This window comes from Stegostoma tigrinum, unplaced genomic scaffold (assembly GCF_030684315.1).
Source record: "Stegostoma tigrinum isolate sSteTig4 unplaced genomic scaffold, sSteTig4.hap1 scaffold_192, whole genome shotgun sequence".
Taxonomy (NCBI): domain Eukaryota; kingdom Metazoa; phylum Chordata; class Chondrichthyes; order Orectolobiformes; family Stegostomatidae; genus Stegostoma; species Stegostoma tigrinum.
In genome coordinates, this window is record NW_026728131.1 from 254,373 (window position 1) to 518,861 (window position 264,489).

The 264,489-nt window shown below is 47.0% G+C and overlaps 1 protein-coding gene across 9 annotated transcripts; it reads right to left on the minus strand.

Moving 5' to 3' along the window:
* Nucleotides 1-93,843: 93,843 nt before the first annotated feature.
* Nucleotides 93,844-242,043, minus strand: LOC132207874 (uncharacterized). Of its 9 annotated transcripts, none has more exons than XR_009443943.1 (8): nt 165,520-165,707; nt 163,845-163,981; nt 138,132-138,333; nt 124,581-124,738; nt 106,839-106,945; nt 106,248-106,417; nt 96,071-96,339; nt 93,844-94,252 (listed from the first exon to the last, which is right to left on the minus strand). XR_009443943.1 is itself a non-coding variant. In XM_059643714.1 (8 exons), the coding sequence occupies exon 8, from the start codon at nt 96,303-96,305 to the stop codon at nt 95,385-95,387; it is 921 nt and encodes a 306-aa protein (XP_059499697.1). In that variant the 5' UTR covers nt 96,306-96,339; nt 106,248-106,417; nt 106,839-106,945; nt 124,581-124,738; nt 128,966-129,051; nt 138,132-138,333; nt 163,845-163,981; nt 165,520-165,714; the 3' UTR covers nt 95,161-95,384. The 9 variants fall into 9 exon arrangements, 6 of the variants coding, with proteins under 6 accessions (XP_059499697.1, XP_059499700.1, XP_059499698.1 ...); XM_059643714.1 differs by lacking the exon at nt 93,844-94,252 and adding an exon at nt 128,966-129,051 and having other exon boundaries at nt 95,161-96,339; nt 165,520-165,714; XM_059643717.1 differs by lacking the exons at nt 93,844-94,252; nt 163,845-163,981; nt 165,520-165,707 and adding exons at nt 128,966-129,051; nt 241,937-242,043 and having other exon boundaries at nt 95,161-96,339.
* Between the last annotated feature and the right edge of the window lie 22,446 nt (nt 242,044-264,489).

Below are 264,489 nucleotides of genomic sequence, written 5' to 3' on the forward strand. Positions count from 1 at the left end.
ACAACGCAAGGGATCACACTACGAAGGGTGTTAATCCTGGAGATGACTGAAAAAAACAGCTGCCTGGGCTGGGGGTTGTCATGGAATCATATAGTACAGAAGGGGTCCTATGGCCCACTAAGGCTGTACCTCTAAAAATACACTGCAACATATCCTAGTCCCATTTTTACACACTGGACCATTCTCTTAAATATTACGACATGTCAACTGCTCATCCAAGTACTTTTCAAAGGTTGTGAGGTTTCCTGTTTCAACTTCCCGCCCAGGCAATGCGCTCCAGACCTTCACCACACTCTGGATGAAAACGATTTTCCTCAAACCTCTAAAATATTCCCGTCTTTCTCTTGAAAATTATGCCCTATTGTTATTGATGCTTTAACTAAGGGGAACAATGCTTTCTATTCAACCCATCTATACCTCTCATAATCTTATATGCCTCTGTCAGGACCTCCATTCACCCACCAAACCTTCTCTGCTTCACAGAAAATAATGTGATTTTTTCCAGTCTTTCTTCACAGCTAAAATGCTCCAACACATGCAACATCCTTTTCATTCCCTCCAGTGCAATTACATCCTTCCTAATGGGTGGTGACCAAAATGCCACACACGACTCCAGCTGTGGCCTAACCAAACTTTTAAACAACTCCAAAGTGACCTTCCCACTCTTACAATTTATGCCACAACTGATAAAGGGAGGTGTCCCATAGGTCTTTGTAACAACCCTTACTAGCCTGACCTGACCCCTTCAGGAATTCATGAACAAGCACTCCAGGATCCCTTTTCTCCTCTAAGCTTCCCAGTGTCCTGCTATGCATTAGATTGAGATTTTATTATCACATGCATTCAATACAGGGTACAAGAGTACAAAGAAAAGAGTACAAAGTTGCCTTAGACGGTGCCATCTCAGGTACAAAGTACTTTGGTACGCAATTTTAGTTGCAGAAGTACAAAATTTATCCATCCTTCTTTACTCAGAGTCGTAGGGGAGTGGAATGCAATGCCGGAGAGGGTAGTGGAGTCAGCCTCAATAGGGGCATTTCATCGGCTATTAGACAAGCACATGGATGATAGTATAAGGGAGGGGCGGAGGTTAGATTGACCACAGGATTAGGGTAAAAGTTCGGCACAACATCGTGGGCTGAAGGGCCTGTACTGTGCTGTACCGTTCCATGCTCCATGTGATAAAAATAAATGAATAAGTTAAAATGTTCAGCACTACTGTCTTCTTATTAGAACAGTAGAAGAATAAAAACAAAAGTTTAAAAAGTCAAACATTCCAGTCCTCAGGTATGACTCCAGTGGAGAGTAGAGAGGCAAATGTAATTCCTCTCTTCAAGAAAGGAAATAGGGAAATCCCCGGCAATTACAGACCAGTAAGTCTCACGTCTGTCGTCTGCAAGGTGTTAGAAAGGATTCTGAAGGATAGGATTTACGACCATCTGGAAGAGCATGGCTTGATCAAATACAGTCAACACGGCTTTGTGAGGGGTAGGTCATGCCTCACAAACCTTATCGAGTTTTTTGAGGATGTGACTAGAAAAGTTGATGAGGGTCGAGCTGTCGATGTGATGTATATGGACTTCAGCAAGGCATTTGATAAGGTTCCCCATGGTAGGCTCATTCAGAAGGTCAGGAGGAATGGGATACAGGGGAACTTAGCTGCTTGGATACAGAATTGGCTGGCCAACAGAAGACAGCGAGTGGTAGTAGAAGGAAAATATTCTGCCTGGAAGTCAGTGGTGAGTGGGGTTCCACAGGGCTCTGTCCTTGGGCCTCTACTGTTTGTAATTTTTATTAATGGCTTGGATGAGGGGATTGAAGGATGGGTCAGCAAGTTTGCAGACGACACAAAGGTCGGAGGTGTCGTTGACAGTGTAGAGGGCTGTTGTAGGCTGCAGCGGGACATTGACAGGATGCAGAGATGGGCTGAGAGGTGGCAGATGGAGTTCAACCTAGATAAATGCAAGGTGATGCATTTTGGAAGATCGAATTTGAAAGATGAGTACAGGATTAAGGATAGGATTCTTGGCAGTGTGGAGGAACAGAGGGATCTTGATATGCAGATACAGAGATCCCTTAAAATGGCCACCCAAGTGGACAGGGTTGTTAAGAAAGCATATGGTGTTTTGGCTTTCATTAACAGGGAGATTGAGTTTAAGAGTCATGAGATCTTGTTGCAGCTCTATAAAACTTTGGTTAGACCGCACTTGGAATACTGCGTCCAGTTATGGTCGCCCTATTATTGGAAAGATGTGGATGCTTTGGAGAGGGTTCAGAAGAGGTTTACCAGGATGCTGCCTGGACTGGAGGGCTTATCTTATGAAGAGAGGTTGACTGAGCTCGGTCTCTTTTCATTGGAGAAAAGGAGGAGGAGAGGGGACCTAATTGAGGTATACAAGATAATGAGAGGCACAGATAGAGTTGATAGCCAGAGACTATTTCCCAGGGCAGAAATGGCTAGCATGAGGGGTCATAGTTTTAAGCTGGTTGGTGGAAAGTATAGAGGGGATGTCAGAGGCGGGTTCTTGACACAGAGAGTTGTGAGAGCATGGAATGCGTTGCCAGCAGCAGTTGTGGAAGCAAGGTCATTGGGGTCATTTAAGAGACTGCTGGACATGCATATGGTCACAGAAATTTGAGGGTGCATACATGAGGATCAATGGTCGGCACAACATTGTGGGCTGAAGGGCCTGTTCTGTGCTGTCCTGTTCTGTTCTATGTTCTATGTTCTATTACAGTCCTTTCCTAAGCCACGAGTTTGCAGACACTCTGAACGAGGCTTCCCCCGTGATGGTTTGTATTCCCTGCGCTGGGCTAAAACCCGCCCATCCTTGCCAGTGGACTTCACTGCTGACTGCCGTTGCTGACCTCCATCGGGCACGACAGGCTTTGCCACATTAAGTACTCTCTTATCTTATTCCTTCTTCAGGCTATATCAATCTGCCACTGACCTGCCCATCTGACCGACGAGAAGATTGGAGCAGACAAGGGGACCTGGTAAAAGGTGTTTAAGATTTTGAAGGGCATAGAAAGGATAACTGGAAGCTGCTTTTTCCATTAGTTGACATGAACTCACTGACGGAAAGTGTGGCTGATTCAGAAAGTGTCTGAATATTTAAGCAGTATTTAGATATTCACTTCTGTTGCTGTAGGCTCCAGGGCTATGGGTCAAACAATCAAAAAGGAAATCAATGTACTGTGAGTTCAATGTAGACAGATCTTTGTTGAGCAGTGCAGTAACGACAGAGCGCACGGCCTCCTCCTGTGCAACAAACATCCATGACTCTATAATTACACAGCTTTTCTTTGAGGCATTTCTCCACTTGACTGATTCTTTGTAAATGCAAGGCCGACAAAATAAATCCTTTTATTAAAAGCTTCCATCTCACTGAGAAAGCTTCAGGCCAATTTGATAATCTGCTCTGAAAATTCTGCTCATATTTTGATAGTTATGAAAAATTCTACTATCAGGGCTGTCACAATCCACAACATTCGAAATCAATGAACAATATTCTAGAAAGATGATCATTTGCCTATCCAACGAATTTTAACTGATGTTTTTAAAAAATAGAGAAATAAATCTAGATCTGTCAAAAACTAATCAGTTCTTCCTTGGACCATACCTGTACAGACCAGGTTTCAATGAAATATGCCCATTAGTTGTGAGATACATTGTTGACAACACAACATCAAATGGGGAAAAACATGACCTCACATTTAGTGTTATCACTGCTGCAAGTGAGCAGTCGAGTCATACAGCACTTCTGAATATTTTCCAAGTATTCTAATGATGAAAACATTATTGGTAACAAAAACAGCTGCTAAGTTGGTGTCGTTGAGAAGCAATGGCATCATACAGATGTAGTGCATCATTTATCCAGCAGGAATGCACTGTGCAGATTCTGCAAAGACCACGCTCTAACTTAACATTAATAGTGGCAGTGACTAAATAGAGAAATATACTAAGACAGCAAACCTTTTGTTAAACAGTACCCGTGGTACCAGGAATGGGCTGAATAATCAAAAATTCCAGTTGATCAATAGGCCCACACACACAAAAAACACACACTCAATAACAGGAACATAACGCATGGGATATACACATTACTGTTCTCCTTCATTTACAGCATAAATAACTTCAGCAATGATGCAACTTTGCCTTAACTCAAACTTACTGGCAGGGAGCCTTCTCACTTGCACCCTCACCAGACATCACAGAGATGATGAGAATACAGTAAACATCTGGTGTATAATTTTTGTCAGTTTATTGAGTGGGCTCGTTTGTTAAACAAAGTTTACGTACAGTTAAATCTACAGTTTACATGTGTATCGGCAATGATAGATTTCGTACTTACACTTGTATTTTTTCCTCCAGATGACCCTTGGACAGACACATCAAGCCAATTTTCAAAGAAACACTCTGATTCTTCCACTCCTACCCCTGGAAAAGGAAGTTACAGAATGCCACTGACTGACTACTTATTTGAATACAGCATAAGATACATAGAACATCGAACAGTACAGGCCCTTCAGCCCATGATGTCGTGCTGAACTTTTACCCTAAACCTCAGGTCTATCTAACCTCCACCCCTATCTTGTATTAACACCCATATGCCTGTCAAATAGTCACTTAAATGCCCCTAATGAGGTCGACTCCACAACCCACTGCAGCTGAAACAAAGATCTCTTTGAATTGTCATTTGTCAGACATGTATTGAATCAAAAAACAAATTTCTCACTTCCACGGATTTCTACAGCATGTTAATATGATTTGTGAAAGTTAATACTTCACCCTTTTATTTTACAAATACAACTTTAAACAAAATGCTACTGTACAGAACTTCTATGCTGGCATTTGTGCATATGCCATTTCAGTTTTGTGATCTGTTTCTATGCAACGAGTGATAAATACTTTGATTAAAACGGTTGAGAGCAGTATATGTGAGATTTAATACCATGCTTTATCTGCAGATAGTCCATCTGCAGGTAGTTATTCATGAGAATCAACTAACATCATGTCTCAGAGGAGCTTGTGTCCTCTGGGTTAGGTACTGTTTGACCGTTGCCTACTGGTCACTAGTTGAGACGAAAGAGAACTACTAGCTGCTATCCATTTTCAACAAGTGATCACGATAATCTACCTGCATTTCAACGTCCCATCAACATTCAAGAATAATAAAATGTGAGGCTGGATGAACACAGCAGGCCCAGCAGCATCTCAGGAGCACAAAAGCTGATGTTTCGGGCCTAGACCCTTCATCAGAAAGGGGGATGGGGTGAGGGTTCTGGAATAAATAGGGAGAGAGGGGGAGGCAGACCGAAGATGGAGAGAAAAGAAGATAGTTTGTGGAGAGGAGAGTATAGGTGGGGAGGTAGGGAGGGGATAGGTCAGTCCAGGGAAGACGGACAGGTCAAGGAGGTGGCATGAGGTTAGTAGGTAGGAGATGGAGGTGCGGCTTGGGGTGGGAGGAAGGGATGGGTGAGAGGAAGAACAGGTTAGGGAGGCAGAGACAGGTTGGACTAGTTTTGGAATGCAGTGGGTGGAGGGGAAGAGCTGGGCTGGTTGTGTGGTGCAGTGGGGGGAGGGGACGAACTGGGCTGGTTTTAGGATGCGGTGGGGGAAGGGGAGATTTTGAAGCTGGTGAAGTCCACATTGATACCATTGGGCTGCAGGGTTCCCAAGCTGAATATGAGTTGCTGTTCCTGCAACCTTCGGGTGGCATCATTGTGGCATTCAAGAATTGTTGCTCGAAGAGGCTTCTGTGTAACAAGTAGGAGTAGAATCAAGATCAACCATGTTGTTTTCCCAATGTGAACCAGCTGCCAACACCATATATATGGGACCATCTTAATCATTCTTCTACAATTAACTTTTACAACAGACAACAGGTGCAGGAGTAGGCCATTCGGCCCTTCAAGCCAGCACCACCATTCATTATAATCATGACTGATCATCCACAATCCGTATCCTGTCCCTGCCTTATCCCCATCACCCTTGATTCCACTATCTTGAAGAGATTGATCCATCTCTTTCTTGAAACTATCCAGAGACTTGGCCTCCACAGCCTTCTGGGGCAGAGCATTCCATATATCCACCACTCTCTGAGTGAAGGAGGTTTTCCTCAACTCTGTTCTAAATGGCTTACCCCTTATTTTTAAACAGAACCTCTGGTTCTGGACTCACCCATCAGCAGAAACATGCTTCCTGCCTCCAGAGTGTCCAATCCTTTAATAATCTTCTGCATCTCAATCAGACCCCTCTCATCCTTCTAAGCTAGGTCCCTGTACAGCTGCAGAAGGACGTCTTTGCTCCTATACTCAATTCCTCTTGTTATGAAGGCCAGCATGCCAATGGCTTTCTTCACTGTCTGCTGTACCTGCATGCTTGCTTTCATTGACTAATGTACAAGAACACCAAGATCACATTGTACTTCCCCTTTACCAACTTGACTCCATTGAGATAGTAATCTGCCTTCCTGTTCTTGCTACCAAAAAAGTGGATAACCACACATTTATTAACATTAAACTGCATCTATCAGCCATCCGTCCACTCACCGAGCCAATCCAAGTCATCCTGTATTCTCATAACATCCTCCTCACATTTCACACTGCCACCCAGCTTTGTGTCATTGGAAAATTTGCTAAGATTACTTTTAATGCCTTCATCTCTATCATTAATGGATATTGTCAACAGCTGTGGTCCCAGCACCGAACCTTGTGGTACCCCACTGGCCACTGCCTGCCATTCCGAAAGTGACCCGTTCATCACGACTCTTTGTTTCCGGTCAGCCAGTCAATTTATAATCCAAGTCAGTATTTTGCCCCCAATAACATGTGCCCTGGCTTTGCTCACTAGTCTCCGATGTGGGACTTTATCAAAGGCTTTCTTAAAGTCCAGGTTCACGACATCCACTGGTTCTCCCTTGTCTATCTTCATAGTTACATACTCAAAAAATTCCAGAAGATTCGTCAAGCACAATTTCCCCTTTGTAAATCCATGCTGACTCTGACTTGTCCTGTTCCGGCTATCCAAATGAGTTGTAATTTCATCTTTTATAATTCACTCCAGCATCGTTCCCACCACTGACATCAGGCTAACCGGTCTACAATTTCCTGTTTTCTCTCTCCCTCTTGGACTCACCCATCAGCAGAAAAATGCTTCCTGCCTCCACAGTGTCCAATCCATTAATAATCCTATCCGCCTAAATCAGATCCCCTCTCATCCTTCTAAACTCGAGAGGACACAAGCCCAGTCGCTCCAATCTTTCAACATATGATAGTCCCGCCATTCCGGGAATTGACCTTGTGAACCTACGCTGCACTCCCTCAACAGCAAGAATGTCATTCCTCAAATTGGGAGACCAAAACTGCACACAGTATTCCAGGTGTGGTCTCACCAGGGCCCTGTACAGCTGCAGAAGGACCACTTTGCTCTTATACTCAATTCCTCTGATCTGATTGAGGCATAGAAAATTATGACAGGCACAGGCAGAATACATTGTGAGAATTCTTTCCCCACGGCACATGTGTCTAAGACCAGATGGCACAAGTTTAAGGTGAGGATGAAACCAGATGGCACAAGTTTAAGGTGAGGAAGTCTGAGGAAAAGCTTTTTCATGTCAAAACTGGTAGACGTATGGAGCACGCTGCCTGAGAGGGCAAGTAGAGGCAGGTATTCTCAACATTTAAAAAGCATCTGGGATGAGCATTTAAAATGCTAGGTCAAAGTAGGCTCTGGACCAAGTGTAGATAAATGAGATTAGTGCAGTTTGGTATTTGTTGGTAGGCATAGATATGGTGTTTCTATGCTGTATGACTCTACGAGATTGACGGTCACAAAATTTTATTCAACATCTGGCCGTTTATTCCTTGACATTAACTGGATGATGTGCATATTGTGCGCATTATACACGTCATTCTCCAGCACTAACATTTGTAACCGTGAAGAGCATTGCAATCAGAGTGTCGCGATGTCTACATGATCCTGTACAGATCTGACCAAAAGGAATCAAAAGTATATCAGTTTCAATTTTATGATTTAAAACAAAAGTCGCTAAAACTTTCAACTACTTTATTTCTTTCACTGAAATGAAATTAGAACACACTGAAACTTTCTGTCAACAATGCCAGGGTTGATTTTAATCAGTCGACAATCTTCACATTTACTTAACTGATCATGCATATATCAAAATCCAATATGCAGGAAGCAGTTTAATGCACCTTAGGACAATCTAAACATACTACATTCAAGTGTAAATCATACATACGTATCAAAGACGTTCAGCAGCCAGTTCAGATACATGTCGACACAGAGTGGCACATTGACCTAGTTTTTGTGATTTTGTTCCAAACCATCATAAATGGTCGTTGAACAGTTGATTACTTCAGTCACATTTAGAAGTTGCTCGTTTTGTGTCAATTTGTGTTGATCGAAGACACATTGTGCTGTGTGCAACTCCAACAGATCCACTACAAAGGAGGAAGAAAACTAACTTCGATTACAGTTTTAACTTATTGGATCTATTAAACAAAATTAATTCCTTTATTTGGCCTAGAAATAAATACAATGATTCACAAAAGTACTCTGGAATGATGGAAACAGGCCATTTCCTTCTCAAATGTAAAATGTCAAATCTAACTAGGGAACCGTCAGTGATGCTGGTCATATTCTGTTGTTTGCTTCAGTAATTTCTGTGGAACAATGGTGGAGGAACAGTAGCTTTATATGTTATGAAGCCCTCCTTGATATTTATGAAGCAGCACTCAGAACAATTTAACCTAAAACATCCATCTCTTTCAACCGGCGTGCATTCTCATTACATCCAAATCCAAAGTACAATCTAATTGGCTCTTCACTTGTTTCAAACAGTGGATCTTACAACCCCTATTTCACTTCGGGTTATCAGCATTCTTTTAAATCACACTATGTCGCAGCTATTAAGTGTGTTAATGACACGTTCTTGTTAAGTTTAAAAAGGTGCTCTGTTACCTAGGTTTTGAACTAGATTTCTCTTGTAATTTTGCTATTTTGCCATACATATGGTATGTTCTACAGTGTCTACCAAAAACAATTAGTAGTTAAGCAAGTATCAATTCAATGTTAGTTCACAAGATGCCAACAAAATCTGGCAAACATTGTCAAAACATCGAATGCCAGGCAGAAACATTCACTGCTTTAAAAAAAAATTCCTCTTTACATCCCCCTACATCTTTTCCCCAAAACATGAATGCATTCCCTTCTCCTTGTATCATCATCCATTAGCCATGGGAACACAGCTTTTCCACGTTTATCTTATCCCAACCTATCGTAATCCCTAATGTCTCGATTAACTACTTATTAATCCCCTGTACTCCAATGAAAACAGCATTAGCTAAATTTGATGATAAAATGTCACATTCTTAAAACAAGTTGGGTAAATTTCATTATTATTATTCAAGACTACCAAAATTATTAGTCTTGAAGTTTAGTCACCAGATTTGGCTGCATCATTCCAGTCCTATTTCAAGGCTCAGGATAACTTCTTATGAGCTCGATTATACAGCCCCATCCCACAGATACGAAGGTGGGAAGAACACACAAAATCTGGAGGGCACTGTGCGTACATGTGTGAAAGTTCTGGGGAACTGTCAAGCAGCCTGTCTATCCTTTGACCTCCTGAGACTAATTGATGGCAATTTAAGGGATCCCCTCTATTGTGTCAGGAGATAGATGTCAATCAGAAAGACAGTCAGCTTTACATGCACAATCCAGTCGAGAAAAAGTGAGTTGGTAGGGGAACATCGTTCACAGGCCCCTTGGCCTGATCCTAGGCACTTCATGCCCTTAAACTCTCATCCAACCTTTTAAAAACCCCTAACAACCCTCAGGGACCCGCCATCCAGCCATCAGCAACTTCAGACTCTTCTGGGCTCTAAGTGGCCAGGAGTTCTACAAGGTAGAACTTCCATCCAAGAGGGTGCCCGCTGTCCTGCCTCCAGCCATTTAATGCTGCAGGGCAGCTGTGAAGAGCATGGGCAGGCTCACATTTGGCATTTCAACTGGGAGAGACCTGAGCAGGAGCGGAGGCAACAGCACCATGTCGAGTACTATTTATCAGACCAAAAATTTCATATCCTAAGCATTCTCTCCAATGTTCTGCCAATTCAACAGTCAGTGCCCAAGGTTAGTAGAAAACCAGAAATAAGGAAAGATTTCAAAGCCTAGAAATAGAAAAGAAACAGACAATAAGAGCTTATTTAAACAAATGAAGGAAGAGGTCAAAGTGAAAGCAGATCCCTTAAAGAATGGAGGCGGCAAAAATAATAATGGGGAATCAGGAAATAGCAAATGAGACAAATAAATACTTTATACCAGTCTGCACAGCAAAAGACACAAATAGCATCTCAAAATTACTTAATTAACAAGGGGCAAAAAGAAGACAGGAAATATCACCAGAGAAGAGGTGCTAGGGAAACTAATGGGGCTAAAGGTCAATAGGTATCATGCACGCGATGTACTCTGTGCTAGTAAATTAAAAGATGTACCTAGTGCAGCCTTACTTGGAATACTGCGTGCATTTCTGGTCACCCAATTACAGGAAGGATGTAGAAGCATTGGAAAAGGTTCAGAGGAGATTTACCAGGATGTTGCCTGCTCTGCAGCGAAGGTCTGAGGAAGAAAGGCTGAGGGTCTTGGGTCTGTTCTCATTGGAGAGAAGAAGGTTCAGAGGGGATTTAATAGAGACATACAAGATGATCAGTGGACTAGATAGTGTGGACAGTGAGAGTCTTTTTCTGAGGATGATGGCATCAGCTTGTCTGAGGGGGCAGAGCGACGCATTGAGCGATAATAGATTTGAGATAGATGTCAAAGGCAGGTTCTTTAGTCGGAGAGCGATAAGGATCGCCCTGCCTGCTGATGTAGTTCACTCAGCCACATTGGGGGCATTTAAACAGTCCTTGGATAAGCATATGGATGATGATGGGATAGTGTTGGGGGATGGGTTAAGATTAGTTCACAGGTCGGCGCAACATCGAGGGCCAAAGGAACACTGGCTTTGTGTCCCAGAAATAGATCCAGCATTGCACTGTCCCTTACAAGCTCATCTCCATGTTCATGTAAAATAATCTATCAAATGTATTTAAAGAATTATTTCCCAAGTCAAACTTTTGTCTAATCTCAATTAATGTTGTGCAGTTGAAATCCCAGAATATAATTATTATTTTATTAGCTTCTCACCCCTCAGTGAATTCCCTGCTCTTCAACTGCCCACTGCTTGCAAGGCCGATAGCTTAAATTCCTCACAACATTAGCAAACCCTTGTGCAAGGATTTTGGTTCCTTTCTGCTTCAGCTGCAGACCAGCCCACTTGTAGAGGACATACCATCCTCACAAATTCTCCTTCAGATCCAGGAGTCTAAATCCCTCCCCAAACACCAACACTTGAGCCAAGCATTCATCTGTTTTCTTCTCCTTTTTCTTGCCTTCTCAGCATGTGGCACCAGGAATAATCCAGAGATTACAACTTTACAGGTCCTGCTATTTAATCCACTGCCTAGCTCTCAGAACGCTTGGTGCAAGCGTTACCCCAAACCAAATCACTCATCTTACCAATGTGTACATCGAGCTGTGTCTTAGGGTCCTCCTCCTTCAGGATCCCCTTAATGACATTGTTGACCTGGTTAATATGCCACAATGGAGTCACAGGTACGACTGTGCAAAATCTGGTCCACCCAGATCGTCGCAATGGGCAAAAAAGCACACCATTTGTCTCTACTTGCCAGGGGGCTAAGGCAGTTTGGTGTGTCCACAAAGACAACTTTCATTGATGTACCAGAGAAAGCATCCTATCTGGATGCATATCACAGCATGGTTCCTCTAGCTGAACAATCCCTATTTATTATGGCTCTTGCCTTTCTTCTTCCAGGCAGAATTGGAGAGAGCGAGCGCGCGACAGACAGAGCGAGAGAGGTGGGCGATGAGGGAGAGAGAGACAGACAGACAGACAGAATGGGCGACAGAATGTGAGTGTGAGCGCGCCTGCATCAGACAGTGAGAGAGATGTTGCTGAGGTGGAGATAGTTGAGAGTGTTGATCACCAACGATCTCTCCTGGTCCACCCAGATCGTCACAATGGGCAAAAAAGCACACCAATGTCTCCATTTCCCCAAGAGGCTAAGGCAATTCAGTGTGTCCACAAGGACAACAATTATTGATGTACCATAGAAAGCAACCTATCACAGCATGGTTTGGCAACAGCTCTTCCTCAGGTCATAAGAAACTACAGAGTCGTGAACACAGCATAGTCCATTATGCAAACCAGCCTTCCATTCATTGATTCCACCTGTACTTCCCACTGCCTCGGGAAACCCACTGACAAAATCAAAGGCCCTTCTCACCCAACAATTACACTCTCTTCTACCTTTGACTGAAGGGAAGATGTAAAAAAGTTTGTATACATGTGTGAAAAGATTCAAGAACTGCATCTTCACCGCTGTTATTGGGGATCTGAATAGAACACTTAAAATTTTAAATCTAGAACATAGAACAGTACAGCACAGAACAGGCCCTTTGGATCTAACTTGGATCTCGCTCTCAGTGACAGCTACAGAGAAGATGTACAATGTTCCATTTCACGAATGCACTTTGTATGGTATGATCTGTCTGTACTGCATGCATAAGAAAACTTCTCAGTGTACCAAGGCACAAGTGACAATGATGACTCAAATCAAATTGACTGTGTGCGAGAGAGAGGTGAGCATATGATTGTGTTCAAGAGTGCAAAGATGGTGCATGAAAGTGTGAGTGTGCGCACGACAGAATGTGTGCGCCAGTGTCTGTGCTTGAGAGTGTGTGAAAAGAATTAGCACAAGGAGGGAGTGTTACAAGCATGCATGAGGCTGTGAGAGTGTCTGTGAGAGCGAGTGACTTTGAGAGCAAGCAAATTTGCAACCTTAAGTGTGTGAGGGAGAGATTTGTCGGGGGTGGGGGGGGGTGTCTGTGTGTACTTGAGAGTATGAGCAGTGGCAAAAGATCCTGCGACAGTGCATGCAAGTATGCCACAGCATGTGTGCAAGACCGTGCTTGACTGTGTGACAGTACGGAGTATGAATGAGTGAGAATGTGACAGAATGTGTGAGTGAGAGACTGTGTTCCTGGTTCTGTGTGTGTATGGATAGTATGTTTGAGCATGAGGGATAGGATATGCATGTGCAACACAGTGTGACTGTGAACTTCTGTTTGTGCCTGTGAGTCAAGTGATGGGGGATAACAGGGAGAGGAGAGATAATGACAGAGAGAGAGAGAGAGAGAGAGAGAGAGAGAGTGCGTGAGAGAGAGATGAGATGAGGAATAAGAAATGATGAGTGGTCAATACCTGGAGGAAAAAAAGAACCGTGTGTGAGCATTAAGAGAAGCCGCTGGCTGTAATATGGAGGCTATTGTTTTACTGATTGTACGAAACGAAAAGCAAGTGTCACCTCTTGGTGTTAGGGGACAGGAGATGCGCGTTAGAGAAGGAGATATAGTCAGCCTTGTTAGAGACAGCAGACACGTTGCAAATGCATAGAAACTAAAATTAAAGCTTTCTTGTCAATGTGTAAAGAGGTGAGACAAATATGACCGGCTAATATTGTACCTTTGCGCTCAGTAAAATGATAGAATCATGATTCAGGGAATCCTTACAATGTGGAAACAGGTCCGTCAGCCCAACACGTCCACACTGCCCCTCAAAGCATCCCACCCAGACCCATCCACCTATAACTCACCTAACCTACACATCACTGAACACCTTGGGAAATTTAGCATGGCCAATCCACCTAACTTGCACCTAACTTGCACATCTTTTCACCGTGGGAGGAAACTCGAGCACCCGGAGAAAACCCATGCAGACACATGGACAATGTGCAAACTCCACACAGACAGTGACCCAAGGGCGGAATTGAACCCAAGTTGTTGGTGCCATGAGGCAGCAGTGTTAACCAGAGCCCCTGTGCTCTTTATTATGCTCATTAAGCTGCAAGCATTTTTTTTTTAAGAAAGTAAACTTACCATCGTCACAGGATGCGAGTGCTTTCAATTTCTGTCAGCTTGGAGAACTTTATCCGCATCTGCAAGGGCAAGGTGATGGCAATGGTGTGAGACTGGTTAATATTCTGCAGCTCGCCGTGCAAAAAATTAACAGCATTTCCAATGCTTTTTACCTCGGGGCATAACAGAAAGACAAGAACATGAAAAAATCCTGAAATCTTCCTCCAATTTCCATCTCAGATGGACCATTGCTTCATCAAAAGCCACAACCAAACTGAACAGTAACTTGGTTCACTCCAAATCAACTATAACGCTAATTTCCAAAACTCAATGTCCTGTTTTTCGAAGATATCTGCATGTTCCATGTAAAATCATGTATTTTCCACTGCCTACCAGGCCAATCATTTGTTCACTATGATCTCTGTCTCTCTCTCTGTCTCTCTCTCTCTCTCTCTCTCTGTATCTTGCCCTCTTTGATTTCTGTAATTCACGCCCTCCCTACCCTCAGCTACCTGTGCTCATATGCTCGAGGCTTCTCCAATTTTCTGATGTTCGTGCTAATGCTTTAAGATCCCCGCACTGAATGTCAGCAATTTTTTTCAAAAGCCTCAATGACTACTGCCCAGTGGCTCTGACATCCATATTTATCACTACGAAGTGCTTTGAGAGGTTGATCATGGGTCACATCAACTCCAGCCTCCCACATTACCTTGATCCACTGCAATTCACCTACTGATGCAGCAGATCCATGGCAGATGCCCTCTCCTTGGCTTTACACACATCTCTGGAACGTCCAGATAACAAGGGCATCTACGTCAAGCTCCTACTTATTGACCACATCTCCACCTTCAACACCATAATTCCATCTGCCCATCCTGGGCCTCCTGCAGTGCCACAACAATGCCACTCAAAGGTTGCAGGAACAGTACCACTTATTTTGCTTGGGAACCCTGCAGCCTAATTGTACCAGTGTGGACTTCACAAGCTTCAAAATTTCCCCTCCCCACCTACATCCCAAAACCAGCGCAGCTCATCCCCACCTCCCTAACCTGTCATTCCTCCCACCTATCCACTCTCCCACCTCAAGCCCTACCCCCATCTCCTACCTACCAGCCTCAGCTCCACCCCCTTGGCCTGGTCGTCCTCCCTGGACTGACCGATCCCCTCCCTAACTGCCCACATACACTCATCTTTACTGGCTCTATCCGCCGCCTCTTTAACCTGTCTGTCTCCTCTTCACCTACCTTCTCCTTTATTCAGAGACAAAGGGAACTGCAGATGCTGGAGAATCCAAGATAACAAAGTGTGAAGCTGGATGAACACAGCAGGCCAAGCAGCATCCCAGGAGCACAAAAGCTGACGTTTCGGGCCGAGACCCTTCATCAGAGAGGGAGATGGGGACAGGGTTCCGAAATAAATAGGGAGAGAGAGGGGGAGGCGGACCGAAGATGGAGAGAAAAGAAGATAGGTGGAGAGGAGAGTATAGGTGGGAAGGTCGGGAGAGGATAGGTCAGTCCAGGGAGGACAGACGGGTCAAGGAGATGGGATGAGGTCAGTTGGTACGAAATGGAGGTGCAGCGTGAGGTGGGAGGAGAGGATAGGTGAGAGGAAGAACAGGTTAGGGAGGCGGGACAAGCTGGGCTTGTTTTGGGATGCAGTGGCGGGAGGGGAGATTTTGAAGCTTGTGAAGTTCACATCGATACCATTGGGCTGCAGCGTTCCCAAGTGGAATATGAGTTGCTGTTCCTCTGCACCCTTCGGGTGGCATCATTGTGGCACTGCAGGAGGCCCATGATGGGCATGTCGTCTAAGGAATGGGAGGGGGAGCTAAAACCGTTCGCGACTGTGAGGTGCTGCTGTTCACTGCGAACCGAGCGGAGGTGTTCTGCAAAGCACACATGAGGCTTTTTTCTTCTAGCTTGCACTCACTGGAGCACTGCAGCAAGCCTGAGACAGAGATTTTGGACAGGGATCATGATGGGGCGCTCAAGTGACAGGCAATTGGAAACCTGGGGCCATTCTTACGGCCAGAATATAGGTGTTCTGCCAAGCGGTTGGTCAGTCTGTGTTTCGTCTCCCCGATGCAGAAGGAGACCATATTGTGAGCAGTGAATACAGTAGACTAGATTGAGTGAAGTGTAGGTAAATCGCTGCTTCCCCTGGAAGCCTTGGATAGTGAAGCCGGAGGAAGTAAATGGGCAGATGTTATGCCTTCTGTGGTGGCATGGAAAGTGCTGTTGGGTTATGGGGAGCTGTTGAGAATGGATAAGGAGTGGATCGAGGTGTCCCGACGGAATGGACCCTGCGGAAGGCTGACAAGAGAGGGGAGGGGAATATATGCCTGGTGGTGGGATCTTGTTAGAAATCGTGGCTGATGTTCTTCTCGATGTGGATATTGATGGGTTGGTCATTGAGGACCAGGGTACCTCATCAGGGGTGAGGCCAAAGTGTAGGACATGGGTTGGACATGGCTGAGATCTCTGTCAACCACGAACGCAAGGATGCTCAGTTGAGGAAGAATGTAGACATTTCGGAATCCCTCCAGCAAAAGATGATATCATGAGAACAAGTGGATCTGTCTGGACAGTCCTGTCTGAAGATTTTGTGATGTAAGACTCTGTTGTTTGTCATAAAGGATATGGTTGAGTGATCATATTCAAATAGAAGAGACCAAGAATGTGAGGCTGGAGAATGGGTTGAGAACCATGCCTCTAGGATTCCTCTGCATGTCTATGCTTGGCTTGGGCTACTATGGTTACCTTGTCCCAGTTTTGTATGAGAGGCGTGATTCTCCACCCATAATGCAACCAACAAGCAGATACAATTGGGCCCCCACATACAAACCCATACAGATCAAAACCCGAAATGACAGTACTCATGGTAACAGACCGGACAGTATAAATTCCAGACAGAGTAGAGTAACATTGTTTTGTTGGAGGCTCTAGTGATGATGTCATTGATCATGGTGACGAAACGTCTCAATGAAAACAAGCCAACTCGGCGAGCAAGTCAACAACCGCAATTTGAACTACCTTGTTCAAGTGTTTCATTTTTGATCTTGAATGTTAAATCTCGCTCCAACGCAGGGATGGAAGATGACAGTCAACAGCTGCATTCTAACTAATTCATATCGAATCATTGTTTTGACCAGTCCAGAAACATGTATGTTAGGTGGATTGGGAATGCTGAATTACCCACATTGCCCACGGATGTGTAGGTTAGGTATATTCGCCATTGGAAATGCAGGCTGACAGGGATAGAGTAGGGAATGGGGATGGGTCTGGGTGGGATGCTCTTTGTCGGGTTGCTGTGGACTTGTGGAACTGAATGGCCTGTTTCCACACTGGGGATCCTATAAAACTAGGTTTTACTCAATTCAAGAGAGAGTGAGTTTATCAATTGCTAAACGCAAGAAGTCATAAGGCACCACAAATATGCACAAGTTAGACACAAGAAATTAGCTCAAAAAACATAAAAGTTAAGAGGGATACGGATAGTTCAGAATTTGGATTGTTTGTGAAGAATAGAAAGTGGGATGTTGTGGCCACTAAGTTGGGCGATCCCTGTAATGCTGATATGAATTCAGCAGTTAATTTTGAGATTCTTTTTGAAACTCTTTTGACCTTGTTTCTTTTTGACATCGCCCTGGTTTGCAGAGCTCAGAGCAAGAGATTGTCTTTTCTTCTTAGCTGCAGCAGAGGCCTATGAAATGGCTGTCCTAGAACTGCGACCTCCACAACTCCATAGACCACACGAGCATATTCGCCCAGGAATACACACACACTGACATTAAAGAACTATTGGGATAACAATACTCAGCATGGGACTGGAAAAGACTGCATGTAGAAACAGAAAACAGCTGTAAATAGTGTCAAGAGGTCAAATAAAGTTATAAAGCTAAATTAATGACTATTTGCTTGCGTGCTCATTGTATTCAGAACAAAATCAACAAATTAAGAGCACACATACAGGTTGACGGGCATGATTTGAGAGCTATTACAAAGACATGGCTGTAAGGAGATCAACACTGGAGGTAAATGTGCAGGGCTACGTGACATTCCAAAAAGACAGGCAGGAGGGAAACTGACTGTAAGCGATGAAATTACTGAGAGAACAAGAAACAATCTTCAATCAGAAGATGTAGAATCAAATTTTATTTATTTGTTAATGGGAGGAGGACATCACTAGCTACGCAGTGTTTCTTGTCCATCCCTCGTTGCCCAGGGGACAGTTCAGAGTCAATCATATGGCTGTGGGTCTGCAGTCACAAGTAGGCCAGACCACGTAAGGATGGCAGTTTGCTTTTCTAAAGGACATCAGTGAAGCAGTTGGGTTTTTCTGACATTTGGCAATGGATTCATGGTCATCATTAGATACTTCATTCATGATTTTCTTTGATGTTCAATTCAAATTCCACCATCTGCTGTGCTGTGATTTGAACACAGGTCCCCAGAATGTTATCTAACTCTCTGAATTAACAGTCCAGCAATACCACCACTGGGCCATTTCCTCCCCAATCTTGGAACAAGAAAACCTGCAGCTGACTCCCACATGGGGAAAAACACTGAACCAGGAGCTTCTTCAAACGGGGTGATCGCCTCTCCTTACATTTTAAGATAGCTATGAACAATCAGGAACTTGTGGGAAGCTACTAAATTGGGGGAAGGGGTATTAGGTAGGAGCTGAGCAGTATTCATTGGGAGGAGCTTTTATTGAACAAGTCGACATTTGATACGCGGGAGTTATTTAAAGACCTACTGATCAGCGTTCAGAACTGGCCTATTCCAGGGAAGGAGGAATGACAAGGATGGCAATCTAAGGACATACGGACATAAGAAAGAAAGCAGGAGTAGGTCATCTGTCTCTTTCAGCTCACTCCGCCATTCAATAAGGTCATGGCTGATCTTTGTGCGGACACAGTTCCACTTACCCAGCCATTCACCATAACCCTCAATTCCTTTCCTGTTCAAAGATCTATCTGTCTTGGCCTTTAAAACATTCAATCAGGGAACCTCAACTGTTTCACTGAGCAGAGAATTCCACAGATTCACAACCCTTTGGATGAAGCAGCTCATCCTCAATTCAGTCTTAAATCTGTTCACCCTTATTTTGAGGCTGTGCCCCCCAGTTGTAATTTCACCCATCAGTGGAAACAACTTCCGTGTTTCTTTCCTATCTATTTCTTTCATCATTTTAAAAGTTGCTATTAGAACACCCCTCATTCTTCAAAGTTTCAGTGAGTGCAATCCTAGTCTCCTCAATCTCTCCCCATACAGCAACATTTTCAATTCTGGAGTCATTCTTGTGAAGCTCCTTTGCACCCCCTCCAGTGCCAGCACATCCTTTCTAAAGTGAGGAGACTAAAACTGTACAAACTACTCTACATCAAGCTTTACCAGCACCCTATACAACTGGAGCATCCCCTCCGAGCTATAAGGGACACTATTCCATTTGTTGTCTCAATTACCAGCTGCATCTGCAAACGTTCTGTGATTCATACACAAGGTTGCCCAGCTCCCTCTGCATAGCAGCATGCTACAATTTTTCACCATTTAAGTCATACTCCATTTTGCCCTAATTGCTACCAAAATGGATAGCCTCACATTTACCATCATTGCACTCCATCTGCAAGACCCTTGTCCATTCACCTAAACTTTGTGTCCATCTGCAGATTTTCATTATCCTCTTTACTCTACCACTCATTTTAGTGTTAAATGTGATCTGTGAACTGTAATAGTACATGGAACAACACAGCGCAGAACAGGCCCTTTGGCCCTCCATGTTGCGCTGACCTGTGAACTAATCTAAGCCCATTCCCCTACACTATCCCATCAGCATCCATATGCTTATCCAAGGGCTGTTTAAATGCCCTTCATGTGGCTGAGTTAACTACATTGGCAGGCAGAGCATTCCACCCCCGTACCACTCTCTGAGGAAAGAACTTGCCTCTGACATCTGTCTTAAATCCATCACCCCTCAATGTGTAGCTGTGCCCCCTTGACCCAGCTGAAGTCATCATCCTCGGAAAAAGACTCTCACTGTCCACCCTATCTAATCCACTGATCATCTTGTATGTCTCTACGAAATCCCCTCTCAGCCTCCTTCTCTCCAATGAGAACACACCCAAGTTCCTCAGCCTTTCTTCATAAGACTTGCGCTCCAGACCAGGCAACATCCTGGTAAATCTCCTCTGCACCTGTTGCAACGATTCCACATCCTTCCTGTAATGGAGCGACCATGCAATATTCAAAGCGAGGCCGCACTAGCGTTTTGTAGAGTTGCAGAATGACATCACGTCTCCGCAACTCAATCCCTCTACCAATGCAACCTAAAACACCATCAGACTTCTGAACAGCACTACCAACCTGGGGGGCAGTTTTCAGGAACCTATGTACATGGACACCAAGATCCCTCTGTTCATCTCCACTACCAAGAATCTTTCTGTTGACCCGGTGTCCTGCCTTCCTATTATTCCTCCCAAAGTGAATCACCTCACATTTATCCGTATCAATCTCCATTTGCCAACTTTCGGCCCAATTTTGCAGTTTATCCAAGTCTCCCTGCAACCTGCAACATTCTTCCACAATGTCCACCACTCCATTGTCTTTAGTGTCATCTGCAAACTTACTAACCCATCCACCAATGCCTGCATCCAAGTCATTTATAAAAATGACAACAGCAGTGGTCTCAAAACAGATCCTTGAGACACACCACTAGTAATCAGACTCCAGGCTGAATATTTTCCATCAACCACCACTCATTGCCTTCTTACTGAAAGCTAGTTTCTAATCCAAATGGCGAAATCTCCCTCAATCCCGTGCCTCTGTATTTTCTCCAATAGCCTACCATGGGGAAACTTATCAAAGGCTTTACTCAAGTCCATGTACACCACGCCAACTGCCCGACCCTCATCCACATGATTGGTCACCTTCTCAAAACACTCAATGAAGTTTGTGAGACACGACCTGCCCTTGACAAATCCATGTTGACTATCTCCAATCTCATTGTTGCTTTCTAGATGATTATAAATCCTATCTCTTATAATCCTTTCCAAAATTTTTCCTACAACAGACGTAAGGCTCACAGGTCTTTAATTGCCTGGGTCATTCTTACTGCCCCTCTTGAACAAGGGCACAACATTTGCACTTCTCCAGTCCTCTGGTACGAAACCTGTAGACAATGAGGACTCCAAGATCAAGGCCAAAGGCTCCACCACCTCCTCCCTAGCTTCCCAGACAATCCTTGGAAAAATCCCATCAGGCCCAGGGGTTTTATCTACCTTCACACGTTGTCGAATTGATAACACTTCATCCTTACTAACCGTAACCTTTTCAATTCTAGTAGCCCGTAACTCAGTCACCTCCTCTGCAATATTCTCCTGTCGCTCAGTGAAAACAGATGAGAAATATTCATTTAGCACCTCTCCAATCTCCACAGCGTCCACACACAACTTCCCACTTCTGTCTTTGACTGGCCCTTTGCCTAGCCCAGTCATCCTCTTATTCCTCACATACCTATAGAAAGCTTAGGGCTCTTCTTTATTTACCTGCCAATGTCTGCTCATGTACCCTCCTTGCTCTTCTTAACTCTCTCTTTAAATCCTCCCTAGTTAATCTGTAGCTCTCCATCACCTCATCTGAACCATCTGGTCTCATCGTCACATCAGCCTCCCTCTTCTGCTGAACAAGAGATACAATTTTTTTAGTAAACCACGGTTCCCTTAGCTTATTGCTTCCTCCTTGCCTGACAGGGACGTACCTCTCAAGGACACGCAATATCTGTTCCTTAAACCAGCTCCACAATTCAATTGTCCCCATCCCCTGCATTTTGCTAACCCATTCTATGCCTCCTAAGTCTTGCCTAATCGCACTACAAGGGAGGAATGGAGAAGCAGATAGTGAAGGGGACTATCAGAGATTACAACAGAACAGAGATAGACTGGAGAGTTGGGCAGATAAATGGCAGATGGAGTTCAATCCAGGCAAATGCGAGGTGATGCATTTTGGAAGATCAAATTCAAGGGCAAACGAAACAGTAAATGGAAAAGTTTTGGGGGAAATTGATGAACAGAGAGATCTGGGTGTTCAGGTCCATTGTTCCCTGAAAGTGACAATGCAGGTCAATAGGGTGGTCAAGGCGGCATATGGCATGCTTTCCTTCATTGGACAGGGTATTGAGTACAAGAGTTGGCAGGTCATGTTGCAGTTGTATCGGACTGTGGTTCGGCCACATTTAGAGTACTGTGTCCATTACCAAAAGGACGTGGACGAGAGGAGGAAAATTTAGGGGAGATATGCATGGCAAGTTCTTTACACAGAGGTTGGTGGGCACCTGGAACGCATTGCCAGCAGAGGTGGGCAACGCAGACACATTAGCATCTTTTGAGATATATTTGGACAGGTACACGGACGGGCAGGGAGCAAATGGACACAGACCGTGAGAAAATAGGTGACTGGTCAGACAGAGGATCTTGGTCGGCGCAGGCTTGGAGGGCTGAAGGGCCTGTTCCTGTGCTGTAATTTTCTTTGTTGTTTTGACTGACTGGAGTGAGGGAGGGAGGGTGCGACGGCTGGAGCGAAGGAGGAATGGATGGCTGGAGGGAGCGAGCGAGGGAGGAATGGATGGCTGGAGGGAGGGAGCGATGACTGACAGGAGGAAGGAATGGATGAATGGAGGGAGGGAGCAGGAGGAGGGGGCGGGGGGTAGGACGAGGGGGTTGGGGGAAGGAGGAGGGGCGGGTGGGGAAGGGAGGAGGGGGCGGGGAGAGAGGAGGGGAGGAGAGGGAGAGAGATAACAAAATGTGAGGCTGGATGAACACAGCAGGCCAAGCAGCATCTCAGGAGCACAAAAGCTGACGTTTCGGGCCTAGACCCTTCATCAGAGAGGGGGATGGGGGGAGGGAACTGGAATAAATAGGGAGAGAGGGGGAGGCGGACCGAAGATGGAGAGTAAAGAAGATCGGTGGAGAGGGTGTAGGTGGGGAGATAGGGAGGGGATAGGTCAGTCCAGGGAAGACGGACAGGTCAAGGAGGTGGGATGAGGTTAGTAGGTAGCTGGGGGTGCGGCTTGGGGTGGGAGGAAGGGATGGGTGAGAGGAAGAACCGGTTCGGGAGGCAGAGACAGGTTGGACTGGTTTTGGGATGCAGTGGGTGGGGGGGAAGAGCTGGGCTGGTTGTGTGGTGCAGTGGGGGGAGGGGATGAACTGGGCTGGTTTAGGGATGCAGTGGGGGAAGGGGAGATTTTGAAACTGGTGAAGTCCACATTGATACCATATGGCTGCAGGGTTCCCAGGCGGAATATGAGTTGCTGTTCCTGCAACCTTCGGGTGGCATCATTGTGGCAGTGCAGGAGGCCCATGATGGACATGTCGTCAAGAGAATGGGAGGGGGAGTGGAAATGGTTTGCGACTGGGAGGTGCAGTTGTTTGTTGCGAACTGAGCGGAGGTGTTCTGCAAAGCGGTCCCCAAGCCTCCGCTTGGTTTTCCCAATGTAGAGGAAGCCACACCGGGTACAGTGGATGCAGTATACCACATTGGCAGATGTGCAGGTGAACCTCTGCTTAATGTGGAATGTCATCTTGGGGCCTGGGATGGGGGTGAGGGAGGAGGTGTGGGGACAAGTGTAGCATTTCCTGCGGTTGCAGGGGAAGGTGCCGGGTGTGGTGGGGTTGGAGGGCAGTGTGGAGCGAACAAGGGAGTCACGGAGAGAGTGGTCTCTCCGGAAAGCAGACAGGGGAGGGGATGGAAAAATGTCTTGGGTGGTGGGGTCGGATTGTAAATGGCGGAAGTGTCGGAGGATAATGCGTTGTATCCGGAGGTTGGTAGGGTGGTGTGTGAGAACGAGGGGGATCCTCTTGGGGCGGTTGTGGCGGGGGCGGGGTGTGAGGGATGTGTCGCGGGAGATGCGGGAGACGCGGTCAAGGGCGTTCTCAATCACCGTGGGGGGAAAGTTGCGGTCCTTAAAGAACTTGGACATCTGGGATGTGCGGGAGTGGAATGTCTTATCGTGGGAGCAGATGCGGCGGAGGCGGAGGAATTGGGAATAGGGGATGGAATTTTTGCAGGAGGGTGGGTGGGAGGAGGTGTATTCTAGGTAGCTGTGGGAGTCGGTGGGCTTGAAATGGACATCAGTTACAAGCTGGTTGCCTGAGATGGAGACTGAGAGGTCCAGGAAGGTGAGGGATGTGCTGGAGATGGCCCAGGTGAACTGAAGGTTGGGGTGGAAGGTGTTGGTGAAGTGGATGAACTGTTCGAGCTCCTCTGGGGAGCAAGAGGCGGCGCCGATACAGTCATCAATGTACCGGAGGAAGAGGTGGGGTTTGGGGCCTGTGTAGGTGCGGAAGATGGACTGTTCCACGTAACCTACAAAGAGGCAGGCATAGCTGGGGCCCATGCGGGTGCCCATGGCCACCCCCTTGGTCTGTAGGAAGTGGGAGGAATCAAAAGAGAAGTTGTTAAGTGTGAGGACGAGTTCCGCTCGGCGGATGAGAGTGTCGGTGGAGGGGGCCTGGTCGGGCCTGCGGGACAGGAAGAAGCGGAGGGCCTTGAGGCCATCTCCATGCGGAATGCAGGTGTACAGGGACTGGACGTCCATGGTGAATATGAGGTGTTGGGGGCCAGGGAATTGGAAGTCCTGGAGGAGGTGGAGGGCGTGGGTGGTGTCACGGACATAGGTGGGGAGTTCCTGGACCAAAGGGGAGAAAATGGAGTCCAGATAGGTGGAGATGAGTTCGGTGGGGCAGGAGCAGGCTGAGACGATGGGTCGACCGGGGCAGGCGGGTTTGTGGATTTTGGGAAGGAGATAGAAACGGGCCGTGCGGGGTTGGGGAACAATGAGGTTGGAGGCTGTGGGTGGGAGGTCCCCTGAGGTGATGAGGTCATGAATGGTGTTGGAGATGATGGTTTGGTGCTCGGGTGTGGGGTCATGATCGAGGAGGCGGTAAGAGGTGGTGTCGGAGAGTTGGCGTCTGGCCTCGGCGATGTAGAGGTCAGTACGCCATACTACCACTGCGCCACCCTTGTCTGCGGGTTTGATGGTGAGGTTGGGGTTGGAGCGGAGGGAGCGGAGGGCTGCCCGTTCTGCGGGGGAGAGGTTGGAGTGGGTGAGAGGGGTGGAGAGGTTGAGGCGGTTGATGTCTCGACGGCAGTTGGAGATGAAGAGGTCGAGGGAGGGTAGGAGGCCTGGGGGTGGTGTCCAGGAGGAGGACTTGTGTTGGAAGCGGGTGAAGGGGTCAGTGGAAGGAGGGTTGGGTTCCCGGTTGAAGAAGTAGGCATGCAGGCGAAGACGGTGGAAAAACTGCTCTATGTCCGACCGTGACTGGTATTCGTTGATGTGTGGTTGTAGGGGGACAAAGGTGAGCCCCTTGCTCAGGACTGACCGTTCGTCCTCAGTCAGTGGGAGGTCTGGGGGGATGGTGAAGATTCGGCAGGGCTCAGTGTGGCTGTCTTCTCTGGGGTTGCAGGCTGTGGAGGTTGTGGGCGGAGCGATGATGTCGTCAGCCGTGGGCGGGGTTCCGTCGGGAGGAGAGGGGGTGGGTTCGGTGCCAGGCAGCTGTTCAGGCAGGTACCAGAGATAGTGGGAACTGCAGATGCTGGAGAATCCAAGATCTTGGCCTGCTGTGTTCATCCAGTCTCACATTTTATTGTTCAGGCAGGTAGCTGTGCCCAGGAGCCGGGCGAAGAGGCCTTCTCCCACCTCGGATCCCCGCTCCCGGCCAAGGCGGCGCAGGGCCGAGCCACTGAGCAGCGAGCGCTCCAGCAGCCTGGATGCCTGCTCCTCGCCCAGTGGTCATGCTGGAGGCTGTAGGGGTCCGGGATCGTGGTACGCTGATCCCGATGCAGAACAGCTGGGTCCTCAGTCCCCTCCCGCGAAAAGGGTTCCAGACAGTGGACTCGTCACCGAGGCAGAGTGGGGGGAAAAGGCATGAGGAGGAACAGGAGAGGAAGGGGATTGACTGAGAGGGAGAAAGAGACAGACTGTGTGTGTGAGAGAGAGAATTAGAAATGCAGTCTGATTGCGGATGGGTTGGGTTGAAACAGATTTTTAAACTTTTAAAAAAAACTCAATGCTCCCTGCTGAGCGGGTGGAGATGCACGGATAGATAAACACACGGCGAAAGGAAGAGAGACACAGAGCGCCGGGGGCGGGGGCAGGGGAGAGGGAGAAGTTCACAGGGAGAGACGGAGAGACAGGGGAGAGACAACGGCAGAGACACACACAGAGGGAGGCAGAGACAAGACGAGAGACAGAGAGGAGCGCGCGCACACACACACACATGCACACACAAGAGACAGAGTGAAAGAGAAAGAAAGAGACAGAAGTGCACAGCGAGGTGGCAGAGACAAGACAACAGAGAGAGAGAGAGACATAGACACAGAGTGAGGCACACACAGAAAGATGGAGAGACAGAGATTGTGTGTGTGGCGAGGGGTGGGTTTGGAGAAAATGGGAGGGGGGAGCGAGGGCGAGAGAGAGAGACACAAAGAGACAAAGACAGAGTCGTAGAGTTGTGCAGCAGGGAAACAGACCCTTCAGTCCAACTCCTCCATGCCGACCAGATATCGTAAATGACTAGTTCCATTTGCCAGCATGTTGCCCATATCCCTACAGACCCTTCCTATTCATGTGTCCATGCAGGTGACTTTTAAATACTGTGATTATAATAGCCTCTGGCACTCCTCTGGCAGTTCATTCCATACACAAACTACACTAGGGAGAACACATTGGCTCCAAATCCATCTACCATCCTCAGAGAAAAAGAACAGGAAATAACATGACCAACCCAAGGAAACCTAAACACTTGAATAGAAAGCGGGACCGAACACCAGCGCTTCACTGGAGGCTCACTGATGATTTTGCCTGGAATGGTGACGAATCATCTGAAAACTAACCTTCCAGCTCAGTGAGCAATCTTACATCCAAAACCTCAATCCTGAGCTAAAAATCTTCTCAAAACTCGATAATACTTTGCCACTTGATTGACAGATGCATCCTATTTTTTTTAAAAAATAAACTTTTTTTGTTCGATGTATGACTGACTGACCAGTGTTTATTGTCCTTCCTTAACTGAGACTTGGGAACTCTGCAGCCCAATGGTATCAATGTGGACTTGACAAGCTTCAAAATCTCCCCTCCCACCACTGCATCCCAAAACCAGCCCAGCTCGTCCCCACGTTCCTAATCTGCTCTTCCTCTCCCCGATCCCCTCCTCCCAGCTCAAGCCAAACCCCCATTCCTGACCTACTAACCGCTTCCCGCCCCCTTGACCTGTCTGTCCTCCCCAGACTGACCTCTCCCCACCTACACTCACCTCTATTGGCTTCATGTCCGACCCTTTAACTTAAGACCATAAGATATGAGTCTAAGTAGGGCCATTCGACCCATCAAGTCCACTCCGCCATTTAAATCATGGCTCATGGGCATTTCAACTCCACTTCCCTGCACGCTCCCCGTCGCCCTTGATACCTGTGAGATCAAGAATTTGTTGATCTCTGCCTTGAAGGCATCCAACGTCCCGGCCCCCACTGCACTCAGTGGCTCACAAGCCCGCCACTCTCTGTCTTAAGAAAAGTCGTCTCATTTCCGTTTTAAATTTACCCCCTCTAATTTTAAGGCTGTGCCCACGGGTCCTAGTCTCCTGGCCTAAAAGAAACAACTACCTAGCGTCCACCCCTTCTAAGCCACACGTTATCTCGTAAGTTTCTATTAGATCTCCCCTCAACCTTCTCAGCTCTAATGAGTACAATCCCAGGATCCTTAGCCGTTCGTCGTATGTCAAGCCTACCATTCCAGGGATCATCCGTGTGAATCTCCGCTGGACACGCTCCAGGGCTAGTATGTCCTTTCTGAGGTGTGGGGCCCAACATTGGACACGGTATTCTCAATGGGGCCTAACTAGACCTTTATAAAGCCTCAGAAGCACATCACTGCTTCTATATTCCAACCCTCTTGAGATAAACAACAACATTACATTCGCTTTCTTAATCATGGACTCTACCTGCAAGTTAACTTTTAGAGAATCCTGGACCAAGAATTCCAGATCCCTTTGTACTTCTGCTTTACGAATTTTCTCACCATTTAGAAAATATTCCATGTCTCTAGTCTTTTTACCAAAGTGAAAAACCTCACATTTACTCACATTCAATTTCATCAGCCATTTCCTGGACCACTCTCCTAAACTGTCTAAATCTTACTGCCGCCTCTCCACCTCCTCAGTACTACCTGCCTGTCTACCTATCTTCGTATCATCGGAAAACTTCGCCAGAATGCCCCCAGTCCCTTCATCCAGATCATTAACATATAAGGTGAACAGCAGCGGCCCCACCACTGAACCCTGCGGGACACCAATCGTCACTGGTTGCCATTCTGAAAAAGGGCCCTTAATCCCAACTCTCTGCCTTCTGTCAGACAGCCAATCCTCAATCCAGGCCAGTATCTCACCTCGAACACCATGGGCCCTCACGTTGCTCAGCAGCCTCCTGTGAGACACCTTATCAAAGGCCTGTTGGAAGTCTTGATAGATAACATCCGCTGGGTTTCCCTGGTCTAACATACCTGTCACCTCTTCAAAGAATTCTAACAGGTTTTTCAGGCACGACCTCCCCTGACTAAATCCATGCTGACTTGTTCTAATTTGACCCTGCACTTCCAGGAATTTCGAAATCTCATCCTTGACAATGATTCAAGAATTTTAATCAACTACCGAGGTCAGGCTAATCGGCCTGTAATTTTCCATCTTTTGCCTTGATCCTTTCTTAAACAACGGAGTTACAACAGCAATTTTCCAATCATCTGGGACTTTCCCTGACTACAGTGACTTTTGAAAGATCATAGCCAAAGCCTCTGCTATTTCCTCAGCCACCTTCCTCAGAACTCTAGGATATAGCCCATCGGGGCCAGGAGATTTATCAATTTTTAGACCTTTTAGCTCTTCTAGCACTTGCTCTTTTGTAATTCCTACCATCCTCAGCTCTGCCCCCTGGCTCTCCCTAATTGTTGGCATATTACTCATGTCTTCCACTGTGAAGACTGACGCAAAGTACTTATTAAGTTCTTCAGCTACTTCCTTATCTCCCACCACTTGCCTTCCAGCATCAATTTGGAGTGGCCCAGTGTCTACTTTTGCCTCATGTTTGTTTCTTATGTATTGAAAGAAGCTGTTACTATGATTTCTGATATGACTAGCTAGCCTACCTTCATATTTGATCCTCTCCTTCCTTATTGCTTGTCTGTCTCCTCTGCACCTATCTTCCCCTCTATCCATCTTCAATCTGCCTTCCCCTCTCCCTATTTCTTTCAGAGCCCTCTCCTCCTCCCTCTTTTCTGATGAAGGGTCTAGGCCCGAAACGCCAGCTTTTGTGCTCCTGAGATGCTGCTTGGCCTGCTGTGTTCATCCAGCTCCACACTTTGTAATCTTGGATTCTCCAGCATCTGCACTTCCCATTATCTCTGATGCCAATTGTTTTTATTTTGTGGACAGCTGCTATCAATAGCAAACCAAACAAAAGCTTCATTTGTCATTGTCAAAATTGGTAATAGCCCACGAGCTGCAGAGTGAACAAAAAAAAGTTACCCATTTGCTTGTGACTCTCAGATGGATTTCTTTCCGATTTATTTATTCTTTAATGAGACATAGCTGTTGCTAATTGTCCAGCACAGATTGACTTCTTGAACAGCTTCATGTTGCTGTACACAGACCCACAATGCTGTTCCAAAAGAGATTACTAATATTGACTCAGGAACAATCATTCATTTCCAAATAAGTTTGAGAGTAGCTTGGAGGTGATTTTTACTGGGATTAGTGCTACCATGTCTGATGTCCTTGACCTTGAAGATGAGTTTTCGAAGTCTGGAAAGGCGGGTGTAAGAATAGTTGGAAAAAAATGTGGCAGTGCATCTTGTATATGGACACATTATTGTGTCTTGGAGTTGGTTGTGGAGAGAATGGATACGGTGCCAATCAAGGGGCTGCTTTGGTCTAGACTCAAGATCGTTTCCAGTGTTGTTGGATCTGCACCATCATTGACACACTTCTGACTTGAGAATTGGAGGGCGGCTGCAGGCTTCGGAGTCAGGAGTTTCTACATCAAATCGCAGAGTCGTTTTGCTTTGTTCCTTTGTCTGTTAGTCTGTGGTCCCAAGTGATATCTAAAACCAGGTCATCTTTCTTGTGAGCTTGTTATTCTAAACTTAAAATTTATGTTGAATATCAGATGGAATTTGTTTTATTGACTCCACTCTGCAATCATGTCGATCTGAAAATGTTAACTGCATTAATTAATACTAAGCAGAAACAGACTTTGTAGTAAATGGTTTGACGATTTTCTGTGTCTGGAACATCCCTCTTCCTTCTCGAACGAAGATCGTACCAACCTATGGTACCAAACTGCGAGTCAAACGGACGGGGCTCGTAATCTTTAAATTCCTCATCAAAATTAGTGTAATCGTATGGTTCTGTGCAATAAAAGAGAAAGAATAAACAGGTTCCCACAATTTTGCTGATGTTTATGAACAGAATGCACAAATTCAAAAGTTTGCGCTGGCATGTCTGCTTCCTCCAGCCTGTTTAAACTGCTCCATTCAATGTGAAATTTGTGATAAGTTTTAGCACACAGGTCTGTTTCATCTGTGCCACCGCCTTCAGAGTGTATTCAATTCTAATAGACATACATGCTTTCCCCCTTTTCCAGTAATACATTCCTTGAAGAGTTCAATGATATTTGGATTTTAAATCTTATCCTCATATTCTTTAGATTCTCAATCATCACTGAATCTGATGTCACCGCCATTCCATACAGTGTCAAACAGGAGTCAACTGGCATATCCAAATTTTAATTTGAGTTTAGTGCTACACAAATATATTACTTTTTTAAAAATTATATTCAAGTCAACATTAACATTTCATTCCCTGACACCGGATGAACTTACTTTTAAACTCCAATTTTCCATTCGTATTAACAGAGAGGTGAGCCTTTTTGCAAGCGCCGAAAGTCTCCACCAGTTTATGCTAAAGCTTGAGGAACTGTAAGTTTCACAAATATGTTCCTATTAAACACTAATTCCTATCGAAGCAGTATTCAGCTACACTTGCTCAACTAGACAGCAGAAATGGTCAAGATTTTAAAAGCGACTAAGTACTTTGAAGAGGAGTCACTCTTTGAATTAAATTCCATGTTGGTGTGTTTGAGTCCATAGGTTCCTCACTCTCAATGAACCATTCAAACTGACATACAACTACTGAAACACACAGACAAAAAAAACATGAATGTTAACAGTCACTAGGATTTTGAGAGTGATTTGGAACTTGTATTCAATACCTTCTGGGGTAAATCTGCTCCAATCTGGATAGTACTCATTTATCACCATCCCACCTACCTTCCCCAGCACCTCCTCCCTCTCCACACTATTTGTTTCTGAGCTCCCGTCCACCCTCCATTTTGGAGGAAAGGTCCTGACCCAAAACATCAACTTTCTTGAGCCTCTGATGCTGCCTGCATTCCCCCAGCTCCACAATGTGTTATCTCAGACACCAACTTTGGCAGTTCTTACTATCTGGATAACTCATTCTCACCTTGTAACAAGTGATTTATCGTCATTTTCTTTTCAGATTACACATGTACATGTATATACATAAATATACAAGTGACACCTTTATGCCTGAACCACGAACCGAGAGGATTTTTAAAATAGTCTCTTCATATCTGCATGCAAGAGAAATCAAGGTCATAATTTTCATTTTAGGAATCACTTAAACACTCAAAGTACTCACAGTCAGTGTCCCATTTCCTTGACCAGTCAATTTGATGAGAATATTTCGTCCAAGAGGAAACCGTAACAGTAATTATATTTTATCATCAAACTCTTCATTGCATCACCAATATTTCCTTGTCTGTTTGAAATGTAAGACAATGAAATAATCATGGACAGATTGGCCAACAATGTAATTTAATGTGTGTTATGGCAACTGAAAATCACAACCATTGAAGAGTGTTCTTTAAAATGCTGTTATCATACAACAGAGTGCTTTTTGAGATGCAGTGATGAATATAATTCCTGAGATGCAAATAATATATGCTTAATTAATTCCAAAGAATAACTTTACAATTAAAAAGAAGCTAAGAATCTCTTTACATCGTGATGCTTGTCAGATTGCCACTAGTCAATGGAAATCGTTCAAAACGATTATTTATTGCCAGATGAAAAGGAAGCGTACACATTTCATTTTTACATCTCATCCAAGAGACAAAAAAAAACACCTTTACGAATTCATTGTCAAACAACAAGACCCACTCAAAAAGTCATTTGGCCCATTGAATTTCCTCCACCATTCGGTGAGATCATGGTTGATCTCATTACATTTATTATTATACAACATTTCCACCAAGCCCTCCTGAAAGCTAATACATTCCAATCCAAGTAACATCCTGGTAAATCTCTGTTTCTGTGCCATGCCTTGTCTCTCCAAATATTTTTGAGTCATCTACAAATTTAGCCACAGCACATTCACCTCTTCCTCCAAGTCATTAATAAACAAGCTCAAGACCTGTGGTTCCTTCAGCGCTGCCCCATTTCTTACTCACAAGCCAACCCTGGCATCTCTGTCCATTTGTCTGTTCTTTCTATAGGACATGAATCATTGGCTATTTAGTTCCCAACACTTATCCCCTTACAGCCACATGTCTGTGATACCCAGAACAATACATCTGTCAATTTCAATCTGCACCACAAACTCATTCACTTTGTTTTATACACTCCCTACAATTAAATAAAAGACCTTCAGTCTGGCATTTACGGCCACCCTTCTTATCTGCTGCACCTGAAATGAGACTCCTGACTATTTCCATACTTTTTGTCCTATTACTTGCTCTGGAAACTTTGCTGAGCACTTACTAGCTTCTAACTTTTTCCATAATTTTCCATGCAACTGGACTCACGCACTCCACACTTTTCACTTTGATGCCCTACCCCCAGACCTAGCTATGTCTTTTGCCAGGATACTTGTCCCAATATGATTCTCATCAAGCCTATGCCACCGGAACAACTCCCTCCTTCCCCATACCAATGCCAATGTCCCATGAATTCAAACACACTTCTGCCATGCCATCATTTGAACAATGCATTGACATCTTCAGTTTTGTTCACACCGTGCCAAATTGCTCAGATAAGAATCCCGAGATTATTACCTTTTGGTTCTGCCTTCTCACTCAGCACCTCAATGCTCATAATCCCTCAGCAGAACCTCTTTCCGCTTTCTTCCATATCAATGGTACCTGTGTCCACCACGATAGCTGGATTTCTACACCTCCCACTTCAAATTCCTTGGTAGCCAAGACGGAATATCCTAAACCTGGGCGCCAGGCAGGCAACACTACTTTCGAGACTCTCGATCCTAGTCACAACCAACAATGTTCATTCCGCTAACTATACTACCTCTGATTATAACTACATTTCACTTTTTATCCCCTCTTGAATGTCCCCCTGTACCACCGTGCTATAGTCAGTTTACTCATCTTCCATATACCCTGACCTCTCATCCACACAGGAAGAAAGAATCTCAAACCTGTTCGATAAGATCAAAGGCCAAGGTTCCTTCTGCACGACATCCTGGATCCTTCCACCTGCCCTGTCCTTAGTCACAGTCTCACGTCCCTGGCCACTGACCGAGCTTCAGGTAGTTAATCTAAGGTGTGTGACCGCCTCCGGAAACAGAGCATTCCCTGGTCACTCTCCCCCGCATGATTTGTTGATTGGTCGAAACTGAGATTCCAGTTCATCAACCCTGAGCTGGAGTATGGTGTCTGACCACTCCCCCGTCATGGAGGTTTAAATCATCATTGGCCCGGCATCTCCATTTCAATTACTTAAATCTTAATTTGATTTAAAAACATTAGTTTGTAGCCTGTACATATTTCTCCGATTTACTTTCAATCTGAAAGTTACCGATAATAGATTCTTAAACCAGTAGCTATCACCAACCAATGAACCGGGTTCACCTTCTGGGTCCCCGCTTCTGGCTTCAATTTGCCCTGTCTCAAAAGAAAAGCTTACCAACTATCAGGCAAAAAAAGCAAGCAAATAGCACCTCTTACCCTCTGCACTGACTTACCACATTGCCACCAAATTCCCCAAAATATCTATTCACTTGGTGCATTTCACTGTAGATGTGATCTCTCCTTCCTGGCCATGCAAAGCATACTGATCCATAGCAATATACTACCTTCAAAACCTCAGCTCTTAGCTTATTACTTTTGAGTACATTCTGAAATGCTTGCTCAAAGTCCAAATACAACACATTTACTGGTTTTCCTCTACTAATTCTGGTTGGGACTTCCTCGAAAAACCCAAACAAATTAGCCAGACATAATTTCTCTTTCGTCAGGCTATGGTGATTCTGTTTGATTAGATTCTGATTTTCCAAATGTCCTGCTATTATTTTCTTCACAGTTGATTGCCACATATTTCCAACAATTTGCCTCTCTCCTTTTTAAATAGGGATGTCACATCGGCAGTTTTCCAGCCCTCAGATGCTTCTCGAGAATCGAAACCTTTTTCAGAAATTACAATCAATGCATACACCAACTCTGAAGCTCCTTTGTTTGGAATCATAGAAAGTAAACCATCAGGGCAAAGAGTCTGATCTGCTTTTACTCCATTAGATTGTCTACTACTACTTCTGTAATGGTAGTGATGGTGTGGTAGTGATGTATTTAATTCATTACTAAAGAATACAGGGATAAGGGGATCCTTGAAGTATCTTCCACTGTGAAGACTACCCTTTCCTCATTATTGTTGTTTCTTGATTTGAAAATTAAACGGGCCATCTCAGCCTAGCATATAATTGATGGCATTACCTCGAAAACCTTCTCTGCTAAAGTGTTGAATAGATTGCTACCACCTGAAAGAAGTAATTCTTCCCCTGAATTAACAGGCAACTAATATGAAAATGTGGCCTCTGGTCATAAAATATTTCACAAATGGGAGCATTCTCTACGGATATACACTATCAAGCCTCTTAAGAATCTTAAATGCTGAAAAAATAAGATTTCTTTCAATCTTATAAATCCCATCCGCCCAACATTCCTAAGCATGGCAATCCCCTCCTCCATTTCCGAAATCAACCCAGGGAACATTAGGTGTACGGCCTCCGCAGCAGGGACCCTGTGGCCGGACACCAGTTATAAGTTACCATCCTGCTGCCCCTTCTCTACTTCTGTTTGCGATGCAGTCCTCTGTCCATCCTAATATACTACCCTTGAACCCATGGGCTGCTTTCTTTTGAGTCACCTTATGAGTTGTAATTTATCAAACGCTTTTTTGAAATCTAAACGTACTACATCAACTGGTGGACCTTCATCAGTCATGTTTGTTTCCATCTCAAAGCACTGTAGCAGGACCGCGGGGGCACATCGCCGCGAGCGGCTCAGGACCAGTGAATTCAAATATGAAATTACACGAAAGACAGCATTGAATTTAAAGCATCAAGAGAAAAGGGATTTGGAATCGAGCATTAGTTTGTGGGGATGGAGCAGCGCTTGGAATATTGAGTTCAATTCTGGTTGCTTCATTATAGGAAGGATGTGGAAGCTTTAGAGAGGGTGTAGAGGAGATTTAGCAGGATGCTGCATGGAATGGACGGCACGTCTTATGATGAAACATTGAGGGGGCGAGGACTTTTTCCATTGGAGCAAAGAAGAATGAGAGGTGACTTGATAGAGGTATGCAAGATGATGAGAGGCATAGCTGGAGTGGATAGTCAGATTTTTTTTCCCAGGGCAGAAATGACTATTACGAGGGGGAGAAATTTTAAGGTGACTGGAGGAAGGAATAGGGGAGATGTCAGAGGTAGGTTCTTTACACAGAGAGTGGCGGGTGTGTGGAATGCGCTGCTGGCAGTGGTAATGGAGTCAGATGCATTTCAAGACTTTTAAACGACTCTTGGATCGGCACATGAAGGACAGTAAAATGAAGGGTATGCAGGGTAGTTTGATCTTAATGGGATAATAGGACGGCACAACATCGTGGGCCGAAGGGCCTGTACTGTTCTTTGTTCTCTGTTCAGCCAAAGGTTCTTTCCTTTTGAGGAGAGGGTAATTGATTGTAGTTTTTAAAGACAGAACTGGAGGACAGAGAAAGATATCAAGGAAGGTTGCACGTTAGTGACAGTATCAACAAGTCCACAGCAGATGCACTCTGAGTAACTACACTCTTTTGAAGGCGAGAGGGCCGATGATATCAGTTAAGCCCCTCTTGTTCTTGTATTGTGTACTTCTGATATCGGCGCAAATGGACAACCTCACTCTCCTGCTAAGCTGCAGAACGAATAATGCTGCAATATTTGTCAACCCCCAAAATGGGCATTGATACATTAGTAAATCTCACATCAGTAAACTTACATCTCAAGGTTCTCACCTTCTAGGACTGTTTGTAGTGGTAAATAACCCAAGCGAGGATGTTTGGCAAAGTATTTCTTTGATCTGAAGTTATTTTTCAGCACCTTGGTGAAATCACGCACATCTTCACCTGATGTTGTCTAAAAATGTAAAATAAATCAAATTTAGTTAAGAATTAATAATGAACTAATCTGCTCAACTCACTCTATAATCCATGCTATTCCTGCTAAATGTCTTTGAGGATGTAAAATTGAAGAGTCTGCAACTCTGAGGGATAAAGTCGGCTATCTTTCTGTAAGATTATGATCAAGGTTAGATATGTCTGAATGTGAGTTTCGGACAATTAAGCTTGAGTTTCATAGAGTCATACAGCATGAAAACAGATCCTTTGGTCCAACCAGCCTATGCTGATCACAATCCCAAACTGAACTAGTTCCACCTGCCTGTGCTTGGCCCATATCTCTCCAAACATTTCTATCATCTTTCTATCTTCTGGGTACATCACCTCAGCAGATTTCTCCATCTTGTGGCCAAATACTGAAACTATCCAATTAAAGTCAACACGGCTTTGTGAGGGGTAGGTCATGCCTTACAAACCTTATCGAGTTTTTTGAGGATGTGACTAGTAAGGTTGATGAGGGTCAAGCTGTGGATGTGGTGTATATGGACTTCAGTAAGGCATTTGATAAGGTTCCCCATGGAAGGCTCATTCAGAAGGTCAGGAGGAATGGGATACAGGGGAACTTAGCTGCTTGGATACAGAATTGGCTGGCCAACAGAAGACAGCGAGTGGTAGTAGAAGGAAAATATTCTGCCTGGAAGTCAGTGGTGAGTGGGGTTCCACAGGGCTCTGTCCTTGGGCCTCTACTGTTTGTAATTTTTATTAATGACTTGGACGAGGGAATTGAAGGATGGGTCAGCAAGTTTGCAGACGACACAAAGGTCGGAGGTGTCGTTGACAGTGTAGAGGGCTGTTGTAGGCTGCAGCGGGACATTGACAGGATGCAGAGATGGGCTGAGAGGTGGCAGATGGAGTTCAACCTGGATAAATGCGAGGTGATGCATTTTGGAAGGTCGAATTTGAAAGCTGAGTACAGGATTAAGGATAGGATTCTTGGCAGCGTGGAGGAACAGAGGGATCTTGGTGTGCAGATACATAGATCCCTTAAAATGGCCACCCAAGTGGACAGGGTTGTTAAGAAAGCATATGGTGTTTTGGCTTTCATTAACAGGGGGATTGAGTTTAAGAGTCGTGAGATCTTGTTGCAGCTCTATAAAACTTTGGTTAGACCGCACTTGGAATACTGCGTCCAGTTCTGGGCGCCCTATTATAGGAAAGATGTGGATGCTTTGGAGAGGGTTCAGAGGAGGTTTACCAGGATGCTGCCTGGACTGGAGGGCTTATCTTATGAAGAGAGGTTGACTGAGCTCGGTCTCTTTTCATTGGAGAAAAGGAGGAGGAGAGGGGACCTAATTGAGGTATACAAGATAATGAGAGGCATAGATAGAGTTGATAGCCAGAGACTATTTCCCAGGGCAGAAATGGCTAGCACGAGGGGTCATAGTTTTAAGCTGGTTGGTGGAAAGTATAGAGGGGATGTCAGAGGCAGGTTCTTTACGCAGAGAGTTGTGAGAGCATGGAATGCGTTGCCAGCAGCAGTTGTGGAAGCAAGGTCATTGGGGTCATTTAAGAGACTGCTGGACATGCATATGGTCACAGAAATTTGAGGGTGCATCCATGAGGATCAATGGTCGGCACAACATTGTGGGCTGAAGGGCCTGTTCTGTGCTGTACTGTTCTATGTTCTATGTTCTATGTTCTAAATAATTTCAAATGATACACAGATCCAGGATTCACATCAGTGGCCTTTCTGGTTGAATTCCTAATTATTTTAACAATAGTGCATTTCGTTGTCCAATTATGCTATGTAATCCAGTGATCCAAAATTCATCTCATTGGGTTTAATTTGTTTGTTTTTTTGTCTTGTGTCAAAGATGACATCAATACATTGGTGAGAAATTATCTTGGTTTGGAGATTCAAAGTCACTATAGTCCCAGATGGGACCACAGGTCTGCTCTCACAGTCGAGAGAGATATCTGGAGGTGGTTTAAATTGAAGGTTACCACACCTCAGATGAGGAGAGAGGTTGAGAAGAAGATTCCTTGATTGTAACTTCAGACAGTGTCGGATCCCAGGCTGTTGGTATCACTCTGAATTACAAACCAGCCAACTGGCTCCCAGGCAAAATGGACAATCAGTTTGGGTAGAGATAAGGAACAGCAAAGGAAAGAAGTCACAGCTGTGACAGTTTCAGATTCATAGATCCCCTGACAGAAGATACAGTCCAGGATAGCATACAGTCGATAGACCAAGAAGTAATGGGATCTTGTAAGAAAGATGTTACCATAAACTGTGAATCCAATTGGCACAGATAGCCTGGAAGATTCTTTTTTATTCACGGGATGTGGATGTTGCTGGCTAAGCCCAATTACCCTGGAGAAGGTGGTGGTGAGCTGCCTTCTTGAATAACTGCAGTCCTTAGAGTAGTGCTGTTCAGAAAGAAGCTCCAGAATCTTCACTCAATGACTATTAATGAACAGCGATATAGTTCCGAGTCAGGATGGTGTGTGGCTTGGAGGGAAACTTGCATGGGGCACTAATTATACATTACTGATGATAGAACAGATGTTGAAGGTGGTGGGTGGGGTACCAATCCAACAGGCTGCTTTGTCCATATGATTCAAGCTTCCTGAGTGTTGATGGAGCTGCACCAGTCCTGACCAGTGGAGATTACATTCCTGACTTGGGCTTTATAGATGGTGGACAGGCTTTGTGTAGGTAGGGGGCTCATTATTCACTGCAGAATTCTTAACCTCTGACCTGCTCTTGTCGTCACAATAATTACAAGTTTGGTCCAATTCAGTTTCTGGAAACCTGATAAGCCTCAGCATATTGGCAGTAAAGGAGTGTAAGTCATGGGGCAATGGTTAGATTCTCCTTAATGGTGACGTTCATTGCCCGTAAGTTGCACAGCACAACTAACACTTGCTTCTCATCACTTATGTTCCGTGGACATGGACTACTTCAGCATCTGAGGAGCTATGAGTGGTGCTGAACATGACACAATCAACTGAGAACATCCCCACGTACGGCATTCTGACGGAGGGATGGCATTTGGCATTTGATGAAACAGTTGAAGATGGTTGAGCTCAGGGCACAAATTTACGTAACCCCCGCAGTGATGCTTTGGAGTTGGGGCAACTGACTTCCAACAACCACAACCACTTCCTTTATGGTAAGGTTCCAGCCAGCAGAGGGTTTTTCACCTGATTCTTACTGACTGCAGCTTTGCGACGGCTCCTTGATGTCATATTTGGTTGAACGGCACCTTGATGTTAAGAGCAGTTATCTACCCCTCAGGATATATTCATAGAGTGCATTTGGAGTCTTAAAACTGTACCACTGGAACCAAGCAGGGATTAAGATATTTTAGACCTGGTAGTATGTTTTGAGATACAACTCATCAACCATAACATAGTACAGGATTCTCTGGATAAGAATGATCAGGATGTGGTAGAATTTTACATCAAGGACGAGGATGAGAATTTGGTCTGAAACTGTTTAATATCTTTAACTTTCATTGAAGATAACTCAGGAGTATAAAGGCAGAGTTGAACTGGGAAAATAGTTTAAAAGGTAAGACCATAGAGAAGCAATGGCAGATGTTTCAGGGGATATTTCATAACTCTGAACAAAAATATTGTCAATTTAGAATGAAAGGATGTACAGCTAGAATGCACCATGGTGCCATCTGTTGCTATCTAAGAAAGTTAAAGATAGTATAAATTGAAAGAAAGATTGGAAAATTGTGGAACTGAAACTATTTCAGATGTGAACAAAAGATGACCAAAATAATAATGAGGGAGACATTAATATAAATACAGTAAAAGCTTCCACAAATCTATAAAAAGGAAAAGAGTAAATACAGTGAATAATGGCTCATGAGAGGGTGAGACTGGGGAATTGATGATGGGAAATGAAGGTAATGGCACAAGCTTTGAACCAATATTTTCTGTCTGATTTCACAGTAGAAAACATACAAAAAAAAAATCAATGGGCGAAAAGTAGGGAGCGAAAGGGAGAAGGAAATCCTCAAGAAAACATTGAGGAAAACTGAGAAGACTAAGTTAATAGGTTCCCTGGACCTGAAGAATTGGATTCCAGGTACGCAAAGAGTCCAACCCAACATCGTACCATCAGAGCTTTATTTCTTTTAAAAATACTCCATAAACGTCAACCCCTAATTACTAGCTCCCATATTTATACAGCCAACTCACAATCAATTCATCCTCAATTAATACAGACATAAAACCTGTTCCCTCACTTCATTAGTTGTCAGGCATCCCTTCAGACTATATTAGATGATAACATGGAGGATTATAAGAGTTGACTGCAGACATTAGATTAGATTCGGTTCCCTACAGTGTGGAAACAGGTCCGTCAGACCAACAAGTCCACATCGCCCCTTGCAGCATCCCATCCCACCCCTATAACCCACACACACCCCTGAACACTACCGGCGATTTAGCATGGCCGATCCACCTAGCCTGCACATCTTTGGACTGTGGGAGGAAATTGGAGCACATGGAGGAAACCCATGCAGACACAGGGAGTATGTGCAAACTCTGCACAGACAGTTACCCGAGGCTGGAGTCGAACCCGGGCCCCTGGCGCTGTGAGGCTGCAGAACTAACCACTGAGTCACCGTGCTGCCCAAATGGATGTATTGGCTGTAATCTTTTCTAGATTCTTAAAAGATCCCAGCAGAACGCAGCAAGAGGCATGTACATGAAGCACAAAAATTTAGCTTCTATGCACAGCATGTATTTTAGAAGGCACGTGAGGTGCAAATCTTTATTTCAAGGAGGGGAGGAGTGAAAATCTTTCCACACAAGACTGGTGACGCCACTCAAGGTGCACAGCGTACAGTTTTGGTCTATTAAGCTAGGATATGCTTACAACAGCGTTCTCAGAAATCCCCTCCCTAATTGTATTGTATCTACCGAAAGCAAATGTACTTGTAGCAGTTCAAGAAGGCAGCTCACCACTACCTTCCTAAGGGCAATTAGGGACAGATAATAAATGCTGGCCGAGCCAGTGATGCCCACATCCACAACAGAGTTTTCAAAAAAAACGTCCATATAAGTGACAGATAATGACCATCTCCGACAAGTGAGCATCTAACCGTCCCCCCTCAACATTACCTTTGCTGAAATCCCAGCCTCAATATTTTAGCAGTTACAACTGACTCTCTGCTCCACCATCCAATCTCCCGCTTTCTCCCCCTAACTCTTGATCCCCTTACTAACCAAGAGCCTATCCAACTCATATCTTCAACAGACTCAATGACTTGGCCTTCACAGCCTTCCGCAACAATGAATTCCACAGATTCACCATCCACCGGCTGAAGAAATTCCTCATCTCAGTTCTAAAGGGTTATCCATTCGACTCTGAGGGTGTGCCCGAAGATTTAAGTCTCTCCTACTCATGGAAACATCTTCCCCACATCCATGTCTCTCCAGGCCTCTCCACATTCTCCCCTCATCCTTCTAAACTCCATCGAGTACAGACCCAGAGTTCTGAACCACTCCTCGTAAGACAAGCTCGTCATACTCAGAATGATTCTTGCCAACTTCCTCTGGACTCCCTCCAATGTCAGCAGATGGAGGGACAAATAGTAGTGAGGAAGTGGGGAAGCTGCAGAAGGACTTGGACAGGCTAGGTGAGTGGGCAAAGAAGTGGCAGACTCCTTGTTTCGATATGGAGCCAAACATTGGTCACAATGTTCCAAATAGGGTCTGACCAGAGCCATATACAGCCTCAGCAGTACATTCCTGCACTTGTATTCTAGCCCTCTTGAAATGAATGCTAACATTGCATTTACATTCCTAACTGTCAACTGAACCTGCATGTTAACCTGAAGAGGACTTTGAACAAGCTTACAGTTTTGGTCTATTAAGCCTATTAAGATATGCTTACAACAGCGGTTTTCAGAACGTTCATAATGTTAATTCCAGGGGTAAAAAAAGGGTTGTTTTGTGCAGATTGACCTGGACAATGTTCAGGCTCAGCTGATAACACGCTGGGTCAAAATCCAAAATTCCCTCCCTGGTGGCATTGTATCTATCTCGAGCAAATGTACTTGTAGCAGTTCAAGAAGGAAACTCACTACTACCTTCTCAAAGGCAACGAGGGACAGTTGTGCTTCAGACTTCAAATGCCCTTTCTCATTTAGAAAATAATCTATGCCTCCATTTTTACTACCAAAGCACATAACCTCACAGTGTCCCACACAGTATTCTGTCTGCCACTTCTTTGCCCACTCTCAGAGTCTATGCAAGTCCTTCTGCAACTTCCTCACTGCTATCTCTCCCTCCATCTGTCACTGTGCCAACTGTAAACTCAGCAAAAATGTCTCAGTTGCTTCATCCATATCATCAATGTATTACATGAACTGTTGTGGTACCAACATTGATCCCTGTGGGACTCTACTCGTCACCAGCTGCCATCCTGTAAAAGACCCCTTTATCTACACTCTCTGCCTTCTGCCAGTCAGCCAATGCTCAATGCCAATGGCAGTAACTTGCCCAAACACTATGGGCTCTCATCTTATTTGATACCTTCTCAACAGCATTCTGGAAATCCAAACAAATCCCATTCACTGGCTCCCTTTTGTCTAACTTGCCCACTTTCTACTCAAAGAATTCTAACAGATTTGTCAGGTATAACTTCCCCTCGATGAAGCTATGCTGAATCAGCCCGATTTTGTCATTTACTTCCAAGGTCTCTGCAATCTCAACCTTAAGAACGGACTCTAAAATCTTACCAATGATTGAGGTCAGGCTAACTGACCTATAATTTCCCTTCTTCTGTCTCTCTCTTTTCTTAAGCAGGGGTGTTGCTTTAGCCATTTTCCAAACCCCCAAGATCCTCCCTATCACCAGTGATTCCTGAAAGATCACCACTAATGCCTCAACAATTTCTTCAGCTATCTCCTTCAGAAGTCTACAGTACAGTCCATCTGGTCCAGGGGTGATTGGTCCACCTTCAGACTTTTCTGCTTCCCCAGCACCTTTTCCTTAGTTACGGCTATTATATTCACCACTGCCCCTAACTCTCAAAGTTCTAGTATGCGATTGGTGTTTTCCACCATGAAGACTGATACAAAGTACCTGTTCAGTTCCTCTTCCATTTCTTCATTCCTCATACTGATTCTTCAGCCTCCTTTTCCAGTGATCTACTGTCTACTATTTAATGTTAGTTGCAATACTGGTCGAAGACCATATCACAGCTGTACTGAACGAGGGTCCCATGGAGGGCTCAAGCATTGAGGCAATATGGGTAGAACTCAGAAATAGGAAGGATGCAGTAACAATGTTGGGGCTGTACTACAGGCCTCCCTACAGCGAGCGTGAGATAGAGGTACAAATATGTAAACAGATAATGGAAAGGTGTTGGAGAAACAGGGTGGTGGTGATGGGAGATTTTAATTATCCCAACATTGACTGGGATTCACTCAGAACTAGGGGGCAAGATGGAGCAGAATTTGTAAGGTGTGTCCAGGAGGGTTTTCTAGAGCAGTGTGTGCGTAGTCCAACTCGGCAAGGGGCCATACTGGACCTGGTGTTGGGGAACGAACCTGCCTGGTGGTTGAAATTACAGCAGGGGACGACTTTGGAAATAGCGACCACAATTCCCTAAGTTTTACAATACTCATGGACAAGGATGGGAGTGGTCCTAAAGGAAGAGTTCTAAACTGGGGGAAGGCCAACTATACCAAGGTTCAGTAGCATCTGTGGAATTTAGATCGGGAGAAAATGTTTGAAGGTAAATCCACATTTGATATGTGGGAGGCTTTTAAAGAGCGGTTGATTAGTATGCAGGAGAGACATGTTCCTGTGAAAATGAGGAACAGAAAAGGCAAGATTCGGGAACCATGGATGACAGGTGAAATTGTGAGACTAGCCAAGAGGAAAAAGGAAGCATAGATTAGAGGCGATTTAAGAGAGATGAAGCTTTGGAAGAACACGGGGAATTTCGAGCGCATCTGAAACAAGGGATTAAGAGGGCGAAGAGAAGACATGAGATATTGCTGGCAAGCATGGTTAAGCAAAATCCCAAAGCCTTTTATTCATATATAAAGAGCAAGAGGGTAACTAGAGAAAGGATTGGCCCACTTAAGGACAAAGAAGGAAAGTTATGCACTGAGTCAGAGAAAATGGGTGACATTCTTAACGAATACTTTGCATCGGTATTGATGAAGGGGAGGGACATGACAGATGGTGATGTGAGGGATAGACATTTGCTTACTCTAGGTCAAGTTGACACAAGGAAGGAGGAAGTGTTGGGTCTCCTAAAAGGCATTAAGGTGGGGATCTATCCCAGGTTATTGAGAGAAGCGAGACAGGAAGTAGCCGGGGCCTTAACAGATATCTTTGCAGCATCCTTAGACACGGGTGAGGTCCCGGAGGACTGGAGACTTGCTAATGTTGTCGCCTTGTTCAAGAAGGGTAGCAAGGATAATCCAGGTAATTATCGACCGGTGAGACTGACGTCAGTGGTTGGGAAGCTACTGGAGAAGGTACTGAGGGATAGGATCTATTCCCATTTGGAAGCACATCAGCTTATCAGTGATAGGCAACATGGTTTTGTGCAGGGAAGGTCATGTCTTACCAACTTTATAGAATTCTTTGACGACATGACAAAGTTGATTGAAAGGGAAAGGCTGTAGACGTCATTTACATGGACTTCAGTAAGGCGTTTGATAAGGTTCCCCATGGCAGGCTGATGGAGAAAGTCAAGTCGCATGGGATCAAGGGTGCGCTCGCTCGACGGACACAAAAAAAAGGGCTAGGCAACAGGAGACAGAGAGTAGTGGTAGAAAGGATTTTCTCAAATTGGACACCTGTGACCAGTGGTGTTCCACAAGGTTCTGTGCTGGGACCACTGTTGTTTGTGATATGCGTAAATGATTTGGAGGAAGGTGTTGGTCATCTGATCAGCAAGTTTGCAGATGACACTAAGATTGGTGGAGCAGCAGAAAGTGAGGGGGACTGTCAGAGATTACAGCAGAATATAAATAGACTCGAGAGTGTGGCAGATAAATGTCAGATGGAGTTCAATCCGGGCAAATGCGAGGTGATGCATTTTGGAAGATCTAATTCAAGGGTGAACTATGCAGTAAATGGTAAAGTCCTAGGGAAAATTGATGAACAGAGAGATCTGGGTGTTCAGGTCCATTGTTCCCTGAAGGTGGCAAGCCAGGTCAATAGGGTGGTCAAGAAGGCATACGGCATGCTTTCCTTCATCGGACGGGGTATTGAGGACAAGAGTTGGCAGGTCATGTACAGTTGTATGAGACTTTGGTTCAGCCACATTTAGAGTACTGTGTACATTACCAAAAGGACGTGGACGCTTTGGACAGGGTGCAGTGGAGGTTCACCAGGATGTTGCCTGGTATGGAGGATGCTAGCTATGAAGAGAGGTTGAGTAGATTAGGATTATTTTCATGAGAAAGATGGTGATTAGGGGGGACCTGATTGAGGTCTACAAAATCATGAGGGTATAGACAGGGTGGATAGCAAGAAGCTTTTTCCCCCCCAGAGTGGGGGACTCAATTACTAGGGGTCATGAGTTCAGAGTGAGAGGACGAACGTTTATGGGAGATATGTGTGGAAAGTTCTCTACACAGAGGGTGGTGGGTGCCTGGAACGCGGTGCCAGCGGAGGTGGTAGACGCAGACACGTCAGTATCTTTTCAGATCTATCCGGACAGACACCTGCAACAGGTATGAGATTCTTGCTCCCTGTACGGTTGAGGGAATGGACTGTGGACAGGATGAGCCAGCTGACCATGGCACCGTGGGGCACAAGGTCATTCAAGGGGGGGGGAGCAAAAAGACAGGTAGGTGTTATAGGGGATTCTATAATTAGAGGGACAGATAGTATCCTGTGCAAGCCGCATCGGGAGACCCGCATGGTGTGTTGCCTGCCCGGTGCCAGGGTGCGGGACATCTCCAACCGGGTTGAAAGGATATTAGAGCGGGAGGGGGAGGATCCAGTTGTTGTGGTCCACGTTGGGACTAACGACATGAGCAAAGCTAGGGTAGAGGACCAGTTCAGGGATTATGAAACACGAGGAAAGAAATTGAAGTACAGGTCCTCAAGGGTCATAATCTCCGGATTACTGCCCAAGCCACGTGCCAATTGGAGTAGGGAAAAGAAAGTTAGGCAAGTCAACACATTGGTAAGGGATTGGTGTGGGAAAGAGGGATTTCATTTCATGGGGCATTGGCATCAGTTTTGGAACCGGGGGGATCTGTACCGTTGGGACGGTCTCCACCTGAACCGATCTGGAACCAGTGTTCTAGCGAAAAAGATAAATAGGGTGGTCAGTAGGGCTTTAAACTCGTGAGTCGGAGGGGAAGGGAAAGTGAAAGAGACAGGGAGTATGGAGTTAAATGGAAAGATAAGCAACAGGATAGCATGAGTACAGGTGGATTTAAGCTCGAGGCAGACTAGGAATACAGCAAAAAGGAAGGATAACTTAAGACATCTTGGGATTTCCAACCTCTCTCATAATGATAAGAAAGCTAGCATTAAGACACTTCATCTAAATGCTCTTAGCATTCGCAACAAAGTAGATGAATTAACAGCACAAATCCTCTTGAATGATTATGATGTGGTAGGCATCACAGAGACATGGTTGCAGGGAGCTCAGGGCTGGCAGTTAAATATCCAAGGATTCACAACACATCAAAAAGACAGGGAGGTGGGCAGAGGGGGTGGGGTTGCCTTGTTAATTAAGAATGGAATTAGATCTACGGCACTAAACGACACAGGGTCAGAAGATGTGGAGTCTGTGTGGGTGGAATTGAGGAAACACAAAGGCAAAAAAAACTGTAATGGGAGTTATGTACAGACCTCCTAACAGTGGTCAGGACCAGGGGCGCAAGATGCACCGAGAAATAAATAGGGCATGTCAGAAAGGCAAGGTCACGGTGATCATGGGGGACTTCAACATGCAGGTGGATTGGGTGAATAATGTTGCTGGTGGATCCAAAGAAAGAGAATTCTTGGAATGTTTGCAGTATGGCTTTTTGGAACAGCTTGTGATGGAGCCCACAAGGGAACAGGCTATTCTGGGCTTTGTGCTATGTAATGAACCAGACTTTATAAAAGACCTTAAAGTAAGGGAACACGTAGGAGGCAGCGATCATAATACAGTAGAGTTCGGTCTGCAGTTTGAAAGAGAGAAGGCAAAATCGGATGGAATGGTATTACAGTTAAATAAAGGTAATTACAGGGGCATGAGAGAGGAATTGATGAAAATCGACTGGAAGCAGAGCCGAGCGGGGAAGACAGTAGACCAACAATGGCAGGAGTTTATAGGTGTAGTTGAGGACACAGGACAGAGGTTCATCCCAAAGAAAACAAAGATTATCTGGGGTGGGATTAGACAGCCATGGCTGACAAAGGAAGTCAGGAAATATATCAAAGAAAAAGAGACAGCCTATAAAGTGGCCAAGAGCACTGGGAAATCAGAAGATTGGGGAGGCTACAAAAACAGACAGAGGATAACAAAGAGAGCAACAAGGAAGGAGAAGATCATATATGAAGGTAGGCTAGCTCGTAATATTAGAAATGATAGTCAAAGCTTCTTTCAATACATAAGAAACAAACGAGAGGCAAAGGTAGATATTGGGCCGCTCCAAATTGATTCAGGAAGGCCTGTGACGGGAGATAAGGAAATAGCTGAACAACTTAATAAGTACTTTGCGTCAGTCTTCACAGTGGAATACATGAGTAGTATGCCAACAATTAGGGAGAGCCAGAGGGCAGAGTTGAATACGGTAGGCATTACAAAAGAGAAAGTGCTAGAAAAGCTAAAGGGTCTAAAATTTGATAAATCTCCTGGCCCCGATGGGCTACATCCTAGAGTTCTGTGGGAGGTGGCTGAGGAAATAGCGGAGGCTTTGGTCGTGATCTTTCAAAATTCACTGGAGTCAGGGAAAGTCCCAAATGATTGGAAAATTGCTGTTGTAACCCCCTTGTTTAAGAAAGGATCAAGGCAAAAGATGGAAAATTATAGGCCGATTAGCCTAACCCTGGTAGTTGGTAAAATTCTAGAATCCATTGTCAAGGATGACATTTCTAAATTCCCGGAAGTGCAGGGTCAGATTAAAACAAGTCAGCATGGATTTAGTCAGAGGAGGTCGTGCCTATTAGAATTGTTTGAAGAGGTAACAAGTATGTTAGACCAGGGAAACCCAGTAGATGTGATCGATCTAGACTTCCAAAAGGCCTTTGATACAGTGCCTCACGGGAGGCTGCTGAACGAGGTGATGGCCCATGGTGTTCCACGTGAGCTACTGGCTTGGATTGAGGATTGGCTGTCTGACAGAAGGCAGAGAGTTGGGTTAAAAGGCTCTTTTTCGGAATGGCAACCAGTGACGAGCGGTGTCCCGCAGGGTTCAGTGTTGGGGCCACAGCTGTTCACCATTTTCATTAATGATCTGGATGAAGGGACTGGGGGCATTCTGGCAAAGTTTTCCGATGATACGAACATAGGTGGACAGACAGGTCGTGCTGAGGAGGTGGGGAAGCTGCAGAAAGATTTAGACAGTTTGGAAGAGTGGTCCAGGAAATGGCTGATGAAATTGAATGTGAGTAAATGTGAGGTTTTGCACTTTGGAAAAAAGAATACAGGCATGGACTATTTTCTAAACGGTGAGAAAATTCGCAAATCAGAAGTGCAAAGGGATCTGGGAGTGTGGTCCAGGATTCTGTACAAGTTAACTTGAAGGTCGAGTCCATAATTAAGAAAGCGAATGTAATGTTGTCATTTATCTCAAGAGAGTTGGAATATAAAAGCAGCGATGTGCTTCTGAGGCTTTATAAGGCTCTAGTTAGACCCCATTTAGAATACTGTATCCAATTTTGAGCCCCACACCTCAGGAAGGACAGGCTAGCCCTGGTTCGTGCCCAGCGAAGATTCACACGGATGATCCCTGGAATGGTAGGCTTAACGTATGATGAACGGCGAAGGATCCTGGGATTGTCCTCGTTAGAGTTTAGAAGGTTGAGGGGAGATTTAGAAACTTACAAGATAATCTATGGTTTAGAAGGGGTGGACGCTAGGAAGTTGCTTCCGTTAGGCGGCGAGACTAGGACACGTGGGCACAGCCTTAAAATTAGAGGGGTAAATTTAAAACTGAAATGAGACGACATTTCTTCAGCCAGAGAGTGGTGGGCTTGTGGAATTCATTGCCACAGAGTGCATGGAGGCCGGGACGTTGGATGCCTTCAAGGCAGAGATCGACAAATTCTTGATCTCGTAAGGAATCAACGGCTACGGGGAGAGTGCGGGGAGGTGGTGTTGAAATGCCCATCAGCCATGATTTAAATGGCGGAGTGGGCTTGATGGGTCGAATGGCCTTACTTCCACTCCTATGTCTTATGGTCTTATGGACAGGTACATGGATGGGCGGGGAGCAAATGGACACAGACCCTTAGGAAATAGATGGCAGGTTAGACAGAGGATCTCGATCGGCACAGGCTCGGAGGGCCGAAGGGCCTGTTCCTGCGCTGTAAATCTCTTTGTTCTCTTTATTTGTACTCTTGCCTCTCTCTTACCTTTTATAGCTGAAAGAAACTCCTGCAATTTTTTTTAATATTACCCTCATTAATATTGCCCTCATATTTCATCATCTTCCCCCTTATTACCTTTTTACCTGTCCGCTGCTAGTTTTCGAAAGGCTTCCCAATTCACTGGCTTCCCACTAACCGCAACACATTTTATGCTTTTTCTTTTGCTTTCATCCTGTCCTTGACTTATCTTGTTAGTTGTGGTTGCTGATCTTTTCCTGATCTCAACTCCACTCTCCTGCCTGCTCCCCATGGCCCTTTCTCCCTATTTTTCATCAGAAACATATTTATTTCTTTCTTGAATCGGTCGATTGGTGCTGCCTCCATTGCATTCAGGGGCAATGAATTCCATAGATTCACAACCCACTCCTCGTCTCTATTTTGTACATGCCATGCCTCACTCGATAGCTACAGCTTCTTGTTTAAGAATGTCCCACAATGCAGAACATTTGCTCAATGCCAATCTTTTCAATCCCCTTTACTATTTTATATACCTCAATCAGAACCACCCCGCTCATTCTTTCCAACACCAGCAAGTACAAGCCCAAGCTACTCAGCCACTTCTCATATGACAGCCCTTTCATCCCTGGAATCAATCAGTTCAACCTCCTCCGAACTGCCTCCAGTGCAAACGCATTCATCCTCAGTGAGGGGATCAAAACTGGACACAAGACTCTGGTCTCACCAACACCCAATGTGTTCGGAAAAACACTTTGTTACTTTAATGATCCAGTCCTTTTGTGATAAATGCCAGAGTTCCATCTGCCTTCCTTGTGCTATGCCTAACCCGCATACCAACTTTCAGCTATTCATGCACAAAGACAGCCAGACAACTTTGCACTGACACACTTTGAATCTCCCCTCCATTTAAATAATAATTTGCCCTTTTTTTCCTGGACAAAATAGGCAAGCCTCATGCTTATCCACATTAACCACCTGCCAGATTCTGGTCCATTCTCCTCGCCTATCAATATTCAGCTGTGTATGTTCTATTTCACATCACAGGCTGTTTTCCCACCTCTTTCAGAATCATCCATGCATTCTGTTACATTACACTTTGTCTCTGCTTACATATCATTTGTATATGTTACAAATAGTCGAGGTCAGAGAACTGAAGCCCGCAGCACCCCACTTGTAACAATTCACCATCCAGACAAAGACTCATTTATCCTGACCCTCAGCTTTCTGTCAGTTAGCCAGGCCTTTATTCAAACCAATATTTTACCCTTCATCCCCTTGGATCTAACCTTCTGGTTCACTTTTTTATGCAGCAACTGGTCAAATTCTTTCTGGAAATCTCGATTTGCCACATCCCTCAGATCCCTATACAAAATCCTCAATTCTGCTACCTCATCAGTTCCTGACTTCATTACAGCTGTTGTTCAAACATGGTCAAAAGAGTTGAATTCCGGAGGTGAGCTAAGGATGGCTACATTTGACCGAGTGTGGCATCAAGGAGCGCTACCAAAACTGGAGCTGATGGGAATCCAGCAGAAACTCACCACTGGTTCGAATAATATCTGCACAGAGGACGATGCTTTTTCATTCTTTCATGGGAAAGAGGGCATTGCTGGTTAGACCAGCTTTTATTGCCCATCCCAAATTGCATAACTGATATCTGGAGTTCCATGTAGGCCACACCAGGCCTAGCCCAGTTTCCTTCCCTAAAGAACATAAGTGAATCAGATGGGTTTTTCCAACAATTGGCAATGGATTTACGATCATCATTAGACTCTTAATTCCAGATTTTCATTGAATTCAAATTCCATTATGTGCCATCGTGGAATTTGAACCAGGTCCTCAGAACATTACCTGAGTGCTTGGATTAATAGTCTAGTCATAATACCATTAGGTCATCGCCTCTCCTAATGGGAGGCATTTTGGTTGTTGGAGGTCAGCTGCAGGAGGTCCTGAAGGTACAGTCCTAAGCCTAACCATCTTCAGCTGCTTTATCAATGACCTTGTCTCCATCATAAGATCAGAAGTGGGGATGTTCACCAGTGATAGCAGAATATTCAGCATCATTCACCACTGCTCAGATACTGAACCTGTCCATGTCCAAATGCAACAAGGCCAGAACGATATCTCGGCTTGGGCTGCTAAGTGGCAAGTCGCAATTATACTACACAAATACCAGGTAATGACCATCTCCAGTAGGAGAAAATCTATAAATTGTCCCTTGACATTCAATGGTGTAACCATCACTGAATTGTCCGCTATCAAAATCCCAGGTTTTACCAGTGAACAGAAATTCAACTGGACTTCCTATTTAAATGCAGTGGCTACAGGAGCAGGCCCAAAGCTCGGATTACTGCATCAAGTAACTCACCTCCTGATTCCCCAAGCCTGTCTACCAGCTACATGGAACAAGTCAGAAGAATGATGGAATAATCCCCACTTGCCTAGATGGGTGCAGATACAAAAGCACTCAATAAGTTCAACACCATCCAGGAAAAAGCAGCCTACTCCCTCCAGTGCTCATTAGCAGCAGTGTGTACCATCTATGAGATGCACTGAGAAATCTGCAAAAGATCCTGAGATTGGACTTTCCAAACCTATGACAAATTTCAGCTGCAAGGGCAAGTGTAACAGATATATGAGAACAGCACCACCAACAAGACCCTGTGTCTAAGCCACTCACCATCTCAACTTGGAAATATATTGCTGTTCTTTCACTATCACTGGGTCAAAGTCCTGGAAATTCACCCCTGACTGACTGAGTCTACCTACAGCACATGGACTACAATGATTCAACAATTACAAGGCTAACTAAGGATGGGAAATAAATGCTGCCCCAGTTAGCGATGCCAGTGGCCCAGAAACAAATAAAAATTAAGTATCACCTACCTCCTCTTAATTCCAGTTTCTCATGCAGCACCATTCTGATTATTCTATAAAACCTGGTCTTTCCATAGCAATGCTCAAAGCTACATACAGTACTTGTTTGAGATCAAATTATATTCTGCACAATATTAAGAGCCATCACTGGCTGATGAGTATGATTGCCCAGCTAGGAAATTCCGTATCACGGGTCATGAGCTCTGTGCGGGTTGATTAGCCTGAACTAGAGCCACACGTTTAGCAGGTCTTTCAGGGTGATGGAAGTGGTCTTGGCCTTGAGAACACTAGCATTCCTTTCTCCAGTTCCTTTCCCACACTTCAACTTCTTGCCTGTGTTCATAAAGAATTATGTGTCTTTAGACAGGAGATTCCCCCAAGTTGGTTTCTTCTGAATGGGGATATCCCATACTTTGACCTCGATGTAGTATTTCTTGCAGGAACATTTCAAGGTCTTTGAAATCAGTTGGCAAAAATTTACTTTGGTAGTCATAACTTAGGCATCCCAAGTACATGGCCAGCCCAATGGGGTTTGTTTCAAATCATCATGGCGTCAATGCTGATGCTAGGAGGTTTTTCCTCCTAGCTCATGTGGAGAATCCATGACAAAACTGTGCTGAAAGGGTCTTGAAGTGGCAGCTGGATGTTATCCAGGTTTCACAGTCATATAGGAGAGGCTGAACGATGCATGCCTTGAACTCAAGGATCTTGCGATCAGCACAGATGTCACAATTGAGCATTCTCATCCTTAGGAGGCCAAAGGTGCCACTCGCAGATTGGACGTAATGTTAGAACCTCTGCATCGATGTCAGCCTTAAAAGAGAGAGAGCGACCCATGTAAGGGAAATGTTCTACATTTGGGAGGATTTCTCCATTAATTTTGATGAGAAAATGGGCCACAACTTGAGATTGGTAAAGGATTTGAGTCATCTTGAGGTTCGAACATAGAACATAACAGCCCAGTACAGGCCCTTTCGGCCTTGATGTTGTGAAACCAACCTGAAGCCCATCAAACCTACACTATTCCATTATCATCCATATGTTTATCCAACGACCATTTAAATGCCCTTAAAGTTGGCAAGTCTACTACTGTTGCAGGCAGGGCATTCCATGCCCTTACTACTCTCCAAGTAAAGAACCTACCTCTGACTTCTGTCCTATATCTATCACCCCTCAATTTAAAGCTATGCCCCCTGACCGTGTCAAACATGGCCATCCGAGCCAAAAGACTCTCACTGTCCACCCTATCTAATCCTCTGATCATCTTGTATGGTTCTATTAAGTCACCTGTTAATCTTCTTCTCTCGAACGAAAACAGCCTCAAGTCCCTCAGCCTTTCCTCATAACGCCTTCCCTCCATACCAGGTAACATCCTGGTAAATCTCCTCTGCACCCTTTCCAATGCTTCCACATCCTTCCTATGATGCTGCGACCAGAACTGTACGTAATACTCCAAGTGCAGCTGCACCAGAGTTTTGTACAGCTGCAACATGCCCTCATGGCTCCGAAACTCAATCCCTCTCCCAATGAAGCCTAACACACCGTATGCCTTCTTAACAACCCCATCAACCTGGGTGGCAAATTTAAGGTTGAGGCTAATTCTTCAGTATACTTTTGCAAAAGCCTGAAGGGAGATTTGAAGACTTCTGAGAGTGGAAATGACATTGTGAACCACATACTGAAGCTCCATAAGCGAGGTCAGTGTCATTTTCTTCCGTGATTTTAACTGGTTGAGGTGAAAAGGTTTTCCATCCATCCTATCCAAGTCACTGGGAAGCTTGTTCTTGATGAGATTAAGAATGGTGGTGACAAAGTTGGAGAAAAGGGTGGGCATGATGACATATCCCTCCTTGAGCCTCAACTTGACATCAAAGAGCTTCTGCACAATATTGTATTCCTGGTATTGAAGCCTGATTTAAGCTGTTGGCCTTTTATCATTTTAGCAAACTACTTCAACTTTGAGGGAAGATTGTATTTAAATGGTAAAATCCCTAAGTTTCGACAGATTGGAACAATTCTATCAAGTGGAATAATATATTACTCACTGGAGTGCAGTTCTCCACCATTGGGTAATGTAACTTGTGCCCCGTTGACGTGCGCCCCGAAAAGAAACAGCTTCGGCACATGTCATAATTCAAGTGTTTGAGGCTGCGGTACCTATAAAGGAAGAACAAGTAGTAAGAGAAATGTTCATTTTTGTTTGGATATTTTTAACCATCGAAGGAATGCAAGTTAAGTAGTTAAATTATGTATTTTTTTTTATTTTGAAGAAACGGCAAATTATGTGGGGAGAAACAAATGCTAGCAAAGTCGAGGAAAACTGTCCCAACTCCCCCAGTCGATTTTCATAATGGGATATCACATCCCTGGAATTATTGTAAATTGCTTCTGCTCTGCATCCAACGTATTCACAACGTTCCCATTGTATGGAAGGTTTTCATCTGCCACGGTGGCATAAACCTATTTAGAAGTAACCTTGCCAGAATCTTCCTGGAAAAGGTCAATCTGACGAGCAGCGATTGTAACACGTGAAGCTGTAAAGGCCACAATAAACGAGGAGGATACACATTTTCAGCTCAGACTGCAGAAGGGAAGTTCTCCAAGCAAAGAGAAAAAAAAGTCAAGAAATTAACTGTAATAATGGCTGAGAGACAGTGGGCAAGTGGCAAATACATTGAACTAAAAATCCAGAGACCCAGGCTGATGCTCTGGGGAATGTAGGTTCATGTTCAAACACTGTAGCTGGTCAAATTTACATTTCATTAAAAAAATACCCAGAACTAAGAGTCATTTCCAGTAACGCTATCATGAAACTATCAACAATTGTTGGTAAAAATCCATCTGATCCACTCATGTCCTTTCGGGGAGTATTCGATCATCTTTACCCCATCTGATCTACATGTGGCTACAGAGCCACAGCAATGTAGGTAGCTCTGAACCACCCGCCCAGCCATCCACTCAGTTCAACGGCAATTAGCGAAGGACAACAAATGATAACTTCACCGGTGATAGCCAAATCCCTTGCAAGAATGGAAAATGTCATAATGAAATGGAAGGACTTGATCAATGTCGTGTGAAATTATCAACAGATGAATGGATGGAACTGCATACAGAATGCAGGTCATCAATATGATGAGATGGTGCAAAACAGAGAATATTGCCTTCAGATTCCTGTCATGAAGCCAAACTCTGAGACTCAGCAAGCAGTCATAAATGTATGAGCAGAAACTAAATAGCCATGAAAACCAACATAAAAGTACAAACAGCAGGCTCTTAAAATTTTTGGAGCTATGCAAGGCAATATTAAATTATGCACTGAAGTGGTTAAGTTCAGTTAATCCTCTTATAAATAGCACTGCTAACAGGAAACTCACTGTCAATTACAGATTAGTCCAGAATTTTCGAGGCAATAGATAAACTGAAGCAGAATACCAGTTTCCGTGAGGAACAAACATAATTTGGAAGTGAAAGGGATGAAAGGAATTACTTTTCTGAACAACAGTCGGAAGAAATACAGACAGACGGTAGATTGAGAAGATGAAACGTTGAGGAGATGTTAAGGAAAGAAATAGATTTGGAAGTAACAGTGTGGTAGAATTGTGGAAGTTCACTGGCCTCACGCAACATCAGGAACCAATACATTTGATCTTTATAGAACAGAATGTCAGAGAAGGGGGGCTCTCTTCCCAAATGGTCAAGCTGACAAAATGTAGGAAAAAGGCTGCCTTCCTCTTGGTGCTTCTCACTGGATGAACACTCGAGGAAATTTGTGTTTATTGGTTGCGGACCTATTGGTGGTTGGTTCATTCATATCAGGCAGATTCTCCCACAGCGGGTGAAGGTGTGGTCACAGTCTTCACTGGAGGCAACTGAATCGATTCCTCTTCTTTGTTCATTCATGCAAGTTCTGTGTTTGGATTCCTGATTGCGGCTACAAAATCTCCTATCTGCCCCTCCAACTATCAAGTCTCCGATCACTCAAGTCCTGTTTACCTTATCCTTTTCCACCGTGTCCCAGAGCCAAACACACTTTACTTTTAATGAATTTTAAGTTCAAATCACAGTAAAAGGAAGCCATTTGGTCCATCATGTTTGAACTAGCTCTCCAAATACATGTCACAAATTAGTGCCTTTTCCTTAACCTGCACATTATTTCTCTTTAATTAATCAACTAACGCTTTCTTGCATCTTTTACTGAAACTGCCTCCTCTAGGTAATGCATTCTATAGACTGTGATAAAGCTATTTCTTACACTGCAGTTACTTCTGTAGTCAATCACTTCAAACCTCTGCATCTTATTCTCAATTCTGTCACAAGTAGGAAAGTCTTCCCCTTGTCTCCTCTGACCAGACTTCAAATGATTTTGCAAGATTCAAAATAATCTCTTCTAAGTCTCAGCATCTTCGAGGAAAGCTGTCCCAATTCCTCTAATCAATTTTCATAATGAGATATCTCAACCCTGGAATCATTATTGTAAATTGGTCCTGCTCTGTCTCCAACATTTTCACAAAGTTCCCTTCGCATGGAAGGTTTTCATTCGCCATGGTGGTATAAACCTATTCAGAAGTAACCTTGCCAGAATCTTCCCAGCAATGGAAAGGCTGGTGATCCCATGGTTCTTTGAGCAATCTGACATTTCTCCTTCAGTTTTGTATAAGATATGGCATCTTAAAGATTTTGTGAAATCCTGCCCTGTTCCTCATAGTCCATGAAAAGCTAACAGATCTTGGCCTTCAGAGTTAGGCCACCATTCCTCAAGCTTCAGATGGAATTCAATTGACTCCGGGTCGCTGTTGCTCTTTACTTAGTTATGGCAGTCATAGTTTCATCCACAGTTGGGGTCTCACTCCAGTTCTTCTTAGACAGGGAGTTGTTTGATCAGATCAATGGCAGTAACACGCACCTTCTCCAAGATGGCCAATCTTAGAAATGTAGGAGAATAGTTAACTGAAAAGGGTCAATTTACCCCTTAGAAATCCTGTCCAAATATGCAATTTAATTTACTAATTATGGACAAGAAGTTTTATCGATCATTTAGCAACAACACAGCAATCACTTTCATAGGATGCACACACACTGATTACAGGACTAATAAAAAGGCCTTTCTGTAAATTCTCAATAATTGCAAATTACAGAACCAACCGGAAGTCAAGTCACAATCCATTCTGAGCCACAGTGTCTGTGATCAATGCAACGGTGAACAAAATACCAAAAGCATGCAGCACTCACCTCTCACAAAAAATTAAGTTAAAGAAGTTGATACTTAATTTGTCCTAATTACTTCTCTGGTCCATGAGTTTGTTGGGATTTTTGATGATTTCAGTTGTGTTGTTGACTGATCGAGTTTCTAATAGAACATCTAAAGTTAAAGCTTTCTTTAAAAACTAACTCCCACTAACTTTCTGCTGGTTTGCACATCTCACCTGAAACCTACGAATGGGTACTCTTTGCAGATGTTACACTTCGCCTGATGTTTTGCAGTTTCAGCAGCTGCCACATGGTGTAGAACAGGCAGCCAGACCATGGATCGAGGCTCCAATCTCATCCACTCTACAAAGTGTTTAATATCAATCTCTGTTTTTGTTAAGGCCCGAGAGGGAAATAAAAGATCAGCTGCATGACTAATTATGTCAAGTTTACATCCGCTATCCTCAGTGATATCTAATACACTATCACTGGGGTTTCTGACATTGTTTTTAATCATTAATTTAATACAAACATTGACTATTTATAAACATGATAGCCTTGGATTAGTCGTGGTACATGTTGGCCTCTGGAACTAATTCAAACCGAAAATGAGCACAAAATTCACACTGGCAAGTAGACACGCTTGACCTATTGAATTGGCGCAGAGCACACTTACATGTTGGAAGCAACTGCAGACACTTGGTTCAATGTTTCTGCCTCCAAATGAAGGTACCTCACCGAGCTGCCGAGGGATCTGGACTGCATTGTGAAGCAAAAGGCTCAGGCTTCGTTGGTCACATAAATCTGTGGGTTCAGCTACTTGTTTGAAGAGATCTGCAAAAGTTATTCAGAAGAAAAATATTGATATTCCTAAACTTAAGAGAGGTAGTTGAGAGTTCAATACATCCAATACATCTTCCTCAATTGCCTTGCTTTGTAAATTATCTTAAAACATTATTTTATGATCTTGATTGGCTATTTGCAAACAACTGTGGAAACAAAAACTTCTGTTTGTTTACAACAATGGACAATGTATGTTGTCCAAGGAAGTCATTTGGTCAATTTCTTTCTTGATTGTAAATCTCAAACCTCTCGAATATCTCCTCATTCGTTTCACAGAGATGTACAGTTTGTGTGGACCTGGAAAACATGGGCACTGCCCTCAATGAATATTTTGTGTCAATCTTTACAATGGAAAAGGACACTGTAAGTATAGATATCAGGGCAGAGGACCTAGGAACATCAGAGGTAAAGACACAGGGAGACGCAGCTGGTTTAGCAACTTTACAAGTGGATACATCCGCAGGCCTAACTGAAATGTATACCAGCTCGCAAGGGAAGTGAGGGAGGAGATATCTGGGCCCCTGGCAGCAATTTTCAAACCCTTGCCAATCAGAAATGAAGTGATGAAGGTCTATGAACATTGTTCTACTATTAACAAACAGAGAGAGGAACAGACCAGCAAATTAAAGGCCAGTCAGAATAATCTCAGCACTGGAGAAGCTACAAAGAGGCATTCTTAGGGGTAGAATGTACTTGCATGAATTAATCAGGGATAGTCAGGATGGATTTGTTAAGATGAGGTCATATTTCAGAAATTTGATCCTTTTTTGAGGAGATGTTGGAAAGTTGATGAGCTTATGCATTCGATGTGGACTTAGTAAAGACCCCTTGGCAGACTGATCAAGAAAACAACAGTCAACGAATCAAAGGCAAAGAGGCACACTGGAGCCAAAACTGGCTGAGGCAGAGAGCACAGGGTGATTGATGGTAAAGGGATATCTATGTGACAGGATGTGTGCTTTGATTGGGCTTGTGCAGGGCTTGCCACAAGGACCCTTGAAATTTGTCAACTAGATTCATCGTTTGGGCTTAAACACAGTGTGTATGACCGTGTCGCTAGCGAATGACTAATTTAGTGAGGAGGATATCGATGGAATGGTCATGTAAATAACAGCCATGGGATCAAAGGCAAAGTGGCACACTGGATCCAAAATTGGTTGACAGACAGGAAGGATAAACTTCAGGAGGAGATCAACAGACTGGTCAGCTGGGCACAGCAATTGGAACTCAACCAGGAAAAGTGTGATCTAACCAACTTGGGAGGGCTAACAAGGCAGGGGATCACACTATGAAGGGTGTGATCCTGGAGATTACTGAAAAACCAAGATGCTGCCTGGGCTGGGGGTTCTCATGGAATCATACAGCACAGAAGAGGTCCCACGGCCCACTAAGGATGTACCTCTGAAAATACACTGCGACATATACTAGTCCCATTTTTACACACTGGACCATTCTCTTAAATATTACAACATTTCAAGTGCTCATCCAAGTACTTTTCAAAAGTTGTGAGGTTTCCTGTTTCAACTTCCCTCCCAGGCAATGCATTCCAGACCTTCACCACACTCTGGATGAAAATGATTTTCCTCAAACCTCCTCTAAATTTCCCGTCTTTGTCTTTAAAATTATGCCCTGTTGTTATTGATGCTTTAACTAAGGGGAACAATGCTTTCTACTCAACCTATCTATACCTCTCATATTCTTACATGCCTCTATCAGGACCTCCACTCAACCCGCAAACCTTCTCTGCTTCACAGAAAATAATCTGACTTTTTCCAGCCTTTCTTCACAGCTAAAATGCTCCAACACATGCAACATACTTTTGATTCCCTCCAGTGCAATCACATCCTACCTAATGGGTGGTGACCAAAACGCCACTCACGACTCCAGCTGTGGCCTAACCAAACTTTGAAACAGCTCCAAAGTGGCCTCCCCGTTCTTACAATCTATGCCACGAATGATAAAGGGAGATGTCCCGTATGTCTTTGTAACAACCCTTACTAGCCTGACCTGACCCCTTCAGGAATTCATGAACAATCACCCCAGGATCCCTTTTCTCCTCTAAGCTTCCCAGTGTCCTGCTATGCATTAGATTGAGATTTAGGTTTTATTATCACATGTATTCAATACAGCGTACATGAGTACAATGCCACCTCAGACGGTGCCACCTCAGGGACAAAGTCCCGAGGTATGAAATTTTAGTTGCAGAAGTAGAAAATTTATCCATCTTTCTTTAATCAGAGTCTTAGGGGAGTGGAATGCAATGCCGGAGAGGGTCGTGGAGTCAGCCTCATTAGGGGCATTTCATCGGCTATTAGACAAGCACATGGATGACATTATAAGGTAGGGGTGGAGGTTAGATAGACGTTAGGATGAGGGTAAAAGTTCGGTACAACATCGTGGGCCAAAGGGCCTGTACTGGGCTGTACCGTTCCATGCTCTATGTTATAAAAATAAATGAATAAGTTTAAAAGTTCAGCACGACAGTCTTCTTAGTATAACAGTAGAAAAATAAAAACAAAAATTTAAAAAGTCAAACATTACAGTCCTTTCTGAAGCCACGAATTTGCAGACACTCTGAACGAGGCTTCCCCCGTGACGGTTTGTGTTCCCCTGTGCTGGGCTGAGGCCCGCCCATCCTTGCCAGTGGACTTCACTGCTGGCTGCCGTTGCTGACCTCCATCCGGCACGACAGGTTTTGCCACATTAAGTCTCTCTTATATTATTCCTTCTTCAGGCTATATCAATCTGCCACTGACCTGCCCGTTTGACCGATGCCAAGATTGGAGCAGACAAGGGGACCTGGTAAAGGTTTTTAAGATTTTGAAGGGCATAGAAAGGATAACTGGAAGCTGCTTTTTCCATTCGTAGACATGTCAGTAAACAGGGGACACAGATTGAAGTTCACAGGTAAAAGGCGAGGAGGGGAGTTGAGGAGAACCTATTTTCCCAGTGTGGTGGGAGTCCTGAGCTCACTGACTGAAAAAGTGTGACTGATTCAGAAAGTGTCTGAATATTTAAGCAGTATTTAGATGTTCACTTGTGTTGCCATAGGCTCCAGGGCTATGGGCCAAACAATCAAAAAGGAAATCAATGTACTCTGAGTTCAATGTAGACAGATCTTTGTTGAGCAGTGCAGTAACGACAGACCGCACGGCCTCCTCCTGTGCAAAAAATATCCTTGAGTCTAGAATTACACAACTTTTCTAGGAGGCATTTCTCCACTTGACTGATTCTTTGTAAATGCAAGGCCGATAAAATAAATCCTTTTATTAGAAGCTTCTACCTCACTGAGAAAGCTTCAGGCCAATTTGATAATCTGCTCTCAAAAATCTGCTCATGTTTTGATAGTTATGACAAATTCTACTGTCAGGGCTGACACAATCCACAACATTCGAAATCAATCAACAATATTCCAGAAAGATGATCATTTGCCTATCCGACCAATTTTAACTGATGCTTTAAAAAATAGAGAAATAAATTTGGATCTGGCAAAAACTAATCAGTTCTTCCTTGGACCATACCTGTACGTACCAGCTTTCAAAAAAATATGCCCATTAGTTTGTGAGATGCATTGTTGACAAACAGCACAACAAGTGGGCAAAAACATGACCTCACATTAAGTGTTATCACTGCTGCAAGTGAGCAGTAGAGTCATACAACACTTCCAAATACTTTTCCCAGTATTCTAATGATGAAAACATTATTGGTCACAAAAACAGCTGCTAAGTTGGTGTCGTTGAGAAGCAATGGCATCATACATATGTAGTGCATCATTTATCCAGCAGGAATGCACTGTGCAGATTCTGCACAGACCAAGTTATGACTTAACATTCATCGTGGCAGTGACTAAATACAGAAATATACTAATACAGCAAACCTTTTGTTAAACAGCACCTGTGGTCCCAGGAATGTGCTGAATAATCAACAATTCCATTTGATCAATCGGTCCACACACACAAAAAACACACACTCAATAATAGGAACATGATGCATGGGATATACACATCATTGTTATACTTCATCTGCAGCATAAATAACTTCAGTAATGATGCAACTTTGCCTTAACTCAAACTTACTGGCAGAGAGCCTTCTCACGTGCACCCTCACCAGACATCACAGAGATTAGGAGAATACAGTAAACATCTAGTGTATAATTTTTGTCAGTTTATTGAGTGTGCTAGTTTGTTAAACAAAGTTTACCTCCAGTTAAACCTACAGTTTACATGTGTATCAGCAATGACAGATTTAGTACTGACACTTGTATTTTTCCTCCAGATGACCCTTGGATCGACACATCAAGACAAAGTTTCAAAGAAAGCACTCTGATTCTTCCACTCATACCCCTGGAAAAGGAAGTTGCAGAATGTCACTGACTGACTTTACTCATTTGAATACAGCATAAGATACATAGAACATCGAACAGTACAGGCCCTTCAGCCCACGATGGTGTGCCGAACCTTTATCCGAAACCTCAGGTCCATCTAACCTCCACCCCTATCTTATATTACCATCCATATGCCTGTCTAATAGTCACTTCAATGCCCCCAATGAGGCCGACTCCACTACCCACTCCAGCTGAAACAAAGATCTCTTTGAATTGTCATTTGTCAGACATGTATTGAATCAAAAAACAAATTTCTCACTTCCATAGATTTCTATAGCATCTTAATATGATGTGAAGATTAGACTTCACCCTATCATTTTATAAATACAACTTTGAACAAAATGCCACAAGAAAGAACTTGTATGTTGGTATTTGTGCATATGCCATTTCAGTTTGTGTGATCTGTTTCGATGCAACGAGTGATAAACACTTCGATTGAAACGGTTGAGAGTAGTATATGTGAGATTTAATACCATGTCTAATCTACAGATAGTCCATCTGCAGGTAGTTATTCATGAGGCTCAACTGACATCATGTCTTAGGGGAGCTTGTGGCCTCTGGGTTAGGTACTGTTGGACCATTGCCTACTGGTCACTGGTTGAGAGGAAAGTGAACTACTAGCTGCTATCCATTTTCAACAAGTGATCACGATTATCTACCTGTGTTTCAACGTCCCATCAACATTCAAGAATTGTTGCTCGAAGAGGCTTCTGTGTAACAAATAGGAGCGGAATCAAGATCAACCATGTTTTCCCTATCTGAACAAGCTGCCAACACCAGAAATATGGGACCGTCTTAATCATTCTTATACAATTAACTTTTACAACAGACAACAGGTGCAGGATAAGGCCATTCAGCCCTTGGAGCCAGCACCACCATTCATTATAATCATGGCTGATCTCCACAATCAGTATCCTGTCCCTGCCTTATCCCCATAACCCTTGATTCCACTATCTTTAAGAACTCTATTCATCTCTTTCTTGAAAGTATCCAGAGACTTGGGCCTCCATTGCCTTCTGGGGCTGTGCATTCCATACATCCACCACTGTCTGGGTGAAGAAGATTTTCCTCAACTCTGTTCGAAATGCCCTACCCCTTATTTTTAAACTGTGTCCTCTGGTTCTGGACTCACCCATCAGCAGAAACATGCTTCCTGCCTCCAGAGTGTCCAAAACTTTAATAATCTTATACATCTCAATCAGACCCACTCTCATCCTTCTGAGCCAGGTCCCTGTACAGCGGCAGAAGGACCTCTTTGCTCCTATACTCAATTCCTCTTGTTATGAAGGCCAGCATGCCATTAGCTTTCTTCACTGCCTGCTGTACCGACATGCTTGCTTTCATTGATTTCTGTACAAGAACACTTAGATCTCGTTGTACTTCCCCTTTACCAAACCTGACTCCATTTAGATAGTAATCTGCCTTCCTGCTCTTTCCACCAAAGTGGATAACCACACATTTATCCACATTAAACTGCATCTGCCATGCATCCGTCCACTCACCTAGCCTGTCCAAGTCACCCTGTATTCTCATAACATCCTCCTCACATTTCACACTGCCGCCCAACTTTGTGTCATTGGCAAATTTGCTAATATTACTTTTAGAGCCTTCATCTATATCATTAATGTATACTGTAAACAGCTGCGGTCCCAGCACTGAACCTTGTGGTACCCTATTGGTCACCGCCTGCCATTCCCAAAGGGACCCGTTTATCACTACTCTTTGCTTCCTGTCAGCCAGCCAATTTTCAGTCCAAGCCAGTATTCTGCCCCCAATACCATGTGCCCTAATTTTGCTCACTGATCTCATATGTGGGACTTTATCAAAGGCTTTCTGAAAGTCCTGGTCCACTCCATCCACTGGTTCTCCCTTGTCCAACTTCATAGTTACATCCTCAAAAAATTCCAGAAGGTAAGTCAAGCACAATTTCCCCTTCGTAAACCCATGCTGACTCTGACCTATCCTGTTACGGCTATCCAAATGAGTTGTAATTTCATCTTTTATAATTCACTCCAGCATCATTCCCACGATTGACGTCAGGCTAACCGGTCTGTAATTTCCTGTTTTCTCTCTCCCTCCTTTCTTGAAAAGTAGGACAACATTAGCCACCCTCCAATCCGCAGGAACTGATCCTGAATCTAGAGAACATTGGAAAATGATTACCAATGTGTTCACGATTTCTAGAGCCACCTCCTTAAGTACTCTGGGATGCAGACCATCAGGTCCCGAGGACTTATCAGCCTTCAGACCTAACAGTCTATCCAACACCATTACCTGCCGAATATAAATACCCTTCAGTTCATTCATTACCCTACGTCCATCAGCCATTATTACAACTGGGAGATTGCTTGTGTCTTCCCGAGTGAAGACAGATCCAAAGTACCTATTCAGCTCTTCTGCCATTTCCTTGTTCCCCATAATAAATTCACTCGTTTGTCTTCAAGGGCCCAATTCTAGTCTTAACCTTTTCTTTTCACATACCTTTTACTATCCTCCTTGATAATGGGAACTGCAGATGCTGGAGAATCCAAGATAACAAAGCGTGGAGCTGGATGAACACAGCAGGCCAGGCAGCATCTCAGGAGCACAAAAGCTGACATTTCGGGCCAAGACCCTACACCCAGGCCCGAAACGACCCTTTGGTATCCTTACTATCCTCCTTAATATTTTTGGTCAGTTTTCGTTCGTACCTCATTTTTTTCTCTGCGTATTGCCTATTTAGTGATCTTCTGTTGCTCTTTAAAAGCTTCCCAGTCCTCCAGCTTCCCACTCATCTTTGCTCTGTTATACTTCTTCTCTTTTATCTTTATAGAGTCCTTAACTTCCCTCGTCAGCCACGGCCGCCCCTGCCTCCCCTTAGGATCTTTCTTACTCTTTGGAATGGACTGATCCTGCACCTTTTGCATTGTATCCAGAAATACCTGCCATTGATTGTTTCACTGCCATCCCTGCTACGGTATTGAACCATTGAACTTTGGCCAGCTCCACCCTCATAGCTCCATAGTTCATACAATACTGACACTTCCGATTCTCCCTTCTCCGTCTCAAATTGCTGATTAAAAATTATTATATTATCGTCACTACCTCCTAATGGCTTCTTTACTTCAAGGTCTCTGATCAAATCCGGTTCTTTGCACAACACCAGATCCAGAATTGCCTCCTCCCTGGTGGGCTCCATACTGACTCTGCATCTCCTGATTCTATGTCTCCACTCACAAGGGGCTGAAGATTTTATATTTCTTTACATTCATAATTTCATATTTTACTATTTTTTATTTCTTTATTATGTCATATTTCTTTCCTTCTGACTATTTTAAATACGACATGTTTTCTTATGCTACATCAGTGACGACATTTCAAAAGCAGTTTAGCTGCGTATAAACTACATTTTATGCCTGAGTCCATAAAATGTGCTACATAAATGCAGTTCTTTCTTTTATTAACTTCTGTAGTTGTGTGTTTCTTTGCCAATGGAGGATTGGCTACAATTTCGCAGAGTAACATAAGTGAAATACATTTCCTCTGACAAAATTCCAAACCAAAGTTACAAAATTAGAATCATAAAATATTGGCTGTTTGCAACTGAACACTGTAGATGACCAAAGGTCACTTAGTCAGTAAAGTACCAATTAAGTATGTTCCCGACATGGAGAATACAAATGAAAACTATGGTAATGTTCATAGGAAATTCGACAATGTTCTATTTTATGATCATAGCAATGCCATATCATCAACACATGTTTTAATAGATAATAAGGCACTCTGGGATATTTATTCATTTGCTTGATATTCTCAAGATCATCTTCGCAAATCCTGTGAACAGGGACCACTGAACAGCTTACTTAAGCTTTTTTTACACCTATAATATTTTATCCCTCTACCATCGATGTTCGTTTGCAGCAAGATGAGTTCACAGGGGGCTTTACAGCTTTAATTTGTACAGCTATGTGTCCAATGTTTATAAATATCTGTCTGTAGCTAGAATCTATGCAGTTGTCATAAATAGGCATTCTTGTTAAGAACGGAAATCTGGACTGTGGTCTCCATCAGTTTGGATCTAAAAGACAGGTAAATTAGGGAAATTTACATCCTTTTCAAAATCTTCCACATTGGGATTACTCTGCAAACAGCAGGCTAGAATTACAGCATGGTACCCTTCTGAACGTAACACCTGAAATCACTAAAGTAATAAAAAATGAACATGGACTCTATGTGTTAAGGTTACACAAATCCACGAGCTACAACATGGGGAAAAATACAATGGATGCTATTTTTAATGAACAGTGTGTCAACATCAACTATTCTGTCCCAGAGTGAAATCTGAGAAATGAAAAGTGAAAACTGCCGGGTTAGAAAGTTCCAGCTACGCGCTTACCTGATGGAAATGCATTGATTGTGATATTAATATATATATGATTGTTAAATGAGAATACTGATGAATTTTGCTTATTGTTTCTGTGATGATCTAAACAATCCATTTGTCAACACAATAAAGTAGATATTCTTATTGTAAAACACCCCTGAAAATCCAAAGAAAATTTCAAGAGGGGCCAAATAAGTAGCGTTGGGAAACAAAGAAATGCCAGAGGAACTGAACAAATATTTTGCATCAGTCTTCAGGTTGGAAGGCACCAGTAGTAGAACTTTAAGGGAGTCTGAAGCAGAAGTGAGTGTGGTGGCCATCACAAAGCAGAAGGTACAGGGGAAGCTCAAGGGTCTGTGTGAAATTTGTACATTCTCCCCATGTCTGCACGCGTCTCGGACAGGTGTTCTGATTTCCTTCCACAGTCCAAATATGTGCAGGCAAGGTGGATCAGCCATGGCAAATGCGAGCTTGCGGGGAAACAGTACAGGGCTGGGTCTTGGTGGGATGTTCTTTGCAGAGATGGTCCAGACCCAATGGCCTCTTTCCGCACTGTAGGAATTCTATAATTCCGAGAAGACGGTAAATTACATGGGCCAGATGGACTGCCCCCCAGAGTTCTGAAGGAGTTCAGTGAGAAGACCACGCAGGTATTGATGATCTTTCAGGAACTACTGGAGTCAGGGTGGGTCCCAAAGGAGTACAAAATGGCAAATATAACACCCCTGTTTAAAATGGAGGGAGGCAAAAGGTGAGAAATTATAGACTTGTTAGCCGAGCACTGGTCATTAGGTCAGATTTTAGAATCCATTATTAAGGATGAGACCGGAAAGTACTTGGAAGGACATGGTAATACTTGGAAATACATGCTAAATTGGGCTGAGAAAACACAACTTTGTCAAGGGAAGGTCTCTGTTAGATTCTTTGAGAAGGTAACCAGTGAGTGAAAAACAAAAGAGAGCCATTGAACTTTATCTGTTTGGATTTCCAGAAAGCCTTTGACAAGGTGCCACACAGGAGGCTTCAAAATAAAAAAAAATGAGCTTATGGTGTTAGGGAGTAGGTACTGGCATGGATAGAGGATCGGCTAACTGGCAGAATGCAGAGAGTGGCAATAAAAGGGTCTTTTTCAGGATGGCAGCCAGCAACTACAGGAGTTCCGCAGTCATCAGAGTTCAGACAACAGCCATTCACGTTATACATTAGCAATCTGGACAAAGGAACTAATGGTATTGTTGTCCACAGGGCGTTGTTGCTAAGTTTGCAGATGACATTTCGATAGGTGGAGAAGCAAGTAGTGTTGAGGAAGTGGGGAGGTCACAGAGAGTCTGTAGAGAAGTGGCAGTACAGGCATAGGCTATTTTCTAAATGGGGAAAGGCTTCAGAAATCTGAAGCACAAAGATGACCCAGTTCAGGATTCTTTTAACATGCAGGTTCAGTTGGCAGTTGGGAAGGCAAATGCAATGTCAGCATTCATTTCAAGACGGCAAAAATACAAGAGCAGAGATGTATTGCTGAGGCTGTGTAAGGCTCTGGTCCCATTGCATTTTTAATATTAAGAGCAGTTTTTGGCCATCTATCTCAGGAAGATGTGCTGGCCTTTGTCAGGGTCTAGAGGAGGTTCTCAAACATAATCCTGGGGATGAAGGCACTGTCATGTGAGGAGTGGCTGAGAACTCTGGGTCTGTACTCGATGGAGTTTAGAAGGACGAAGGGGATCCCACTGAAGGTAATTTAGGCCTGGATAGAGTGGACATGGAGATGATGTTTCCACGAGTAGGAGAGGCCAGGACCTGAGGGCACAGCCTCAGAGTCAAAGGGACCACCCTTCAGGATGGAGATGAGGAGGAATTTATTCAGTCAGAAAGTTGTGAATCTGTGGAACTCGTTGATGCAGAAACCTGTGGTGGCCAAGTCAGAGTTGATTTCAGGCATAGATAGATATATTCTTGCTTAGTATGGACACAGGAGAATGGGATTGAGAATGATAGATCCCACTCAATGGGCTGAATGGTCTAATTCTGTTCTTCAATCTTCAGGTCTAAAACACTGGAATGAATCAGTTCAGTGTCATTTTTATTGCACTGCAAGGACAGTATCTCTCCAAAACACCTAACAAATTTTCTCACTCTGTTGTGGCAAACCTATTCAATAACTAGCAACAATGCTCCTGTTGTGCCTCTCTCAGCCGACGCTAGTTAGTTCTCCCACTCATCGTAACTGGACCATCCCGGTATTACTGTCACTGGTGCCACGTTTAATGGATATTGTGAACCAGTAAAATGCTCAGAATCCAGAACTGCCTTATACAGTTCATAGCATTTGTCCGAGACAGGGCAGGAAAGGGGAAATTAGCAACTTATTTTACAGTTAGGGACCTGGAGGTCCTGGTGGATGGATTGGTGCAGTGGAGGACTGTCCTCTTTCCCAAGGACAAGCACAGGAGACCACGACACAAGACTCGGCCAGACTGATCTGAGGCTGTCCAGTGTCAATGCAGTCTCAACCACCGAAAGAACCATCCAGCAGTGCTGCAAGATCAATGACCTCTGCTCCAACAGAGGAAGAGCCTCATTGTTCTGTGCTACCTCTGCAGTTCCTACTATCTCTGAAGAGATTTTCTTTCTCTTCTCCCACAGCAGTCTTGGAAACAACTGGGGATTTGTTCACTTTTAAACCAGCCAATAATTTCAATTTCACACTGCATCTTCCTGCTTTATACAATTCAATGCTCCTCCTTGAAGGGAGGACAGATGGGAGGCACTTGTCTACTGTATCAATGCCCTTCACTTCCAAACACAGATTGCCCCATCACCCCTCGTACACCACGGTTTCTAATTGGCCCTACTCTTTCCCTGGTTATTCTCCTGCTTGATATGCCTGTAGAATATCTTGATATTCTTTCCAATCTTGGCCACCACCGTTTCTTCACGCTTCATTTTTATACGTCACTAGTCATCCATTCATTTGCTCCCTTTGCACTTGTCATAAACATGTCCTGAACATTCCTCAAGATCCAGGGTTCTCCAGGCTTGTTGATCATAAATTTCACCCAAAACGGAATATAACTGGCCTTGACTCTCCCAGTTCCTTTTCTGGACGTATCCAACTATACAGCTGTAGATTTGCCCGCAAGTCACTTCCCAAAATATTTTACCCAGATCCTGCCTTGTTTCAATAAAATATGCCTTACCCTAAGCCAAAAACATTTGTTTTAAACAGATCTCCTCTCCCATGTTGAAAAGTCTGTTGTCATGGTCACAGGGACTTATGCACTTAGCCACTGTCACCCTGAACACTGGCTTTGTGTCCCAGAAATAGGTCCAGCATTGCACTGTCCCTGACAAGCTCGTCGACATGTTGATGTTAAATCATCTCTCAAATGTATTTAAAGAATTATTTCCCAAGTCAAACTTTTATGTTATCTCAATTAATGTTGTAAAGTTCAAATCCCCTAATATAATCTTTATTTTATTAGTTTCTCACCCCTCAGTGAATTACCTGCTCTTCCATTGCCCATTGCTTGCAGGCCTCTCGCTTAAATTCCTCACCACATTAGCAAACCCTCGTGCAAGGATTTTGGTTCCTTTCTGGTTCAGCTGCAGACTAGCCCACTTGTAGAGGATATACCATCCCCACAAATTGTCCTTCAGATCCAAGTGTCTAAATCCACCCCCAAACACAAACACTTGAGCCAAGCATTCATCTGTTTTCTTCCCCTTTTTCTTGCCTTCTCAGCATGTGGCACCACGAATAATCCAGAGATTGCAACTTTACAGGTCCTGCTATTTAACCCACTGCCTAGCTCTCGGAACGCTTGATGCAAGACCTCATCACTCATCTTACCAATGTGTACATTGAGCTGTGTCTTACGGTCCTCCTCCTTCAGGATACCCTGAATGACATGGTTGACCTGGTTAACACGCCATAATGGAGTCACATCAATGACTGTGAAAAATCTGGTCCACCCAGATTGTCGCAATGGGCAAAAAAGCACACCAATGTGTCTACTTCCAAGGAGGCTAAGGCAATTCAAATATAAAGGGCAACTTTCATTGATGTACCAGAGAAAGCATCCTATCTGGATGCATATCACAGCATGGTATGGCAGCTGCTCTTCCGAAGAAAACAACAAACTCCAGAGTCATGAAAATAACATAGTCCACCATGCAAATCAGCCTTCCATTCATTGAATCCACCTATACTTACCGCTGCCTCAGGAAAGCAACTGACATAATCAAAGGCCTTTCTCACCCCCCAATTACACTCTCTTCTACCCTTTTCTGAAGGGAAGATGTCAAAAAGTTAGTATTCACGTGTGAACAGATCCCAGAACAGCTTCTTCACCGCTGTTCCTGCACATCTGAATAGAACACTTAAAATTTTAAATCTAATTTTGATCTCGCTCTCTGTAGCTGTCACTATGTTCCATTTCACTAATGCACCTTGTATGGTATGATCTGTCTATACTGCGTGATCTATAGACAGATCTCTGTACCTAGGCACATGTGATAATGATGACTCAAATCAAATTGACTGCGTGCAAGAGAGAGGTGAGCATATGATTGTGTTCAAGAGTGCAAAGACAGTGCATGAAAGTGTGAGCGTGCGCACGACAGAATGTGTGCGCCAGTGACTGTGCTCGAGAGTGTGTAAACGAGAGTCAGCACAAAAGGGAGTGTTACAGCATGCATGAGGGAGTGAGTGTGTCTGTGAGAGCGAGTGAGCTTGAGAGGAAGTGAATTTGTCAGCCTAAGTGTGTGAGGGAGAGTTTTGTGGGAGTGTGCGTGTGTCTGTGTGTTGAGAGTATGAACATTGGCAAAAGATCCTACGACAGGGCATGCAAGTGTGCCACGGAATGTGTGCAAGGCCATGCATGATTGTGTGACAGTATGGACTATGAATGAGTGAGAATGTGACTGTGTGCGTGTGTGCCTCTGTGTGTGTGTCTGTGTCTGTGTGTGGATAGTACGTTTGTGCATGAGGGATAGGATATGCATGTGCAACATAGTGTGACCGTGAACTTCTGTTTGTGCCTGAGTCAAGTGTTGGGGGAGAATAGGGAGAGGAGAGATACAGACAGAGAGCGAGAGAGACAGTGTGTGAGAGAGAGATGAGATGAGGAATAAGAAATGACGAGCAGTCAATACCTGGAGCTAAAAAAGAACAGTATGTGAGCGTTAAGAGAAGCCGCTGGATGTAATATGGAGGCTATTGTTTTACTGATTGTACTAAGTGAAAAGCAAGTGTCACCTCCTGGTGTTAGGGGACAGGAGATGCGCATTAGAGAAGGAGATCTAGTCAGCCTTGTTATAGACAGCAGACACGTTGCAAAAGCATAGAAACTGAAATTAAAGCTTTACTGTCCATGTGTAAAGAGGTGAGACAAATATGACCAGCCGATATTGTACCTTTGCGCTCAGTAAGATCATAGAATCATGAATCAGAGAATCCTTACAGCGTGGAAACACGTCCGTCAGCCCAACATGTCCACACTGCCCCTCACAGCATCCCACCCAGACCCATCCACCTATAACTCATCTAACATACACATCACTGAGCACCTTGGGAAATTTAGCATGACCAATCCACCTACGTTGCACATCTTTTGACTGTGGGAGGAAACTGGAGCACCCGGAGAAAACCCATGCAGACACATGGAGAACGTGCAAACTCCACACACACCAAAGGGTGGAAGTAAACCCAAGTTGCTGGTGCCGTGAGGCAGCAGTGTTACCCAGAGCCACTGTGGTCTTTATTATGCCAACTAAACTGCAAGCATTTTTTTTTAAAGAAAGGAAACTTACCATCGTCACAGGATGTGAGGGCTTTCAATTTTCTATCAGCTTTGAGAACTTTATCCATGTCTGTCTTCACAAGAGCAAGGTGATGGCAATGGTGAGAGACTGGTTAATATTCAGCAGCTCGCCGTGCAAAAAATTAGCAGCACTTTCATTGCTTTTTCGCTCGGGGCATAACAGAGAGACAAGTAGAAGGAAAATATTCTGCCTGGAAGTCAGTGGTGAGTGGGGTTCCACAGGGCTCTGTCCTTGGGCCTCTACTGTTTGTAATTTTTAGTAATGACTTGGATGAGGGGATTGAAGGATGGGTCAGCAAGTTTGCAGACGACACAAAGGTCGGAGGTGTCGTTGACAGTGTAGAGGGCTGTTGCAGGCTGCAGCGGGACATTGACAGGATGCAGAGATGGGCTGAGAGGTGGCAGATGGAGTTCAACCTGGATAAATGCGAGGTGATGCATTTTGGAAGATCGAATTTGAAAGCTGAGTACAGGATTAAGGATAGGATTCTTGGCAGTGTGGAGGAACAGAGGGATCTTGATGTGCAGATACAGAGATCCCTTAAAATGGCCACCCAAGTGGACAGGGTTGTTAAGAAAGCATATGGTGTTTTGTCTTTCATTAACAGGGGGATTGAGTTTAAGAGTCATGAGATCTTGTTGCAGCTCTATAAAACTTTGGTTAGACCGCACTTGGAATACTGCGTCCAGTTATGGTCGCCCTATTATAGGAAAGATACGGATGCTTTGGAGAGGGTTCAGGAGGAGGTTTACCAGGATGCTGCCTGGACTGGAGGGCTTATCTTATGAAGAGAGGTTGACTGAGCTTGGACTCGTCTCATTGGAGAAAAGGAGGAGGAGAGGGGACCTAATTGAGGTATACAAGATAATGAGAGGCATAGATAGCGTTGATAGCCAGAGACTATTTTCCAGGGCAGAAAAGGTTAACACGAGGGGTCATAGTTTTAAGCTGGTTGGAGGAAAGTAGAGAGGGGATGTCAGAGGCGGGTTCTTTACACAGAGTTGTGAGGACATGGAATGCGTTGCCAGCAGCAGTTGTGGAAGCAAGGTCATTGGGGTCATTTAAGAGACTGCTGGACATGCATATGGTCACAGAAATTTGCGGGTGCATACATGAGGATCAATGGTCGGCACAACATCGTGGGCTGAAGGGCCTGTTCTGTGCTGTACTGTTCTATTTTCTGTGTTCTATGTTCTATGATAGGTGGAGAGGCAAGTAGTGTTGAGGAAGTGGGGAGGTCACAGAGAGTCTGTGGAGAAGTGGAAGTACAGGCATAGACTATTTTCTAAATTGGGAAAGGCTTCAGAAATCTGAAGCACAAAGATGACCCAATTCAGGATTCTTTTAACATGCAGTTTCAGTTGGCAGTTGGGAAGGCAAATGCAATGTCAGCATTCATTTCAAGACGGCAAAAATACAAGAGCAGAGATGTGTTGCTGAGGCTGTGTAAGGCTCTGGTCATATTGCATTTGGAATATTAAGAGCAGTTTTTGGCCATCTATCTAAGGAAGGATGTGCTGGCCTTTGTCAGTGTCTAGATGAGGTTCTCAAACATAATCCTGGGGATGAAGTGAGGAGTGGCTGAGAACTCTGGGCCTGTACTTGGAGTTTAGAAGGATGAAGGGGGTCACACTGAAGGTAATTCAGGCCTGGATAGAGTGGACATGGAGATGACGTTTCCACAAGTAGGAGAGACCAGGACCTGAGGGTACAGCCTCAGAGTCAAAGGGACCACCCTTCAGGATGGAGTTGAGGAAGAATTTCTTCAGTCAGAAAGTTGTGAATCTGTGGAACTCATTGATGCAGAAAGCTGTGGAAGCCAAGTCAGAGTTGATTTCAGGCATAGATAGACATGTTCTTGCTTAGTAAGGACACAGCAGGTTGAGAATGATAGATCCCACTCAATGGGCTGAATGGTCTAATTCTGTTCTGAAATCTGAAGGTCCAAAACACTGGAGTGAATCAGTTCAGTGTTATTTTTATTGCACTGCAAGGACAGTATCTCTCCAAAACACCTGACAAATTTTCTCACTCTGTTGTTGCAAACCTTTTCAATAACTAGCAACAATGCTCCTGTTGTGCCTCTCTCAGCCGACGCTCGTTAGTTTTCCACTCATCGTAACTGCAAGTGTTTGCCACCACTGAAACATCCCGGTATTACTGGCACTAGTGCCATGTTTAAAGGCTATTGTGAACCAGTAAAATGCCCAGAATCCACAACTGCCTTATACAGTTCATAGCATTTGTCCCAGACAGGGCAGGAAAGGGGAAATTAGCACCTTACTTTACAGTTGGAGACCTGGAAATCCTGGTGGATGGATTGGTGCAGTGGAGGACTGTCCTCTTTCCCAAAGACAAGCACAGGAGGCCACGACACAAGACTCGGCCAGACTCATCTGAGTCTGTCCAGTGTCAAGGCAGTCTCAACCACCAAAAGAGCCATACAGCAGTGCTGCAAGATCAGTGACCTCTGCTCCAACAGAAGAGGAGCCTCATTGGAGATAATGGGAACTGCAGATGCTGGAGAATTCCAAGATAATAAAATGTGAGGCTGGATGAACACAGCAGGCCAAGCAGCATCTCAGGAGCACAAAAGCTGACGTTTTGGGCCTAGACCCTTCATCGGAGAGGGGGATGGGGAGAGGGAACTGGAATGAATAGGGAGAGAGGGGGAGGCGGACCGAAGATGGAGAGTAAAGAAGATAGGTGGAGAGAGTATAGGTGGGGAGGTAGGGAGGGGATAGGTCAATCCAGGGAAGACGGACAGGTCAAGGAGGTGGGATGAGGTTAGTAGGTAGATGGGGGTGCGGCTTGCGGAGGGAGGAAGGGATGGGTGAGAGGAAGAACAGGTTAGGGAGGCAGAGACAGGTTGGACTGGTTTTGGGATGCAGTGGGTGGGGGTGGGGGGGGGGAAGAGCTGGGCTGGTTGTGTGGTGCAGTGGGGGGAGGGGACGAACTGGGCTGGTTTAGGGATGCAATAGGGGAAGGGGAGATTTTGAAACTGGTGAAGTCCACATTGATACCATATGGCTGCAGGGTTCCCAGGCGGAATATGAGTTGCTGTTCCTGCAACCTTCGGGTGGCATCATTGTGGCAGTGCAGGAGGCCCATGATGGACATGTCATCTCGAGAATGGGAGGGGAAGTGGAAATGGTTTGCGACTGGGAGGTGCAGTTGTTTGTTCCGAACTGAGCGGAGGTGTTCTGTAAAGCGGTCTCCAAGCCTCCGCTTGGTTTCCCCAATGTAGAGGTAGCCACACCGGGTACAGTGGATGCAGTATACCACATTGGCAGATGTGCAGGTGAATCTCTGCTTGATGTGGAATGTCATCTTGGGGCCTGGGATAGGGGTGAGGGAGGAGGTGTGGGGGCAAGTGTAGCATTTCCTGCGGTTGCAGGGGAAGGTGCCGGGTGTGGTGAGGTTGCAGGGCAGTGTGGAGCGAACAAGGGAGTCACGGAGAGAGTGGTCTCTCCGGAAAGCAGACAGGGGTGGGGATGGAAAAATGTCTTGGGTGGTGGGGTCGGATTGTAAATGGTGAAAGTGTCGGAGGATGATGCGTTGTATCCGGAGGTTGCTAGGGTGGAGTGTGAGAACGAGGGGGATCCTCTTCGGGCGGTTGTGGCGGGGGCGGGGTGTGAGGGATGTGTTGCGGGAAATACGGGAGACGCGGTCAAGGGCGTTCTCGATCACTGTGGTGGCAAAGTTGTTGTCCTAGAAGAACTTGGACATCTGGGATGTGTGGGAGTGGAATGTCTTATCGTGGGAGCAGATGCGGCGGAGGCGGAGGAATTGAGAATAGGGAATGGAATTTTTGCAGGAGGGTGGGTGGGAGGAGGTGTATTCTAGGTAGCTGTGGGAGTCGGTGGGCTTGAAATGGACATCAGTTACAAGCTGGTTGCCTGAGATGGAGACTGAGAGGTCCAGGAAGGTGAGGGATGTGCTGGAGATGGCCCAGGTGAACTGAAGGTTGCGGTGGAAGGTGTTGGTGAAGTGGATGAACTGTTCGAGCTCCTCTGGGGAGCAAGAGGCGGCGCCGATACAGTCATCAATGTACCGGAGGAAGAGGTGCGGTTTGGGGCCTGTGTAGGTACGGAAGAGGGACTGTTCCACGTAACCTACGAAGAGGCAGGCATAGCTGGGGCCCATGCGGGTGCCCATGGCCACCCCCTTCGTCTGTAGGAAGTGGGAGGAGTCAAAAGAGAAGTTGTTGAGGGTGAGGACGAGTTCAGCTAGGCGGATGAGAGCGTCGGTGGAGGGGGACTGGTCGGGCCTGCGGGACAGGAAGAAGCAGAGGGCTTTGAGGCCATCTGCATGCGGAATGCAGGTGTATAGGGACTGGACGTCCATGGTGAATATGAGGTGTTGTGGGCCAGGGAATTGGAAGTCCTGGAGGAGGTGGAGGGCGTGGGTGGTGTCACGGACGTAGGTGGGGAGTTCCTGGACCAAAGGGGAGAAAATGGAGTCCAGATAGGTGGAGATGAGTTCGGTGGGGCAGGAGCAGGCTGAGACGATGGGTCGACCAGGGCAGGCAGGTTTGTGGATTTTGGGAAGGAGATAGAAACGGCCGTGCGGGGTTGGGGAACAATGAGGTTGGAGGATGTGGGTGGGAGGTCCCCTGAGGTGATGAGGTCGTGAATGGTGTTGGAGATGATGGTTTGGTCACGTGGGTGTGGGGTCATGATCGAGGGGGCAGTAGGAGGTGGTGTCGGAGAGTTGGCGTCTGGCCTCAGCGATGTAGAGGTCAGTGCGCCATACTACCACTGCGCCACCCTTGTCTGCGGGTTTGATGGTGAGGTTGGGGTTGGAGCGGAGGGCTGCCCGTTCTGCGGGGGAGAGGTTGGAGTGGGTGAGAGGGGTGGAGAGGTTGAGGTGGTTAACGTCTCGACGGCAGTTGGAGATGAAGAGGTCGAGGGAGGGTAGGAGGCCTAGGGGTGGTGTCCAGGAGGAGGACTTGTGTTGGAAGCGGGTGAAGGGGTCAGTGGAAGGAGGGTTAGGTTCCCGGTTGAAGAAGTAGGCATGGAGACGAAGATGGCGGAAAAACTGCTCTATGTCCAACCGTGACTGGTATCATTGGTCTGTGCTACCTCACATTCACACTCTCTCTAATTCTGCACCACCCTTCAGCACAGCTCATGTAATACCATTCTCACCAAAGCATTCAATGTCTGTCTTCACTTGCTCTCGCCTACTTGAGGGCCCAAGGCTATTCATCCTCTATGTTCTCTGTGCCTCTTGCTCTCACCCAGGAGACCTCACCTCCCTTCCCAAACATACATGAGCACTAACAAATGCACCAGCTCATTTCATCTCACTCAATCACTCCCTTTGTTTCATTCCAGGAAAAACAGCCCACCGTAGGGCAGAAAGAGCCAACACAGGTAGTGAGGTGTCTAACGTTTGACTTCTCACAACCTATGAGGACAGTGTCCTGACCATGATCATCCTGAGCAGCCAACTGATTGCATCCAAGCCCCTCGAGTGATATCAGACAATGCCCTGGAGTTACCTCGATCTGCTGCCTGGAACTGCCTCCCTTGACTACAGACCATTCCCCTCAGAACCTGAAGAACGACCATGTGGTTGGAGACAATGCAACGCGTTCTGTGCTTCTGCAGCTGGCACATGCTGCAGGTGTGAGATCAACATATCACGGTGCTAAACGGCAACACACCCACTCCTTTGATTGATGACTGCTGACAAACATGACAAGCTGTCTGGCTTTGTCTCGATGCCAAAAGGTTAATCAACATAGTAGCGTTATGAGTCTGAGAGATGTGGCGGAGGGGGCAACCCATAAAAAGACAAAGCAAATGAAGACAAGGCAGAGGAGCTGTTAGCATTCATGCAGGGACAAAATGAGAGTGGAGAGCTCAAGCAAGGTGTCCTGATGTGTAACGTGGCCCAATACACGAATGGGTGCCTGTCCCTGCATATAAAAGTGCCCTGGCAGTAGCACTGCAATGAGGGGGGCTGCTGCAATCCAAAATGCAGCAATGAAGTACAGAAGAGTACTGAAAGCAGATCTGACATGGGGTGCTACTGATGGGTGTGGCTGCAGATGCTGGTGACTACTGCCCAAGTTGGAGGTCCAGAAGAGCATTGAGCAATGTGCAAGCATCACACATGCTTATCTCACTGAAATAAGCACGTCAGTGGACTCAGCATCAAAAGTTGAGTGGTTTGGTGAAGTTGAGATTTTGGTCTTCTGAAGTGCCTACCTCACTGAAATAAGCGTTTCAGTGAAACAAGCATCAAAAGTTGAGTCGTTTTGTGAAGTTGAGAGTTGGGTCTTCTGACATGCTTATCTCACTGAAATAAGCAATTCAGTGAATCCAGCATCAAAAGTTGAGTGGTTTGGTGAAGTTGAGATTTTGTCCTTCTGAAGTGCTTATCTCACTGTTATATGCATTTTGGTAAATACAGCATCAAAGTTGAGTCGTTTGGTGAGGTTGGGATTTTGTCTTTTTGAAGTGCTTATCTCACTGAAATAAGCACTTCAGTGAACCCAGCATCGAAAGTTGAGTGGTTTGGTGAAGTTTAGATTTTGGTCTTCTGATGGGCTTATCTCACTGAAATAAGCACTTCAGTGAACCCAGCATCGACAGTTGAATCGTTTGGTGAAGTTGAGATTTTAGTCTTCTGAACTGCTTATCTCACTGAAATACGCACTTCAGTGAACTCAGCATCAAAAGTTGAGTGGTTTGGTGAAGTTGATATTTTTGTCTTCTGAATTGCTTCTCTCACTGAAATAAGCATTGCAGTGAACTCACCGTCATAAGTTGAGAGGGAGGGCAGTGTGGAGCGAACAAGGGAGTCACGGAGAGAGTTGTTTCTCCGGAAAGCAGACAGGGGTGGGGATGGAAAAATGTCTTGGGTGGTGGGGTCGGATTGTAAATGGCGAAAGTGTCGGAGGGTGATGCGTTGTATCCGGAGGTTGGTAGGGGGGTGTGTGAGAATGAGGGGGATCCTCTTAGGGCGGTTGTGGCGGGGGCGGGGTGTGAGGGATGTGTAGCGGGAAATACGGGAGATGCGGTCAAGGGCATTCTCGATCACTGTGGGGGGAAAGTTGCGGTCCTTGAAGAACTTAGACATCTGGGATGTGCGGGAGTGGAATGTCTTATCATGGGAGCAGATGCGGCGGAGGCGGAGGAATTGGGAATAGGGGATGGAATTTTTGCAGGAGGGTGGGTGGGAGGAAGTGTATTCTAGGTAGCTGTGGGAGTCGGTGGGCTTGAAATGGACATCAGTTACAAGCTGGTTGCCTGAGATGGAGACTGAGAGGTCCAGGAAGGTGAGGGATGTGCTGTAGATGGCACAGGTGAACTGAAGGTTGGGGTGGAAGGTGTTGGTGAAGTGGATGAACTGTTTGAGCTCCTCTGGGGAGCAAGAGGCGGCGCCGATACAGTCATCAATGTACCGGAGGAAGAGGTGGGGTTTGGGGCCTGTGTAGGTGCGGAAGAGGGACTGTTCCACGTAACCTACAAAGAGGCAGGCATAGCTGGGGCCCATGCAGGTGCCCATGGCCACCCTCTTAGTCTGTAGGAAGTGGGAGGAGTCAAAAGAGAAGTTGTTGAGGGTGAGGACGAGTTCAGCTAGGCGGATGAGAGTGTCGGTGGAGGGGGATTGGTCGGGCCTGCGGGACCGGAAGAAGCGGGGGCCTTGAGGCCATCTGCATGCGGAATGCAGGTGTATAGGGACTGGACGTCCATGGTGAATATGAGGTGTTGGGGGCCAGGGAATTGGAAGTCCTGGAGGAGGTGGAGGGCGTGGGTGGTGTCACGGACGTAGGTGGGGAGTTCCTGGACCAAAGGGGAGAAAATGGAGTCCAGATAGGTGGAGATGAGTTCGGTGGGGCAGGAGCAGGCTGAGACGATGGGTCGACCAGGGCAGGCAGGTTTGTGGATTTTGCGAAGGAGATAGAAACGGGCCGTGCGGGGTTGGGGAACAATGAGGTTGGAGGCTGTGGGTGGGAGGTCCCCTGAGGTGATGAGGTCGTGAATGGTGTTGGAGATGATGGTTTGGTGCTCGGGTGTGGGGTCATGATCGAGGGGGCGGTAGGAGGTGGTGTCGGAGAGTTGGCGTCTGGCCTCGGCGATGTAGAGGTCAGTGCGCCATACTACCACTGCGCCACCCTTGTCTGTGGGTTTGATGGTGAGGTTGGGGTTGGAGCGGAGGGAGCGGAGGGCTGCCCGTTCTGCGGGGGAGAGGTTGGAGTGGGTGAGAGGGGTGGAGAGGTTGAGGCGGTTAATGTCTCGACGGCAGTTGGAAATGAAGAGGTTGAGGGAGGGTAGGAGGCCTGGGGGTGGTGTCCAGGAGGAGGACTTGTGTTGGAAGCGGGTGAAGGGGTCAGTGGAGGGAGGGTTAGGTTCCCGGTTGAAGAAGTAGGCATGGAGGCGAAGACGGCGGAAAAACTGCTCTATGTCCAACTGTGACTAGTATTCGTTGATGTGTGGTTGTAGGGGGACAAAGGTGAGCCCCTTACTAAGGACTGACCGTTCGTCCTCAGTCAGTGGGAGGTCCGGGGGGATGGTGAACATGCGGCAGGGCTCGGTGTGGCTGTCTCCTCTGGGGTTGCTGGCTGTGGAGGTTGTGGGCGGAGCAATGAGGTCGTTGGCCATGGGCGGGGTTCCGTCGGCCGTGGGCGGGGTTCCAAAGTTTGGTCTGAGGAGCATTTGTTTTACTGCAAGAAGTGTGTAGTGAGCTATCAACGCAAGGTAGCTCAACTGTGGGGTCCTTACAAAAGTAATGTCAAAACTGAACAAGTTGAACTGCTGGGACAGGACAGATTTAGCAAATATCATGTGTGGCACAGCACAATTTTTGACAAAAAAATCTGAATTCTCAGATAAAGATGCATGAAAACTGATGCTATCATAAATCATGAACTATATTCAGAATTTTCATAAAGCTCAATGATAAACTGTATTCATCAAGAACTACAGTAATATTTATATTTTATTATCGACAATTTGACAATTTCACAAACAACGAAAATGCATATTTTTTTCACATTTTTCATTTCAATGGTTCAGCCAATTATTTTCTAACCACCATCTTTATCAGGCCAGAAAGCCATAACTCGTGGAGTGCCACACGGATCAGTGCGAGGACTACAATTATTTACTATCTACATTCATAACTTAGAGGAGGGGACAAGGCATAAATCCATCCAAATTTGCTGATGCTACAAAAATAGTGGGAGGGAATGTTCTCATGAGGACAAAGAATCTGCAAGGGGATAGACAGGTTGAGCAAGTCGGAAAAAGTTGGCAGATAGAGTTTAATGTAGGAAAGTACACTTTGGTAGGAAGAATCAAAAGACAGACTATTACTTAAATAGGGGGAAGACTCTAAAAAATTGCAGGGTAGGGGACTTGGATGCTGTAGTCCATGAAACACATACTAGCATGCAGGTGACTGATTGATTTATTGCTGTCACATGTACTCAGATACTGTGAAAAGTGTTGATTTGCATGCTGTAGAGGCAAATCATACCGTACAACGTGCAGAATACAGTGTTACAGCCACAGAGAAGATGCTGATAGAGAGAGATCAGAATTAACATTTGAGAGGTCCGTTCAAAAGTCACAACAGAATAGAGGCTGTTCTTAAATCTATTTGTACGCGTTTTCAAACTGATGTCCTCTGCCTGACAGAAGAGGACGGAAGAGAGTATAACCAGAGTGAGGGGGTATTTTGATTATGTTGGTTGTTTTCCCAAGGCAGTGGGAAGTGTGGATGGAGTCAATGGATGGAAGGCTAGTTTGCGTGACGGATTGGGCTGTGCTCATGATTCTCTTTCGCTTCTTGCAGTCTTGGGAACAGCAACTGCCATACCACACAGTGATGCATCCAGATAGGATGCATCTACAAAAATAGGTAGGGTCCTCATGGACATGCTGAATTTCCGTAGCCACCTTGACCATTGCGTCGACATGGGTAGACCAGGACAGATTGTTGGTGAGCAACATTCCCAGGAACTTGACACTGTCAACCATCTCCACTTCAGCACCATTGCTGCAGACAGAAGCTTCCTGAAATCAATGACCAGTCCTTCATTTTGCTTATGTTGATGGAGAGACTGTTATCTTTCCATCATGCCAGCAAGCACTCAATTGCTTTTCCTGTAATCTGACTTATTGTTGTTTGAGGTCCGACCTACAATGGAAGCGTCATCAGCAAAATTATAAATAGAGTTGGGACCACACAGTCATGATTGCATAACGAGTATAGAGTAGGGGCCTGAGTATGCAGCTTTGCTGGGCACCGGCGTTGAGGCTTACGGTGGAGGAAGTGTTGTCACCTATCCTTACTGATTGCGGCCTCTGGGTCAGGAAGTCGAGAATCCTGTTACAGAGAGGGATGCTGAGGCCGAGGTCTCAGAGTTCAGAGAGGAGTTTGTTTGGAATTACAGTGTGGAAGGTGGAGCTCTGATCAATAAGTAACAGCCTGATGTAGGTATCCTTGTTATCCAGACATTCCAAGGATGACTGTCAGGCCAGGGATCAGCTGTAGACCTGTTGCAGTGGTAGGTGAATTGCAGAGGATCAAAGCACTTTGGTATGTTGGAGTTGATGTGAGCCATGATTATGGTGATGCAAGTAATGAAGAAGGCAAATGGAATTTTGGCCTTTATTGTAGGGAGGTTTTAGTTCAAAAAAGGGGAAGCTTTTTTGCAACTGATCAGGCTATTGAGGAGGTCACACTTGGAGAAATACAAGAAAGAATACACAGCCATGGGAAGCAGTTCAAAAGAGATTCACCGGGCTGATTCATCGGATCATGATTTATCAAGAATGGTAACACAGAACGTCTTTATTCATTCAAGTTTAGGAGAATGAGGGGTGATCTTACTGAAACACAAAATTTTGAGAGGGCTTGACAGGCTAGATGTGAAGACAATGTTTCCATTAGTGTGGAAATCTCAAACTCAGCGACATAGTTACAGAAGAAGGGAACATTTATTGAAACCTGAGATGCAAAGGAATTTCTTCTTTCAGCAGGTAGTGATTGTTTAGAATACAAGAGAATTGTGAAAGGTAGATCACTGAAAGTATTTAAAGAAGGTGGTCGATAAGATTTTTGAAATAGAGAAGTTGAGGGCTCTGAGAAGCTGGTATGGAAGAGGAGTTGAATCCTGGGGCGGTCAGCCATGTTCTTATAGGATGGTGAGGCAGGGTCGAGAGGTAGAACATCCAGATCCTGGTGCTATTTCTTATGTTTTTGTCTGCTTTCTAGAACCAGTAAGGAGTTTTATTGTGCTACATGGCCAAGCGAGCTACTGACACAGAACAAGACTGAAATAATTTGCTCAATAAAACATTTCATGAGGCTTTATGGGATAAAGGAAATTTTCATGTACTACTTTGCTGACATCAATCAAAATCTGCTCAATTGAAAGAAATACATGCAGTTCATAAAATTTTATGTTGTTCTTCCCTTCAATGCATCAAGTATATCTTTGTTGTAATTCATTAAAGTTTGTCTTTCTCAGGGACTTAAAATATATGAAACAATACATAATACTGAAGTGCACAGCAGTTATCACAATGTTCCAATTCCAAATTCTTTTAGATGGATCGGGAAAAATATCTGCTACCTGCAGCTTCATTATGAATATATTCAAATTGTCCAGTCCTGAACCATTTCAGACTGTGGTTTGGATGCTCACATCTCTCACTATTTGGATTTTGTTTTGCGAATACATTCTAAAGTGCAGACTGCAGACCAGAACATTGTATTTTTGAAAAAGAAATATTATAAAATTGAATAACTTTATAAACCATGATAATAAAATATTAATTGCTTGCTTAAATTGAAAGGGTTCTTTATCTTGCTCATCTGTTTGAAGCCAAATTATTTGTACATGCTTTCTACAACAGATTGGCTGGCTTTGAAAATGTTTTCACTGTTACCTGTATGAATTTCCACCTCATATTTCGGTCATCAAGCTGATGAGAAATCCTTGGAGATAAAGAGACATCAAGTGGAGATAACTGATTGGCCAGATCATTTAATATTTTGACTTCTTGTTTCACTGGGGCAATTTCTTCTTTAAAAACCTAATGGAGAGGAAGCATATAAAATCTGAGAAACATCCTGAAATTAATGATTAAATGTTAATAAGAAATTAAGTTAAAACTAACATCCTAATATTAAATACAAAATACAAAAGCATCTGCTGGAAATGACATTCAATTAATGAAGATTTCGAGCTAAAAGTAACAGTGTCGATGAAACTATCACAAATTGTTGTAACAGAAAACTGAATTCACGAATCTATTCTTGAGGGAAGGGAATCTGCTTTCCTGAGCAATTCTGGTATCTGACTTCAAATTCACAGGAATATGGCTGACTCTCTACTGACTTCCAAAATGGCCCACCAAGCCATTCCTGGATGGGAAACAAATGTTAGCCTTGCCAGCAGTGCCCTCATCCTGTGAAAGAATGCTTTAAAAAAAGTGGATTTAATAAATGTAGAAGTAAGTAACAAAACAGGACAAATCAACTCAACAAGGCTTTGAAGGATAATTCTACTTAGTCCTGTTCTTCTTATGTTATGCTGTCTATTTGCAGAACTGTATTTGAAAATACAATTTGACACCTGCCTGAGGCACAGCATATATAAAGACATCCTGAGGCATCCCAAAACTCAATCTGTTAACCAGTTCCAATTCAAGCCATTAGGAAATCAACCTCTGGATGTCGGGTATGGGTTGCCTGAACAAGCATAAACTGTTCCCTTTTTTTATATACCACCAAGCAAATAGCAGACAATTAGGTTTAATGTGGAAAGGGTTTTAGGTTTTGGTTGGGCAAATCAGGGCAGAACTTTTACACTTAATGGTAAGGTCCTCGGCAGTGTCGCCAAACAAACTTGGGGTGCAGGTTCAGAGTTCCTTGAAAGTGGAGTTGCAGGTAGTGAAGAAGGCGTTTAATATGCTTGCTTTTGTTGGTCACAGCACTCAATATAGAAGTTGGGAAGTCACGTTGCAGCTACAAAGGACATTGGTTTGGCCATTTTTGGAATACTACACTCAATTCAGGTTTCCTTGCTTTTGGAAAGTTGTCGTGAAATTTGAAAGGGTTCAGAAAAGATTTACAAGAACATTGCCAGGGTTGGAGAGTCTGACTGTAGGGAGAGGCTGAATGGGTTGGGGCTGCCTTCTCTGAAGTACCTGCTTCAAAATCTTCCCGCCACCAACCTCATCTCATATCCAGCCCGACTGATCACAAGGTAAGAATGTAACCACCTCTGAATGGCACTTCTCACAAGACATTGGAAGAAAGTCGCTTAGCCACATAATTTCTTTTTCTGGCAATCGGAGTTTTTAATGCAATAAATTGCAAAGAATTAATGAAAAGAAAAGCATGCTGCCGTTTGACTCTTCAGAAATATGGCAAATCCCAAATTTCCACTGTTAAATCTTGGTAAAAATGGAGTGATGAAAATCATCTGCACACAACAAGGTGGCCAGCTTTTGAATCAATAGTATTTACGTAGCTGATCTTGTTCAGTTTCTGGTCAACAGTAACACCCATGGTGTTGATGGTGGGGGATTCAGCGGTGGTAACAGCATTAAATGTCGAGAGATGATGGCTAAATTCTCCCTTGTTGGAGATGGCCATTGCTTGGCACTTGTGTGGTGCAAATGTTACCTAGCACTGTATCAGCCTAAGCCTGGATAATATATTTGGTCTTGCCACATTTGAACATGGACTGCTTTATTGTCTAAGGAGTTGGAAATGGTCCTGAACATTGTGCAGTCATCAGCAAACATTCCCACTTCTGACTTTATAGAAGGAAGCTGAAGCAGCACAGATGTTTGGCCCTGGACACTGCCCTGAGGAACTCCTACAGAGATGTCCTGGAGGTGAGATGACTATGTCTAACAACCACAAAAGTTTTCCTTTGTGCTTGGTATGACTACAACTAATAGAGGCCTTTTCCCTGCCTTACAAGAATCGAAGTCCACCTTAAAATATTCAATGACCCCAACTCTATCATCTTGGGAGGCAGCTACTTCCAATGTCATTCAACTATCAGAGAAAAAATGCTCTGCTCATCTGTCCTTGAGTGGCAACTTCAAATTTTGCATGTGTCCCTCGTTCTGCGCTCGCCAAAGTATAGGAAAAATCTTTCTACATATTCCTTGTGAAGACCATTCAGAATCATATGTAGTTCAAGGAAATCACCTCCTTACTCTTCTCAATTTCAGCAAAAACAAGTCCAGTCCTTCTAAGATAACAAAGTGTGGAGCTGGATGAACACAGCAGGCCAAGCAGCATCTCAGGAGCTCAAAAGCTGATGTCTCGGGCCTAGACCCTTCATCAGAGAGGGGGATGGGGGGAGGGAACTGGAATAAATAGGGAGAGAGGGGGAGGCAGACTGAAGATAGAGAGAAAAGAAGATAGGTAGAGAGGAGAGTATAGGTGAGGAGGTCCTTCTAAATCCTTCCCAGTCCTTCTGATCTTACTTCATAAGACAACCCATTAATTGCAAGTATTGTTCTTGTAAACCTAAATCTGAACTGCCTCCTTAAATGAGGCAACTTATATTATATGCCATAATTGAGGTACGGCTTCAATGCTATGTGTAACTGTGGCACAAAATCCTTACTTGTATGTTCATTTCCTTTTGTAATAACATATAGCATCCATTAGCATCCTTAATCACTTGCAGTTAATCAGAAAGCCTGGTACAAACACCAGATAACATGACAGTCCTCACAGGATGCATTTTCCAATGCTTTCAATATATAGTCATGTGTGTCTCAGTGAATAAAAATCCTCCTCATTTTACCCCAATTAAATCTCACAATAAAGGAAGTATGTCTGAAAGTCATCTCATCCTGAGGAAAACAGACTTGCTCCAGGAAAGCTGCTAAAATATATCAAGAAAAATATATATGAAATGGTTCTAGAAATTTCTGCAACACAAAGATCAAAGGAAACAATAGTTTGATGAACACACTGTTAAGTGTTGCACTTGCACATCACATTTTGGAAAACAAACAACACTGATTTTCTGCTTTTTTAAAAAAAGAATGTTGAATGTCTTCATTATGCAGCACTGCAGTGAACTGAAAAAGGTATAGACTTTTAACCTGCAAAGAAAGTATGTGCAGAAGTTAAAACAAACAAAAAAAAAGCCACTTCTGCCCTAAAAAGACAATATTACATCACAAAAAGACAGGGAAGTTGGAGAATGCAGCATCATGCTACCTGCAGAGATCAAGTTTTGTCTGTGTCATAAAAAACAAAAGAACTGTGGGCACTGTAAATCAGGAACAAAAGCAGAAGTTGCTGGAAAAGCTCAGCAGGTCTGGCAGCATCAGTGAAGAGTGAGATCTGAGGAAGGGTCACAGGACCCGAAATGTTATCTCTGGCATTGTCTACGTCAGAGTGAGTTATGTCTATTGCTTCAGCAAAATCCAACCAACTTTGAATGAAAATCAATGCTTAAGAAACATCCAAAACATCCGCTGTACCCGTTGTGGCTTCCTCTACATTGGGGAAACGATGCGGAGGCTTGGGGACTGCATTGCAGAACACCTATGCTCAGTTTGCAAGAAACAACTGCACCTCCCTGTCACGAACCATTTCAACTCCCCCTCCCAATCCTTAGATGACATGTCCATCCTGGGCCTCCTGCAGTGCCATAATGATGCCACCCGAAGGCTGCAGGAACAGCAACTCATCGTCCGCTTGGGAACCCTGCAGCCCAATGGTATCAATGTGGATTTCACAAGCTTCAAAATCTCCCGTCCTCCCACTGCATCCCAAAATCAGCCCAGCTCGTCCCTGCCTCCCTAACCTATTCTTCCTCTCACCTATCTGCACCCCCCACCTCATGCTGCACCCCCATTTCTTACCTACGAACCTCATCCCACCCCCTTGACCTGTCCGGCCTCCCCAGACTGACCTAACCCCTCCCTACCTCCCCACCCATACTCTCCTCTCCACCATCTTCTCCTCTATCCATCTTCAATTCGCCTCCCCGCTCTCCCTATTTATTTCAGAACCCTCTCCACCTCCCCCTTTTCTGATGAAGGGTCGAGGCCCGAAACGTCAGATTTTGGGCTCCTGAGATGCTGCTTGGCCTGCTGTGTTCATCCAGCTCCACACGTTGTTATCTCGCATTCTTGAGCATCTGCAGTTCCCATTATCTCTCTAAAATAAAGGCTGATGTCTTTCAAAACCCAATGTCAGATTTTGCAGGTCATCCTTACCCTGAAAAAATACCAAATAGGCATAAAGAAGAAAACTGGAGGTGAAACCATTCAAAAAATTTTCATTAGCATAATAAATGTTCAAACTGTAAAAGCAGGTTAAGCACCTGTACAGAAGGAAACTGTACTCAAACTTTACACAGACACTTAGAGCTAACAAATGCGAGAAACCAATATCCATTTCTTTCTGGATTACCAATTTTGCTGTTGGGAAAATAGGCCTCTACTGAGCAATGTAAATTCAAACAAGATAGCAACCTCTCAGAACTCAACACTCACAGTCGTAGAGTTCTGTTTTCACAGGTTGGAGTATAATAGGGTAAAGTACAATACACCAAATCTTCTTTGGTACCCTTTTCCTTCCATAAAGCTGCTTTTAGTAGATGCGCACAGAATTCATTTTATACACATTTAAAAGTTTCTAAGTTCAAGAGGCCAGTTCCAGCACTTTGACTTGCATCTTCTTCATCATCACAACAGAACAAAATAAACTCTCTCTTTGTAAGTCACGTTTTCAATTTTTAGTGACAAGGTGAAGTGCGAGAACTGCTCACTTGATGTTAAAATGTCCTAAGTATGTACCCATATATTTCAATTCTGTGAAATAGGTGGAATGAGTTCGAGAAAAGGATTAATTTTGTTGCTCTGGGAGAGAGCTGGTACAGATAAAATAGGCTGAATGGCCTCCTCCCATGCTAAAAATGTCCATAACTGTTCTTGGCGCTGCTAAATTGAAGTGGGCATCCTTTCATTATGACTGTGAGACGTAGCATGTTACGATAGATGGCATAATGGAGAAATCCTTTGTTATTAATGAATTTGTCGACACGAGGCATCCTTCCGAAGTCAAATGTTCGACATATACCTGTGGCACTGACTTAGTTCCAAACACTTACAATATGGAGGTGCTGGTGTTGGACTGGGATGGACAAAGTCAGAATCCACATGGCATCAGGTTATAATCTGACAGGTTTATTTGAAATCACACAAGCTTTTGGAATGCAGTCCCTTCATCAGGTGCAGTCAGAGAGGAAAACACACAGACACTCAATTTATAAGCAAACAGATCAAAAGATCATACAACTGGTGTGAGTGGAGTGTCAGATAATAAGTCTTCATCCAGGATGTCTGTTTATTTGCAGATGTTTTGTTGAAGAAACACACAACTTGTAGTTACAGTCAGTGTGGTATCTTATAAATTCCTGCTTTGGAAATAAAGCTTAAAACTCTAAGACAGATTCTGAACACAAGCCTCTAAACTACAAGTCAGAGTCTGACCTGAGATGTCACCTTTTGTGCATTCCTGTTGCGCTGCCTGATTATCATGACAGCACAGCACTGACATTGACTTCATAAACACTTTACTTGCCTCTAACACTCTTGGTCACCTGTAGAGAGTTATTATCTGACACTCCACTCAGGCCAATTCTATGATCTTTTGATCTTTCTGCTTATAAACTGTGTGTCTGTGTGGTCACCTCACTAACTGCACCTGATGAAGGGGCTGCACTCCAAAAGCTTGTGTGACTTGAAATGAGCCTGTTGGACGACAAACTGGTGTCATGTGACTTCTGACTTCAAACAGTTATAGAATATGTTTTCAATCCTACCTTGACTTGATAATAAGACAACTTCCTAAAATTTATAAAATGAGAAATATGTCTAACCCTGAGCCTTTTAAAAAGGAAATATTACAACCATAGTACAGTCAGACAGAAGGAACTGTGTCTGACACCACACAATTAATCCCCCTTATGGAAGAAAGGTTGGCTGCGTTCTCTTTCTTCAGGAACATCCAGCTAATACCACCTTACTACTGCTTGTTTTATTCAGCTGGTGTTCCATCTAATTCCTTTCGGTCTTGGTCAAACCCTCATGTAATTTATTTAAATTTTCAATAAAATAAATTTAACTTTATATTCCACAATTTGAACATTTCCTTTTAAGGTTTGAATGGTTCACTTTGTACAGTGCACACGTGGTGTTCATAATTGGAGAACATGGTGGAAAAATCAAGATATATTGACAAGCTAACTTCTGCGTTCTTGTCAGTAATGCCCTTTGAACAGAACATGAAGTTGCGGAACGATGTGGAGACAACAATTTAAAACTGGGAAGACCACTGTTTGTGGTGCGACCACACATTCATGCAATCCCTAAAGCTGTCTCTTTACATCTTTTTAATACTGCCTACCTGTCTCTTGTCTTGGCTCATTAGCAGTGAAACCTTCATCTGGAACTACTTCACTTCTGGACCTGACAATTCCAATGCATTCCCTGCTGGAGTCCCACATTTGCCCATGGCATCTAAAACACTCTAAGGCTCAGGGTTAGACATACTTCTCATTTTATAAATTTTAGGAAGATGTCTTATTATCAAGTCAAGGTAGGATTGAAAACATATTCTATAACTGTTTGAAGTCAGAAGTCACATGACACCAGCTTGTAGTCCAACTGGTTCATTTGAAATCACACAAGCTTTTGGAGTGCAGCCACCTTCACCAGGTGCAGTTAGTGAGGTGACCACACAGACACACAATTTATAAGCAGAAAGATCAAAAGATCATAGAATTGGCTTGAGTGGAGTGTCAGATAATAACTCTCTACAGGTGACCAAGAGTGTTATGAGGTCATCTAAAACTCCACTGCCTGAGTCTCATCTTGAAACAAATCCTATTCTCCGTACTTTCTAACTCACTGATACTATTAACAGTAAATTTATTAAATTCTCATTTTTGTTTACACATCGTTCCTTGGCTACGCCTATCGCTATTTTGGTAATCTCCACCAGTCCAACCATACTTCAGGATATCTGCACTCGTCTAATTATGTCCTCTTGCCCACTCTTGATTTTAAATGGCCCACTACTGGTTGTCAAACATTTAATTGTGTAGGCTTCAAACCCAACAAGAGACTTCCTCCACCTCTTAGCCGCTGTACCTTTCCTCTTTTAAGGCACTTTTTAAAACAATCCTCTTTGATCAAGCTCTTGATCATCAGAACTAAGAACTTAATAAGGCTCAGTTGTATTCTGGGATCGTTAATACTCCTTTCAGATGCCTTCAAAACTTTGCCTCCATTAAAGAGATATAAAGTGGTTGAAGACATTGCACAGCAGACAGGGATGAATTGGGGAGTTATTTCAAAGAGCTATGATATGCCAGAAGACCTCCTTCCACACGCCAACTCTGATTCTACGTAACAAAAATGATTTTCAGACTTGGGAAGAGCCTTCAAAAATGTCACTGGTAACCAGCTTTTGGGCAGAGTAGAGCTGCTGAGATGATAGACCAGGAAAGAGGGGTACCAGTAGTGATAATATGCTGAACACAATCAAATTTTGAGGTTGTAGAATGATGTGGTCTTCAGCATTTTTGAAACTTTGACCCTTTTCCTTCCTCTTCACGGAGCAAGTCAAATAGCGGCAGCACAATGTTGCATGGCTGCTCAAGCCTGCTCCACCGTTGATGATGATTGTGGCTGGTCTTCTCCATCAATTAAACTTTTGCTCGTATCTCATCCTCTTTTCAAAACATCGGTCTATTCACGTGTAGTATCCCTCTCGCTAATTTAATGAGAATTCATTCCAATCACTGAACTCCTAACGCTGACCCACCCCAGATCAAAAAATTCAGCTGAGATCAGGAACTCATCTAACCTGTATGGCTGAGCTGGCTTTTAAAAAGTTTGCCAGTGAGAGAGTCCCAGTTAGAAACATTCATTCAAAAAAATACAATTGCATGGATTACTCTACAATCCTAAGCTCCATTCAAATTCAGTTGGCTGAACGGTTGGTTTGTGATGCAAAGTGATGCCCTGCAGAGAGGGCTCAATTGCCACACCAGTGAGCTTACCACAAAGGATCTTTGCCTCAACCTCTACTTGCCCGAGGCATGGTGATCTTCAGGTTAAATCATAACCAGTTGTCTCTCTCTAAGGAGTGGCCAAATGGCGTGCTAAGACTTTACCTTTAATCCTGATAACATAGCAACAAGCAGATAACTCAGCTGATGTCACTGACTAATAGAATCCTCAATTATACTAATATTACCGATGTGATATCATCAGAAGGCATGCTCAACTAAGTTTTAATTTTCAAATTAAGTTAACAACCATTCAATCAATATTACTTAAGTACTCATATTACTGATCGTCTCGATACAACATTGCAGTTACATCTGTTCATAAGTGAAGTGCAATGTAATTGCACTTATTTTGGTTTTATCAATGTGATCCTGCAATGAGTCAATAAGCAGGTCACCCACAGGTTGCCAATCAGTGTGGACCTCCTCAGCTGTTATCACGAGCCTCAAGATCATCCAGAGCTTTCTGCAGTTCTTGAAGTTTCTCCAATGCCTTTTCCACCTGTTTCTGCCAGTTGCTTGCATGGATTTTCAATTGCTCCCAATTTTCCTTCACTTCTGTTGACTGTTTGAGGACAGCTTTGGCAATTCTCTGGGCTCTCTCTTCCGGGTTAGGTTCTGGAAATATGAAATGCAAATAATTTATCAACTATTCATGACTTTGATCGATGGAAATGAAGTTTTCTTTCGAAACCCCTTTCCTTTCAAAGGTCTCTCTGGACTTTATCCTGAAATTGGGAATATATAGTATAAGACTAAAGATTTTGTTACAGGCACATCAATGATAAATTCTGTAATGAGCTAGCAGCTCATGGAGCCATTAACAGAAAATCTCAGAGAACCAATACAAAGCCAAATAAAATTGTGCAGATATTTGAAATTTATGACTACCAAGGAAACTTTAAAAAAGGAAAAAGATTAGAGTGACTAAATGGGTAAAATTCTCAACAAAAGATTTGACATATCCTTTCAGGATATCTTTCATAGCTATTAAAACAAACATCCAACACAAACCAAGTTTCATCTTTCAGGACTGGCAAGTTAGAATGATAAACCCTAAGTCTACCCTGCACAATTCGCTCTAGAACTCACTCAATGAGGTTGTTACGAGATATAGAGATAACAAAGTGTGCAGCTGGATGAACGCAACAGGCCAAGCAGCATCTGAGGAGCACAAAAGCTTCCATGTTGGGCCGAGACCCCTCATCAGAAAAGGGGGAGGGGGAGAGGATTCTGAAATAAATAGGGAGAGAGGGGGAGGTGGATCGAAGATGGATAGAGGGGAAGATAGTTGGAGAGGAGACAGACAAGTTGAAGAGGTGGAGCTAGTAGAGGTGAGTGTGGGTGGGGTGGTAGGGAGAGGATAGGACAGTCCGGGGAGGATGGACAGGTCAAGGGGTGAGGTTAGTAGGAAGGAAATGGGGGTGTGGTTTGAGGTGGGAGGAGGGGATAGGTGAGAGAAAGAACAGGTGAGGGAGGCGGGGACGAGCTGGGCTTGTTTTGGGATGCAGTCGGGGGAGGGGAGATTTTGAAGCTTGTGAAATCCACATTGATATTATTGGGCTGCAGGGTTCCCAAGCAGAATATGAGTTGCTGTTGCTGCAACCTTCGGGTGGCATTGTTGTGGCACTGCAGGAGGCCCAGGATGGACATGTCGTCGAAGGAATAGGAGGGGAAGTTGAAATTGTTCGCGACTGGGAGGTGCAGTTGTTTGTTGTGAACCGAGCATAGGGACTGCTTTGCAGAACACTTAAGTCTCTCCTTGGTTTCCCCGATGTTGAGGAGTCCACAACGGGTACAGCGGATGCAGTATACCAGATTGGAAGATGTGCAGTTGAACATCTGCTTGATGTGGAAAGTCTTCTTGGGGCCTGGGATGGGGGTGAGGGAGGAGGTATGGGGGCACGTGTAGCACTTCCTGCAGTTGCAGGGAAAATGTCGGGTGTGGTGGGGTTGGAGGGAAGCGTGGAGCCGACAAGGGAGTCATGGAGAGAGTGGTCTCTCCAGAAAGTAGACAAGGGTGGGGATGGAAAAATGTCTTTGGTGGTGAGGTCAGATTGCAGATGGTGGAAGTGTTGGAGGATGATGCGTTGTATCCAGAGGTTGGTAGGGTGGTATGAGAGGATGAGGGGGTTCTCTTTTGGTGCTTATTGCGGAGATGAGGTGTGAGGGATGAGTTGCAGGAAATGTGGGAGACATGGTTCTTGACCACTGTGTGTGGTTGGGTGGGGGGTGGGGGGTTGCGGTCGTTGAAAAACAAGGACATCTGACGTGTACGGGAATGGAATGCCTCATCCTGGGAGCAGATGAGGCGGAGGTGAAGGAATTGGGAATAGGGGATGGAATTTTTGCAGGAAGGTGGGTGGGAGGTGGTGTATTCTAAGTAGCTGTGGGAGTCGGTGGGCTTGAAATGGATATCGGTTTCTGGGTGGTTACCTGAGATGGAGACAGAGAGGTCCAGGAAGGTGACAGAGGTGTTGTAGATAGTCCAGGTGAACTTGAGGTTGGTGCCTGAGATGGGGACATATATAGCTCCATTCATATTCACAAATCTCTGTTTCAAATCTAATCTTCTGAAGCACGTACGTAATTTTTCATTGTCAATTAATGTTGTTATGTTGATTGCATAGAGAAAGTGTTTCAAGAGACTGATTGGCCTCATACTTTTCATCCAATTGTATTTGGCAAGTTGACGTTCAGCACTTCTGCAACAAGTCCAATTCCACTAAGTGGAGCAAATGGCATGGTCAACATTTCAATATAAATACAAGAGAGAAAAATTAAGACAATGGCCTGAGTGTTTCGCCCGATTACAGCAGAGGCATTAACACATACTAGGTTACATTAATTTATCTCTGAATCTACCAAGGAATGAATTCTTTGACAATGTCATGACAACATTGAGACATTTGGCAAGCTCAGGGGCAAGGGGACTGGTTCAGAACTGTGCACAGAAACGTAATGAACAGAAACACTGTATGGTGAGAATGGTACTAAAAAGGAAATGGTACAATTTCATCTGTATCAATCTGTAGTTGGAAAACACATGGTTTGAACCGGCACCAATGCAAAATTGAATTGCCATTGCGTGACATACCATGTGTTCAGAATCAGAATGAGGAAGAGATGAAGCTTAGTTATGATTCATTTCATTAAAATGAATCTTAACTAACTAATCTAATTAAACGAAGCAGTTTTACAGACAGAACGCTTGTTTACAAACAAAATCTGCACTGATTGACTTCCAGATAGTAAAATGAAAGCTGTTGATCTCAGACTTTGATTATACACAGAATTGAAAGATGAAGTGACAATCTTGGATTCAGGATTGCAAACTGACATCGGGGATTAAGCAACTGATAGAGACCATCCATGTAGTTAATCTTGAATTGGCAGCATTACAAGTGACCAGGACAATACCTGCTCTATAAAAATAAGAAAAATTAGAAACAGAAGACAACTAAGATACAAAAATGCGACATTCAATTCGAATTACAAAATACTTTAAGCAAACAATTTTATTTAATTCACATATATTATCTGCAATAATATCCATTTAATATTGGTTCTTCCAAACTGTTGCAGCATTTTGACATTAAAAGAATATTCCATCACAAGTATTGCTTGCTATAAAAATCCCAGCATGTTCTGAAATTCTTAGAATAAAAGTATTTCAATCCGATGGTGCTCCTGCATTATTCATCAGTTCCCCACTCAATGGGTATGTTCTGATATGCAGGAAACTTCTATTGTTCGATATGGGGACGGGTATTTACTTGGCATTGTTCTAATGGAGGCAGCACTGACAGATTATAATTTTCTTCCTGTGGGCTCTGTAGTCCAGATTTTTCTCTCCTCCATTATATTGCATTAAAGATCAACAACATTCACCATTTCCTCAGTCTGAGAACCTACCATGTTAAAAAGTGAGCAATTAAAGTGTTGCATTGCCTTCAATTTCACAAGGACTGAACTAATCTGCTGCTTACGACACTGATTGCAAAATTAAAAACCATGAATTGATAACAAAAACAGCGGGATTTTGTACTTTCCCTTGTGGCAAGTTTGAAAATAGAGGACATTTAATCAGGTGGAAGGATGGCACCACCTACAATTCTGCTTAGAGCCAGATTAAATCCATGGTGAGAAGACTTGTGCATAACTTCCCAACTTCATTGCGAGTTAAAGTCCCCAATTGAGCAACTGACGTACACATACATCATCCCACAACAACTGGTATTGAGTCAACAGTGGGCAGGGGTGTCACCATTAAGAAATGTAACAGGCTTTCAAAGGCATTCAATGTGCAACATCAAGAAGGGGAAGTGGCGTGCTAATGGTGTTTCACTCAATCCTGGTCCGAGATCGAGCAATAATCGTAGGTTGGTTGCCAATGGTAACAGAGATCATCACCTCCCAAGTGACACTGCTGCTTAGTACACATGCTGGGTTCTGGTTAGCCAACCGCTCATGGAAAGTGACATCCCACCAGGTTTGCCACCGGTCTATTATGTGCCAGAGGGGAGAAAGATGTAGCTGCCTACGCATGAGAGGAGCAAGGTCAGGATGACATACCCCTTGAGGGGAGCGACCTGAGGCTGGCGTTCCCCTGAAGGGAAGCTGGTTGGGGCAAGCCGTTCCCTCATCAGTTCTCGAGTCAATGACCTAGACCCTCGTCGCTTCCACAGGATTCCATCCAGAGGCTAAATAGCTGCCTATTCATCAGTGCTTGCAACTACTTCAACTCCGATTCACAGCTGGACCTGCAGGTAAATCTGAAAAACCACTGTCCCAGAGTACAGTTTCTTTGCATAAAAGGCACATTTTCAAGCTAGGAAGTCAAGGTAAACCAATCTCTTCCAACCTTTAGAACTTTTGATGTTGGAAATCAGTCAAATACAAAGTCGCAGCTCATCAGGAACTAAAACAAAGTTGCTGGAATAGCTCACCGGGTCTGGCAACATCTGTGATGGAAAACAAAAACAGCGTTAACATTTCGGGTGCGGTGACCGTTCCGCAGCTCATCAGGGATGTTTATTACTGGAATATTAATTAAGTAGAAACTAAACAAAATTGGATAAAAGGCAGGAGATGGAGAGTGGTGATGCAAGGAAGTTTTCCATACTGGAGGCCTGTTGCCAGCGGTGTTCCACAGGGATCATTGCTGGGTCTGCTTTTGGTTGTCATTTATATAAATGATTTAGATGAGGATATAGAAGGCCTGGTTAGTAAGTTTGCAGATGATACCAAAATCGGTGGTACAGTGGACAGCAAAGAGGGGAAATGCCAGTTTTGAGGAAAGGTCACCAGACCCGAAACGTTAACTTTGTTTTTTCCTTCAAAGAAGCTGCCAGACTTCCTGAGATTTGACAGCAACTTTGTTTTTGTTCGCGATTTACAGCATCTGTAGTTCTTTCGGTAGTTAAGAAGGTGTTTCATGACTCAGACCTTTGAGGAGAAGAGTTGGAATGCCATGTTGAAGTTGTACAGGATATTGGTGAGGCCTCTTCTAAACTGTTGTGTCCAATTCTGGTCGGTGTTCAAGGAAGGATATTATTAAGCTGGAGAGGGTTCAGAAAAGAATTACCAGGATGTTGCCAGAAATGGAGGTTTTGAGATTTAAGGTGAGAATAGACTGGGGCTTTTTTCACTGCATCTTAGGAGGTTTCGGGGTCACCCGATGAATGTTTATAAAATAATGAGGGATCTAGATAAGGTGAACGCCAAATGTCTTTTCCCTACTGTGGAGGATTTCAAAACTATGGGGCATAGTTTTAAGATGAGAGGAGAAAGATTTAAAAAGGAAACGAGGGGCAATATTTTTATACAGAGGATTGTTCATATGTGGAATGAACTTCCAGAAGAATTGGTGGATGCGGGTACAGTTTCACTATTTAAAAGACATCCAGGTAAGTACATGAATGGAGGGATATGGCCGAGCGCAGGAGGCAGGCAGGACTACTTTAGTTTGGGATTATGGTCAGCATGGACTAATTGGACTGAAAGGTCTGTTTCGTGTTGTATCACTCTCTGACTCTATAAATACAATTTTATTTAAATGCTAGTGTATCTTCTTTAGCATTGATCAAGGGTAGGTTATGGACAAAATAGAGCTTTGTAATTAGTCTGATCTCAGCTGTTTAAGGAGACTGGTGAAGTCTTTGTTGTCAGAAAAGTGGCCTAAAAAGGAATCAAATACAAGATTGGGTTGCCTCTTGAGGTTAACCACAGATCTATATAAATGTCTGGCTCACATTCAGGAGGACTTTGCAATGTGTGACTTACTAGTGTTTTATACCACTACAACAATCGAATATGATGGATTTGCTTTACAAGAAAAATGGTGAAGGGCTATTTTGTTTCACTTTATAATTTACAACACACTATCAAGGTCATTCATGTATGACAACTGAATGAATCAAATTCCATTTTAGTTGAGGAATCGAGTGGTAATATCAGGTTTGGCCTTTGAAATGACAAGTGTTATGATCCCAGTTGATGGTGATACTGGACAATTCAGATTCCAGGGTGAGATAAATTTTCGTTCTCTTTACTGTGGTATTCAATTACTGAAAATGCTCACAAACGGATGCCTATGTATATTTATAACAGAAGAACACAGAAAATTATTAGATTAAAACCCACGTCTTGTCCTCCACTACACATGGTATAGGTGTACAATTCAAACTTAAAACTTGCGCAGCATTCCTCCAGTATAGAATCCAAGCTCACAAATAACATTATTATGTGAAGCCTGTTCAATATTGCTCTCCAGAGAGAGAAAAATGTTTTCATTTTCTATTAATGTCCTCTTATCATTATTTTAATTTTACTTGGATGGATTTCATTTTAACAGCATTGAAACCTTCATTTTTTTTCGTTTTATGAATCACAGAAACTCAGTAAGCAGGTACAGCAGGTATTAAGGCAGGGAAATGGAATTTTGGCATTTGTTGCTCAAGAAAGAGAGTATACAAATACAAAAGAAGGTCGCTGCAACTATGCAAGGCATTAGTGAGTCCACACCTGGAGCCCTGTGTACAGTTCTGGTCTCCTTACTTAAGGAGAGATGTCATTGTATTGGAGGCAGTCCAGTGGAGGTTCACCAGGATGATTCCAGAGACGAGAATGCGTCTTAAGACAGACAGAGTAGTTTCGGCCTACATTCTCAGGTGTTCAGAACAATGAGAAGGGATCTAATTGAGGGATATAATATGTTCAAGCAGATTGATAAAGTTGACGTGGAAAGGATGGTTCCTCATGCAGGCAATAGAACAAGAGGTCATAGTTTTAGCATAGGGAAAGAAGGTTTAAAGGGATGATGAAAAATTTCTACACTGGAAGGGTCATGAATCTCTGGAATTCACTCCCTGAGAAGGCATTGGAGGGCTGTGACATTGAGCAAATTTGAAGAGGAGATAGAACGATTTTTGAGTTCATAATGGGTTCAAGAATTATGGGGAGCAGGTAGGAAACTGAAGTTGCAGCAGAGATAAGATCAACCACAATCATATCAAACAGCGGGGCTCAAGGAGCTGACTTGTCTTACTCCTTCTAGTACTTAAGTTCATTATCATTTTTGGTTTGGAGCTGTGAACTGTGAGCTGAGAGTGACCTTTGGACTGTGAGCAGCAGCTTATGTGAAAAAAGAAGAAACAATTTGATATTTGTTTATGAGGCTAGGTCTGGATGTTAATTGCAGGTCAATTCTTCTTCCAAGAAAACTCTATTGATGAGTCATTAGCAAAGAGAAACCAATATTGAACTGTCTTTAAATCAGAAGGATTGTCCCTGCAAAAGCTACAGGACAGAGGTTTGATTGCCAACTGGTTGTCCTCCCATTATCAACTTATTCTAAGTTAAGAGGTCCTCTGTTACAAGTAATAATTAAATATCCCCCAAAGCCTACTGAAAGGTATTTGCATAGCTCAATGTTTTCAGAAACCAAGACAGAAGCTCAGAAATTACTGGAAATGCTCAGCGAGTCTGGCAGCATCTATGGACAGAAGTTAGAATTAACGTTTCAGATCCTGTGACACTTAGAAATAAGGAATTCTGAGGAAGGGTAATACGACCCAAAATGTTAACTCTGTTTTCTCTCCATAGATGCTGCCAGATCTGCTGGTTTTTTACAGCAACTTCTGTTTTTGTTTCTGATTTACAGCATCTGTAGATTGTTCAGATTTTAACTTAACATATAATCTCATCTGACTGTGAGATTTTAGATGATGGACAAAAACAAAATTTCTGGAAAAGCTCAGCAGGTCTGAAAACATCTGAAGGCAAAAAAGAGGTACGATGTCAGATCTGGTGGCCCTTCCTCAGACCTGATCAGAAGAAGGGTTGACAGATCTGAAATCTTACTTCTTTTTTTCCTTCACAGATGCTGCTGGACCTGCTGAGCTTTTCCAGCAGCTTTGTTTTTGTTCCTGATTTGCAGCATCCACAGTTCTTTCCATTTTAAAGATCATGCAGTCTGGTTAAGTAAACTGGCCAGTTACACTTGATTTAGTTTTTTCCCTTTGATACATTCCTTAATTATATCTGTTTGTCTGTCTTTCTGTCTTTGCGAGAATTGGGGCTAGAATCAAAAAAGATGATGTTTAAGTCATAGGCGTTCGTCAGAATACCTTTTTGCTTAACTTTTTTTAAAAAAGATACTATATTGTTCATAAACTGTAAAATCTTTTGTTTTAGCTATGAACCTGGTGTCAGGTATTGTTATTCACAAAGTCTGGCACTGGCTTTTCAAAAAATCTGATTAGGAAACATTGGGATCAATTTTGAACGTCACTAAATACTTTATGTCAATGAGTTGCAAATATAGACAGTGAAGCTGATTGAATACGGCTGTGACTTCAGGTCATAAAATCAGTAATAACATACTTATATTAAATAAATAAAGACATTCCATCACATTCTCTTACTAATCAAGTTCACTTTGATTGTGACATTAATTTCTCTCCGTATTTGTTCTTGATAAAGCAACCACATTGATATTGTCTCTAATTCAGATAAGTGGGCAAGGTAAGGGCACTGTGACAGTCAGCCAGTGTTACTCAGAACAGCGGATGAGGGCTCTGTGACAGGCAGTGTTACTGAGAGGAGGGAGTGAGAGGCCTGTGACATTCAGTCAGTGATTCTGAGAGGAGGGGTTTAAGGCCGGGAGATAGTCAGAGTTACCAAGAGGAGCAGTTGAGGGCCCTGTGACGGGCCGTGTTACTGAGAGGAGTGGGTGAGGGCCCTGCGACAGGCAGTCTTACTCAGAGGAACGGCTAAGGTCCCTGTGACGGGCAGTGTCACTGAGAGGAGCGGGTGAGGGCCCTGTGACAGTCTGTCAGTGTTACTGAGGGCAACGGGTGAGCACCCTGTGACTGGCAGTGTTACTGAAAGGAGGGGGTGAGGGCCCTGTGACAGTCAGTCAGTGTAACGGAGAGGAGCAGTTGAGGGCCCTGTGGCAGACAGTATTACTGAGAGGAGTGGGTGAGGGCCCTGTGACGGACAGTGTTACTGAGGAAGGGGGTGAGCGCCCTGTGACAGTCAAGTCAGTGTTACTGCGAGCAGCGGGTGAGGGGTCTGCGACAGGTAGTGTTAATGAGAGGAGGGGGGGGTGAGGGCCCTGTACTGTCAGTCAATGTTACTGAGAGGAGAGGGTGAGGGCCCTGTGACAGGCAGTCAATGTTACGAAGAGGAGTGGGTGAGGGCTCTGTGACAGGCAGTATTTCTGAGATGCACGGGTGAGGGCCCTGTGACAGGCAGTGTTACTGAGAGGAGTGGGTGAGGGCTCTGTGACAGTTGTGTTACTTAGAGGAGTGGGTGAGGGCGCTGTGACGGGCAGTGTTACTGAGAGGAGCGGGTGAGGGCCCAGTGACAGTCAGGGGATGTTACTGAGAGGAGTGGGTGAGCGCCCTTTCCAATCAGTCAGTGTTACTGAGACGAGTGGGTGAGGGCCCTGTGACAGTCAGTGTTACTGAGAGGAGCGGGTAGGGGCACTGTAACAGGTAGTGTGACTGAGTGGAGCGGGTGAGAGCCCTGTGACAGTCAGTGTTACTGAGAGGAGCAGGTAAGGTCCCTGTGACGGGCAGTGTTACTGAGAGGAGCAGGTAAGGTCCCTGTGACGGGCAGTGTTATTGAAAGGAGCGGGTGAGGGCCCTGTGACAGGCAGTGTTACTGAGAGGAGCGGGTAAGGTCCCTGTGACAGGCAGTGTTACTGAAAGGAGCGGGTAAGGTCCCTGTGATGGGCAGTGTTACTGAGAGGATCGCGTGAGGGTTCTGTGACAGGCAGTGTTACTGAAAGGAGCACGTGAGGGCCCTGTAACTGGCAGTGTGACTGAGCGGAGCGGTGAGCGCTCTGTGACAGTCTGAGGGCACTGTGACGGAGTGTGTTACTGAGAGGAGGGGGTGAGGGCCCTGTGACAGTCAGTCAGTGCATAACTGAGAGGGGCAGGTGAGGGCCCTGTGGCAAGCAGTATTACTGAGAGGAGTGGGTGATGTCCCTGTGACGGGCAGTGTTACTGAGAGGGGGGGGCGAGGGCCCTGTGACGGGCAGTATTACTGAGAGGAGGGGGTGATGTCCCTGTGACGGGCAGTGTTACTGAGAGGGGGGGGGGGGCGAGGGCCCTGTGACGGGCAGTATTACTTAGAGGAGGGGGTGAGGGCCCTGTGACGGGCAGACAGTGTTACTGAGAGCAGAGGGTTGGCCCAGTGACAGTCAGAGAATGTTATTGAGAGGAGTGGGTGAGATAAGGCTCTCCCTGAAGAGCAGGCATACCAGCAGAGACCTGAGAGTGAACACTGGTTTTTGTCCCCTACAATTAAGCAGGAGAATGAGTAAATTAAAAGCAAAGATCCGTGTTCTGTTGAGTTAAGGTATGCCTGGAATTAAGATCTGACCCATGATTGGTGCATCCTACACTACATGTCAAATGCTGAGTGCTCCTGCTGGTCTGCATGACCATGTGTACAGCAGGTGCCTCTTATTGGAGCAATTTGAGCAACAAGTTGGAGCATTAGAGAGCATTGATGAGTCTGACAGGTTTAGTGATAAAAACCACAAGAACTGCGGATGCTGTAAATGACGAACAAAAACAAAGTTGCTGGAAAAGCTCAGCAGGTGTGGCAACATATGTTGGAGGAATAAACAGAGTTTACATTTCCAGTCCAGTGACCCTTCCTCAGAACTGATGGTGGCTGGGAAAACATCAGTTTCTATGCCGAAAATAGGGAGGAGGGTGGGGGAGGGAGTAAACAATAGGATAGAGCCCAAAGAGAGAGAAAGACAGGTGGACAGATAAAGGAGTTGCTAACGATCAGGCTGGGAAGTTGTCAATGGGGACTGTTAGTCACTAACAACAGGGAGTGTGTGGTGGCAGGCTGCGTGGTAACAAAGCCTGGTGTGTGGGGTGGGGGCGCTGGGATATGGGAGAGTTTAGGCCCTAAAATTGCAGAACTCAATGTTAAGTCTGGAGGGCTGTCAGGTCCCCAAGTAGAAAATGAGGTGTTGTTCTGTCTGCTTGTGCTGGGCTTCACTGGAACACTGTAGCAAGCCGGAGACAGAGATGTTGGCCAGGTTGGTTGATAGTATATGTTTCAGGGTGTTGTTTTGTGATTGAATGCAAGTTTTATGAGGAGAAACTGGTAGGCTAATTGCGTTTTCCTTGCAGCAGAGGAGGCTGAGGGGAAATCTGATCGACGTATACAAAATTATGAGAGGCATAGATTGATTGTGAGAACCAGTAGACGAGTTTAAGTCAGGGGGCATAGATTTCAGGTAAACTGTCAGCTATTTAGAGGGGATCTGAGGCAAGTGTTTTCACCAAAAGTGATACAAACATGCAATATGCTGCCTGACAAGGTGGAGAAGGCAGATACGCTTGCAATATTAATGAAGCAACAGATGAGCATTTAAAGGGCCAGGGTATGGTAGGTAATGACTCAGTGCAGGTAAATGGGATCAGTAGTTTGATGTTTGTTAGTTGGCATTGATGTTGATCAAGTGAGCCTGTTTCTATACTGCATGACTTTATGAAGCAGGGGAGGAGATATCAAAAGGTCCTGGCAAAGATTTTTCAAGTCATTTCTGGCCACAGCTAAGGTGCCAGAGGACCGCTCATACTTTTATATAAAAGAAGAAAGGACAGATCCAGAAGTTACAAGCCAGTCTAACCTTGGTGGTAGGGAAGTTATCAGAAAGAATTTTAAGGGACAAAATGTCGCTGCACTTGGAGAAACATGGAATGTTCGGGGATAGTCAGCATGGCTTTGTTGAGGTAATGCCATGGTTTGCAAATTTTATCTAATTTTTATTGAGGAGATATCAGAAGTGTTGAAGAGGGAAATTCATCTGATGTGGTCTATATGTTTTTGATAAGGTCAGTGATAGCAGACTGGTCAACAAAACAAGAGCTCATGGGATCTAAGACTCAGTGGAGTCTTGGATCCAACTTTGCCTGAAAGGCCAGAAGCAGAGGGCATGAACTCTTGCTTTTGGACATCAAGGTCCCTTTGTTTCTCAGTGCTCTCTAGGGATCTACTAGTCATTGTGAACATCTTTCACTTACCAGAGCTCCCAAAATGCATCACTACACATTTGCACTCTATCAATTGAGATTACCAGATCAAATTGTTATCCATTCAGATGCCACAAAGCTGTCAGATCAGAAAGTAACTGGATTCATGAATGATTCTCCATTTCCCCAAAGTCAGTTGATCTTCCCTGTCTCAGGCAAAGGCAGCATTTTGGTATGGCTGATATACATCTCGTGGCACGCAGAAAAGTGTCCTCTGAAAATGAGACACATCAATACATCACCAAAATATGGTAGGACAGTAAACACATGCTTTTTGCTTTTGAATATGGTAATTAAGAACACATTGCAGAACGTAAAGTCATGTAACGTTTTGTGAAAATGAACAAAAACATATTTCAAGATGCTGATCTATAAATTTTCTAATAATTTGAAGTTACCACGATCACGAGGTGAGTGGAAACATTTTCAATTGTTCCCACAACAAACAATTCTAAGTAACTGTCACAGAATCTTCTGTCATGCGCTGTAACATGTTTCTTTAAATAACATACGAGTCCCTGCATTATTTCTCACTCTCCAGCTTAGCATTACTTTATTTCTAAAATCTTACTCCTCTATAAAGCCAAGTGTTCTGCAGAAAAGTGGTTGTTCCTGCAATAGATTAAGTGGCTGACCTGTTTAAACATGAAGGTGTCAGCGCGGCTCCTCTGGCCCTTCTATGGGCTGAATCCAAAGCAGTTATGATTGTCTCCTCCTTATCCATTAGTTCATGTCTGAGTGCCTGCACGTGAAATTCCATTGAGAAATTATCACCATTTGAAAGCAACACTGTACATTTCCATTTAGTAAATCCAATCAATCAGCACTGTCAAAAAAAAAACACTGATAATTGTATTAGGTTCCAATGAAGTAGTCAATCACTTAAGTTTCTAATATTGAAAGTACATTTAATGCAGAAAGACTAATTACCACCGCAACCTTAAGCATCAGTCAAGCAATGCTGACACAACATGTTAATGCCCATTAGAAGGCCTCTATTTATCAGATATCAGAAGTATTGAAGAGGGAAATTCATCTGATGTGGTCTATATGTTTTTCATATTATGTTCTTCATATTAAACGTGCTAATCTGTGGATGGGGACAAAGGATGAAGATGGGCATATTTACAGAAAAACACCGTGACTGACAAATCACATCACCGGTTGGAAATGAGAATTGAGAGGAAGATACAAAGATGCTTCAAGAGGATTTGGAGTGACTAAGAGAGAGGGCAAAAAAAATTGTTTGATTCACTTTTTTTTTGAGCAGCTCATGCTGGGTTCATCCTCACCTTCACCAGCTCTCACCTGTGGCTCCAAATAGTTACTAGAATCTGACAGAAGCCACATAATTGTAAAAAAAATTTCAATAGTAACGTCAAATGCAGGGAAGGTAAACACTGCATCTCTTACAATTGGTGACTTTATGATTGGTCTATTCTAGCAGGCAAAGGCTGATTCTCCAATACTGGACAGATGAGACCAATCTCAAGGCCAATGGTCACGAGCACAGAACCATGTTGTGGAACATCTGGTTTCCGGGACAATTCACTCTAGATCTCCCAAACATACTGAAGAACTTGCAGCTTCTAATGTTGCTGTTCCAGTTTCAGAAAAACAGAGCTTGATTTTTGTTTTTTCATGAGATAAGACCCCTAACAAACAAAAAAAAATTCTGAAGAGACACAGTTTGTTTCTTGTGATTCAGGCCAGGATTTGTTCACACAACAATGATGGGAAAGTTAGAGGAAAAGTTTCCATATAATGGAATAGGGAATGCTTTTACTGCAAGTGACTATTCAAGCAAAATCTAGTGCTTCACTTAAAAGGGAACTGGGTGAAATATTTACAAGAAAAGAAAATTAAAACAAAGGAAACAAGTAGGGAATTTGGATGAAAAGTCCCCCTTCCTCCATTAGGAGGGTAGCACCAGCACATGCAAGACTAAACTAATCATCCTCAGGGCAAATTTTGTTTTAAATCAATTAGAGAAGGAATATAAATGTGGTTCCATTGTTTATAAAGGGTACGAAGGAAATGCCAAACAATTAAAAGCCTGCTTGTCTTACGTTAGTGGTGGGAAAATTTTAAAATCGATCTGAGAGATCAAATAAACTAACTGAGAAAGGCATGGACTAGTCATGGATAGTCAGCACGGCTTTGTCAAGGTAAGGTCATTACTTACAAATTTAGTTGAATTCTTTAAGAAAGTGGCAAGGAGGATCGATGAGGGTTGCGCAATGAATTTGTCGACATGGATTTTAGCAAAGCAATTGATAACGTCCCACCTGAGAAGTGCAAAAAAGTGAAAGCTCATGGGTCATGGGATACGGAGTAATGTGTTGACTAATCGGCTTAGTGGCAGGAAACAAGGGTAATTGTTCATGGCTGTGCTTATGAACAGAAAGCAATTTCCATTGGTGTTTCACAGGGCTTGATTTTGGGGCCCCTTTAATTTATTTTATAGATGAACGATTCAGACTTGAACATGGGGGGCACAATTGGTAAATTGGCAGACAACTGAAAAATTGGATGTAAGGTGGATAGGACAGAGGATAGCTCCAAGTTCCAAAATGATATTAGATGGGTTGGCGGAGAAGGCAGGAAAGCAACAGATGGAGCACAACTCTGACAAGTGTGATGCATTGCTTTTCATGAGGACATAAAGGGAATACACAATAAATAGGAACATACTGAGAGGGGTAGATGAAGTGGGGGATCTAAGCATGGAAGTGAACAGGTTCCTAAAGGTAGCACTACAGGTCAGTAATGTTCTGATGAAGGCACAGGGAATGCTTTGCCTCATTGGGAAAAGTGTAGATTACCAAAGTAAGGACATCATGATAAAACTGTACAGGATACTGATGATGCCACAACTGGAGTAGTGTGCGCAGTTGTGTTCATCACAATCCAGGAAGTATATAATAACTCTGGAGACAGTGCAGAAAAGATTTACTCAAATATTGCCAAAGCTGGAGAATTGTAAATATGAGGCTGTTTTCCTTGGAACAGAAAAGTCTGAGGGATGACATGATTGAGGTATACAAAACAGTGAAGGGCAGAGATAGGGTAGAGTTAGTGTAGACAGGAGAAAGCTGCTTCCCTTGGCAGAGAATTCAAAAATCAGCAGTTACAGAGTCAAGCTAAGTGGCAGAAGGGTTAGAGGGGATGTGGGAAAATCCGTTTTATGCAGAGGGTGATGGGTGTCAGGAATTTGCTGCCTGAATTGGTGTTGGACTAAGAGATTCTAAACTCTTTTAAGAAGTACCTGGATCTGCACTTTAAGTGCTGCAGGTCCATGTACGTTTGTAACAATTTGGGATTAAAAAAGGCATCAGATGTCTATGGGACAGTATGGACAAAGATGGCTGAATGGCTCCCTTCTGGTTTATATCATTTGTATGGCTCTATGTTGGTCCTGCGCAAGGCCAGCATACATTGGTCACACATTATCACTGTTGCAAAGACACTGAACTAACTTCATGGACCGCAAGTGTTCATCTGGGATAGATACCCTGCACAAGGCTGATAGATAGGGATGGCCAGGATTCTGGCCCAGCATTTGATCTGATTTATTTGATTTATTGCAGTCACACGTACCCAATACAGGTGAACTACCCTTGTTTTTCTAGTGGGAACTGCTGTCAGATGAGTTATTGCAGTGCATTTTGTAGATGGTACACAATGCCCCCATTGTCTATCAGCAGTAGACAAACATCAATGTTGAGGTGATGGAAATGGTGCCAATCAAGCATGGATGGCATCAAGCTTCTTGAGTGTTACTGGAGCTGCGGCATCCAGGCAATCATATTCCATCACACTCCCAACTTTGCCTTGTCAGAGATGGACAAGCTTTGGGGAGAAACGAGAGGAGATACTAACCACATGATTCCCAGATGTGCTCTTGTAGCCACAGTATTTATATGGCTTATCTCATGCAGGTTCAAGTCAGTAGTAACGCCCATGAAGTTGATAACAGAATTTCAGTGTTGAAACTCAACAAAGGAAGATGGTGAGATTCTCTCTTGTTAGAGATGATCATTGCCTGGCACCTCTGTGGTGCAAACATTATTTGGCACTCATCAGTTCAAGCCCGAGTATTATCGACATCTTGCTGTTGATGCTAAACACTGTGCAATTATTAGTAAACATCCCCAAGATTCATCCTTGAGTTGACCATTTTGCCATCCTTCCACTGTGTCCTTCCACTGTGAAACAGTGAATAAATATAACTTAGATACATAAATGGAACTGTCCTGTTCAAAGGTCAAATCCAAAACTTCCAAAATATACAGCTTCTGTCTCACTGAGCTGAACCAGACACTTCATTCTTCCTCCTTGTAACCATGCAGCCAATGCACAGGAAGGGTCATGTGCTGGCTGATTGGTGACCTCAGTGCAATTGTTTCACTTATTTAATTTTGATCAGCAAACAAGCAAGCATACAAGCATCCAAAGTTGGTGTATCATGTGATTTTATGAAGGGAAGGTCATGCCTCAGAAACCTTATTGAGTTCTTTGAGAAGGTGACCAAACAGGTAGATGAGAGTAAACCGTTTGATGTGGTGTATATGGATTTCGGCAAGGTTCGATAAGGTTCCCCACGATAGGCTATTGTACAAAATGTGGAGGAAGGGAATTGTGGGAGATATAGCAGTTTGGATTGGAAATTGGCTTGCTGAAAGAAGACAGAAGGTGGTAGTTGATGGGAAATGTTCATCCTGGAGACCAGTTACTAGTGGTGTACCGCAAGGGTCGGTGTTGGGTCCACTGCTGTTTGTCATTTTTATAAATGACCTGGATGAGGGCGCAGAAGGATGGGTTAGTAAATTTGCAGACGACACAATGGTCGGTGGAGTTGTGGATAGTGATGAAGGATGCTGTAGGTTGCAGAGAGACATAGATAAGCTGCAGAGCTGGGCTGAGAGGTGGCAAATGGAGTTTAATGCAGACAAGTGTGAGGTGATGCACTTTGGTAGGAGTAACCGGAAGGCAAAGTACAGGGCTAATGGTAAGATTCTTAGCAGTGTAGATGGGCAGAGAGATCTCGGTGTCCATATACACAGATCCTTGAAAGTTGCCACCCAGGTTGACAGGGCTGTTAAGAAGGCATACAGTGTTTTAGCTTTTATTAATAGAGGGATCGAGTTCCGGAACCAAGAGGTTATGGTGGAGCTGTACAAAACTCTGGTGTGGCCGCACTTGGAGTATTGCGTACATTTCTGGTCACCGCATTATAAGAAGGATGTGGAAGCTTTGGAAAGGGTGCAGAGGAGATTTACGAGGAGGTTGCGTGGTATGGAGGGAAGGTCTTACGAGGAAAGGCTGAGGGACTTGAGGCTGTTTTCATTAGAGAGAAGAAGGTTGAGAGGTGACTTAATTGAAACATATCAAATAATCAGAGGGTTAGATAGGGTGGATAGGGAGAGCCTTTTTCCTAGGATGGTGACAGCGAGCACGAGGGGGCACAGCTTTAAATTGAGGGGTGAAAGATATAGGACAGATGTCAGAGGTAGTTTCTTCACTCAGAGAGTAGTAAGGGAATGGAACGCTTTGCCTGCAACGGTGGTAGATTCGCCAACTTTAGGAGCATTTAAGTCGTCATTGGACAAGCATATGGACGCACATGGAATAGTGTAGGTTAGACGGGCTTAAGATCGGTATGACAGGTCGGCACAACATCAAGGTCCGAAGGGCCTGTACTATGCTGTAATGTTCTATAAAAACTCTGTATTGCAAGAAAAGACAAACAAAACATTGTATCGTATTATCCTACATGACAAGGCAAAGGGATCCTTTTATCAAATGGAAAGAAAGAATAGATATAATGTTGCAAAGATTAATCACAAGCCAGAGGATCGAGAAATTCTTAAAAGGCAGAAAACAACCAAAAAAAGAAGGGGATTAGGTAAACTTTGAGGATGGACTTGCAAATAATATCAGGACAGGCAACTGGAACTTTGTTAAATATATAGAAAGGAGGACAGGCCAAAGTTAATACAAGCCCCTAAGAGAATGAGGTTGGAGAAATAATATTGGGGAACCAGGAAATGGCTGAAGAGTTAAATAAATTCTTTGCATGAGTCCTCAAGGCCTACTGGTATTATCATTAACCTATTAATCCAGAAACCCAGAAAATGTTCTGGGGACCTGGGTTCGATGGTGGAAGTTTAATTTTAAAAAGAAGTCTGGACTTAAGAATCTACCGATCACCATGAATCCATTGTCACTAATGTCCTTCAAGGGAGGAAATCTGCCAACCTCACCTGGTCTGGCCCACATATGACTCCAGACCACAGCAATGAGCTTGACTCTCAACTGCCCTCTAAAATGGCCTCGCAAGCCACTCAGTTGGACCAACCACTACTTAGACTCAAAGAAATGAAACTGGATAAATCACACAGCATTGACCTAGGCACCAGAAAAGACAATGGCAGAAACTGCCCTGTCGACCATGCAAAGTCCTCCTCACTAACATCTGGGGGTTAGTGCCAAAATTGGGAGAACTGTCTCACAGATTAGTTAATCAACAGTCTGACACAGTCATAATATCTTTCACACAATGTCCCAGACTCCACCATCACCATCCCTGGATATGTCCTCTCTCACCGGCAGGACAGACCCAGCAGAGGTGGTGGCACAGTGGTGTACAGTCAGGACAGTGTTGCTCTAGGAGGCCTCAGCATTGACTCTGGACCCCATGAAGCCTCATGGCTTCAAGTTAAACATGGCCAAGGAAAGCTCTTGCCGATTACCACGTACCGTCCTCCCTCAGCTGCTGAATCAGTACTCTGCAATGTTGAACAACACTTAGAGGAAGCACTGAGGATGGCAAGGGCACAAAATGTATTCTGGGTGGGGGATTTCAATATCCACTGCTAAGAGTAGCTCAGCACCAGTGCTACTGATCGAGCTGGTCAGATCCTAAAGGACACAGCTGCCAGACTGGGTTTGCGGCACGTGGTGAGGGAGCCAACAAGAGGGAAAAACATACTTGACCTCATCCTTACTAATCTGCCAGCTGCAGTTGCATCTGTCCATGTCAGTATCAGTAAGAGTGACTATCGCACAGTCCTTGTGGAACAACGTCCCGCCATCACATTGAGAACAACCTCCATCATGTGTGTGGCACTATCACTGCAGTAAATGGGACAGACTTCACATAGATCTAGCAACTCAAGGCTGGGCATCCATGAGGTGCTGTGGGCCATCAACAGCAGCAGAATTGAACTCTAGCACAATCTACAACCTTCGCGGCTCAGTATGTCCCTCACTCAACCGTTACCATCAATCCTGGTTTAATGGAGAGTGCAGGAGGGCATGCCAGGAGCAGCACCAGGCTTACCTGAAGATGAGGAATCAACTTGGTGAAGCCACCAAACAGGACTACTTGCATGCCAAATAGCGAAAGCAGCAAGTGATAGGCAGAGCTAATCAATCTCACCATGGATCTGATCTAAGTTCTGCAGCCCTGCCACATCCAGTCATGAATGGCAATGGACAATTAAACAACTCACTGGAGGAGGAGGAGGCACCACAAATGTCCCCATCCTCAACGATGGAAGAACCAAGCACATCAGTGCAAAACATGAGGCTGAAGCATTTGCAGAAATCTTTAGCCACAAGCGCTGAATGGGTGATCAAACTCGGCCTCCTCCAGTGATCCCCACTATTGCAGATACCAGTCTTCTGTCAATTCAATTCACTCCATGTGATATCAAGAAACGGTTAGGGACACTGGATACTGCAAAGGCTATGGGTCCTGGCAACATTCCAGCAACAGTACTGAAGATTTGTGCTCCAGAACTTGCTGCTGCCCGAGCCAAGCTGTTCTAGTTTGTTTCAACACTGGTATCTACCTGACAATGTAGAAAATTGCCCAAGTATGCCCTGTACGGAAAAAGCAGGACAAAACCAGGCCAGCCAATTACTGCTCCATTAGTCTACTCTCAATCATCAGTAAAGTGATGGAAGGTGTCATCAACAGTGCTATCAGGCAGCACCTGCTCAGAAATAACCTACTCAGTTACGCCCAGTTTGGGTTCTGCCGTGGCCACTCAGCTCCTGACCCCATCACAGCCTTGGTTCAAACGTGGACAAAAGAGCTGAATTCCAGAGCTGAAGTGAGAGCGACAACCCTTCACATCAAGGCTGCATCTGACCGAGTGTGGCATCAAGGTGCCCCAGCAAAATGGGAATCAATGAGTTTCACAGGCAAACTCACCGGTGGTTGGAGTTATACCTGACACATGGGAAGGTGGTTGTGGTTGCTGGCAGTCAATCATTTCAGCTCCAGAAGATCTCTGCAGGAGTTCCTCAGGGTAGTGTCCTCGGCCCAACCATCTTCGGCTACTTCATCAATGACCTTCCCGCCATCATAAGGTCAGAAGTGGGGATGTTCGCTGATGTTTGCACAATGTTCAGCACCATTTGACTTCTCAGACACTGAAGCAGTCCAAGTTCACGTGCAACAAGATCCGGACAATATCCAGGCTTGGGCTGACAAGTGCCAAGTGACATTTGCGCCACACAAATGCCAGGCTCTGACCATCTCTTGACATTCAAGAGTGTTACCATCAATGAATCCCTCACTCTCAGCTGGGCGTTACCATTGACCAGAAACTCAACTGGTCATCACATTAAGATAGTGGCCACATGAGGAGGCCAGATGCTGGGAATATCACATCAAATAACTCACCCCCTGACTCCTCAAAGCCTGTCCGCCATCTAAAAGGCACAAGTCAGGAGTGCGATGGAACACTCCCCACTTGCCTGGATGAGTGCAGCTCCATCAACACTCAAGAAGCTTGACACCATCCAGGACAAAGCAGCCAGTACAACATCTACAAGTATCCACTCCCTCCATCTGCAATGCTCAGTAGCAGCGGTGGGTACTAACTACAAGATGCACTGCAAAAATTCACCAATGCTCCTCAGACAGCACCTTCTAAACCCAAGACCACTTCCATCCAGAAGGACAAGGGCAGCAGACATATGGGAACACCACCGCCTCCAAGTCCCTCACCATCTTGACTTGGAAATACATTGCCATTCCTTCCCCTCAAAATCCCGGAATTCCCTCCCTAATAGCGCTGTGGGTCAACCCACAGCAGGAAGAATGCAGTGGTTCAAGAAGGCAGCTCACCATCACCTTCTCAAGAGGCAACTCAGGATGGGCAAGAAATACTGGCCAGGCAGTGACACACATGTCCCACAAATGAATACAGTCACAGTAAAAGACACTGACAGTGTTCCAAAATTCCTGCATAATCAAAGGGCAAATGATAGGACAGGATATAAAACAGCAACTATCCCTAAAGAAAAGATATGAGGGAAACTAACTGGGTTAAAGACCATTAGGTCCCCTGGGCCCGAAGTGCTGCATCCTAGGATATTAAAAGTAATAGCTATAGTGATAGTTGATGCACTGATCACAATCTCTCCAGTATCCTTGGCTTTTCAAAAAGTCCCAGTGCCCCACAGGGCAGTATGGTGGCTCAGTGAGTAGCATGCTGTTTCACAGTGGCAGGGACCTGGATTCAATCCCATCCACAGGTGATTTTCTGTGAGGAATCTGCACCTTATCCCCGTGTCTGTGTGGGTTTCTTCGAGCTGCTCCGGTCTCTTCCCACAATCCAAACATGCACAGATTAGGTGGATTAGCCATGGGAAATGCAAGGTTGCAGGGGCTGGGCAGCTGGTTGAATCTGGGTGCCATGCTCTTCCGAGAGTCAGTTTGGACACAATGGGCCAAGTGGCCTGCTCTCATGCTGCAGGGATGCTATGACTAGTACCTTTATTTTAGAAAGGAAAGGAGACAAAAAAGATAACTACTGGCCAGTTAGCTTAATGTCTGTTATTGGAAAATGCAAGAGCCTATCAGAAAAGATGTAATTGCAGAGCACTTAAAATACGTAATACAATCACAGTCACTACGGCTTGATAAACAGGAAATTGTGCATGACAGATTTATAAGAATTCCATGAGGAGATTACAAGTAGTACAAATAAAAGGGTGTGACATTCAAAAAGGTATTTGTAAAAATAATCACACTTCAAGCAGATAAGACTTTTAATAAGACCACATAGTTTTGGGGAAATATATTAACATGGATAGGGGATTGACCAAATAATAGAGAACAGACATTTGGTACAGGGGGAGTCATTTCCAGGTTGGCAAGCTGTAAAAAGTGAACTGCCATACGGATCAATGCCACGGCCATTCTTGTTGCGAATAAATATTAATGACATAGTGATGAAAGTGAATGTACTATTACCGAGCTTACAGAAAACACAAAAATAGGTATGGAAGACAAGTGATGAGACTGCCAGACTGCCTGCAGAGGGATGTACAAAAGTTAAGATGCTCAGACTGGAGTATTTTTAACAGTATGGGAATGAAACGCTATAGGGAAACGGCAGGAAAGTGGTATCGAGGAATATCAGTATTTTATGATCTCATTGAGTGGCAGACTCAATGGACTGAATAGCCTTCTGCTCATTCATCATATTTCAAGAGTAAAACCTAGAGTCAATGAAATTCTAATTGAATTAAATATGGAAAATCAGCAAGGACATGTTACATTGCTTCACCCAAAGTCAAAGTACAAAAGCAGATTCCACAAAAGCACAGATAGCACATTCTTTGAGATGCCTCTTACTTCCAGACCAAAACGTTGCAACAAAAACTCACTAATGTAGAACCAAGAATACAAATATTCATGCAGCTACTTTCATGATGTGAAATGTCAATGTGATCTGTCACCCGCCAGTGACACAATAAGCAATGCTGCAGTAAGGTCAAGACAGACAATTAGGATGATTATTATTGATCAGTTTGGGTATTCAGAGACAGTGAGGGGGTTCTCAGACAATGTTGAAGCTCAAAGCACTTACAATCTGGGATTATGGTTTCCCTCCAGCACTACATTACAAAAGAAGAAGAAATGCTGAGAAATCAAAGGTCGAAAAACATGGCATACGTTTTAGGCAACACAGGAAGAAACCAGAGTGTGTCCAAATTCTGTGACAGAATATAATTTTCATACAACGCTTTCCTTAACATTTGGAAATGAGAAAGTATCTTTCATCAATGTTGTGTATATGGCTGCATTATTTTCTCTCAAACTGTGTTCTGTCATTGCTGTGAACAAAACAAAAAGTGTTCTGGAGAGATAGCAGGAACTGCACATGCTGGAGAATCGGAGTTAACGAGGTGTACAACTGGATGAACACAGCAGGCCAAGCAGCATCAGAGGAGTAGGAAAGCTGACGTTTCGGGCCTAGACCCTTCTTCAGAAACATCAGCTTTCCTACTCCTCTGATGCTGCTTGTCCTGCTGTGTCCATCCAGCTCTCCACCTTGTTGTCTCAGAAACAGTGTTACAGTGATTAGTATGAGTCCTAGCTCTGACCAACTTTTTGAGCGAAAGGTTGAATATTCATCATTCTAGTTCTTGTACTCATTTTGCAGGACCTAAATGCCACAGCACAGTGGCTGAGTGGTTAGCACCACTGCCTTACAGTGACAGGGCCCCAGGATCGATTCCAGTTGTGGACAACTGTCTGTGTGGAGTTTGCGCATTCTCCCCATGACTGTTTGAGTTTCCTCCAGTTACTCCCATTTCTTCCCACACTCTAAAAGATATTGCTGCTACGGGATTGTACGACATAATAAATGTGTTAGTGAGAATGGGGGGAAAAGAGTCCCTTAAGACACAAGGGTAGCCTTGGAGAAAGTCTCAAGGGCAACAAGGTGGTGCAGTGGTTGGCACTACTGCCTCACAGTACCAGGGACCTGGGCTCAATTCCACCCTTGGGTGACTCTTCGTTTACACATTCTCCCCATGTCTGTGAGGGTTTTCGCTAGGTGCTCCAGTTTCCTACCACAGTCCAAAGATGTGCAAATTAGGTGGATTGACCACACTAAATTGTCCATAGCTACCAGGTTTGTTAGCCTTGCAGGGGTAGGTGTGGACCTGTTGGGCTGAATGTTTCTACACTGTAGGGATTCAGTGAACCCTCTTTCTACCGATGTCGTTGGCAGCAATGTGCACAATGAGCTATGTAGGAATCCTGCTCATTGACTGCAGCTCCACATTCAACACTATTATCCCCTCCAGACTGATCTCAAAACTCTATGACCTAGGTTTCTGCTCTGCCCTCTGCTACTGGATCCTTAACTTTCTGACCCAAAACCACAGTGAAGATAGGTAACTGCCCCTCCTCCACAATAACACGAGTGCCCTCTAAGGATGTTTCCTCAGCCCCCTACTGCACTCCTTGTGCACCCATGACTGTGTTGCCAAATTCCAAATTAACGCCATCTGCAAGTTAACTGACGACACCACTGCAGTGGGATGGATATCTAACAATGAATCAAAATACAGAAGGGAGGCAAAGGGTTTGGTGACGTGGTGCAGAGAACAACCTCTCTCTCGATGTCGGCAAAACTAAAGAACTGATCACTGATTTCAAAAGACAGGAGGAGAACACGCCCTGATGTATATCAATGGAACTGAGGTTGAGAGGGTGGAGCGTGTCAAGTTCCCCGGTATGACGATAATCAACAACGCGTCCTGGACTTTCCACGAAAATACGTTGGTCAAGGCGGCACAACAATGCCTCTCCTTCCTCGGGCGGCTCAGGAAATTTGGCCTGACCAATTTCTACAGATGCACCATGAAAAGCACATTGTCCAAGTGTATAATGGCCTGGTATGGCAACTATTCTGCCCAGGACTGTGAGAAACTACAGAAGCGGGTGTGCACAGCCCAGATCATCACGGAAGCCAACCTCTCATCCAAGGACTCCATTTATATGGCTCACTGCTGCGGAAAGGTAGCCAGCATCACCAAAGACCCATCGCACCTACGTAATGATCTCCTACATCCTCTTCCATCAGGCACCAGGTACAGAAGCCTGAACACACGCACACCAACAGTTTTAGGAACAGCTTCTTCCCAGTTGTTATCAGACTGATAAATAGACTCTCTAGCCTGAAATAACGCTGATCTTGCTAACATTGATCTCACTGAGCGCATGCTCTGTTCAATGTAACCTGCATGCCTCTGTCATTTTCATCTGTATATCCTTCGCTTACTATGATCTGCCTGTACCACTCATAAATAAAGATTTTCACTCTACTTTGGTACACGTGACAATAAATCAATCAATTAGTCAACAACCTTAATACAAGTTTGAGGAACAAGACTTCATCATCTGTCTTGTCACTTTCTAGCCTTCTGGTCCAATATTAAGTTCAACCAATTTAGATCAGAACCTACGCTTCCATCTTGCTCCTGTATCCCTTTTTGCATTCAGATGCCTATGTAGCTATTCACACCTCTTCTGGACACAACCTTTGATTTTTTTTAAAAAAATTACCATTGTGTTACCAAGCTTTTGCAAAAAATAATGTTTCGTAACATAATTTCTTCAACCCTCCACCTCATCACAAGCATTCCCTTGAGAATTTTTGGGAGTTTTCCGACCTCCTGTCTACCAGCCGGAAATACCTTACATTTGTGTCTTTCATTTCAGAGAGACTTTTATTACCAAAGCAGTTTTGTCTTACACCCAATGGAACAAACGCAAGAACATGATATTTCAAACAATTGGAATAATTTATACGAGAAGAAAAACATGTCGTGTGGTTGACAAGTCCACTCTTGTGGACTGAATGAGGGTGTACCGCAGGATAATCACCTAATCAATGTATCATTTCCCCTTTGCAGAGAAAACACTGGAAAAATTGAATATACCTGTATGTTTGAACAGATGAAGTACGGGTAAATCGCTGTTTCACTTTACAAGTGTATTTGGGACCTTGCTTGGTGACTGAGGAGTGGACTACAGAGGGAATGGTCACTTTGGAATGCTGAAAGGGGATACTGGTGAAGATGCTGGAAGATAATCTGCTGAACGCAGAGGTTGATGGAGGGACAAGCTGAGAATAAGGAGAATTTATGATTCTGGGATAGGTGGAATGGATGAGGGCCGAATTTTGTGAAATGGATCAAAGTGAAAGTTCTGCGAACCATGTTGGGGTCCTTGGTTGTGGAAAAGAGAAAGCATCTCACACGTGCCGGTGCGGTGTGCTCTGCTCATTACAAACAAGCAGTTTTCAGTCGGCCAATCATTATCATATATGACCTATATGTCTGGCATAATACTGGCTGCAAATTTCATAGACAATGTTGGTCAATGCAATGAGGATTATTTTTGGACTGACAACAGCATACTGCTAGGGGAAAATACCATTCACATAACCACTATACAGCAGCAGCATGAATTACTTGCTTAAGCTCAAACTTTTGAGAAGCTTTGGTTTTCCATGGCAATTTGAGGTAGACCAGGCACTTTTCAGTTCTAAAATTTGAACCATTTGACAATGCACAGTATACACATCAGTCATCTACTTGTGATATCCATTATAGAACATAGAACAATACGGCACAGAACAGGCCCTTCGGCCCTTGACGTTGCGCCGACCTGTGAACTAATCTAAGCCCCTCCCCTGACACAATCCCATCATTATCCATATGCTTATCCAAGGACTGTTGAAATGCCCCTAATGTGGCTGAGTTAACTACTTTGGCATGCGGGGCATTCCACGCCCATAGCACTCTCTGAGTAAAGAACCTGCCTCTGACATCTGTCTTAAATCTATCACCCCTCAATTTGTAGCTATGCCCCCTTGTACAAGCTGAAATCATCATCCTCTGAAAAAGACTCTCACTGTCCACAATATCTAATTTTCTGATCATCTTATATGTCTCTATTAAATCCCCCCTTTTCTCCAATGAGAACAAACCCAAGTCTCTCAGCCTTTCTTCATAGGGCCTGTGCTCCAGACCAGGCGGCATCCTGGTAAATCTCCTCTGCACCTTTTCCAATGCTTCAACATCCTTCCTGTCATGGGGCGACCAGAACTGCACGCAATATTCCAAATGAGGCTGCACTAGCATTTTGTACAGTTGGAGCATGACATCATGGCTCCGGAAGTCAATCCCTATAAATCCCGTGACTGTACAAAACGCTAGTCGAGTAGCCTGTATCTCAGTATTCTCCTCGACAACATTGTTGTTTTCCAGAGTGAATACTGTCAAAAAATATTCAATTAGTGCTTCCCCTATCTCCTCTGACTCCACACACAACTTCCCACTACTGTCCTTGATTGGCCCTCATCTTACTCTCGTCATTCTTTTATCTTTTATCTTATTTATCTTCATCATGTACTTTATGAACAATACCACACATCCCCACATCACTTTAAACCTTTGGAACCTTAACAAGTTGTAGATATCTCCAATTAGCTCACTTCTTCGCTTGAAGCAGAGCAAGGACTAAGTCCTGCACGGTGAAAATGTTAGAAACAACAATGAGCACTGTCCTGCCGAGCCTTACCTAACTTCGTTACTGACCAAACTACCAGCACCCAGTTCAAAGTTGCACAATTGCTCAAGCTTTGCATTTCAGAGAGTGACTATTGTAAACATGGAAGCTAGGAGGAGGGAGGAGGCCAAATGGCTCTTTGAGCCTGCTCCACCATTCTTCATGATCATGACTGATCATCCAACTCAACAGCCTAATCCTGCTTTCTCTCCATAACACTTGATCCCATTCACCCCAAGTGTTGTATCTAGCCATATCTTGAATACGTTCAATGTTTTGACATGAACTGCTTGCTTTGGTAATGATTTCCACGGACTCACCATTCTTTGGGTGAAGAAATACCTCCGAAATCGTCTATCCTGAATCCTCATACTGTGAGCCCTGGTTCTGGACACACCCACCACTGGGAACTGCATCTATCCTGTCCAGTCCTGTTCGAATTTTATAAGTCACCTCATTCATTTGAATTCCAGCGAGAACAATCCTAACCGAGTCAATCTCTGATCATACATCGGACCTGCCATTCCGGGAAACAGGCTGATAAACATGCGCTGCACTGATAAACTATGAGAGCAACAGCATCCTTCCGCAGAAAAGGAGCACAAAACTGCACACACTATTTTAGGTGCGGCTTCACCAAGGTGCTGCGTAACTGCAACACCACATTCCGGCTTCTGTACTCGAAACCTCTCGGAACGAAGGCCAACAGACCATTTCAGAGATGGGAGGAACTGCCAATGCTCGAGAATCTGAGATAACAAGGTGTGAAGCCGGATGAACACAGCTGGCCAAGCGGTATCAGAGGAGCAGGAAAGATGACGTTTCGGGTTTGGGCCCTTTTTCAGAAATGGGGGAGGGGAACGGGATTCTGAAATAAATAAAGAGAGAAGGGGAGGTGGATAGAAGATGGATAGAGGAGAAGATAGGTGGAGACAGATCAAAGAGGCGGTGCTGGAGCCAGTAAAGGTGAGTGTTGTTGGGGAGTTATGATGGAGGTTCATCAGTCAAGGGAAGACAGACAGGTCAAGGAGGAGGGGATGATGCTGGTAGGTAGGAGGTGGGGTGGAGATTAGGGTGAGAGTTCGGGTTAGGGTTACACCCTAACCCCACCCCACCTCCTACCTACCAGCGTCAGCCCTGCCTCCTTGACCTGTCTGTCTTCCCTTGACTGGTCAACCCCCTTCCTAACATTTGTCTTTACCAGTCTCTTTCTCTTCACGTATCTATAGAAACTCTGTGTCAGTCTTTATGTTCCCTGTATGCTTACTTTACTGCATTTACCCCTTCTTAATCAATCCCTTGGTCCTTCTTTGCTAAATTCTACTATGCTGCCAATCCTCAAATGTTGTTTCCATGGATCAGATACTATCGCTAATTGCCTTTGTTAAGTCATGGATTGGTCCTCTTACCCATTTTGCTTTCATGCCAGACAGGAATAAACAGAGATAATGGGAACTGCAGATGCTGGAGATTCCAAGATAATAAAATGTGAGGCTGGATGAACACAGCAGGCCAAGCAGCATCTCAGGAGCACAAAAGCTGACGTTTCGGGCCTATAAACAGTTGTTGCAGTCCGCCCACGTGCTCCTTAAATGTTTGCCATTGCCTATCCACTGTCATCCCTTTAAGCAACTCTTTGTGATCTATCAAGGCTAATTTCATGCCTCATATCTTCAGCTTTCATTATTAAGATGCAGCACCCTGGTCTCCAAATCAACTCTCACACTCTCCATCTTGATTGAAAAAATTCTATCATGTTGCGGCCACTCATCTCGAAGAAATCTTGCACAGCTAGATTGGCAATGATTCCCTTTCTCATTACACAGCACCCAGTCTTAGATGCACTGCTTTCCAGTTGGTTCCTCAACATATTGCTCAAGAAAACCATCCCGTATCCATTCCAGGTCTGTTCTAGTTCTGTTATAAACTAGTAGAGCTCTCAACAATAAATTAGAAGGTTATGGCTTCAAGCTGTAATTTATATTTAAGCATAATTTTTAGGGTAATACTTCAATGAAGTACTGAGGAATTTGGATTGTCGGAGATGCCAGCATTCAGAAGAGGCATTAACTTGAGGCTCCACCTGCTGTTAAGAGCTCAGATCAACTGAAGTCGTGACACACTTTGCCTGGGTAATAAATTCTAGTGACAAACCAGTCCATATCAATAGTGCAAGATAACAAAGTGTGGAGCTGGATGAACACAGCAGGCCAAGCAGCATCTCAGGAGCACAAAAGCTGACGTTTCGGGCCTAGACCCTTCATCAGAGAGGGGCATGGGGAGAGGGAACTGGAATAAATAAGGAGAGAGGGGGAGGCGGACCGAAGATGGATAAAAAAGAAGATAGGTAGACAGGAGTGTACAGGTGGGGAGGTAGGGAGGGGATAGGTCAGTCCAGGGAAGACAGACAGGTCAAGGAGGTGGGATGAGGTTAGTAGGTAGGAAAAGGAGGTGCAGCTTGAGATGGGAGGAAGGGATGGGTGGGAGGAAGAACAAGTTAGGGAAGCAGAAACAGGCTGGGCTGGTTTTGAGATGCAGTGGGGGGAGGGGAAGAACTGGGCTGGTTTTGGGATGCAGTGGGGGAAGGGGAGATTTTGAAGCTTGTGAAGTCCACATGGATACCATTGGGCTGCAGGGTTTCCAAGCGGAATATGAGTTGCTGTTCCAGCAACCTTCGGGTGGCATCATTGTGGCACTGCAGGAGGCCCATGATGGACATGTCGTCTGAGGAATGAGAGGGGTAGTTGAAATGGTTCGCGACTGGGAGGTGCAGTTGTTTGTTGCGAACCAAGCGGAGGTGTTCTGCAAAGTGGTTCCTAAGCCTCTGCTTGGTTTCCCCAATGTAGCGGAGGCCACACCGGGTGCAATGGATACGATATACCACATTGGCAGATGTGCAGGTGAACAAAACGAAAATGAGCTCAAAATTCATACTGGCAAGTAGACCCGCTTGACATTATGAATTGGTGCAGAGCACACTTACATGTTGGAAGCAACTGCGGACACTTGGTTCAATGGTGCTGCCTCGAAATGAAGCTACCTCACCCAGCTGCCGAGGGATCTGGACTGCATCGTGAAGCAAAAGGCTCAGGCTTCGTTGGTCACATAAATCTGTGGGTTCAGCTACTTGTTTGAAGATATCTGCAAAAGTTATCCAGAAGAAAAATACTGACATTCCTAAACTTAAGGGAGGTAGTTGAGAGTTCAATACATCCAATACATCTTCCTCAATTGCCTTGCTTTGTAAATCATCTTAAAACATTATTTTATGATCTTGATTGGCTATTTGCAAACAACTGTGGAAACAAAAACTTCTGTTTGTTTACAACAATGGACAATGTATGTTGTATGATTCTCCAAGGAAGTCATTTTGTCAATTTCTTTCTTGATTGTAAATCTCAAACCTCTCTAATAGCTCCTCGTTCATTTCACAGAGGTAATTTTTGTGTGGACCTGGAAAACATCGGCACCGTCCTCAATGAATATTTTGTGTCAATCTTTACAATGGAAAAGGACACTGCAAGTAAGATATCAGGGCAGAGGACCTCGGAGCATCAGAGGTTAAGAGACAGGGAGATGCAGCTGGTTGAGCAACTTTAAAAGTGGATACATCTACAGGGCGAACTGAAACGTATACCAGTTAGCGAGGGAAGTGAGGGAGGAGATATCTGGGCCCCTGGCAGCAATTTTCAAACCCTTGTCAATCACACGTGAAGTCATGAAGGACTATTAACATTGTCCCACTATTATCAAACGGACAAAGAAACAGACCAGGAAATTAAAGACCAGTCAGAATAATCTCAGCACTGGAGAAGCTACAAAGAGGCATTCTTCGGGGTAGAATGTACTTGCATGAATTAATCAGGGATAGTCAGTATGGATTTGTTAAGATGAGGTCACATTTCAGAAATTTGATCCAAATTTGAGGAGATATTGGAAGATTGATGAACTTCTGCATTTGATGTTGACTTAGTAAAGTCCCCCTTGGCAGACTGATCAAGAAAGCAACAGTCAACGGGATCAAAGGCAAAGAGGCACACTGGAGCCAAAACTGGCTGAGGCAGAGAGCACAGGGTGATTGATGGTAGAGGGATGTCTATTTGACAGGATGTTTGCTTTCAGTGGGGCTGTGCAGGGCTTGCCACAAGGACCCTTGAAGTTTGTCATGTATATTCTTCATTTGGGCTTAAACACAATTTGTATGACCGTGTCACTAGCAAATCACTAATTCAGTGAGGAGGATATCGGTGGAATGGTCATGTAAATAACAGCCATGGAATCAAAGGCAAATTGGCAAATTGGCAAATTGGTTGACAGACAGGAAGAATAAACTTCAGGAGGAGATCAACAGACTGGTCAGCGGGACACAGCAATTGGAACTCAACCAGGAAAAGTGTGAGCTAACGAACTCGGGAGGGCTAACAAGGCAAGGGATCACACTATGAAGGGTGTGATCCTGGAGATTACTGAAAAAACCAAGATGCTGCCTGGGCTGGGGGTTCTCATGGAATCATAGAGTACAGAGGAGGTCCTACAGCCCACTAAGGCTGTACCTCTAAAAATACACTGCGACATATACTAGTCCCATTTTTACACACTAGACCATTCTCAAAAATATTATGACATTACAAGTGCTCATCCAAGTACTTTTCAAAGGTTGTACGGTTTCCTGTTTCAACTTCCCTCCCAGGCAATGCATTCCAGACCTTTACCACACTCTGGATGAAAATGATTTTCCGCAAAGCTCCTCTAAATTTCCCGTCTTTCTCTTTAAAATTGTGCCCTGTTGTTATTGATGCTTTAACTAAGGGGAACAATGGTTTCTACTCAACCTATCTATACCTCTCATAATCTTCTATGCCTCTATCAGGACCTCCACTCACCCCGCCAAACGTTCTCTGCTTCACAGAAAATAATCTGAATTTTTCCAGCCTTTCTTCACAGCTAAAATGCTCCAACACATGCAACATCCTTTTCATTCCCTCCAGTACAATCACATCCTTCCTAATGGGTGGTGACCAAAACTCCACACGTGACTCCAGCTGTGGCCTAACCAAACTTTTAAACAGCTCCAAAGTGACCTCCCCACTCTTACAATCTATGCCACGACTGATAAAGGGAGATGTCCTATATGTCTTTGTAACAACCCTTATTAGCCTGACCTGACCCCTTCAGGAATTTATGAACAAGTACCCCAGGATCCCTTTTCTCCTCTAAGCTTCCCAGTGTCCTGCTATGCATTAGATTTAGATTTAGGTTTTATTATCACATGTATTCAATACAGGGTACAAGAGTACAATGTCACCTCAGACGGTGCCATCTCAGGTACAAAGTACCTCGGTACGAAATTTTAGATGCAGATGTAGAAAATTTATCCATCCTTCTTTACTCAGAGTCGTAGGGGAGTGGAATGCAATGCTGGAGAGGGTAGTGGAGTCAGCCTCATTAGGGGCATTTCATCGGCTATTAGTCAAGCACATGAATGACAGTATAAGGTAGGAGTGGAGGTTAGATAGACCTTAGGATGACGGTAAAAGTTCGGTACAACATCGTGGGCCGAAGGGCCTGTACTGTGCTGTACCGTTCCATGTTCTATGTTAGAAAAATAAATGAATAAGTTAACAAGTTCAGCACGACAGTCTTCTTAATATAACAGTAGAAAAATAAAAACAAAAGTTTAAAAAGTCAAACATTACAGTCCTTTCTGAAGCCACGAGTTTGCAGACACACTGAACGAGGGCTCCACAGTGACGGCTCGTATTCCCCTGTGCTGGGCTCAGGCCCGCCCATCCTTGCCAGTGGACTTCACTGCTGACGGCCGTTGCTGTCCTCCATCGGGCATGACAGGCTTTGCCACATGAAGTACTCTCTTATCTTATTCCTTCTTCAGGCTATATCAATTTGCCACTGACCTGCCCAACTGACCGATGCCAAGAGTGGAGCAGACAAGGGGACCTGGTAAAGGTGTTTAAGATTTTGACGGGCAGAGAAAGGATAACTGGAAGTTGCTTTTTCCATTCGTAGACAGGGGAGGGGAGTTGAGGAGAACCTATTTACCCCAGTGTGGTGGGAGTCCTGAGCTCACTGACTGAAAGTGTGACTGATTCAGAAAGTGTCTGAATATTTAAGCAGTATTTAGATGTTCACTTGTGTTGCCGTAGGCTCCAAGGCTATGGGCCAAACAGTCAAAAAGGAAATCAATGCCATGTGAGTTCAATGTAGACAGATCTTTGTTGAGTAGTGCAGGAACTACAGACCACACGGCCTCCTCCTGTGCAACAAACATCCATGAGTCTATAATTACACAGCTTTTCTTGGAGGCATTTCTCCACTTGACTGATTCTTTGTAAAAGCAAGGCTAACAAAATAAATCCTTTTTATTAAAAGCTTCCATCTCACTGAGAAAGCTTCAGGCCAATTTGATAATCTGCTCTCAAAGATCTGCTCATATTTTGATAGTTGGGACAAATTCTACTGTCAGGGCTGACACAATCCACAACATTCTAAATCAATCAACAATATTCCAGAAAGATGATCATTTGCCTATCCGACCGATTTTAACTGATGCTTTAAAAAAATAGAGAAATAAATCTGGATCTGTCAAAAACTAATCAGTTCTTCCTTTGACCATACCCATACGTACCAGCTTTCAATGAAATATGCCCATTAGTTTGTGAGATACATTGTTGACAAACAGCACAACAAATGGGCAAAAACATAACCTCACACTAAGTGTTACCACTGCTGCAACTGAGCACTTGAGTCATACCACACTTCTGAATATTTTTCCCAGTATTCTAATGATGAAAACATGATTGGGAACAAAAACAGCTGCTAAGGTTAGTGTCTTTGAGAAACAATAGCATCATACATATGTAGCGCATCATTTATCTTGCAGGAATGCACTGTGCAGATTCTGCACAGACCAAGTTATGACTTAACATTCATAGTGGTAATGACTAATTACAGAAATATACTAATACAGCAAACCTTTTGTTAAACAGCACCCGTGGTACCAGGAATGTGCTGAGTAATCAAAAATTCCAGTTGATCAATAGGTGCACACGCACAAAAAAACACACTCAATAATCGGAACATAATGCACAGGATATATGCATCACTGTTCTCCTTCATTTACAGTATAAATAACTTCAGTAATGAAGCAACTTTGCCTTAAATAAAACTTACTGGCAGGGAGCCTTCTCACTTGCACCCTCACCAGACATCACAGAGATTATGAGAATACAGTAAACATCTGGTGTGTAATTTTTGTCAGTTTATTGAGTGTGCTAGTTTGTTAAACAAAGTTTACATACAGTTAAATCTACAGTTTACATGTGTATCAGCAATGATAGATTTAGTACTGACACTTGTATTTTTCCTCTAGATGATCCTTGAAGAGTCACGTCAAGCCAATTTTCAAAGAAAGCACTCTGATTCTTACACTCATACCCCTGGAAAAGGAAGTTGCAGAATGTCATGACTGACTTTACTTATTTGAATACAGCATAACATACATAGAACATCGAACAGTACAGGCCCTTCAGCCCACAATGTTCTGCCGAACTTTTACCCTAAACCTCAGGTCTATCTAACCTCCACCCCTATCTTAAACTACCATCCATATGCCTGTCTAATAGTCACTTAAATGCCCCTAATGAGGACGACTCCGCGACCCACTCGAGCTGAAACAAAGATCTCTTTGAATTGTCATTTGTCAGACATGTATTGAATCAAAAAACAAATTTCTCACTTCCATAGATTTCTACAGCATCTTAATATGATTTGTGAAGATTATACTCCACCCTTTCATTTAATAAATACAACTTTAAACAAAATGCCACTATATAGAACTTGTATGTTGGTATTTGTGCATATGCCATTTCAGTTTGTGTGATCTGTTTCGATGCAACGAGTGATAAACACTTTGATTAAAATGGTTGAGAGCAGTATATGTGAGATTTAATACCATGTTAAATCTATAGATAGTCCATCTGCAGGTAGTTATTCATGAGACTCAACTGACATCATGTCTCAGGGGAGCTTGTGATCTCTGGGTTATGCACTGTTTGACCATTGCCGACTGGTCACTAGTTGAGTGGAAAGAGAACTACTAGCTGCTATCCATTTTCAACAAGTGATCACGATAATCTACCTGCGTTTCAACGTCCCATCAACATTCAAGAATTATTGCTCGAAGAGGCTTCTGTGTAACAAATAGGAGCGGAATCAAGATCAGCCGTGTTGTTTTCCCTATCTGAACAAGCTGCCAACACCATACATAAAGGGACCGTCTTAATCATTCTTATACAATTAACTTTTACAATAGACAACAGGGGCAGGATAAGGCCATTCGGCCCTTCGAGCCAGCACCACCATTCATTATAATCATGGCTGATCATCCACAATCAGTATCCTGTCCCTGCCTTATCTCCATAATACTTGATTCCACTATCTTTAAAAGCTGTACCTATCTCTTCTTGAAAGTGTCCAGAGACTTGCCCTCCACTGCCTTCTGGGGCAGAGCATTCCATATATCCACCACTCTCTGGGTGAAGAAGTTTTTCCTCAACTCTGTTCTAAATGCCCTATCCCTTATTTTTATACTGTGTCCTCTGGTTCTGGACTCAATCATCAGCAGAAACATGGTTCCTGCCTCCAGCGTGTCTAATCCTTTCATAATCTTATACGTCTCAATCAGACCCCTTCTCATCCTTCTAAGCCATGTCCCGGTACAGCTGCAGATGGACCTCTTTGCTCCGATACTCAATTCCTCTTGAAGGCCAGCATGCCATTGGCTTTCTTCACTGCCTGCTGTACCTGCATGCTTGCGTTCATTGACTGATGTACAAGAACACCTGCATCTCGTTGTACTTCCCCTTGACCTAACTTGACTCCATTTCGATAGTAATCTGCCTTCTTGTTCTTGTCACCAAAGTGGATAACCACACATTTATCCACATTAAACAGCATCTGTCATGCATCCGTCCACTCACCTAGCCTGTCGAAGTCACCCTGTATTCTCATAACATCCTCCTCATATTTCACACTGCCACCCAGCTTTGTGTCATTGGCAAATTTGCTAACATTACTTTTCATGCCTTCATCTATATCATTAATGTAGATTGTAAACAGCTGCTGTCCCAGCACCGAACCTTGTGGTACCCCACTGGTCACCACCTGCCATTCTGAAAGGGACCCGTTTATCACTAGTCTTTGCTTCCTGTCAGACAGCCAGTTTACAACCAAAGTCAGTATTTTGCCCACAATACCATGTGCCCGAATTTTGCTCACTAATCTCCTAAGTGGGACTTTATCAAAGGCTTTCTGAAAGTCCAGGTAGACTACATCCACGAGTTTTCCCTCGTCCATTTTCATAGTTACGTTCCCAAAAAATTCCAGAAGATAAGTCAAGCACAATTTCCCCTTCGTAAATCCATGCTGACTCTGACCTATCCTGTTGCTGCTGTCCAAATGAATCGCAATTTAATTTTATAATTCTTTCCCACCACTGACGTCTGGCTAACCGGTCGATAATTTCCATTTTCTCTCTCCCTCCTTTCTTGAAAAGTGAGACAACATTAGCCACCCTCCAATCCGCAGGAACTGATCCTGAATCTAGAGAACATTGGAAAATGATTACCAATGTGTTCACAATTTCTGGAGCCACCTCCTTAAGTACCCTGGGATGCAGACCATCAGGACGTATCAGCCTTCAGACCCAACAGTCTATCCAACACCATTTCTTGCCTAATATAAATATCCTTCAGTTCATCCATTACCCTAGGTCCTTCAGCCACGATTACATCTGGGAGATTGCTTGTGTCTTGCCTAGTGAAGACAGATCCAAAGTACCTATTCAACTCTTCTGCCATTTCCTTGTTCCCATTAAATAAATTCACTCGTTTCTGTCTTCAAGGGCTCAATTTTAGTCTTAACCATTTTTTTTCCACACACCTAAAAAAAACTTTGACTATCCTTCTTTATATTTTTCGCCAGTTTTCCTTCGTACCTCATTTTATTCTCTGCGTATTGCCTTTTTAGTTATCTTCTGTTGCTCTTGAAAAGCTTCCCAGTCCTCCGGCTTCCCGCTAATCTTTGCTCGGTTATACTACTTCTCTTTTATCTTTATAGAGTCCTTAACTTCTCTCGTCAGCCACGGCCATCCCTGCCTCCCCTTAGGATCTTTTTTCCTCCTTGGAATGAACTGATCCTGCATCTTTTGCATTATATCCAGAAATACCTGCCATTGTTGTTTCACTGCCATCCCGGCGAGGGTATTGAACCATTGAACTTTAGCCAGCTCCTCCCTCATAGCTCCCTAGTTCCTACAATACTGACACTTCCAATTCTCCCTTCTCCCTCTCAAATTGCAGATCAAAAATTATTGTATTATGGTCACTACCTCCTCATGGCTCCTTTACTTCGAGGTCCCTGATCAAATCCGGTTGGTTGCACAACACCAGATCCAGAATGGCCTCCTCCCTGGTACGCTCCATACTGACTCTACATCTCCTGATTCTATGACTCCACTCGCAAGGGACTGGAGATTTTATATTTCTTCACATTCATAATTTCATATTTTTTCACTATTTTTATTATTACTTCATTTCATATTTCTTTACTTCTGACTATTTTAAATACAACAGGTTTTCTTATGCTACATCAGTGACGACATTTCAAAGGTAGTTTAGCTGCCTATAAAGTACTTTTTATGCCTGAGACCATAAAATGTGCTACATAAATGCAGTTCTTTCTTTTATTAACTGCTGTAGTTGTGTGTTTCTTTGCCAATGGAGGATTGGCTACAATTACGCAGAGTAACATAAGTGAAATACATTTCCATGACAAAATTCCAAACCATGGTTACTCAGTTAGAATAATAAAATATTGGCTGTTTGCAACCGAACACTGTAGATGAGCGAGCGTCACTTAGTCAGTAAAGTACCAAATAAATATGTTCCCGACATGGAGAATACAAATGAAAACTACGGTAATGCTCACAGGAAATTGGACAATGTTCTATTTTATGATCACAGCAATGCCATATCATCAACACATGCTTTAATAGATAATAAGTCACTCTGCGATATTTATTCATTTGTTTTTCATTCTCAAGATCATCTTGGCAAATCCTGTGAACCGGGACCACTTAGTTAGGACTTAATTCGCACTTTTTTCCACCTATAATATCCATGGTTTATCCATCTCCACTCTATGTTTGTCTGCAGGAAGATGAGTTGACAGGGGGTTTACAGTTTTAATTCATACAGATATATGTCCAATGTTTGTAAACATGTGTCTGTAGCTAGAATCTATGCTGTTGTAATAAATAGGTATTCTTGTTAAGAACAGAAAAGTGAAAACTGCCGGGTTAGAAAGTTCCAGCTACGCGCTTACCTGATGGAAATGCATTGACTGTGATATTAATATATATAATTGTTAAATGAAAATACTGACGAATTTTGCTTATTGTTTCTGTGATGATCTAAACAATCCATTTGTCAACACTATAAAGTAGATATTGTTATTGTAAACACCCCTGAAAATGCAAAGAAAATTTCAAGAGGGGCCAAATAAGTAGTGTTGGGGAACAAAGAAATGGCAGAGGAACTGAACAAGTATTTTGCATCAGTCTTGAGGTTGGAAGGCACCAGTAGTAGAGCTTTAAGGGAGTCTGAAGCAGAAGTGAGTGCAGTGGCCATCACTAAGGAGAAGGTACAGGGGAAGCTGAAGGGTCTGTGTGGAATTTGCACATTCTCTCCATGTCTGCATGTGTCTCCGCCAGGTGCTCTGATTTCCATCCACAGTCCAAAGATGTGCAGGCAAGGTGGATCAGCCGTGGCAAATGTGAGCTTGCCGGGAAACAGTACAGGGCTGGGTCTTGGTGGGATGTTCTTTGCGGAGGTGGTGCAGACCCAATGGCCTCTTTCCGCTCTGTAGGAATTCTATAATTCAGAGAAGATGGTAAATTACATGGACCAGATGGACTGTCCCCCAGAGTTCTGAAGGAGATAAGTGAGAAGACCATTGGTGATCTTTCAGGAATTACTGGAGTCAGGGTGGGTCCCAAAGGAGTGCAAAATGGCAAATATAACACCCCTGTTTAAAATGGAGGGAGGCAAAAGATGAGAAATTACAGACCTGTTAGCCTGGTGCTGGTCATTGGGTCAGATTTCAGAGTCTATTATTAAGGATGAGACCGGACAATGCTTGGAAGTACATGGCAATACTTGGAAATACATGGTAAATTGGGCTGAGAAAACACAACTTTGTCAAGGGAAGGTCTCTGTTAGATTCTTTGGGAATGTAACCAGTGAGTCAAAACCAAAGAGAGCCATTGAACTTTATCTATTTGGAATTCCAGAAAGCCTTTGACAAGGTGACACACAGGAGTCTTCAAAATAAAAAATGAGCTTATGGTGTTCGGGAGTAGGTACTGGCATGGACAGAGGATCGGCTAACTGGCAGAATGCAGAGAGTGGCAATAAAAGGGTCTTTTTCAGGATGGCAGCCAGCAACTACAGGAGTTCCGCACTCATCAGAGATCAGACTACAGCCATTCACGTTATACATTAGCAATCTCGACAAAGGAACTGATGGTATTGTTGTCCACAGGGCGTTGTTGCTAAGTCTGCAGATGACATTTCGATAGGTGGAGAGGCAAGTAGTGTTGAGGAAGTGGGGAGGTCACAGAGAGTCTGTAGAGATGGGCAAGTACAGGCATAGACTATTTTCTAAATGGGGAAAGGCTTCAGAAATCTGAACCACAAAGATGCCCCAGTTCAGGATTCTTTTAACATGCAGGTTCAGTTGGCAGTTGGGAAGGCAAATGCAATATCAGCATTCATTTCAAGACGGCAAAAATATAAGAGCAGAGATGTATTGCTGAGGCTGTGTAAGGCTCTGGTTATCTTGCATTTGGAATATTAAGAGCAGTTTTTGGCCATCTATCTAAAGATGGATGTGCTGGCCTTTGTCAGGGTCTAGAGGAGGTTCTCAAACATAATCCTGGGGATGAAGGCACTGTCACGTGAGGAGTGGCTGAGAACTCTGGGTCTGTACTCGATGGAGTTGAGAAGGACGAAGGGGGTCACACTGAAGGTCAGTCAGGACTGGATAGAGTGGACATGGAGATGATGTTTCCACGAGTAGGAGAGACCAGGACCTGAGGGCACAGCCTCAGAGTCAAAGGGACCACCTTTCAGGATGGAGGTGAGGAGGAATTTCTTCAGTCAGAAAGTTGTGAATCTGTGGAACTCATTGATGCAGAAAGCTGTGGAGGCCAAGTCAGAGTTGATTTCAGGCATAGATAGATATGTTCTTGCTTAGTGAGGACACAGGAGGTTGAGAATGACAGATCCCACTCAATGGGCTGAATGGTCTAAATCTGTTCTGAAATCTGAAGGTCGAAAACACTGGAATGTTAGTTCAGTGTTATTTTTATTGCACTGCAAGGACAGTATCTCTCCAAAAGACCTAACAAATTTTCCCACTCTGTTGTTGCAAACATATTCAATAACTAGCAACAATGCTCCTGTAGTGCCTCCCTCAGCCGACGCTAGTTAGTTCTACACTCATCGTAACTGCACGTGTTTGCCACCACTGAAACATCCCGGTATTACTGGCACTAGTGCCATGTTTAAAGGCTATTGTGAACCAGTAAAATACCCAGAATCCAGAACTGCCTTGTACAGTTCATAGCAATTGTCCCAGACAGGGCAGGAAAGGGGAAATTAGCACCTTATTTACAGTTAGGGACCTGGAGGTCCTGGTGGATGGATTGGTGCAGTGGAGGACTGTCCTCTTTCCCAAGCACAAGCACAGGAGGCCACAACACAATATTCCGCCAGACTCATCTGAGGCTGTCCAGTGTCAATGCAGTCTCAACCACCAAAAGAACCATACAGCAGTGCTGCAGGATCAGTGACCTCTGCTCCAATGGAAGAGGATCCTGGTCTGTGCTACCTCACATTCACACTCTCTCTAATTCTGCACCACCCTTCAGCACAGCTCATGTAATACCATTCTCACCAAAGCATTCAATGTCTGTCTTCGCTTGCTCTCGTCTACTTGAGGGCCCAAGGCTATTCATCCTCTATGTTCTCTGTGCCTCTTGCTCTCACCCAGGAGACCTCACCTCCCTTCCCAAACATACATGAGCACTAACAAATGCACCAGCTCATTTCATCTCACTCAATTCCTCCCTTTGTTTCATTCCAGGAAAAACAGCCCACAGTAGGGCAGAAAGAGCTAACACAGGTAGTGAGGTGTCTAATGTTTGACTTCTCACAACCTATGACGACAGTGTCCTGACCATGGTCATTCTGAGCAGCCAACTGATTGCATCCAAGCCCCTCGAGTGATATCAGACAATGCCCTGGAGTTACCTAGATCTGCTGCCTGAAAGTGCCTCGCTTGACTGGAGACCATTCCCCTCGGAACCTGAAGCATGACCATGTGGTTGGAGACAATGCAATGCCTTCTGTGCTTCTGCAGCTGGCACAGACTGCAGGTGTGAGATCAACATATCACGGTGCTGAACGGCAACACATCCACTCCTTTGATTGATGACTGCTAACAAGCATGACAAGCTGTCTGGCTTGGTCTCGATGCTAAAAAGTTAATCAACATAGTAGCGTTATGAGTCTGTTAGATGTGGCGGAGGGGCAAACCTTAAGAAGACAAGGCAAATGAAGACAAGGCAGAGGAGCTGTTAGCATTCATGCAGGGACACAATGAGAGTTGAGAGCTCAAGCAAGGTGTCCTGATGTGTAACGTGGCCCAATACACGAATGGGTGCCTGTCCCTGCATCCAAAAGTAGCACTGCAATGAGGGGGGCTGCTGCAATCCAGAATGCAGCAATGAAGTACAGAAGAGTACTGAAAGCAGATCTGTGATGTGCCATGATGTGCTGAGGCTGGAACATGTCACATGTCAAAACTGTGGACATGGGGTGATCCTGATGGGTGTGGCTGCAGATGCTGCGGACTAGTGCCCAAGTTGGAGGTGCAGAGGAGCATTGAGCAATGTGGAAGCACCACACACCCACTCAGAATTTCATGTCGTTAATTCGGAGCATCCAGTTTCTGTCTGGCAGGTAGAAAAAGGGAATAAGTACTAATGAGGTGGTACTGGGAAATAGTGCATGTCGTTCAGTGCTCCCTAGCGAGAATTTCAGCTCAATATCTACAATTTCCCTGGAAAAGGCAACATTTTGGTTTTGACATCCTGAAGCAGCTTGAGCTGCTATCAATATGAAGGGTACGCACCTAATGAAGAACGTCAAAATTGACAGTCGCAATAACAATTTAATATTGGAACACATCTCATGCAGACAAAGCTCAATTTTATATTAATGGTAAATTCAAGGTGATTGGGGTGGATAGGAGGACACCGAAAGTTTAACCCTGGACGTCCATTGCCAAGTCCTAGAATTGTATCCAGCCTGGACTGAAAGAAAATAAAATTCTCTCCGCTTGCAAGGATTCCCCAATATACTGTCACAGTCCTAATACATTTCCAAGTGAAGTGCATAACATTATTCCTAAATGGAGTTTACTAAACAATCTGACTGAGATAAGCTGAACGACAATTAGTCTGGAAAATACCACAATGGCACAGTTAATGCTCTTCAAGATACTGGCTAGGTTAAAAAGTCTCAGTTATGAGATAGACTGGTATGCTGGGTTTGTTTTCCTTGGAGCAGAGGAGGCTGAGGTTGGGGTTGGGATCTGATTGAGGCAAAGAAAATTATGACAGGCACGGGCAGAATACATTGTGAGAATCCTTTCTCCATGGCACATGTGTCTAAGACCAGATGGCACAAGTTTACGGTGAGGATTAAATGCTTTGGAGGAAGTCTGAGGAAAAGCTTTTTCATCTAAAAAGTGGTAGACGTATGGAGCACGCTGCCTGAGAGGGTAGTTGAGGCAGGTATTCTCAACATTTAAAAAGCATCTGGGATGAGCATTTAAAATGCTCGGTCAAGTAGGCTGTGGAACAAGTGCAGATAAACGAGATTAGTGCAGCTTGGTGTATGTTGGGAGGCATAGACACGGTGTTTCTATGCTGTATGACTCTACGAGATTGAGTGTCACATAAAAATTTATTCTACATCTGGCCGTTTATTCCTTGACATTAACTGGATGATGTTCATATTGTGTACTTTATACACGTCTTTCTCCAGCACTAACATTTGTCACCGTGAAGAGCATGACAATCAGAGTGTCGAGATGTCTACATGATCCTGTACAGATCTGACCAAATGGATTCCAAAGTATATCAGTTTCAATTTTACGATTTAAAACAAAAATCGCTAAAACTTTCAACTACTTTATCTGTTTAAGTGAAATGAAATTAGAACATACTGAAACCTTATGTCAACAATACCAGGATTGATTTTAATCAGTCGACAACCTTCATATTCACTGAACGGATCATATACATATCAAAATCCAATCCGTCGGATGCAGTTTAAATGCACCTTAGGAGAATCTAAACATACTACATTAAAGTGTAAATCATACATACGTATCAAATACGTTCAGCAGCCAGTTCAGACACATGTCGACACAGAGTGGCACATTGACCAAGTCCTTGTGGTTTTGTTCCAAAACATCATAAATGGACGTTAAACAGTTGATTACTTCAGTCACATTCAGAAGTTGCTCGGTTTGTGTCAATTTGTGTTGATCAAAGACGCGTTGCGCTGTGTGCAACTCCAACAGATCCACTACAAAGGAGGAAGAAAACTAACTTTGATTACAGTTTTAACTTATTGAGCTATCAAATAAAATTAATTCCTGTATTTGGCCTAGAAATAAATACAATGATTCACAAAAGTACTCTGGAATGAAGGAAACAGGCCATTTCCTTCTCAAATGCACGATGTCAAATCTAACTAGGGAACCGTCAGTGATAATGTATGGTTTAGAAGGGGTGGACACTAGGAAGTTGTTTCCGTTAGGCGGGGAGACTAGGACCCGTGGGCACAGCCTTAAAATTAGAGGGGGTAAATTTAAAACTGAAATGAGACGACACGTCTTCAGCCAGAGTGGTGGGCTTGTGAATTCATTGCCGCAGATTGCAGTGGAGGCCAGGACGTTGGATGCCTTCCAGGCAGAGATCGACAAATTCTTGATCCCAAAAGGAATCAAGGGCGAGGGGGAGAGTGCAGGGAAGTGGTGTTGAAATGCCCATCAGCCATGATTTAAATGGCAGAGTGGACTTGATGGGCCGAATGGCCTCACTTCCACTCCTATGTCTTATGGTCTTATGATGCTGGTCATATTCTGTCGTTTGGTTCAGTAATTTCTGCAGAACAATGGTGGAGGAACAGTAGCTTTGTATGTTATGAAGCCCTCCTTTATATTTATGAAGCAGGACTCAGTACAATTTAAACTAAAACATCCATCTCTTTCAACCGACGTGCATTCTCACTACATCCAAATCCAAAGTACAAACTAATTGGCTCTTTACTCGTTTCAAATAGTGGATCTTACAACCCCTATTTCACTGCTGGTAATCAGCATTCATTTAAATCACACTAGGTTGCAGCTATGAAGTGTGTTAATCACACATTCTTGTTCATTTTAAAAAGGCGCTCTGTTAACTCGGTTTTGAACTAGATTTCTCTTATAATTTTGCTCTTTTGTCATACACATGGTATGTTCTACAGCGTCTACCAAAAACAATTAGTAGTTAAACAAGTATCAATTCAATTTTAGTTCACATGATGCCAACAAAATCTGGCAAACATGGTCAAAACATGGAATGCCAATCGAACCACTCCAAATACAACAGAACCTCCATAAATAAAATCTAATGGCAATATGAGGAATGAAGCTCCCAGAGATATGCATTCATCTGAGTGAAATCGTTGATTTTCTCGGCTTCTAACCCTTTCACAGGCAGAGAGATCCTGGCCCATGAACCTTCACTGCTTGAAAAAAATTCCCCTCGACATCGCCCTACATCTTTTCCCCAAAACATGAATGCATTCCCTTCTCCTTGTAACATCATCCACCAGCCATGGGAACACAGCCTCTCCACGTTTATCTTATCCCAACCAATCATAATCCTTTATGTCTCCATTAACTACTTATTAATCCCCTGTACTCCAATGAAAATAGCGTTAGCTAAATTTGTTGATAAAATGTCACAATCCTAAAACAGGTTGGGTAAATTTCATCATTATTACTCAATATTACCAAAATTATTACTCTTGAAGTTTAGTCCCAGATTTGGGTGTATCATTCCAGTCCTATTTCAAGGTTCAGGATAACTTCTTTGTTTTAGCACTGCATGAGCTACATTATAAAGCCCCATCCCACAGATACGAAGGTGGGAAGAAACACATAAAATCTGGAGGGCACTGTGTGTACATGTGTGGAAGTTCTGGGGAACTGTCAAGCAGCCTGCCTATCCTTTGACCTCCTGAGACTAATTGATGGCAATTTCAGGGATCTCCTCTATTGCGGAAGGAGATAGATGTCAATCAGGAAGGCAGTGAGCTTTACATGCACAATCCAGCCTCGAAAAACTGAGTTGGTAGGGGATCCTCATCCACAGGCCCCTTGGCCTGATCCAAGGCACTTCACGCCCTTAAACTCTCATCCAACGTTTCAACAACCCCGAACAACCCTCGACCACTCCGCACCTCTAGTCCGGGACCTGCCATCCAGCCATCAGCAACTTCAGACTCTTCTGGGCTCTAAGTGGCCAGGAGTTCTACAAGGTAGAACTTCCATCCAAGAGGGCGCCCCATGTCCTGCCTCCAGCCATTTAATGCTGCAGGGCAGCTGTGAAGAGCATGGGCAGGGTCCCATTTGGCATTTCAACTGGGAGACACCTGAGCAGGAGTGGGGGCAACAGCACCATGTCGAGTACTATTCACCAGACCAAAACTTCCATATCCTCAGCATTCTCTCCAATGTTCTGCCAATTCAACAGTCAGTGCCCAAGGTTAGTGGGAAACCAGAAATAAGGAAAGATTTCAAAGCCGAGAAATAGAAAAGAAACCGACAATAAGAGCTTATTTAAACAAATGAAAAGGAAGGAAGAGGTCAAAGTGAATGCAGATCCCTTAAAGAATGGAGGCTGCAAAAATAATAATGGGGAATCAGGAAATGGCAAATGAGACAAATAAATACTTTATGTCAGTCTTCACAGCAAAAGGCACAAATACCATCTCAAAAATATTTAGTGAACAAAGAGCAAAAAGCAGACAAGAAATATCACCAGAGAAAAGGTGCTCGGGAAACTAATGGGGTTAAAGGTCGATAGGTATCTGGGACCTGATGTACTCTGTGCTAGTATATTAAAAGATGTAGCTAGTGCGGCCTTACTTGAAATACTGCGTGCAGTTCAGGTCGCCCCATTACAGGAAGGATGTGGAAGCATTGGAAAAGGTTCAGAGGAGATTTACCAGGATGTTGCCTGGTCTGGAGTGAAGGTCTTATGAAGAAAGGCTGAGGGACTTGGGTCTGTTCTCATTGGAGAGAAGAAGGTTAAGAGGGGATTTAATAGAGACATACAAGATGATCAGTGGATTAGATCGGGTGGGCAGTGGGAGTCTTTTTCCGAGGATGATGACTTCAGCTTGTACAAAGGGGCACAGCTTCACATTCAGGGATAATAGATTTGAGACAGATGTCAGAGGCAGGTTCTTTACTCAGAGTGGTAAGGGCGTGGATCGCCCTGCCGGCCAATGTGGTTCACTCAGCCACATTCGGGGCATTTAAACAGTCCTTGGGTAAGCAGATGAGTGCTGATGGGCTGGTGTAGCAGGGTGGGCTTATATTAGTTCACTGGTCTGTGCAACAACAAAGCCCGAAGGGCCTGTTCTGCGCTGTATCGTTCTATGTTCTAACCCCCCACCAGCACTCATCTTCACTGGTTTCATCCTCGCCGCTTCGAACTGTCTGTCTCCTCTCGAACTATCTTCTCAGCTATCCATCTTCAATCCGCCTCCCCCTCTCTCCATATTTATTTCAGAATCCCTTCCCCTGCCCCATTTCTGAAGAAGGGTCCAGATTCCAAACATCAGCCGTCCTGTTCCTCTAATGCTGCTTGGCCTGCTGCACTCATCCAGCTCTACACCTTGTTTCTTCAGATTATCCAGCATCTGCAGTTCCTACTATCTCTGAAGAGATTTTCTTTCTCTTCTCCCACAGCAGTCTTGGAAACAACTCATATGGGCGTGGGGATTTGTTCACTTTTAAACCAGCCAATAATTTCAATTTCACACTGCATCTTCCTGCTTTATAGACATCAATGCTCCTCCTTGAAGGGAGGACAGATGGGAGGTACTTGTCGACTGTATCGATGCTCTTCAGTTCTGAACACAGATTGCCCCATCACCCTTCGTACACCCCGGTTTCTAATTGGCCCTACTCTTTCCCTGGTTATTCTCCTGCTTGATATGCCTGCAGAATATCTTGATATTCTTTCCAATCTTGGCCACCACCGTTTCTTCACACTTCATTTTTATACGTCACTAGTCATCCATTCATTTGCTCCCTTTGCACTTGTCATAAACATGTCCTGAACATTCCTCAAGATCCAGGGTTCTCCAGGCTTGTTGATCATAAATTTCACCCAAAACGGAACATAGCTGGCCTTGACTCTCCCAGTTCCTTTTCTGCTGTAGATTCGCCCTCAACTAACTTCCCAAAATATTACACCCAGATCCTGCCTTGTTTCAGTCAAATATGCCTTACCCCAAACCAAAAACATTTTTTTTTAAAACAGATCTCCTCTCCCACGTTGAAAAGTCTGTTGTCATGGTCACTATCACTAAAGCACTTAGCCACTGTCACCTTGAACACTGCCTTTGTGTCCCAGAAGTAGGTCCAGCATTGCACCGTCCCTTACAAGCTCGTCTACATGGTGATGTTAAATAATCTCTCAAATGTATTTAAAGAATTATTTCCCAAGTCAAACTTTTATGTTATCTCAATTAATGTTGTGCAGTTGAAATCCCCTAATATAATCTTTATATTATTATTTTCTCACCCCTCAGTGAATTACCTGCTCTTCAATTGCCCACTGCTTGGAGGCCGACAGCTTAAATTCCTCACCACATTAGCAAACCCTTGTGCAAGGATTTTGGTTCCTTTCTGCTTCAGCTGCAGACCAGCCAACTTGCAGAGGATATACCATCCCCACAAATTGTCCTTCAGATCCATGTGTCTAAATCCCTCCCCAAACACAAACACTTGAGCCAAGCATTCATCTGTTTTCTTCCCCTTTTTCTTGCCTTCTCAGCATGTGGCACCAGGAATAATCCAGAGATTGCAACTTTAGAGGTTCTGCTATTTAATCCACTGCCTAGCTCTCGGAACACTTGATGCAAGACCTCATCACTCATCTTACCAAAGTGTACATCGAGCTGCGTCTTACAGTCCTCCTCCTTCAGGATATTTTTAATGACATTGTTGATCTGGTTAACACGCCATAATGGAGTCACATCAATGACTGTGAAAAATCTGGTCTACCCAGATCGTCGCAATGGGCAAAAAAGCACACCAATGTCTCTACTTCCCAGGAGGCTAAGGCAATTCAAATATAAAGGGCAACTTTCATTGATGTACCAGAGAAAGCATCCTATCTGGATGCATATCATAGCATGGTTTGGCAACTGTTCTTCCTAAGAAAACAACAGACTCCACAGTCATGAACACAGCACAGTGCATCATGCAAATCAGCCTTCCACTCATTCATTCCACCTATACTTCCTGCTGCCTCGGGAAAGCAACTGAAATAATCAAAGGTCTTTCTCACCCGCCAATTACACTCTCTTCTACCCTTTTCTGAAGGGAAGGTGTCAAAAACTTTGTATTCATGTGTGAACAGATCCCAGAAAAGCTTCTTCACCACTGTTATTGGACATCTGAATAGAACTCTTAAAATTTTAAATCTAATTTTGATCTTGCTCTCTGTGCATCTTCTCTGTTGCTGTCATTATGTTCCATTTCACTAATGCACCTTGTATGGTATGATCTGTCTATACTGCATGCATCACAGAACTTTTCACTGTACCTAGGCATATGTAACAATGAATACTCTAATCAAATTGACTGTGTGCAAGAGAGAGGTGAACATATGGTTGTGTTCAAGAGTGCAAAGACAGTGCACGAAAGTGTGAGTGCGCGCAGGACAGAATGTGTGCGCCAGTGACTGTGCTCAAGAGCGTGTAAACGAGAGTCAGCACAAAAGCGAGTGTAACAGCATGCATGAGGCAGTGAGAGTGTCTGTGAGAGCGAGTGAGCTTGAGAGCAAGTGAATTTGTAACCCCAAGTGTGTGAGGGAGAGTTTTGTGTGTGTGTGTCTGTGTGTAGTTGAGTGTATGAACATTGGCAAAAGATCGTGCGAACAGGGCATGCAAGTGTGCCACGGAATGTGTGCAAGACCATGCATGATTGTATGACAGTATGGAGTATGAATGAGTGAGAACGTGACTCTGTGTGTGTGTGTCTGTCCGTGTGTGTCTGCCCGCGTGTGTCTGTCCGTGGTCAGTGTGTGTGGATAGTATGTTTGTGCATGAGGGATAGGATATGCATGTGCAACATAGTGTGACTGTGAACTTCTGTTTGTGCCTGAGTGAAGTGTTGGGGGAGAATAGGGAGAGGAGAGATCGAGAGAGCGTATGTGAGAGAGATGAGATGAGGAGAGGAATAAGAAATGATAGAACATAGAACATAGAACAGTACAGCACAGAACAGGCCCTTCAGCCCACAATGTTGTGCCGACCATTGATCCTCATGTATGCACCCTCAAATTTCTGTGACCATATGCATGTCCAGCAGTCTCTTAAATGTCCCCAATGACCTTGCTTCCACAACTGCTGCTGGCAACGCATTCCATGCTCTCACAACTCTCTGCGTAAAGAACCTGCCTCTGACATCCCCTCTATACTTTCCACCAACCAGCTTAAAACTATGACCCCTCGTGCTAGCCATTTCTGCCCTGGGAAATAGTCTCTGGCTATCAACTCTATCCATGCCTCTCATTATCTTGTATACCTCAATTAGGTCACCTCTCCTCCTCCTTTTCTCCAATGAAAAGAGACCGAGCTCAGTCAACCTCTCTTCATAAGATAAGCCCTCCAGTCCAGGCAGCATCCTGGTAAACCTCCTCTGAACCCTCTCCAAAGCATCCACATCTTTCCTATAATAGGGTGCCCAGAACTGGACGCAGTATTCCAAGTGCGGTCTAACCAAAGTTTTATAGAGCTGCAACAAGATCTCACGACTCTTAAACTCAATCCCCCTGTTAATGAAAGCCAAAACACCATATGCTTTCTTAACAACCCTGTCCACTTGGGTGGCCATTTTAAGGGATCTATGTATCTGCACACCAAGATCCCTCTGTTCCTCCACGCTGCCAAGAATCCTATCCTTAATCCTGTACTCAGCTTTCAAATTCGACCTTCCAAAATGCATCACCTCGCATTTATCCAGGTTGAACTCCATCTGCCACCTCTCAGCCCATCTCTGCATCCTGTCAATGTCCCGCTGCAGCCTACAACAGCCCTCTGCACTGTCAACGACACCTCCGACGTTTGTGTCGTCTGCAAACTTGCTGACCCATCCTTCAATTCCCTCGTCCAAGTCATTAATAAAAATTACAAACAGTAGAGGCCCAAGGACAGAGCCCTGTGGAACCCCACTCACCACTGACTTCCAGGCAGAATATTTTCCTTCTACTACCACTCGCTGTCTTCTGTTGGCCAGCCAATTCTGTATCCAAGCAGCTAAGTTCCCCTGTATCCCATTCCTCCTGACCTTCTGAATGAGCCTTCCATGGGGAACCTTATCAAATGCCTTACTGAAGTCCATATACACCACATCCACAGCTCGACCCTCATCAACCTTTCTAGTCACATCCTCAAAAAACTCGATAAGGTTTGTAAGGCATGACCTACCCCTCACAAAGCCGTGTTGACTGTATTTGATCAAGCCATGCTCTTCCAGATGGTCATAAATCTTATCCCTCAGAATCCTTTCTAACACCTTGCAGACGACAGACATGAGACTTACCGGTCTATAATTGCCGGGGATTTCCCTATTTCCTTTCTTGAAGAGAGGAATTACATTTGCCTCTCTCCAGTCCTCAGGTACGACTCCAGTGGAGAGCGAGGATGCAAAGATCTTCGCAAGTGGCGAAGCAATTGCATTTCTCGCTTCCCAAAGCAGCCGAGGACAAATCTGATCCGGGCCTGGCGACTTGTCAATCCTAATGTTTGACAAAATTTTCAGCACATCAGCTTCCTCTATCTCTATCCATTCCAGCATGCACACCTGCTCTTCAAAGGTTTCATTCACTACAAAGTTGGTTTCTTTCGTAAAGACAGAAGCAAAAAACTCATTTAGGGCTTCCCCTACCTCCTCAGGCTCCACACACAAGTTCCCTATGCTATCCCTGATCGGCCCTACTCTTTCTTTGACCATTCTCTTATTCCTCACGTAAGTGTAAAATGCCTTTGTGTTTTCCCGGATTCCTTCTGCCAAGCCTTTCTCGTGCCCCCTCCTGGCTCTCCTCAGACCATTTTTGAGCTCCTTCCTTGCCTGCATGTAATCCTCTCTAGCTGAACTTGACCCTAGCTTCCTCCACCTTATGTAAGCTACCTTCTTCCTTTTCACTAGAAGCTCCACCGCTCTCGTCATCCAAGGTTCCTTAATCTTACCCCTTCTTGCCTGTCTCAGAGGGACATATTTACTCATCACTCCCAACAACTGTTCCTTAAACCATCTCCACATGTCTATAGTTCCCTTACCATGGAACAACTGCTCCCAGTCCATGCTTCCTAACTCATGTCTAATCGCATCATAGTTTCCTCTTCCCCAATTAAATATCCTCCCATTCTGCCTAATCCTCTCCTTCTCCATAGCTATGTAAAATGTGAGGCAGTTATGGTCACTATCACCAAAATGCTCCCCCACCACAAGATCTGATACCTGCCCCGGCTCGTTTCCGAGCACCAAGTCTAGAATGGCCTCTCCCCTCGTCGGCCTGTCAACGTACTGCGTTAGGAAACCCTCCTGAGCACACCTTACAAAAACAGCTCCATTCAAATCTTCTGCTCGAAGGAGGTTCCCATCAATATTGGGAAAGTTAAAGTCACCCATTACAACAACCCTACTGCGTCCACACTTTTCCAAAATCTGTCGACCTATGCTTTCTTCAATCTCCCTGCTGCTATTGGGGGGCCTGTAGTAAACCCCTAACGAGGTGACTACTCCCTTGCTGTTCCTAATTTCCACCCATACTGACTCAGTAGGCGGATCTTCCTCGACAAAGGAAGCTTCTGTAGCTGTGATACCCTCTCTGATTAGTAGTGCTACACCCCCTCCTCTTTTTCCCCCCTCCCTATTCTTTTTAAATGTTCTAAACCCTGGAACATCCAGCAACCATTCCTGCCCATGAGAAACCCATGTCTCTGTTATGGCCACAACATCATAGCACCAGGTACTGATCCATGCTCTAAGTTCATCACTTTTATTCCTGATACTCCTTGCATTAAAGCAAACACACTTTAACCGATCCCTTGGTTCCTTCCCAGGAAAATCCTTCCCACTAGCTGGTCTACCTCTTGCTACTGCCTCACCTGCATCAACGCTCCCCTCTGGTATACGGCTCAGGTTCCCACCCCCCTGCCATACTAGTTTAAACCGTCTCGAACTACTCGAGCAAACCTTCCACCCAGGACATTGGTCCCCTTCCAGTTCAGATGCAACCCGTCCTTCTTGTACAGGTCCCACCTTCCCCAGAAGGCATCCCAATTATCAACATGATGAGTGGTCAATACCTGGAGGTAAAAAAGAACAGTGTGAGAGTGTTAATAGAAGCCGCTGGATAGAATATGGAGGCTAAAATAGTATCAGAGATAATGGGAACTGCAGATGCTGGAGAATTCCAAGATAATAAAATGTGAGGCTGGATGAACACAGCAGGCCAAGCAGCATCTCAGGAGCACAAAAGCTGACGTTTCGGGCCTAGACCCTTCATGAAGGGTCTAGGCCCGAAACGTCAGCTTTTGTGCTCCTGAGATGCTGCTTGGCCTGCTGTGTTCATCCAGCCTCACATTTTATTATCTTATAATATGGAGGCTATTGTTTTACTGATGGTACTGAATGAAAAGCAAGTGACACCTCTACTTGTTAGGGGACAGGAGATGTGCATTCGAGAAGGAGATACAGTCAAGCCTTGTTAGAGACAGCAGACACATTGAAAATGCACAGAAACTGAAATTAAAGCTTTCTTGTCAATGTGTCAAGAGGTCAGACAAATATGACGGGCTAATATTGTACCTTTGTGCTCAGTAAAATCATAGAATCATGAATCAGAGAATCCTTACAGTGTGGAAACAGGTCCGTCAGTCCAACACAACCACACTGCCCCTCAAAGCATCCCACCAAGACCCATCCACCCATAACTCACCTAACCTACACATCACTGAACTCCTTGGGAAATTTAGCATGGCCAATCCACCGACCTTGCACGTCTTTTGACTGTGGGAGGAAACTGGAGCACCCAGAGAAAACCCATGCGGACACATGAAGAATGTGCAAACTCCACACAGATAGTCAAAGGGTGGAATTGAACCCAAGTTGCTGGTGCCGTGAGGCGGCAGCGTCAAACAGAGCCCCTGTGCTCTTTATTATGCCAATTAAGCTGCAAGCATTATTTTTAAAGGAAGGAAACGTACCATCGTCACAGGATGCCAGTGCTTTCAATTTTCTATCAGCTTTGAGAACTTTATCCATGTCTGTCTTGACAAGGGCAAGGTGATGGCAATGGTGTGAACAGCAATTTGATTCACTCTAAATCAACTATAACACTAATTTTCAAAACTTTGAAAACTCAATGTCCTGTTTTTCGAAGATGTCTGCATGTTCCATGGAAAATCATGTATTTTCCACTGCCTACCAGGCTAATCATTTCTTCACTATGATCTCCGTCTCTCTCTCTCTCTGTGTCTTGCCCTCTTTGATTTCTGGAATTCCCGCCCTCCCTACCCTCAGCTACCTGTGCTCATATGCTCGAGGCTTCTCCAATTTTCTGATGTTCATGCTAAAGCTTTAAGATCCCCGCACTGAACGTCAGCAAATTTTTCCAGAAGCCTCAAATGACTGCTGCCCAGTGGCTCTTACATCCATTTTCATCACTATGAAGTGCTTTGAGAGGTTGGTCATGGGTCACATCAACTCCACCCTCCCACATTACCTTGATCCACTGCAATTCACCTACTGATGCAGCAGATCCATCGTCGATGTCCTCTCTTTGGCTTTACACACATCTCTGGAACGTCCAGATAACAAGGGCATCTACATCAAGCTCCTACTTATTGACCACATCTCCACTTTCAATACCCTAATGCCAAACAAACACATCTCCAAGATTTTGAGTAGGATTAATTTCTTATATTTTTATGCCAATTATATGACTGAATTAATTAAGTCGATTTAATTTTCAAACAAGTCTAGGTTTCTTTGTATTTCACCAGAGTCCAAATGTAAATTTATTCACATGCAAATTACATGAATGGCTTCAACATACAAATAAGTTCAGAGCTGATACACATTGTCATATAGGTTATGACACTCAGAAAACTTGATGTAGCAAAGACACCTAACATGTGCTGTCTCTATGATAACAAGGTGTCGAGCTGAATGAGCACAGCAGGCTGAGCAGCATCAGAGGAGTAGGAAAGCTGACGTTTTTGGTCCAGATCTTTTGTCAGGAATTGGACACAAAAGAATCTGAGATAACAGGTGTAGAGCTGGATGATGAGAGATAATGGGAACTGCAGATGCTGGAGAATTCCAAGATAATAAAATGTGAGGCTGGATGAACACAGCAGGCCAAGCAGCATCTCAGGAGCCTGAGATGCTGCTTGGCCTGCTGTGTTAATCCAGCCTCACATTTTATTATCTTAGAGCTGGATGATGCTGCTTGGCTTGTTGTGTTCATAAGACCATAAGACAGAGGAGTGGAAGTAAGGCCATTTGGCCCATCAAGTCCACTCTGGCATCTGAATCATGGCTAATGGGCATTTCAACTCCACTTCCCTGTACTCTCCCCATAGCCCTTGATTCATCCAGCTCTACACTTTGTTATCTCAGACTCCCCAGCATCGGCAGTTCCCACTACCTGTGTGGTCCTCCTCTACGTCAGGGAAACCAAGCGGAGGCTTGGTTCACACTAAACAACTGCACGTCCCAGTCGCCAACCATTTTAACTACCCCTCCCAATCCTCAGATGGACTGTCCATCCTGGGCCTCCTGCAGTGCCACAACGATGGCACCCAAAGGTTGCAGGAACAGTACCACTTATTTTGCTTGGGAACCCTGCAGCCTAATGGTATCAGTGTGGATTTCACAAGCTTCAAAATTTCCCCTCCCCACCTACATCCCAAAACCAGCCCAGCTCATCCTCACCTCCCTAACCTGTACTTCCTCCCACCTATCCACTCTCCCACCTCAAGCCCTACCCCCATCTCCAACCTACCAGCCTCATCCCACCCCCTTAGCCTGTTTGTCCTCCCTGGACTGACCGATCCCCTCCCTAACTCCCCACGTACACTCATCTTGACTGGCTCCATCCACCGCCTCTTTAACCTGTCTGTCTCCTCTCCACCTATCTTCTCCTTTATCCAGAGATAATGGGAACTGCAGATGCTGGAGAATCCAAGATAACAAAGTGTGAAGCTGGATGAACACAGCAGGCCAAGCAGCATCTCAGGAGCACAAAAGCTGACGTTTCGGGCCTAGACCGTTCATCAGAGAGGGTGTTGGGGAGAGGGCTCCGAAATAAATAGGGAGAGAGATGGGGAAGCGGACCGAAGATGGAGACAAAAGAAGATAGGTGGAGAGGAGAGTATCGGTGGGAAGGTCGGGAGAGGATAGGTCAGTCCAGGGAGGACGGACAGGTCAAGCAAACGGGATGAGGTTAGTCAGGAGGAAATGGAAGTGCGGCTTGAGGTGGGAGAAGGAGATAGGTGAGAGGAAGAACAGGTTAGGGAGGCGGGACAAGCTGGGCTGGTTTTGGGATGCAGTGGGGGGAGGGGATGAGTTGGGCTCGTTTTGGGATGCAGTCGGGGAGGGGAGATTTTGAAGCTTAGGAACTTCACATCGATACGATTGGGCTGCAGGGTTCCCAAGCGGAATATGAGTTGCTGTTCCTGCACTCTTTGGGTGGCACCATTGTGGCACTGCAGGAGGCCCACGATGGACAGGTCGTCTGAGGAATGGGAGGGGGAGTTAAAATGGTTCGCGACTGGGAGGTGCTGTTCTTTATTGCAAACCGAGCGGAGGTGTTCTGCAACGCAAACATGAGATTTTTTCCTTCTAGCTTGCACTCACTGGAGCACTGCAGCAAGCCTGAGACAGAGATTTTGGCCAGGGATCATGATGGAGTGCTCAAGTGACAGGCAATTGGAAACCTGGGGCCATTTTTATGGACAGAATATAGGTGTTCTGCCAAGTGGTTGGTCAGTCTGTGTTTCGTCTCCCCGATGCAGAGGGAGACCATATTGTGAGCAGTGAATACAGTAGACTAGATTGAGTGAAGTGTGGGTAAATCGCTGCTTCTCCTGGAAGCCTTGGATAGTGAAGCGGGAGGAAGTAAATGGACAGATATTATGCCTTCTGTGGTGGCATGGAAAGTGCTGTCAGGTAATGGGGAGGTGTTGCGAATGGGTAAAGAGTGGACTGAGGTGTCCTGACGGAATGGTCTCTGCGGAAGGCTGACAAGAGAGGGGAGGGGAATATTTGCCTGGTGGTGGAATCTTGTTGGAAATCGTGGCTGATGTTCTTCTAGATGTGGATATTGATGGGTTGGGCTTTGAGGACCAGTGCACATCATCAGGAGTGACGCCAAAGTGTAGGAGATGGGTTGGACACAGCTGAGAGCTCTGTCAACCACAAACGCAAGGAATACTCAGTTGAGGAAGAAGGCAGACATTTCAGAATCCCTCCAACAGAAGACGAAATCATGAGAACAAGTGGATCTGTCGGGACAGTCCTGTTTGAAGATTATGGGAACTAAGACTACGTTGTTTGTCATAAAGGCTATGGTTGAGTGATCATATTCAAACTGAAGAGACCAAGAATGTGAGATTGGAGAATGGGTGGAGAACCATGCCTCGAGAATCCCTCTGCGGGTCTATGCTTGGCTTGGGCTACTATGGTTACCTTGTCCCAGTTTCGTATGAGAGGCGTGATCCTCCACCCATAATGCAGCCAACAAACAGATACAATTGGACCCCCACATACAAAAGCATACAGATCAAAACCCGAAATGACAGTACTCATGGTAACAGACCGGACAGTATAAATTCCAGACAGAGTAGAGTAACATTGTTTCGCTGGAGGCTTTACTGATGATGTCACACATCATGGTGACGAAACGTCTCAATGAAAACAAGCCAGCTCGGCGAGCAAGTCAACAACCTCAATCAGAGAGCTGGCTGTTTTGAACTACCTTGTTCAAGTGTATCATTTTGGATCTTGAATGTTAAATCTCGCTCCAACACAGGGACGGAGGATTGCTGTTAACAGCTGCATTATAACTAATTCATATTGAATCATTGTTTTGACCAGTCCAGAGATGTGCAGGTTAGGTGGATTGGGAATGCTGAATTACCCACAGTGCCCACATACGTGTAGGTTAGGTATATTAGCCGTGGGAAATGCAGGCTGACAGGGATAGAGTAGGGAATGGGGATGGGTCTGGGTGGGATGCTCTTTGCAAGGTTGCTGCGGACTTGTTGAACTGAATGGCCTGTTTCCACATCAGGGATTCTATAAAACCAGGTTTTACTAAATTAGTGAGAGAGTGAGTTTATCAATTGCTAAATGCAAGAAGTCAGAAGGCACCACAAATACACACAAGTTAGAAACAAGAAATTAGCTCAAAAAACATAACCGTTAAGAGGGATACGGATAGTTCAGCCTTTGGATTGTTTGTGAAGAATACAAAGTGGGATGTTGTGGCCACTAAGTTGGGCGATCCCCGGAATGCTTATGTGAATTCAGCAGTTAATTTTGAGATTCTTGTTGAAATTCTTTTGACCTTGTTTCCTTTTTGACATTGCCCTGGTTTGCAGAGCTCAGAGCAAGAGATTGTCTTTTCTTCTAACCTGCAGCATAGGCCTATGAAATGGCTGTCCTAGAACTGTGACCTCCACAACTCCATAGACCACACGAGCAGAGTCGCCCAGGAATACACACGATCTGACATTCAAGAACTATTGAGATAACAATACTCAGTGTGGGATTGGAAAAGACAGCATGTACAAACAGAAAACAGCTGTAAATACTGTCAAGAGGTGAAATAAAGTTATAGAGCTAAATTAGTGGCTCTTTGCTTACATGCTCATTGTATTCAGAACAAAATCAACAAATTAATAGCACACATACAGGTTGGCGGGCATGATTTGAGAGCTATTACAAAGACATGGTTATAAGGAGATCAACACTGGAGGTAAATGTGCAGGGCGACGTGACATTCCAAAAAGACAGGCAGGAGGGAAACTGACTGTCAGCGATGAAATTACTGTGAGAACAAGAAACGATCTTCGATCGGAAGACGTAGAATCCAATTGTATTTATTTGTTAACGGGAGGAGGACATCACTAGCTACGCAGTGTTTGTTGTCCATCCCCAATTGCCCAGGGGTCAGTTCAGAGTCAATCATATGGCTGTGGGTCTGCAGTCACATGTAGGCCAGACCATGTAAGGATGGCAGTTTCCTTTTCTAAAGGACATCAGTGAACCAGGTGGGTTTTTCTGACATTTGGCAATGGATTCATGGTCATCATGAGATTCTACATTCATGATTTTCTTTTATATTCAATTCAAATTCCACCACCTGCTGTGCTGGGATTTGAACACAGGTCCCCAGAATGTGATCTAAGTCTCTGAATTAACAGTCCAGTAATAATACCACTCGGCCATTTCCTCCCCAATCTTGGAACAAGAAAACCTGTAGCTGACTCCCACATGGGGAAAAACACTGTACCAGGAGCTTCTTCAAACGAGGTGATCGCCTCTTCTTACATTTTAAGATAGCTATGAATTATCAGGACCTTGGGGGAAGCTACTAAATTGGGGGAAGGAGTATCAGGTAGGAGCAGAGCAGTATTAATTGGGAGGAGCTTTTATTTTACATGTCGACATTTGATACGTGGGAGTTATTTAAAGACCTAGTGATCAGCGTTCAGATCTGGCCTATTCCAGGGAAGGAGGAATGACAAGGATGGCAATCTAAGGACATATGGACATAAGAAATAAAGCAGGAGTAGGTCATCTGTCTCTTCCAGCTCGCTCCGCCATTCAATAAGGTCATCACTGATCTTTTTGCGGACTCAGCTCCACTTACCCTCCCATTCACCAAAATCCTCAATTCCTTTCCTGTTCAAAGATCTATCTGTCTTGGCCTTTAAAACATTCAACCAGGGAACCTCAACTGTTTCACTGGGCAGAGAATTCCACAGATTCACAACCCTTTGGATGAAGAAGCTCATCCTCAACTCAGTCTTCAATCTGTTCACCCTTATTTTGAGGCTGTGCCCCGGAGTTGTACTTTCACCCATCAGTGGAACCAACTTCAGTGCTCCTTTCCTGTGTATTTCTTTCGTAATTTTAAAAGTTGCTCTTAGAACATCCCTCATTCTTCGAAGTTTCAGTGAGTGCAATCGTAGTCTCCTCAAACTCTCCCCATACAGCAACATTTTCAATTCTAGAATCAATCTTGTGAAGCTCCTTTGCACCCCCTCCAGTGCCAGTACATCCTTTCTCCAGTGAGGAGACTAAAACGGTACAAACTCCTCTACATCAAGCCTCACCAGCACCCTATACAACTGGAGCATCCCCTCCCGATTTTTAAACTGCATCACTCGAGCAATAAAGGACACTATTCCATTTGTTGCCTCAATTACCAGCTGCGTCTGCAAACGTTTTGTGCTTCATACACAAGGCTGCCCAGCTCCCTCTGCATAGCAGCATGCTACAATTTTTCACCATTTAAGTAATACTCCATTTTGCCCGAATTGCCACCAAAATGGATAGCCTCACATTTTCCATCATTGCACTCCATCTGCTAGACCCTTGTCCATTCACTTACACTTTCTGTGTCCTTCTGCAGACGTTCATTATCCTCTTCACACTTAACACTAAAATGTGTGGTAGAGTAATCTGTGAACTGTAATAGAACATATAACAACACAGCGCAGAACAGGCCCTTCGGCCCTCCACGTTGCGCCGAGCTGTGAACTAATCTAAGCCCATTCCCCTGCACTACCCCATCGTCAACCATATGCTTATCCAAGGGCTGTTTAAATGCCCCTCATGTGGCTGAGTTAACAACATTGGCAGGCAGAGCATTCCACGCCCTTAACACTCTCTTAGTAAAGAACCTGCCTCTGACATCTGTCTTAAAACCATCACCCCTCAATGTGTAGCTGCACCCCCTTGTACAAGCTGAAGTCATCATCCTCGGAAGAAGACTCTCACTGTCCACCCTATCTAAACCACTGATCATCTTATATTATCTCTATTAAACTCCCTCTTCGCCTCCTTCTCTCCAATGAGAAGAGACCCAAGATCCTCAGCCTTTCTTCACAAGACCTTCGCTCCAGACCAGGCAACATCCTGGTAAACCTCCTCTGCACCTGTTCCAACGATTCCGAGGCCGCACTAGTGTTTGTAAGTTGCAGCATGACATCACGTCTCCGGAACTCAATCCTTCTACCATTGCAACCTAACACACCATCAGACTCCTGAACAGCACCATCTACCTGGGTAGCAATTTTCAGGAATCTATGCACATGGACACCAAGATCCCTCTGCTCACCTACACTGTCAAGAATCTTTCCCTTGACTCGGTGTTCTGCCTTCCTATTAGTCCTCCCAAAGTGAATCACCTCACATTTATCCGTATTAATCTCCATTTGCCAACTTTAGGGACAATTCTGCAGTTTATCCAATTCTCCCTACAACATGCAACATTCTTCCACAATGTCCACCACTCCACCAACTTTAGTGTCATATGCAAACTTACTAACCCATCCACCAATGCCTGCGTCCAAGTCATTTACACAAATGACAAACAGCAGTGGTCTCACAACACTGTTTGTAATTTTTATTAATGACTTGGACGAGGGAATTGAAGGATGGGTCAGCAAGTTTGCAGACGACACAAAGGTCGGAGGTGTCGTTGACAGTGTAGAGGGCTGTTGTAGGCTGCAGCGGGACATTGACAGGATGCAGAGATGGGCTGAGAGGTGGCAGATGGAGTTCAACCTGGATAAATGCGAGGTGATGCATTTTGGAAGGTCGAATTTGAAAGCTGAGTACAGGATTAAGGATAGGATTCTTGGCAGCGTGGAGGAACAGAGGGATCTTGGTGTGCAGATACATAGATCCCTTAAAATGGCCACCCAAGTGGACAGGGTTGTTAAGAAAGCATATGGTGTTTTGGCTTTCATTAACAGGGGGATTGAGTTTAAGAGTCGTGAGATCTTGTTGCAGCTCTATAAAACTTTGGTTAGACCGCACTTGGAATACTGCGTCCAGTTCTGGGCGCCCTATTATAGGAAAGATGTGGATGCTTTGGAGAGGGTTCAGAGGAGGTTTACCAGGATGCTGCCTGGACTGGAGGGCTTATCTTATGAAGAGAGGTTGACTGAGCTCGGTCTCTTTTCATTGGTGAAAAGGAGGAGGAGAGGTGACCTAATTGAGGTATACAAGATAATGAGAGGCATAGATAGAGTCGATAGCCAGAGACTATTTCCCAGGGCAGAAATGGCTAGCACGAGGGGTCATAGTTTTAAGCTGGTTGGTGGAAAGTATAGAGGGGATGTCAGAGGCAGGTTCTTTACGCAGAGAGTTGTGAGAGCATGGAATGCGTTGCCAGCAGCAGTTGTGGAAGCAAGGTCATTGGGGTCATTTAAGAGACTGCTGGACATGCATATGGTCACAGAAATTTGAGGGTGCATCCATGAGGATCAATGGTCGGCACAACATTGTGGGCTGAAGGGCCTGTTCTGTGCTGTACTGTTCTGTGTTCTATGTTCTATGTTCTATGTTCTAACAAATCCTTGAGACACACCACTAGTAATCAGACTCCAGGCTGAATATTCTCCATCAACCAGCACTCGTTGCCTTCTTACCGAAAGCCAGTTTCTAATCCAAATGGCTAAATCTCCCTCAATCCTGTGCCTCTGTATTTTCTCCAATAGCCTACCACGGGGAAACTTATCAAAGGCTTTACTGAAGTCCATGTACACCACGCCAACTGCCCGACCGTCATCCACATGTTTGGTCACCTTCTCAAAAAATTCAATGAAGTTTCTGAGACACGACCTGCCCTTGACGTATCCATGTTGACTATCTCCAATCACATTGTTACTTGCTAGATGATTATAAATCCTATCTCTTATAATCCTTGCCAAAATTTTTCCTCCAACACACCCAAGGCTCACAGGTCTATAATTGCCTGGGTCATTCCTACTACCCCTCTTGAACAAGGGCACAACATTTGCAATCCTCCACTCCTCTGGTACTAAACCTGTAGACAATGAGGACTCCAAGATCAAGGCCAAAGGCTCCACCACCTCCTCCCTCGCTTCCCAGGCAATCCTCGGAAAAATCCCATCAGGCCCAGGCGTTTTATCTACCTTCACACCTTGTCGAATTGATAACACTTCCTCCTTACTAACCTTAACCCTTTCAATTCTAGTGCCTCTAACTCAGTCACCTCCTCTACAATATTCTCCTGTCCCTCAGTGAAAACAGATGAGAAATATTCATTTAGCACCTCTCCAATCTCCACAGCGTCCACACACAACTTCCCACTTCTGTCTTGGACTGGCCCTATGCCTACCCCAGACATCCTCTTATTCCTCACATACCTATCGAAAGCTTTCGGGTTCTCCTTTATTTACCTGCCAATGTCTGCTCATGCACCCTCCTTGCTCTTCTTAACTTTCTCTTTAAATCCTTCCCAGCTAATCTGTAGCTCTCCATCACCTCATCTGAACCATCTGGTCTCATCATCACATCAGCCTCCCTCTTCTGCTTAACTAGAGATAAGTTTTTTTTAGTTAACCACAGTTCCCTTAGCTTATCGCTTCCTCCCTGCCTGACAGGGACGTGCCTATCAAGAACACGCAATATCTGTTCCTTAAACCAGCTCCACAATTCAATTGTCCCCATCCCCTGCATTTTGCTAACCCATTCTATGCCTCCTAAGTCTTGACTCATCACCTTATAAGGGAGGAATGGAGAAGCCGATAGTGAAGAGGACGATCAGAGGTTACAGCAGAACATAGATAGACTGGAGAGTTGGGAAGATAAATGGCAGATGGAGTTCAATCCAGGCAAACGCGAGGTGATGCATTTTGGAAGATCACATTCAAGGACAAACTATACAGTAAATGGGGAAAATTGATGAACAGAGAGATCTGGGCGTTCAGGTCCATTGTTCCCTGAAGGTGACAATACAGGTCAATAGGGTGGTCAAGGCGGCATATGGCATTGGACGGGGTATTGAGTACAAGAGTTGGCAGGTCATGTTGCAGTTGTATCGGACTTTGGTTCGGCCACATTTACAGTACTGTGTCCATTACCAAAAGGACGTGAACGCTTTGGACAGGGTACAGAGGAGGTTCACCAGGATGTTGCCTGGTAAGGAGGGTGCTAGCTACAAAGAGAGGTTGAGTAGATTAGGATTATTTTCATGAGAAAGATGGAGATTGGGGGGGACCTGATTGAGGTCGACAAAATCATGAGGGTATAGACAGGGTGAAGAGCAAAAAGCTTTTGCCACCCAGAGCGGAGGACTCAATTACTAGGGGTCATGAGTTTAAAGTGAGAGGAGGAAAATTTAGGGGAGATATGCATGGAAAGTTCTTTACAGAGAGGTTGGTGGGCACCTGGAACGCATTGCCAGTGGAGGTGAGCGACGCAGACACATTAGCATCTTTTAAGATATATTTGGACAGGTACACGGACGGGCAGGGAGCAAATGGACACAGAACGTGAGCAAACAGGTGAGAGGTTAGACAGAGGATCTTGATCGGCGCAGGCTTGGAGGGCAAAAGGGCCTGTTCGTGTGCTGTAATTTGCTTTGTTGTTTTGACTGACTGGAGGGAAGGAGGAATGGATCGCTGGAGGGAGGGAGGGAGGAATGGATGGATGAATGGATGGGGCAAGGAGCAGGAGGACGGGGTGGGGGGGGGTGGGGGAAGGAGCAGGAGGACGGGGTGGGGGGGGTGGGGGAAGGAGCAGGAGGACGGGGGTGGGGAAGGAGGCGGCGGACGGGGGAGGAGAGAGAAGGAGGGCGGCGGCCGGGCGGGGGGGGGGGAGGAGGAGGAGGAGGGCCGGGGTCGGGGGGGAAGGAGGAGGAGGAGGACCGGGGGGGGAGGGGGGGGGAAGGAGGAGGACGACGACGGTGGGGGGGGGAAGGAGGAGGACGACGACGGTGGGGGGGGGAAGGAGGAGGACGACGACGGTGGGGGGGGGAAGGAGGAGGACGACGACGGTGGGGGGGGGAAGGAGGAGGACGACGACGGTGGGGGGGGGAAGGAGGAGGACGACGACGGTGGGGGGGGGAAGGAGGAGGACGACGACGGTGGGGGGGGGAAGGAGGAGGACGACGACGGTGGGGGGGGGAAGGAGGAGGACGACGACGGTGGGGGGGGGGAAGGAGGAGGACGACGACGGTGGGGGGGGGAAGGAGGAGGACGACGACGGTGGGGGGGGGGAAGGAGGAGGACGACGACGGTGGGGGGGGGAAGGAGGAGGACGACGACGGTGGGGGGGGGAAGGAGGAGGACGACGACGGTGGGGGGGGGAAGGAGGAGGACGACGACGGTGGGGGGGGGAAGGAGGAGGACGACGACGGTGGGGGGGGGAAGGAGGAGGACGACGACGGTGGGGGGGGGAAGGAGGAGGACGACGACGGTGGGGGGGGGAAGGAGGAGGACGACGACGGTGGGGGGGGGAAGGAGGAGGACGACGACGGTGGGGGGGGGAAGGAGGAGGACGACGACGGTGGGGGGGGGAAGGAGGAGGACGACGACGGTGGGGGGGGGGAAGGAGGAGGACGACGACGGTGGGGGGGGGGAAGGAGGAGGACGACGACGGTGGGGGGGGGGAAGGAGGAGGACGACGACGGTGGGGGGGGGAAGGAGGAGGACGACGGTGGGGGGGGGAAGGAGGAGGACGACGGTGGGGGGGGGGAAGGAGGAGGACGACGGTGGGGGGGGGAAGGAGGAGGACGACGGTGGGGGGGGGGGAAGGAGGAGGACGACGGTGGCGGGGGGGAAGGAGGAGGACGACGGGGGAAGAAGGAGAAGTAGGACGGTGGGGAAGGGGAAGGAGAAGGACGACGGTCGGGAAGGGGAAAGAGAAGGAGGACGGTGGGGAAGGGGAAGGAGAAGGAGGACGGTGGGGAAGGGGAAGGAGAAGGAGGACGGTGGGGAAGGAGGAGGAGGAGCGGGGAGTGGGGGGGGAGGAGTTGAACACAGCAGACATCCTGACATCAGCTTCCCTGGCCTCTGATGCTGCATGTCCTGCTGTGTTCATGCTCACGAACACCTCGTTACCTCCCATTCTCCTTCGTTTGTGTTTTCTTGCTCTTCCTCCCTCCCTCTGATTCTCACCCCCTCTCTCACCTCTGCTGGCCCTAATTTCACTCCCTTGTCATGCTCCTTTATTTCCATCTTTCTGTCCCTTTTCCCTCTCCCACCACAAATTCACTCTCTCTCACTCTGGCTTTATGAACAGGGGGAGAGAGTACAAGAGGAAAAGAAACCAAAGCACACAGCGCCTTCGGCTGAGAGGGAAATTAAGAACTGCCAGAGATTTTCCAAACCGTGACACAGGAGTTGCCTCTCTCCCTCTCTCTCGACAGTCTCTGTCACTGCCTCACCCAACCCCACACCCATTCGCGTCCCATGGTGACTCTCCACAAACCCACCTCCGGGTAGAAATGCAAACACAAGTTACTGGAAATGCTCAGCATCTGTGAAGAAAAAGTACCGAGGTAGCATTTTGGGTGCGATGACCCTTTCTCTCCGAGCTCCGGCTAGAAATGCTCCAGCCTCTGGGACAGGGTCCCCTTGTAGTCGGAGAGCTGCGGGTCGATCTCGGCTGTTCGCTTGGCGCAGGGCATCAAGAGCTCCCCTCAGCCCCAGGAAGGGATATGTTCACCCCCTAACCTTATACTGACAGTGGTTGTGTTCTTCCCTCATCCCCGGGAGCCCCTCTTGCCTTCTCACCTGGTCGTCGGAGTGCTATTCGGCTACGGAGGGCGGTGCGATAAAGAGCCCACTTCCCACAGCCGCGGGGGAAGGGGGCATCCCTTCACTCCTCAACCTCCTCCCATCTCATCTTGTGGCAGTGGCTGTTCGGCTGCAGAAAGCAGCGCTGCCCATGACCCCAAACCTCCCGACAACACCCCTCTCCGAACCCAACCCCCACCACGACCCTTTTGCAGTAGCTGTAGGCCACTCAGTCACAGGGCTGTACGATAGTGACTCTCCCCATGTCCCCTCGCTTCCAGGACGGCTCTCCTCCAACGCCTACCCCATCCCATCCCGCTCCTTCCCTTCACCTTGTAGTCGGAGAGCTGTAGGCAGTTCTGCTACGGAAACCCGCGCAGGGCTGTATAATAGACACCCTCCCAATGTCCCCAGCCTTCCCCTCACCCGGGGAGGGGTATTCTCACCCCCAAAACATACATTCCCAACCCCTCGCTTTGTGATAGGAGCGGCGCAGGGTGTGAAACAGGGATCGTGCTCATGTCCCCAGTCCTCCCTTCACCCCAAACCCCGCTGTGACCTTGCAGTCGGAGATTGTTGTCGGCTGCTCAGCCACGGAAGGCGTCGCGTAACGCGGCCAGGTACTCGGGGAGCGCAGGCTCGGTGCCAGGCAGCTGTTCAGGCAGGTAGCTGTGCCCAGGAGCCGGGCAAAGAGGCCTTCTCCCACCTCAGATCCCCGGTCCTGGCAAAGGCGGCGCAGGGCCGAGCCAATGAGCAGCGAGCGCTCCAGCAGCCCGGATGCCTGCTCCTAGCCCGGTGGTCATGCTGGAGGCCGCTGGAGAACAGGGGGTTGTAGGGGTCCAGGAGCGTGGTGCGATGATCCCCGCTGCCGAAACCCTGGGTCCTCAGCCCCTCCCGGGAAAAGGGATCCAGACAGCGGACTCGTCGCCGAGGGAGAGGGGGAAAAAGGCGTGAGTAGGAACAGGAGAGGAAGGGGATTGACTGCGAGGGAGAAAGAGACAGAGTGTGTGTGAGAGAGAGAGGGGATTAGAAATGCAGTCTGATTGCGGATGGGTTGGGTTTAAACAGAGATTTTTAAACTTTGTTCGAACGAAACCCAGAACGCTGCCTGCTGAGCGAGTGGAGAGGCTCGGACAGAGAGGAAGAGAGACACAGGGAAAGATAGGGGGGCGGGGGAGAGGGGGCAGAGAGAGGTCACAGGGAGAGACGGAGAGACAGGGGAGAGAGAACGGCAGAAGCACACACAGAGGGAGGCAGAGACAAGAGGAGAGACAGAGGGGCGCACACACACACAGACCAAAGAGACAGAGAAGTGCACAGCGAAGTGGCAGAGACAAGACGACAGAGAGAGAGATACAGAGACATAGAGTGAGGCACACACAGAGAGATGGAGAGACAGAGATTGTGTGTGTGGGGCAGGGGGTGGGTTTGGAGAAAATGGGAGAGAGAGAGAAAGAGGCAGAGTCGTAGAGTTGTACAGCAGTGAAACAGACCCTTCAGTCCAACTCCTCCATGCCGACCGGGGGGCCGGGGCCCGTGGGCGGGACAGGGCTGCGGGGGGCCGGGGCCCGTGGGCGGGACAGGGCTGCGGGGGGCCGGGGCCCGTGGGCGGGACAGGGCCGCGGGGGGCCGTCCCTCTGAGGGGGACAGGGCTGCGGGGGCGGGTCAGGACTGCGGGGGCAAATCGCCGTGAGCGGGTCAGGACTGCGGGGGCAAATCGCCGTGAGCGGGCCAGTGCTGCGGGGGCAGGTCCCCGTGAGCAGGACTGTACTGCGGGGGCCGGTCCCCCTGAGCGGGATAGGGCTGCAGGGGGCCCGTCCCCGTGAGCAGGACAGGGCTGCAGGGGGCAAATCGCAGTGAGCGGGACAGGGCTGCGGGGGCCGGTCGCCGCCAGCGGGAGAGGGCTGCGGAGGCAAATCGCCGTGAGTGGGAGAGGGCTGCGGGGGCCGGTCCCTGTGAGCGTCTCAGAAATGCAGGGGCAAGTTGATCCGGTGAATTCAAGTATGAAATTACACGAAAGACAGCAATGAATTTAAAGCATCAAGAGGAAAGAGATTTGGAATCCAGCATTCGTTCATGGGGATGGAGCAGCGCTTGGAATATTGCCTTCAGTTCTGGTCGCTTCATTACAGGGAGGATGTGGAAGCTTTAGAGAGGGTGCAGAGGAGATTTAGCAGGATGCTGCATGGAATGGACGGCAGGTCTTATGAGGAAGGGTTGAGGGGGCGAGGACTTTTTTCATTGGAGCAAAGAAGAATGAGAGGTGACTTGATAGAGGTATACAAGATGATGAGAGGCATAGCTGGAGTGGATAGTCAGAGATTTTTTCCCAGAGCAGAAATGACTATCACGAGGGGGAGAAATTTTAAGGTGACTGGAGGAAGGAACAGGGGAGATGTCAGACCTAAGTTCTTTACACAGAGAGTGGCGGGTGTGTGGAATGCGCTGCTGGCAGTGGTAATGGAGTCAGATACATTTAGAGGCTTTTAAGCGACTCTTGGATAGGCACATGAAGGACAGTAAAATGAAGGGTATGCAGGGTAGTTTGATCTTAATGGGATAATAGGACGGCACAACATCGTGGGCCGAAGGGCCTGTACTGTTCTTTGTTCTATTTTCAGCCAAAGGTTCTTTTCAGGAGAGAGTAATTGATTGTAGTTTTTAAAGACAGAACTGGAGGACAGAGAAAGATATCAAGGAAGGTTGCACGTTAGTGACAGTATCAACAAGTCCTCAGCAAATGTACTCTCTGAGGAACTACACTGTTTTGAAGGCGAGAGGACCAATGATATCAGTTAAGCCCCCCTTGTTTTTGTATTGTGTACTTCTGACATATGCGCAAATGGACAACCTCACTCTCCTGCTAAGCTGCAGAATGAATAATGCTGCAATATTTGTCAACTCCCAAATGGGCATTGATACATTAGTAAATCGCACATCAATAAACTTACGTCTCAAGGTTCTCGCCTTCTAGAACTGTTTGTACTGGTAAATAACCCAAGCGAGGATGTTTGGCAAAGTATTTCTTTGATCTGAACTTATTTTTCAGCACCTTGCTAAAATCACGCACATCTTCACCTGATGTTGTCTAAAAATGTAAAATAAATCAAATTTAGTTAAGAATTAATAATGAACCAATCTACTCAACTCACTCTATGATCCATGCTATCGCTGCTAAATGTCTTTGAGGATGTAAAATTAAAGAGTCTGCAATTCTGAGGGATAAAGTCGCTATCTTTCTGTAAGATTATGATAAAGGTTAGATATGTCTGAATGTGAGTTTCGAACAATTAAGCTTGAGTTTCATAGAGTCATACAGCATGAAAAAAGATCCTTTGGTCCAACCAGTCTATGCTGATCACAATCCCAAACTCAACTAGTTCCACCTGCCTGTGCTTGGCCGATATCTCTCCAAACATTTCTATCATCTTTCTATCTTCTAGCTACAACATCACCTGAACAGAATTCTCCATCTTGTGGTCAAATACTAAAACTATACAATTAAGTAATTTCAAATGATGCACATTAGTGGCCTTTCTGGTTGAATTGCTAATTATTTTAACAACAGTGCATTTTTTGTCCAATTATGCCATGTATAATTACTGATCCAAAATTCATCTCATTGGGTTTCATTTTTTTGGTTTTTTGTATTGAGTCAAAGATGAGATCAATACAGGGGGGGAGAAGGGCGCCGCACGAGGGGGGGAGAAGGGCGCCGCACGAGGGGGGGAGAAGGGCGCCGCACGAGGGGGGGAGAAGGGCGCCGCACGAGGGGGGGAGAAGGGCGCCGCACGAGGGGGGGAGAAGGGCGCCGCACGAGGGGGGGAGAAGGGCGCCGCACGAGGGGGGGAGAAGGGCGCCGCACGAGGGGGGGAGAAGGGCGCCGCACGAGGGGGGGAGAAGGGCGCCGCACGAGGGGGGGAGAAGGGAGCCGGACGAGGGGGGGAGAAGGGAGCAGGACGAGGGGGGGAGAAGGGAGCAGGACGAGGGGGGGAGAAGGGAGCAGGACGAGGGGGGGAGAAGGGAGCAGGACGGGGGGGGGAGAAGGGAGCAGGACGGGGGGGGGAGAAGGGAGCAGGACGAGGGGGGGGGGAAGGGAGCAGGACGAGGGGGGGGGAAGGGAGCAGGACGGGGGGGGGGAAGGGAGCAGGACGGGGGGGGGGAAGGGAGCAGGACGAGGGGGGGGAAGGGAGCAGGACGAGGGGGGGGGAAGGGAGCAGGACGGGGGGGGGGAAGGGAGCAGGACGAGGCGGGGGGGGAAGGAGCAGGACGAGGTGGGGGCGTAAGGAGGAAGGGAAATGAACACAGCAGACAGGCTGACATCACCTCGACACCCAGAATATTCAGACCCGAGATAAGCGTTTCTCCCTGCGACTCCTGAAACAGACACTCGCAGCCATGCGCCGGCACCTCCACACACTGCAATCCAGCCTGCCCCAGCTCAGAGCCTCCCTCTCCCAGACCTGCAAAGGACCCCTGCTGTTTTTTATCCGCCGCAGGTTCCACAGAGTGAACACCCAGTTCCACTCAGCTTTACTGGACACCAAAAATCGTAAGTACAACCAACTCACGGGCCCCTGCCACCCACAAGAGGATTCCTGCGCCTCCCAAATCCCGAGTCTGTACCTGCCCCGCCGCCATTGACCATGAAGACACGGCCGGAGACCCCACCGATGACGTCACATCCGCCTCCGCCGGCCACACCACTTCCGGAACCGCTGCTGCACTCACCACCTCCACTTCCACAGATACAACACCTCACACACCACCCTCACCGCAGCTGCTGCCGCCTCCCCCGATACTCCAACTGCCGACGGAACCCCGCCCACGGCCGACGACCTCATCGCTCCGCCCACAGCCTCCACAGCCAGCAACCCCAGAGGAGACAGCCACACTGAGCCCTGCCACATGTTCACCTTCCCCCCAGACCTCCCACTGACTGAGGACGAACGGTCAGTCCTCAGTAGGGGGCTCACCTTTGTCCCCCTACAACCACAAATCAACCAATACCAGTCACGATTGGACATAGAGCAGTTTTTCCGCCATCTTCGCATCCACGCCTACTTCTTCAACCGGGAGCCTAAAACTCCCTCCACTGACCCCTTCACCCTCTTCCAACACAAGTCCTCCTCCTGGACACCACCCCCAGGCCTCCTAACCTCCCTCGACCTCTTCATCTCCAACTGCCGTCGAGACATTAACCGCCTCAATCTCTTCACCCCTCTCACCCACTCCAACATCTCCCCTGAAGAACGGGCAGCCCTCCGCTCCAACCCCAACCTCACCATCAAACCCGCAGACAACGGTGGCGTAGTGGTAGTATGGCGCACTGACCTCTACATCGACGAGGCCGGACGCCAACTCTCCGACACCACCTCCTACTGCCCCCTCGCTCATGACCCCACACCCGAGCACCAAACCATCATCTCCAACACCATTCATGACCTCATCACCTCTGGGGACCTCCCACCCACAGCCTCCAACCTCATTGTTCCCCAACCCCGCATGGCCCGTTTCTATCTCCTTCCCAAAATCCACAAACCTGCCTGCCCTGGTCGACCCATCGTCTCAGCCTGTTCCTGCCCCACCGAACTCATCTCCACCTATCTGGACTCCATTTTCTCCCCTTTAGTCCAGGAACTCCCTACCTACGTCCGTGACACCACCCACGCCCTCCACCTCCTCCAGGATGTCAAATTCCCTGGCCCCCAACACCTCATCTTCACCATGGACGTCCAGTCCCTATACACCTGCATTCTGCATGCAGATGGCCTCCAGGCCCTCCGCTTCTTCCTGTCCCGCAGGCCCGACCAGTCCCCCTCCCCCGACACCCTCATCGGCCTAGCCGAACTCGTCCTCACCCTCAACAACTTCTCTTTTGACTCCTCCCACTTCCTACAGACTAAGGGGGTGGCCATGGGCACCCGCATGGGCCCCAGCTATGCCTGCCTCTTTGTAGGTTACGTGGAACAGTCCCTCTTCCACACCTACACAGGACCCAAACCCCACCTCTTCCTCCGGTACACTGATGACTGTATCGGCGCCGCCTCTTGCTCCCCAGAGGAGCTCGAACAGTTCATCCACTTCACCAACACCTTCCACCCCAACCTTCAGTTCACCTGGGCCATCTCCAGCACATCCCTCACCTTCCTGGACCTCTCAGTCTCCATCTCAGGCAACCAGCTTGTAACTGATAATAAAATGTGAGGCTGGATGAACACAGCAGGCCAAGCAGCATCTCAGGAGCACAAAAGCTGACGTTTCGGGCCTAGACCCTTCATCAGAGAGGGGGATGGGGGGAGGGAACTGAAATAAATAGGGAGAGAGGGGGAGGCGGACCGAAGATGGAGAGTAAAGAAGATAGGTGGAGAGGGTGTAGGTGGGGAGGTAGGGAGGGGATAGGTCAGTCCAGGGAAGACGGACAGGTCAAGGAGGTGGGATGAGGTTAGTAGGTAGCTGGGGGTGCGGCTTGGGGTGGGAGGAAGGGATGGGTGAGAGGAAGAACCGGTGAGGGAGGCAGAGACAGGTTGGAAACCTTTTGTGCTCCTGAGATGCTGCTTGGCCTGCTGTGTTCATCCAGCCTCACATTTTATTATCTTGGAATCTCCAGCATCTGCAGTTCCCATTATCTCTGATAGCTTGTAACTGATGTCCATTTCAAGCCCACCGACTCCCACAGCTACCTAGAATACACCTCCTCCCACCCACCCTCCTGCAAAAATTCCATCCCATATTCCCAATTCCTCCGCCTCCGCCGCATCTGCTCCCACAATAAGACATTCCACTCCCGCACATCCCAGATGTCCAAGTTCTTCAAGGAGCGCAACTTTCCCCCCACAGTGATCGAGAACGCCCGTGACCGCGTCTCCCGTATTTCCCGCAACACATCCCTCACACCCCGCCCCCGCCACAACCGCCCAAAGATGAATACCCCTCGTTCTCACACACCACCCCACCAACCTCCGGATACAACGCATCATCCTCCGACACTTCCGCCATCTACAATCCGACCCCGCCACCCAAGACATTTTTCCATCCCCACCCCTGTCTGCCTTCCGGAGAGACCATTCTCTCCATGACTCCCTTGTTCGCTCCACACTGCCCTCCAACCCCACCACACCCGGCACCTTCCCCTGCAACCGCAGGAAATGCTACACTTGCCCCCACACCACCTCCCTCACCCCTATCCCAGGCCCCAAGATGACATTCCACATTAAGCAGAGGTCCACCTGCACATCTGCCAATGTGGTATACTGCATCCACTGTACCCGGTGTGGCTTCCTCTACATTGGGGAAACCAAGCGGAGGCTTGGGGACCACTTTGCAGAACACCTCCGCTCAGTTCGCAACAAACAACTGCACCTCCCAGTCGCAAACCATTTCCACTCCCCCTCCCATTCTTTAGATGACATGTCCATCATGGGCCTCCTGCAGTGCCACAATGATACCAGCCACCCGAAGGTTGCAGGAACAGCAACTCATATTCCGCCTGGGAACCCTGCAGCCTAATGGTATCAATGTGGACTTCACCAGTTTCAAAATCTCCCCTTCCCCCACCGCATCCCTAAACCAGCCCAGTTCTTCCCCTCCCCCCACTGCACCACACAACCAGCCCAGCTCTTCCCCTCCACCCACTGCATCCCAAAACCAGTCCAACCTGTCTCTGCCTCCCTAACCTGTTCTTCCTCTCACCCATCCCTTCCTCCCACCCCAAGCCGCACCCCCATCTATCTACTAACCTTATCCCACCTCCTTGACCTGTCCGTCTTCCCGGGACTGACCTATCCCCTCCCTACCTCCCAACCTATACTCTCTCCACCTATCTTCTTTTCTCTCCATCTTCGGTCCGCCTCCCCCTCTCTCCCTATTTATTCCAGAACCCTCACCCCGTCCCCCTCTCTGATGAAGGGTCTAGGCCCGAAACGTCAGCTTTTGTGCTCCTGAGATGCTGCTTGGTCTGCTGTGTTCATCCAGCCTCACATTTTATTATCTTGGATTCTCCAGCATCTGCAGTTCCCATCATCTCTGACATCAGCTTCCCTGAGCCTCTGATGCTGCTTGTCCTGCTGTGTTCATCCACATCAACACCTTGTTCCCCCCCATTCTCCTTTGTTTGTGTTTTCTTGCTCTTCCTCCCTCCCTCTGATTCTCTCCCCCTCTCTCACCTCTGCTGGCTCTAATTTCACTCCCTTGTCATGTTCCCTTATTTCCATCTTTCTGTCCCTTCTCTCTCTCTCTCCGCCCACAAACTCACTCTGGCTTTATTCACAGGGGGAGAGAGTACAAGAGGAAAGGAAACCAAAGCACGCAGCGCCTTCGGCTGAGAGAGAAATGAAGAAATGCCGGAGATTTTCCAAACCCTGACGCAGGGGTTGCCTCTCTCTCTCTCGACAGTCTCTGTGACTGCCCCATCAAACCCCACACCCATTCCCGTCCCATGGTGTCTCTCCACAAACCCACCTCCGGGTAGAAATGCAAACACAAGTTGCTGGAAATGCTCAGCATCTGTGAAGAAAAAGTCCCGAGGTAGCGTTTTGGGTGCGATGACCCTTTCCCTCAGAGCTCCAGCTAGAAATGCTCCAGCCTCTGAGACAGGGTCCCCTTGAGGTCGGAGAGCTGCGGCTCCATCTTGGCTGTTCGCTTGGCGCAGGGCATCAGGAGCTCCCCTCAGCCCCAGGAAGGGGTATGATCACCCCCTAACCTTATACTGACAGTGGTTGTGTCCTTCCCTCATCCCCGGGAGCCCCTCCTGTCTTCTCACCTTGTCGCCGGGGTGCTATTCGACTACGGAGGGCTGTGCGATAAAGATCCTACTTCCCACAGCGGCAGGGGGAGGTGGCATCCCTTCGCTCCAAAAACACCCCCTCCCATCCAATCTTGTGGCGATGGCTGTTCGGCTGCAGAAAGCGGCGCTGCCCGTGACCCCAAACCTCCCTACAACACCCCTCTCCTAATCCGACACTTTTGCAGTAGCTGTAGGCCACTCAGTCACTGGGCTGTACAATAGTGACTCTCCCCATGTCCAATCACTTCCAGGACGGCAATCCTCCAACCCCGACCCCATCCCATCCGCCTCCTTCCCTTTACCATGTAGTACGAGAGCTGCAGGCTGGTCGGCTACGGAAACCCGCGCAAGGCTGGATAATAGACACCCTCCCAATGTCCCCAGCCTTCCCCTCACCCGGGGAGGGGAATTCTCACCCCCACAACATCCATTCCCAACCCCTCGCTTTGGGATAGGAGCGGCGCAGGATGTGAAACAGGGACCGTGCTCATGTCCCCAATCCTCCCTTCACCCCAAACCACCACCCCCAGCTTACCTTGCAGTGGGAGATAGTTGTCGGCTGCTCAGCTACGGAAGGCGTCGCGGACCTGCGGCCGGGTGCTCGGGGAGCGCGGGCTCAGTGCCAGGCAGCTGTGCCCAGGCGCCGGGCGAAGAGGCCTTCTCCCCCCTCGGATCCCCGCTCCCGGCACAGGGCCGAGCCACTGAGCAGCGAGCGCTCCAGCAGCCCGGATGCCTGCTCCCAGCCCGGTGGTCATGCTGGAGGCCGCTGGAGAACAGGAGGTTGTAGGGGTACGGGAGCGTGGTGCGATGATCCCCGTTGCCGAACAGCTGGGTCCTCAGAACCCTCCCGGGAAAAGGGATCCAGACAGCGGACTCGTCGCCGAGGGAGGGGGGGGGGAAGGCATGAGTCGGAACAGGAGAGGAAGGGGATTGACTGAGAGGGAGAAAGAGACAGACTCTGTGTGTGTGTGTGTGTGTGTGTGTGTGAGTGAGAGAGAGAGAGGGGATTAGAAATGCAGTCTGATTGCGGATGGGTTGGGTTTAAATAGAGATTTTTAAACTTCGTTCAAAAAACTCACAACGCTCCCTGCTGAGCGGGTGGAGAGGCTCGGATAGAGAGGAAGAGAGAGACAGAGGGGCGGGGGAGAGGGGACAGAGAGAGGTTCACAGGGAGAGACGGAGAGACAAGGAGACAGGGGAGAGAGAACGGCAGGAGCACACACAGACGGAGCCAGATACAAGACGAGAGATAGGGAGGGGCGCACACAGAGACCAAAGAGACAGAGTGAAAGCGGAGAGAGGAGAGAGACAGAAGTGCACAGCGAGGTGGCAGAGACAAGACGACAGAGAGAGACAGAGACATAGAGTGAGGCACACACAGAGAGATGGAGAGACAGAGATTGTGTGTGTGTGGCGGGGGGTGGGTTTGGAGAAAATGGGAGAGAGAGAGACAGAGTCGTCGAGTTGTACAGCAGGGAAACAGACTCTTCAGTCCAACTCCTCCAGGCCGACCAGATACCGTAACTGACTAGTTCTGTTTGCCAGCCTGTAGCCCATATCCCTCCAGCCCCTTCCTATTCATGTGTCCCTGCAGGTGACTTCTAAATACTGTGAGTATAACAGCCTCTGTCACTCCTCTGGCAGTTCATGCCACACACAGACTACACTCGGGAGAACACGTTGGCGCCAAATCCATCTCCCATCCTCTGAGAAAAGGAACCGGAAATGACATCACCAACCCAAGGAAACCGGAACACTTAAAGAGAAGGCGGGACCTAACTCCGGATGCTCACTGATGATTTTACCTGGAATGGTGCCGAAACGTCTGCAAACTAACCTTCCAGCTCAGTGAGCAATCTTACATCCAGAACCTCAACCCTGAGCTACAAATCTTCTCAAAACTCGATAATGCTTTGCCACTTGATTAACAGATGCATCCTATTTTTTGAAAAAAATAAACTTTTTTTGCTGGATGTATGACTGACTGACCAGTGTTTATTGTCCTTCCTTAACTGAGCCTTGGGAGCTCTGCAGACCAATGGTAACAACGTGGATTTCACAAGCTCCAAAATCTACCCTTCCACCACTGCATCCCAAAACCAGCCCAGCTCATCCCCTAATCTGTTCTTCCTCTTACCGATTCCCTTCCTCCCAACTCAAGCCAAACCCCCATTCCCTACCGACTGACCTCTTCCCGCCCCCTTGACCTGTCCGTCCTCCCCAGACTGACCTATCCCCTCCCTACCTCCACACCCACACTCACCTCTACTGGCTTCATGTCCGCCCCTTTACTTAAGACCAGAAGACATCGGAGTGGAAGTAGGGCCATTCGGCCCATCAAGTCCACTCCACCATTTAAATCATGGCTCAGGGGCATTTCAACTCCACTTCCCTGAACTCTCCCCGTTGCCCTTGATTCCTCGTGAGATCAAGAATTTGTCAATCTCTGCCTTGAAGGCATCCAACGTCCTGGCCCCGACTGCACTCCGTGGCAATGATTTCCACAAGCCCGCCACTCTCTGGCTTTACAAATGTCATCTCATTTCCATTTGAAATTTACCCCCTCTAATTTTAAGGCTGTGCCCATGGGTCCTCGTCTCCCGGCCTCACGGAAACAACTTCCTAGCGTCCACCCCTTCCAAGGCAGACATTATGTTGTAAGTTTCTATTAGATCTCCCCTCACCCTTCGAAACTCTGATGAGTACAATCCCAGGATCCTTAGCCGTTCATCGTATGTCAAACCTACCACTTCAGGGATATTCCGTGTGAATCTCCGCTGTACACGCTCCAGGGCTAGTATGTCCTTTCTGAGCTGTGGGGCTCAAAATTGGACACGGTATTCTAAATGGAGCTTAACTAGAGCTTTATAAAGCCTCAGAAGCACATCGCTGCTTTTATATTCCAACCCTCTTGCGATAAAGGACAACATTACATTCACTTTCTTAATTACGGACTTTACCTGCAAGTTAACCTTTAGAGAATCCTGGACCAACACTTCTAGATTCCTTTGTACTTGAGCTTTACGAATTTTCTCACCATTTAGAAAATAGTCCATGCCTGTATTCTTCTTACCAAAGTGCAAAACCCCACATTTACTCACATTGAATTTCATCAGTCATTTCCTGGACCACTCTCCTAAACTGTCTAACTCTTTCTGCCGCCCCTCCACCTCCTCAGTACTACCTGCCTGTCCACCTATCTTCGTATCATCGGAAAACTTCGCCAGAATGACCCCAGTCCCTTCATCCAGATCATCAATACGTAAGGTGAACAGCTGCGGCCCCGACACCGAAACCTGCGACACCAATCGTCACTGGTTGCCATTCCGAAAAACAGCCTTTTATCCCAACTCTCTGCCTTCTATCAGACAGCCAATCCTCAATCCAAGCCAGTAGCTCATCTCAAACACCATGGGCCCTCACCTTGCTCAGCAGCCTCCTGTGAGACACTTATGAAAGGCCTTTTGGAAGTCTAGATAGACAACATTTACTGGGTTTCCCCGGTCTAACATACTTGTTACCTCTTCAAAGAATTCTAACAGGTTTGGCAGGCACGACCTCCCCTTACTAAATCCATGCTGACTTGTTCTAATCTGACCCTGCACTTCCAGGAATTTCAAAATCTCATCCTTGACAATGATTCAAGAATTTTATCAACTACCGAGGTCAGGTTAATTGGCCTGTAATTTTCCATCTTTTGCCTTGATCCTTTCTTAAACAAGGGGGTTACAACAGCAATTTTCTAATCATCTGGGACTTTTGAAAGATCACATCCAAAGCCTCTGCTATTTCCTCAGCCACCTTCCTCAGAACTCTACAATGTAGCCCATCGGGGCCAGGAGATTTAGCAATTTTTAGACTTTTTAGCTTTTCCAGCACTTGCTCTTTTGTAATGCCTACCATGCTCAACTTTGCCCCCTGACTCTCCCTAATTGTTGGCATACTACTCATGTCTTCCACTGTGAAGACTGACACAAAGTACTTATTAAGTCCTTCAGCTACTTCCTTATCTCCCATCACTAGCCTTCCAGCATCAATTTGGAGCGGCCCAGTGTCTACTTTTGCCTCATGTTTGTTTCTTATGTATTGAAAGAAGCTTTCACTGTGATTTCTAATATGACTAGCTAGCCTTCCTTCATATTTGCTCCTCTCCTTCCTTATTGCTCGTCTGTCTCCTCTGCACCTATCTTCCCCTCTGTCCATCTTCAATCTGCCTTCCCCCTCTCCCTGAAAATTTATGTTCAGGGAGATCTGGGTGTTCAGGTCCATTGTTCCATGAAGTTGGCAATGCAGGTCAACAGAGTGGTTAAGAAGGCATATGGTGTGCTTTCCTTCATCGGACGGGGTATCGAGTACAAGTGTTGGCAGGTCATTTTGCAGTTGTATAAGACTTTGGTTCGGCCACACTTGGAGTACTCCGTACAGTTCTGGCCACCTCATTACCAAAAGAATGTGGATGCTTTGGAGAGGGTGCAGAGGAGGTTAACCAGGATGTTGCCTGGTATGGAGGGTGCTAGCTATGAAGAGAGGTTGAGTAGATTCGGATTATTTTCATGAGAAAGACGGAGATTGAGGGGGGAACGTGATTGAGGGCTACAAAATCATGAGGGATACAGACAAGGTGGATAGCAAGAAGCTTTTTCCCCCAGAGTTACTGACTCAATTACAAGGGGTCATGAGTTCAAACCGAGAGGAGGAAAGTTTCAAGGAGATATGCAAGGGAAGTTCCTGAGGAAGAGGGTGGTGGGTGCCTGGAATGCGTTGCCAGCAGAGCTTGAAGACGCAGACACGATAGGGTCTTTTGAGATGTACCTGGACAGGTACATGGATGGGCAGGGAGCAAAGACCCTGACAAAATAGACGACAGGTTTAGACAGAGGATCTCAATTGGCGTAGGATTCGAGGGTCGAAGGGCCTGTTCCTGGGCTGTAATTTTCTTTGTTCTTGGATCAGATAAGAAGGAAAAGGGAGGTGTATAACAGTTATCAAGGGAATAAATCAACAGAGTCCCTGTAGACACACTAATGTCAACCAGGCCAACATCCCCAGCACTGAGGCACTGACCATCCTCGATCAGCCACAATGGGCTGGACACTTCATCTGTATGACTGACACGAGACTCCCCGCATGTTCTAATCCCAGCTTCAAAACAGCAGGCGAGACCCAGATGTGCAGAGGAAGCACTCGGTGATAAACTCAAGGCCTCAACGGTGAAGTGCAACATTCCTGCAGACACCGAGAATCACCGGCCGAAGACGGTCCGACGCCTGAGGAGCACCTGGGAAGGCATCAACACCTCGAGGCTTGATTTGGAAGCAGCGGAAGCCATGCAGCTACATCAACAACCCCCTCACTCCTTCCCAAGACCGCCTTCTGCCCCAAGTGCAACAGAGCCTACGGTAGCTGCATCAGTCTGGACAGCCACCCGGAGATTCAGCCTGAGAGTGGGAGACTGTCATCCGCGAGAAACCACCATGATGATGATGTATGGTGTGCAGGGGGATCTTGTCATAGCAATTAAGAGAACAAATAGAGGGCAACAGAACGCTGGTGACCAGGATTAGGATCAGGGAGAATCTCAAAATCTTCTACAAGTGTCTCAGAGCGAAAGAGAAAATCCAGGGAAAACCAGGTCTCATGAGGGATGAAGAGGCAAATGTATGGTTTGAACTGGACAGCAATTGTCAGGTGTTAAACAAGAAATTCACATCACCTTTTACATGTGAGAAGGAGCATTTCGGCACACAATTCCTGAGCAGAATTAACAGAGACTGGGGACATGTAAGGTGATCCGGTGAATTTAAAATCAGAAGAATTACCTGGAGAACAAGTAACATAGTTCCGCTTATCAAAATGCATGACAAACATAAAGCAGAGTATTACAGTCTGGAGAGTATCACATCAGTAGATAGGAAAATATTGGAGAATATTCTGAACGGCAGGCTTAATTTCCTTGGAAAGAAGCGGGGTTTGATCAGCAACGGTCAGCATAGCTTTGTCAGAGGGAGGTCATGCCTCACAAACCTAGATGATCCTTTCAAAGAGGTGACGGAGTGTGTAGATGGGAATTGATGCAGTGAAAACAGATTTCAGCAAAGACTTGGACAGGGTCTCACATGGGAGCCTGGCAAAGAAGGTAAAAGCTCGTGGGGTCCAGGAAAATACAGCAAGTTCAATCCAAAGTTATACATTGGTCAAATGGGCAGGTCAGTGGTAGATGGAGTGTTAACACTGATAAGTGTATGGTAATGCAATTTGGAAGAACTAACATGGCAAGGAATCTTTCAATGGATGCCAGGACACCAGGAAGGTCAGAGCAATGGTGTTATCTTGGGGTGCTTGTGCACAGATTGCTGAACATGGCATGGCAGCTTAAAGGGACAGTTAGGAAAGCAAATGGCTGAAGAGCTGTGCAGGAGTTTGGTTAGGCCCCAGCTGAAGGACTGAGTGCAGTTCTGCTCTCGCTTTAAATTGAAGGGTGAAAGAATAGCTTTAAATTGAGGGGTGAAAGACATAGGACAGATGTCAGAGGTGGTTACTTTACTCAGAGAGTACTCAGGGAATGGAACGCTTTGCCTGCAACGGTAGTAGATTCGCCAACTTTCGGTACATTTAAGTCGTCATTGGATAAGCATATGGACGTACATGGAATAGTGTAGGTCAGATGGGCTTCAGATCAGTATGACGGGTCGGCACAACATCGAGGGGCGAACGGCCTGTACTGCGCTGTAATGTTCTATGTTCTAATGGTCTCTTCATTATCGAAAAGAGGTGATTGCATTTGAGCATGTGTGGAGGACATTCATCAGGATGTTCTGAGGGGGTGAAGCATTTTAACTCGATGGAGAGTCTGGATAAGTTTGAGATAACAAGAACTGTCAATGCTGGAGTCTGAGATAACACAGCGTGGAGCTGGAGGAACACTGCAGGCCAGGCAGCATCACTGTTTTATCTGGATAAGGTTGGCTTGTTTTCTTCCGAAGAGAGAAGGTTGAAGAAGGTCCTGAAAAAATGGTCTGCATTCTGATGGGTCTAGGCGAGGGAAGCAGAACGACCATTCATGGGGTGGGAGGTCGGGGGGCCAGGGGGAAGAGATACATACATTTAAGCTAAAAGGCTCAGAAGGAATTTCAGGAAAGAAAAGACACCCAGAAGGTGCTGGGTGTTTGGAATTCATTGTCTGGGACTTTAGTTGAGGTGGTGGATAATCTTTTCCCATTAAAGAAAAAGGGTTGGTACAGCACTTAAAATGAAATAACATTCAAGGCAACGGGCCTATTGCTAAAACATGAGCCGAATGTGAACTTAGTGTGGCTTCAGTGGTTACAGACACAATGGAATGAAGTGCTTGTCCAATTCACACGGATGATCCCTGGAATGGGAGGCTTAACCTGTGATGAATGGCTAAGGATCCTGGGATTGTACTCACTACAGTTTTGAAGGTTGAGGGGAGAACTAATAAAAACTTCCAAGATAATGTATGGTTTAGAAGAGGTGGACGCTAGGAGGTTGTTTCCGTTAGGAGGGGAGACGAGGACCCGTGGGCACAGACTTAAAATTCGAGGGGGTCAATTTAAAACTGAAATCAGACGACATTTCTTCAGGCAGAAAGTGGTGGGCTTGTGGAATTCATTGCCGCAGAGTGCAGTGGAGGCCGGGATGTTGGACGCCTTCAAGGCAGAGATCGACAAATTCTTGATCTCAAAAGGAATCAAGGGCTACGCGGAGAGTGCAGGGAAGTGGTGTTGAAATGCCCATCAGCCATGATTTAAATGGCGGAGTGGACTTGATGGGCCGAATGGCCTTACCTCCACTCCTATGTCTCATGGCCTGATGGTCTAATTCTGAAGTATTCTCTTATTCTATGATTCTGGAGCAGGGGACAGTGAGTGGACAGCACAGGACAGTTCATCTAACTTCTCCTTTACCAATCTTCTATCTGCCTCCCCACTTCTCCCTATTTTTTTCAGAATCCCCTTCTCCCCCAACCATATTTGAAGAAGGGTGTCGACCCGAAACGTCAGCTTTCTTGCTTCTCTGATGCTGCTTGGCCCGCTGTGTTCATCCAGTTCTACTCCTTGTTCTCTCAGATTCTCCAGAATTGGCAAGTTCCTACTATCTCTCGAGGAAACTGACTTGTTTTTGCACCCAAACTGTGGTGAGAATGTGGAACGCACCGACTGTGTGGGTGGTAGAGGCAGAAACCATGATAACACTTAACAAGTTTTTGATTGGTCATTTGCGATACCAAGGCATACAAGGCTCTGGGTCGAGTGCTGGGAAATGTGATTAGAATAGTAAGGGACTTGCATCTTGTGAAGGCACATACAATTTGCTGAAGGGTCTGTTCCATTGCCACGGCACTCTATTATGCTGTCCCTCAATGATCCTATGACAAGTAAGTGAAGGTTTGCAGAAAGAGATAGTTTTCAAGGACAATGCCTAAAGGAAAACTGATGCACAGGCAAAGTGCATGTAAGAATTTAACCAAGGATTAACACCATTCAAGAACTGGAATTTGTGCCAATGCACCAAACCTGCAGATGAAAATGCAGTGTCCAGTTTGATTGCAAACAGCAACAACCACCAGTTTGTAACATGATCAATGGAAATATCTGAATGCCTGTTGTTGTGATCTCAAGCATTTACCTGCGTCGAGTGAAATCCACCACCATAGTTCTGTTGCATCGTTAGCCACCTCGCAATCGGTGTTGCATAGTCAAAATCATTCCTTGACAACGCTTGAAGCAAGGCATAAGCAGTGGTTTCCACAGTCATCGCAAAAGCCCGTGCTGCTTCAATTGGATACGGCTTCTCGTCCTCCAACAATGGAGGCTTTCCAGTTACCAACATCACAATCTGTCATTTGAGAAAGGGATTAGCTGAGAATAAAGTTTACATCATATAGATTTTTGTTTGCATTTCAACAACACAACAATGGTTTTGCTGGTCAAGATCCAGCATTATCTCACCACTGATGTCTATAACATTCTCCATACTTCCCGCTCAGTGATGGGTCCTTTTGTTTGGGAAAAATAGGCACCTTCGAATGCAAATGAATCAAGATGAGCTTTAGTTTCTCATCAGGCTACATGGAGTTACTACAAGATGTTCTGAGCAAAAGGTGAAGGAGAAGATGAAACCATTCATAGCATCAGTCTGGATGATCTTCTTGCGCTCATCCTGAGGAGGCATCACAGATCTCAACTTACACGCAATTCAAATTATTTCACGCAATGACAAGACTGAATGTTCTGGATACTGTAAATGCCATGGCACCTGGCAGCATCCCACAAACTGTATTGGAACAATGTGCCCCAACGTCACCACACCAACAGTAAATGTTTTCCAGTACATTTTTAAACACTTGCAACACTCACATTTCAGAGAAAGATGACCTATCACGCAATCGGCAGATAAATTGTCCTGACCAATTATGACCTCAATGTATTCTCAATCATCAGCAAAGGAATGCAACATCTGGATGACAGTGCTGTCAAACAGTTGCACACTGAGGCTCAGTTCACTTTTCGTCATGCCACACTTCTCGCAACCTCATTCAGGATTTACCACAAATATGATCAGAGATCCTGAGCTTGAAAAGGAAGGAAACTGCAATCTGTCATTTCCACCAAGGCAACTTCTGATTGAATGTGGTGTTCAGCAGAGTTATAGGAAGTTGAGTCAGTGGCATTCACTGGATACCTGCACTGGTTGAAGTCATGTCTTCACTTGAACCAAAGTGGAGACATGAATGTTCATTGAATATTGTCCAGGTGTCCAGCAGAATTCATGACTTTTCCAACAGTGAAGTCAACGATGAGAAAATACAGTGAGACTTGGACAATTATCAGGCTTGGCCTGACAAAGGATAAGTAACATTTGCACCATACAAGTGCTAAGCAGCAATCAGCTCCAACAAGAGAGAATATGACCATATCACAAAATTCCATGTCCTTACCATCATCCTTACATTTTTTTAAAATGTGCAAGTGTTATCCAAGCCATGCAAGGCTATGGGCCAGGTGTTGGAAATGAGGTTAGAACAATTCAGTGCTTGTCTTTGACTGTCACAGAATCCGTGAGCTTCAGAATTTATTTCTCCTGTACTGTAGACCACTGAGGTGCTTGGCTATCCACTTCATCAAGGTTAACACTGATCTAAAACCAAACTGGAACGGTTATATAATCAGCAGTAGCCAGGTCCGTTGTACAAACCGCCCTGCTGTGGGACAGGGTCAGGTAAATCCAAGTGAGTGATCGTGGTTGGAGACTCATTCGTTGGGGGCATAGTTTCTGTCGCCACATTTGAGATACCAGGGCTGTGTGTTGCCTCCCTGGTGCCAAGGTCAAGGAAATCTCTGAGTGGTTGCAACAAATTCTTAACGGGGAGGGTGAGCAGCCAGAGGCCATTCTGCACATTGGTACCAATGACGTAGGTAGAAAGAGGGATGTGATCCTCCGGACTGTGTACAAGGAGTTAGCAAAGAGGCTGAAAGGCAGGACCTAGAGGGCAATAATTTATGGGTTGCCACGAGTGCCACATGTTAGTGAGTTAAGTCAGAGAAAGATAGGTGAGAGATGAATGCATTGGTTAAGGAGCTGGTACTGGGGGCAGGCTTTCAGGTTCATGGATAATTGCGACCGCTTCTTGGGCAAGGGGTGACCTGTCTAAGAGGGATGGGTTGCACCTAAACTGAACGGGAACAAATACCCTCACAGGGAGGTTTGCTAGTGCTACTTGGGAGGATTTAAAGACTGGCAGGCAGCTGGGAACCAGAGCAGCAGGTCAGCAAGTAGATGAATTGATGGCAGGTACATGCTAGGACCAATAAATCAGAAAAGAATGGCAGTCAGAGACAGGTACATGAACATGATGGCACGAACAAGCTGAAATATGTTTATTTCAGTGCAAGGAGTATTATAGGTAAGGCAGATGAGCTTAGAGCCTGGATCAGTACATGGGACTCTGATGTTGAGGCCATTACAGAGGCTTGGTTGAGACAGAGACAGGACTGGCTGCTCAATGTTCCAGGGTTTCATTGCTTCAGACAAGATAGAGGGGAAGATAAAAGAAGGAGGTGCACTCCTAACCTGTGGGAAATGTTACATCTGCACCTCGAAAGGACATTCTGGAGGGCTTGCCCACTGAGGCAACAGAGGTAGCATTGAAAAATAAGATAGACACAATCACTCTGATCAGATTAAACTAATAGCCTGCTCCCCTGTTGCCACTGACACACTGAGGAACAAATATGTAGGCAGCTTTTGAAACGATGCAATAACTCAGAGTTGTCACAGTCAGTGAATTTAACCTCCCCGGTATTGACTGGGACTCCCTTACAACAAGAGTTTAAATGAGGCTGAATTTGTTAAGACTATCCAAGAGAGTTTCTTGACACAGTGTGTGGATAGAAGATGGGCCATACTGGACTTTGTCCTGGTCAGGTAACTGGTGAGAAGGGTGGGAAAGCATTTTGGAAATAGTGATCACAACTCCTTCAATTTTAAGATTGCTATGAAGAAGGATAAGTCAGGACCTTGGGGGAAGAGTAAATTATATCAATTTTAGGTAGGAGCTGGGGTGTGTTAATTGGGAGGAGCTGTCACATTTGCCATATGGGAATTGTTTAAAGGCCTGCTTATGAGTTTAGGATCAGGAAGGAGGAAGGACAAGGATGGCAAGGTAAAAGACCCTTGGATCATTGGGGAGGTTGTGAAGTTCGTCAAAAGGGAAAAACAAAAATATGTCAGGTTTACGAAGCTAAAATCGAACAGGGCCGACATAAAGAAAGCAGAAAAAGAAAGGCTATGAAATGACCTTGGCAAGGAGGGTTGAAGGAAATCCCAAGGCATTCTGTGCATACATCTAAAACAAGGGGATAAATAGCAAGAAGGTACGACCATTCAGGATAAAGGAGGGAACTTGTGTTTGGAAGCAGAGGATGTGGGCAAGATCCTAAATGAGTACTGTGCATCACTATTCACTCAGGCGAAGGGTATGGAGGATAGTGGGATTTGTGTGGAGCATGCGAATATGATAACAGCATTTTGAAATCAAGAAAGAGCATTAAGGTGGATAAGTCCTCAGGACCCAGTGGTATCTACTCAAGGTTTTTGAGCGAGGTGAGAGAGGAGATTGTCGGGGCATTCAGCAAGATCTTTGTATCCTTGGTAGCCACTGGAGGGGTACTGGAGGATTAGCAAGTTGCTAAATGTTCTTCTTCTGTTCAAGAAGGGAAATAGGGTCAATCCAGGAAACTCGACTAGCGAGTTTCTCATCGTTCATTGGGAAGCTATTGGAGAGAATTCTTAGGGATTGTATTTATCTGTATTTGGAACAGCATGGCCTAATTAGGGACAGTCAGCATGGCTTTGTGCAGGGCAGGTCACGTCTTACTAACTTGACTGAATTTTTTGAGGAGGTGACGAATGTGATCAATGAAGGTAGAGCAGTGGATATTGTTTTCATGGATTTCAGCAATACTTTCAACAAGGTGCCTCATGGTCGGATCATCCAGAAAATTAAGATGCACCGAGTCCATGGTGGCTTGGATGCTTGGATTCACAACTGGCTTGCCCAGAGAAGACAGAGGCAAGTGGTGGAAAGGTGCTTTTCAGGCTGTAGATCCAGGAGGATTGGTGTTCCGCAGGGATCTGTGCTGGGACCTCTGCCGTTTGTGGTCTATACAAAATGACTGAGGTGAAAATATAGATGGATGGGTTAGCAAGTTTGCAGACAATAGAATGATTGGTAGAATCGTGATGAGTGTAGACGTCATAAAAGGATACAGATCAGTTGCAGAAACAGCAAGTGGATTTTAATCCATTAAATGTGAGATGCTCCACTTTGGGAAATCAACTATAATGGAAAAATATACAGTTAATGGCACCCCTCAGTGCAGAATTGTTAAGGTGGGGATGCAGGTGCACTCAATCTGTTCATTGAGAACTGTCGATGTGATATCACCTCAATTTCTCTGTTCCCCGCACCAAACCCAACCTACGTCCTGCCCAACTGACTGCCCTCCACGCACTCATATCTCACCCTGACTTTGTTATTAAGCCTGCCGATAAGGTGCTGCTGCTGTGGTCTGGTGAGCTGAAGTCTACCTTGCAGAGGCTGAGCGCCAGCTCTCAGATACTTCCTCCAACTTCTCCTGGACCATGACCGCACCGGGCCATTGTATCTACTACAGTAACTGATCTTGGTCTATCCGGTGATCTTCCCCCTCTGTTTCCAAGCTGAAAGGCCACAGCTCCCCACAGGTTGCTCCTACGCCCCCTAAAAATCCACAAATGAGAGTGTCCTGGCAGACCCATTGTTTCAGCCTGTTCCTGCCCCACAGAACTCATCTCTTCCGACCTTGACTCAATCTTCTGTCCCCTGGTCCAAGCCCTGCCCACGTACATCCAGAAATACTCTGACATCTTACGCAGGTTTAAAAACATCAGTTTGCCGGTTCCAGCTGCGTTCTCTTTACCATGAACGTGTAATTCCTTTACACATCCATTCCCCACCGGGAGGTTCTTCGGGCTGTCCTCTTCTTCCTGGAGCAAAGAGCTGAACATTCCCCTCCCACCACCACCCTCCTCCACTTGGTCAACCTCATCCTCACCCTCAACAACTTCTTTTTTAACTCCTCTCATTTTCTTCGGGTAAGAGGAGCAGCTCCGGGCACCTGCTTGGGCCCGAGTTATACCTGTCTCTTCACGGGGTACGTGGAACATTCCCACCCACAACACTTTCTCCGATACATCAATGATATCATCCGACTGCTTCTCTCTCTTGTCTGAAATTGGAAAACTTCATCAACTACGCCTCCAATTTCCATCCTGCCCTCACTTTCACCTGCTCTATCTCTGACTCCACCCTTCCCTTCCTCAACATTTCTGCTTCCATTCCTGGGGGTAGGCTTTGCACTAATATCCATTACAAACTCTCTGACTCTCACAGCTACCTGGTCTATATATCCTCACACCCCACTTTCTGCAAAGACTCCAACCTCTTCTCTCACTTCCTCCATCTCCATCGAATATGTTCTCATGAGGCCAACATCAACAAGGGAGCCTCCAAAATGTCCACCTTCTTCCTCAACTGAGGATTCCCCGGCTCCGCGGTCAACAAGGCCCTCAACTGTGTCCAACCCAGCTCCCGCACTTTTGCCCTCACCTTTTCTCTTCCCTCCCAAGACAACAATAAGCTTCCACTTGACCTTACCTATCAACCCACATGCCCACATCCATACAAACATCAGGCACCATTTCCACCACCACCAGCAGGATGCCGCCACCAGACACATATTCCCCTCCTCTCCCTTATCCGCCTTTACCGGAGGACCCGGAGGAAATGCAAGCAGACACGGGGAGAACGTGCAAACTTCGCACAGACGATTGCCCGAGGCTGCAATGCGAACCACTGAGCCACCGTGCTGCCCAGAATCTTGGTGGTGTGGATGAGCAGAGAGATCTCAGTGTCCATGTGTGTAGATCCCTGAAAATTGCCACGCAGATTGATAGGCTTGTTCAAAAGGCGTACGACGTGTTAGGTTTTATTGGTACAGAGATTGAGTTTCGGAGCCGTGAGGTCATGTTGCAGCTGTACAAAACACTGGTGCAGCCGCGCTTGGAGTATTGCGTACAGTTCTGATCGCCACATTATCGAAGGATTTGGAGGGGGTTTCTTAGGATCTTGTCTGGTGTGGAAGGAAGGTCTTATGAGGAAAAGCTTCGAGACTTGAGGCTGTTTTTGTCAAAAGAAGGTGAAAAGGCAATTGAATGGAGACATACAAGATAATCAGAGGATTAGATAGGGTGGACAGCGACAGCCTTTTTCCTCGATGGTGATGGCGAGCACGAGTGGAGAAAGGTTTAAATTGAGGTGAGATAGATATGGGACACATGTCAGAGGGAGTTTCTTTATTCAGAGAGTAGTATGGGTGCGGAATGCCCTGCCTGCAACAGGAGTAGATTGCCAAGTTTAAGGGCATTTAAATGAACATTGCTAAATATATGGATGGTAATGGAATAGTGTCGGTTAGATGGGCTTCAGGTTGGATTCACAGGTCGGCGCAACATCGAGGGCTGAAGGGCCTGTACTGCGCTGTAATGTTCTATGTCATAATACTTCAGTGAATTCTGGTTACCCTGCCGTAGGAAGAATGCTGTTAAACTATACAGAGTGCAAAAATAATTACAAAAGGTCATTGCCGGGACTGGAGGGTTTACGAGGAGTGGTGGATAGGCTCGGACTTTTTCCCTGGTGTATCGGAGACGAAGGGGTGACTTTCCAGAGGTGTAAAAAATCATGATGGGCATTGATAAGGGGAATAACCAAGGTCGGGGAGTCCAAAGCTAGAAGGGAGGAGGTTCAAATGTGAAAGGGGAAAGATTTAAAAGTGACCCGAGAGGCAACTTGTCCCACACAGAGGGTGGTGCGTGAATGCAATGAGCTGCCAACAGACGTGGTAGAGGCAGATAATATTACTGTATTTAAAAGACATTTGGACAGGTACACAATGAGGAAAGGTTTAGATGGATACCAAACGCAGTAAATGAGACCGGTTAAGTTTGGGACACCTGGTCAGTACAGATGATTGGGGCTGAAGGTCCTGATTCTGTGCTGTATGACTCTATGAATCTATGACTGAAGAGCTAACTAGGTGTGTGGATGAGGGCAATGCATTTGATACAGTCTACTTGGGCTTCAGCAAAGCTTTTGACAAGATCCCCCATTTGAAGACTGTTAGAACAGGAAACAGTCCATGGGATCCAAGGACACGTGCACAGGAAATCATAACTCATGTAATTTGAATGAGTTTTTTAAAGTAGTAATGAAGAGCATTGATTAAGGCAGAAACATGGACGTATATGGGCTTCAGTAAGGCGTTCAAGAAGGTTCCTCACAGAGGTCCAGTAGGGAAGTTAAATCACACGGAGCACAGGGAGAGCTAGCCATAGAACATAGAACATAGAACATTACAGCACAGTACAGGCCCTTCGGCCCTCGATCTTGTGCCGACCTGTCATGCCGAACTCAAGCCCATCTAACCTGCACTGTTCCATGTACGTCCATATGCTTGTCCAATGACCACTTAAATGTACCGAAAGTTGGTGAATCTCCTACCTTTGCAGGCAAAGCGTTCCAATCCCTTACTACTCTCTGAGTAAAGAAACTACCTCTGACATCTGTCCTATATCTTTCACCCCTCAATTTAAAGCCATGACCCCTCATGCTCACTGTCACCACCCTAAGAAAAAGGCTCTTCCTATCCACCCTATCTCACCCTCTGATTATTTTATATGTTTCAATTAAGTCACCTCTCAACCTTCTTCTCTCTAATGAAAACACCCTCAAGTCCCTCAGCCTTTCCTCGTAAGACCTTCCCTCCATACCAGGCAACATCCTCGTAAATCTCCTCTGCACCCTTCCCAAAGCTTCCACATCCTTCTTATAATGCGGTGACCAGAACTGTATACAATACTCCAAGTGCGGCCGCACCAGAGTTTTGTACAGCTTCACCATAACTTCTCGGTTCCAGAACTCGATCCCTCTATTAATCAAAGCTAAAACACTGTAGGCCTTCTTAACAGCCCTGTCAACCTGGATGGCAACTTTCAAGGATCTGTGTTCATGGACACCGAGATCTCTCTGCTCATCTATACTACTAAGAATCTTACCATTAGCCCTGTACTTTGCCTTCTGGTTACTCCTGCCGAAGTGCATCACCTCACACTTGTCTGCATTAAACTCCATTTGCCACCTCTCAGCCCAGCTCTGCAGCTTATCTATGTCTCTCTGCAACCAATCCTTTGTCACTATCCACAACTCCACCTATCTTAGTGTCGTCTGCAAATTTACTAACTCATCCTTCTACGCCCTCATCCAGGTCATTTATAAAAATGACAAACAGCAGTGGACCCAACACCGACCCTTGCGGTACAACACCAGTAACTGGTCTCCAGGATGAACGTTTCCCATCAACTACCACCCTCTGTCTTCTTTCAGCAGGCCAATTTCTGATCCAAGCTGCTGTATCTCCCACAATTCCATTCCTCTGCATTTTGTACAATAGTCTGTTATGGGGAACCTTATCGAATGCCTTGCTGAAATCCATATACTCCACATCAACCAGTTTACTCTCATCTACCTGTTTGATCACCTTCTCAAAGAACTCAATAAGGTTTGTGAGGCACGACCTACCCTTCACAAAACTGTGCTGACTATCCCTAATCAATTTATTCTTTTCTAGATGATTGTAAATCCTATCCCTTAGAACCTTTTCCAACACTTTACCAACAACTGAGGTAAGGCTCACTGGCCGATAATTACCAGGGTTGTCTCTACTCCCCTTCTTGAACAGGAGAACCACAATTGCTATCCTCCAGTCATCTGGCACTATTCCTGCAGACAATGATGAGTTAAAGATCAATGCCAAAGGCTCGGCAATCTCCTCCCCGGATTCCCCGAGGATCCGAGGATAAATCCCATCCGGCCCAGGGGTCATAGCTATCTTCACCCTCTGTAGGATTTCAAATACCTCTTCCTTGTGAACCTCAATCCCACCTAGTCCAGTAGCCTGTATCTCTGCATTCTCCTCGACAACATTGTCGTTTTCTAGAGTGAATACTGTTGAAAAATATTCATTTAGCGCTTCCCCTATCTCATCTGACTCCACACACAACTTACCACTACTATCCTTAATTGGGCCTAATCTTACTTTTGTCATTCTTGTATTCCTTAAATACCGACAGAAAAGTTTACGGTTTACCCTGATCCTGTCCGCCAACAACTTCTCATGTCTCCTCCTGGCTCTTCTGAGATCTCTCTTTCGGTCTTTCCTGGCTACCTTGTAACCTTCAACCACCCCAACTGAGCATTCACATCTTATAGTAACAGAAGCCTTCTGCTTCCTCTTGACCAGAGATTCCACTTCCTTCGTAAACCATGGCTTCCGTGCTCTACAGCTTCCTCCCTGCCTGACAGGTATATACTTATCTAGAAAGCACAGGAGCTTTTCATTGAATAAGCTCCACATTTCTACTGTGCCCATCCCCTGCAGTTTCCTTCCCCATCCTATGCTCTCTAAATCTTGCCAAATCTCATCCTAATTGCTTTTCACCCAGATATAACTCTTGCCCAGTGGTGTACACCTATCCCTTTCCATCACTAAAGTAAACATAACAGAATTCTGATCGCTATCACCAAGGTGATGACCAACTTCGAAATCTAACACCTGGCCGGGCTCATGACCCAGTATCAAATCTGATGTGGTCACTGCACTCCAACTCCATTGGTCACTGCATCCCATTTCGCTCAGTCACTGCATCCCATTTCAGTCAGTCACTGCATCCCACTTCCCTCAGTCACTGCGTCGAATTTCACTCAGTCACTGCATTACATTTACCTCAGTCACTCCATCCCATTTCCAACAGTCACTGCATCTCCTTTCCCCGAGTCACTGCACATCATTTCCCTTGGTCACTGCATCCCATTTCACTCAGTCACTGCATCCCATTTCTCACGGACGCTGCATCCAATATCCGTCAGGTACTGCATCCCATTTCCAGAGTCACTGCATCCCATTTCCCTCAGTCAGTGAATCCCATTTCCCTCAGTCAGTGAATCCCATTTCACTCAGTCACTGCATCCCATTTCACTCAGTCACTGCATCCCATTTCACTCAGTCACTGCATCCCATTTCACTCAGTCACTGCATTCAATTTCCATCAGTTACTGCATTCAATTTCCATCAGTCACTGCATCCCATTTCACTCAGTCACTGCATCCCATTTCCATCAGTCACTGCCTCCCTTTTCACTCAGTCACTGAATCCCATTTCACTCAGTCACTGCATCCCATTTCCAACAGTCACTGCATCTCCATTCCCCGAGTTACTGCATCTCCTTTCCCACAGTCACTGCATAACATTTCACACAGTCACGGCATCCCATTTCCATCAGTCACTGCATCGCATTTCACAGTCACTGCATCGCATTTCACACAGTCACTGCATCGCATTTCACTCAGACACTGCATCGCATTTCACACAGTCACTGCATCGCATTTCACTCAGACACTGCATCGCATTTCACTCAGACACTGCAACGCATTCCACTCAGTCACTGCATGGCATTACACTTAGTGATTGCATCGCATTCCAATCTGTCACTGCATCGCATTTCACTCTGTCACTGCATCCCATTTCACTCTGTCACCGCATCCCATTTCCCTCACTCACTGCATCCAATTTCACACAGTCACTGCATCCAATTTCACACAGTCACTGCATCCAATTTCCATGAGTCACTGCATCTCACTTCACTCATTCACTGCATCCCATTTCCATGACACACTGCATCGCACTTGACACAGTCACTGCAGCTCATTTCACTCTGTCACTGCATTCAATTTCCATGAGTCACTGCATCTCACTTCACTCATTCACTGCATCCCATTTCATTCAGTCACTGCATCCCATTTCCCGCAGTCACTGCATCCCATTTCACGCAGTCACTGCATCCCATTTCACGCAGTCACTGCATTCAATTTCCATCAGTTACTGCACTCAATTTCCATCAGTCACTGAATCCCATTTCACTCAATCACTGCATCCCATTTCCAACAGTCACTGCATCTCCATTCCCCAAGTTACTACATCTCCTTTCCCACAGTCACTGCATAACATTTCACACAGTCAAGGCATCCCATTTCCATCAGTCACTGCATCGCATTTCCCTCAGTCACTGCATTTCATTTCACTCAGTCACTGCATCCCATTTCACTCAGTCACTGCATCCTATTTCACGCAGTGACTGCAACCTATTTCACGCAGTCACGGCATCCCATTTCACGCAGTCACTACATTACATTTCACTCAGTCAGAGCATCCCATTTCACTCAGTCAGAGCATCCCATTTCACTCAGTCACTGCATCCCATTTAACTGAGACAGTGCATCCATTTCCCTTATTCACTGCACCCTATTCCCCACAGTCACCGCATACCATTTCCCTCAGTCACCGCTTCCCATGACCCTCACTCACTGCATCCCATTGCCCTCAGTCACTTCATCCCATTACCCTCAGTCACTGCATCCCATTACCCTCAGTCACTGCATCCCCTTTCTATCAGTCACTGCATCCCATTTCACTCAGTCACTGCATCCCATTTTACTCAGTCACTGCCTCCTACGTCACTCAGTCACTGCATCCCATTACACTCAGTCACTGCACCCCATTTCACTCAGTCAGTGCGTGCCATTACCCTCACTCACTGCATCCCATGACCCTCAGTCACTGCATTCAATTTCACTCAGTCACGGCATCCCATTTCCCTCTGTCACTGCATCCCATTTCACTCAGCCACTGCATCCCATTTCACTCAGCCACTGCATCCCATTTCATTCAGCCACGGCATCCCATTTGACTCAGTCACTACATCCTATTTAACGGAGACAGTGAATCCTATTCAGCTGACACAGTGCATCCATTCCCCTCAGTCACCGCATCCCATTTCACTCAGACACCGCATCCCATTTCCATCAGTCACCACATCCCATGACCCTCACTCACAGCATCCAATTTCCATCAGTCACAGCTTCCCATTTCACTCAGTCACTGCATCCCATTTCACTCAGTCACTGCCTCCTACGTCACTCAGTCACAGCATCCCATTACCCTCAGTCACTGCATCAGATTACCCTCAGTCACTGCATCAGATTACCCTCAGTCACTGCATCCCGTTCCACTCAGTCACTGCATCCCGTTCCACTCAGTCACTGCATCCCGTTCCACTCAGTCACTGACTCCCACTTCACTCAGTCACTGACTCCCACTTCACTCAGTCACTGACTCCCATTTCAGTCAGTCACTCCCTCCCATTTCAGTCAGTCACTCCCTCCCATTTCAGTCAGTCCCTCCCATTTCAGTCAGTCACTCCCTCCCATTTCAGTCACTCCCTCTCATTTCAGTTAGTCACTGCTTCCCATTTCCCTCAGTCACTGCATCCCATTTCCCACATTCACTGCATCCCATTAGCCTCAGTCACAGAAATCACATTTCACTCAGCCACTGCATCCCATTTCACTCAGCCACTGCATCCCATTTCACTCAGCCACTGCATCCCATTTCACTCAGCCAATGCATCTCTTTTCACTCAGCCATTGCATCCCATTTCACTCAGTCACGGCATCCCATTTGACTCAGTCACAGCATCCTATTTAAAGGAGACATTGAATCCTCTTCAACTGAGACAGTGCATCCATTTCCCTCAGTCACCGCACCCTATTCCCCACAGACACCGCATTCCATTTCCTCAGTCACCGCATCCCATTTCACTCAGTCACCGCATCGCATTTCCTTCAGTCACTGCATCCCATGACCCTCACTCACTGCATCCTATGACCCTCAATCACTGCTTCCCATGACCCTCAGTCACAGCTTCCCATGACCCTCAGTCACAGCTTCCCATTTCACTCAGTCACTACATCCTATTTCACTCAGTCACTACATCCCATTTCACTCAGTCACTGCATCCCAATTCACTCAGTCACTGCATCCCATTTCACTCAGTCACTGCATCCCATTACCCTCAATCACTGCATCACATTACCCTCAGTCACAGCATCCAATTTCCATCAGTCACAGCAGCCCATTTCTCTCAGTGACTGCATCCCATTTCACTCGGTCACTGCATCCCATTACACTCAGTCACTGCATCCCATGACACTCAGTCACAGCATCCCATTTCACTCAGTCACAGCATCCCATTTCACTCAGTCACTGCCTCCCATTTCACTCAGTCACTGCCTCCCATTTCACTCAGTCACTGCCTCCCATTTCAGTCAGTCAATGCCTCCCACTTCGTTCAGTCACTCCCTCCCATTTCAGTAAGTCACTGCATCCCATTTCCCTAAGTCACTGCATCCCATTTCCGTAAGTCACTGCATCCCATTTCCCTAAGTCACTGCATCCCATTTCCGTAAGTCACGGCATCCCATTTCCCACATTCACTGCATCTCCTTTCCCTCAGTCACTGCATCCCATTTCACTCAGTCACTGCCTCCCATTTCAGTCAGTCACTGCCTCCCATTTCAGTCAGTCACTGCCTCCCTTTTCAGTCAGTCAATGCCTCCCACTTCGTTCAGTCACTCCCTCCCATTTCAGTCAGTCACTGCATCCCATTTCCCTCAGTCACTGCATCCCATTTCCCACATTCACTGCATCCCATTAGCCTCAGTCACAGAAATCACATTTCACTCAGCCACTGCATCCCATTTCACTCAGCCAATGCATCTCTTTTCACTCAGCCATTGCATCCCATTTCACTCAGTCACGGCATCCCATTTGACTCAGTCACAGCATCCTATTTAAAGGAGACATTGAATCCTCTTCAACTGAGACAGTGCATCCATTTCCCTCAGTCACCGCACCCTATTCCCCACAGACACCGCATTCCATTTCCTCAGTCACCGCATCCCATTTCACTCAGTCACCGCATCGCATTTCCTTCAGTCACTGCATCCCATGACCCTCACTCACTGCATCCTATGACCCTCAATCACTGCTTCCCATGACCCTCAGTCACAGCTTCCCATGACCCTCAGTCACAGCTTCCCATTTCACTCAGTCACTACATCCTATTTCACTCAGTCACTACATCCCATTTCACTCAGTCACTGCATCCCATTTCACTCAGTCACTGCATCCCATTACCCTCAATCACTGCATCACATTACCCTCAGTCACAGCATCCAATTTCCATCAGTCACAGCAGCCCATTTCTCTCAGTGACTGCATCCCATTTCACTCGGTCACTGCATCCCATTACACTCAGTCACTGCATCCCATTTCACTCAGTCACTGCATCCCATTTCACTCAGTCACTGCCTCCCATTTCACTCAGTCACTGCCTCCCATTTCACTCAGTCACTGCCTCCCATTTCAGTCAGTCAATGCCTCCCACTTCGTTCAGTCACTCCCTCCCATTTCAGTAAGTCACTGCATCCCATTTCCCTAAGTCACTGCATCCCATTTCCGTAAGTCACTGCATCCCATTTCCCGAAGTCACTGCATCCCATTTCCGTAAGTCACGGCATCCCATTTCCCACATTCACTGCATCTCCTTTCCCTCAGTCACTGCATCCCATTTCACTCAGTCACTGCCTCCCATTTCAGTCAGTCACTGCCTCCCATTTCAGTCAGTCACTGCCTCCCTTTTCAGTCAGTCAATGCCTCCCACTTCGTTCAGTCACTCCCTCCCATTTCAGTCAGTCACTGCATCCCATTTCCCTAAGTCACGGCATCCCATTTCCCACATTCACTGCATCTCCTTTCCCTCAGTCACAGCATCCCATTTCACTCAGTCACTGCATCCCATTACCCTCAGTCACTGCATCCCATTTCCCATAGTCACTGCATCTCCTTCCGCCATTAACTGCATCGCATTTAACTCAGTCACTGCCTCCCACTTCACTCAGTCACGGCCTCCCATTTCACTCAGTCACGGCCTCCCATTTCACTCAGTCACGGCCTCCCATTTCACTCAGTCACTGCCTCCCATTTCACTCAGTCACTGCCTCCCATTTCACTCATTCACTGCCTCCCATTTCACTCAGTCACTCCCATTTTAGTCAGTCACTGCATCCCATTTCCCTCAGTCACTGCATCCCATTTGCCATATTCACTGAATCTCCTTTCCTTCAGTCACTGCATCCCATTTAACCGAGACAGTGAATACGATTCAGCTGAGACAGTGCATCCGTTTCCGTCAGTCACCGCCCCCCATTCCCCACAGTCACCGCATTCCATTTCCCTCAGTCATCGCATCCCATTTCCCTCAGTCACCGTATACCATTTCCCTCAGTCACCTAATACCATTTCCTTCAGTCACTGCATCCCATTTCACTCAGTCACTGCATCCCATTACCATCAGTCACTGCATCCCATTTCACTCAGTCACTGCATCGCATTTCACTCAGTCACTGCATCACTTTTCACTCAGTCACAGCCTCCCACTTCACGCAGTCACAGCCACCCACTTCACTCAGTCACTGCCTCCCAATTCACTCAGTCACTCTGTCCCATTTCAGTCAGTCACTACCTCCAATTTCAGTCAGTCACTGCATCCTATTTTACTCGGTCACTGCATCCCATTTCAGTCAGTCACTGCATCCTATTTCCCTCAGTCACTGCGTCCCATTTCTCTCAGTCACTGCGTCCCATTTCACGCAGTCACTGCATCCCATTTGACTCAGTCACTACATCCTATTTAACTGAGACAGTGAATCCTATTCAACTGAGACAGTGCATCCATTTCCCTTAGTCACCGCACCCTATTCCCCACAGTCACTGCATACCATTTCCCTCAGTCACCGCTTCCCATGGCCCTCACTCACTGCATCACATGACCCTCAGTCACTGCTTCCCATGAACCTCAGGCACTGCATCACATTACCCTCAGTCACAGCATCCCATTTCCATCAGTCACAGCATCCCATTTCACTCAGGGACTGCATCCCATTTCACTCAGGGACTGCATCCCATTTCACCTAGTCACTTCCTCCGACTTCACTCAGTCACTCCCTCGCATTTCAGTCAGTCACTCCCTCGCATTTCAGTCAGTCACTCCCCACCATTTCAGTCAGTCACTCCCTACCATTTCAGTCAGTCACTCCCTACCATTTCAGTCAGTCACTGCATCTCATTTCCCTCAGTCACTGCATAGCATTTCCCCACTGTCACTGCATCACATTTCTGTCAGTCACTGCATCACATTTCTGTCAGTCACTGCATCCCATTACCATCCGTCACTGCATCCCATTTCACTCAGTCACTGCATCCCATTTCACACAGTGACTGCACCCATTTCACACAGTGACTGCACCCATTTCGCACAGTGACTGCACCCATTTCACACAGTCACTGCATCTCCTTTTCCTCAGACACTGCATCCTATTTCCCTCAGTATCTGCGTCACATTTCCGACAGAAACTGCATCACATTTCACTCAGTCTCAGCACCCCATTTCACTCAGTCACTGCCTCCCAATTCATGCAGTCACTCCGTCCCATTTCACTCACTCAGTGCGTACCATTTCCCTCAGTCACTGCATCCCATTTCTATCAGTCGCGACATCCCATTTCCCTCAGTCACTGCATCCCATTACCATCAGTCACTGCATCCCATTCACTCAGTCACTGCATCCCATTTCACTCAGTCACTGCATCCCATTTCACTCAGTCACTGCATCCCATTTCACTCAGTCACTGCTTCCCATTTCACTCAGTCACTGCATCACATTACCCTGAGTCACAGCATCCCATTTCACTCAGTGACTGCATCACATTTCACTCAGTGACTGCATCCCATTTCACTCAATCACTGCCTCCCATTTCCCACAGTCACTGCAACCCATTTCCCACAGTCACTGCAACCCATTTCCCACAGTCACTGCGTCTCCTTTCCATCAGTCACAGCATCCCATTTCCCTCAGTCAGAGCATCGCATTTAACTCAGTCACTACATCCCATTTAACTGAGACAGTGAATCTCATTGAACTGAGACGGTGCATCCCATTACCCTCAGTCACAGCATTCCATTTCCCTCAGTTACTGCATCTCATTTCCATCAGTCAATGCATCCCATTTCACTCAGCCACTGCATCCCATTTCACTCAGCCACTGCATCCCATTTCACTCAGCCACTGCATCCCATTTCACACAGTCACTGCATCACATTTCACTCAGTCACTGCATCACATTGCACTCAGTGACTGCATCGCATTTCACGCAGTCACTGCATCCCAATTCCATCAGTCACTGCATCCCATGTCCGTGTGTCACTGCATCCCATGTCCGTGTGTCACTGCATCCCATGTCCCTCAGTCACTGCATCCCATGTCCCTCAGTGACTGCATCACATTTCACTCAGTCACTGCATCACATTGCACTCAGTCACTGCATCACATTGCACTCAGTCACTGCATCACATTGCACTCAGTGACTGCATCGCATTTCACTCAGTCACTGCATCCCATTTCACGCAGTCACTGCATCCCATTTCACGCAGTCACTGCATCCCAATTCCATCAGTCATTGCATCCCATGTCCGTGTGTCACTGCATCCCATGTCCGTGTGTCACTGCATCCCATGTCTCTCAGTCACTGCATCTCATGTCCCTCAGTCACTGCATCCCATGTCCCTCAGTCACTGCATCCCATGTCCCTCAGTCACTGCATCCCATTTCCCTCAGTCACTGCATCACATTTCCTTCAGACACTGCAGCTCATGTCACTCTGTCACTGCATCCAATTTCCATCAGTCACTGCATCCCATTTCACCCAGTCACTGCATCCCATTGCACTCACTGATGCATCCCATTTCACTCAGTCACTGCATCACATTGCACTCAGTGACTGCATCGCATTTCACGCAGTCACTGCATCCCAATTCCCTCAGTCACTGCATCCCATGTCCATGTGTCACTGCATCCCATGTCCGTGTGTCAGTGCATCCCATGTCCCTCAGTCACTGCATCCCATGTCCCTCAGTGACTGCATCACATTGCACTCAGTCACTGCATCACATTTCACTCAGTCACTGCATCCCATTTCACGCAGTCACTGCATCCCAATTCCATCAGTCATTGCATCCCATGTCCGTGTGTCACTGCATCCCATGTCCGTGTGTCACTGCATCCCATGTCTCTCAGTCACTGCATCTCATGTCCCTCAGTCACTGCATCCCATGTCCCTCAGTCACTGCATCCCATGTCCCTCAGTCACTGCATCCCATTTCCCTCAGTCACTGCATCACATTTCCTTCAGACACTGCAGCTCATGTCACTCTGTCACTGCATCCAATTTCCATCAGTCACTGCATCCCATTTCACCCAGTCACTGCATCCCATTGCACTCACTGATGCATCCCATTTCACTCAGTCACTGCATCACATTGCACTCAGTGACTGCATCGCATTTCACGCAGTCACTGCATCCCAATTCCCTCAGTCACTGCATCCCATGTCCATGTGTCACTGCATCCCATGTGCGTGTGTCAGTGCATCCCATGTCCCTCAGTCACTGCATCCCATGTCCCTCAGTGACTGCATCACATTTCACTCAGTCACTGCATCACATTTCACTCAGTCACTGCATCCCATTTCACGCAGTCACTGCATCCCAATTCCATCAGTCATTGCATCCCATGTCCGTGTGTCACTGCATCCCATGTCCGTGTGTCACTGCATCCCATGTCTCTCAGTCACTGCATCTCATGTCCCTCAGTCACTGCATCCCATGTCCCTCAGTCACTGCATCCCATGTCCCTCAGTCACTGCATCCCATTTCCCTCAGTCACTGCATCACATTTCCTTCAGACACTGCAGCTCATGTCACTCTGTCACTGCATCCAATTTCCATCAGTCACTGCATCCCATTTCACCCAGTCACTGCATCCCAATGCACTCACTGATGGATCCCATTTCACTCAGTCACTGCATCACATTGCACTCAGTGACTGCATCGCATTTCACGCAGTCACTGCATCCCACTTCCCTCAGTCACTGCATCCCATGTCCATGTGTCACTGCATCCCATGTCCGTGTGTCAGTGCATCCCATGTCCCTCAGTCACTGCATCCCATGTCCCTCAGTGACTGCATCACATTTCACTCAGTCACTGCATCACATTGCACTCAGTCACTGCATCACATTGCACTCAGTCACTGCATCACATTGCACTCAGTCACTGCATCCCATTTCACGCAGTCACTGCATCCCAATTCCATCAGTCATTGCATCCCATGTCCGTGTGTCACTGCATCCCATGTCCGTGTGTCACTGCATCCCATGTCTCTCAGTCACTGCATCTCACGTCCCTCAGTCACTGCATCCCATGTCCCTCAGTCACTGCATCCCATTTCCCTCAGTCACTGCATCTCATTTCCTTCAGACACTGCAGCTCATGTCACTCTGTCACTGCATCCAATTTCCATCAGTCACTGCATCCCATTTCACCCAGTCACTGCATCCCATTGCACTCACTGATGCATTCCATTTCACTCAGTCACTGCATCACATTGCACTCAGTGACTGCATCGCATTTCACGCAGTCACTGCATCCCAATTCCCTCAGTCACTGCATCCCATGTCCATGTGTCACTGCATCCCATGTCCATGTGTCACTGCATCCCATGTCCCACAGTCACTGCATCCCATGTCCCTCAGTGACTGCATCACATTTCACTCAGTCACTGCATTACATTGCACTCAGTAACTGCATCGCATTTCACTCAGTCACTGCATCCCATTTCACTCAGTCACTGCATCCCAATTCCATCAGTCACTGCATCCCATGTCCGTGTGTCACTGCATCCCATGTCCGTGTGTCACTGCATCCCATGTCCCTCAGTCACTGCATGCCATGTCCCTCAGTCACTGCATCCCATGTCCCTCAGTCACTGCATCCCATGTCACTCAGTCACTGCGTCCCTTTTCGGTCAGGCACTGTATCCCATTTCCCTCAGTCACTGCACCCCATGCCCGCTCGGGCACTGATTCCCTATTAACTCAGAAACTCCTTCCCAGTACCTCTGTCACTGCAGCTCATGTCACTCTGTCACTGCATCGCATTTCCATCAGACAGTGCATCTCATTTCACTCAGTCACTGCATCCCATTTCCCTCAGACACTGCATCCCATTTCCCTCAGTCACTGCGTCCCATGTCCCTCAGTCACTGCATCCCATTTCACTCAGTCACTGCATCCCATTTCACTCAGTGACTGAATCACATTTCACTCAGTCAATGCATCCCATTTCCCTCAGTCACTGCATCCCATGTCCCTCAGTCAGTGCATCCCATTTCCCTCAGTCACTACATCCCAATTCCCTCAGTCACTGAATCCCATGTCCGTGCGTCACTGCATCCCATGTCCGTGTGTCACTGCATCCCATGTCCGTGTGTCACTGCATCTCATGTCCCTCAGTCACTGCATCCCATGTCCCTCAGTCACTGCATCCCATTTCACTCAGTCAGTGCGTCCCTTTTCGGTCAGGCACTGTATCCCATTTCCCTCAGTCACTGCACCCAAAGCCCGCACGGGCACTGATTCCCTATTAACTCAGTCACTCCTTCCCAGTGCCTCTGTCACTGCAGCTCATGTCACTCTGTCTATGCATCGCATTTCCATCAGACAGTGCATCCCATTTCCCTCAGTCACGGCATCCCATGTCCCTCAGTCACTGCTTCCCATGTCCCTCAGTCACTGCTTCCCGTGTCCCTCAGTCACCGCATCCCATTTCACTCAATCACTGCATCCCATTTCACTCAGTCACTGCATCTCCTTCACCATAGTCACTGCATCCCATTTTCATCTCTCACTGTTCCCAGTATCTCACAGACGCTGCATTCAATTTCCCACACTCACTGCATCCCATTTCCCATCGTGGCAGCATCTCCTTTCCCTCAGTCTCTGCATCGCATTTCACTCAGTGATTGCATCCCATTTCCCTCAGTCACTGCTTCCCATGTCCCTCAGTCACTGCATCCCATTTCACTCAGTGACTGAATCACATTTCACTCAGTCAGTGCATCCCATTTCCCACAGTCACTGCATCCCAATTCCCTCAGTCACTGAATCCCATGTCCGTGCGTCACTGCATCCCATGTCCGTGTGTCAATGCATCCCATGTCTCTCAGTCACTGCATCTCATGTCCTTCAGTCACGGCATCTCATGTCCCTCAGTCACTGCATCCCATGTCCCTCAGTCACTGCATCCCATTTCACTCAGTCAGTGCGGCCCTTTTCGGTCAGGCACTGTATCCCATTTCCCTCAGTCACTGCACCCAAAGCCCGCTCGGGCACTGATTCCCTATTAACTCAGTCACTCCTTCCCAGTACCTCTGTCACTGCAGCTCATGTCACTCTGTCACTGCATCGCATTTCCATCAGACAGTGCATCTCATTTCACTCAGTCACTGCATCCCATTTCCCTCAGTCACGGCATCCCATTTCCCTCAGTCACTGCATCCCATGTCCCTCAGTCACTGCTTCCCATGTCCCTCAGTCACTGCTTCCCATTTCACTCAGTCACTGCATCCCATTTCACTCAATCACTGCATCCCATTTCACTCAGTCACTGTATCCCATTTCCTTCAGTCACTGCCTCTCCTTCACCACAGTCACTGCATCCCATTTCACGCAGTCACTGAATCGTATTTTACTCAGTCACTGCATCCCATTTCACTCAATCACTGCATCTCCTTCACCAAAGTCACTGCATCCCGTTTCCATCAGTCACTGTTTCCCTGATCTCACAGACGCTGCATTCAATTTCCCACACTCACTGCATCCCATTTCCCATCGTCACAGCATCTCCTTTCCCTCAGTCTCTGCATCGCAATTCACTCAGTGATTGCATCCCATTTCCCTCAGTCACTGCATCCCATTTCCCTCAGTCACTGCATCCCATTTCCGTCAGTCACTGCCTGCCATTTCCCTCAGTCACTGCATCCCATTGCACTCACTGATGCATCCCATTTCAAGCAGTCACTGCATCACATTTCCATCAGTCACTGCATCCCATTGCACTCACTGATGCATCCCATTTCAAGCAGTCACTGCATCACATTTCCATCAGTCAGTGTTTCCCGTATCTCACAGACGATGAATTCAATTTCCCACACTGACTGCATCCCATTTCCCTCAGTCACTGCATCCCATTTCCCTCAGTCACTGCATCCAATTTCCATCAGTCACTGCATCCCATTTCACCCAGTCACTGCATCCCATTGCACTCACTGATGCATCCCATTTCAAGCAGTCACTGCATCACATTTCACTCAGTCACTGCATCACATTGCACTCAGTGACTGCATCGCATTTCACGCAGTCACTGCATCCCAATTCCCTCAGTCACTGCATCCCATGTCCGTGTGTCACTGCATCCCATGTCCGTGCGTCACTGCATCCCATGTCTGTGCGTCACTGCATCCCATGTCCCTCAGTCACTGCATCCCATGTCACTCAGTCACTGCGTTCCTTTTCGGTCAGGCACTGTATCCCATTTCCCTCAGTCACTGCACCCCATTTCCCTCAGTCACTGCACCCCATGCCCGCTCGGGCACTGATTCCCTATTAACTCAGAAACTCCTTCCCAGTACCTCTGTCACTGCAGCTCATGTCACTCTGTCACTGCATCGCATTTCACTCAGTCACTTCATCCCATTTCACTCAGTCACTGCATCCCATTTCCATCTGTCACTGCATCCCATTTCCGTCAGTCACTGCATCCCATGTCCCTCAGTCACTGCTTCCTATGTCCCTCAGTCACTGCATCCCATTTCACTCAGTCACTGCATCCCATTTCACTCAATCACTGCATCCCATTTCACTCAATCACTGCATCCCATTTCACTCAGTCACTGTATCCCATTTCCTTCAGTCATCTCCTTCACCACAGTCACTGCATCCCATTTCACACAGTCACTGAATCGTATTTTACTCAGTCACTGCATCCCATTTCACTCAATCACTGCATCTCCTTCACCATAGTCACTGCATCCCGTTTCCATCAGTCACTGTTTCCCTTATCTCACAGACGCTGCATTCAATTTCCCACACTCACTGCATCCCATTTCCCATCGTCACAGCATCTCCTTTCCCTCAGTCTCTGCATCGCAATTCACTCAGTGATTGCATCCCATTTCCCTCAGTCACTGCATCCCATTTCCCTCAGTCACTGCATCCCATGTCCGTGTGTCACTGCATCCCATGTCCGTGTGTCACTGCATCCCATGTCCCTCAGTCACTGCATCCCATGTCCCTCAGTCACTGCATCCCATGTCCCTCAGTCACTGCTTCCCATTTCACTCAGTCACTGCATCTCATTTCACTCAGTCACTGCATCTCATTTCACTCAGTCACTGCATCCCATTTCACTCAGCCACTTCATCCTATTTCACTCAGTGACTGCATCACAGTTCACTCAGTGACTGAATCACAGTACACTCAGTGAGTGCATCATATTTCACTCAGTGACGGAATCACATTTCACTCAGTGACGGAATCACGTTTCACTGAGTCACTGCGTCGCATTTCACGCAGTCACTGCATCCCTTTTCCCTCAGTCACTGCATCCCATTTCACTCTGTCACTGCATCCCATTTCACTCTGTCACTGCATCCCTTTTCACTCAGTCACTGCATCCCATTTCACTCTGTCACTGCATCCACTTTCACTCTGTCACTGCATCAGAGTTCACTCTGTCACTGCATCCCATTTCACGCAGTCACTGCATCCCATTTCACACAGTCACTGCATCCCATTTCACACAGTCACTGCATCCCATTTCACACAGTCACTGCATCACATTTCAGTCAGCCAGTGCATCCCATTTCACTCAGTCGCTGCATCCCCTTCACCACAGTCAGTGCATCCCATTTCCATCAGTCACTGATTTCGTATCTCACAGACAGTGCATTCTATGCTTCTCATTTCACTTCGTCACTGCAGCTCATGTCGCTCTGTCACTGCATCCAATTTCCATCAGTCAGTGCATCGCATTTCACTCAGTCAATGCATCTCATTTCCGTCAGTTACTGCATCATATTTCCATCAAACAAGGCATCTCATTTCACTCAGTCACTGCATCGCATTTCACTCAGTCAGTGCTTACCATTTCACTTAGTCACTGCATGTCATTTCACACAGTCACTGCAACCCATTTCCCTCAGTCACTGCATCCCATTTCACTCAGTCACTGCATCCCATTTCACTCAGTCACTGCATCACATTTCACTCAGTCACTGCATCTCCTTCACCATAGTCACTGCATCCCATTTTCATCTCTCACTGTTCCCCGTATCTCACAGACGCTGCATTCAATTTCCCACACTCACTGCATCCCATTTCCCATCGTGGCAGCATCTCCTTTCCCTCAGTCTCTGCATCGCATTTCACTCAGTGATTGCATCCCATTTCCCTCAGTCACTGCTTCCCATGGCCCTCAGTCACTGCATCCCATTTCACTCAGTGACTGAATCACATTTCACTCAGTCAGTGCATCCCATTTCCCTCAGTCACTGCATCCCAATTCCCTCAGTCACTGAATCCCATGTCCGTGCGTCACTGCATCCCATGTCCGTGTGTCACTGCATCCCATGTCTCTCAGTCACTGCATCCCATTTCCGTCAGTCACTGCATCCCATTTCCCTCAGTCACTGCATCACATTTCCTTCAGACACTGCAGCTCATGTCACTCTGTCACTGCAAACAATTTCCATCAGTCACTGCATCCCATTTCACTCAGCCACTGCATCCCATTTCACACAGTCACTGCATCACATTTCACTCAGTCACTGCATCACTTTGCACTCAGTGACTGCATCGCATTTCACGCAGTCACTGCATCCCAATTCCATCAGTCACTGCATCCCATGTCCGTGTGTCACTGCATCCCATGTCCGTGTGTCACTGCATCCCATGTCCCTCAGTCACTGCATCCCATGTCCCTCAGTGACTGCATCACATTTCACTCAGTCACTGCATCACATTGCACTCAGTCACTGCATCACATTGCACTCAGTCACTGCATCACATTGCACTCAGTGACTGCATCGCATTTCACTCAGTCACTGCATCCCATTTCACGCAGTCACTGCATCCCATTTCACGCAGTCACTGCATCCCAATTCCATCAGTCATTGCATCCCATGTCCGTGTGTCACTGCATCCCATGTCCGTGTGTCACTGCATCCCATGTCTCTCAGTCACTGCATCTCATGTCCCTCAGTCACTGCATCCCATGTCCCTCAGTCACTGCATCCCATGTCCCTCAGTCACTGCATCCCATTTCCCTCAGTCACTGCATCACATTTCCTTCAGACACTGCAGCTCATGTCACTCTGTCACTGCATCCAATTTCCATCAGTCACTGCATCCCATTTCACCCAGTCACTGCATCCCATTGCACTCACTGATGCATCCCATTTCACTCAGTCACTGCATCACATTTCACTCAGTCACTGCATTACATTGCACTCAGTAACTGCATCGCATTTCACTCAGTCACTGCATCCCATTTCACTCAGTCACTGCATCCCAATTCCATCAGTCACTGCATCCCATGTCCGTGTGTCACTGCATCCCATGTCCGTGTGTCACTGCATCCCATGTCCCTCAGTCACTGCATGCCATGTCCCTCAGTCACTGCATCCCATGTCCCTCAGTCACTGCATCCCATGTCACTCAGTCACTGCGTCCCTTTTCGGTCAGGCACTGTATCCCATTTCCCTCAGTCACTGCACCCCATGCCCGCTCGGGCACTGATTCCCTATTAACTCAGAAACTCCTTCCCAGTACCTCTGTCACTGCAGCTCATGTCACTCTGTCACTGCATCGCATTTCCATCAGACAGTGCATCTCATTTCACTCAGTCACTGCATCCCATTTCCCTCAGACACTGCATCCCATTTCCCTCAGTCACTGCGTCCCATGTCCCTCAGTCACTGCATCCCATTTCACTCAGTCACTGCATCCCATTTCACTCAGTGACTGAATCACATTTCACTCAGTCAATGCATCCCATTTCCCTCAGTCACTGCATCCCATGTCCCTCAGTCAGTGCATCCCATTTCCCTCAGTCACTACATCCCAATTCCCTCAGTCACTGAATCCCATGTCCGTGCGTCACTGCATCCCATGTCCGTGTGTCACTGCATCCCATGTCCGTGTGTCACTGCATCTCATGTCCCTCAGTCACTGCATCCCATGTCCCTCAGTCACTGCATCCCATTTCACTCAGTCAGTGCGTCCCTTTTCGGTCAGGCACTGTATCCCATTTCCCTCAGTCACTGCACCCAAAGCCCGCACGGGCACTGATTCCCTATTAACTCAGTCACTCCTTCCCAGTGCCTCTGTCACTGCAGCTCATGTCACTCTGTCTATGCATCGCATTTCCATCAGACAGTGCATCCCATTTCCCTCAGTCACGGCATCCCATGTCCCTCAGTCACTGCTTCCCATGTCCCTCAGTCACTGCTTCCCGTGTCCCTCAGTCACCGCATCCCATTTCACTCAATCACTGCATCCCATTTCACTCAGTCACTGCATCTCCTTCACCATAGTCACTGCATCCCATTTTCATCTCTCACTGTTCCCAGTATCTCACAGACGCTGCATTCAATTTCCCACACTCACTGCATCCCATTTCCCATCGTGGCAGCATCTCCTTTCCCTCAGTCTCTGCATCGCATTTCACTCAGTGATTGCATCCCATTTCCCTCAGTCACTGCTTCCCATGTCCCTCAGTCACTGCATCCCATTTCACTCAGTGACTGAATCACATTTCACTCAGTCAGTGCATCCCATTTCCCACAGTCACTGCATCCCAATTCCCTCAGTCACTGAATCCCATGTCCGTGCGTCACTGCATCCCATGTCCGTGTGTCAATGCATCCCATGTCTCTCAGTCACTGCATCTCATGTCCTTCAGTCACGGCATCTCATGTCCCTCAGTCACTGCATCCCATGTCCCTCAGTCACTGCATCCCATTTCACTCAGTCAGTGCGGCCCTTTTCGGTCAGGCACTGTATCCCATTTCCCTCAGTCACTGCACCCAAAGCCCGCTCGGGCACTGATTCCCTATTAACTCAGTCACTCCTTCCCAGTACCTCTGTCACTGCAGCTCATGTCACTCTGTCACTGCATCGCATTTCCATCAGACAGTGCATCTCATTTCACTCAGTCACTGCATCCCATTTCCCTCAGTCACGGCATCCCATTTCCCTCAGTCACTGCATCCCATGTCCCTCAGTCACTGCTTCCCATGTCCCTCAGTCACTGCTTCCCATTTCACTCAGTCACTGCATCCCATTTCACTCAATCACTGCATCCCATTTCACTCAGTCACTGTATCCCATTTCCTTCAGTCACTGCCTCTCCTTCACCACAGTCACTGCATCCCATTTCACGCAGTCACTGAATCGTATTTTACTCAGTCACTGCATCCCATTTCACTCAATCACTGCATCTCCTTCACCAAAGTCACTGCATCCCGTTTCCATCAGTCACTGTTTCCCTGATCTCACAGACGCTGCATTCAATTTCCCACACTCACTGCATCCCATTTCCCATCGTCACAGCATCTCCTTTCCCTCAGTCTCTGCATCGCAATTCACTCAGTGATTGCATCCCATTTCCCTCAGTCACTGCATCCCATTTCCCTCAGTCACTGCATCCCATTTCCGTCAGTCACTGCCTGCCATTTCCCTCAGTCACTGCATCCCATTGCACTCACTGATGCATCCCATTTCAAGCAGTCACTGCATCACATTTCCATCAGTCACTGCATCCCATTGCACTCACTGATGCATCCCATTTCAAGCAGTCACTGCATCACATTTCCATCAGTCAGTGTTTCCCGTATCTCACAGACGATGAATTCAATTTCCCACACTGACTGCATCCCATTTCCCTCAGTCACTGCATCCCATTTCCCTCAGTCACTGCATCCAATTTCCATCAGTCACTGCATCCCATTTCACCCAGTCACTGCATCCCATTGCACTCACTGATGCATCCCATTTCAAGCAGTCACTGCATCACATTTCACTCAGTCACTGCATCACATTGCACTCAGTGACTGCATCGCATTTCACGCAGTCACTGCATCCCAATTCCCTCAGTCACTGCATCCCATGTCCGTGTGTCACTGCATCCCATGTCCGTGCGTCACTGCATCCCATGTCTGTGCGTCACTGCATCCCATGTCCCTCAGTCACTGCATCCCATGTCACTCAGTCACTGCGTTCCTTTTCGGTCAGGCACTGTATCCCATTTCCCTCAGTCACTGCACCCCATTTCCCTCAGTCACTGCACCCCATGCCCGCTCGGGCACTGATTCCCTATTAACTCAGAAACTCCTTCCCAGTACCTCTGTCACTGCAGCTCATGTCACTCTGTCACTGCATCGCATTTCACTCAGTCACTTCATCCCATTTCACTCAGTCACTGCATCCCATTTCCATCTGTCACTGCATCCCATTTCCGTCAGTCACTGCATCCCATGTCCCTCAGTCACTGCTTCCTATGTCCCTCAGTCACTGCATCCCATTTCACTCAGTCACTGCATCCCATTTCACTCAATCACTGCATCCCATTTCACTCAATCACTGCATCCCATTTCACTCAGTCACTGTATCCCATTTCCTTCAGTCATCTCCTTCACCACAGTCACTGCATCCCATTTCACACAGTCACTGAATCGTATTTTACTCAGTCACTGCATCCCATTTCACTCAATCACTGCATCTCCTTCACCATAGTCACTGCATCCCGTTTCCATCAGTCACTGTTTCCCTTATCTCACAGACGCTGCATTCAATTTCCCACACTCACTGCATCCCATTTCCCATCGTCACAGCATCTCCTTTCCCTCAGTCTCTGCATCGCAATTCACTCAGTGATTGCATCCCATTTCCCTCAGTCACTGCATCCCATTTCCCTCAGTCACTGCATCCCATGTCCGTGTGTCACTGCATCCCATGTCCGTGTGTCACTGCATCCCATGTCCCTCAGTCACTGCATCCCATGTCCCTCAGTCACTGCATCCCATGTCCCTCAGTCACTGCTTCCCATTTCACTCAGTCACTGCATCTCATTTCACTCAGTCACTGCATCTCATTTCACTCAGTCACTGCATCCCATTTCACTCAGCCACTTCATCCTATTTCACTCAGTGACTGCATCACAGTTCACTCAGTGACTGAATCACAGTACACTCAGTGAGTGCATCATATTTCACTCAGTGACGGAATCACATTTCACTCAGTGACGGAATCACGTTTCACTGAGTCACTGCGTCGCATTTCACGCAGTCACTGCATCCCTTTTCCCTCAGTCACTGCATCCCATTTCACTCTGTCACTGCATCCCATTTCACTCTGTCACTGCATCCCTTTTCACTCAGTCACTGCATCCCATTTCACTCTGTCACTGCATCCACTTTCACTCTGTCACTGCATCAGAGTTCACTCTGTCACTGCATCCCATTTCACGCAGTCACTGCATCCCATTTCACACAGTCACTGCATCCCATTTCACACAGTCACTGCATCCCATTTCACACAGTCACTGCATCACATTTCAGTCAGCCAGTGCATCCCATTTCACTCAGTCGCTGCATCCCCTTCACCACAGTCAGTGCATCCCATTTCCATCAGTCACTGATTTCGTATCTCACAGACAGTGCATTCTATGCTTCTCATTTCACTTCGTCACTGCAGCTCATGTCGCTCTGTCACTGCATCCAATTTCCATCAGTCAGTGCATCGCATTTCACTCAGTCAATGCATCTCATTTCCGTCAGTTACTGCATCATATTTCCATCAAACAAGGCATCTCATTTCACTCAGTCACTGCATCGCATTTCACTCAGTCAGTGCTTACCATTTCACTTAGTCACTGCATGTCATTTCACACAGTCACTGCAACCCATTTCCCTCAGTCACTGCATCCCATTTCACTCAGTCACTGCATCCCATTTCACTCAGTCACTGCATCACATTTCACTCAGTCACTGCATCTCCTTCACCATAGTCACTGCATCCCATTTTCATCTCTCACTGTTCCCCGTATCTCACAGACGCTGCATTCAATTTCCCACACTCACTGCATCCCATTTCCCATCGTGGCAGCATCTCCTTTCCCTCAGTCTCTGCATCGCATTTCACTCAGTGATTGCATCCCATTTCCCTCAGTCACTGCTTCCCATGGCCCTCAGTCACTGCATCCCATTTCACTCAGTGACTGAATCACATTTCACTCAGTCAGTGCATCCCATTTCCCTCAGTCACTGCATCCCAATTCCCTCAGTCACTGAATCCCATGTCCGTGCGTCACTGCATCCCATGTCCGTGTGTCACTGCATCCCATGTCTCTCAGTCACTGCATCCCATTTCCGTCAGTCACTGCATCCCATTTCCCTCAGTCACTGCATCACATTTCCTTCAGACACTGCAGCTCATGTCACTCTGTCACTGCAAACAATTTCCATCAGTCACTGCATCCCATTTCACTCAGCCACTGCATCCCATTTCACACAGTCACTGCATCACATTTCACTCAGTCACTGCATCACATTGCACTCAGTGACTGCATCGCATTTCACGCAGTCACTGCATCCCAATTCCATCAGTCACTGCATCCCATGTCCGTGTGTCACTGCATCCCATGTCCGTGTGTCACTGCATCCCATGTCCCTCAGTCACTGCATCCCATGTCCCTCAGTGACTGCATCACATTTCACTCAGTCACTGCATCACATTGCACTCAGTCACTGCATCACATTGCACTCAGTCACTGCATCACATTGCACTCAGTGACTGCATCGCATTTCACTCAGTCACTGCATCCCATTTCACGCAGTCACTGCATCCCATTTCACGCAGTCACTGCATCCCAATTCCATCAGTCATTGCATCCCATGTCCGTGTGTCACTGCATCCCATGTCCGTGTGTCACTGCATCCCATGTCTCTCAGTCACTGCATCTCATGTCCCTCAGTCACTGCATCCCATGTCCCTCAGTCACTGCATCCCATGTCCCTCAGTCACTGCATCCCATTTCCCTCAGTCACTGCATCACATTTCCTTCAGACACTGCAGCTCATGTCACTCTGTCACTGCATCCAATTTCCATCAGTCACTGCATCCCATTTCACCCAGTCACTGCATCCCATTGCACTCACTGATGCATCCCATTTCACTCAGTCACTGCATCACATTGCACTCAGTGACTGCATCGCATTTCACGCAGTCACTGCATCCCAATTCCCTCAGTCACTGCATCCCATGTCCATGTGTCACTGCATCCCATGTCCGTGTGTCAGTGCATCCCATGTCCCTCAGTCACTGCATCCCATGTCCCTCAGTGACTGCATCACATTTCACTCAGTCACTGCATCACATTTCACTCAGTCACTGCATCCCATTTCACGCAGTCACTGCATCCCAATTCCATCAGTCATTGCATCCCATGTCCGTGTGTCACTGCATCCCATGTCCGTGTGTCACTGCATCCCATGTCTCTCAGTCACTGCATCTCATGTCCCTCAGTCACTGCATCCCATGTCCCTCAGTCACTGCATCCCATGTCCCTCAGTCACTGCATCCCATTTCCCTCAGTCACTGCATCACATTTCCTTCAGACACTGCAGCTCATGTCACTCTGTCACTGCATCCAATTTCCATCAGTCACTGCATCCCATTTCACCCAGTCACTGCATCCCAATGCACTCACTGATGGATCCCATTTCACTCAGTCACTGCATCACATTGCACTCAGTGACTGCATCGCATTTCACGCAGTCACTGCATCCCAATTCCCTCAGTCACTGCATCCCATGTCCATGTGTCACTGCATCCCATGTCCGTGTGTCAGTGCATCCCATGTCCCTCAGTCACTGCATCCCATGTCCCTCAGTGACTGCATCACATTTCACTCAGTCACTGCATCACATTGCACTCAGTCACTGCATCACATTGCACTCAGTCACTGCATCACATTGCACTCAGTCACTGCATCCCATTTCACGCAGTCACTGCATCCCAATTCCATCAGTCATTGCATCCCATGTCCGTGTGTCACTGCATCCCATGTCCGTGTGTCACTGCATCCCATGTCTCTCAGTCACTGCATCTCACGTCCCTCAGTCACTGCATCCCATGTCCCTCAGTCACTGCATCCCATTTCCCTCAGTCACTGCATCTCATTTCCTTCAGACACTGCAGCTCATGTCACTCTGTCACTGCATCCAATTTCCATCAGTCACTGCATCCCATTTCACCCAGTCACTGCATCCCATTGCACTCACTGATGCATTCCATTTCACTCAGTCACTGCATCACATTGCACTCAGTGACTGCATCGCATTTCACGCAGTCACTGCATCCCAATTCCCTCAGTCACTGCATCCCATGTCCATGTGTCACTGCATCCCATGTCCATGTGTCACTGCATCCCATGTCCCACAGTCACTGCATCCCATGTCCCTCAGTGACTGCATCACATTTCACTCAGTCACTGCATTACATTGCACTCAGTAACTGCATCGCATTTCACTCAGTCACTGCATCCCATTTCACTCAGTCACTGCATCCCAATTCCATCAGTCACTGCATCCCATGTCCGTGTGTCACTGCATCCCATGTCCGTGTGTCACTGCATCCCATGTCCCTCAGTCACTGCATGCCATGTCCCTCAGTCACTGCATCCCATGTCCCTCAGTCACTGCATCCCATGTCACTCAGTCACTGCGTCCCTTTTCGGTCAGGCACTGTATCCCATTTCCCTCAGTCACTGCACCCCATGCCCGCTCGGGCACTGATTCCCTATTAACTCAGAAACTCCTTCCCAGTACCTCTGTCACTGCAGCTCATGTCACTCTGTCACTGCATCGCATTTCCATCAGACAGTGCATCTCATTTCACTCAGTCACTGCATCCCATTTCCCTCAGACACTGCATCCCATTTCCCTCAGTCACTGCGTCCCATGTCCCTCAGTCACTGCATCCCATTTCACTCAGTCACTGCATCCCATTTCACTCAGTCACTGAATCACATTTCACTCAGTCAATGCATCCCATTTCCCTCAGTCACTGCATCCCATGTCCCTCAGTCAGTGCATCCCATTTCCCTCAGTCACTACATCCCAATTCCCTCAGTCACTGAATCCCATGTCCGTGCGTCACTGCATCCCATGTCCGTGTGTCACTGCATCCCATGTCCGTGTGTCACTGCATCTCATGTCCCTCAGTCACTGCATCCCATGTCCCTCAGTCACTGCATCCCATTTCACTCAGTCAGTGCGTCCCTTTTCGGTCAGGCACTGTATCCCATTTCCCTCAGTCACTGCACCCAAAGCCCGCACGGGCACTGATTCCCTATTAACTCAGTCACTCCTTCCCAGTGCCTCTGTCACTGCAGCTCATGTCACTCTGTCTATGCATCGCATTTCCATCAGACAGTGCATCCCATTTCCCTCAGTCACGGCATCCCATGTCCCTCAGTCACTGCTTCCCATGTCCCTCAGTCACTGCTTCCCGTGTCCCTCAGTCACCGCATCCCATTTCACTCAATCACTGCATCCCATTTCACTCAGTCACTGCATCTCCTTCACCATAGTCACTGCATCCCATTTTCATCTCTCACTGTTCCCAGTATCTCACAGACGCTGCATTCAATTTCCCACACTCACTGCATCCCATTTCCCATCGTGGCAGCATCTCCTTTCCCTCAGTCTCTGCATCGCATTTCACTCAGTGATTGCATCCCATTTCCCTCAGTCACTGCATCCCATTTCCGTCAGTCACTGCATCCCATTTCCCTCAGTCACTGCATCACATTTCCTTCAGACACTGCAGCTCATGTCACTCTGTCACTGCATCCAATTTCCATCAGTCACTGCATCCCATTTCACTCAGCCACTGCATCCCATTTCACACAGTCACTGCATCACATTTCACTCAGTCACTGCATCACATTGCACTCAGTGACTGCATCGCATTTCACGCAGTCACTGCATCCCAATTCCATCAGTCACTGCATCCCATGTCCGTGTGTCACTGCATCCCATGTCCGTGTGTCACTGCATCCCATGTCCCTCAGTCACTGCATCCCATGTCCCTCAGTGACTGCATCACATTTCACTCAGTCACTGCATCACATTGCACTCAGTCACTGCATCACATTGCACTCAGTCACTGCATCACATTGCACTCAGTGACTGCATCGCATTTCACTCAGTCACTGCATCCCATTTCACGCAGTCACTGCATCCCATTTCACGCAGTCACTGCATCCCAATTCCATCAGTCATTGCATCCCATGTCCGTGTGTCACTGCATCCCATGTCCGTGTGTCACTGCATCCCATGTCTCTCAGTCACTGCATCTCATGTCCCTCAGTCACTGCATCCCATGTCCCTCAGTCACTGCATCCCATGTCCCTCAGTCACTGCATCCCATTTCCCTCAGTCACTGCATCACATTTCCTTCAGACACTGCAGCTCATGTCACTCTGTCACTGCATCCAATTTCCATCAGTCACTGCATCCCATTTCACCCAGTCACTGCATCCCATTGCACTCACTGATGCATCCCATTTCACTCAGTCACTGCATCACATTGCACTCAGTGACTGCATCGCATTTCACGCAGTCACTGCATCCCAATTCCCTCAGTCACTGCATCCCATGTCCATGTGTCACTGCATCCCATGTCCGTGTGTCAGTGCATCCCATGTCCCTCAGTCACTGCATCCCATGTCCCTCAGTGACTGCATCACATTTCACTCAGTCACTGCATCACATTTCACTCAGTCACTGCATCCCATTTCACGCAGTCACTGCATCCCAATTCCATCAGTCATTGCATCCCATGTCCGTGTGTCACTGCATCCCATGTCCGTGTGTCACTGCATCCCATGTCTCTCAGTCACTGCATCTCATGTCCCTCAGTCACTGCATCCCATGTCCCTCAGTCACTGCATCCCATGTCCCTCAGTCACTGCATCCCATTTCCCTCAGTCACTGCATCACATTTCCTTCAGACACTGCAGCTCATGTCACTCTGTCACTGCATCCAATTTCCATCAGTCACTGCATCCCATTTCACCCAGTCACTGCATCCCAATGCACTCACTGATGGATCCCATTTCACTCAGTCACTGCATCACATTGCACTCAGTGACTGCATCGCATTTCACGCAGTCACTGCATCCCAATTCCCTCAGTCACTGCATCCCATGTCCATGTGTCACTGCATCCCATGTCCGTGTGTCAGTGCATCCCATGTCCCTCAGTCACTGCATCCCATGTCCCTCAGTGACTGCATCACATTTCACTCAGTCACTGCATCACATTGCACTCAGTCACTGCATCACATTGCACTCAGTCACTGCATCACATTGCACTCAGTCACTGCATCCCATTTCACGCAGTCACTGCATCCCAATTCCATCAGTCATTGCATCCCATGTCCGTGTGTCACTGCATCCCATGTCCGTGTGTCACTGCATCCCATGTCTCTCAGTCACTGCATCTCACGTCCCTCAGTCACTGCATCCCATGTCCCTCAGTCACTGCATCCCATTTCCCTCAGTCACTGCATCTCATTTCCTTCAGACACTGCAGCTCATGTCACTCTGTCACTGCATCCAATTTCCATCAGTCACTGCATCCCATTTCACCCAGTCACTGCATCCCATTGCACTCACTGATGCATTCCATTTCACTCAGTCACTGCATCACATTGCACTCAGTGACTGCATCGCATTTCACGCAGTCACTGCATCCCAATTCCCTCAGTCACTGCATCCCATGTCCATGTGTCACTGCATCCCATGTCCATGTGTCACTGCATCCCATGTCCCACAGTCACTGCATCCCATGTCCCTCAGTGACTGCATCACATTTCACTCAGTCACTGCATTACATTGCACTCAGTAACTGCATCGCATTTCACTCAGTCACTGCATCCCATTTCACTCAGTCACTGCATCCCAATTCCATCAGTCACTGCATCCCATGTCCGTGTGTCACTGCATCCCATGTCCGTGTGTCACTGCATCCCATGTCCCTCAGTCACTGCATGCCATGTCCCTCAGTCACTGCATCCCATGTCCCTCAGTCACTGCATCCCATGTCACTCAGTCACTGCGTCCCTTTTCGGTCAGGCACTGTATCCCATTTCCCTCAGTCACTGCACCCCATGCCCGCTCGGGCACTGATTCCCTATTAACTCAGAAACTCCTTCCCAGTACCTCTGTCACTGCAGCTCATGTCACTCTGTCACTGCATCGCATTTCCATCAGACAGTGCATCTCATTTCACTCAGTCACTGCATCCCATTTCCCTCAGACACTGCATCCCATTTCCCTCAGTCACTGCGTCCCATGTCCCTCAGTCACTGCATCCCATTTCACTCAGTCACTGCATCCCATTTCACTCAGTGACTGAATCACATTTCACTCAGTCAATGCATCCCATTTCCCTCAGTCACTGCATCCCATGTCCCTCAGTCAGTGCATCCCATTTCCCTCAGTCACTACATCCCAATTCCCTCAGTCACTGAATCCCATGTCCGTGCGTCACTGCATCCCATGTCCGTGTGTCACTGCATCCCATGTCCGTGTGTCACTGCATCTCATGTCCCTCAGTCACTGCATCCCATGTCCCTCAGTCACTGCATCCCATTTCACTCAGTCAGTGCGTCCCTTTTCGGTCAGGCACTGTATCCCATTTCCCTCAGTCACTGCACCCAAAGCCCGCACGGGCACTGATTCCCTATTAACTCAGTCACTCCTTCCCAGTGCCTCTGTCACTGCAGCTCATGTCACTCTGTCTATGCATCGCATTTCCATCAGACAGTGCATCCCATTTCCCTCAGTCACGGCATCCCATGTCCCTCAGTCACTGCTTCCCATGTCCCTCAGTCACTGCTTCCCGTGTCCCTCAGTCACCGCATCCCATTTCACTCAATCACTGCATCCCATTTCACTCAGTCACTGCATCTCCTTCACCATAGTCACTGCATCCCATTTTCATCTCTCACTGTTCCCAGTATCTCACAGACGCTGCATTCAATTTCCCACACTCACTGCATCCCATTTCCCATCGTGGCAGCATCTCCTTTCCCTCAGTCTCTGCATCGCATTTCACTCAGTGATTGCATCCCATTTCCCTCAGTCACTGCTTCCCATGTCCCTCAGTCACTGCATCCCATTTCACTCAGTGACTGAATCACATTTCACTCAGTCAGTGCATCCCATTTCCCACAGTCACTGCATCCCAATTCCCTCAGTCACTGAATCCCATGTCCGTGCGTCACTGCATCCCATGTCCGTGTGTCAATGCATCCCATGTCTCTCAGTCACTGCATCTCATGTCCTTCAGTCACGGCATCTCATGTCCCTCAGTCACTGCATCCCATGTCCCTCAGTCACTGCATCCCATTTCACTCAGTCAGTGCGGCCCTTTTCGGTCAGGCACTGTATCCCATTTCCCTCAGTCACTGCACCCAAAGCCCGCTCGGGCACTGATTCCCTATTAACTCAGTCACTCCTTCCCAGTACCTCTGTCACTGCAGCTCATGTCACTCTGTCACTGCATCGCATTTCCATCAGACAGTGCATCTCATTTCACTCAGTCACTGCATCCCATTTCCCTCAGTCACGGCATCCCATTTCCCTCAGTCACTGCATCCCATGTCCCTCAGTCACTGCTTCCCATGTCCCTCAGTCACTGCTTCCCATTTCACTCAGTCACTGCATCCCATTTCACTCAATCACTGCATCCCATTTCACTCAGTCACTGTATCCCATTTCCTTCAGTCACTGCCTCTCCTTCACCACAGTCACTGCATCCCATTTCACGCAGTCACTGAATCGTATTTTACTCAGTCACTGCATCCCATTTCACTCAATCACTGCATCTCCTTCACCAAAGTCACTGCATCCCGTTTCCATCAGTCACTGTTTCCCTGATCTCACAGACGCTGCATTCAATTTCCCACACTCACTGCATCCCATTTCCCATCGTCACAGCATCTCCTTTCCCTCAGTCTCTGCATCGCAATTCACTCAGTGATTGCATCCCATTTCCCTCAGTCACTGCATCCCATTTCCCTCAGTCACTGCATCCCATTTCCGTCAGTCACTGCCTGCCATTTCCCTCAGTCACTGCATCCCATTGCACTCACTGATGCATCCCATTTCAAGCAGTCACTGCATCACATTTCCATCAGTCACTGCATCCCATTGCACTCACTGATGCATCCCATTTCAAGCAGTCACTGCATCACATTTCCATCAGTCAGTGTTTCCCGTATCTCACAGACGATGAATTCAATTTCCCACACTGACTGCATCCCATTTCCCTCAGTCACTGCATCCCATTTCCCTCAGTCACTGCATCCAATTTCCATCAGTCACTGCATCCCATTTCACCCAGTCACTGCATCCCATTGCACTCACTGATGCATCCCATTTCAAGCAGTCACTGCATCACATTTCACTCAGTCACTGCATCACATTGCACTCAGTGACTGCATCGCATTTCACGCAGTCACTGCATCCCAATTCCCTCAGTCACTGCATCCCATGTCCGTGTGTCACTGCATCCCATGTCCGTGCGTCACTGCATCCCATGTCTGTGCGTCACTGCATCCCATGTCCCTCAGTCACTGCATCCCATGTCACTCAGTCACTGCGTTCCTTTTCGGTCAGGCACTGTATCCCATTTCCCTCAGTCACTGCACCCCATTTCCCTCAGTCACTGCACCCCATGCCCGCTCGGGCACTGATTCCCTATTAACTCAGAAACTCCTTCCCAGTACCTCTGTCACTGCAGCTCATGTCACTCTGTCACTGCATCGCATTTCACTCAGTCACTTCATCCCATTTCACTCAGTCACTGCATCCCATTTCCATCTGTCACTGCATCCCATTTCCGTCAGTCACTGCATCCCATGTCCCTCAGTCACTGCTTCCTATGTCCCTCAGTCACTGCATCCCATTTCACTCAGTCACTGCATCCCATTTCACTCAATCACTGCATCCCATTTCACTCAGTCACTGTATCCCATTTCCTTCAGTCATCTCCTTCACCACAGTCACTGCATCCCATTTCACACAGTCACTGAATCGTATTTTACTCAGTCACTGCATCCCATTTCACTCAATCACTGCATCTCCTTCACCATAGTCACTGCATCCCGTTTCCATCAGTCACTGTTTCCCTTATCTCACAGACGCTGCATTCAATTTCCCACACTCACTGCATCCCATTTCCCATCGTCACAGCATCTCCTTTCCCTCAGTCTCTGCATCGCAATTCACTCAGTGATTGCATCCCATTTCCCTCAGTCACTGCATCCCATTTCCCTCAGTCACTGCATCCCATGTCCGTGTGTCACTGCATCCCATGTCCGTGTGTCACTGCATCCCATGTCCCTCAGTCACTGCATCCCATGTCCCTCAGTCACTGCATCCCATGTCCCTCAGTCACTGCTTCCCATTTCACTCAGTCACTGCATCTCATTTCACTCAGTCACTGCATCTCATTTCACTCAGTCACTGCATCCCATTTCACTCAGCCACTTCATCCTATTTCACTCAGTGACTGCATCACAGTTCACTCAGTGACTGAATCACAGTACACTCAGTGAGTGCATCATATTTCACTCAGTGACGGAATCACATTTCACTCAGTGACGGAATCACGTTTCACTGAGTCACTGCGTCGCATTTCACGCAGTCACTGCATCCCTTTTCCCTCAGTCACTGCATCCCATTTCACTCTGTCACTGCATCCCATTTCACTCTGTCACTGCATCCCTTTTCACTCAGTCACTGCATCCCATTTCACTCTGTCACTGCATCCACTTTCACTCTGTCACTGCATCAGAGTTCACTCTGTCACTGCATCCCATTTCACGCAGTCACTGCATCCCATTTCACACAGTCACTGCATCCCATTTCACACAGTCACTGCATCCCATTTCACACAGTCACTGCATCACATTTCAGTCAGCCAGTGCATCCCATTTCACTCAGTCGCTGCATCCCCTTCACCACAGTCAGTGCATCCCATTTCCATCAGTCACTGATTTCGTATCTCACAGACAGTGCATTCTATGCTTCTCATTTCACTTCGTCACTGCAGCTCATGTCGCTCTGTCACTGCATCCAATTTCCATCAGTCAGTGCATCGCATTTCACTCAGTCAATGCATCTCATTTCCGTCAGTTACTGCATCATATTTCCATCAAACAAGGCATCTCATTTCACTCAGTCACTGCATCGCATTTCACTCAGTCAGTGCTTACCATTTCACTTAGTCACTGCATGTCATTTCACACAGTCACTGCAACCCATTTCCCTCAGTCACTGCATCCCATTTCACTCAGTCACTGCATCCCATTTCACTCAGTCACTGCATCACATTTCACTCAGTCACTGCATCTCCTTCACCATAGTCACTGCATCCCATTTTCATCTCTCACTGTTCCCCGTATCTCACAGACGCTGCATTCAATTTCCCACACTCACTGCATCCCATTTCCCATCGTGGCAGCATCTCCTTTCCCTCAGTCTCTGCATCGCATTTCACTCAGTGATTGCATCCCATTTCCCTCAGTCACTGCTTCCCATGGCCCTCAGTCACTGCATCCCATTTCACTCAGTGACTGAATCACATTTCACTCAGTCAGTGCATCCCATTTCCCTCAGTCACTGCATCCCAATTCCCTCAGTCACTGAATCCCATGTCCGTGCGTCACTGCATCCCATGTCCGTGTGTCACTGCATCCCATGTCTCTCAGTCACTGCATCCCATTTCCGTCAGTCACTGCATCCCATTTCCCTCAGTCACTGCATCACATTTCCTTCAGACACTGCAGCTCATGTCACTCTGTCACTGCATCCAATTTCCATCAGTCACTGCATCCCATTTCACCCAGTCACTGCATCCCATTGCACTCACTGATGCATCCCATTTCAAGCTGTCACTGCATCACATTTCCATCAGTCACTGTTTCCCGTATCCAACAGACGATGAATTCAATTTCCCACACTCACTGCATCCCATTTCCCTCAGTCACTGCATCCCATTTCCCTCAGTCACTGCATCACATTTCCTTTAGACACTGCAGCTCATGTCACTCTGTCACTGCATCCAATTTCCATCAGTCACTGCATCCCATTTCACGTAGTCACTGCATCCCATTTCAGTCAGTCACTGCATCCCATTTCACTCAGTCACTGCATCTCCTTCACCACAGTCACTGCATCCCATTTTCATCACTCACTGTTCTCCGTATCTCACAGACGCTGCTTTCAATTTCCCACACTCACTGCATCCCATTTCCCACAGTCACAGCATCTCCTTTCCCTCAGTCTCTGCATCGCATTTCACTCAGTGATTGCATCCTACTTCCCAAAAATACTGAATCCCTTTTCCCTCAGTCACAGCATCTCATTTCACTCAGTCCCTGCATCCCATTCAACTCAGTGATGCATCACATTTCACTCAGAGACAGCAACAGATTTCACTCAGTGACTGCAGCCCATTTCTCTCAGTCACTGTATCACATTTCACTCAGTCACTGCATCCCATTTCACTCAGTCACTGCATCCCATTTCCCATTGTCACAACATCTCCTTTCCCACAGTCTCTGCATCTCATTTCAATCAGTGATTGCATCCTACTTCCCAAAAATAGTGCATCCCATTTCGCTCAGTCACTGCATCTCATTTCACTCGGGCACTGCATCCCATTTCCCTTAGTCACTGCATCCCAATTCCGTCAGGTCACTGCATCCCATGTCCGTGTGTCACTGCATCCCATGTCCCTCATTCACTGCATCCCATTTCCCTCAGTCACGGCATCCCATGTCCATCAGTCACGGCATCCCATGTCCCTCAGTCACGGCATCCCATGTCCCTCAGTCACTGCATCCCATGTCCCTCAGTCACTGCATCCCATGTCCCTCAGTCACTGCATCCCATTTCACTCAGTCACTGCATCCCATTTCACTCAGTCACTGCATCGTATTTCACTCAGTCACTGCATCTCATTTCACTCAGCCATTGCATCCCATTTCACTCAGTGACTGCATCACAGTTCACTCAGTGACTGAATCACAGTACACTCAGTGAGTGCATCATATTTCACTCAGTGACGGAATCACACTTCACTCAGTGACGGAATCACACTTCACTGAGTCACTGCGTCCCATTTCACGCAGTCACTGCATCCCATTTCACGCAGTCATTGCATCCCATTTCACTCAGTCACTGCATCACATTTCACTCAGTCACTGCATCACATTTCACTCAGTCACTGCATCCCAATTCACTCCATCACTGCATCTCCTTCTCCACAGTCACAGCATCCCATTTCCATCAGTCACTGGTTCCCGTATCTCACAGACACTGCATTCAATTTCCGACACTCACTGTAATCCCATTTCCCAAAGACACAGCATCTCCTTTCCCACAGTCACTGCATCTCATTATAATCAGTGATTGCATCCGACTTCCCAAAAATAGTGCATCCCATTTCGCTCAGTCACTGCATCTCATTTCACTCGGTCACTGCATCCCATTCCCTCAGTCACTGCATCTCAATTCCGTCAGTTACTGCATCATACTTCCATCAAACAATGCATCTCATTTCACTCAGTCACTGCATCTCATTTCACTCAGCCATTGCATCCCATTTCACTCAGTGACTGCATCACAGTTCACTCAGTGACTGAATCACAGTACACTCAGTGAGTGCATCATATTTCACTCAGTGACGGAATCACACTTCACTCAGTGACGGAATCACACTTCACTGAGTCACTGCGTCCCATTTCACGCAGTCACTGCATCCCATTTCACGCAGTCATTGCATCCCATTTCACTCAGTCACTGCATCACATTTCACTCAGTCACTGCATCACATTTCACTCAGTCACTGCATCCCAATTCACTCCATCACTGCATCTCCTTCTCCACAGTCACAGCATCCCATTTCCATCAGTCACTGGTTCCCGTATCTCACAGACACTGCATTCAATTTCCGACACTCACTGTAATCCCATTTCCCAAAGACACAGCATCTCCTTTCCCACAGTCACTGCATCTCATTATAATCAGTGATTGCATCCGACTTCCCAAAAATAGTGCATCCCATTTCGCTCAGTCACTGCATCTCATTTCACTCGGTCACTGCATCCCATTCCCTCAGTCACTGCATCTCAATTCCGTCAGTTACTGCATCATACTTCCATCAAACAATGCATCTCATTTCACTCAGTCACTGCAGCTCATGTCACTCTGCCACTGCATCCAATTTCCATCAGTCAGTGCATCTCATTTCACTCATTCACTGCATCGCATTTCACTCAGTCACTGCATCGCATTTCACTCAGTCACTTCATCCCATTTCACTCAGTCAGTGCATCCCATTTCCATCTGTCACTGCATCCCATTTCCGTCAGTCACTGCATCCCATTTCACTCAGTGATGCATCCCATTTCACTCAGTCACTGCATCCCACTGCACTCAGTCACTGCATCCCATTGCACTCAGTCACTGCATCCCATTTGAAGCAGTCACTGCATCCCATTTGCGCAGTCACTGCACCGCATTTCACGCAGTCACTGCACCGCATTTCACGCAGACACTGCATCCCATTTCACTCAGTCACTGCATCCCATTTCACTCAATCACTGCATCTCCTTCACCACAGTCACTGCATCCCATTTTCATCACTCACTGTTCCCCGTATCTCACAGACGCTGCTTTCAATTTCCCACACTCACTGCATCCCATTTCCCACAGTCACAGCATCTCCTTTCCCTCAGTCTCTGCATCGCATTTCACTCAGTGATTGTATCCTACTTCCCAAAAATTCTGAATCCCTTTTCCCTCAGTCACTGCATCTCATTTCACTCAGTCCCTGCATCCCATTCAACTCAGTGATGCATCACATTTCACTCAGAGACAGCAACAGATTTCACTCAGTGACTGCAGCCCATTTCTCTCAGTCACTGCAGCCTATTTCACTCAGTCACTGCAGCCCGTTTCACTCAGTAACTGTATCACAGTTCACTCAGTGACTGAATCACAGTACACTCAGTGAGTGCATCATATTTCACTCAGTGACGGAATCACATTTCACTCAGTGACTAAATCACATTACAGTCAGTCACTGCGTCCCATTTCACGCAGTCACTGCATCGCATTTCACGCAGTCACTGCATCGCATTTCACTCAGCCACTGCATCGCATTTCACTCAGTCACTGCATCCCATTTCCCTCAGTCACTGCATCCCATTTCCCTCAGTCACTGCATCCCATTTCCCTCAGTCACTGCATCTCATTTCCGTCAGTTACTGCATCATACTTCCATCAAACAATGCATCTCATTTCACTCAGTCACTGCATCCCATTTCACGCAGTCACTGCATCCCATTTCACGCAGTCACTGCATCACATTTCACTCAGTCACTGCATCACATTTCACTCAGTCACTGCATCACATTTCACTCAGTCACTGCATCCCAATTAACTCCATCACTGCATCTCCTTCACCACAGTCACAGTATCCCATTTCCATCAGTCACTGGTTCCCGTATCTCACAGACGCTGCATTCAATTTCCGACACTCACTGTATCCCATTTCCCATAGACTCAGCTTCTCCTTTCCCACAGTCTCTGCATCTCATTTCAATCAGTGATTGCATCCTACTTCCCAAAAATACTGAATCCCATTTCGCTCAGTCACTGCATCTCATTTCACTCAGTCACTGCATCCCATTTCCCTTGGTCACTGCATCCCATTTCCCTCAGCACTGCATCTCATTTCCGTCAGTTACTGCATCATATTTCCATCAAACAATGCATCTCATTTCACTCAGTCACTGCAGCCCATGTCACTCTGTCACTGCATCCAATTTCCATCAGTCAGTGCATCTCATTTCACTCATTCACTGCATCGCATTTCACTCAGTCACTGCATCGCATTTCACTCAGTCACTGCATCCCATTTCACTCAGTGATGCATCCCATTTCACTCAGTCACTGCATCCCATTTCCCGCAGACACTGCATCCCATTTCACTCAGTCACTGCATCCCATTTCACTCAGTCACTGCATCCCATTTGAAGCAGTCACTGCATCCCATTTCACGCAGTCACTGCATCGCATTTCACGCAGTCACTGCACCGCATTTCACGCAGTCACTGCACCGCATTTCACGCAGACACTGCACCGCATTTCACGCAGACACTGCATCCCATTTCACTCAGTCACTGCATCCCATTTCACTCAGTCACTGCATCCCATTTCACTCAGGCACTGCATCACAGTTCACTCAGTCACTGCATCACAGTTCACTCACTGTCTGAATCACAGTTCACTCAGTGAGTGCATCACATTTCACTCAATGATGGAATCACATTTCACTCAGTGACTGAATCACATTTCACTCAGTCACTGCATCCGATTTCACGCAGTCACTGCATCCCATTTCACGCAGTCACTGCATCCCATTTCACGCAGTCACTGCATCGCATTTCACGCAGTCACTGTATCACATTTCACTCTGTCACTGCATCCTATTTCACTCAATCACTGCATCTCCTTCACCACAGTCACTGCATCCCATTTCCATCAGTCACTGGTGCCCGTATCTCACAGACGCTGCATTCAATTTCCCACACTCACTGCATCCCATTTCCCATAGACACAGCATCTCCTTTCCCTCAGTCTCGGCATCTCATTTCAATCAGTGATTGCATCCTACTTCCCACAAATACTGCATCCCATTTCCCTCAGTCAGTGCATCCGATTTCCCTCAGTCACTGCATCCCACCTCCCTCAGTCAGTGCATCCCATGTCCCTCACTCACTGCATCCCATGTCCCTCACTCACTGCATCCCATTTTACTAAGACAGTGCGTCCCATTTCTCTCAGCCACTGAATCCCATTTCCCTCAGTCACTGTACCCCAAGCCCGCTCGGGCACTGAATCCCTATTAACTCAGTCACTCCTTCCCAGGACCTCAGCCACTGCATCCCATGTCCCACAGTAACTGCATCCCATTTCCATCAGGCACTGCAGCTCATGTCACTCTGTCACTGCATTCAATTTCCATCAGTCACTGCATCTCATTTCACTCATTAACTGCATCCCATTTCACTCAGACACTGCCTCCCATCTCACTCAGTCACTGCATCCCATTTCCATCAGTCACTTCATCCCATTTCTGTCAGTCACTGCATCCCATTTCCATAAGTCACTGCATCTCATTTCCCTCAGTCACGGCATTCCATTTCCCTCAGTCGCTGGATCCCATTTTTCTCAGTCACTGCATCCCGTTTCTCACTGATGCTGCATTCAATTTCCGTCAGTCACTGCATCCCATTTCCCTCATTCACTACATCTCCTTCACCACAGTCACTGAATCCCATTTCCAACAGTCACTGTTTCCCGTATCTCACAGACGATGCATTCAATTTCCAACACACACTGCATCCCATTTCCCATCGTCACAGCATCTCCTTTCCCTCAGTCTCTGCATCACATTTCACTCAGTGATTGCATCCTACTTCCCACAAATACTGCATCTCATTTCCCTCAGTCACTGCATCCTATTTCCTTCAGTTACTGCATCACCTTTCCAACAGTCACTGCATCTCATTTCACTCATTCACTGTATCCCATTTCACGCAGTCACTGAATCACATTTCCCTCAGTCACTGCATCCCAGTTCACTCAGTCTCGGCATCTCATTTCCCTCAGTCACTGCATCCCATTTCCCTCAGTCACTGCATCCCATGTCCCTCAGTCACTGCATCCCACGTCCCTCATTCACTGCATCCCACATCCCTCAGTCACTGCATCCCATTTCACTCAGTCACTGCATCCCATTCCCCACAGTCACTGCATCCCATTCCCCACAGTCACTGCATCCCATTCCCCACAGACACGGCATTCCATTCACTTGAGTCGCAGCATCCCATTTCAAACATACACTGCATCTCCTTTCCCTCAGTCACTGCATCCCTATTCACACAGTCACTGCATCCCAGTTCACACAGCCACTGCACCCCATTTCACACAGCCACTGCATCCCATTTCACACAGCCACTGCATCACATTTCACACAGCCACTGCATCGCATTTCACTCAATGCTTCACTTTACACTCAGTCAGAGCATCCCATTACCATCTGTCACCGCGTCCCATTTCCTCAGACACTGCATCTCCTTTCCACAGTCACGGCAATCCCATTTCACTCAGTCACTGCATCCCATTTCACTCAGTCACTGCATCCATTTGACACAGTCACTGCATCCCATTTCCCTCAGTCACTGCATCCCATTTCCACCAATTACTGCATCCCATTTATCTCAGTCACTGAATTCCATTTCCCTCAGACACTGCATCCCATTCCCCACAGTCACTGAATCCCATTTCCCACATTCACTGCATCCCATTTCCATCAGTCACTGCATCCCATTTATCTCAGTCACTGCATCCCATTTATCTCAGTCACTGCATCCCATTCCCCACAGTCACGGCATCCCATTCACTTGAGTCGCAGCATCCCATTTCAAACATACACTGCATCTCCTTTCCCTCAGTCACTGCATCCCTATTCACACAGTCACTGCATCCCAGTTCACACAGCCACTGCACCCCATTTCACACAGCCACTGCATCCCATTTCACACAGCCACTGCATCACATTTCACACAGCCACTGCATCGCATTTCACTCAATGCTTCACTTTACACTCAGTCAGAGCATCCCATTACCATCTGTCACCGCGTCCCATTTCCTCAGACACTGCATCTCCTTTCCACAGTCACGGCAATCCCATTTCACTCAGTCACTGCATCCCATTTCACTCAGTCACTGCAACACATTTCACTCACTGACTGCATCCCATTTCACTCAGTGACTGAATCACATTTCACTCAGTCACTGCATCCCATTTCAAACAGTCACTGCATCCCATTTCATTCAGCCTCTGCATCACATTTAACTCAGTCAGTGCATCCCATTTCACTCAGTCAGTGCTTCCCATTTCACTCAATCACTGCATCCCATTTCACTCAATCATTGCATCTCCTTCACCAGAGTCACTGCATCCCATTTCCAACAGTCACTGTTTCCCCTATCTCACAGACGCTGCATTCAATTTCCCACACTCACTGCATCCCATTTCCCACAGTCACAGCATCTCCATTCCCTCAGTCTCTGCATCGCATTTCACTCAGTCGATGCATCCCATGTCCCTCAGTCGATGCATCCCATGTCCCTCAGTCACTACATCCCATGTCCCTCAGTCAGTGCATCCCATTTCCCTCAGTCACCGCATATCATTTCCCTCAGTCACCGCATCCCATTGCACTCAGTCACTGCAGCCCATTGTCCTCAGTCACTGCATCCCATTGTCCTCATTCACTGCATCCGATTCCCCTCAGTCACTGCATCCCATTTCACTCAGTCACTGCATCCCATTAACCTCAGTCACTGCATCCCATTTCACTCAGTCACTGCTTCCCATTTCACTCAGTCACTGCATCCCATTACCCTCAGTCGCAGGATCCCATTTCCAACAGACACTGCATCCCATTTCCGTCAGTCACGGCATCCCATTTCCCTCAGTCACTGCATACCATTTCCATCAGTCACTGCATCCCATTTCCCTCAGTCACTGCATCCCATTTCCTCAGTCACTGCATCTCCTTTCCACAGTCATGGCAATCCCATTTCACTCAGTCACTGCATCCCATTTCAGTCAGTCACTGCATCCCATTTCACTCAGTCACTGCATCTCCTTCACCACAGTCAATCGTCCCATTTCACTTAGTCAGTGCGTCCCATTTCACTTCGTCACTGCGTCCCATTTCCATCAATCACTGCATCCCATTTCCCAGTCACTGCATCCCATTTCCCTCAGTCACTGCATCCCATTGTCCTCAGTCACTGCATCCCATTACCCTCAGTCACTGCATCCCATTACACTCAGTCACTGCATCCCATTACACTCAGTCACTGCATCGCATTTCACTCAGTCACTGCATCCCATTAACTTCAGTCGCAGGATCCCATTTCCAACAGACACTGCATCTCATTTCCCTCAGTCACTGCATCCCATTTCACTCAGTCACTGCATCCCATTTCACTCACTGACTGCAGCCCATTTCACTCACTGACTGCATCCCATTTCACTCAGTGACTGAATCACATTTCACTCAGTGACTGAATCACATTTCACTCAGTCACTGCATCTCCTTCACCACAGTCACTGCATCCCATTTCACTCAGTCACTGCATCCCAATTCCATCAGTCACTGCATCACATTTCACTCAGTCACTGCGTCACATTTCACTCAGTCACTGCATCACATTTCACACAATCACTGCATCCCATGTCCCACAGTCACTGCATCCCATTTTCATCAGTCACTGTTTCCCGTATTTCTCAGACCCTGCATTAAATTTCCCACACTCACTGCATCCCATTCCCCTCAGTCACTGCATCCCATTTCCCTCAGTCACTGCATCCCATTTCACTCAGTCACTGCATCCCATTTCACTCAGTCACTGCAACACATTTCACTCACTGACTGCATCCCATTTCACTCAGTGACTGAATCACATTTCACTCAGTGACTGAATCACATTTCACTCAGTCACTGCATCTCCTTCACCACAGTCACTGCATCCCATTTCCAACAGTCACTGCAGCCCATTTCACTCAGTCACTGCATCACATTTCACTCAGTCACTGCGTCACATTTCACTCAGTCACTGCATCACATTTCACACAATCACTGCATCCCATGTCCCACAGTCACTGCATCCAATTTTCATCAGTCACTGTTTCCCGTATTTCTCAGACCCTGCATTAAATTTCCCACACTCACTGCATCCCATTCCCCTCAGTCACTGCATCCCATTTCCCTCAGTCACTGCATCCCATTTCACTCAGTCACTGCATCCCATGTCCCTCAGTCACTGCATCCCATTTCACTCAGTCAGTGCGTCCCTTTTCGGTCAGGCACTGTATCCCATTTCCCTCAGTCACTGCACCCAAAGCCCGCACGGGCACTGATTCCCTATTAACTCAGTCACTCCTTCCCAGTGCCTCTGTCACTGCAGCTCATGTCACTCTGTCTATGCATCGCATTTCCATCAGAGAGTGCATCCCATTTCCCTCAGTCACGGCATCCCATGTCCCTCAGTCACTGCTTCCCATGTCCCTCAGTCACTGCTTCCCGTGTCCCTCAGTCACCGCATCCCATTTCACTCAATCACTGCATCCCATTTCACTCAGTCACTGCATCTCCTTCACCATAGTCACTGCATCCCATTTTCATCTCTCACTGTTCCCAGTATCTCACAGACGCTGCATTCAATTTCCCACACTCACTGCATCCCATTTCCCATCGTGGCAGCATCTCCTTTCCCTCAGTCTCTGCATCGCATTTCACTCAGTGATTGCATCCCATTTCCCTCAGTCACTGCTTCCCATGTCCCTCAGTCACTGCATCCCATTTCACTCAGTGACTGAATCACATTTCACTCAGTCAGTGCATCCCATTTCCCACAGTCACTGCATCCCAATTCCCTCAGTCACTGAATCCCATGTCCGTGCGTCACTGCATCCCATGTCCGTGTGTCAATGCATCCCATGTCTCTCAGTCACTGCATCTCATGTCCTTCAGTCACGGCATCTCATGTCCCTCAGTCACTGCATCCCATGTCCCTCAGTCACTGCATCCCATTTCACTCAGTCAGTGCGGCCCTTTTCGGTCAGGCACTGTATCCCATTTCCCTCAGTCACTGCACCCAAAGCCCGCTCGGGCACTGATTCCCTATTAACTCAGTCACTCCTTCCCAGTACCTCTGTCACTGCAGCTCATGTCACTCTGTCACTGCATCGCATTTCCATCAGACAGTGCATCTCATTTCACTCAGTCACTGCATCCCATTTCCCTCAGTCACGGCATCCCATTTCCCTCAGTCACTGCATCCCATGTCCCTCAGTCACTGCTTCCCATGTCCCTCAGTCACTGCTTCCCATTTCACTCAGTCACTGCATCCCATTTCACTCAATCACTGCATCCCATTTCACTCAGTCACTGTATCCCATTTCCTTCAGTCACTGCCTCTCCTTCACCACAGTCACTGCATCCCATTTCACGCAGTCACTGAATCGTATTTTACTCAGTCACTGCATCCCATTTCACTCAATCACTGCATCTCCTTCACCAAAGTCACTGCATCCCGTTTCCATCAGTCACTGTTTCCCTGATCTCACAGACGCTGCATTCAATTTCCCACACTCACTGCATCCCATTTCCCATCGTCACAGCATCTCCTTTCCCTCAGTCTCTGCATCGCAATTCACTCAGTGATTGCATCCCATTTCCCTCAGTCACTGCATCCCATTTCCCTCAGTCACTGCATCCCATTTCCGTCAGTCACTGCCTGCCATTTCCCTCAGTCACTGCATCCCATTGCACTCACTGATGCATCCCATTTCAAGCAGTCACTGCATCACATTTCCATCAGTCACTGCATCCCATTGCACTCACTGATGCATCCCATTTCAAGCAGTCACTGCATCACATTTCCATCAGTCAGTGTTTCCCGTATCTCACAGACGATGAATTCAATTTCCCACACTGACTGCATCCCATTTCCCTCAGTCACTGCATCCCATTTCCCTCAGTCACTGCATCCAATTTCCATCAGTCACTGCATCCCATTTCACCCAGTCACTGCATCCCATTGCACTCACTGATGCATCCCATTTCAAGCAGTCACTGCATCACATTTCACTCAGTCACTGCATCACATTGCACTCAGTGACTGCATCGCATTTCACGCAGTCACTGCATCCCAATTCCCTCAGTCACTGCATCCCATGTCCGTGTGTCACTGCATCCCATGTCCGTGCGTCACTGCATCCCATGTCCGTGCGTCACTGCATCCCATGTCCCTCAGTCACTGCATCCCATGTCACTCAGTCACTGCGTCCCTTTTCGGTCAGGCACTGTATCCCATTTCCCTCAGTCACTGCACCCCATGCCCGCTCGGGCACTGATTCCCTATTAACTCAGAAACTCCTTCCCAGTACCTCTGTCACTGCAGCTCATGTCACTCTGTCACTGCATCGCATTTCACTCAGTCACTTCATCCCATTTCACTCAGTCACTGCATCCCATTTCCATCTGTCACTGCATCCCATTTCCGTCAGTCATTGCATCCCATTTCACTCAATCACTGCATCCCATTTCACTCAGTCACTGTATCCCATTTCACTCAATCACTGCATCCCATTTCACTCAGTCACTGTATCCCATTTCCTTCAGTCATCTCCTTCACCACAGTCACTGCATCCCATTTCACGCAGTCACTGAATCGTATTTTACTCAGTCACTGCATCCCATTTCACTCAATCACTGCATCTCCTTCACCATAGTCACTGCATCCCGTTTCCATCAGTCACTGTTTCCCTTATCTCACAGACGCTGCATTCAATTTCCCACACTCACTGCATCCCATTTCCCATCGTCACAGCATCTCCTTTCCCTCAGTCTCTGCATCGCAATTCACTCAGTGATTGCATCCCATTTCCCTCAGTCACTGCATCCCATTTCCCTCAGTCACTGCATCCCATGTCCGTGTGTCACTGCATCCCATGTCCGTGTGTCACTGCATCCCATGTCCCTCAGTCACTGCATCCCATGTCCCTCAGTCACTGCTTCCCATTTCACTCAGTCACTGCATCTCATTTCACTCAGTCACTGCATCTCATTTCACTCAGTCACTGCATCCCATTTCACTCAGCCACTTCATCCTATTTCACTCAGTGACTGCATCACAGTTCACTCAGTGACTGAATCACAGTACACTCAGTGAGTGCATCATATTTCACTCAGTGACGGAATCACATTTCACTCAGTGACGGAATCACGTTTCACTGAGTCACTGCGTCGCATTTCACGCAGTCACTGCATCCCTTTTCCCTCAGTCACTGCATCCCATTTCACTCTGTCACTGCATCCCATTTCACTCTGTCACTGCATCCCTTTTCACTCAGTCACTGCATCCCATTTCACTCTGTCACTGCATCCACTTTCACTCTGTCACTGCATCAGAGTTCACTCTGTCACTGCATCCCATTTCACGCAGTCACTGCATCCCATTTCACACAGTCACTGCATCCCATTTCACACAGTCACTGCATCCCATTTCACACAGTCACTGCATCACATTTCAGTCAGCCAGTGCATCCCATTTCACTCAGTCGCTGCATCCCCTTCACCACAGTCAGTGCATCCCATTTCCATCAGTCACTGATTTCGTATCTCACAGACAGTGCATTCTATGCTTCTCATTTCACTTCGTCACTGCAGCTCATGTCGCTCTGTCACTGCATCCAATTTCCATCAGTCAGTGCATCGCATTTCACTCAGTCAATGCATCTCATTTCCGTCAGTTACTGCATCATATTTCCATCAAACAAGGCATCTCATTTCACTCAGTCACTGCATCGCATTTCACTCAGTCAGTGCTTACCATTTCACTTAGTCACTGCATGTCATTTCACACAGTCACTGCAACCCATTTCCCTCAGTCACTGCATCCCATTTCACTCAGTCACTGCATCCCATTTCACTCAGTCACTGCATCACATTTCACTCAGTCACTGCATCTCCTTCACCATAGTCACTGCATCCCATTTTCATCTCTCACTGTTCCCCGTATCTCACAGACGCTGCATTCAATTTCCCACACTCACTGCATCCCATTTCCCATCGTGGCAGCATCTCCTTTCCCTCAGTCTCTGCATCGCATTTCACTCAGTGATTGCATCCCATTTCCCTCAGTCACTGCTTCCCATGGCCCTCAGTCACTGCATCCCATTTCACTCAGTGACTGAATCACATTTCACTCAGTCAGTGCATCCCATTTCCCTCAGTCACTGCATCCCAATTCCCTCAGTCACTGAATCCCATGTCCGTGCGTCACTGCATCCCATGTCCGTGTGTCACTGCATCCCATGTCTCTCAGTCACTGCATCCCATTTCCGTCAGTCACTGCATCCCATTTCCCTCAGTCACTGCATCACATTTCCTTCAGACACTGCAGCTCATGTCACTCTGTCACTGCATCCAATTTCCATCAGTCACTGCATCCCATTTCACCCAGTCACTGCATCCCATTGCACTCACTGATGCATCCCATTTCAAGCTGTCACTGCATCACATTTCCATCAGTCACTGTTTCCCGTATCCAACAGACGATGAATTCAATTTCCCACACTCACTGCATCCCATTTCCCTCAGTCACTGCATCCCATTTCCCTCAGTCACTGCATCACATTTCCTTTAGACACTGCAGCTCATGTCACTCTGTCACTGCATCCAATTTCCATCAGTCACTGCATCCCATTTCACGTAGTCACTGCATCCCATTTCAGTCAGTCACTGCATCCCATTTCACTCAGTCACTGCATCTCCTTCACCACAGTCACTGCATCCCATTTTCATCACTCACTGTTCTCCGTATCTCACAGACGCTGCTTTCAATTTCCCACACTCACTGCATCCCATTTCCCACAGTCACAGCATCTCCTTTCCCTCAGTCTCTGCATCGCATTTCACTCAGTGATTGCATCCTACTTCCCAAAAATACTGAATCCCTTTTCCCTCAGTCACAGCATCTCATTTCACTCAGTCCCTGCATCCCATTCAACTCAGTGATGCATCACATTTCACTCAGAGACAGCAACAGATTTCACTCAGTGACTGCAGCCCATTTCTCTCAGTCACTGTATCACATTTCACTCAGTCACTGCATCCCATTTCACTCAGTCACTGCATCCCATTTCCCATTGTCACAACATCTCCTTTCCCACAGTCTCTGCATCTCATTTCAATCAGTGATTGCATCCTACTTCCCAAAAATAGTGCATCCCATTTCGCTCAGTCACTGCATCTCATTTCACTCGGGCACTGCATCCCATTTCCCTTAGTCACTGCATCCCAATTCCGTCAGGTCACTGCATCCCATGTCCGTGTGTCACTGCATCCCATGTCCCTCATTCACTGCATCCCATTTCCCTCAGTCACGGCATCCCATGTCCATCAGTCACGGCATCCCATGTCCCTCAGTCACTGCATCCCATGTCCCTCAGTCACTGCATCCCATGTCCCTCAGTCACTGCATCCCATTTCACTCAGTCACTGCATCCCATTTCACTCAGTCACTGCATCGTATTTCACTCAGTCACTGCATCTCATTTCACTCAGCCATTGCATCCCATTTCACTCAGTGACTGCATCACAGTTCACTCAGTGACTGAATCACAGTACACTCAGTGAGTGCATCATATTTCACTCAGTGACGGAATCACACTTCACTCAGTGACGGAATCACACTTCACTGAGTCACTGCGTCCCATTTCACGCAGTCACTGCATCCCATTTCACGCAGTCATTGCATCCCATTTCACTCAGTCACTGCATCACATTTCACTCAGTCACTGCATCACATTTCACTCAGTCACTGCATCCCAATTCACTCCATCACTGCATCTCCTTCTCCACAGTCACAGCATCCCATTTCCATCAGTCACTGGTTCCCGTATCTCACAGACACTGCATTCAATTTCCGACACTCACTGTAATCCCATTTCCCAAAGACACAGCATCTCCTTTCCCACAGTCACTGCATCTCATTATAATCAGTGATTGCATCCGACTTCCCAAAAATAGTGCATCCCATTTCGCTCAGTCACTGCATCTCATTTCACTCGGTCACTGCATCCCATTCCCTCAGTCACTGCATCTCAATTCCGTCAGTTACTGCATCATACTTCCATCAAACAATGCATCTCATTTCACTCAGTCACTGCAGCTCATGTCACTCTGTCACTGCATCCAATTTCCATCAGTCAGTGCATCTCATTTCACTCATTCACTGCATCGCATTTCACTCAGTCACTGCATCGCATTTCACTCAGTCACTTCATCCCATTTCACTCAGTCAGTGCATCCCATTTCCATCTGTCACTGCATCCCATTTCCGTCAGTCACTGCATCCCATTTCACTCAGTGATGCATCCCATTTCACTCAGTCACTGCATCCCACTGCACTCAGTCACTGCATCCCATTGCACTCAGTCACTGCATCCCATTTGAAGCAGTCACTGCATCCCATTTGCGCAGTCACTGCACCGCATTTCACGCAGTCACTGCACCGCATTTCACGCAGACACTGCATCCCATTTCACTCAGTCACTGCATCCCATTTCACTCAATCACTGCATCTCCTTCACCACAGTCACTGCATCCCATTTTCATCACTCACTGTTCCCCGTATCTCACAGACGCTGCTTTCAATTTCCCACACTCACTGCATCCCATTTCCCACAGTCACAGCATCTCCTTTCCCTCAGTCTCTGCATCGCATTTCACTCAGTGATTGTATCCTACTTCCCAAAAATTCTGAATCCCTTTTCCCTCAGTCACTGCATCTCATTTCACTCAGTCCCTGCATCCCATTCAACTCAGTGATGCATCACATTTCACTCAGAGACAGCAACAGATTTCACTCAGTGACTGCAGCCCATTTCTCTCAGTCACTGCAGCCTATTTCACTCAGTCACTGCAGCCCGTTTCACTCAGTAACTGTATCACAGTTCACTCAGTGACTGAATCACAGTACACTCAGTGAGTGCATCATATTTCACTCAGTGACGGAATCACATTTCACTCAGTGACTAAATCACATTACAGTCAGTCACTGCGTCCCATTTCACGCAGTCACTGCATCGCATTTCACGCAGTCACTGCATCGCATTTCACTCAGCCACTGCATCGCATTTCACTCAGTCACTGCATCCCATTTCCCTCAGTCACTGCATCCCATTTCCCTCAGTCACTGCATCCCATTTCCCTCAGTCACTGCATCTCATTTCCGTCAGTTACTGCATCATACTTCCATCAAACAATGCATCTCATTTCACTCAGTCACTGCATCCCATTTCACGCAGTCACTGCATCCCATTTCACGCAGTCACTGCATCACATTTCACTCAGTCACTGCATCACATTTCACTCAGTCACTGCATCACATTTCACTCAGTCACTGCATCCCAATTAACTCCATCACTGCATCTCCTTCACCACAGTCACAGTATCCCATTTCCATCAGTCACTGGTTCCCGTATCTCACAGACGCTGCATTCAATTTCCGACACTCACTGTATCCCATTTCCCATAGACTCAGCTTCTCCTTTCCCACAGTCTCTGCATCTCATTTCAATCAGTGATTGCATCCTACTTCCCAAAAATACTGAATCCCATTTCGCTCAGTCACTGCATCTCATTTCACTCAGTCACTGCATCCCATTTCCCTTGGTCACTGCATCCCATTTCCCTCAGCACTGCATCTCATTTCCGTCAGTTACTGCATCATATTTCCATCAAACAATGCATCTCATTTCACTCAGTCACTGCAGCCCATGTCACTCTGTCACTGCATCCAATTTCCATCAGTCAGTGCATCTCATTTCACTCATTCACTGCATCGCATTTCACTCAGTCACTGCATCGCATTTCACTCAGTCACTGCATCCCATTTCACTCAGTGATGCATCCCATTTCACTCAGTCACTGCATCCCATTTCCCGCAGACACTGCATCCCATTTCACTCAGTCACTGCATCCCATTTCACTCAGTCACTGCATCCCATTTCACGCAGTCACTGCACCGCATTTCACGCAGTCACTGCACCGCATTTCACGCAGTCACTGCACCGCATTTCACGCAGTCACTGCACCGCATTTCACGCAGACACTGCACCGCATTTCACGCAGACACTGCATCCCATTTCACTCAGTCACTGCATCCCATTTCACTCAGGCACTGCATCACAGTTCACTCAGTCACTGCATCACAGTTCACTCACTGTCTGAATCACAGTTCACTCAGTGAGTGCATCACATTTCACTCAATGATGGAATCACATTTCACTCAGTGACTGAATCACATTTCACTCAGTCACTGCATCCGATTTCACGCAGTCACTGCATCCCATTTCACGCAGTCACTGCATCCCATTTCACGCAGTCACTGCATCGCATTTCACGCAGTCACTGTATCACATTTCACTCTGTCACTGCATCCTATTTCACTCAATCACTGCATCTCCTTCACCACAGTCACTGCATCCCATTTCCATCAGTCACTGGTGCCCGTATCTCACAGACGCTGCATTCAATTTCCCACACTCACTGCATCCCATTTCCCATAGACACAGCATCTCCTTTCCCTCAGTCTCGGCATCTCATTTCAATCAGTGATTGCATCCTACTTCCCACAAATACTGCATCCCATTTCCCTCAGTCAGTGCATCCGATTTCCCTCAGTCACTGCATCCCACCTCCCTCAGTCAGTGCATCCCATGTCCCTCACTCACTGCATCCCATGTCCCTCACTCACTGCATCCCATTTTACTAAGACAGTGCGTCCCATTTCTCTCAGCCACTGAATCCCATTTCCCTCAGTCACTGTACCCCAAGCCCGCTCGGGCACTGAATCCCTATTAACTCAGTCACTCCTTCCCAGGACCTCAGCCACTGCATCCCATGTCCCACAGTAACTGCATCCCATTTCCATCAGGCACTGCAGCTCATGTCACTCTGTCACTGCATTCAATTTCCATCAGTCACTGCATCTCATTTCACTCATTAACTGCATCCCATTTCACTCAGACACTGCATCCCATCTCACTCAGTCACTGCATCCCATTTCCATCAGTCACTTCATCCCATTTCTGTCAGTCACTGCATCCCATTTCCATAAGTCACTGCATCCCATTTCCCTCAGTCACGGCATTCCATTTCCCTCAGTCGCTGGATCCCATTTTTCTCAGTCACTGCATCCCGTTTCTCACTGATGCTGCATTCAATTTCCGTCAGTCACTGCATCCCATTTCCCTCATTCACTACATCTCCTTCACCACAGTCACTGAATCCCATTTCCAACAGTCACTGTTTCCCGTATCTCACAGACGATGCATTCAATTTCCAACACACACTGCATCCCATTTCCCATCGTCACAGCATCTCCTTTCCCTCAGTCTCTGCATCGCATTTCACTCAGTGATTGCATCCTACTTCCCACAAATACTGCATCTCATTTCCCTCAGTCACTGCATCCTATTTCCTTCAGTTACTGCATCACCTTTCCAACAGTCACTGCATCTCATTTCACTCATTCACTGTATCCCATTTCACGCAGTCACTGAATCACATTTCCCTCAGTCACTGCATCCCAGTTCACTCAGTCTCGGCATCTCATTTCCCTCAGTCACTGCATCCCATTTCCCTCAGTCACTGCATCCCATGTCCCTCAGTCACTGCATCCCACGTCCCTCATTCACTGCATCCCACATCCCTCAGTCACTGCATCCCATTTCCCTCAGTCACTGCATCCCATTTCCATCAGTCACTGCATCCCATTTCCCACAGTCACTGCATCTCCGTTCCTCAATCACTGCATGTCATTTCACTCAGTGTCTGCAGCCCATTTCACCTCAGTCACTGCATCCCATTACCATCAGTCACTACATCCCATTACCCTCAGTCACTGCATCCCAGTACGCTCAGTCACAGCATCCCATTTTCCTCAGACACTGCATCCCATTTCCCTCAGACAGTGCATCTGATTTCCATCAGTCACTGCATCCCATTTCCCTCAGTCATTGCATCCCATTAACCACAGTCACTGCATCGCGTTACCCTCAGTCACTGCATCACATTACCCTCAGACAGAGCATCCTATTTCCCACATTCACTGCATCTCCTTTCCCTCAGTCAATGCTTCACATTCCACTGAGTCACTGCATCCCATTCCACAGTGTCACAGCATCCCATTTCACTCAGTGACTGCAACCCATTACCCTCAGTCACTGCATCCCATTTCCATCAGTCACTGCGTCCCATTCATCTCAGTCACTGAATCCCAGTTCCCTCATTCACTGCATCCCATTTATCTCAGTCACTGAATTCCATTTCCCTCAGACACAGCATCCCATTCCCCACAGTCACTGAATCCCATTTCCCACATTCACTGCATCCCATTTCCATCAGTCACTGCATCCCATTTATCTCAATCACTGCATCCCATTCCCCACAGTCACTGCATCCCATTTCCCTCAGTCACTGCATCACATTACCCTCAGTCACTGCATCCCATTACCCTCAGTCACTGCATCCCACTTCACTCAGTCACTGCATCCCATTTCACTCAGTCACTGCATCACATTACCCTCAGTCACTGCATCCCATTGTCCTCAGTCACTGCATCCCATTACCCTCAGTCACTGCATCCCACTTCACTCAGTCACTGCATCCCATTTCACTCAGTCACTGCATCCCATTTCACTCAGTCACTGCATCCCATTAACTTCAGTCGCAGGATCCCATTTCAAACAGACACTGCATCTCATTTCCCTCAGTCACTGGATCCCATTACGCTCAGTCACAGCAGCCCATTTCACTCAGTCACTGCATCCCATTTCAAGCAGTCACTGCATCCCATTTCAAGCAGTCACTGCATCCCATTTCATTCAGCCTCTGCATCACATTTAACTCAGTCACTGCATCCCACTTCACTCAATCACTGCAGGCCATTTCACTCATTGACTGCATCCTATTTCACTCTGACACTGCGTCCCGTTTCCCTCAGTCACTGCATCCCATTACCGTCCGTCACTCCATCCAATTACTGTCAGTCACTGCATCCCATTTTGATCAGTCACTGCATCCCATTACACTCAGTCACTGCATCCATTTGACACAGTCACTGCATCCCATTTCCCTCAGTCACTGCATCCCATTTCCACCAATTACTGCATCCCATTTATCTCAGTCACTGAATTCCATTTCCCTCAGACACTGCATCCCATTCCCCACAGTCACTGAATCCCATTTCCCACATTCACTGCATCCCATTTCCATCAGTCACTGCATCCCATTTATCTCAGTCACTGCATCCCATTTATCTCAGTCACTGCATCCCATTCCCCACAGTCACGGCATCCCATTCACTTGAGTCACAGCATCCCATTTCAAACAGACACTGCATCTCCTTTCCCTCAGTCACTGCATCCCTATTCACACAGTCACTGCATCCCAGTTCACACAGCCACTGCATCCCAGTTCACACAGCCAGTGCATCCCATTTCACACAGCCACTGCATCCCGTTTCACTCAATGCTTCACTTTACACTCAGTCAGGGCATCCCATTTCCATCTGTCACTGCGTCCCATTTCCTCAGTCACTGCATCTCCTTTCCACAGTCACGGCAATCCCATTTCACTCAGTCACTGCATCCCATTGCCCTCAGTCACTGCATCCCATTGTCCTCAGTCACTGCATCCCATTGTCCTCATTCACTGCATCCGATTCCCCTCAGTCACTGCATCCCATTTCACTCAGTCACTGCATCCCATTACCCTCAGTCACTGCATCCCATTTCACTCAGTCACTGCATCCCATTACCCTCAGTCACTGCATCCCATTACCCTCAGTCACTGCATCCCATTACCTTCAGTCGCAGGATCCCATTTCCAACAGACACTGCATACCATTTCCATCAGTCACTGCATCCCAGTTCACTCAGTCTCGGCATCTCATTTCTCTCAGTCACTGCATCCCATTTCCCTCAGTCACTGCATCCCATTTCCCTCAGTCACTGCATCCCATTTCCCTCAGTCACTGCGTCCCATTTCCATCAATCACTGCATCCCATTTCCCAGTCACTGCATCCCATTTCCCTCAGTCACTGCATCCCATTTCACTCAGTCACTGCATCACATTACCCTCAGTCACTGCATCCCATTGTCCTCAGTCACTGCATCCCATTACCCACAGTCACTGCATCCCATTACCCTCAGTCACTGCATCCCACTTCACTCAGTCACTGCATCCTATTTCACTCAGTCACTGCATCCAATTTCACTGAGTCACTGCATCCCGTTTCACTGAGTCACTGAATCACATTTGTTGTTCTCACTTGAATGCAATGGTCATGAATCTCCTCCAATGGTTGGTCATGTATTTCCAATGCAAAATTTTACCAAGTTTTGATTTTCAATTTTGATTACATGTGTCTCCTCTATTCTATAGGATGCTGCAATAAACTCAAATTTGACAAATCATAATTCAACCACCATTACCTACAGAGTTAATTTCATCAAACAGATCCAATTAGAATTGTCACATTCCCAAATCCTGATTCACGTTTTTCTAATTATGGGCCACGTGGTTAAGAAAAAAGACACTTAGAATCACAGAGATGTACAGTCGGGAAACAGATCCTTTGGCCCAATTTGTCTATGTTGACCAGATATCCTAAATTAATTTAGTCCCATTTGCCAGCATTTGGCCCATATTCCTCTCAACCCAGCCTATTCATATACCCATCCACATGCCTTTTAAATGTACAAGCCTCCATCACTTCCTCTGGCAGCTCACTCCATACATGCACCACTATGAAAAAAATCCGGTCCATTTTAAATCTTCCCTCTCTCATTTTTAACCTATTCCCTCCAGTTTTGGCTTCCAGCAATCCGGGGAAAAGATCTTGGCTGTTCGCTCTATCCACGTCCCTCGTAATTGTATAAACTTCTATATGGTCAGCCCTGAACTCCCAAGTTCCAAGAAATAGCTGCCTGTTCAATCCCACGGTATACCTCCAACCTCCGATGCTGGTAACATCCTTTTAGAGCTTCTCTGAACCCTTTCAAGTTTACAACATACAACAATACAGCGCAGAACAGGCCCTTCGGCCCTCAATGTTGCGCCGACATCCTTCCTCTCGCAAGGAGACCAAAATCGATTGCAGTATTCCAAAAGCAGCCGAACCAACGTCCTACATGGCTGCTAAGTGATCTCCCAACTCCTATACTCAATGCACTGACCGATAAAGGCGAGTACACCAAATGTCTCCTTCATATCCTTTCTACCGGTGGCTGTACTTTGATGGAACTACGAAACTGCACTCCAGCATGCTGCCCTGATTTGCCTTTCCAAAATGTAGCACCTCACATTTGTCTAACCTCAACACCACCTGCCATTCCTCAGTTTATTGGCCCTTGTCAATGTCCCATTGTATTCTGAGGTGACCTTCTTGGCTGGCTACTACACCTTCAATCATTGGGAAACTAACTAACCACACCTTCTATTTTCATGTCCAAATCATTGCATCACTTCAACTCCCCCTCCCACTCCCTGAATGACATGTCCATCCTGGGCCTCTTCCAGTGTCACAACCAAACCACCCAGAAACTGGAGGAGCAGCACCTCATATTCCGCCTCGGGAGCTTCCAACTCAACAGCCTCAATGTGGACTTGGCCACCCTCAAAATCTCCCCACCCGCCAACCTCATCCCAAGACTAGTTCCTCCCCTCATCCCCGCCTCCATGACCTGTCCGCCTTCTCTCCCACCTATCCACTCCTCCCACCTCACTGACCAACTCCCACCACTGCTTGGAATTATTCTTCTTTTCACACTTCATCAGCTCGATGTTATTTCTAAAATCTATTTTCCAATTGTTGGAAAAAGTGAGAAAAAGAGAAGTAAAAGAAGTTACATTTTTACCACTCGTGAAATCTCTGAATATTCTTCTGTTGAAAGGCCGCCAAGGAACGATGCAATTCTTTTGTCACAAACGCTGTGAGGGAGACATCTTTTTCGGTTCCACTAACTCCACCCTAAGGAAGACAAACCCACGTAACATACCTGGTGACTTAAAGCATACTCTATTGTTGCCCAAGGTGGAGAGCTGGATGAACACAGCAGGTCAAGCAGCATCAGAGAAGCAAGAAAGCTGATGTTTCGGGACGAGACCCTGCTTCAGAAAATTGGCGCTGGAGAATCTGAGATAACAAGGTGTAGAGCCGAATGATACTGCTTGGCCTGCTGTGTTCATCCAGCTTTACACCTTCTTATCTCAGATTCTCCAGCATCTGCAGTTCCTACTACCTCTATTGTTGCCCTTTCACTTTACTGAACTAATATGAGCCAGTAGTTTTGTTTAGGCTCGTGTAATCTTACGCTTAATGGCCTGTACAAAATCCTGAATTAATTTTGATTGACTGACGGGAGGAGAGATGAATTTTATAGAAATTTTTGTTTTCTACCAATTTGCAGAGGGCATCGTGGGCGATTGAAGGACAGTGTTATTATCCTCCAGGTCTGCGGACCGCATCGTTACCAACTTGCCCATTTGCATATACATACAATATTCATTATGTACCAATGAAACATAATAAACCAATACTGCGTACTAAAAACAACCCTCACATATCAATGGAAATTTAAATATTTATCATAGAGTTTGAAGGATTGAATTCAATGATAAAAAGCAAAAACCAGTGAAGATGAGTGCAGTTGGTCAGCACTTTTGCCACTAAGTGGAGGTTGGCAGTTTGAGGCCACCCAGGAACAAGCAAGCTCTGTCTAACTCCAAGGGCAGCACGGTGGCTCAGTGGTTAGCACTGCTGACTCACAGCGCCAGGGACCCAGGTTCGATCCCACCGTTGGACGATTTTCTATGCGGAGTTTGTACATTCTGCCCAAGCCTGCATGGGTTCCTGCTGGGTGCTCTGGTTTCCTCCCACAGTCCAAAGATGTGCAGGCTAGGTGTATGGGCCATGCCAAACTTGCCCATTGTGTTTAGGGATGTGTAGATTAGGTGTGTTAGTCATGGGAAATGTAGGGTTACTGAGGAAAGGGTTGGGGGATGAGTCAGGGTGAGATGCTCTTTGGAAGGTGGCTGTGGACCTCTTGGGTCAAAAGGGGCTTGTTTCCACACCGTAGGGATTCTATGATATGGAAGTATCTTTTGAAGTGGACATTCATGGGTATGCTGTAACAGAGACCTTGAAATACTGCACAACAAATATTTGGAACTAGACTGTCAATTCAGACATAGCATCAAAAAAGGTCATGGAAGTTGTCACCGATATAAAGCAGGATTGATGAAAATCCAGCAGGAAATGGTGTCAAAAGGCACAGTATCTTTTATTCATCTCCAGTTATTTTGTCCAAGGCACTGGATGCTGGCAGGATTGAAACATTTAAGAAATGCTTCACAAATCACATATAAGGACCTGCACATCTTTGAACAATGGGAGGAAACTGCAGCACCTGGCAGAAACCCCTCACAGACGCGGGGAGGACGTGTCAATTCCACACAGATATTTACCCAAGACTGGAATCTCAATTGGCTCCCCAGTGCATGAGCAGCTCTAACCACTGAGCAACTACCTTGCCCAGAAGGGCTTTTATAAGCGCATACATTATTTCCATTAAGACAGATCCAATCCTCTATGTCCAATCAAAATAACATATTGTAGATATCATGACAACAATCATAAATGATTTTGAACAAGTAAATCAAAAAAATTGAAATAGTTTCCATGCCTAAATACTAGATATGGTGCAGTTAAGATGAATAGTGCAACAACAAAAAGGCCATATTTTATGTGACGATCGGTAACACTTGAAAACTTGCAACAATTCGTCGCCAGTAGTGCTCTGAAGTGGCTTGATGGTGCACTCCTTCAGACACTGGAATGAAACACCAAAGATCACAAATTCTCCTTCAATACCGTGTTGTAACAGTGACTGCATCAACCTGTGTTTATGGGCCTGACTGGAAACCCACACAACATGCATAAACAAAAAAATAATCTAAGGTGATAGGAGAAAAAAATGTATGTATGCAACGTCTTTGAAAAGCAATTATTTGTAGCGGCTGCAAGCCCATAAGAAATCTCATTTTGCAGATTATATTCATTTGTACTGCAGGTCATGCCAGTCAGAATCAGTTTTCGTTTCATGACAGATAACTAAAATGTCCATTACAATGAACTTTGGTTGATCAGAAGATTTTAAGTAAGGACTATGTCTTGTGTGAGCTGACGGCATGAGGGGATGGAGAAGGTACATGCACTGCTGGCATCTTGACACCATTGAATGAGCAAGCGTGGACGCAAAGGTTGTAACAGGTAACAATTGCACAGGCAATATCTTTTGAGCTCCTTCCGAGCAGGCCTGTAATACTCTAAAGCTGTGCCAGACCCTCACTTCCTCCACCTTACGTACGCTGCCTTTTCTTTTTGACAAGAAGCACCTCTGTACCCGTCATCCAAGGCTCCTTAATCTTACCCCTTCTTACCGGTCTCAGAGGAACAAATTTATACATCACTCGCAACAACTGCTCCTTGAACAGCCTCCACATGTCTGCTGCGCCCTTTCTGTGGAACAATTGCTCCCAATCTGTACTTCCCAACTCCTGTCTGATAGCATCATAGTTTCCTTGACCCCAGTGAAATATCTTCCCCTGGTAACTGCTCCTTTCCCTTTCCATGGCTATGGTAAATGGGAGGCTCTTGCGGTCACTGTCGCCAAAGTCTTCTCCCACCACAAGATCTGACACCTGTCCTGGCTCATCGCCAAGCACCAAATCCAAAATGGCCTCCCGCCTCGTCGGCCTGTCCACATACTGAGTCAGGAAACCCTCCTGAACACACCTGACAAAAACAGCTCCATCCAAACCATCTGCACTCAGGAGGTTTCAATCTATATTGGGAAAGTTGAAGTCACCCATAACAACAACCCTGATACGTTTGCACTTTTCAACAATCTGCCGGCCAATGAGTTCTTCGATCTCCCAACTGCTATTTGGGGTCTGGAGAAAACCCCCAGTGAAGTGACTGCTGCCTTGCTGTTCCGAACTTCCACCCACACTGACTCAGTCAACAAACCTTCCTTGGCAACCTCAGCCCATACCACCTCAGTAGATGAGTCCTCAAAGGTTCTTTCAGCCGCCGTTATGCTGTCCTTGACCAACAAAGCCACACCTCCCCCTCTTTTTCCACCTTCCCAGACCTTAATGAAAGATCTAAACCCGAGAACCTGGAACCTCCATTCCTGACTCTGCTCTATCCATGCCTCCGAAATGGCCACAACATCGAAGTCCCAGGTACCTATCCAAGCTGCAAGCTCACCTACATTATTCCGGATACTCCCGGCATTAAAGTCGTCAAACTTCAATCCAGCTTGCTGTCTGCCAGCACACTTCTGTGACAGTGAGGTCCTGACCATGTCCTCCCTACGCTCATCCTCTTGTGTACGAGGAGTACACCTCAGTTTCCCATCCCCCTTCTGAGCTCGTTTAAATCCACCCGAATGGCACTAGCCAATTTCCCACCCAGGATATTCGTGCCCCTCTCATTCAAGTGGAGACCGTCCTGTTTGTACAGGTACCACCTTCCCCAGAATGAGCCCCAATTGTCCATGTACCTGAAGCCCTCCCACCTGCACCATCCCTGCAGCCACGTCTTCAGCTGAAATCTCTCCCTGTTCTTTGCCTCGTTATCATGTGGTACGGGTGACAAACCAGAGATGACCACTCTGTTTGTTCTAGCTCTCGGCTTCCACCCTAGCTCCCTCAAATCCTGCCTGACATCCCTATCCCTCTTTCTACATATGCCGTTGGTGCCTATGTGGATCACGACTTGGGGCTGGTCACCCTCTCCCCTCAGGACCCTAAACACACGATCCGAGACATCACAGACCCTGGCACCTGGTAGGCAACACACCAATCGTCAGTCTCTTTCGTTCCCGGCAAATCTTCTATCAGTCCCTCTAACTATTGAGTCCCCAATGACTATCACTCTCTTCCTATCCCCGCTTCCCTTCTGTGCAAGAGGGACAGACTCTGTGCCAGAGACCTGCACCCTACTGTATACCCCTGGTAAGTCGTCCCCCGGAACAGTATCCAAAACGGTATAGTTGTTTTTCAGGGGAGCGACCGCAGGGGATTTCAGGGGAAGGTTAGTCAACACCGGGTAAACGTGCATTTTTGGCTGAAGAAACATGTGTTTCAATGTGAGCGAATGGAAGAAGCCATGGAGTCAAAGCTAAACATTTCGACAATAAGACAACCATTCTTCAAAGCAGCAGACAGCATGAAAAAGAAATGAGCTGCTTTAATATCCACTTAAAATTTATGTGGAATATCAGATGGAATTTTCTTATTGACTCCATTGTGCAATCATGTCGAGCTAAAAATGTTCACTGCATTAATTAATACTAACCAGAAACGGACTTTGTAGTAAATGGTTTGACGATTTTCTGTATCTGGAACATCCCTTTTCCTTCTCGAACGAAGATCGTACCAACCTATGGTACCAAACTGTGAGTCAAACGGATGGGACACGTAATCTTTAAATTTATCATCAAAACAGTCCAATCGTATGGTTCTGTGCAATAAAAGAGAAAGAATAAACATGTTTCCAACAATTTTGCTGATGTTTATGAACAGAATGCTCAAATTCAAAAAGTTTGGGCTGGCATGTCTGCTTCCTCCAGCCTGTTTAAACTGTTCCATTCAATGTGAAATTTGTCATAAGTTTTAGCACACAGGTCTATGTGATCTGCGCCACCACCTTCTATTAGTCATACATGCTTTCCCCCTCTTCCTGTAATACATTCCTTGAAGTGTTCAATGAGATTTTGATTTTAAATCTTATCGTCATATTCTTTTGATTCTCAAGCATCAATGAATCTGATGTTGCCGCCATTCCATGCAGTGCACAGCACGTCAAACAGGAGTCTTACTCTTGCCATGAGCACTGAGGTAGTATGGGGTCACAACTGTCTCATAGTTCAGAATGAAATTCTACAGATAGGGCTATGAAGAGTCATGCAGTTAATTTTATTTGACATGCTATTTCTTTTCTTCACAAATATGCTGGATTTAAAGTGATCTTCACCCTCATTTAAAATGAATTCAATATCCAACCATCTGTAAAACTAGCATATCCAAATTTTAATTTGAGTTCAGTGTTACACAAAGATATGACTTTTTTAAAAATTATGTTCGAGTCAACATTAACATTTCATTCCCTGACAGCGGGTGAACTTACTTTTAAACTCCAATTTTCCTTCGGTATTAATGGAGAGGTGAGCCTTTTTGCAAGCACCGAAAGGCTGCACCAGTTTATGCTAAAACTTACGGAACTGTAAGTTTCACAAATATGTTCCAATTAAACACTAATTCCTATTGAAGCAGTATGAAGCTAAATTCATTCAACTGGACAGCAAAAACGGTCAAGATTTTAAAAGCAAGCAACTATTTTGAAGTCACTCTTCAAATTAAATTCCATCTTGGTGTGTGAGAGTCCATAGGTTCCTCACTCTCAACGAACCATTCAACTGTCATGCAATTACTGAAACACACAGACAAAAAACATCAATGTTAACAGTCACTAAGATTTTGAGAGTGATTTGGAATTCGTACTCAATACCCCCTGGGGAAAATCTGTTCCAATCTGGATAGTACTCACTTATCACCATCCCACCTACCTTCCCTACCACCTCCTCCCCCTCCACACTATTTGTTTCTGAGCTCCCTTCCACCCTCCATTTCTCAGGAAGGGTCCTGACCCAAAACCCCAACTTTCTTGAGCCTCTGATGCTGCCTGCCCTGCTGTGTTCCTCCAGCTCCACAATGTGTTATCTCAGACACCAACATTGGCAGTTCTTACTATCTGGATAACTCATTCTCACCTTGTCACAAGTGATTTATACTCATTATCTTTTCAGATGACGCATGTACATGTATATACATAAATATACATATTGCACTTTTATGCCTGAACCACTAACCTAGAGGATATTTTAAAAGAGTCTCTTCATATCTGCATGAAAGAGAAATCATCAAGGTCATAACTTTCATTTTAGGAATAACTCGAACATTCAAAGTACTCACAGTCAGTGTCCCATTTCCTTGACCAGTCAATTTGATGTGAATCTTTCTTCCAAGTGGAAACTATAACAGCAATTATATTTGAGAGTCAAACACTTCATTGCATCACCAATATTTCCTTGTCTGTTTGAAGCATAACATAATCAAATAATCATGGACAGATTGGCCAACAGTGTAATTTAATGTGTGTTATGGCAACTCAAAATCACAACCATTGAAGTGAGCTTTAAAAAGCTGCTGTCATACAACAGAGCACTTTTTGAGATGCAGTGATGAACATACTTCCTGAGATGCAAATAATATATGCCAAATTAATTCCAAAGAATACCTTTACAATTAAAAAGAAGCTAAAAATCTCTTTACATTGCGAAGCTTGTCAGATTGCTATTAGTCAATGGAAATCGTTCAGAACAATTATTTATTCCCAGATGAAAAGGAAGTGTATACATTTCATGACAACAAAATGTGAGGCTGGATGAACACAGCAGGCCAAGCAGCATCTCAGGAGCACTTTTGTGCTCCTGAGATGCTGCTTGGCCTGCTGTGTTCATCCAGCCTCACATTTTGTTGTCTTGGATTCTCCAGCATCTGCAGTTCCCATTATCTCGTATACATTTCATTTTCACATCTTATCCAAGAGAGAAAAAAAAACACCTTCATGAATGCATTGTCAAACAAGAAGACTCACAAAAAAAGTCATTTGGCCCATTGAATATTCCTCCATCATTCGGTGAGATCATGGTTGATCTCATTACATGTATCATGACACAGCATTTCCACCAAACCCTGCTTATAGCTAATACATGCTGATCCAAGTAACATCCTGGTAAATCTCTGTTTCTGGGCCATGCCTTGTCTTTCTAAATATTTTTTCAGTCATCAACAATTTTCGCCACAGCACATGCACCTCTTTCCTCCAAGTCATTAATAAACAAGCACAAGAGCTGTGGTTCCTTCAGCACGACCTCATTTCTTACTGACAAGCCAACCCTGGCATCTCTGTCCATTTGTATCGGAGATAATAGGAACTGCAGATGCTTCAGAATCCAAGATAACAAAGTGTGGATCTGGATGAACACAGCAGGATGAACACACAGAAGTAGAAGGGTCTCAGCACAAAACGTCAGCTTTTACGCTCCTGAGATGCTGCTTGGCCTGCTCTGCTCATCCAGCTCCACACTTTGTTATCTCTGTCCATTTGCCTGTTCTTTCTATCGGACATGAATCATTGGCTATTTCGTTCCCAACACTTATCCCCTAACAACCACCTCTCTGTGATACCCAGAGTGATGTATCTGTCAATTTCAATCTGCACCACAAACTCATTCACTTTGTTTCATACACTCCCTGCAATTCAATACAAGATCTTCAGTCTGGCATTTACAGCCACCCTTCTTATCTGCTGCAGCTGAAGTGAGACTCCTGACCATTTCCATACTTTTTGTCCTATTACTTGCTCTGGAAACTTTGCTGAGCACTTACCAGCTTCTAACTTTTTCCACAATTTTCCATGCAACTGAGCTCACCCACTCCACACTTTTTATTTTAACGCCCTAGCCCCAGGCCGAGGTCTGTATTTTGCCAGGAGACTTATCCCAATATGATTCTCGTCGAGCCGAGAACACCAGAACAACTCCCTCCTTCCCCATACCGATGCCAATGTCCCATGAATTCAAACACATTTCTGCCATGCCACCATTTGAACAATGTACATCTATAATTATGTTCACACCGTGCCAAATTGCTCAGATAATAATCCAGAGATTATTACCATTCTGGTTCTGCTTTCTCACCTCAGCACCTCGGTGCTCATAATCCCTCAGGAGAACCTCTTTCCTCTTTCTTCCATATCAATGGTACCTGTGTGGACCATGATAGCTGGATTTCTACTCCTCCCACTTCAAGTTCCTTTGTAGCCGAGATGGAATATCCTGAGCCTGGGCACCAGGCAGGCAACACTGCTTTCGAGACTCTCGATCCTGGTCACAACGAACAGTGTTCATTCCCCTAACTATACTACCTCTGATTATAACTAGATGTCACTTTTTATTCCCGCTTCAATGTCCCCCTGTACCACAGTGCTACAGTCAGTTTACTCATCTTCCCTGTACCCTGCACTCTCATCCACACACGAAGAAAGAATCTCAAACCTGTTAGATAAGATCAAAGGCCAAGGTTCCTTCTGCACTACGTCCTGAATCCTTCCACCTGCCCTGTTCTTTGTCATTGGCCACTGACCAAGTTTCAGCGAGTTAATCTCAGGTGTGTGACTGCCTCCTGAAGCACAGCATTCCCCAGTAACTGTCCCCCACATGATTTGTTGATTGGTAAAAACTGACATTCCAGTTCATCAACCCTAAGCTGGAGTATGGGGCCTGACCACTCGCCCGTCATGTAGGTACAAATCATCATCTGGCCTGGCATCTCCATTTCAATTACTTCGATCTTAATTTGATTTGAAAACATTCTGGTCTTTTAGTTTGTAGCCTGTAAATATTTCTCCGATTTACTTGCAATCTGAAAGCTACCGATAATAGATTCTTAAACCAGGAGCGATCACCAACCAATGAAACTGGTTCACCCTCTCGGTCCCTGATTCTGGCTTCAATTCACCCTGTCTCAAAAAAAATGCTTACCAACTATCAGGCAAAAAAAGCAAGCAAATGGCACCTCTTACCCTCTGCACTGACTTACCGCATTGCCACCAAGTTCCCCAAAATATATATTCACTTGGTGCATTTCACTCGAGATGTCATCTCTCCTTCCAGAACGTGCAAAGCATACTGATCCATAGCAATATACTACCTTCAAAACCTCAGCTCTTAGCTTATTACTTTTGAGTACATTCTCAATGCTTTCTCCAAGTCCAAACACAACACATTTACTGGTTTTCCTCTATTAATTCTCCTCCCAAAACTTCCTCCAAAAACCCAAACAAATTAGCCAGACATAATTTCTCTTTCATCAGGCTATGGTGATTCTGTTTGATTAGATTGTGATTTTCCAAATGTTCTGCTACTATTTTCTTCATAGTTGATTGCCACATATTTCCAACAATAGATGTTAGGCTGGTTCGGTTGTAGTTATCTTCTTTTTGCCTCTCTCCTTTTTAAACAGGGATGTCACATCGGCAGTTTTCCAGCCCTCAGATGCTTCTCTGGAATCTAAACCTTTTTGGGAAATTACAATCAATGCATACACCGACTCTGAAGCTCATTGTTTAGAATCTTAGAAAGTAAACCATCACGGCAAAGAGTCTAATCTGCTTTCACTCCATGAGATTGTCGACTGCTACTTCTCTCATGGTAGTGAAGGTGTGGTAGTGATGTGTTTAATTCCTCCCTGTTTTCTTTAGTAATAAGGGGATCCTTGAAGTATCTTCCACTGTAAAGACTACCCTTTTCTCATTATCACTGATAATGGGAACTGCAGATGCTGGAGAATCCAAGATAACAAAGTGTGAAGCTGGATGAACACAGCAGGCCAAGCAGCATCTCAGGAGCACAAAAGCTGACGTTTCAGGCCTAGACCCTTTTCTCATTATCATTGTTTCTTGATTTAAAAATTAACCTGGCCGTTACAGCCTAGCATATGATTAATGGCATTACCTCTAAAACCTTCTTGGCTAAAGTGTTCAATAAATTGCTGCAACCTGAAAGAAGTAATTCTTCCCTGAATTAATGGGCAACCAATTTGAAAATGTGGCCTCTGGTCATAAAATCTTTCACAAATGGGAGTAATCTCTACGGATATACACTATCAAGCCTCTTAAGAATCTTACATGTTGAAAAAATAAGATTGTTTTCAATCTTATAAACGCCAATGAACGTAGTCCCTGCCTGCCCAACTTTCCTAAGCATAGCAATCCCCTACGCCATTTCCGAAATCAACCCAGTCAACATGAGGTGTACGGCCTCCGCAGCATTCGCTCTGTGGCCGTACATGACTTGTAAGTTACCATCTTGCTGCTACAACTCTACTTCTATTAACGATGCAGTCCTCTGTCCATCCGAACATACTACCCTTGAACACACGGGCTCTTTTCCTTCGAGACACCTTACGAGCTGTACCTTATCAAATGCTTTGTTGAAATCTCAATGTACGACATCAACTGGTGGTCCTTCATCAGTAATGTTTGTTTCCTTCTCAAAGCACTGTAGCAAGTTTGTCAAGTATTATTTCCCCGTTATGAAAGGATGTTCACTCTGTCGGATGTTATAGCACACTCAGTACCCTGTTATTTCATCTTTCATTGCCGGCATGAACATCTACCCAGGTTGACCTAAATTGGCAATACTTGCTTACTATTTTGTCAAAGTATCTTTGTAATAATGGTGTTATGTTCACCATCTTTCAATCCTCTGAGAATTTTCCACAATCTAAGGATTCTTGGAACATTATCATCAGTGCCTCCATTGTATCTGAAGCTGCGCTGTTCAACATGAGAGGATACAACTCATCACACCCCTTGGATATTTTCTCGACTGATTGGAGTCATGTTTGGAATTCTGTGCAGTGACATTCACTTTTAACAGTTTGCTAAATACTACCAGGAACAGAAATTGTCATCCAGCTGCAACTAAACTAAAGCTTTCAGCACAGAAGGAAGTGTTTCAATTCATTATGAACCTAATAACTCCTGAAAAGGGAAATACAATTTGCCTCAGTCCATAAATGTTCTTCCTCCAACATCCTGAGATGCATCATCTGTATTTCTTCAAATTTACCACAGATTCTGTTTCAATCATCCTTTCAGCAATACGCATGACAACAATTCGGCATTTTTAGTCCCTCTGTAGCCTCCGTTGCACACGTGCATTGTTAGATGATTATTTATTTGCGTGCCTGCTTTTTTGCTCGAATGGATAAAGGTAAATTTCTGTTCTTTTGTCATCAGAGCTATTGCCTCCTCACTCTCATCTTCCTTGTTTTATCCTGTGCTGGAATATTTAATTTGTTGACATATCTGAAATATGTTGTTGAATGGATTGGGTTTTGTAACATTGCATCCCCCATAGACCATCTACCGATGCTGTTGCTTGTTCTAACAGTTATTATCTCGCAGAGTGGAAAATGCAGTTTGAAAGCAATGGAACATTATCGATGAAGAAGTTGATGCATAAATTGCTGCGATCTTCTAAACTACAAACTCACCTTCAATTCTTTCTCGGTCAGAGCATTATGCCGGCGCAAATGAATCGTGTTCTCAATGGGACTTCCAAAACCATGGAATTGAATTTGCATGTTGATTTCTTCTTCCCTCTTCAGAAATGCAAAGTAGTATCGTGATGAAGCTTCCAAGGCGATGATTGTGTCCTTCAATGAACGGAAAAGTGACTTTTAGATTCATGGAAATATTTCACTACTTCTATAGACATGAAAGGCAAACATTCTCCCTGCATATGACCCAGTCTCATTTTATCGTATCTTTCTGATTTTACATGCCACGGGATAATCATTGCAGTGTAACAGAAATGTTGATCATGGAAATTTATCACTGTTTTCATAAATAATGGCAAATTTTCAACATCTTGCAATTGTATGAAGGCTCAGTCTCATCACACCTCGCCTGCTGCACAAAGACATTCTTACACTGCTTTCAATGTTAGGGCTGAAACAAAACACAATCATGACACAAATGCATCAACACACCACTTTCAACAGGATCTGATATCCTTGCCAGGCACTGGAGGGGTTGCGGAGACTGGTGAGTGGATAAAGTCATTCCTCTGTTCAAGCAGGAAAACAGGGACTTTCCAGGAAACTACAGACTGGTGAGTGTCTCATGTCTCAAAAGTATGGGCTAATAAGGGACAGCCAGCATGGTATGATGCGAGGCAGGTTATGTCTTACCAAGTCAGTTGAAGTTTTCAAGGAGGTGACAAGGGTGATCAATTCGGGTAGAACAGTTGATAACATATACATGGATTTTACGAACGTTTTCAATAAGGTCCCTCATGGTATGCTCATCCAGAAGATTAAGATCCATGAGATCCGTGGTGACTTGGCCTGCCCATGTAAGGCAGATGGTAGCGGTGGAAGGCGAACAAAGAGAACACAGTATAGGGCTGGAGGAACACAGCAGGCCAGGCAGCATCAACAATGTCAGCTTTCCTGTTCCTCTGATGCTGCCTGACCTGCTGCGTTCCTCCAGCTCCACACTTGGTTAACTCTGATTCCAGCATCTGCAGTTCTTGCCGTCTCAGTGGTGGAAAGCTGTTTTTCTGGCTGCAGTTCAGTGACGAGTGGTGTTCCGCATCGATGTGATTTCTGCTGTTTGTGATATGGTTTGTGATATAGGTTCACCTGCACATCTACCAATGTGGTATACTGCATCCACTGTACCCGGTGCGGCTTCCTCTACATTGGGGAAACCAAGCGGAGGCTTGGGGACCGCTTTGCAGAACACCTCCGCTCAGTTCGCAACAAACAACTGCACCTCCCAGTCGCAAACCATTTCCACTCCCCCTCCCATTCTCTTGATGACATGTCCATCATGGGCCTCCTGCACTGCCACAATGATGCCACCCGAAGGTTGCAGGAACAGCAACTCATATTCCGCCTGGGAACCCTGCAACCATATGGTATCAATGTGGACTTCACCAGTTTCAAAATCTCCCCTTCCCCTACTGCATCCCTAAACCAGCCCAGTTCATCCCCTCCCCCCACTGCACCACACAACCAGCCCAACTCTTCCCCCCCACCCACTGCATCCCAAAACCAGTCCAACCTGTCTCTGCCTCCCGAACCGGTTCTTCCTCTCACCCATCCCTTCCTCCCACCCCAAGCCGCACCCCCATCTACCTACTAACCTCATCCCACCTCCTTGACCTGTCCGTCTTCCCTGGACTGACCTGTCCCCTCCCTACCTCCCCACCTACACTCTCTCCACCTATCTTCTTTACTCTCCATCTTCGGTCCGCCTCCCCCTCTCTCCCTATTTATTCCAGTTCCCTCCCCCCATCCCCCTCTCTGATGAAGGGTCTAGGCCCGAAACGTCAGCTTTTGTGCTCCTGAGATGCTGCTTGGCCTGCTGTGTTCATCCAGCCTCTCATTTTATTATCTTCACAAAGTGTGGAGCTGGATGAACACAACAGGCCAAGCAGCATCTCAGGAGCAGAAAAGCTGACGTTTCGGGCCCAGACCCTGTATCACAGACGGGGATGGGGTGGGGGAACTGGAATAAATAGGGCGAGAGGGGGAGGCGGACCCAAGATGGAGAGAAAACAAGCTTCAAAATCTCCCCTTCCCCCACTGGATCCCAAAACCAGCTCAGCTCATCCCCTCCCCACACTGCATCCCAAAACCAGCTCAGCTCGTCCCCTCCCGCCACTGCATCTCTTCTTCCTCTCACCCATCCCTCTGTCCCACCTCAAGCCACACCTCCATTTCCTACCTCGACCTCATCCTGCCTCCTTGACCTATCCATCTTCCCTGGACTGACCTATCCTCTCCCGACCTCACCTATACTCTCCTCTCTACCCATCTTGTTTTCTCTCCTCCTTCGGTCCGCCTCTCCCTCTCTCCCTATTTATTCCAGTTCCCTCTCCCCATCCCCATCTCCGATGAAGGGTCTGGGCCCGAAACGTCAGCTTTTTGCTCCTGAGATGCTGCTTGGCCTGCTGTGTTCATCCAGCTCCACACTTTGTTCACGTGGATTGTCCAGCGTCTGCAGTTCCCCTGATCTCTCCTCCTCCTCCTCCTCCTCAACTCCTCCATTGCCACCCAGCCCACTCCTCCTCCTTCCACCCCACCCTCCTCCTACTCCGTGATAACAAAGGAGGAGCAAGAGGAGGGTTGGGGGAGAAGGAGGGTGGGGGGGGAATGAGGAGGAGGGTAGGGGGGGGAATGAGGAGGAGGGTAGGGGGTGGAAGGAGGAGGGTGGTAGGGGGAAGGAGGAGGGTTGGGGGGAAAGGAGGAGGAGGAGGGTGGGGGGGGAATGAGGAGGGTGGTGGGGGGAAGGAGGAGGGTTGGAGGAAAGGAGGAGGAGGAGGGTGGGGAGGAGGAGGGTGGGGAGGAGGAGGAGGGAGGGGAGGAGAAGGAGGAGGGTAGGGGGTGGAAGGAGGAGGGGGGTAGGGGGTGGAAGGAGGAGGAGGGTAGGGGGTGGAAGGAGGATGAGGGTAGGGGGTGGAAGGAGGAGGAGGGTGGGGGGGAGGAGGAGGGTGGTCGGGGAAAGGGGGGTTGGGGGGGAAAGGAGGGGGTTTGGGGGGAGAAAGGAGGAGGATTGGGGGGAGAAACGAGGGGGGTTGGGGGAGGGTGGGGGCAAAGGAGGTTGTGGAGGAGGGTGGTGGGGAAAGGAAGAGGAGGTTGGGGGGTGGAAGGAAGAGGAGGGCGGGGGGGTGGAAGGAGGGGGAGGATAGGGGGTGGAAGGAGAAAGAGGGAGGGGGGTGGAAGGAGGGGGAGAGTGGGGGGGTGGAAGGAGGAGGAGAGTGGGGGGGTAGAAGGAGGAGGAGAGTGGGGGGGTGGAAGGAGGAGAAGGGTGCGGGGGTGGAAGGAAGGGGGTGTTGGCGGGGGAAGGAAGAGGAGTGTAGGGGGGGATGGAGGAAGAGTGTCGGGGGGGAGAAGGAGGAGGGTGGGTGGGGAGGAGGAGGAGGGTGGGGTGGTAGAGAGTGGGTCAGGACTGCAGGGGCCAGTCGCTGTGACCAGGTCAGGACAGAGGAGGCAAGTCGCTGTGAGCGGGTCGAGACAGCGGGGGCAAGTCGCTGTTAGCGGGTCAGGAGTGCGGGGGCCAGTCCCTGTGAGCATCTCAGGGCTGCGGGGGCAAAGTCGCTGTGAGCACGTCAGGGGTGCAGGGGGCAAAGTCGCTGTGAGCACGTCAGGGCTGCAGGGGGCAAAGTCCCTGTGAGCACGTCAGGGCTGCGGGGGCAAAGTCGCTGAGAGCACGTCAGGGCTGCAGGGGGCAAGTCCCTGTGAACGGGAAAGGGCTGCGGGGGCCAGTCCCTGTGAGCGGGCGAGGGCTGCGGTGGCAAATAGCTGTCAGCGGGACGGGGCTGCGGGGGCCAGTCCCTGTGAGCGGGCGAGGGCTGCGATGGCAAATAGCTGTCAGCGGGACGGGGCAGCGGGGGCCATTCCCTGTGAGAGGGTGAGGGCTGCGGTGGCAAATATCTGTCAGGGGGCCAGGGCTGCGGGGGCCAGTCCCTGTCAGCGGGACAGGGCTGCGGTGGCCAGTCCATGTCAGCGGGACAGGGCTGCAGGGGCCAGTCCCTGTGAGCGGGCGAGGGCTGCGGGGGCCTGTCCCTGTGAGCGGGCGAGGGCTGCGGTGGCAAATAGCTGTCAGCGGGACGGGGCTGCGGGGGCCATTCCCTGTGAGCGGGTGAGGGCTGCGGTGGTAAATAGCTGTCAGCGGGACAGGGCTGCGGGGGACAGTCCCTGTGAGCGGGCGAGGGCTGCGGGGGCAAATAGCTGTCAGCGGGAGGGGGCTGCGGGGGCCATTCCCTGTGAGCGGGTGAGGGCTGCGGTGGCAAATAGCTGTCAGGGGGCCAGGGCCGCGGGGGCCAGTCCCTGTGAGTGGGCCAGGGACGCGGGGGCCAGTCCCTGTGAGCGGGCCAGGGCTGCGGGGGCCAGTCCCTGTGAGCGGGCCAGGGCTGCGGGGGCCAGTCCCTGTGAGCGGGGCAGGGCTGCGGGGGCCAGTCCCTGTGAGCGGGCCAGGGCTGCGGTGGCCAGTCCATGTCAGCGGGACAAGGCTGCAGGGGCCAGTCCATGTCAGCGGGACAGGGCTGCAGGGGCCAGTCCCTGTGAGCGGGTCAGGGCTGCGGGGGCCAGTCCCTGTGAGCGGGTCAGGGATGCGGGGGCCAGTCCCTGTGAGCGGGTCAGGGCTGCGGGGGCCAGTACCAGTGAGCGGGTAAGGGCTGCGGGGGCCAGTCCCTGTGAGCGGGTCAGGGCTGCGGGGGCCAGTCCCTGTGAGCGGGTCAGGGCTGCGGGGGCCAGACCCTCTGAGCGGGTGAGGGCTGCGGGGGCCAGTCCCTGTGAGCGGGTCAGGGCTGCGGGGGCCAGTCCCTGTGAGCGGGTCAGGGCTGCGGGGGCCAGTCCCAGTGAGCGGGTCAGGGCTGCGGGGGCCAGTCCCTGTGAGCGGGTCAGGGCTGCGGGGGCCAGTCCCTGTGAGCGGGTCAGGGCTGCGGGGGCCAGTCCCTGTGAGCGGGTCAGGGCTGCGGGGGCAAGTCCCTGTGAGCGGGTCAGGGCTGCGGGGGCCAGACCCTGTGAGCGGGTCAGGGCTGCGGGGGCCAGTCCCTGTGAGCGGGTCAGGGCTGCGGGGGCCAGTCCCTGTCAGTGGGTCAGGGTTGCGGGGGCCAGTCCCTGTGAGCGGGTCAGGGCTGCGGGGGCCAGTCCCTGTGAGCGGGTCAGGGCTGCGGGGGCCAGTCCCTGTGAGCGGATCAGGGCTGCGGGGGCCAGTCCCTGTGAGCGGGCCAGGGCTGCGGTGGCAAATAGCTGTCAGGGGGTCAGGGCTGCGGGGGCCAGTCCATGTCAGCGGGACAGGGCTGCGGGGAACAGAGCCTGTGATCGGGTCATGGCTGCGGGGGCCAGTCCCTGTGAGCGGGTGAGGGCTGCGGTGGCAAATAGCTGTGAGCGGGTCAGGGCTGCGGGGGCCAGTCCCTGTGAGCGGGTCAGGGCTGCGGGGGCCAGTCCCTGTGAGCGGGTCAGGGCTGCGGGGGCCAGTCCCTGTGAGCGGGTCAGGGCTGCGGGGGCCAGATCCTCTGAGCGGGTCAGGGCTGCGGGGGCCAGGCCCTGTGAGCGGATCAGGGCTGCGGGGGCCAGTCCCTGTGAGCGGGTCAGGGCTGCGGGGGCCAGTCCCTGTGAGCGGGTCGGGGCTGCGGGGGCCAGTCCCTGTGAGCAGGTCAGGGCTGCGGGGGCCAATCCCTGTGAGCGGGCGAGGGCTGCGGTGGCAAATAGCTGTCAGGGGGTCAGGGCTGCGGGTGCCAGTCCCTGTGAGCGGGTCAGGGCAGCGGGGGCCAGTCCCTGTGAGCGGGTCGGGGCTGCGGGGGCCAGACCCTCTGAGCGGGTCAGGGCTGCGGGGGCCAGTCCCTGTGAGCGGGTCAGGGCTACGGGGGCCAGTCCATGTGAGCGGGTCAGGGCTGCGGGGGCCAGTCCCTGTGAGCGGGCCAGGGCTGCGGTGGCAAATAGCTGTCAGGGCTGCGGGGGCCAGTCCCTGTGAGCGGGTCAGGGCTGCGGGGGCCAGTCCCTGTGGCGGGACAGGGCTGCGGGGGCCAGTCCAGGTCAGCGGGACAGGGCCGCAGGGGACAGTGCCTGTGAGCGGGTCAGGGCTGCGGGTGCCAGTCCCTGTGAGCGGGACAGGGCTGCGGTGGCCAGTCCCTGTGAGCGGGTCAGGGCTGCGGGGGCCAGTCCCTGTGAGCGGGTCAGGGCTGCGGGGGCCAGTCCCTGTGAGCGGGTCAGGGCTGCGGGGGCCAGTCCCTGTGAGCGGGTCAGGGCTGCGGGGGCCAGTCCCTGTGAGCGGGTCAGGGCTGCGGGGGCCAGTCCCTGTGAGCGGGTCAGGGCTGCGGGGGCCAGTCCCTGTGAGCGGGTCAGGGCTGCGGGGGCCAGGCCCTGTGAGCCGGTCAGGGCTGCGGGGGCCAGTCCCTGTGAGCGGGTCAGGGCTGCGGGGGCCAGACCCTCTGAGCGGGTGAGGGCTGCGGGGGCCAGTCCCTGTGAGCGGGTCAGGGCTGCGGGGGCCAGTCCCTGAGAGCGGGTCAGGGCTGCGGGGGCCAGTCCCTGTGAGCGGGTCAGGGCTGCGGGGGCCAGTCCCAGTGAGCGGGTCAGGGCTGCGGGGGCCAGTCCCTGTGAGCGGGTCAGGGCTGCGGGGGCCAGTCCCTGTGAGCGGGTCAGGGCTGCGGGGGCCAGTCTCTGTGAGCGGGTCAGGGCTGCGGGGGCAAGTCCCTGTGAGCGGGTCAGGGCTGCGGGGGCCAGACCCTGTGAGCGGGTCAGGGCTGCGGGGGCCAGTCCCTGTGAGCGGGTCAGGGCTGCGGGGGCCAGTCCCTGTCAGTGGGTCAGGGTTGCGGGGGCCAGTCCCTGTGAGCGGGTCAGGGCTGCGGGGGCCAGTCCCTGTGAGCGGGTCAGGGCTGCGGGGGCCAGTCCCTGTGTGCGGGTCAGGGCTGCGGGGGCCAGTTCCTGTGAGCGGGTGAGGGCTGCGGTGGCAAATAGCTGTCAGGGGGTCAGGGCTGCGGGGGCCAGTCCATGTCAGCGGGACAGGGCTGCGGGGTACAGAGCCTGTGATCGGGTCATGGCTGCGGGGGCCAGTCCCTGTGAGCGGGCGAGGGCTGCGGTGGCAAATAGCTGTGAGCGGGTCAGGGCTGCGGGGGCCAGTCCCTGTGAGCGGGTCAGGGCTGCGGGGGACAGTCCCTGTGAGCGGGTCAGGGCTGCGGGGGCCAGTCCCTGTGAGCGGATCAGGGCAGCGGGGGCCAGACCCTCTGAGCGGGTCAGGGCTGCGGGGGCCAGGCCCTGTGAGCGGGTCAGGGCTGCGGGGGCCAGTCCCTGTGAGCGGGTCAGGGCTGCGGGGGCCAGTCCCTGTGAGCGGGTCGGGGCTGCGGGGGCCAGACCCTCTGAGCGGGTCGGGGCTGCGGGGGCCAGGCCCTGTGAGCGGGTCGGGGCTGCGGGGGCCAGTCCCTGTGAGCGGGTCAGGGCTGCGGGGGCCAGTCCCTGTGAGCGGGTCGGGGCTGCGGGGGCCAGTGTCTGTGAGCGGGTCGGGGCTGCGGGGGCCAGTCCCTGTGAGTGGGTCGGGGCTGCGGGGGCCAGTCCCTGTGAGCGGGCGAGGGCTGCGGTGGCAAATAGCTGTCAGGGGGTCAGGGCTGCGGGTGCCAGTCCCTGTGAGCGGGTCAGGGCTGCGGGGGCCAGTCCCTGTGAGCGGGTCGGGGCTGCGGGGGCCAGTGTCCGTGAGCGGGTCGGGGCTGCGGGGGCCAGTGCCTGTGAGCGGGTCGGGGCTGCGGGGGCCAGTCCCTGTGAGCGGGTCAGGGCTGCGGGGGCCAGTCCCTGTGAGCGGGCGAGGGCTGCGGTGGCAATTAGCTGTCAGGGGGTCAGGGCTGCGGGTGCCAGTCCCTGTGAGCGGGTCAGGGCTGCGGGGGCCAGTCCCTGTGAGCGGGTCAGGGCTGCAGGGGCCAGTCCCTGAGAGCGGGTCAGGGCTGCGGGGGCCAGTCCCTGTGAGAGGGTCAGGGCTGCGGGGGCCAGTCCCTGTGAGCGGGTCAGGGCTGCGGGGACCAGTACCTGTGAGCGGGTCAGGGCTGCGGAGGCCAGTCCCTGTGAGCGGGTCAGGGCTGCGGGGGCCAGTCCCTGTGAGCGGGTCAGGGCTGCGGGGGCCAGTCCCGGTGAGCGGGTCAGGGCTGCGGGGGCCAGTCCCTGTGAGCGGGCGAGGGCTGCGGTGGCAAATAGCTGTCAGGGGGTCAGGGCAGCGGGGGCCAGTCCATGTCAGCGGGACAGGGCTGCGGGGTACAGAGCCTGTGATCGGGTCATGGCTGCGGGGGCCAGTCCCTGTGAGCGGGTGAGGGCTGCGGTGGCAAATAGCTGTGAGCGGGTCAGGGCTGCGGGGGCCAGTCCCTGTGAGCGGGTCAGGGCTGCGGGGGCCAGTCCCTGTGAGCGGGTCAGGGCTGCGGGGGCCAGTCCCTGTGAGCGGGTCAGGGCTGCGGGGGCCAGACCCTCTGAGCGGGTCAGGGCTGCGGGGGCCCGGCCCTGTGAGCGGGTCATGGCTGCGGGGGCCAGTCCCTGTGAGCGGGTCGGGGCTGCGGGGGCCAGACCCTCTGAGCGGGTCGGGGCTGCGGGGGCCAGGCCCTGTGAGCGGGTCGGGGCTGCGGGGGCCAGTGTCTGTGAGCGGGTCGGGGCTGCGGGGGCCAGTCCCTGTGAGCGGGTCGGGGCTGCGGGGGCCAGTCCCTGTGAGCGGGTCAGGGCTGCGGGGGCCAGTCCCTGTGAGCGGGCGAGGGCTGCGGTGGCAAATAGCTGTCAGGGGGTCAGGGCTGCGGGTGCCAGTCCCTGTGAGCGGGTCAGGGCTGCGGGGGGCAGTCCCTGTGAGCGGGTCGGGGCTGCGGGGGCCAGTCCCTGTGAGCGGGTCGGGGCTGCGGGGGCCAGTCCATGTGAGCGGGTCAGGGCTGCGGGGGCCAGTCCCTGTGAGCGGGCGAGGGCTGCGGTGGCAATTAGCTGTCTGGGGGTCAGGGCTGCGGGTGCCAGTCCCTGTGAGCGGGTCAGGGCTGCGGGGGCCAGTTCCTGTGAGCGGGTCAGGGCTGCGGGCGCCAGTCCCTGTGAGCGGGTCAGGGCTGCGGGGGCCAGTCCCTGTGAGCGGGTCAGGGCTGCGGGGGCCAGTCCCTGTGAGCGGGTCAGGGCTGCGGGGGCCAGTACCTGTGAGCGGGTCAGGGCTGCGGGGGCCAGTCCCTGTGAGCGGGTCAGGGCTGCGGGGGCAAGTCCCTGTGAGCGGGTCATGGCTGCGGGGGCCAGTCCCTGTGAGCGGCTCAGGGTTGCGGGGGCCAGTCCCTGTGAGCGGGTCAGGGCTGCGGGGGCCAGTCCCTGTGAGCGGGTCAGGGATGCGGGAGACAGTCCCTGTGAGCGGGTCAGGGCTGCGGGGGCCAGTCCCTGTGAGCGGGTCAGGGCTGCGGGGGCCAGTCCCTGTGAGCGGGTCAGGGCTGCGGGGGCCAGTCCCTGTGAGCGGGTCAGGGCTGCGGGGGCCAGTCCCTGTGAGCGGGTCAGGGCTGCGGGGGCCAGTCCCTGTGAGCGGGTCAGGGCTGCGGGGGCCTGTCCCTGTGAGCGGGTCAGGGCTGCGGGGGCCAGTCCCTGTGAGCGGGTCAGGGCTGCGGGGGCCTGTTCCTGTGAGCGGGTCAGGGCTGCGCGGGCCAGTCCCTGTGAGCGGGTCAGGGCTGCGGGGGCCAGTCCCTGTGAGAGGGTCAGGGCTGCGGGGGCCAGTCCCTGTGAGCGGGTCAGGGCTGCGGAGGCCAGTCCCTGTGAGCGGATCAGGGCTGCGGGGGCCAGTCCCTGTGAGCGGGTCAGGGATGCGGGGGCCAGTCCATGTGAGCGGGTCAGGGCTGCGGGGGCCAGTCCCTGTGAGCGGGTGAGGGCTGCGGGGGCCAGTCCCTGTGAGCGGGTCAGGGTTGCGGGGGCCAGGCCCTGTGAGCGGGTCAGGGATGCGGGGGCCAGTCCATGTGAGCGGGTCAGGGCTGCGGGGGCCAGTCCCTGTGAGCGGGTCAGGGCTGCGGGGGCCAGGCCACATGAGCTGGTCAGGGCTGCGGGGGCCAGTCCCTGTGAGCGGGTCAGGGCTGCGGAGGCCAGTCCCTGTGAGCGGGTCAGGGCTGCGGGGGCCAGTCCCTGTGAGCGGGTCAGGGCTGCGGGGGCCAGTCCCTGTGAGCGGGTCAGGGCTGCGGGGGCCAGTCCCTGTGAGCGGGTCAGGGCTGCGGGGGCCCGTCCCTGTGAGCGGGTGAGGGCTGCGGGGGCCAGTCCCTGTGAGCGGGTCAGGGCTGCGGGGGCCAGGCCCTGTGAGCGGGTCAGGGCTGCGGGGGCCAGTCCCTGTGAGCGGGCCCGGGCTGCGGAGGCCAGTCCCTGTGAGCGGGCCAGGGCTGCGGTGGCAAATAGCTGTCAGGGGGCCAGGGCTGCGGGGGCCAGTCCCCGTGAGCGGGCCAGGGCTGCGGGGGCCAGTCCCCGTGAGCGGGCCAGGGCTGCGGGGGCCAGTCCCCGTGAGCGGGCCAGGGCTGCGGGGGCCAGTCCCCGTGAGAGGGCCAGCGCTGCGGGGGCCAGTCCCCGTGAGCGGGTCAGGGCTGCGGGGGCCAGTACCCGTGAGCGGGTCAGGGCTGCGGGGGCAAGTCCCCGTGAGCGGGTCAGGGCTGCGGGGGCCAGTCCCTGTGAGCGGGTCTGGGCTGCGGGGGCCAGTCCCTGTGAGCGGGCGAGGGCTGCGGTGGCAAATAGCTGTCAGGGGGTCAGGGCTGCGGGGGCCAGTCCATGTCAGCGGGACAGGGCTGCGGGGTACAGAGCCTGTGATCGGGTCATGGCTGCGGGGGCCAGTCCCTGTGAGCGGGTGAGGGCTGCGGTGGGAAATAGCTGTGAGCGGGTCAGGGCTGGGGGGGCCAGTCCCTGTGAGCGGGTCAGGGCTGCGGTGGCCAGTCCCAGGGAGCGGGTCAGGGCTGCGGGGGCCAGTCCCTGTGAGCGGGTCAGGGCTGCGGGGGTCAGTCCCTGTGAGCGGGTCAGGGCTGCGGGGGCCAGTCCCTGTGAGCGGGTCAGGGCTGCGGGGGCCAGTCCCTGTGAGCGGGTCAGGGCTGCGGGGCCAGTCCCTGTGAGCGGGTCAGGGCTGCGGGGGGTAGTGCCTGTGAGCGGGTCAGGGCTGCGGGGGCCAGTCCCTGTGAGCGGGTCAGGGCTGCGGGGGCCAGTCCCTGTGAGCGGGTCAGGGCTGCGGGGGCCAGTCCCTGTGAGCGGGTCAGGG

Coding starts and splice junctions, on each gene's coding strand:
- LOC132207874 (XM_059643717.1), bottom strand. CDS start 96,305: ATGAAAAGTATGAGGCCAATCAGTCTCTTGAAACACTTTCTCTATGCA.